The sequence below is a fragment of the Anolis sagrei genome, chromosome 1, assembly GCF_037176765.1.
Source record: "Anolis sagrei isolate rAnoSag1 chromosome 1, rAnoSag1.mat, whole genome shotgun sequence".
Lineage (NCBI taxonomy): Eukaryota > Metazoa > Chordata > Lepidosauria > Squamata > Dactyloidae > Anolis > Anolis sagrei.
Genome location: NC_090021.1, coordinates 244253752 through 244542109, shown reverse-complemented (window position 1 = coordinate 244542109; position 288358 = coordinate 244253752). Strand labels below are relative to the sequence as shown.

The 288358-nt window shown below is 39.8% G+C and overlaps 5 protein-coding genes across 23 annotated transcripts; 1 reads left to right on the top strand and 4 right to left on the bottom strand.

Annotated features, from left to right (window-relative positions):
- Positions 1-69111: 69111 nt before the first annotated feature.
- On the bottom strand, positions 69112-89824 carry MRPL23 (mitochondrial ribosomal protein L23). Its single transcript, XM_060768572.2, has 5 exons — positions 89733-89824; positions 84931-85053; positions 80646-80728; positions 77761-77834; positions 69112-69901 (listed from the first exon to the last, which is right to left on the bottom strand). Exons 1-5 carry the CDS (start codon positions 89747-89749, stop codon positions 69737-69739), a joined length of 462 nt encoding a protein of 153 aa, XP_060624555.1. The 5' UTR covers positions 89750-89824; the 3' UTR covers positions 69112-69736.
- A 5202-nt stretch (positions 89825-95026) lies between these two features.
- TNNT3 (troponin T3, fast skeletal type) lies at positions 95027-139060 on the bottom strand. Of its 17 annotated transcripts, none has more exons than XM_060768599.2 (15): positions 138953-139060; positions 128114-128148; positions 126534-126547; positions 118960-118974; positions 117016-117027; positions 112990-113004; positions 108795-108816; positions 107210-107255; positions 106813-106929; positions 104676-104753; positions 104360-104473; positions 103292-103401; positions 103003-103093; positions 101792-101832; positions 95027-95405 (listed from the first exon to the last, which is right to left on the bottom strand). In XM_060768599.2, the coding sequence occupies exons 2-15, from the start codon at positions 128131-128133 to the stop codon at positions 95357-95359; spliced, it is 744 nt and encodes a 247-aa protein (XP_060624582.1). In that variant the 5' UTR covers positions 128134-128148; positions 138953-139060; the 3' UTR covers positions 95027-95356. The 17 variants fall into 17 exon arrangements, with proteins under 17 accessions (XP_060624582.1, XP_067318699.1, XP_067318700.1 ...); XM_067462598.1 differs by lacking the exon at positions 101792-101832 and adding an exon at positions 98933-98973; XM_067462599.1 differs by lacking the exon at positions 117016-117027.
- A 5444-nt stretch (positions 139061-144504) lies between these two features.
- On the top strand, positions 144505-171830 carry PRR33 (proline rich 33). Its single transcript, XM_060768678.2, has 2 exons — positions 144505-144629; positions 170152-171830. The coding sequence occupies exon 2, from the start codon at positions 170161-170163 to the stop codon at positions 171736-171738; it is 1578 nt and encodes a 525-aa protein (XP_060624661.2). The 5' UTR covers positions 144505-144629; positions 170152-170160; the 3' UTR covers positions 171739-171830.
- LSP1 (lymphocyte specific protein 1) lies at positions 161719-269854 on the bottom strand. Of its 3 annotated transcripts, none has more exons than XM_060768699.2 (11): positions 269118-269854; positions 201766-201918; positions 191196-191387; positions 185446-185740; positions 181185-181298; positions 180911-180954; positions 180362-180443; positions 179366-179503; positions 179067-179147; positions 177470-177589; positions 161719-163347 (listed from the first exon to the last, which is right to left on the bottom strand). In XM_060768699.2, exons 1-10 carry the CDS (start codon positions 269198-269200, stop codon positions 177494-177496), a joined length of 1278 nt encoding a protein of 425 aa, XP_060624682.2. In that variant the 5' UTR covers positions 269201-269854; the 3' UTR covers positions 161719-163347; positions 177470-177493. The 3 variants fall into 3 exon arrangements, with proteins under 3 accessions (XP_060624682.2, XP_060624673.2, XP_060624692.2); XM_060768690.2 differs by having other exon boundaries at positions 177461-177589; positions 269118-269852; XM_060768709.2 differs by lacking the exon at positions 269118-269854 and adding an exon at positions 231977-232222 and having other exon boundaries at positions 177461-177589.
- Positions 269855-277190: 7336 nt separating this feature from the next.
- On the bottom strand, positions 277191-282691 carry TNNI2 (troponin I2, fast skeletal type). The gene is made up of 5 exons (XM_060755168.2): positions 282584-282691; positions 281377-281505; positions 279914-280003; positions 278899-279075; positions 277191-277632 (listed from the first exon to the last, which is right to left on the bottom strand). The coding sequence occupies exons 2-5, from the start codon at positions 281497-281499 to the stop codon at positions 277537-277539; spliced, it is 486 nt and encodes a 161-aa protein (XP_060611151.2). The 5' UTR covers positions 281500-281505; positions 282584-282691; the 3' UTR covers positions 277191-277536.
- Positions 282692-288358: the final 5667 nt, after the last annotated feature.

The following is a 288358-nucleotide window of genomic DNA, read 5'->3' as shown; positions in this document are numbered from 1 at the left end:
GTTGAAAATGTAGACATATGCCTATATGCCAGTCTGCATTTCTCTTGTATAGGAGCTTTCTGCATAGATAATTGCTTTCAAAAGGCACCCTTTCCAACAAACATTGTGGTTAAAACACAGCCCCTGTATATATTCATCCATATTTCATGGATGAAAGTGTCTGTATGTCTGTGTGTGTATCTCAATCTTGACTACAATTTCCCAGTTTACCATCAGAAAGAAGTCCAGTTTAGCTTTAAGGCTATGTAAATAGGATCTGGACTAGTTTTCATAGTGTTAGTTCTTCCCGATTGACTTCTACAGTACCAGCTCAAAGGGGCAGTTTGGAAACATTAGTTTTGGCATTACAGCTCTCCAGATCATCTAGACAGCATAGTTAGTGTCTAGGGTATTCTAAAAAATACTTTAACCAGTTATGCCAAAGTGAAGTAATTATTTTATGACATGTCTGAGAAATCATAACTTGGTATTACCAGAAAGAATATGTTGGGATTCCACACGCAGAATTAGCACATGGCATTTGCTTATTTCCTCCCATTAATGATCTACAGTTATCAGTTGCTGAACAGAAAGGTGTGATGATTGCAGAAGCTTGATAGTAATTAAACTCACTCACAAAGAAATCTTGGAAATGTCTTTAATGCTAGGTTATTTACTATTATACAGTAATGTTATGAATGAAGAAAACATGGGCAACTTCTCAGTTCAATACACCCAAAAACCTCACCCCATCAACTCCCAAAAGTTCCTCCATCGAATCTCCAGGCCTTCCAGTCTGGAGATTCATGTTATCAGGCTCCTTCTCACGCAGGGCCCCAGATGTTTTCATTCTGTTTTCATTCCTCAACCTTGGCTCATGAGTAAATCAGGGTTGCTGTTGTTGTTTTTTTCAATTCATGAGTAAACCAGGTTTTTTAAAAACCTGAAAGTTTTCAGGAAGGTTTTGAACCCCTACCCCACCCCCCACCCCAACTACAGGCCCAGTAGTAAATGGATACCACAGTCCAAAGTCTCCAACTCCAAATTTCACGCTGCATTCTGAGTACCTCTGAATGCACCCATAAGAAGTAGGGCATTTGATGAGACCAAAGATCAGTCTGTGCTACACTGGCCCACGTAGATAAATAAAAAGCCAGGACATAGTTTCTTGGTGTCCTTCTGATGGAAGAGGGGAAACAAATATCTTATTCTGTTCTGTCTCTTTTTCATGGATCCTTATTTGTTCATAGTGAGGATGATGTCATGGAATGAAGATGATGCTGAAGCATGATGAAAATTGGAAGTGGGTAGGGAAAGGAAATACCTCCTAACATTTACCTAACATTTCAATATTTTTCATCATTAAAATCTGAGCCAGATTATATACCCATTTTCCTGTACCCACAAGCAACTCCAGCCTTTTCACGGCCACACATATCCACAACGATGTAGCACATGCTTATAGGATTATGCGTCATGGCATACATTGGTACAGCCAACAGCGATTCCCACTGTTTCTGCAACACTGCTATTCCAGGAATTGCCACCACAAGATTATTGTAGAGATCCAATACCCATTAATATTTCTCCTGCCACAAAAGCAGCATCCCAAGGAAAACCAAGAGCACTACTTATAGAGAGGGAAGGGGGGGGGGGGTAACTGTATATGAATCAGTCCTCAGTGGGTATATTTACTAATGAACAGTCAGGACTCCCTGCCACAGCATTCACATCTCACACATTGTTAACAAAAGCACTATATTTTGGCTGCCCTCTGCCGACAAAATTAGAGAATGCCAGTTGCTGGAGAGGCTCATTGGCTGAAAATATTCTTCACCCATTACATCTATGCCAATCCAAGGAAAACATGAAATAAAAAGTCAGGGAGCTGAGTGGAAAATGTTACAGTAGTCAAAGTGGTTGTTCCAATAATGCTTTTCTACCCACAGGTATTTCTAATGAGGATAAATAAAAAAAGAAAAGAAAGATAAATTGAAAGTGAGAGTGTATAAAAGAGAGCGCTCAGTGTTTTAAGTGCTGCTCCCCACTCCCCACACCTATGAACAAACACAGGCATAGCTGTCCCTCCTGCAGGGAGTGCCTGAGGCTCAAGTAAGACGTAGATGAAGGATTTGGGTAAAATGGCTCATTAAATATTCCTAGTGCATTTCCAAGTAAAGCGAAGAGTTTGGACAGAATTTGTAAGCAGTAAAGAAACAGTGATGTCTATGTGTTGTGAGGTCATTTGCTCAGTTCCTACCACATGTTTATATGAAATTTTTCACCCAAAAACACAAGAGGAATTCAAAAGTCACCTTAACAGCAAGTCTGGGGTTGGAAATTGGGTCTGCACAGCCACTGCTCTTCACAGCTGGGCAAACTGGATCAATTTCTCCTTGTGGGTCAGATGGATCATATGCCTATGCTCCCTGATGGGCAGAGATATTTAATTGGTTCAGATGCTCAAATTAAGTTCACTTTCTCTGAAAGACCAGGTTTGCAACTTGGGGGTGCTCATGGATTGCTTTTGCAAGGCCAAGTTATGTTCTGCTTTATCTGAAATGCCAGTCGGCCCCCTTCCTAGGAACTCAATGTGGGAATACTCTTGAAAAGTATTCAGAAACTAGAGATAAATTCTGTATACAGAGTATTGCCTGGTGTGTGCTGCAGTGCAGTGCAGTGCAAAATTGTGGTCTGGTGCTGGTCCTCAAATCATCTGCTACCAGTCCCTGGAGAACTTCCAAGAAAGAGAACCAGAGACAATGGGCACAAATATAATATTGGTCCCTGTCATATGGCAGAGTTGAGGAATCTACATCAGCCTCTACATCAGAGAGCTTAAGAAAAAAAATGACAATTGATTCACACTCTCATTACCTACCTTTCCTTCAATTTACATTGCTACAATAGTAGCAATAGTAGCAATAGCCAATAGTAGCAATAGCCAATGTAGTGGAAGCAACTAAGTTGACCCATTCGCAACTGGCAAGTAAAGTATAAGGTGAAGGGGAAATTTGAAGGTCCTCTTGAAGGAGACCAAATTTGATGGGGGCGGTTAATGGGGCGGAGCTGCAAGCTGTGTAAGGCTGCTCTGTCCCCCTGCTGTGCTCTTTGTTTCAGCTTGAGGTAGGCGGCAGGTCCCTAATGGGGAATTAAAGCTTTCCCTCCTTGCTCCCTCCCCTCCCCAATTCCAGAGGATAATGTACCTGTAAAAGTGCACATTTTGTATAACTAGGTACCGGATTAAGGTATTTTATGTAGTTTCTAAAAATTTGATAATCTATATAGGTCACTGATCTTTATTTATAGATATTCCAATTGTGAATTTTTATATATATATATATATATATATATATATATATATATACATACAACCAATATTTCAAAATGCTGTATTTCTTATTGTAATCAACATTTTTGGTGAAATTTGAACACAATTATAGATTTTATTATGTAGTTTCATTTGGTTTTACCCATGTTATTATCTTCAAGATATTTTTGAAATATTATAAGAAAATACCTAAAAATAGCCATGTTACTGCTCTCTTGCACTTTCTCTTTCAGAGCTCTCTCTTACTTCTACCTCTTGAAAGCAACTGTGGGTCATTCCTTACTGTGCAATTTGTCTGCCAGTCTGAGTTGCTGTTCTGAAACTTAAAGTCCTGTTAGTCTTTTCTGTCCACCACCTGACTCCAGAAAATGCCTAAAAGTCTATCAAAGCAAGTGAACATTTTTGAATTTATGGCAAAAAAAGAAAAAGACAAATACTAAAGATCAAGGAGGCAGCAGGTTGAGAACTGTTGAAGTGGCTGGTACTGATGAAGACCCCAGAACATACACACCTGGACTGCAGGTGAAAACTGAGGAAACTGTGTCTAACCTTGGTTCATCTAATCCAAGCCCTTCCAAAGAAACCATGGAAAAGGAGCAAAGACAAGAAGCTGTGTCATTGTTAGACCTTAAACTTTAGATGAGCAAGACTGTTTCTGATGACCAAGTGAAAGCTAAATTAGTGCAAAATCCACACACAGACTCCATTGCCAAGATATGTATTTCCTGTGGATAAGAAGAAGTGCCTAAGCTTTCAACCCACACATTTCAGCAGATTTCCCTGGTTAGTCTACTCTACAAGGTGCACTCTGTAAGTTCTGTGTGGTATTTGGAGGAGAGGTTGGAATTAAAGGTGGTCATGAGAAGCTGGGTGCGTTGGCTGCATTTGCGCAAAGGAAAATGCTATAGAAGTCTTCAATGGACATCAAAAAGCAGAGTACCATCAGAACAACTTGTACTTGGCCAAAAACTTCTTGCTAATTCACAGTGAAAAATGTCTTGTTGTTACCTGTTATCACAAGAAAGAAAGCAGAAAAAAACAGAAAAAAAACAGAAATAAACTTCTGCCAATTATGGAAATTATTGTCCTTTGTGGTCGAAAAGAACTGACTTTAAGAGGCAGCAATGATTCAGGACCTATTACCTCTGAAGAACCTTTGCACAGTGATGGTAATTTCAGGACCTTGATCTCACACCAGATCAGGAGACACTGACTTGAAAAATCATCTTGAAACTGCAGCTATGAATATTCAATAGTCCTCAAATACAGAATGAAAAATTATCATGACAATATGGTCCAAAAACTGTTGAAAAATGCAATGAATCACAGTGTTTCTCTATTTTGGCAGATGAAACTTTGGATGTGAGTACCTCAGAACAGTTATTGCTCTTGGTAAGGTACGCTGATGTCAAAGTTGCAGGAATAAGAGAAGACTTTATAGATTTTATGAAGATAAGTGATATGATAGGTGAATGACTTGCAGACATTATTTTTAAAACACTGGAAAACATGGGCTGAACTGGCAATATTTGTGTGGACAGGATTATAATTGGAGCTGCTAATATGAGTGTTCATATTAGTGATGCACAGGCAATTATATCTCAGAAGTATCCCATGGTTGTCTACATCTACTGCAGTGCTCACTCACTAAATCCAACCTTAGCAAAGACTTGCACCATTTCATCTATCAGAAACTGCCAAAGAACAATATCATCTGTGTGCAATTAGAATCATAGAATCAAAGAGTTGGAAGAGACCTCATGGGCCATCCAGTCCAACCCCCTGCCAAGAAGCAGGAATATTGCATTCAACTCACCCCTGACAGATGGCCATCCAGCTTCTGTTTAAAAGCTTCCAAAGAAGGAGCTTCCACCACACTCTGGGGCAGAGAGTTCCACTGCTGAATTTCTTCAAAGCATCATACATCCGACCGGAACTGGTGAAGAAAAATATAAAAGACTGTTTTCCTGAATCAAGAGCATACAGACTGTTGCCATTTTGTGAAATCCATTGGGTTGAGCAACATGATGCAGTTTTATGTTTTGTTGAACTGTACAGTTTGGTGGTGAGAACACTTTAAGAACCAAAAGAGAGTCCTCTATACAACAGTGAGACTTCTTCCCAAGCCAGACACCTTCTTTTAGCTGTTCTGAATGCTGAATTTGTAGTAACCATACACATTCCAAGAAACCTTCTGTCATCATCCCTTCAGCTAAGCAAAACATTACAAAGAGTTGATAAAGACATTTTTGGTAGTCTGAAATATGTTGACAGTCTCTTAGAAAAAAAATCATGGAATCTGTGAAAGAATTTCAGGATATCTTTGACTCAGTGAGATCAGTGGTAGAGTCTATGGGTGAAGAAGTTAGGATTCTTCACATCTGTTCAAGGAAGACTTGTAAAAGCAACATTGGGGCAACTTCATCAACACCATGAAATATTATAGGCTAAAAGTGTACATCCTATTTCTGGACTTTTTCTGTAGTAAGTTTCAAGAAAGTTACAAGGCACAGGGAAGTAGTTCAGGAACTGCAAGTGTTCCTCACTATTAATTGTGGTCAAAGGAAGTCAGGCTGGCTCCATCTTTACTGGTGAGTAGCCAAGAATGATCCATTTCATAAGGAAACTGTCTTTTAAAGCTTATTTTAACTGTGTTCTGTATATGTATAGAGACACCATGACATAGGGATTTGAGAGCTGGGCAACAACTCTGGAAAACAGGGTTCAAAGCTCAACACAGTTACAAAAAACCTTGGGCACTTTGAGCCAAAAAAAAAAAACCCTGGTTGATGCATTTTAAGGTCAGCATAAATCAGAAACAATTTGAGAACACACAACAGCAACAATTTAACATTTCTCTGGATGTGACAATACTCCTGAGAATGTGGCAAACAGGGTACAATGGGAAGATTTCCTACATTTATTGTACTTGTAAGCTATGCTGAATTTCTGTCTTGAATCATCTACACAAGAACAAGGGAATAGAAATCTCATGTTTCTTGGTTAATGACAGACTGTTCCTTTGCTGCAGTTTATGGACTGCTTACAAAAGACACACTTACATTTTGCAGTCAAGATTGTAAAGAAGAATTTCCAACAATAGATGTCTGGGTTTGTTTAAATTTACATATAAGGAGATGCCATTACAATAGGAGGATCAACACCCACGTGATAAGTCCTTAGAATCCTTGCAGTGTACCGACTCTGTTTGAAGACATCCTCCATCTGAAACAAGTTTGAAACAGTTCAAACTTGTTTCAGGTAAACAACCACTAAAAAGGCTGTGTAGTATATGGAGAGATGTTTTGTAATTAATCCATTAATCTGTTCATATAAATAAATAAACACCAGCAACCAGAATGTTTGGATCTCCTTAGTTTTCATACCATATTTTGGGTGTTTAGTTTTACATTTGCAGAGCCATAACAGAAACATATACACAAATACTTGCATACATGTTTCCTTTAAATAAGTACACAGTCCCCTTAGTGTCCATGCAAACTCTCAAGAGTCTTGTTATCTGCTCTCTAATTTATGACCAAGAGAGAAACAGATTGTTGTACATTCTCCTTATTGTAGATGGGTGACAGTGAACATTATGACAATTTGCAAATTTGAGCTGAAATGTATTAAACATGTTGGCACAAATACACCCTTGTTACACTGGTGTTGTATCTAGCAATTGGTATGCTTAGCGAGTGTCCCCAAACACCCACATCCATGCATCAGGGAGGGGGGACATCCTAATCAGGTCTCCTGGAGTCCTGTCTATTTAATTTATGGACCCATGTTTGTCATTCAAACATTATGAGTTTCCTTTAAGGAAACATTATTTTAACGTTTGTGGCTAGTGGCCAGCATAATGGCTGCACATAGAGGTGTTGAATCACAGTCAATCACATCTTCATCTTGAATGCTGCTTCCAAAGATTTCTAAGAAGTCTATGGAAGTAATATGGGAATTATCTAATTTTTAAGAAAAGGGAGCAAACATAAAACTGTAGAGACATTGTGGCTGAAACGGGTTCAGTCCTGTTCAAGGAAGCAAGCTCTGGTTGTTATTAGTTGTGCTGAGGATACAGAAGAGAAGGGGAAGCATGCCAAATCCTACTGCAAAGCATAGTGATCACACACTCACATCTGGCCTTCATTAATTTTAAATACTCTGCTGTGGGCAGAAGAATGAGCAGCAGAGGGAGGGAACTAAACACCCTACTGAATGCTTTGGCTTGCAGGCTGCTGCAATAGGTTTTGTAGAAACTTGTTTCTTCCTGAACAAGATATATTTTACATGCATATTTTATAAGTATATATTGACTAGTTGCCTATATGCACACATGAGGTTACATCCATGCTTATCTATGGAGATCAATTTTTTATTTGAAAACTTAATCAATATTTACACCAATATCTCATAAAGGCTTTTACATGGTTGCCTTAATAAACAGGAGATGTGTTATTATTGTCAATCTCTGAAATGCAGTCTTTTACAATTCACTTTTTACTTCATTATTATTTTGAATGAGTATATTTCCCTCAGGGGTATCACAGGCATGTAGTCATATGTAGCCCCGGAGCCCCCAGTGGCGCAGTGGGTTAAACCCCTGTGCCAGCAGGACTGAAGACCGACAGGTCGCAGGTTCGAATCCAGGGAAAAGCGGATGAGCTCCCTCTATCAGCTCCTCATACGGGGACATGAGAGAAGCCTCCCACAAGGATGATAAAAACATCAAATCATCCAAGCATCCCCTGGGCAACGTCCTTGCAGACAGCCAATTCTCTCATACCAGAACCGACTTGCAGTTTCTCAAGTCGCTCCTGACACGACAAAAAAAAAGTCATATGTAACAAAGAAACTTGTGAAAAAGTGTACATAAATAAACTCTGAACATTAGCAACTTAGTTGACTACTTTTTTTTTAGTCTTCAGATGATTTCATGACAATATGGGCTAAAATAAGGTTCAAAAAGAACACCCAAGCCCTTCAGGAGCCCTCCAAACAAGCCCTTCCCCAAACTGTACTCAAGGATCATCTACCCATAGAACACCCCGGAAATGTTGATGAACATTGGAACAAACTGAAGACCTCCAATATACTGATGACAGCATAGTCTGTGTACATTCAGAAGAAGACCTACAAGCCACTCTAATCACCTTTGCAGAAGCATACAAGAAGCTCGGCCTCCCATTGAACATTGAGAAAACCAAAGTGCTCTTCCAGCAGTCACCAGCCAATCCCTCTCCATTGCCAGAAATATAGTTTAATGGCGTAACATTAGAAAATGTTGACCATTTCAGCTACCTTGGCAGTCACCTCTCCACAAAAGTCAACACTGAACTGAAATACAACACTGTCTGAGCTCTGCAAGTGCAGCATTCTTTCGAAAGAAGCAGTGTGTTTGAGGACCGGGACATCCGTAGGGAGTCCAAGGTGCTTGTATATAAAGCCATTGTCCTTCCAACCCTGTTATACACCTGCTAAATGCGGTCTGTGTACAGACATCATACACAACTCCTGGAACAATTCCATCAGCGCTGCCTCCGAAAAATCCTGCAAATCTCTTGGGAAGACAAGCGGACAAATGTCAGCATGCTGGAAGAAGCAAAAACCACCAACATTGAAGCGATGCTCCTCTGCCATCAACTATGCTGGACTAGCCACATTGTCCGAATCACCATCTCCCAAAGCAGCTACTCTACTCCAAACTCAAGAATGGGAAATGGAATGTTGATGGATAGGAAAAGAGATTTAAAGATGGGCTTAAAGCCAACCTTAAAAACTGTGGCATAGACAGAGAGAACTGGGAAACCCTGACCCTTGAGCCCTCTAACTTGAGGTCAGCTGTGACCAGCAGTGCTGCAGAATTTGAAGAGGCACAAATGGAGGGTGAAAGAGAGAAATGTGCCAAGAGGAAGGTGAGTCAAGCTAACCCTGACCAGGACCACTTTCCACCTGGAAACCAATGTCTTCACTGTGAGAGAAAATACGGATCAAGAATAGGGCTCCACAGCCACCTACGGACCCACCGCCAAGACACCATACCTGGAAGACCATTATCCTCAAGCTACAAGGGATCACCTAAGTAAGTAAGAGCTAAGATTGTCTCACACCATAATGGAGAACACAAGAAATACACCAAGATGCGCATTGAAGCATTTTGACATGTAAAAACAATAGTTCTACAAATGCCAGATACCCCTTTCAAAGAGCAGCATGTGGTAAACAGTTGAGAACAATTTGTGTCATCTTCTTACAAAGACCATGCGGATCAGGTAAAGAGAGCATAAATGTAGGCCTCTTGAAATGAATATGATACACAACTACTTAAAAAGCATCTTTATCATCTATATTCACCAAACATCCATAATTGACCTCAAGTATCTTAAAACATATAAATATTTCAATAAACAGCTATTGTTGCATTTCTACCTTACCTTCCACAAAGACCCTCTGGATTATATGTATAGCTGCAAGCACTGCTATATCTAGCCATTTACATGCAATGTTCCTGTTTAGAAGAAAGTTATATTTAATTGCCATCAAATGGTATTTGACTTATGGTGACTCTATGAATTGGAGACCTCCAAGACACCCTGTTGTCAACAACCCTGATTGGGTCCTGTAGACTCAGGGCTGTGGGTTCTATGATTGAGCCTATCCACCTGTAATGCCATGTCTCCCTTTCCTATTGCCTCCCATGTTACCAAGCATCATCAAATTTTCTAGTGAGTCATGTCTTCTCATAATATGTCTAAAGCATGGCAGTATCAGTCTAGTCACCTTGGTTTTGAGGTAGAAGACAGATTTTATTTACTCCAGGAAACATTTATAGGCCATTTTGGCTGTTCAAACTGTATTCTAGCAGCAGATTACAAGTGAGTTGATTCTTTTCCATCTTGTTTTTCACTGCTGAGCTGTCATAACCATACATAGACATCGCAAGTGCTATGGCTGTTTCATCAATCTATTTTTCACGACTGATCCAAGAGAAGAATCTGTAGGGATACAGAAACCTGGGTAACTAATTCATCTCAGAACCTACAAGCAAAAATGATATATTATTAGACCATCTGTTCCAGAATGCCCTTTTGGAAATTCATAGCAGCTCAGGGAAAGAAGAGATGGAATGGTTTGACAAAGATAGGACGACCTCAATAACAGAGTAGTGGTTACTCCACCCTATTCTCAAACACAACATTTTTGGAATCTGAACCACACTTCTGTTCAATCTTAAGATAATATTTGTTGTTATGTATTCCAGTAGTTCAAAAACTAATGACTCAGAGTTCTGGTTGTCCTTCTCCAAGTTCACTTTAGCACATTCTAATATAGCAAATGTTCATTCTACAGAGCATGTAGAAATACAAAATATAGATATTTTCCCAGTGACAGTATTGTATTTCAGTCTTACATAAAACTATGGTTCAGACAAATAATAAGTTTCAACTGTTTATTTCTGAAGGCCCTTTAAGGATTCTGGCAGATTTTCCACTGAAATAACATCTTGCTGATACCAGTCTTGACAACTAACAACTAGACTTTGTTAGAGCTATGCGATTGATGAAAACAATGTTTCAAAACTCATTACAAAATTAGGGGTCACGGGCATTTCATTTCTAAAGTATTGTTAATAAAAAATTTCGTAACTCTAATGAGAGTGACAAAATTTTGTTACTTTTTTAAAAAAGTAATTGAGCAAGTGGGGAAAGTTCAGGAGCTCATTTCTCCCTCATTTTTAGAACTATTGTAATGAAACTTTCTATAATTGTACGACACATTTTCCATTTTTAGCCCACCAAGTTTCAAAATGTTAAACCCATCCACCAAGTTTTGGGAAATTTTTGAATTTTTTACAAACAATATTTTTAATAAATAAATAACTACAAGAGCTATCAACTTGACTTTTATGTACAATGCACAAGATAAACAGGATATCAATCTCCCCCCACTGCCCCAATTTTCAGAAAGATTCACACATCTATCAGTTTTGGGGGGGGGCATCAATCTCCCCCCCCCCAAAAAAAAAAACAGCAATCCCCTTGAATGTCTCACAGTTAACCACAAAACTTCAACTTAGCACAGATTTATACTATTTACTTACATTAGTCCTTTTTGCAGATTCAATAATTTTATTTATAATTATTAGAATCACTCTAAATGGCCTTAGCATACCTGTCGGGAAATTTTAAGAAATAAAAACAAGAAGAATTTATTGAGCTAGAAGTATAGAGGGTTAAACAAAATGTGCATAAACTCTGCAGGGATCAGTGATGGAAGCCAAGGTGATGGGTAACACTGGGGGTGGGGTAAGGGGTAATTATACTGTGGGTGGTGGGTTGTCTACGTATGTGTATGTTTATTGGTATATGTTTGCAATTAATAAGGTTAATGTATTACATATTTAAAATTAAATAAAATTAATTAAAAATGAAAAAAATAGAAGTTCAAATTGTTTTCTCTCTTATGCAACCTTAATTTTGGACAAAAAAATTCAATTTAAGCATTTTGGAGGAGTCACACTCTCTCATCCTCAGAGGCTTGAAAAATTAAAATATGTTGTGGCTATCAGGATGAAAGTTTTCACAATTGTAGGCCGCATTTACCAATTTGAACCTGCCAAGTTTCAGAATGTTGCAGTCATTCACTGATTTTTAGGAATTTTAAAAAGGTTTTACAAATACTTTTTTAAAATAACTACTAGAGGGATCCCCTTGAATTTCTGTACAATGAAATAAGATAAGCACAACACCAACCCTGCAGGGTTTCAGAAAGATTTGTTAATCTACTCATTTTTATGATTTTTTTTCGATTTAAGCACATGTGACTGGGGACTGGTTTTTAAGCAGATGCTGGATGGCCATCTGCTGGGAGGGCTTGGATAGTGTCACCCTGTCTATCAAGTAGAATTGGATTGGGTGGCCTTTGGGGGTCCCTTTAAACTCCCAACATTCTATGGATGGCCTTTGGGGACATTCCTTTTGGGTAGAAGAGGGTTGGAATGAAAGGCATAATATGTAGGATTTCTTCTATACAAAGAAAACAGAGGAGGAGACAGTGGGAGGAGACATATGTCTCCCATGTGATGGCAAAGGTAATGGAGAAATCATAAAGAAAGTGGAGAAAAGGATTAGGTGAGATGGGAGTAGGTAAATCTTCCGTTTAACTTCAAAGCAGGGGCATGCTGAAGCTTAAAGGAAAACCAATGATCTCAAACATTTTACTGTTTGAAATTTGAGGGGGACCCCTCAGGATGGCTGGGGGTCGGAGAAAGAGTGGTTGCTGGCTGGCCATCAGCAGCTGACCAAACAAGGGAAAAGGAGCTGGTGGCCTTTGGAGGGCAGGAGACAAAGGATTGCCTTGAATTAGACAGGTGGCTGGCTGTTGTACTGTATCCCTGAAACATCTTTTCACCCAACACCACACAATGTTCAGATAATCCAATAAGTAAAAGTTTATTAGTAAATAAGTATAAAAGGAAAAAAGCAAAGAAGCAGCAAAATTACAAAAAGTAATTCCCACCAAGATCAAGAGTTCATCAGCTTGTGAACCAAGGCATCAAAAGCAATCCACAGAGACTTGAGTTAACACAAAGGAAAAGAATCCTTATGCAGGGTATTGTTCAAAAATTATATCCATAAACATGAAAGAGGGGGGGGGGTGGCTAAATAATGTTTAGCCAAAGTGCGGGTAGAATTGAGTTAACAGCTGAAAAGCATGTGTTATAAAGAATGACTGCAATGCACTCTATATGGGGCTGCCTTTGAAGAAATTACAACTAATACAAACATTGGCAGCCAGACTACTGACTGAGGCTACCAATAGGGAGCATACCAGACCCCTATTAAAGCAGCTCCACGAATTGCCTATAAGTTTCCAGTCCCAATTCAAAGTGCAGGTTATCACCTACAAAGCCCTATATGGTTTGGGTCCAGCCTATCAATGTGACCGCATCTCCCCCTATGAACCTGCACGGGCTCCAAAATCTGCCAGGAAGGTCCTCCTCTCAGTCCTACTGCTGACCCAAGCATGGCTGGTGGGGACGATGGAGAGAAACTTCCCTATTGTGGCCCCCGACTTTGGAACGCCTTCCCCAGGGAAACCAGACAAGTCCCCACAAATCAGTCCTTTCGGAGGGAGATGAAGACATGGTTGTTCAATCAGACTTTTGACAATGGTTAATGTAGCATCTAAATGAGAGGATTTGAATAGAAGTTCTGCCCTGACAGGATAGAATGTAGTTCTACCCAGATATTTTTAATACTTTTTATGGCTGGGATGCCTAAATCTTAATCCTTCTAGCAGTTTTGACCAACTCTCAACTGACTGGTCAATCTTAGCTATAAATCAATTTTTCATGTTTGTAAGACTTTTGCCAAATTTGTACTATGATTTGGTCACATGTTTTTAATCTGTTGTTACTTGTCCTGAGAATTTTGGGGGAAGCAAACAAATTTAATAGAGACAAAATTAATTTAATATATGAAAATGCATTTAGGCCACTGTACATGATCAGTCTTGGGGTGTTGCCCTCACCATCTCTTTGGTCTCTGAAAAAGTAACACAAGCCATGTAAATGTCAAAGGCATTCTAAATACCAACACCCCAGGTGCTAAAGGGCAGTTATTCTTGGTAATTCTACGAGTGACCACATTTTCAATATTATTTGCTGGCTGAGAAAGTCAGTTTTACAGGAAGAGAACTTAAGAGCATAAGCCATTGATTCCATTGTGCTCATTAATTTTCTGGAAATAGTAGGCCTGCTGTCTTTCATATTTTTCTTTACCAAGATGTTTCTTTGCACTTCTCACAATAGAGAACTACAGGCACAAAGCAGCAGAAGAATTAACAACCAAGGAGTATATGTGTGGTATTAAAGTTTTAATTGGAGTCAAGACTCCAAGGACACACTGCATGTGCACCAAGGGCATCATTACCGAACTCTTTAGTTTTCCAGGGCAAAAGAAGATGTTGGAAATGTCTTCCATGATTTATTTTCAAGCTCAATTAACATACGTTTTCCTGTTCTGGGAAAAAGAATATTTTAATACTGTCTAGTTCCTAAAGAGTGATCAATCCCTTTTTAAATGGACCACTTCAATAGCCAAAATGGCAGGTGCAAGAGAGATTTGAAAATGCTATTCCTTGAAAAGCAGAGCCCTTGGCATGCCACCCACCAATTAAACACAACTGAAATAAATGAATGCAGGTGTGTTAAGAAAGGGGGGAAAGCTCACACTTGCCAAGTAGGTTGTTTGTCTGATGAACCAGTGTGTTTATAAACAGATTTGCAAGACAGGGGTGGACGCACAACCCTCTTCAGCCCATCCATCAGAGAACTGTGGTGCTGTGTTAGCAAGCTTTCTTAAATACTTCTATCCACATTTGACAGCCTTGCAGTCTCCAAAGAGAAAAAAATGGCCCTTCATTTAAAATGTATGTGGGAATGTTTCTTCATGATAACTGTAGTCATCTAGTAATGTCCATTCTTACTGTGGTCACATGTGTAGACTAACAACTATGTGCAGAGGTGGTGATTTACTTCTTACATGTAACACATTACAGTTACAATTCCAGCTTCACAAAACTAGTTATTTATTGTTTAACTATAATTTTAAAGAAACATTTGCATCCTTAGTTTCTCAAAATTAACAAAATTAAAACATCTGTTATGTGACAAGCTGCTAGCCTCTGGTTTCATTTTAAAACAACATGAACACAACCCTGTGAATTTCCTGTTAGAAGGGGGTGGGCGATGATGACAAACAGCAATTGTTGTGTTGTTTCCTTATATCAAAACAATTATTTTTAAAGCGGTAACAAAACTATTTTGGGGGCGGGGGAGGAAGGGTTAGCTAAATAGCCAAAGGAAGTTTGTTCAAACCAATTAGCAGTAGCCCTAATATGAACTGAATCATACAATCATACAGTTGGTATGAACACCATAGACTATGAAGTTTAACCCCTCACAATATTACTTTTCTTTTCTTGGAGGCTATAATACAGGCTAAAAAAACATTTTCCTTATTTTCCAAAGCATCATGTTGGCGAGTCATGTTCAATTGATGATGAACAATAATCCCAAGTCTTTTTGCACCAAAATTTCGCTTCCTATAAATGTGTATTTGGTTTTTATGACCTAAATGTAGAATTTTTTCCTTGTGATCTAGGACTTCATCAGATGGACTTCTTTCTCTGTTTCCAAGAGCTTCGGAACAGGAGTCCCTTGGTAGTCCCATGGAGGCCATCACATGTCATAAGGGCACTTCCGGTGGAACTCTGTGGGGCTCCATTTCAGCAGTAAGTGATGTGCATTGCCTTTCCCTATAAATACCACACCATAAGATTTATAGATTCCAGTGTCTGATTTCACTATACCTTTCTCAGTGGTGATATGGGTTTTAAAGGCCATTTTAGTGTATTTACTGAATTTTAATTCTGTTTTACCACACTGTTACTATTTAATTGTATTTTAAATTTTGTATTGCACTTTTTAAACTTGTCTAATGTGGATTGTTAGCTACCTTGAGTTCCCACGGGCTGAAAGGTGGGGTATAAATCATCATCTTCATCCTTAAGAAATGACAATGCTACGGTATTTTCAAGTGTAAGAACACCACTCTGGTATTTCATGCATCTAACATGTGAGGTGGCAGAATTTCAATACTTCACCAGTTTGGATCCATGCTATTAACATGTCATTTCTGTGACATCTACTTTTTTGAATGCAGAGAGTTTTATCAATTGAGGTAGATATTCATTGAGGTAGACGGTCATCCAATCTTTACCAGCTATCATGATCTCAACAAAGAACATATTTATAATTTTGGCTGTATTTTAGTGTGAACAGGGCCTGGGAAAGAAATGAGGATGATTATTGTTCATATTTTTTTATAAAAACTTAACAAATTAACACTTTCTGAATCAGTATGTGAACCTGTTTTCACTTCTTCATTAATTCCACTATTATTTTCTTTTCTTCCTTCCTCTTTTTCTGCAGTGCTATGAGCAATACAGAATACAATCATCTGTGTTTTAAAGGAAAGAGAATACAAAAATATATGTATCTGTGAGAAAAGTCTCAAATACAAAATTAAATTCAGAGAAAAATGACTTGGGGAAAATGTGTATATGATGTTGTGTGTAAACATTGTGTATGAGAGGAAACGTTCATCCAAAACTTTCATCTCAAAAAAGCATATGCATTTTTGCTTAGGCTCTAAACTCAAAAAATAGTATGGAAATGAGTCAGACAAACAAAAGATAAAAGTTAATTCAAATTTGACAGAATTGACCTTTCCTTGCTCTAATACCTATCTGACACTTTTGTTTACAATGGGCAACAATGAAAATAAAACTACCAGAACCTGATATTTAGGGGCCTCATCACAAGGAAAGAGAGGAGCAATTAGGTGAATCTGTCATCTCCCTCTCAGCGAAGCTTTTCCCCCATCACACGGGGAAGCATCGCCCTTCCACAGAGGACCCATACTGGCTCCCATGTTGTGGAGGAAACTTCTGGTGATGGTTTCACCCCAGTTGGACGTAGGGCCTCCGCTAGAAGTCACATGATGTTGTGTGATGGCCAGCATGGGCTCTGTCCAGAAGATGGGGTGAAAGCCTGTGATTGTGATGAGGTCATAGGTCTGTATTGTATTGTCTCATTCTCCTAAAAGTTAGTTTATCTCTGTTTCTCTGTAACCAACATATTACTATTAAGTAACATGGCAAGTGTAGGACAGAATGATATTTAATTAGGGCAAGCAAACAGACATGGCAGTGACCTGAGTATAAGGCTGTGTGAGTCAGAAAATGAGTTCAATTTGTTCTAGGGAAGGGCAAACTTATTTTGCCTAATTTAGGGGCTGCCCAAACATTGTGGGCTTGAGTATTACAGGGTTACTGTTTCATTGAAAAGGAAAATATATTGGGGAGGGGGGGGGGAGAGAGAAAAGAGCATAGAAAAATATCCAAAGGAAAAATAAATATTGTATAGAGTGAATATGGAACCCACACACAGTTGTGCAGGAGAAGAGGTTTTTTTTTTTTAACTAGGTCTGATTCAAAGCTTTCTCTTAGTTAGAGAACACTATTTTAACTGAAGGACCCCTTGAGAGAGGAGTGAAGTCATATGTCAAGGGAATGTGGTTTGAAATTCCAAGAACATATAATGCTAATATTGCCATGGAGGTGTGCAAGTGATGGATAGGGTGGAGAGATTAATCAGCTCAAAGTGGTTTTGTAAAATATGGATGGAAATTGTGATTTGAGAGGTACATGTCACTAATACAAACACAATTAGATGAAATACCTTCTCTGATACACAATGAATGGAGTCTAACTTTGGTGAAATTAAAAATGCAATAAAACAACACAGTGAACTGTACCAATGAACATCTCGGTTTGAGAATGAAAGCAGACATTACTCTGCAGAACTTTGCAAGCAACACAAAATTGTTAAAATCTGTACACAATTTCAATAATTATTCTAATCTCTATGTAATGTATTTCATCAATTCTAAGACTCCATCAGTTGTAAATCACACTAATATCAGTAACGTCAACAGAAAAAAAATCTTTCTATGCACCCAATTTTAAGATGTACCCCCATTTTAGAGATGTTTTAGGGAGCTGTCTTAGAACCAAGAAAATGCAGTTCTTCAGTGTCATATTACAGTTGCAACTTCCTAAATCTCACAGTATAACTGCCAAGGCTTTTCTCTATGGAATCTTTGAATTTATAATTTGGCAAGATACTAGAGATCTGTGACTGATAATTCTAGATACTCTTCCCCTATCTACACATCCCAATATTGCATGGACATCACAATGACAGTTAAAGTGAAATCAAAGTGTTATAACTGAGCAGGTTAAAATGGCATGGATGTGATGATGATGATGATGATGATGATTTTTGTTATTTGTTTGCTGCCTATCCTAGTTCAATGATAGGATTTAGAAGAGAAGACAATCTGTATCATTTGCAAAACTTTGCGAACAGTATTACCACAAACTAAGGGAGATTTTGAATGAATAATCAGAGGTATTGCTTCAAATAGCCACCAAGTCACTTTTCCACATGCATGCAGTCAGAGTTGGGAAAATGCTTTGGCACATAGATACAGATATTAGATAATGTCCACAGCAAAATTCATAACAAGTCACCCATCTCCTTCCCTAGTGTTACACTATTTCAGATGTATTTGTATTCAATTTCAAGAACAAGTTTGAGCCCAGAACAATTGATACCAATAAATGCTTCAAAAATGAAAACATTTTAATCTATATCAATCTGACATCAAAATTATAGTAAATGTATCCAACAAATGCAAAACATTTTCAACAATTCTGCCATCAATTCAAAGTACAAGTACCAGAAGAATTCAGAAATAGTTTCTCATCAAACAAATACTTAATGCAAACATTAGAAATTAAAATAAACATCAGCAATAACAATAACCTACCAAATACAAAAAATGCAGAATGTAAAATGTAAAGCCAATTAAATCCAGAGGAAGAAAAATTCAAATATTGACTATTTTGACTTAAATGTGGCATATGGAATAGACCATTCACCTTCATTTTTTCCAATTGATATGTGTTACTTGACATGTTTAAAAGAGGCAGTGGTCTCTCCTTTGCTGAAGAAACCAGATTTAGATCCCTCGGTTCCCTCCAGTTACCGCCCAGTTTCAAATCTCTCGTTCCTGGGCAAGGTGATTGAGAGGGCAGCAGCGGAGCAGTTGCAGCAATTCCTAGACGACACAGCCGGACTAGATCCCTTCCAGTCCGGCTTCCGTGCGGGGCACAGGACAGAGACTGTGCTGGTCTCCATCACAGATCACCTTCGATGCCAGCTTGACCAGGGCGGGTCAGCGCTGCTTGTGCTATTGGATCTCACAGCAGCATTTGACACAGTCGACCACAATCTCTTGACCCACCGCCTTGCTGTTGCTGGAATCAGGGGGACAGCTTTAAACTGGCTGTCCTCCTTTCTTCACAACCGTGGACAGCGAGTAGAGAGGGGAGGCCTGGTCTCTGAGAGGTCCCCTCTATCTTGTGGGGTTCCTCAGGGGGCCATTCTCTCCCCTCTGTTGCTCAGCTGGTTCGAGGTTTTGGGCTTGAGTGTTATCAGTATGCTGATGACACTCAGCTGGTGCTGAAGATGGAAGGCCACCCGACTCTGTACCCGATTGTTTCCATCAGTGCCTCGAGGCCATTACTGGATGGCTGCGTGCCAGCAGGTTGAAGGTGAATCCAGCAAAGACGGAGATCCTATGGCTGGGTGGACCGGGCAGCGGGGACATCCATCTGGATGGCGAGGTGTTACGCCCATCATCATTGGTAAAGAGTCTGGGAGTCCTTTTGGACCCTCTGCTGACAATGGAGGCCCAGGTCTCCGCTGTGAGCAGAACCGCCTTCTTTCACTTGCGGCAGGCTAGACGGCTGGCCCCCTACCTGTCCAGGGACGACCTAGCTACGGTGATCCAGGCCACGGTCATCTCAAGACTGGACTACTGTAACGCCCTCTACATTGGCCTCCCTCTGTCGGTGATTCGGAAGCTCAAGTTGGTACAAAACGCAGCTGATTGGCTTCTTGCGGGAATTCCGATGAGACGCCACATAACACCAATCTTACTACAGCTGCATTGGTTACCAATTGAGCACCGGATCACTTTCAAAGTGATGGTACTCACCTTTAAGGCCTTGCATGGTCTGGGGCCAATGTATCTGAGGGATCGTCTCACCCCCTACCAACCCCAGAGATCCCTCCGTTCTGAGGACCAAGATCTATTGGAAGTCCCCAGTGTCAAGACCTTGCGTCTAATGGCAACCAGACGCAGAGCCTTCACAGCAGTGGCGCCATCAGTCTGGAATGCTCTGCCACCTGAAGTTCGTGCCCTGCGGGACTTACCAGCTTTCCGCAGGGCATGTAAGACATACCTGTTCCGACAGGCTTTTAATGTTTGATACTGTTGTTTTTAAATTGTTTTAAATTGCTTTTAAACTTTGTTAGATTTTAGCTATTCTTGTAAGCCGCTCCGAGCCCCAGGGGAGTGGTGGCATATAAGTTTAAATAAATAAATAAATAAATAAATAAATAAATAAATAAATAAATAAATGTGTAAGTATACTTACGTCTTTAGCCTTCTCTGCCGAAGAGCGCTGGTGCCTTGCCAAACTATAAATCCCAGGATTTCATGACATTAAACAATGGCAGTTAAAGTGGTGTCAAATAGCATTAATTCTACAGTGTAGATGTACTGTCAGTTGGCCATAGACTTCAGAAAGTTACTGAGTTAAGGGTGAGGGGAAATCACCATTCTTATGTGCACAGCTTGCATAGAACCCAAGATGGATAGTTTTTCCTGTGCGGGTGATTTCTAACACATTCTACTGGACTAAAAAATAGGAATTTTCAAAGCAAATATTTCTTTGGTCATCTTAGCCAATCAAAAAATAGGAATTTTCAAAGCAAATATTTCTTTGGTCATCTTGGCCAATCAAGACATAGGAGCCAGTCATAGCATTATTTAAACATTTAAAATTAGTCAACAGGGAAGTCAGGTCTGAAGCAACCCTTTAATGACTAAAGGCACAGCGAAGAAATAACTCAGCTGGGAAGATCGAGGGTTTTTTTTGTAAAAAAAAAAAAGTATGACTACTTTATAGAGCATTGATCAGGTGGGTGGGATGTGTGGGATGTTTGAAGAAGGAATGGGATGTTAAACAGCAGCCCTCTATGAAACACCCACTGCTTCTTGGAATGTGATTCACCAACCTGCTCCCATAGGCATTTCTGGCCATTTTTGAACTATGTAGATAGCTGAGGTATTCAAATGTATCCCAAAATGTGTCCCTTTTACTCACTCTCCAATGAGATGAACTCATACATTTCTCAATTACAGAGAAAAGAAATGGGAGAAAATATTGTTATGGAAACAAGTGAAGTCATGGCTGTGCAATGCTGTGTTGACTAGTCATCTTCCAAGAGCCACAATACTTGAGACATAAATGCACCACTTTTATGGTAGCACAAACTGTTTTTGCTTTACTTTCATATTCATTCTTCTCTTCTCCCCCCCCCCCCCCCGCTTTCATTCATTGCCATGGAAAAATAGAGCATTGGTGGCCTAAAGCAACATATACTTGCTTGTGCCCCATGCCTTCCTCATTTTTAAATACCCTTGTTTCTCTGCTGTGGACCTCTCTATCAGTCACAGCAAGCTAATGAATCAAGTGAGCTGACACACAATTGATAGAACAAGGAATGCCTGTCTACAGCTGTACTCTGCCTGCAGTTATTCAGAGCCACTGGGGAAAGCATTGAAGTCCTTGGGGTTATTCTGTTATTCTCGGGGTTGTTTTTTTGTTTTGTTTTGTTTTTTGCAACTGGTTACATAATTTATTTATTTATTTACTTTATTTCTATACCGCTTTTCTCAGCCCTCAGGCAACTCAAACATAACACATACAAATGAAGTGGTTGAGTTGTTTCAATGGAAGAGTTTGTGCACACTTTGTACAATCAAATATCAACTAGACTTCCCACTGCCGCAAGTGATAGAAACTTGAATTAGTGGAAGGATGCCAAGGAATGTGATCATAAAAGTTATCCAGCATAATAGGTGAACTATCCTTCTAATAATGTCTAAAACCCAGTATTTTGGATCCTGCACTTAGACTATGCAATTTGCCTTACTCTGGCACATAATTCGTTTGAAATATGGAAAACAGCACTACTATAAAATGTCTTCACTAAGTCATGTAGTGAAATCTTTTGGAACAAATTGTAATGTTTAACTTTAAATAACAGACTTGAAGTGAAACTTGTTTGGCTTTATCTTAGCCACTGAAGGGCAGACACTGGTCCCAACTCCTTGCTGCTTTTCCTTCTGCTGCCCCAAAATAAAAGTTTTACATTTCTGTCTATTCACCATTTCATGATGGAAAACCATACACATTTGGCCCTCTGTATCCATAGGTTCCATATCCACAGATTCAATTCAACCATCTACAGTCCCACACATCCACATCAAACCCAAGGGTTATAAACTTCACCACGACAATGTAATGTTTCCAGGAATAAATCAGATGATATTTCAGGAAAAATAGGAAACAACTTGCAGGATTTTGCATAATTCTATTGTGTGTCCCAGATGTCTTCCCAGGGAATTGTGAGAAGATTATATTAACTAAGGTGTTGGCATCTCCTGAGGTCTAAGTTATGTAAAGTATGCACATTGTACAACATTCTGGGTGGGTGGGTGGTGGAGGGGTTAATGAAAATAACTCTGATCTGGAGTTCTTCATTTTGGGATCCAGTTTTGACAACATAATTAAAAACTTTTTATGTAGAAAATAGGGTTTTGTTAATTTTTTATTTTCTGATAAAAAAAAACTATTTTCAGCTCTAAAAGTGTTTTTCTGCAAAAATATAATTTCAAAAACCCACTCAAAACCTCTGTCAGAACATGGTCTCACTATGAGGGCTGTAAAGTGAAAAGTAGGGCCTCCTTAAAAATCAGCATGTTTGACCATGGCTGGGCTGTGGGGACTATCTGCTGCCTCCATATGTAGGCTTCAGACATAAACATCAAGGCAATATCTGGAACAATATAACTGTCATCATGTGTTCTTTAAAGGTGAGGTAATGTGAATTTGAGTTGTCTTTGCCACAATCTCCTTAAAGTGTTTCTTAAGTGCCACTGATTCTCTTTAAGTCAGTTCTTTACTTGTTAAAAATATGGATGTATTCTGAACTTAAGGTTTGCTTTGTGTCATGAACATATGACTCAGATATCTAGAGGTACATGCTTCTTGATTATCATTAAAAATGCAAAATACAAAAATGAAACAGCTAAAACATTTTTTCTCCTTTACATAATGGCTTGAAATTCACACAAATATGTTTGGCATATTTTCTGTAGAGTTACTTCAAATTTTAATTATTTTAAGGGAACTATCAGTAACATTGAGCCAAATAAAATTTGGAGGGATAGTTGTCCCTAGATTAAATCCAGCAAGGTTCAGATGAAAGTGTCCATGGTGCTTTGCATAAGATCATTATTTTCTATAAAAAGGTTTCATTAAAAATATTGTGATGATCCTATTAAGTTTCCTGAGAACCAGGAAATTTCTAAAGCCAAGCCCATTTACGCCATCATCCTGTTTTGTGTGTGTGTGTGTTTATGTAAGATAGAGAGTGGATTATCAGTTTTAACTCTTATATGTGCTTTATACTACGAAAAATAGAAGACAGAACAGAGGTGGCCTTAAATAAGAAAGTGTTAAAGGGACAAGTGTGATTGTTTATATTGCTTTGTTCTTTAAAAAAATGGAGAGGGAAATACTTCATTTCGTCTGTCCTTCCCTCATTTCTGAGGAAATTTGTTCAAGACTTGAACATATTATACAGTTGTCACCAGAAAACAAAGATTCATAATTTTAAAGAATAGGTGCAGGGTCAAGAAGGTTGTGGTGCTTTAAAATCAATTTAAAACATTTTCAATAGTGAGATGTGTGCCCATCATTGCCCCCCCCCCCCCCGCCTAACAAAACACAGAAATTGGACAGCGTGTCATAAAATGTACCCTAGGATTAGAAGGTAAACCTGTCAGTCACTAAACACTGGCTGTTCTTGATGGGCATTTTCACAGAGATGAAACCTAAAGCTTTCCAAAATCCCAAGCCATCATGAAGTTTCATTTTAGAATACTGTTTGTATTCTACTAGCTTCAATGAGATGTCAGCTTTGCTTCAAGAAATGCCAAAACCAGTCTAAATGGGCATGATGCAGGTCAAATTATGCTTCATCTGAATCCAATGCATCTCCCTATTAAAATGTGTTTATAACAGTGCTATAAAAATGTTACAAAAGTAAAAGAATTATTGAGAATTTTTGAGACACCAAATATGTTTTGTGTTGCTTGCTTGTTTTTACAACCACCTGCCTAGAACAACAAAGGTATTGCCAAGGCATCTTCATCAAACAAAAATCATCTGGATTCAGGATAGGAAAGCCCAAGAGAGATGGTTTTTGGTAGCCTGGAGTCAATCAAAATGAGACGAGTCCAGCTTTTGCTTCCATGCCCCATTTCAGGGTAAGACTAAGTTAATTCCAGGAATGAGCTTGGATGATACTGCTGAAGACTTGGAAAAAATACTTCTGGCTATGACAATTCAGTTATAGTTGCTCTTAAAGACAATGGGGCTCTTCAAAAGGAAGTGGGGAAGAAATGCAAAACAAGGCCAGGATTACAAACTTGAGACCATGGGGATTTCCAGAACAAAGTAAATCAGTGGATTGAGTTGTTTGGTATTTTCTTTCCTAAATAGTTATCTGTTTTACTTGGCTCTACATACTGAAATGATTAATTTCATTGACATCACCAGCAGGTTACCTGCCAAAGAGTTCCATGGAAAATGGCACCTTTCCCCATAGGAGTTTGATCACCTACAGCTTAGAGTAAAAACACCTGTGGATTGTGCATCTGGAGCCTTCCTATTGACTTTGGATTTAGATCAGAGCTCAAACTGCTTATAGAAGGAGTGGGGTGAATGAAAAGATGTGAGATGGCTCACACATACACAAACACACATGCACAGATACACACACCCTCTAGTTTGGAAGACTTCAGACCTGGAAGAAAGCCATTGCATCCCAGAATACTGAATATGTTTTTGGAAGGTAGAATGGACAATAAAGATATTCGCCCTGAAGACCTGAGGCTCAAAAAACATGAAAAATAATAAATAAGAAAAGAAATAGAGGAACAGAGTGTAGACTGGTGAGGGAGGTCAATAAAAGGAGAAGTTCTGGGACCTAATTTTTAAAATTTACATTAGATAAACAGTAAGGCAAGATTTGAGCCTGATCAATAATGCAGGGCCATAGTTCTCACAAGAGAGTAAGAAGAGTTATTGCAGCAAGAGTGTAAGAAGAGGTATTGCACAGGGAATGAGGATGACAAAGGAATACCATTCTGTGCCCCTGGGCAAACAGAGCCCAGGTAATGCGAAATGGTGGTCAAGACAGCTGCCACCAGTTCCAGTTAGGAACTGGGCCAGTTGCCTTGATTGTCCCTAACTCACTCTTGGTGCAAGATTTGGGTTTCCCCTCAAGTTAACTTAGACCAACCCTGCCCTAGGTTAAGCTGAATCAGCCCCATGGGCCACTTAGCCTCTACAGACCTGATCTGCACACACACTGACCTGAGTAATTAGTGTATATGTGCCCTATGTTTTGGTCTTTCTGGTAACAGGATAAGAGACTCTATGCTTTTTATCCCATATTTATAGTGTTTAGATCTTTGCAATACTCTCCACCTTACTTTCTTCTTATTTTTTATCTGTTTAATTTTTTTGTAGTGTTTATTTATGTTTTTGTTTGTGCAGTTTATGACCTGTCCAGACAACATCAGTTGTTGAATAGTTCTGACCGTAACAAGCAAACATAAAAGAACAACATCATCATTACTTTCTGAATTGATGGTTTACAGAACATGATATGACAAAAATGTATATTTATCATATTTTAAAGTTAGTGAATCAAATAAGTTGTCTTGGCCAATGCTTCCCAGACTTTCTGATGTGTGCCAGGGGAGAGGAGTATCATATTTGTATCAGTATCATATTTGTACTTGTGCATGATACAGTATTTGTTTCTTTGGACTTCTTCACACAGCCCTTTCAGCCTGGCCATTGTGCTGGCAATCGCCAGTGAAAGGGAAGGTGCACACAGAGGAGATGGGACAGGGTGTGTTGGCACCCATTCCCTCCTCCCCATCAGATGGCAGAAAGGGCGGCAACACACATTTCCTTGCTGCCCTTTTTTTCCATCATATGGGAAAATGGGGAGGAAAGTGCAGGTAGCACCTTATGGTGCTTCCCCCTGACTTTGGGAGAAAAGTGGGTGGGACCTGCCATTCATCATATGATGGTGCATAGCAGCTCTCATTCTTGCCATGAAGCAAGACAGCAAAATGGGGCAAAATTGCCCCATGTGAAGAAGTGGTTTCTCAAAAACTCACCGAAGACCAACAGATAAAAGCTCACAGACAGCCACCAGTTTATCAACCTGCTCTTTGAATACCACAAATCTAAGTGATACATGAACTAAATACTAGGGTTGTGCATATCAGTTTGGCATGCCATATTCTTTTTTTTTTCTTTTTCTACCTTTCTCTATATTTTCCTGCTTATCTTATTTAAAATAACAAGTCTGAATGTTTAATAATAATGCAGAAGCCCAATCAGCAAAAAAGAGTGATAAGGACTACATTCCTTTTTGCTTGTATAATAATTTTATACCAAATATTTTATACAAAATAATATTTTTAAAATTTTTAGATATAATTCTTCTCTTTCAACACCATTATTTTTTTACTGTTGCAAATAATGAGGAAAAAACTTTGTTAAGTTATGGACAGAAAAATTGTTGCCAAACTTGCCAAATATCAGTGTCTGAATTTTATGTCTGGGTTTTATTGCCCTGCCTCCACATCCACCTCTGAAATTTATGATCTGGAAACAGCTGATATAGCTTGGGGCTAGGCTCTAGGCCCAAACCATGTCAGTTGTCCTGACAGCTCAACACAGCATCAAGGAATTTATAAGAGTAATATATTGTGAACAGCACTTTATTTTATTGATTCAACCAGTAAAATAGCATTCTGGCAAACAACTAACATTAGACTCTTAAAAGTCAATAAGGAGAACAAATCTGTCAATATTTGTTTGCTGTGGTCCTATTTCCATCACAATAATGTCCAAAAAACCTCCACTGCGTGGGGGAACCTTTATTCTTCTTCCTTCCCAATTCCTCATCCTTTAAAACATCAGTATGGAATGGGATTTTCCTTGAATTATAGCTCCCCCAGAATCCTCCTTGTTTTACAGAAACACAGAACTCCCCCATGAATTGTTTTAGATTCCCCTTTAGTTTTAACTTTCCAAAAGCATTGCAAAGAGGCCTTCCTGACTTGGAAATATTGGATGGTAAGGAATGGGTTTGAACACACAGTTCAAGTGACCATGGACCTCAGGAAAAGCATTTTGATTTTACAGTAATATATATGTTACTGTAATATATATTATTGTTAATCATTATGTACATGCACATAGAAAACATGGAGAATTATATTTAGTGGGGTTTTACTTTCTTTTGTGGGACTTTCCTATATAATTATGAGATTTGTGAATTGATGAGACACCAGGGACCTCTTCACACGGGGCAGAAATGCCCCATTTTGCCACTTGATTTTATGACTTGGACAGGGCCTCCCATGTGCTATGACACAACGTATGGTAGGCCCCACCCACTTTCCTCCCAAAATGGAGGCAAAGCTCCAAAAGGCACTTTGTTCTCCACAACTGGGAGGAAAGTGTTATTGGAGCTGCCTGCACTTTCCTTCCCAAATTCCCATGTGTTGCCACTCTTTCTGTCATTTGATGAGGGAAGGGAAAGGGTGCCAAAGCACCCTCTCCTGCCTCTCGGCATGATGAGGGAAAAAGGGAGGGTGCGCAAGACACTATGAGCCACCCAGCACACCTTCCATTTTACTGACAATTGCTGGAGCAATTGAACCATCCAAAAGTGGCATGTAAAGAGGTCCCAACACTATTTGACTGAGAAGATGAATGATCTTGTAAAGTTATGATTCCTAGGATTTTGTTGCATTGAACTTTTGCAGTTAAAGTGGTCAAACTGCATTAATTATATAGTGTATGCAGCCCTCATTAATAATATTTGCATACTTGTTATGACCACACTCTGGTGTTTCTCAGCCACATGTACCTAATTGGCTTGTTTGTTCCAAAAAAAAAAATGTTCAAAACTCATTTCGGATGTAGGTGGTTCCATTCTAAAGTCAATTCCGATTTTCACAGAAAAAAATGTTCAAAACCTTCCAAGACTTCCAAAACTTCTGAATCCTTTCGTTAATGGTTTGAAAGTGTTATTTCCTGTTTCATTGAGTGGTCTTTACTTTCAAAGTAGTTGTTTTACTCCAGGAGCGGGGGAAAGCAAGCAGAGGAAATTCCTTGAGCCAGAAGTGGGAAAAGCAAATGGAGGAAATTCATCCTTCTCTGGTTTATATCTGGTTTCACTGGCTTGTTCCAGAAGTGGGCAAAAACAAACAGAAAATTCACCCTTCTCTGGTTTATAACTGGCTTCTCTGGCTTGAGCCGAGGCCAGGGATCAGAAGTGGGGGGGGGGGGGAGGGAAGCTGATTAATTTCTGACTCACTTCCTGAGTCGGAAGAAAAATGGCGAGACTAGCTTCGGAAGGGCAAAGGGACTTCCGGTTTCATAAAAAAAGTTCAAAATCACTTCAAAAAGATAATTTTTCTGATTTTATTCCGAATTACAAAGATTCTGATGGTAACTAACCATGCCTACTACCCAAGTGTTCAACTGTGAAATACTGGAAGCTATGCATCTGATCTCTAACTGATCTCTGTTGTGTTCTGTTTCCACCTAACCTTTTGGTTGCTATCCTGGTCACACAGGACCTAGCTTGCTCAATCTTGCTCCTTGCCAGAGGAGCAGCCTTACTGAAGCTAAACACTGGCCATCCATTTCAAGAACCATGGCCATCCACTTCAAGAAAGTCAGGAGACTTTGTGGTTCTCCAGCATCAAAGACCTACATTTCCAAAGGTGCTCAGATGCAAAGAATCTAATTCACTCGTGATTAATATACTTCCTTCAAATATATTGCACTGTTTGTTGGAACAGGCATCTGACACAATGTTTCCACCATTTATGAAAAGCATTACTTCTTTTAAATGGGGAGTTTTCCATTAAAGTTGTTTCCACGATTTACCTTTTACATTCCAGATTGTAAAACATGCCTGTAGCTCCCTTGTTTACATATTACGCATTGCTTTATGGAGATCCTTTTTTATGATACCATTGGAATTCCAAACTGACTGCCATGTCATTCATTATATACTACACTCCATACTATGGAACACACTTCTTCCCAAGTCGCAACATTTATATGTTTTAAGTGGAGCTACAGTACGATCCAGCATTTGACTGAAAAGACAATTTGGCTCATGCCTTAGAGTTTCCTAACACACAGCTGCTGTATGTTAGGAAAATCTAAGACCCCTGGAAAATACAAATTGCCACAAAAATATTTTTTGTTAGCAAAAATCTGAACAGTTCACTTTGCCTTCAAACTGGGAAGGGCATTCATCACAGAATATAGGAAACTATATTTCAAATCTTGGCAAGGAGGTCAAGGCAACAGTGGGAATTGCAATCTACCACAGAAATTGAATTTGACTCCTAAATAAAATCTGGGATGTGAATAGGGAGTGATTTAAAACAAAAAATAGACAACCTGTCATGACGGATAATTATAACCATGTTTAAGTGTATGGTAAGTCTCTGTGCAATCTTAATGAGCAAGTAGACATGCATAAAACTGGAGAAAGTACATGGAATTAAGGACCTCTATGCTCTATCTGAAAAATGTTGAACACCCCATCACCCCCATCCCCTTCATGTGAATTGATAGCCTGGAGTAGACAACTTTTGGAAATGGCAGAGTTCTAGAGATATGAAAGTTTCCACATTTACTGTCTCTGTAACTGCAATGGGCACAGACCCCTTTCTCTGATTTCTACATGCATACATATTGAAATATCTTCATTTTTTTCTTCATCTAGAGAGGCCTTGGGCAGCTTCTTAAACCCAGATTAACAATTGTTAGAGCAGAAGTATTAATGATTGTTAGATCAGGAGCTATTGGGGACAATTTATTTATGAATAATATAAAACTTTAAGAATTGAAGCCACCTCATATTGAGGTTAATGGGATACAATCTATTGACTTAAGAGAAAATTAGCTTGTAACTCATGGCAAACCATTGACTTGAGGAAATTCTAAACCATAACATCTTCCTCTGACTAATATCCTTTGGAACACAAAATTGAAAACATCAAATAAAGCAACCTCCCAAGCCTTTGGCATACTTAAATCATATTAAAGGCTTGAGGGAAAACAATAGCATATCATGATGTTGCAGCTATGGGGTTGGAAATGAGACAATGGCTTTTTTGTGGTATTAAGTACCACGTTTTCTTCAGAGTGCTAGTGGCAGAACACATGTTTGACTGCTCCCCCATATTCAACTGTCTTCCCCACATTTTAAAAGATAGTTCTAGCCAGATTTTTCCCCAATGTACTAGTTTTTATATGCAGGGAAGTTTCTTTTTATCATGTAGGAAGAAAATGAAATGTGAAGTCCTTCATCTACATTTGGAAGCCTTAGTCTACTAAGGGAATAAAGCATATGATTAAGCAGGCCTGATTAGTATTTGGACAGAGGTTGTCAAAAATGCCAGGTGCTGTGGACTAAATTTCAGAGGAAGGCTATACAAACCACCTTTGAGTACTTCTTGCTTTTGAAGTGCTTAAGATTTTCATGGAGTTACCAGAAGTCAAAAGGCAGCCTGGAGACATATTGCATGCATCAGCAGATGATCTTTCTGGAGTTTCTTGGATTCACATAACAGAGATGGAAAGAAAACTTTGGAGATGAAAAGATTGGTCTGATATCAGTTATAAAACTTCCATCCTTACAGCAAAGCTTTGATTTCCAAATTCAAAGAATCCTAACTGACAAACATACGAGACAAATATTATACAGCACACACCATGGGCAAGAGCAGCTAATCATATCTCATTGTGGATTTCTCAGAAATAAGACACAGAACATGCTTAATATCATTATTACAATCCACCATTTTATTCATCTCCGCAGCCTGCTGAGGGCAAATTCTTTCAGCTACTAGCAAGTAAACATGAGTGGCAATGGAGAAAGGACCAACAGGAATATGGATTTTTGCCACAGCATCTGGCAATTTACTGCAATGAAGGAATAAAAATCAGGGTACGGGACACTTAGTCAAAGTGCCCCAAGGAAGAAAAGAAACAAAAATGCTGAATCAGAATGAGATAAGTAAAAGCAAACTATGTTGAGCAGAGGCTCTTCTTGACAGTGATCCAGACCTACTGGAAACCCTTCCCTCCTTTATGAAAGGAAACTTGGGATTATTTAACAGGCAGTGCCACTATAAAGACCCTTTTCTTAGTCTTTGCTTGGACAAGTCTATGTAGGCCAAAAAGACTCAGACCCAACTCTGCTGGCTGTCCCATTACTCACCAATTTCCAGTTATTATCTTTTCTGGTTGAATCAGTAAAATAAAGTGCTGTTCACAATATATTAGAGTTTCCATTTCATTCAGTGCAATTTATTCCAATGTTATAGGAATGTAGATACATAATTGTAATCCAAATCACAATTGCAAGAAGTTACATGTATCATATAGATACAGAATGTTGCATTTTTACCTACCTGTGCTTTCTCTGCAAGCGTTGTTTTTTACCTTCAAGTAATTTCCAATTTATGTTGTCTCTATCATGAAAGTGGGGAGGAAGCAGGGTTTGTTCAGAATGGGTTCTGTTCTGCCCCCATGCTATCTTAACTACTTGGAAGGTGAACTGGCTGCGTAAGGAACAGATCAAAGACTATATAGTTGAATCAAATAGGAATTTATTAACTGACAAGAATTTTAGACTTTCCTCTCCTCCTGAGTCTCACTACAAAGTCTTTATGAGGAAAGGTAAAGTCTTTGATAGATAGATACAGTTCTGGCCAAACTGAGGCTTGTGAATCTTTATTTCTTCTTATTGTCTGTTTCTTGTATGGTGTTCAACTGTCTTTAAGATGATCTCAAAATTTAACTCCGACTGGACTTGAATACAGCTTTGACTAAATGTGTTATTTTGTAGACCTTCTGGCCTTCTTCTCTTTTCACCTTCCAGTCATGAAAAGGCTGACTGTTCTAAGTGCCAGAAGTGCCTTGCCTGAGACTCCACCCCTGAGGAGATTCTTAAACGGGCAGGGTGATGGAGGCTTCAAATGCAAAAAGGCTGTCTAGACTGACCCCCCCAGAAACTGTACATAAAATATTAATCCCTCTAACAAAACTAGGGCTAAACTAGTTTTCATAGGGCATGACAGGTTCACCTTTACCTTCCTCTGAGATTGAGATAGTATGGCCTACCAAAAGTTGCCCAGTGGGCTTTCATGGCCAGGCAGAAATTCAAAACATGTTATCCAGGGTCCTAGTCCAACACTCAAACTACAACGTAGTGTTTCTCTACAGATATTAGCAGGTAATAATACATATTTAGGTTCATGTCTTGAAATGTTTCCATGGAAGATGTGCCTGAGAAGCATTTATAAATTTATGGGTTTATTTTGATATTTGTGAATCATAAAGACGTTAAGTGATTTCAGGTACTTCAAGAACAGCGGGTTCACAGTCTAGTGTATCAAGCTCTAAAGCACTGAATTAGATACAGATGGGATGAAGGCAAAGATCAGAGCCTTTATTCTATTTTAGCTAAAAGGGGATGTCAGCAAAGTCTGCCCTCCAAAGCCTGAAATAATTCAATACAATCATACAGGAATATTTATAGTGCTCTGACATCAGTTTGAAACAAACGGCTTTGCCACTCTGGTTGCTGATTGGTCTAAATTGTGGCCAGCTAATAACCACTCCCTAATAGTTCCAGGAGCGCTGTCTATTTTCGCTGTCTCTAGGCATGCTGGGAAATTTTTAAAAATTGACATTGCTCAGTTTGATGTTTTGTGGCTGTTGCTTCTTCTGCATCTCATGGGCATGGAAAGGAAAAAATGTGGGTAGTTTTGAGGTAATTGGATTTGATGGTCTTATTCCTGCCTTGATGCAACAGCACAATGGATTTTGCCTAATCATACAATAGGTGCTGAGGGTGTGGCACACTTTGAATGGTATTCCCAGAGAAGTTATTTGATTTGGCAGTTGGGATGAGGAAACATTTTCCAGGAATAAGCTAAGATAAAATCTGGAAAGAATCTCATGGCTCTTCCTAAACTCATTATGTGTCTACCAGGGCATTGTGAAGGGATTAGGGTTATTCCTAAACAAAATGTTGAACCTTGCCCTGAGTTGTGGGTGCATATGTAGTGCTTGTGCAACTTCTGGCAAGCTTACTGAGATCACCTAAAACTGGGGGAAAGTTCATTGCAGGCTTCACTGCAGGCACTTATGGGACCATGGATTTTGAGGTTCAGTTTGGGGTCCTAGTGTTTCAATAACATGTTTACCAAAGAAGGCGAGGCCATTCTTTTGTCAATTTTCCTGAGGCCATTCTTTTGTCAATTTTCCTAACTAGTTTATGCTTTAGGCCTCATAAGCATAAACTAGTTAGCTAGTAAATTATTGCTTGTTGTTCATTCGCTCAGTCGTCTCCGACTCTTCGTGACCTCATGGACCAGCCCACGCCAGAGCTCCCTGTCGGCCGTCACCACCCCCAGCTCCTTCAAGGTCAGTCCAGTCACTTCAAGGATGCCATCCATCCATCTTGTCCTTGGCCAGCCCCTCTTCCTTTTACCTTCCACTTTCCCCAGCATAATTGTCTTCTCTAGGCTTTGCTGTCTCCTCATGATGTGGCCAAAGTACTTCAACTTTGTCTCTAGTATCCTTCCCTCCAATGAGCAGTCGGGCTTCATTTCCTGGAGGGTGGACTGGTTGGATCTTCTCGCAGTCCAAGGCACTCTCAGCACTTTCCTCCAACACCACAGCTCAAAAGCATCTATCTTCCTTCGCTCAGCCTTCCCTAAGGTCCAGCTCTCACATCCGTAGGTTACTACAGGGAATACCATGGCTTTGACTAGGCGGATCTTTGTTGCCAATATGATGTCTCTACTCTTTACTATTTTATCGAGATTGGACATTGCAATTATTGCTTAGGATTATTAAAAACAAAACTCAAAGTGAAGCAGCAATAAATGACTATTGAAATGTAATTGTAATTAAAATTACACATCTGAAGAAATAATTAGCAAATAGAAATAAAAAATATAAAATGTGCAAAACATTCCAGCTTTCAACTACTGTGGTTGTTAAAGAGGAAACATGGCAGTTCTGTCCAGTATTATTCAGGGATTTATGGTAATACACTTTAGATGGGGGCCATGTGATGTTGCGGTCTTGAGTCCAAAATTCATAATGTCTCCCCTTTATTGAAAAGGCCTTAAAGAGATGGCACCATGATATCAAACAAGAGCAAATAAAATTATAAATGTATATCTTTGTTGTTGTTGTTCATTCGTTCAGTCGTCTCCGACTCTTCGTGACCTCATGGACCAGCCCACGCCAGAGCTCCCTGTCGGCCGTCACCACCCCCAGCTCCTTCAAGGTCAGTCCAGTCACTTCAAGGATGCCATCCATCCATCTTGCCCTTGGTCAGCCCCTCTTCCTTTTGCTTTCCACTTCCCCCAGCATAATAGTCTTCTCTAGGCTTTCCTGTGTCTTTAAAAACCAGTAAAACCAACAGATACAGTAGGCACTTTGTCAGCAGTAATAAAAGTAATGATATATTGGAGTCTAAATCTTACTGTTGGAGCAGACCCACTGAATCATTTAGGTTTACCTATATGTTGCTTTGCCAGTCAACCATTGAATCAATAAGTCTGCTCTCGCCAAGACTATTCAAAGGATTCCAATATTGAAATTTTGGGTATAACCAGCCTTTATTGTTGTTGCCACTGTTATATGCTTTTAAGTTGTTTGCCATTTATGGTGACCCAAAGGTGAAACTTTCATGAGATTGTCTTGACAGGATTTCTTTTGGCATGATTTGTCTGCAAAAGGTTTGTCTTTATCTTTCTCTGGAACTGAAAGGGTGTGACTTACCCTAGATCACCTAGTGGGTTTCCATAGTTAAACAGAGATTCACACCATGGTCTCCCCAGCGTTGCCCAAATCACTTTACCAACGCTGGCAGTCTTTAGGAGAAGCCTGAAAACATGGTTGTTCCAGTGTGCCTTCCCAGAATAAGGAAAACTCTTAGCAATATGTCCTCAAATGCACTTTAACATTGATTTAGGATTGCCTGCATGCCCTCATCTTTCTTTGAAAACCCTATCCTAGCTATACCCCACCTTGTTCATGCCCAGCATTATTTTTTAAATTTTCAGTTATTACATTTGGCCCAGCCATAGGTTTTTAAATGCTTGTATGTTATTGTTTATTGTTTATTTTTGTGTATGAGATTTATTTTACTGTTTTGTATTGATTATTTTGTTATTGTTTTCGTTTTATTGATGTACTGTGGGCTTGGCCTCATGTAAGCCGCACCGAGTCCCTTTGGGAGATGGTAGTGGGGTATAAATAAATTATCATCATCATCATCATCATCATCATCATCATCATCATGCTGGCTCCTGGCTTCACTCTACAGTCTTCACTTAACCAAAATCAGACTAGATTTAGGACCAAGCAAATCACATACCCCCAGTTTTGCATTAGGGTCACTCAAGTTGGGTATGACTTGAAAGCACAGGAAAAACAACAACAGCAAAAAAAAAGCTCTCTTCGTAAGACATTTTTCCTATAGGGTGCCTTGACTTATAGGACCATTTTTCTAGTCACAATGTACCAAGAATCAGAAAAAAGAAGGCTGCAAAAAAGGAAACCTTGTTACAGGAGAGAAAGACACTTATTATGGGCCTCATCCCATGAAGCAGGAGCAGGGGGGAATCATCTTCTTTACCATAGCATTTTGTTACAGTTCATTTATAAGGAAAACAGATAATATATTCATCCCCATCACATGCAATGGACTTTTGCTCATTTCTACGGTAATCCTCTTCATTCTGAGCTATCACATGGGTGAGTGGAATACCCACCTATACCACTTTTTATTAAAAAGGGGGAAACCTTGGAACTGCAACCATTCAAAATCTAGGTCTAAAAGGGAGGAAATATAACCCTGAAGAATAAACGCCTTTAGTTGTTTCTGCATGAATTGGGAGTTCTGAAGATGAGTGCTGCTTAACTTCAAAATCTCCTTTCTACATACTTTAAAAACAGTTTAAAAATGGAGTCCCATGGGGAACTTATACCATATAATGAGCTCCATGGGACTCCATCTTTAAATTCTCTTTAAAGTGTGTAGAAATGTGTGTCGGGGGGTGGGGTGGGGAATGACTCTGCTTCCGACTAGGTCTTTAGTGTATTTCTTTTTTCTCCATTAAAGCTCATAGCCTTCCAGAACTATAACAACCTTCCATTATCACCTACTTAATATGAACTACTAAGTGTTCCTGTTCCTAAGAGTAGCTTATCTGTTTTCCTGAACAACAACAACAAAAGATATGAGAAGGAGCCATGAAGCCATGAAACAGCTGCATAAAGAAAAGGAGTCAGTTGGGTGTTGTCATAGTTTAAGAATAACGGAATAACAGAACAATAGAGTTGGAGTAGCTATCACTGAGCTTTCTTTTCCCAAATATGTACACGTACCACATAGTTTGGTTACCAACCAAATACCCTAAGGATAATTTGGGCTATGACTTAATTGATATAAATGAATGGAAGAAAGGAGGAGGAGAAAGGAAGAAGGGAATCTGAGTTTAACAATATAGCAAACTGGACCATTCAATTGTTTTTGTAATTTGAAATCATTTGCAAGATCATATCAATATGTATGGGTATTGGAAATGGTTCTTCTCATTCAGTAACTCTTATCAGCGTATCTTTCTTCACTTCTTTCCAGCAACTGAATTGACATAAAGGTCAAGCCAATTTCCCAAATGTAACTTTAGTCCATATCCTTAATGATGACAAACATCAGAAAGCAAAATTAATGTCCTTGAGGAAGCATTTGCCTTGATATGATGACAGTTCATACCAGAGCTTCATTTAATCAGAGATTGAGATCCACTTCCTGTCTGCTTGGAGATGTTTTGTGACTGATTCTTTCTAGCCATTGCACAAGACGATCTTGCGACCTATTGTTTGCCCTCATACATTATTTTTGTTTTTGTCTCTTAACTGTTGTTAGCCTTGCTAACTAGAACTGGGTGATGTATCAGGGAATTGCTCTGTTACTCTGGATCTCTTGGTAAGAAGACAACAGTATGGATACCCTGGAGGACGAGAAAATCTAAATTTTGTGTATAACATAGCTTTAAAAACTGTCCATCCATTCCCTGAAGACACCAGGGCTCTCTGGCGTCTCATGGAAATATTTGTATTGATTTCCCATACAATTAGGAACCAAACCTAGTCCCATTTATTTTCTAAAATAACTTGTGTTCAGGTTGGCATGACTGGAGACACTCCCTATGTACACGCAACTTTACATACACACTTATAATTTTTATAATATTGAAATAACACTGGGACACCTAGCCATGGTCTATGATTTTGTACCCTTTGGAAACAATCCCCAGAGCCTTGTGCTATTCATTAGATGATTTCCCTATGTGTGCCTAGCCTAATGTGTAATATAAAGAAATCACACACATATGGATGCTGGCATACTGCATTGGAAGGGAAGGACACCATCGAAGGGCTCTTCCAGACAGGTCCTATATCCCAGGATCTGATGCCAGGATTTCTGTTTATCCCAGATTATCTGGCAGTTCGGACTCATATAATCCAGTTTAAAGCAGAAAGCCTGGGATCAGATCCTGGAGTATAGGTCCTTGTCTGGAAGAGCCCTAAATATGACAAATATGTACATCAAATAATGCTAATTTGAGCTTAGCCAAGTGTGCCTTTTCTCTTTCATTGTGTTTTTATTGTTGCAGATGGACATTGGGTACTGTTTGTCTAGGAAGGCAAACTGTAATACAGATTGTTGTTTTTTTTGGGGGGGGGGGGATACTCTAGTCCAGATGACCATTAAAACACTAAAAATAATTTAAAAGTCAATATGAGAACTAAGCCCAAGAGAACACATTGAAATAATAGAAGCATTTGTCATTGCAGTGTTCAATTTAACCCAAGACAGAAACATTGAATTAATTAATACACATGGCTCATGCTCTGCTCTACACAAATAATTCATTTGTGCACAGCGGCAATATAAAAGGTCCTTGAAGTACTTCCATTTCAAGCTCCCTTTGCACATACAGAACTGTATAAAGAGGTCGAAGTGTACCAAAAAGGTCTAAAAGTGTTGGATAGCAAATCTGTCTTTACTTGACCTCTACTCATCCCCACATAGCTTCTCTTTCCCATATTTTCCATCTTTTAAAAAATCATACCTGAGAATTGTAATGCTTCTCCCCTAAGTCCTCCATCCTAGTCACTTTCCTGAAAATTTCTAACATCTCAAGGCTCATATTCTATTGTTCTGACTGCAAGCTTCAAATACTTCAACTATCCCATTGCTGTCAATACATTTCCTTACTGCTGTCTATATGGGAGACCTGAGTTGGCTGAGGCCAATATATTGTGGATGCAAACAAAGAAAATCAAAATGTGACAGTGTGAACTGCACAAGCAACTTAGTTCTCATCTCAGATATATTTTTTCTGGCATCAAACTGCAAAGTTAGTGTAAAATATATTTTATCAGGTCACTAATATAACTTAACATTTCACAGTGCTGAACAGCTGTTAATGTTTGGCCATACTGTACACAAGAACTCTAAAACCCATTTGCCTGGTGGCAGATGCTAAGCTCACTGCAGACACATATATGGGAATATTCGATAGCATTCACTTCTGAGTGGTCATGTATGGGATTGTACAATGTAAGAAAGCTAGGATTTCATTCACATGTTTCTTGATGTGAATCATTCCTCAGTGCTACTGAACTCTGTCCAGTGTTGGCTATTCAGCTATAGGCTGCAGGCTAATAAAGTACACTTAGTTAGTAGTGGAAACCAAAAAAAAGAAAAAGGAAAAAAAGAAAAAGAAAAACTCTAGAATTAATGAAGATAGTGCAAACACTATGTGTAGTAATTTAAGACAGTCAGTGTGTGCATGAGAAATAATGAATGCACACACACACATGCACCCAGACACATGCACAAAGGAAATATTAATAAATAAACATAAAACTTTATTTATATACCGCTCTATCTCCTCGAGGGGGACTCAGGGCGATTTCCAAGTAACATCACTGAAACATACAAAGTAAACAGCATAACATAAAATTAACAAAACAACATAAGAATAAATTATCACAATAACACATGTATATTAAGAGTAATCCTGCCTGTTCATAGCAATTAAAAAGCCGGGCCAAGGCTAGTGCAAACTCAAAATATGAGGGGGCCGGAAATTAAGTACAGTGCTATAAAAGGCTAACGGCAATAGCAGGTATGGGTCTGTGGCTGTTCATTTCCAGGGCCTATTAGAGGGATGACTGGGGTAATAGGTACGAAGTGCAAGGCCATATTTAACAATGTTTGGGGCTGGACTAGAACTGGTCATTTTCAAAGGTTTGTTGAGACCACCAGGTCTTCAAGCTCTTACAAAAGGAGGGGAGGGATGGCACCTGTCTTATTTCCCTTGGAAGGGCGTTCCAAAGGCAAAGGCTCACCACCGAAAAGGCCCTCTCTCTCGTCTCCACCAACCGTACTTGTGACGGTGGTGGGAGTGAAAGGAAGTCCTTCTCAGAAATCTTGGAGTTCACGCCGGTTCATAGAAGGAGATGCGATCATGGAGATAGGCAGGGCCTGAACCTTTTAGGGCTTTATAGGTCATGACCTGCACCTTGAATTTGGCTCGGCAACTTATTGGCAGGCAATGAAGCTGTTTTAATAAGGATATAGTATGCTCCCTATAGTTTGCTTCAGTAAGGAGCCTGGCTGCCTCCCGTTGTACCAGTCAAAACTTCTGGGCCATCTTCAAGAGCAGCCCCATGTAGAGCTCATTGCAATAGTCCAGTCTGGATGTAACCAAGGCGTGGATCACCCTGGCCAAGTCAAACTTCACAAGGTATGGTTGCAGCTGGCGCACAAGGAGGAGAAAATATATGCAAACCTTATTGATTTTTATAACTAAAAACTCAATGGTGGCTAGTGATTTCCTCTGAGGTTTACATTCATTTTAAATGCACTGACCAAGGTACTGAACCAATTTAAGCATGTGGTTCACCACCTTGCAGAGTTCATTTAAAGTACAAGTTAAAACTTGGATTACAATCACTACTCTATTGACGTAAGAGTTTAACACACGAATCCACCATTCCACTGTAGTTGCACTATCAATGATAGTGGATACATACCAGGCTGCGTACCTTCAATATAGTATCCGTCTTTCATTACACAATTTCACTGATTTGCCCATTCATGGTCCTGTAATCATGTTTCCCTTGTAACCCTGCCTTCCAGCACTACAAATGTTCCATATTTTTCATTTTTACAGAATTTTTTAAAATATCAACTTTGAAAGCCAAAATAAAACACAAATATGAATATACAATAAATGGAAAATTGAGTTTGGAAATAGCGAGGGGACTAGGAGGAAGATTCTGTCCAGAGATTATGTTACTTTATGTGAAGTATTCACTAGCTATTTTTAATGTCACAAACATCACCCTACCTATTATAGTCATCTTTCTAATACTAGTTCAATGTCTACTGTTGAAAATCTCTTCCCTGCATGGTGGTAAACATCCAAAATCAGAACTGAGTTGAAATTTCTCAGAACAGGCAATTTTCTAAGTACAGGGAGTTGGTACACTTTTTAAGTTTAACTCCAGTCATGTGTGTGTGTGTGTGTGCGTGTGTGTGTCCCTGTGGAGTTTGTTTTGCTGTCTGTGCCCGTTCAGAAGATTTCACCTCACTTTTTGTCCCTGTAAGAATTGGATTTTGAAAAAAAAAACTTGGCTTGTTGTTGGAAACAAGGATTGGTAATAAGGCTTCAGTGGAGGCACCTTTTCTACATGATAACTCTTCCAGCAGGAGTGGATTTCCCTTCCAAGGGGAGATTTCTCTGACTTTCTGCTGCCTCAGCCCCATAAGTAGTATTACATAGATATAGACAAAGGTCAGTAACAAATGTGACGCGAGAGATTCAATCATCAGTGAATCACCCCAGAAGGATGTGTCTAGCTTGTTTATTGAGACCATGAAATTAATATGTCTACAAAAAAATCAGGTAAATATCTGGAGGACACAGACTGACCTATCACGTCACCAGTAATGTCTGTCCTCTGTGTTTGCATTAAAGGAAGAAAGGACACATTCATTTTCACCTTTTCTGCCCAAAAATATATTTTTAAAACTCTTTTCTGGCTCAGATGCATTACATTTCATGAGAGCTACAAATCAAGGCATGTTTTTCGTTCGGCAGCAAACTCTGTGTTTGTTTGTTTTTTTAAAAGAATTCCTGTAACAGAATGGAAAGAAGGAGGCAGGGAATCTCTGTCATAATGATTGCATCAAGTACATCAATGAATGATGCAAAGGGGAAAAGAACTAGAGCAGAGACACAGGAAAGGAGAAGGTCTGTGGATAAATTAACATGCAGCAAAGACTTTAAACATGAAAAATGGTGGAGGGAAAATATATTGTCATTCAGTCTACAATCTGCCTTCCTGTGCAAGTGAAAAAAATGTGAATTAAGAAATTGCTACTTTTTAACCTAACTCAACTTCTGCAGGATGCTAACTACAGAATCACATTGGAGATTCCTAGAAATGTGTTTTCTCTAGAAATCTTTAGGTCCACCAGCATGAAAGAAGAAAGTTGACCACAGAGTCACACTGGGAGAATTAGAGATTCCGCAAGATAATGTTTTTAATCAAATCTATGAATAATCAAATCCACAAAAGTAAAAAAATGCAAATGTAGAGGGACAATTTTACTGTCATTTGAATTACCAACACATTGGCTCACAAACATGTTAGCAAATGTCAACAGATGCATTGAGCAAGTCTAATATGTACACATGGAGGATGGGAAATGAGAGACGGATAAAATTTTGTTTTATGTCAGAAGACATAATTTGACTAGGTAAAGGTAAAGGTTTCCTTTGACATTAAGTCTAGTTGTGTCTGACTCTGGGGGTAGTGCTCATCTCCATTTATAAGCCAAAGAGCTGGCATTGCCCGTAGACACCTCAAAGATCATGTGGCCAGCATGACTGCATGGAGTGTTGTTACCTTCCTGCAGAAGCAGTACCTATTGATCTACTCACACTTGCATGTTTTCAAACAGCTAGGTTGGCAGAAACTGGGTCTAACAATGGGAGCTCACCCTGCTCCCTGGATTCAAGCTGCCAACCTTTCAGTCAGAAAGTTTAGCAGTTCAGTGATTTAACCTGCTGCACTGCTGGATTTTGGATAGCATAGGGAAGGGTTAACAACCCCGTGGAAATCATCTATCAGTCATGTGGCATGCTATTTAACCTCAGCAGACTGAGAGCCAAAACCAAGGTCACAACAACATCTGTTATAGAACTCCAATATGCTGATGATAATGTAGTCTGTGTGTATTCAGGAGAAGACCTACAAACCACTCTAAACACCTTTGCAGGTGCATACGAGAAGCTTGGCCTTTCATTAAACATTGAAAAAACCAAAGTGCTCTTTCATAAGTCATCAGCCAATCCCTCTGCGATGTCAGAAATACAGCTTAATTGTGTAACATTAGAAAATGTTGACCATTAAAAAATATTAGAAGTTTCCAGGCTCAGATGCATTATATTTCATGAGAGCTCCAAATCAAGGCATGTTTTTCATTCAGCAGCAAACTGTGTGTGTGTTTGTTTGTTTTTTAAAGAATTCCTTAAAATATGAATATTTTATTAAAATTCAATATACCCGTGCTTTAAAAAAACTGAATTTCTTTATTTCCAAACCTACTGTATACAAAACATCCAGGCAATAGGAGTAGATGAATGAAAGAAGAACTTATGGCTTCACAGTGCTTAGGGAAAGAGTTAGGGTTGTATGGGAGGGGGAGTTATCTTCTGAAAGGGTCCATCACCAAAAATGTTTGGAAACTGTTGCTCCAGAGTATCCTCCAACAGTATCCTCTGCTTACTGCACAGCAAAGCCAGGTTTAGGGCTAAAATGTCTGGATGTTTTTCCAGAAGTCATTGTGCATTGCAAAGAGTGCCAGGGCCAGCCTTAGGGTAATATGGTTCTTTTTTAAAAAAAAAAAATTCATGTAGGCATGGCATCTATTTGTTTTAGCTTGCTTAGCACTCTATTGCAACTCTGATTTAATACTCAAGAACCATGTTAAACACTTGAAAATGAAGCCACTATAAACCAGTATTTCTAGCAAGGGTTTTAGTGTTCTGAGAAAGATAATCATTCTTGAATAACTGGAAAAGATTGACCTGGATTTCATGGCCTAGTTCAGCCTGGGAAATAAGAAAGGCAGAAGGGAAAAGGCTCCAAGGATTTGCAAGCCAAGATACACACTGAGATTTTGGACCTATTTTAATTATCCTTTCATTTCTGGTCCTCATTGAACAGAAACATGTAATAAGCTGTTAATATGCCTTGTCCCTGTAAACAGGCAAAGTTGACTTTAAAAAAACTTCAATATTATGCCTTCTAGATACTTCTTATAACATACCTCAGCTTTATTTGTTGCTTATGATTTTCAGTGAAAAACAAAACAATTTATTTATTTATTTACTATTTTGTATATTGCCCTTCTCAGCCCTTAGGCGACTCTATAGATATGCTTTATTATTCAAACAAAGAGAAATAAATCTAATATGTTGTACTTTAATTCAAGCATTTAGTCCATATTACTGTAAGATAAATGTAGGTTTGGGAAAAATTACTGAGATAAGCATTGGAAAAACAAATTAGGTTACATAAGATTTCTGTAGGTTGTGAAACAAGGCATCAACTTCATGATTAGAAGAAACAAGCTAAACTGTGCAAAATAAGTGGTTATATACAAAATATTTAATTTGCATAAATTGTAAACACTTCATGATACACTTTTTGGGGGCTAGTATTTGAGATGCTTTAGTTTTAAAAATTGTTTAGTTGTTTTCTTTCTCCCATTTTGGATATTTAGCACAGACCACATAGGAGGTGGTTCAAGTAGAAGCTTAAAATGCTAACATCCTTCGTACTGATGATCATAAAAACAACAAAGCATAATAGATTGAATCCACTCTTATGGCTCTTGGTTATAGCATTATGGTTCTACTTTAACAGCCATGGCTATATCTTATGCAATTCTTGGATTTTTAGTTTAGATAGGCACTAAAACCCTTTGGATAAAACTTCTAAATACCCCTCCCTAAATGATTCTAAATAACCAGAAGAGATTCAACAGCTAAATCAGCCATCAGAATTCAAAACTCAACTGAAGACTTATCTCTTATGGCAGGCCTACCCAGTCAATTTAACTTGTGAAACTTAACTTGCATTTTCTCTGTGAATTTTAACCTGCTTTTTTACTGTGTGTATAGTGCTATATTATTTTAATAGTCTTGTGTTTTATCTCTCAATTTTAACCCTGTTGCACCCCACAGAGGTGGATAATAAATTATTGGTATTAGTATGATCATATAATGCAGTTTAACAGCATTGAACTGCATTATATGAGTCTACACTGACCACAGCCATTTCAAACTGCATTACATGGCAATGTAGATGGGCCCAAGGATTCTGGAGCAGCCTTTGATCATAGAAGCCTTAGGAAAGTCACACTCTGGCTAGATCTACACTGCTCTATATCCCAGGATCTCATCCCAGATTACCTGCTTTGAACTGGATTATATGAGTCTACACTGTTAATGTAAGATTAGTGTAATGTGAATGTTTAAATGTAATTGTGTGTAATGCCTGTGAATGTAACCTGATTGCATTAGCAGAGAGTGTATTGACTCTGAAAGGGTTAATCAGTCAAATCTCTAATGAACTGTGAAGTTGTGATCCTGATGTGCCTGGAACTTGTAGGGAGGATCCAGAGATAAGATTTCATTCAACCTTCTTACTTCGATGCTTTTGTCTTGTTTCTGTCTTTTTGGTTGAGTGTCAACGCGAGTGTGTGCTGTATATTTGCTCTACTCAGAAAAGCTATATGTTTGCTTTTACTGAAGTCTCAAAGTGTCCATTCTTCTAAGCTTTAAAGCTTCTGTCACACTCTGACATACACTGCCTGATAATCTGGGATAAGCGGATAATCTGGGATCAGATCATAGGATATAGAGCAGTATAAGCCTTTCTCAGGGCCCTTCTACCCAGTCCCTAAACTGGCCAGAGAAACTGTTTCATAAAGTTTCTGGCAAACAAACAAGGTTTTCACGTTCTGCCCAACTGTCAACTTTATAGAAACCAACCAATCAGGAACAAATATCTAAAACCCAGGAACAAAGCTAGATAAAAAATCTCGCGATTTCCAATTGCAGAGACATACAGACATTTGAAGATGCAGATATTCAGCTCAAAACTGCAATATTCCCATACTTGGAAATCTTGTGTTTTTGTAGCAATTGCTTCTACAAGGAATGGTGTCTGGCCACCTTTGCTGCAGGAGCTCCTGGGATAAAGTACTGTTTGAACAGGCCGCAATAGGAATGGGATGAAGAACATGTTGGCCGATAGCTTGCAGCATCCCTCACCACTGATTGTATCAGATGGGGCTCTTGGAGGTTGCAGTCCAACAACATCTTGGGGGGGGGGGCATGAGTCCGCCACCTTTATAGCATATCACCTTGCATGCTCATGCAACTTTCCTTCAAGTATTGGTTTCCAGCGACAACCCTCAATCCAGAACAGCCCCGTCAGTGTAGTACATTATGAGCTGCATTTCCCACTGTTATGCTTCCTTAGGGCCTCATCACACTAAAGAAAAATTCCACTTAAAATCCTGTTTCTGCTTCCTGCAGAATTCTGGACTTTGTGGTTTAGGGAGATGCCTTTAACAGTATCACTAAACTACAAACCCCATAATTCTGCAGGAGGCAGAAACCAGATTTTAAGTGGATTTTTCCTGTAGTGTGGTGAAGTGATTACTCAGTGTCCACAAAATGTGAAAAACGTGCTCAGTCCATTTCTCCTCCCCCACATTACACCCAAAATTGGACTTAATATAGCTTAGGCGTGGGAATTGTATGGCTCTTCAGATGCTAAGTTGTTGAGCCACAACTTGTAGTATTCCTCAACAAAGAGTACAACAACATCTGGAGAACCACATGATTTCCACCCCTGATAAAAATGCTGCAGTTCATATGCTAGTTTCCTCATGCAACAACGATGCCTCTCTGTAGGTATGGAAATTTTGTATGTACAAACTAAGGCTTTGAGCAAAGGCCTTTTTGTAATCAACCTTAACATTTTATTTTTCAAAAACCTTGTTAAATAACTAAAGAATCAGGACATGGGGTCACTGCTCAATTATCTCTTTCAGGCACAATAGCCGGAAATGAATTTGTCTCCTGAGCCATACTTGGCTGCTTCAAAATCAATAAGCTCTCATATGCAAACCAGGCAAATTTGAGACTGCAGTGAATGAAGTTAGCTGGCAAGCTACTGTTTCCTTTTCCCCTTTTGGTGAAAACAGCCTCCACAGCAAAGAAAAACTCTTTTGCCTTCTTTCCCCCCTTTCTCACCCCCTTTCACAGCCATAAGTAGCATCTGCAGAATGAAACCAATCAAAGCCAGATGTGGGAAAGGTTGCTTGTTATGACTAGAAGGAACACTATTGAAATAATAAAGAAAGGAGGAAAATGATAAAACAGAAATAAAAGGGAAGAAAATGCACTAGAAATGCAAAACAGGCTGTTCCAAACCATATGTGTTCAAGCCCATTTGAGGGGGTTCTTATGTGTTTTGCAGAATTTTAAGGCCTCTGGGAGTTTTTCAAGAAGAACCCTTTACAGTTTACTATAAGAGGCCAATGATGAAGGCAAACATAATCCTGTCTGTTGGATCACACACTCAAAACCAACAATCGAAAGATAGGCAGTTAAAACCTTACTGCTAAATACTTTCCTCCTTACTACCTCCTGTGCTAATAACATGGAAGTGCTTTTCCTTCTGCTAAGCTCAATTTTCCTGTCTGAGCACTTTTTAGCAATTCATGAGGTGGACATAAAGCTTTGTGCTGCTGTGTTTTAATTTTCAGCTACACAACAGTATGGAAAAGTAGCCTACAAGAATGTGGTTGTCTTTCCCCATTTTCCACCATGGGGTGCATCTACACTGTAGAATCTATGCAGTCTGATATCACTTTCACTGCCAGGACCCAATCCTATGGAATCCTTGGTGTTGTCATTTTTCCAGGTCTTTAGCCTTCTCTGCCAGAGAGTGCTAGTGCCTCACAACTACAACTGCCATGATTCAATAGCATCGAGCTACTGTAATGTCAAACTGCATTAATTCAACAATGCAGATGCATCAGTAAAGTGTGGGTGGAATGAATTGCAAGCAAAACCAATTGGGCAAGTGGATTCTATTGGGATTTGATGTGAAGGAAGGACTATAACACAGTTATTGCTTGAGTTAAGAAACCAGTCTTGATGAGGGTCTTTTGGAAAGTCTCTTTCAATATTTGGCCTACATTTTTTTTGTTTTTGGTGGTAATCTAATTAGTCCCATCTCAAATTCATTAGCTGATTCTCTTCATTCAGGTCCTTTGGAATTCTCCTTCGCTTCCCTATCTTTCTTGTCCCCTTGGACCTCTGCCCCTTTTCCCCCCAGGCCTTTTTTCTAGGTGGTTCATGAATGGTACCAGACTGTGAGTTATTTGCCGACAGTCTGTGGCAACTTTCCAGAAAAAGATACCATTGAATCCAATGGGCACAAATATGGTGCCATTTCATGACTACCGGGGGGGGGGGGGTGGCTGTCAGTCCCCTTACTCCATTGCACATTATATAACTTAAGAAACATTGGCCTTGGTTGTCCTGCTACCTGGTCTTTCTCTAGGAGCCAGATTGTTCGTTTATCATGTTTTGCTTATATTATTTATATCCCGTATTTCTCAAGAGGCTTACAATGTACAGTATTTCCTCACTTATTGTGGGGGTTCCATTCCAGGACCAGCCGCGATAAGTGAAAATCTGTGAAGTAGGGACATCATATTAATTTTAATATTTATACATTATATTATATATTATATATATTATTTTCTTACCTATGCTTCCTTACCCACCTCCCAGCCCATCCCAAGGGCACCTGCCTGCCTCCCTGGCCTCCGCAGAGCCTTCAGAGCCACGCAGGCAGCAGAAGGCCAGGGAGGCAGGCCTTCCCCACCGTGCCTCAGGCTGCCACACTTCTGGGGTCCCTGGCCTCCACTGGATGTAAATATTTAATATTTTTATTAATATTTTCAAAAACCCATGAAACAGCGAGTCCGCTAAAAGCGAATCGCAAAGTAGCAAGGGAACACTGTACTTAGAACAGTACAATTCAATAGAAATGTTAATTTATAACAGTAAAAAACCCATTCAAAACAAAGCAAACACAGCAAAGCACACTGTTAAATATCCTTCTGCCTCAACCAAGAGACTGTTTGACTAAGAACCAAGGGACCGTTTGACTAAAAAGCATCTAGTGATCTCTTTAGGCCTTTTTTGATGTTAAAGTAGTACAAGCAATTTCTCACTGGCCCTTTATTATCAACCTATCCAATCTCTCAATGTGAGGTTAATGGGAACACTATCTGGGATGCATAATATTTTGGGGAAATGATTGAGGTGAGAAGGGAGAGTCTTGGGGCAAGTGATACATTGACTAGCACAAAGTGTTCCAAAAAAACACCCACCATGTTTGACTCCAGAGTTCCCGGAGCCTACTCTGAGCGAGGAATTAATCATATTTTCACTTCCTAAGCCAAGACAAGCAATGGGAAAAGTCTAAGTAGAAAATAAATGATTAGGCTTGAGGGAGTATTTGTCCTTTACTAGACTCAGGGCCGATGAACATAAGCAATGATAGCTTCTAGCACAGGTAGTCCATAACAGCCAGTAAACATGTAGAAGGAGTTGGTGACCTTAGTTTGTTATCTTAAATACTGGTTCAAAAGAAAGGCAAAGGTCATACTAACTCTATTTTTCATGGCAAAAGAACACACTCAGTTAAGGGACTAAAATTTTAAAAGCTTTACTGCTGGTTGGAATATTTAAGGTCAAGACAACCCACTGCAGCCATTCTCTAGGCCCATTTGATAAAGAGGAATATACCTGCAACTGGTGTTCTATATTTGCAATCAATTGGGATCTCTTGAAGGGAAAAACAGAGCAGAAATATGTTTTATATCTTGAAGGGATTAACACAATTCAAACTGCAGTTTGATGCCAACATTTGCTTTCACAAATATGACATCTAGCTTCTGGCTGTTGGCTGAAAGTGAGGAGGAGTTGAGGAGCCTTCTAATCAAGGTGAAAGAAGAAAGTGCAAAAGCTGGGTTGCAGCTAAACATAAAAAAAAAAACACCAAGGTTATGGCAACCAGAATGATTGACAACTGGCAAATAGAGGGAGAAAACATGGAGGTAGTGACAGACTTTGTATTTCTAGGTGCAAAGATTACTGCAGACGCAGACTGCAGCCAGGAAATCAGAAGACGCTTACTTCTTGGGAGGAGAGCAATGTCCAATCGCGATAAAATAGTGAAGAGTAGAGACATCACACTGGCAACAAAGATCCGCATAGTAAAAGCAATGGTATTCCCCATAGTCACTTACAGATGTGAGAGCTGGACTATAGGGAAGGCTAAGCGAAGGAAAATAGATGCTTTTGAATTGTGGTGTTGGAGGAAAGTTCTAAGAGTGCCTTGGACCGCGAGAAGATCCAACCAGTCCATACTTCAGGAAATAAAGCCCGGCTGCTCATTGTAGGGAAGGATAGTAGAGGCAAAGATTTGGCCACATCATGAGAAGAAAGGAAAACTTAGAGAAGACAATGATGTTGGGGAAAATGGAAGGAAAAAGGAAGAGGGGTCAACCAAGAGCAAGATGGATGGATGGCATCCTTGAAGTGACTGGCTTGACCTTGAAGGAGCAGGGGGTGGTGACGGCCAACTGGGAGCTCTGGCGTGAGCTGATTCATGGGGTCATGAAGAGTCGGAAGTGACTGAATGAATGAACAACAAAAGCTTCTGAAATATAATAAGGCATCAGAGGTCAACCTTTTCATATTTGAATTGTGAATGAATGAATAAATGAATGAATGAAGGAAGGAATAAGTGCAACATATTATATTCAGTTGCCTTTCAGTTGTCTGATGCTGCTAATTTTAATTAACTTTTAAATTATTTTTATTCATAATACATGCAGGTATAAGAAATAAAACAGCCCCATCCCAAAACAATACCAAAAGATCATCAATCTACAATCAGAGCTGGATATAACAAATTTAATTAATTTTTATAATCCATAATAAATCAAATAATCAAACTTGTTATCAATATTTAAAAAGTTAAATCACACACATATAAAGTAAATTATGACCAAATTTCAACATCTGGTCATCTTTAATTTCATACCTGACCTGTTGTAATTCATAAATTAACATTGCAGTTAATGCAATAGTCTATAACCTGTTCAACCATCATCTCATTGAAAGCCTTTGCAAATCTTGTTGCCTCCATATTCACTGAACACAAATTAATTCCATATACATGAGTTGTTACTTTTTCCTACAAATATGGATAAAATTAATCATACATCACACAATAGTATGTTTTTACTTGTAATTAAATTTCATAACTCAGCAACTTCTTTCCAGAAATCGGCAACTTTAGGGTAATGCAGCTGCATAATTTCTAAGAACCCCATTTCACCAGCAACTGCAGAAAATTTCCCTGTTAATTTTACGATTATTTACTTGGACACTGATGCCAGCTTTGAAAAAATATTGAACATTGCTTACATTGTGCTGACTCAAATGATGGTGGTAAAGATGATGGTGACAATGAACTTAATTTAAACACAGACTTTGCTCCAAAACTGTATATGGGTTTTCCCATACACAGGGTTTTCCATTGTATGTCAGTAATAAAAAAAAACTGCTAAATCGTGGTCTGAAATGACCTTTCAATTTAGATATTCACCCAAAGCCCTATCTGCAATCCCCCCCCCCCCCAAAAAAATTTTAAGATACTCGTCCTTTGATACTGTTGTCATTCCAATGCAACATAGTTCAAGATTTGCTATGGTTTGTGGTGATCCCAAAGTTCTATATAAAGTAGTTGCAAAGGAAATAATGTGAACTGAGCTTTAACTCAGTGGTTCACAACCAGTCATTCGTGGACCACCGTTGCCCCAAAACCACACAGCAATGAAAATCTTCTTATAGTGCCAAGGCAATGGGTTTGTCAGGAGGGGAGAGGCTGACTACCCACAAAAGATTACTACTTACCACATCAGCTCCAAATTATTAAATATGGTTTTCTGTGGGTGAGCGGATGGTGACTACTAGATGGCAACTGTTCTGTATCAGAAACTAGAGCTGAAGTTGTCTATCCAATGCAATTTTCTGAATCACCAGCCCAATTAACCAATACAAATTTAAAGTTGACCAAAATCTGATTCGTAACCCTTTTGGTACTAATGTTGGAGAGTGGTCCGAACTCAAGAACAGAAAACGGAATGTTGGTGGACAGGAAAAGACATTTAAAGATGGGCTCAAAGCCAACCTTAAAAACTCTGGCATAGACACTGAGAACTGGGAAGCCCTGGCTCTCAGTATCACAGTGAAACTAAATATTGCAGTGTACAAGCCCATTCTTCTCCTTCCATCCTTGTCAATGATATCATTTCATCTGTTCTGTGGGGCTGAATGAGCTATATAAGATGAAAACATATTTAATGTTTTTTTCTAAGCTTAGAATTATCAATTTCTTCAAGAAGTTGGTCAGATAGACAGACAGACTTCTTAAACCTTTCCACCTGTGGCCCCTTTTGACCCTATACATTTTTATATGTATAGGGTCATGTAAAACAAGAAATCACTTGTTTTGCTTACAAGAAATTAGCATTTGCAAAGCTTTCTGAATGTGATTTCCCCTTTTATGAAATACAGCTGAAGCATCTTCTGCAGAATCCACTGTAAACACTGCTCAATAGATTTGTCTAAGTGTCTAAAAGTAGTTGACATTTAGAAATTGTTTACGGATGCCTTTTTTCCGCAACCCAAACACTGAGCTAAGGGGACCCCATTTGCAGTTGGGAACCACAGTCCTGCTTCTAATTGTTCCAGCCTTTTTGCTGGTGGAAGCAGCCTGGAAACGTCTTCCTCTTTCATTAATTAGCAGATGAACAGACCTCTTTTACCTGATGCAGCTTCTGTCTATTAAGATGGGCTGGAAGGGCATTTACATACACTTACAGTAAAATAAGTCTTCTTTCTGAATATGGATGAGTGATGGATTCATAACCTGAAATTAGGTATCCATAAACTCTAGATAAGTCTGTAACTGTAATACAGAATGTCAGTCATCTTTCTTTTATCTTTTATTTGAGTGACGGAGGTGGGCTTTCTTCAAAATGCTATCTTGCACTGCAAAATTGCAATTTTAGTCTGATGAGGCAGGACACCCTATGCTACCTGTACTGGAAAGTGGTCTCAACCCAGTAGTAGAGAGATGAAGGAGACATCTCAAATTAGAAGTGCTGTGTTTTTCAATATCCTTAAATGATTGATCCCAGGTACCGTTCCATTATTTGGGTGGAGGCCAAAAGGGGGCCTAGACAGAGAAGTATAGTCCATTTTATGGGGAAAGAGGGGCTTGAAGGAATGAAATCATTTCTCCGTTTTCCTGTTATTTCCTCACCCATGTCGCCATTGTGGAAACAGCCCTCGTTTATGAAATGGGAAGTGGGGAGGGGGAATAACCAGTGAAAGTGGGGAAAATTGTTTCCTCCTTCAACACTCCCCCCCCCCCCCAATAAAATGGATTTTCCATCTTTGTCTAGTGCCCTCTTTTGGCCTCTGCCAGGATAATGGAACAGTATCCGATCCTCTAATGAGAAACAAATTTCCTTAAGTAATACTTATAGTCACTTACCAATGAATAGGAAAACATTTCAATTAATTTAGATTTGGTAAACAAAGTAACTATCTGTTCAACTTTTATATGTTCTCCATTCTGAAGCAGCTATTGGCTGCAAGATTACTAACTGCCAGGTCAGCTGCCAAATTACTAACTACTTACAGGGAACATACCACATCTCTGCTGAAGCAGCTCCACTGGCTTCCAACAAGTTTGCAGGCTCAATTCAGAGTGCAGGATATTACACGTCAGGTTCAACCTATCTTCAAGACTGCATCTCTTTCTACGAACCGGTGCAGGCTCTGAGATTGACAGGGGAGGCCCTTCTCTCGGCCCCACCACCATCCCAAGCATGTTTGGTGGGGATGAGAGAGAGGGCCTTCTCTGTGGTGGCCCCCCAGCTCTGGAATACCCTCCCAAAAGAGATGAGATTAACCTCCATCCTTCATTTCTTCTGTTGCAACCTGAAAACATAAATTTTCAGACAGGATTTTACCTTGAGGCCCACATGAAGCTGACAGTTGGCATCTTGTGAATTGACTGTAATTAGTTTTATCTACTGTTGTTTTAAAATCGTATTATTTTGATTTTATGCTACATGTGATGACGGGGTTGTTATAATTTCATGTGACTTGTTTTATACTTTTGTACCGTTTTTACCTGTTGTATGTTATATGTTCACCCTGAAGTGCCTTGTAAGCAATGGTGAGTCCCTTCGGGGAGATGGTGGCAGGATACAAATAAAGATTACTGTTATTATTATTATTATTATTATTATTATTATTATTATTATTATCTGTATTTCATGATGAAAATAAGAGTTGACATCCCCACCCATTGGGCATTAAAACCCAGACTCATCCTGAGTTGACTCCTGGCTTTCCCCATGACATTTCTCCACTTTCAATTAATATTGCAGATTAAATTGGGTTAATCTGGCTTTGCCCTGTTTTAATAAAAGTCAGGAGGTTGCTTGAAACTCAGGATATCCCATGACTTTGTGGCAGCATAGATAGCAAGATCATGTCCAGTTGTGATCAGTCTGCTGTCCACATGAGGTGTGACCATTCACTTTTCTCTGCACTCATTAGTGTAATAAAAAGGGGAAGGAATTTGTCTGTGTCACCACCATCACTGCTGCAGAGCTCCATATTACCTCTTGAATGTTGTGGACAGTTAGTTCTGAAATCACCAGAGACACCCACATGATAAGAAGAAGGTGAAGTCACCTCCCTTGTGAAAGTGCCTTGCTGATATCCACTGGCTGTCAACACATTTCCAGGCACAATTCAAAGTGCTGGTTTTGGCCTACAAAGTCCTATATGGCTCCAGTCCAGGTTATCTGGAGGACCATATATCATGAATCATGTTTGCATTGCATAATGGATGCAACTGCATATCAGTTAAGAGTTTTTAAGTAGTCTCAAATCCAGACTACTTTGGAAAATTAACTTCAAAATGTCCTGTTTTAAGTGTTACTAGAAATTCCTTATGGGTCAAATGAAATGCTAAATACGAAATATTCCGGGAAGAATATTCTCCACCAACATTAGTAGAGAGGGGAAGACAATTTAGAGTGAAAATTAGTTTCAGATCTAGAATGAGTTTTACAACACTGTCTTTTTCTCTCCCCCCCCCCCACCTCACCACTCCCCCATGGAAAGCAGTAATCACTTATGTTCTTTATATTAGACTTCTAGACTCCTTTTTACTGCTGCTTCATTGTCATCTCAGTTAAGTGGGTTTTGAAAGTTTTCCATCAAGAAATAGTTTTCCATTTTTATAGGATACAATCACTCGACATGTACAATTTTTGAATGTTCACAAATTGGTTCCCTCCATATAACTCAATAAAGAGCTTCCATGTGCAAAGTAACTATGCATGCATGGTGAACACTCTCTGAATTAAGGTGCATTATTTGCCTAGATTTCACACTGCTGTTTTGTCCTGATCATACACAGTAACCAAGGGAAATGGTTTGGTATTCAGCACAGGTCAGTATACAGAAAATTTCAATCTTGTTGCAATAAATGATGTTGCAGCTTGCTGTACTGTATTTTACTTTATTGTTGTACTGTATTTTTAACAAGCAAAATGACAGGCATCTGGATTTTAGTATCTTTCACAAAAGATTTGGAATGCTCTTATTCTCCCAGTTCCTCCTTTCCCTAACCTTTTAATAAAATCTTTGCATGCAAAGCAGCTTCCCTTGCATCTGGACTTCTCTCTTGCAAAGTAAACAACTTTCCTTGTTGCAACCAACAGCAAACAAGTGAGGTTGGTGAGGCGATGGGAACTGTATAACCCTGCCAATTCATTTACAATCTGGGTTCTTTTGTGACAGACATAAATTATGCCTAGGATCTAATCCCCTTTCTTTTCTTTTCGTTTTGGCAATCTCAAAATATTTTTAGTTCCACACCCTTCTGTACCACATGGTATCATGCAGATGTGTCATGTTCCCCATGAGGAAAGAAGGGGATGGAAGTCCATGTGTCTTGCAGAAGTATGGTTTTCTTTTTGTTTGCAATCTAGAACAAGAGAGAGTGTTCCAAGCCAAAACTTTTGTATTTATTTATCTTTCAAGTCAACTGTTCTCTCACTCTAGGATAAACAGGATGTTTCCAACTTTGCCCACTATGTTGACCAACTGATTTGTGATTGTCAGGGGACTATGAATTACACATGGTATGGCCCAAATATGAAACATTATAGAGGAAAAAGTAGAACCTCAAAAATGCAACTGCTTTTATCTGAATAATTAGTGATAAAATATATTTACATATTTCAAACACATAGACTCTTCCTTGATTTTAGACTAGACTTGCTCAAAGAGAAATAAATGCAGAATATAGAGGTAACTCTGTTAGGGCGATGTCATGTCTTGTCATTTGCTTCTTAAGTAAAGAAACAAGAGGCATTGACCAGTAAAACTCTGGACCATAATCCATTGCAGAGTTAAAGGGTCTGAATTCTTCAGTAGAATGAGTGGGATTCAAGTGCATTTAATTTGGTGTTCTTGTGACTTTGGAATGTCATTTTACCACATCTTGCCAGTGACCAGTTTTACAACACTAAAATGGGAACCAAAAGACTTGATTGTACATTTATTGATTTTGCTGCTACTATTACATTATTTTGGTAGCCATGACAATTAACATAAGTTACAGATCTAAATTCTGTTACTGACTTGTTGCATGATCTTAAGGAACTTAGGGTCTCATCAGTCGGGGTAAATTTAGTGTCCTGGGATGCTACACCAGACCTCAGACATCGCACAACATTTGTGTCACTTCCAATGAAGGCCCTGCCCTCCACCAAGGTGAAAGCATAATTGGAGGCTTCCCCTACCACACAGGAATCTGCCTGTGTTGTGCTGGCTCAAATGAAGCCAGCACAAGTCCTCGCTGAGAGGGCAACGCTTCCCATGTGTTGTGTGGGAAGCATCGCTGCAAGAGAGTGGCATGCGGGGTGATGTGGGGCACTTGTCTGGACTTTCTGATGAGGTCCTTAGATTGTTTTCTATGTGTGTTTGTCATCTTCTCCATGTAATCGTGAACTGTCAATGGTTTTGGAAAGAGACCCCCTTCCCCCACTCCTGTGGATACAAGAGCAAGGACGAGTCCATAATCACACCAGTTAATATTTGGTACAATTTCCGTGCATGAATCTTCTCTGAGCCTTCACACCAATCTTTCTCAAAGTCTTCTCCATCACACCACCACCCAAGGCTTCACACACACACACACACACACACACACACAAACCCAATCAGATCTCACAATCTGTGACATAAAGAGATGGTTGAAACAAGACTGGCTCTCAACTCTGGAATTCTTTGCTCCACCATGGTGTTAGTAGCCTCCTTGGCTGCCTTTCATCTTACGGCAATAACTTTTCTGTTCAGAAGTGTATTTCTTTCATGAGCTTTAGTAATAGTTCCTTGATTGTGGTTTTTATGATATTGTTCTGCAAAGGTTTTGTATTTATTATTAGTGTAAACTACTGTTAGCCACACCGAGTTGTGGGCAAACACTAGAAGGATAGGATATAAGGGAAGAAAGAAAGATGTGGAAATGAAAATGTAGGTCATTGCGGAGCAGATCCTGATGCATTGCCCAAAACTCATAAAAAGCTTACATTGTTTTTTTAAATATATGCCACCACAAACCTCTCTTTCTTGATTCTTACTGTACCTATAATTTCCACCTAAGACACATAAACCGGGTAGATGACCAAAAAAAAAAAAAGAAGAAGATTTTCGGGGTTTACTATGATGAGCTTTCTTACGAATCTGATGGGACATTGGCTCTTGATCCAGAAAAGAACAATTTCCAAATACCAACCATTAGAAATCTGAAAGAAGGAATGAGGCCAGGAGCCAAGAATGAGATGAGAACCTGGCAACTCAACTATCTGCCATGTGTGGTTTAGCATGAATAAACTCCATCTGAATATCCAATTGGAAAAGTTGTTACAACTGATATCAGATGTAGATGTGGAAATGGAAATGTAGGTCAACAAATGAAAGCAAAGTAATCCAGACTCAATTGCTTTATTGTGTCATGAGAACAGGTTTCTGTGAAAAAGTGGCCGAAGTCTCCCAGGTAAAGTCATAGGAAGCTCAAGTTGCCATACATAAGAACTGGCTATCAGAACTGAATGAAGCATAAAGCAAGGATTACTTAAGCAAATACTATGAGCTGACTTAATAACCTCTGTGCCCTTTCTTGGTCTTAAAGATGTGCAGACACAGTGTCATCTGGCCTATGTAGACGAAGCAAGACATCATAAATCCCTTAATGTTCTCATTGGTTCACTTTCTATCAAGGATGTGTGTCTGGAGAGCCAGAGGGGGAAAGGATCCATTCTGCAGCTATCCTACTTGACAGGAAGGCCAGCAGCTGCATCCCTCCTGGTGCCAAATGGAAGAAACAGCTTTGTGCGTCACTCCAGAAATGGGATTGCTTCATTCCAAGTACTTCTGTCAAATAATTGTTTCACTCCCTGGAGACATGCACCCATTTCTGTGTCCAGAGCTTGACCTTCTAAGGTTCAGCTGCTGGCCTCCTGGGCCACCAAAAGGCAGCCAAATACTAACTAGCAGCTGAATTGCTTCAGTATTGTTAGCATGTTTGGACCACAACTGTAATTCTGGGAATCTGGTCAAAAGAGTAACTTCCACAACTCCTGTAAATGTATGTAGCTGGTGCTGGAATGTGTGGTGAAGGGCTAGATGAGCTAAGGTAAATCACTCCAAATGTATCTATTTTAACCTACTCCAAGTAAAAGGGGAGGTCAGGATGGTATAGTGGTTTGAGTGTAAGACTAGGTCATGGGCTTTTTTTGGGGGGGGGATTAGGGTTTAAATTCCACTTGGCCATGGAAACTCACTAGGTAATTGTGGAGATCATACTCTCTCGGCATCAGAGGAAGACAATGGCAACACCACCCTCTGGACAAATCTTGTCCTGAAATCCCTATGACAGGTTCACTTTATGTTCACCATACGTCAGAAACAATTTCAGGGCAGACAAAAACAATTTGAGAAGTGGTAGTTGTGCTTGAAAAAAATACATGATAACAAATAGGCTGTCACTAAGTCATCCTGTTAACAAACAGACTGTTACAATTTGTACCACAATTGTGCTGTTGTATGTTTTTAGGGCTATGTGGTCATGTTCTAGAAGCATTATCTCCTGATGTTTCACATGCATCTATGGCAGCAATCCTCAGAGGTTGTGATAATGCCTGCCATAGATGCAGGCCTAACGTCAGGAGAGAATGCTTCTAAAACATGGCCATATAGCCCGAAAAACCTACAACAACCCTCTACCACAACTCATTATTTTCCTAAAAGGGCTAGGAACTCCAGGGATTAGATTCCAATTTTTGCCATGCTTTGGCAAACAGATGTACAACTTTATACATTATGCCAGGGGTCCTCAAACTAAGGCCCGAGGGTCGGATACGGCCCTCCAAGGTCATTTACCGGCCCTCTCTCAGGGTCAACCTAAGTCTGAAACAACTTGAAAGCACACAACAACAACAATCCTATCTCATCAGCCAAAAGCAGGGCCACACTTCCCATTGAAATACTAATAAGTTTATATTTGTTTAAATTGTTCTTCATTTTAATTATTGTATTGTTTTAAAGTGTTTTTTGCACTACAAATAAGATATGTGCAGTATACATAGGAATTCATTCATGTTTTTTTCAAATTGTAATCCAGCCCTCCAACAGTTTGAGGGATTGTGGCCTGGCCCTCTGTTTAAAAAGTTTGAGGATCCCTGCATTATGCTATCTAAAACTTTGGAGGGGTGGGGAGAGAGAACAGTGAGACTGGAATTTGCAAAATGTTTGAAGTACCCAATGTCAGCAAGCAAAATCCTGTTCATAAAAATGATGAATATCTTTGGCAGTGTCTGCATATCTTATTTCTATGGAGATGGGGGCTCGAAAAAGGGGGAAACTGGAATGTCAGCTTGATTCCTATTCAGCTTACGGTATTTTTGCATCTGACCGCTAGGATTTCTTCTTACTAGTGGGCTTTTTATTCTATTAGTCATTGCATTTCAATCAGTTGTTTTGTTCTATCCGTAAAACTCGAGGCCCCTTTTAAGGAGTCTCAGGATTTCTCCAAAAATCTAAAACTGATTTTTTTTATTTCTGCTCATTCAGAAATATGAGCTAGTATAACTGAAGGGCAGAACTTGAAAACATTGTTGTTGTATTTTGATTTTGTTTTTGTTTTGTTTTTTTGGGCGGCGGGGGGGGGGGGGGGGTTGGAACTATAACTCCCTGAACATCCCACCTGGCTGGGTATTTGTGTGAGATGCAGCCTAAAATATTTTTCTAGCTCTACCGGGAAGGACATGGCAGACCCTGTTTCTAAATTGGAACATCTGTGTTTTGATGCAAAGCTGATGTTGCATTCAATAAATAAAACTTCTTGTTGTTGTGTGCCTTCAAGTCATTTCCTCGACCCTAAAGCAACCCTATCATTTTTTTTGTCTTGACAACCTTTATTCAGGGAATATTTGCCTTTGGCTTCTTCCAAGGCTGAGAGAGCATGACTTGCACAAGATCACCCAATGGGTTTTCATGACTGAGTGGGATTTCCACCCGGATCACTGGAGTCATAGTCCAGTGCTCAAACCACTGCACCAAGGTGGCTCATAAATAATAATTCTTTGCACCTTGGGTGCATGGCTCTGGAGTGAAAATTCTCTCTCACCACTTTATTGTGTGGGAGAAGCAATTTCCAGATAAAGCCTGGTTTGGGGGCTCAAAAAATGACTTTTTGGTATAAAAGATATGGAGGATAATAGATGTGAGCCATTAATTTAAGTGATCTGCAAGCCCTGAAGAGAGGAGAAGACACAGATAAGACCTGGGGCCTTCCAACTAGTCCTATATCCCAGAATATCACAGCAGAATATCTTACATTATCTGAGTGTGAACTTAGATGACCCAGTTCAAAGCAGATATTATGGGATTTTATGCCTTGATTTCCTGGGATACAGGGCTGTGTGGATGGGCCTAGAGGCTTCAGTTGCCATCTTAGCCCATCTGCAAATATTGCCTCCTCTACATAGCTGAATATCTCCAAGATAAAATGTCCTTCCATTAGCATTTTACATCAACTTTACTGAAGAGTAAATAATGGGAACCTCCTCAAAATAAGGCAAGCTTGTTACTTTTCATTTATATATGTAAAATTCAATCAACATATTTAAGAACTTGTTACACTGAAGTAAATTTCCTCCAGCTCCTTTATTTTTCCCATTGGAGGGTGGCAAAACCCATGTTAACCTTGGGTTTTGCTAACCTTGAATGGAAAACAATTTATTACTAATTGGATGGTGCTTTTAGATAAACCTCAAAGCTAAGATACTCCAAGTTATAAAGACTGTAATTAATAGCCTGCAGTTCAGCAGATGTGGCAAGAGAATAATTTATGACATCTGCCCGCAGGAAAAGCAAAAATTCAATATCCAAACAGGACTAAACTATTTCAAAAGCAACTAATTCATATTACCTATTAGATAGAAAGGCTGTAATTAACCCCTTCCTTGCTCAAATATGTCACAGATGTAGATCCTGCAAAAGCCATTGGAATTCAGTTTTTTCAAAGAGAAGCAAAAATTAAGCAGGATTTAAAAAATATAATATCTGATGCTAAACAAATTGTAAGTTATAAAATTGGAGCAAGTGAAGGGACTAATAGACCAAACAACAGACAGAGTAAAGATATAAGAGACCATATTGATCAAAGATAGCCAGTTAAAAAAAAGAAAGCCAATATTTGAGCAACCAGCCTTCTATAAACAAATTGTGTACATAAATGATATTGAAATTGAAGCAGAAAAGTGGATACAAATCTTCAAAATTAGGAAAAACAAAGAATCACACATAACATTACAGAGAAGATTTAAGTTTACTAATTTTACCAAAAGAAACAGACAAAAGCTGGTATAAAAAGTACAATCTGCAAGAAAGTCATTGTGTACCTTTTGAGAGTTTTTTTTAATAGGAGAAACATGTTAAAATCAAATGGCCATATTGTCAGCTCAAGGATGGATTGATTCACAAGAAAAACATTGAGACTGGGCTGTGAAAATGAAAGGAAAACTCTGGAAAGATTGAAATAACCTAAGGGCTTATTTTTATTGTTGAGAAGTCATTGGAAGATGGTGGACTGATGAAATAAGTAAAAGGAAAATGAAATATGAAAATCAGATTACAAGAACGGAATTTTTGATAAAATGTTTAAACTACTGGTAGCAATTTGATCTGTATACAGGTGGAATATTTAATATAAAGAAGCAATATAATAAGATTATATAGAAAAAATGTTGGACTACAATAAGATTAATCCAGATCAGAAGGAAAAATGAGGGGTACTATAACACATGATGAATCTAAATTTATTCAAAGTTAAACATTTGGTAGTATATTGCACAGAAATGCACACAAATTATATGTATTACAAGAACTCGAAGTACAAGGGAATAAAACCAGGTGAGATATTAAGGTAAAAACAAAAAAAAAAAAACAAATTGGAATTGTAGTCAAAATAGATAAATTGTTGATACAAATATTACTAATGGTTATATGTCAATTTTAAATATTTTCTCCCTGTCCTCCCAATAAGGGACCAAAGACTGCTAACAATTTGCATTTAAAATCATATACTGTTAAAACTATCACTAGTAAAAAAGTTAAAAAATATCTAAGCCAAGTCACATTAAAAACATTAAGACACAGCTACAATATAGACAACAGGAGTCCTTCCACTGGTGTTGGTCCAACAGAGTTGTAGGATCACGGGAGATACAGCTCCTCAACATCCCCGGGACCACAACCTGCAAGTTTTTGCCTTGCAACAATCTACTCAGTAGCTCAATATTCATACCACGCTGCAGATGGGAGAGAGGTTGAGGAGAAATAATTTCCACAGGGCCATGGCAGACCTGAGATTTGAATGACTAATCTAATCTCCCAAAACCCAGCACATAATCTTACCTACTGTTTTATGCCAGGGCCAGCTCTACTAGAAAGCAGAATGAGGTTTCACATTTGGGTGGTGTGGTGAAGTGTAAATTTTAATCTAATGTTATGTATAGTTATAGATAGGTGTTTAGAGAGGTAAGTATTTAGAGTAGCATAAATGGGGGGATGGTAGCCAGCTCAGCTCACTTTGAGCTGGGTTGCTATGGAAAAAGGGGCGGAGCCAACTGCCACTTGGCAGGGCAGCCATTTTAAAACGGTCAGTCTGTAGTCTGTGAACTGCAGGAATGGCTGGTTCTGTAGTAGTGAGAACCAGGAAGGTAATCTGTAATTTAAAACCTACAGGGGAAGGGCTGATTCTACTGTAGTGAGAATCAGGAAGGTTTTGGCTTTTAGCCTAGGTAGTTTGGATAAGTCGACTTGACTTATTTATATTGGTATTTAGTGTATGAGTAGAAGGGGTGAGAGAAACCCAGTGAGAATCTTTATTGCAACAGAAATATTACAAAGAAAGAATAAGCTCGTATCTCAAGTAACCTAGTAAGGAAAAAAACACAATTTGAAGAAAAATAACTTTGAAACCTGTTTAGTGGAAGGAAGAGTCCTTTCCAGAGTTGTTTTAAAGAATGTTATGAATGTAACCTTTGAAGATATGTCCCTCTAAGAGATAAGAAAATTGAAACCATCAAGATTCTGCTACATTTCAATAAACTTGTTACAATTTCTTTTAAAGCCTGGTCTCTGATACAAATCCTTTCCAAGTTAAGTCATGCTACACCCTGAATAAAGACCAAATCAATATTACTAGCTATTAGCTACGCTATCAAATTAATACGCCCTTGCAACGTGGTGGCTCCTTTACAAAACTGTTACAAACTGGTGGCTTCTTCCTCGCAAATTGGTGGCCATCATTACAGGTGGCAATTGCTGTCATGAGGGAGAAATAATTAAATGAATAAAGAGTAATGGTAAATTGTTGGAGGACAAATTTATATCCAGCATTTAGGCTACCCTGCAGCCCTTGAGCTAAAATGTTGTTTGCAGGTGTAGTGACAGGAGTTTTGCAGTAACCAGTGCTGAACAGGATTGCCAGAAATTGCAGTGCCCAAGCAAGAGATGTAAGGATGACCCCTTGTGATGTCATTGGGGCAAGCCCTAGTGATGTTGCCAAGGCAGACTCTGATTATTTTATTAGCCATGAAATCTTAGGCATCAACCATTGTCTGCCATTTAGATTTAAAAAGACATAAAGTGTAACAAATAAGAGTTTTCAAGGAAGTGCATGTGTAAAAAGACTTCTCCCCATTCCCTCTGGAAGAAGGCAAGCCCTGACTGCAGGGGACCATAGTGCTGCATTAAGATTCAACTACCCATTAACATTCAGCAGTAAAATGTCTTAGGCTAGCCCTGTAGAAGATATTACCATGCAGGTACAGATACTGGTACCTGATCCAGAATTTCTACAGTATAGCTCTGACTAAGCTCATCCATGGCTGCCCCACAACACGTGTTTTAAGATTCGCTGTGGGTGGACTTAGAACTTTTCTCATTAACTGCTGTGTGGCAAGATCCTCTGATCACACTCTGTTTGTGATCAACCTGCTCTCTTAAGTAGATCATGACGCACTCTGAAATATTTGTTTTGGTTATTGGACACGAAGGGGATACGCAGCTCATAAAGAGTTGCAAGCAACAAACTACACATCGGGCTGTCAAAAGGGGAAAGGGGTGTGGGGAGGGGAGCAAAAGGCAGCTAATGAGCAGAAGGGGTGTGCGTAAAATCCTATTTAGAGTGCCTCTCAGGGGAACAGCTGTCTCCTTGTAAACATTTTATGAGTTGCTCTGATTTCAAGTTTCAATGAAAAACATTTGTTGTGGCCAAGGGCAGAAGGGTTGGGGAGAAAAAAAAGGTGTCCATGGGGAATATTTGCTGCTTTTCCAAGTAGTAGTAGGGCAACTTAAAGTTGTATATATAGTCAAGTAAGTCTCCTTAAGTTCTCTCTTCAGGGACCAGAGAAAGAAAGCAAAAACAGTGTAGCTGGGCATTATTCCAGGCAGCTTAGAAGCAGGGCCTAAAGACAGCTGCTCTCCTTCATTGTTTGTTCCTAGAAGTTATTATTCAAAGACTGAGTATATAAAAATTACATTGTAAAAAAATCTAAAATCATCTTGTCAGCATGGCCTCCAGGCCATGGTCTTACTGGATTTGGGTTTCTGTGAATTGTGGTCCAGAGTAACTTTTCCAAACTCTGTTCTTCTTTCAAAGAATGAAATTTCATGACTACTAAGCCATAACACTGAACATCTATGGGATCTCTTCATCTTATAGTATTAAGGTGTTAACATTGCTTTTGCTTCTATCCAAAATTAGGTTATTTCCCCTACATCTCAGTATTACAAACAAGAGAAATCTCTATCTACTCTGTATGATTCATAATTTTATGAGCCAATATTATGTCTTCCACTCAACATTACATCAGTTTTTCCCTCAAAACTAAAAAAGGCTCAAATGATGCAGACTTTCCTTGTAAAGACAGTGCTCCCACATCACCCTTTTCTAGTATTATGTTGCTTTTTTGGGTTGGGGAGTCTAGACTATCATGCCTGAACATGGTGAGACAGAATTGTTTTTGCACCTCCCATTTCCTTTCCTTTTACTTCTCAGTCCTTTAAGACACATTTACAATTAACATTCATGAAGGATAACTTAGAGGGCTTGTACATGAATGCGTAAACTGGTTCTCTTCAAAGAAGCTGTTTAAAGTGTTGTAGAAAAACAGAGAAATTCATTCTGTGGTTGTTAGCCAAGTCAAGAGCCATTTGCACATGTGAGACAGGCTTTGAGTACCCACAGATGAGACCTTATTCTCGTTTGTATAAAGAATTTTGATTGTATCTCCTACCAAGTTAGGATAAGGATAATATCATTCCATTTGCAGCAAATTATCAAATCCATAATTTCCAAAATCAGTATTTGCAACTCTCATTTTTGGGGTGCAATTCTTGAAACAAAACCCCCAGGAATGTTAGTATAGAATATGTGCAATTGACTATGGATTAGCCTTTAGACTATGACTCTGGATGACATGATTCACTGAAATGTATGTTTATTATGCTTACTATGCTTATATGTTTTAATGTTTAACTTATGTTTTAACTGATGTGGTATGTTTAAATGCACCACGGAGGTGCAATTGTAAGCTGCCTTGCCCCCCTCGGGGTAGAGAAAGGCGAGATATAAATAAGGTAAATAAATAAATAAATAAATGAGATACAAGTTCTGTGCAAAAAATGCATATTGTAGTAGTTACAAAATGCAGAAAAAAACACTAGGGATCTTATCACACACACACCCACTCATGCTGTTTCACCAGAAAGTGTGGCAAAATGCAGGCACATCCCATATCACATGGGGGAAACATTGCCCAACTGGGGCAGAAGTCTGCATCCTAGGAGGCTTCCACGCTAGTTGGGGACAGGGCCTCTACCAGAGGCGGAGGGCTATTGTGTGATGAACTGCATGTCCATCCCTCAACTGGCTGGCAAGTATCCTAGCATGCTTAAATTGGTAAGTGTGATGAGGTCCAACTAAATCTACAAAGAATATATATTTCACAAAAATGCACACAAAATTGCATGTATTACAAGAATTATCAAATTATATTGTCAACATGCAATGTAAATTACAAAATGAAATATAAATACATTTTGGTGCATACATTTCTTTAACAGTCAGCAACTGGTGTACAAATGGGGCAGAACAAGCTGAAACATAGAAAAATAGGAGAAAAAAACCCAGCAATTTGAGTTTCCAAACAAGATGGTATGGAAGTTACTCCTCTTATTCCCAGAATAAATAGTCAAGCTTGAGATGGAGAATGACCCAGGAACGGCCAAGACGATGAAATGGATGAGGATTGGAATGAGAGTATATAGCTCTTTTTAAATTGTTATTGCACTGTCTTTTTTATGTCTTAATGCACTTAATTGTTTTTGCTTTTTGAATGTATGTATTGATGGCATCAAATTGTGCCAATATGTAGACCGCCCTGAGTCGCCTGCGGGCTGATATGGGCGGGATATAAATAATGTAAATAAATAAATTATATATATATATATACACACACACACACACACACACACACACACACACACACACATTGAATGAGACCTGATGATAGTAAATGATCTTCCATGGTTTACTACATCAAAGTCTAAAGTGGCAAAGATATGAAATAAACAGGACCAGACATTTCTAATGTATTACAATGAAAGAGGTCCTACTGTATACTTTCAAAAATACTGCTTGCAATGCACCACTGACTTCTTTCTTGAATCCAGGGCTATATTAACTATGATAGGAAGAGATACTTAATATGCTTGTCGATTTGCACAAAAGTAAATGAAAACTTCAATACACATTTGTGCATATTCATTATGTTTATAGATATACTGTCTTAGCATCTGAAATTGTTGTGTACTGGAATTATACCTGCAGAAACAGTACTTTTTTAAAAGATAAAAAATGGTTATCATCCACAGAATTAACCTGAGAGGGAAAGAGACATCATCTATTTTGAGATACAAATTATACTTCACTATTTAGAAATTTTCATAAATTCGGGAAAGGAAAAACAGGAATGGAAACAGTACTATATGTACCCCTAAAATTATCCTCAAAAATAGAAACTCTACTCCCTCTAAGCATTTTTTAAAAAGGTATTTGTAGCTACATGCTTATATGTTTTTCCGGACTCAGATCTGAGGCACTTTGATCTGTTCTGTACTATCTGGACAAACCAAAGCCTAGCAGTTAGCAACAAATATTGTTTTCATTGTTTAATTATAGCTGCAGACTAGTACACAGTGAGCAGAAGTTATATTCAGGCCCTTATCAAGTCAAAGTAGAGTGCTGTTGTAAAATACTATAGGTGGTGAAACCAGCACCAACATTCAATAAATATCATCTCCAAACAATCTCCACTCCAGCCATCCAGGCTCCTGTATAAAATCCTTTGGGTGTAACCAAAGCAAACTATATGGGGCTTAATTTTCTTTGCTCATTGAATAGTCCCTTCCACCACCTTCAGGTCAGAATCACTCTTTATACTAGTATGTTTTCTTTCTGACATACATTCACCTGAAATAGAGTTTATACCTTATGTAAAAATGAAAACTAAAGCAAGCTGTTGATTTAGTTTCATTTTCCTATTACATGTGGTCTGGGAGAAATTTGCGGTAATTGAATTGCCAGGTCTGAAGCCTTGCTATAGAGAAGGGAATGAAGGAAAGCAGAAGTTCTCATAAGGCTAAATACCAAACTTTGGGTATATCTTTCTCCTATCTAAGCTGAATTCTTAAAGTTTGTTCAATTCAAAATAAAGGAAAATTGGAGGTATTCCTTCCCCTTATTATTTGTGAAGGAAAAACACATTTGTAAAGTGAGGTTGTATGAATTAACACTGAAGACCGCCCCAAGTTAGGTTGTTAACCCTTCTCTTGTGGGTTTGTTTTGCTGTCTGTGCCTATTGTACATCCCCTTGTATGAATCTGCCTGGTCCTTGAGATCTTCAGGAGAGGCCTTTCTCTTGGTCCCACCTCTATCTCAAGCTCGGTTCATGGGAATGAGAGAGTGGGCCTTTTTTCTCAAAGGCTGCCTCTTGACTCTGTAACTCCCTGCACAGGGATTTCAGAACAGCCCCCTCCCTGATGTCCTTCCGACAGCAGACTAAAACCTTTTTATACAGGCAGGCATTTAAAGATGAAAGTTTTTAAGATCAGTTCAGGGGGTGCTGTGGTTTTTACCTTTGAATTTGTTTGAATGGTTTTTAACTGGGAATTTTGAAATACTGTTTATATTTCATCCTGTTGTAATGTTCTCATATTTCTATATTTGAAATAGCTATGCTGATGCTTTCATGTTACACTGCTTTGAGTCACCTTCGGGGGAGATAAAGCAGGGCATACATAAATATAATACAATTAAATGTGCCTTGGCCAGTCCGTTTTTCCTCATTTTGTTGCAAACTGAGCAGAGGCACAGATGGTGCTAAACTAAATGAATTAACTGGTGAAAGCAAAAGTGCATGTTTACTAAAATACACTGCTGGTTGAAGTAGTAGGATATACCTCTGGGATATTCAACCACAGACCACTACATCAGAGCTAGTGTTTCTGCAAAAAACAACAGAGCTAAAGTTCCACACAGAGGCTAGTTCCTGATGCACTGTCTAGATTAAAAACTAACACGTGAGCCAGAAAGTAGAGAACATAAATAACACCCCCTTCCCTGAATGAATGTGTGAGAAAAAGGGGGTTAGGCTGATTGGGTAAAGATATGCCTAGACTGGATCTAAGCAGAAAATAATCTTTCCTCTGAATTTGCTGGAGGTGGCTATCACATCTGAGATAAAGAAGTACAACTTTATACAAGTATTGGAGAATCTCTTCATATGCAATTATGCAAGTACTTGTGAATCAACACACAAATGACAAAAATAGGGAAGGCTAGGGTATTTTATTGTTTTGGGTTCCACTGGCACATGTATACGTTTTAAAGCTTCAGATATCTCTTTCAGGCTACAAAGACACATTTCATGCAACTTCTTTCTCAAACAAAGCACCATTATCCTTCTTAATGGTACTCCTCAACCATGTCTTCCCAGAAAGACTGTGAAACAGCAACTTTAGCTGATCTAACAAATGAGAGGTAACTTGCCATTTTGACTGTTATAGTGCCCTCACAATAGTAAACACCAGGCTCATTTTATTGCACCTATGAATGGCATTTCATCAACTTATCCAAAGCAGGATGAGACAAAAAAAAAAAAAAAAAGATGACCTGGATAATACACGCCATATAGGGATACAAGAGGAGAAATTCCATTTCACAAATGAAAATACAATGAGCTGAAAATCTAAAGCACTAGTCCTGGTTTACCCCTTTTTATGATTCCAAACTTCCTTGTTTTTTCTCTTCTGGATACCAACAAGATATTTTTAATTGGCTTTTGAAAATGGGAAGGAATATATTTTGTTATGATATTGCAATATGAGTGCCATGTCAGATGTAACTATTAAAATTTCTCAAAGCTACCTAAAACAAAACAGCATGTTTATTCCATCAAAGTCCAAACCAGCGAGGAACTCCCCCTTGTCTCGGATCATCTTTCTGCCTCTGTTTCTCATCCTCCATAAATTTCTTCTGGATGTCTTCAAAAGACCCAGGTTCAATGGTTTCTTCTGTTTCTGGAAACAAGTCTGGAAACTGAAAAGTTTGTCCTCCAGCCTAAAGAAAGAAAACAAATGTTTAACTTTGTGTTCCATTAGTAGCTGCAACACACTTTGGACAGCTGTGCGAAGTTTCAGCTGGTCCAGCTCTACTGCCAACCTCCATGTGATTCAGCAGAAAACTGAGGAAGTGTGGCGCCAAATATGCAGTCTACTCTCAGTATTCATTGGTTCTGCATCCAGAGATTCAACCAACCAACCATGGCTTGAAAATATTCCGACCCCCGCCCCGCCCCCCAAAAAAACCCCCAAATCTTGTCTGTGTCACACACTTAGCTGATGTGTAGGTATACACTGATGTAGCCTCCCACCACTTCACAGGACTCCAGTCTCTCTCCAGCATCTTACTAACACCATTGTATATAATGGCACTTGTGTGTCCACAGATTCTGGAATCCACAAGAGACCCTACCACCAAACTCCATGAAGGATCACCTATATATGCATATATACATGTGTGTGTGTTTACAATGAGCTGAAGGCACACACAAAAACATGATTGAAATGACCCCTCTGCATTCTTTCCTAGCATTCTTACTGAAACAGCAGCTGCCTCAAAAATGAACTTCAATTTTAAGTGGAGCTTTAGATTTGGGATTAGCCAGTCAGTCTGACACCCTCAACACTGTGATACACTGATTCTCGCCAAACTGCAAACTAAACAAAAGGCAGATATGGTGAACTCCCAGTAATTATACTCAATGTTGATGCGCATGTCCATGTAGGAAACAGAAATATGGTACAAGTGTCTGTTGTGCCATCTTAAGAAGTAATGCCCACGTCAACATTAAAAAGCTGCCTTTGACGATCCAGAAAATCAAGTTTTGAAAAGAGAAGTAGTAACATATATCTGTATAACATCAGCAGCAAGTGTGAGGCAATTGTCTGGATCTAGCAGAAGATTATTTGATTGATGAATATTATTCAACTTCGGAGTGAGGACAGAGAAGTCTTAAAGAACCATCACACTTTCATATAATGACTACTGAAAGGCAGCATTTGCAAGGAAGTGGTGAGGCATAGCACAATGCTCATAAGTGTCTAGGTAGCCTGGACACTCACTTATGGGTTCTTGTTGAACCCATCTTCAATTAATCCATCAACTCAAAGGATAGATCCAGCCCCTCCAAGCAATCAACTGGAATAATAAATTATTGACTCAAGAACCTTTTTCCTGCCAATGCTAATATATTTTCCCTTCCTCCAGGCTGTTGGTCTTGAAACAATTTCCAGCTTGTCCCTCTCCTGTCCATTGAGAGTATGGCTATGGTAGCAGAATCACGGGGGTTCTAATCAAAACGATGGAAGGAACAACAACTGAAGGAACTCTGGAATGGAGACAGGTGAGGAATACATCATGAAGGTGCACTTTCGTGGAAGTTTCAATTGTCTGTAAAGAAACTGTCTTCATTATGATACAACATGACCCCAATATTATATGAGGGATACCTATGGGTACATGAAACTGTGGATAATGGCAAACACTATATAATTGGACTAGAAGCATACCATGGAATCACAGTGGAAGAGCTAGAAAGACCCACAAACACTTCCAAAATTTGGAAGAATTGATAAGTAAAGCTGTGGATATCAAATCTGTCGATAAAGGGATCTGACCATAATTACAAAATGAGGGGAAGATAGCCACAGATGAAAAAAGTAAATGGAAATACAGCTCAATGATCGTAGGAATGCCCATCCATATGTCTTCATGTTTGTTGGTTTAGGTCCAGGAACAGCTGAAATACACTTAGATATTGTGCACTTGTTAAAGCATTATCCGTAAATATTTTAGTGCTTCACAGGCTGCTGACCAGCAGACTGAAATAAATGACATACTAGGTAAAGCGTTATACTGACATGAAATAAAAAGTGATTTGTGTAATTCACATAATTCCTGAAATGCAGCATTAAAATTTACAGCAATCATTCTCCATAATGAAGAGCATTAATGCCAGCGCAGAGCATTGCCACAGACTCAATGTCTCCCATTTGGAAAACAATCATCAGTTGACCTTTTAGCTTTTATTTAACAGCAGGAACCTATTATTCGAGGATAGCATTCTATTCAGTTGACATTATCTCTTTATTTTTCCATATTGTGTGCCATGTTGACAGCCTCATTAAAATCAACCCTGTCAGCTTTCCATTCACCTCAGGTAGAAGATCTGATACAATAAAACTATCAGACAAAAACAAGGCACAGAAATATGTGTTATAAAAATAATGTCTGGAGCTATTTTGAAACTTATTTTTAATCATTTTAGTTTACCCGAAAGATCTTGGAAAGAAACAACATATTAAACTCAGAAAGCACAAGTATTTTTGCTGCCATTCTACAAATCAAATTTTGCCTTATAAGCTAACCAGCTTTTTCAGTTGTCAAAAATAATGGTTGCTTGTTATTATTTTGGAATTACAGTATGTGAAAGACATTTAGGCCAACAGAAGTGTAGGTAAACTACACTTTGTTGATACCTACCAACATAAGAGGTCTTGTTTCCTGAACTTCTCCAAAATGTATTAATTTATGGGGATGCCATAGCATTTAACTGAATGCAATAACAGGAGATGGATTAAATTACCCTTTGAGGTGCCTTCTTATTAGAATTAAAAGGAACAAAGTCTCAATGTGCAATAAATGATTATGAAAAGTTCTAGTTCTGACCCAGAACAGTTCTGATAAACTGGTTTGAAGCATTTCTTAAACTGCAATTCCTATAAGCTTTCACTAACATAATCAAGGAAGGCTTGCCAACAAGAGATTATTAGAGCAGAGCTTCAACATATGGATGACCACATGATCCCCATCCCTGATCTAGTTGGCCTAGCCCCTACATAACTTGATATTATATTCACCTCTGACTATGACCACTGTAATCTACAAAAAATGTATTTTCTTGACATTTTCCCAAAATCCTCCATTAGGAAAGACCAACCAGCATTGTAACAACAGTTCTATAGCCTCAAAGTCTCTCCTCCTGGAAGTCCAAGCCTGGACATTTTCTAGAAGGCAGTCAACATTACTTGTTTGTTTTGTTTCAGAAAAAAATCTGAAGTGGCCATGTTATTTTGGTGGCATATTATTTTACCTTAAAGCAGCTGATGCCCGGTTTACTTCTAAGGGATCAGGCAGGGTAGAAACCTTTTCAAAATATTACTAGAACAACAAAAATAACTCCAGCATGCTCACCAAAGGCAACATTGGAACACCATCAAGCAATGTTTGCATGGTTGCCATCTGCCCCCTTATATTTGCATGTACAACGTGGTCATTGAGTGGTGTTGCTACACATACTGGGGCTGGGGTCACTGCCAAGCTGAGAACTGGGAGGCCTTGTCTATCATAGACACAGCTTTTCTGTCCTCAAAGGGTAAGGATACGGCTTGCAGTGATGAGCCAAGATGCCAGTCCTTGCACCTTTCTTCTACAATTCCAACATTTGTCACTACAAGAAGTAGAGCCTGAAGGCAAAAGAATTCTCAGTAGATGTTTTGAAGAAATCCTACATGTTTTCCGCCCTCTTTTTGTTTTGTTTTAAGGATGAGGGCATGGAGAGTGCTCAGACATGACAGTCGTGCTCAACAAAATACTCTTTCAGCCCTCGGATGAAAAGAGCTCCCAGGTCCCCTTTTCAAGGCTGGGCAAAATCAAATCATAAGCCGAAGTCAATCTGTATCTGGAACCTTTTAATAAATAAAAGCCAGTGCAGACAAGTTGGCTCTTTCTACCTCTTGTTTTGCCGAGAAATGCTGATCTTGGCTGTCAGCCAGATAGGCTTTGAAAGAGCCAAGACATTACATTGAACTCTCAGAACTGAAAGCCTTATAAATCCTCCACAATACCATGCAGTAATTTTGCACTGGTCAGATTCTCAAGTGTTGAAAGCTTTATGAAAAATAGTCACCGTGCATGTTCAGTAGCTAATGTGTCTTGACCATTTTGTAATTTCAGCCATATCCAGGAATAAAGATCTATACAAAGACCCTGCCTGCTGACATACCAAAGACTTAAAAACAAAAACTCATTTCAAGTCAGATCTTAAGATCTTCTACATTTACAACTATTTGGCTATGCAGAGGCAAAATCGTCATTTCAGTTAATATCTACAGGTACTTGACATCAATCCCTGTTAAGGTATTAGCTGCAGAAGAGGGGAATATGTATCCAAGAGGGTACATTCTGCTAATGTGGTCCCAGCAAGCCATAATTGCCAGGAGATGGGCTGCTGTGCTATATGCTTGCTGAAATTCCCATTAAGCCATCAAGGGCACTTTGCCATAACCAGTATTTAGGAAAGGGGTGGCTGTAACTGGGTTTAATTCAGGGGGAAGCATGTCACCTTTCCATCAAAGAAGTTACAAGATCTACAGTAATTTGACGAGCAACAACTCTGTACCAGAAGAAGCAGGTTGCAAAAAGGGATGCAGGTGGCAATGTTGTGTGTTACCTGGGGGCTCTTTCTCCTATGTGCAAGAATTCAGTGAACAACTCAAGTGTAGCAGGGTTCTTAGTACTATTTAACATGGCCATTAGCCTCCAGGTCATCCAAGTGATTTAGCACCAGCTTACATCAACAAGTACACCAGAGTTCAACACCATGAAGAGAAGAAATTCAAGGATAAGAACAGAGGTCTCGAAGGCACAGAAACTTCTTTCACAAAGATAAATAATCCCACTCTAGCTTTTTGAACATGAGGAGAACACAATAATTCTGTATCATAACCAAGGTAACAAAATGTTTTCTCCTTGGGAGCGTAGGGGACATCTCAAGAACAGACTGAAACTACAGAAGGTGAGACTGACCACATACACAAATTTGAGGTCATTTGTGATGGGAGATAAATACCACCTGTGCTGAAAAGCCTCATTTGCCAAGCCTGGAGAAGTCTTCAATCTTTACAACAACTCAGTTCTTGAGCATAAAAGTCTATTCTCTACTCTCAACCACAGAACTGTATATGATGTCTAACACATCAACCTTTTCATCTTCCAACTCTTGAATGCAATGATTAATGAGTGCATATTATATTGCATAAGTTGGCCTGGAAACCAGAAGCTGATGATTTCCAGAGTAGGGAAATGTAACTGTTGCCTTCAAGACAAAACAATATTTCTCTGATATATAAGAACACTGGTTACAGTGGTTAGTAACAAAACGAATGCAAGGAAGAATAATGCTGCCATCTACTGATCCTTTGAGGCAGCCAGCATGAAAACCATCCCAAACAGATGGTTTCCTTTCAGGATTACCTGAAACTTGCAACAAACATGAACTTCTTTGAACCCTGAATTTGTTTACGTCAACCATCGGGTGAATTGGAGGATGAAGCTTTGAAAAAGGAAGGCAAAGAACCTCTGAATGACCAAAGATTCTGAACTAATTCTTTCTGAAAATGATACCATGGTATCGTAGGGAAGCAGTGGACCGAAGGCATGGGCAAGGGTTTATGCTAGAACATCCTGCTCACCTACGTAAAGAAAGCCTAGGTGAGGCTGTTTATTTAGGATAACCACCTCTGTTTGAAAAAGGAGCATAGTATCCCGAGTAATTTAAAACAGAGTCTTGAAATGTTTTCCCTCTCACCTCATTCATAAGTAATATTAATTTTATGTAATATTGAATTACAGGTTACCCAGCTAGAAAAACATAATAGAAACTTTCAGGGATTAGCAACTGATTAAAAACTAATCAGAAGTGGCTTCTGGGGAAAAACTGGCTATTGCTTCAAAGGCTTCCCATCAGAAGCCACGGAAGGCTAGTCATTTCGTATAATAGTGGGAAGAAACTTTTGACCCTCCAGATGTTTTGGATTTCAACCTTTATCAGCCCACCCTGCACAACCAGGGATTGTGGGAATATGAGATAAGGGATTATGGGGGTTGAAGTCCAAAACACCTAGAAGGCAAAAGGTTCTACTTTCCTGGTTTAGAATAGTATCAAGGCCAATCAAGAAATGTTGAACAGATTAGCAGAAACCAAATAAAATTGGATATAAAATGTCCTTTTCCTCTTTCAAAATGCTATTGTGTACATATATTGAAAGATAGTTTTGAAGCAATTACAGATGCCATAAAGATATAATGCCAATGCCTTAGGGAACAGATGCAGACAGGTCACAAGTCCCAAAGAAACTTTGCGCTGCATCGAACTAAAGAATCATAGAATCAAAGAGTTGGAAGAGACCTCATGGGCCATCCAGTCCAACCCCCTGCCAAGAAGCAGGAATATTGCATTCAAATCACCCCTGACAGATGGCCATCCAGCCTCTGTTTAAAAGCTTCCAAAGAAGGAGCCTCCACCACAAAGAAGAAAAAAAGAAAGGCAGCAAAAAGTGAAGTGAAACCTTTAAAAAGTAACATATGATGAAAGACAATTCAGAAGTAAGGATATGAACTCCAAGAACACCTTGTAAAGCTAAGGATATTTCTAGATTCGAGTCTCTGTTCTTCTCCCAAACCTCCCAACCTTCTTTGAATAAAGGAGAAAGCTCAGCCTTCAGTCACACTCAGCTTCAAACTCAGTCCATGGCAGCACAATTTCTCACTGCTTCCAAAGCGTTATGAAACTCAATACATTCAGCTTTCTCACGAAATGGACAGTGACAACTAAAACTTTCAGCTAACCATTGGGATACCAGAAAAATTAAAAGGTATATAGACAACAACTACCAATATTACTAGTAAGATTACATTAATTAATAACTCTTTTATTTGAAGGTTTATGTGCTAGTGACTGCCAAGTGATCAGGAATCCTACAATGTGACAGACAAACAGAACCTATTCAGTTCTGGATGAACTCAAGACAAATTAGTATATTAATTCGCCATGGGCCCATGAGCTAAAATGTTAATACAGAAGCACATAGAAATGGATGTCCAGATGTAGTATCAATTCCTACCATCCTGTTACCACAACAGCTACCATTTGATTTATTACTCAAATGGCCAAAAATTGCCTGTGGACAAACGTACTTAAAAGTAATTTTTACTCTTGACTGGAATAACTAAACCCAGTCTCTCCTCTCAAGAACATAAACAAACAAACAAACAAACAAATGCTTGTTTGTTTTTAAAGATTATCCTATAAAGATTTAACAGGAAATTGTACTATGAGAATTACAAACATTGTATGGATTTAGCTAAAAGGAATTTATGAAGTTAATGAATTCATTTATAGAATTTTCTGTCTTGAGACAAGAGTCTGTAGACATTATTTGACAAAAGGAAAGATCATGTCTCCACACACCCTGGAGATACGAGAACTCATGGGAAGCTTCAAAAAAGCAAAACAGAACAGTATTACAGAATTTCATAATATCTTGTGAAGTCCGGAAAGAGGTCGGTACAAGTAGTTTAGTCTTTTAGTCCAGGTCACTCAAAAAAGCTTTTTCTTGAGCAATCTTACTGGGCCCTTTTGTTCTGATAGACAAATACAGAGAAGAAAGATCTGTCTAACTTGCAATATGATTAATAAACACAGAGAAAAATGACAGTTTTCTGTATTTTCAGACCTGAAAATGGCTTAAACCAGTACTCATAATGCACACTCCCTCAGCAACAGGCCCTATCAATACAATTCCTACAAACCCAAGAGGGCATATCTACTCATCAGAATATAAGAGCAGCCATGCCAATTCAAACCAAGGGCCTGTCTTTCATCCTATTTCATACAGCAGTCAAGCAGATAGTCTTCGGTGAATTTTAGATTAACCTACTAATTTCAGTGGCATCTCAACACACACACAGAGACACACATTTATACATACAATTCAGAAGATGCATGCAATCATTGGCTAAATAAATGTCCTTCAACATCCTTCCTTTTCCAGCTTGAAAAGAATGCAATTACTCACCAGTTGTACATAGGCAACCTTGTAGTCTGGCTTCTTGATTCGTCTATTTTTGTGGTCTCTCCGCTTGTTTGAACCTGTTAAAATAGATTAAAGCTTTTCCTGATTTTTCATAAACCAAGCACTGCCCTTTTCCCTTCCTTGCAAATGATCTTTAGAATAAGATACGTTTTTATTTGTTATGGAGATAAGCCTTGTACTTAAGGCAGGGATATTTGAATGGTACTCCAAAATTGTTCTGTGGCTATTTCCACCTAAATGTAGAAATACTTATCTTCAAATTCAAATCTTAATCCTATTGTAATTTTGCTTTGTCAGAACTGGTCTCACCTCCCCTTATATTCAAACTGGTATTTAGTGGCGCCAGTAGTCATAGCATTAGAGGCAACACCTAAGGCTTCAGTACCTACAAAAATCTCAAACTATCATGTTGAAGTGGGAAAGAGAAATTTATTCTCACCCACAGCAATATCAATGTACAAACCGAAACAAGAGTTTCTTCTTTTAACTTTCATTTAAGCAGATTTTGAAAATGATTATTTTCTGTTCATGGGAGTATTCCAAACTTGTGAAGCTTAGATAGAATGCAAGGATTATTTATTTATTTACTGCATTTATATACCACTTTTTTAAAACCCTTGGGGTGACTCAAAGCAGTGTGTATCAAGCAATGGTAAGATTCAATGTAATTTCACATGTTTTGTATGTCCTAAATCCAGAAAGTCCAAACAAAAAACACACACTGCTCCCCAAATGGGGTAGGATCTACTGACTACCAGAATACGTCACTTCTGCTTTTCAGCATCATAGTTTACCAAAAAATAAAACAAACAAAAACATCTCTCTCTCTTTTGTCTTAATATATTTAACTGGCTGGGGAAAAAACACACAGGGGGAAAAATTAAAGCTTCCATGCCATATCATTTTTTCTTAAATATCTGTACCTATATCTCATATACAAACATACAAATGGCTGAAATCCAGACACTCAATTCACAGCTCTCCAAGTGACAAAATACTGTTGCAGGTTTGATTAATTGTGTGTGAATTCTGCAACAAGATTTTGAGGAGCTAGTGAGGATGAGTGGCATACAGAGTCATGATACTGATAAAATACAGAACATACAGAACATTTTCAGCTAAATTTCTGTTTATTCTTTATTGTAATTTCTCAGTTCCTACCCTATCTTTGTTTCCACCCACCCGGTATCCCGTGAATTTCAAGCAAAGCCAGTAACTAGTGGCTCAAGTTTCTGCAGAAACAATACAAATTGATGGTTAGCAGTGGCTAAATTCATGGAATCGCTGTGGGGATGAATAAGAATAACACCAACGAGAAACTTTTATAAGGCTTTTGTGCAAGTCCTATTCACCTCTATTGGCCTTGGCAATGGTTATAGCATAAAAGGCTTTGTTGAAGACTTTATGTTTAGTTGTATGATATATTTTATTTTTGTTGGTATTATGTGTTTTTAAGATTTTTTCAATCTATTGCACAGTTTACTGGCAAGATTTGTTTGGCTGAGAGTGTGTGACTTCATCAAGGTCACTCAGTGGGTTTCTATAGCCAAGTGGAATTCCATAGCAAAGTGGAACTTTTGGACATTGCGACACTGGATTCTCCCGACTTGGCGTTGGCATATTGGTATGTTAGCTTGTTGTTAATGAATTGTTGAATTAGTATAATGTTTTTAAAAGGATTTGATAGCTTAATTGTGATTTTGTTGAGATAGATAGGTAGCATCTTCGAATGCTTATGTAAGGCAGCCCTGAGTCTCCCTGTGGGGAGAAGGGCGGGATAGAAATTTATGTAATAAATAATACATAACAACTCCAGCACTCAGACCACTAAACCACACTGGCTTTCATGTTTTGTGTTATTCAATCACTATGCTTCAATGCAGATTTTGTTTTGTTTTACTTTGTCAATTGTTATGTACACTTAACATGGACTAATATCGCTAGCATTAAAATAGATTCAATTGTGATGTGCTCAAAAAATGTCAATTGTGCCAGAACATGTCGGTTTTTCAAAATCTTAGTTATCTCTATTGGATTATGCTAAAAGATTATAAAGCAACTTACAACATTTTGTAGTGGAATAATTTAAAATGAGTTTTGGAGTATTTTCTGTTCTTTTGGAAATTCCAGCATAACCAAAGTTAGTCAAAGACTTAACTTTATATGATGAGACCTCACATACTATTTATAATTAATTTCTCTAATTTATTTATTCCATTCATTTTACTTCCATTCAACTTGTTTTCTTTCTTTGATTTAAAATGTGGAGATTTCTATCTTCTTCAGTGGATTTGCTTTTTAAATTAACTTTGCTATATTTATACTGCATGGCTGGCTTCTGTATATACTATGAATATTGCTTAATGGGTATTAAAGACACTTCCCATGCGTTTTTATATTCTACTATGATCAATATAGGTAATATATATTTTAAATAATAGAAGAAATATTAGCAATAGCTGGAATGTACTGTCAGCCTTCCATATTCACTGGGGTTAGGGAAGGAGAACTGCAGTGGGAAAACAGAAAATAAAAAAGCACTCTTTTTTGTATCTGAGAGAAGGATCTCTGCTGGAGGCTGACCACAGAATCACGCTGGAGGACCTACAAATGTACAGAAAAGTGTTCTCTCTGGGAAACTGTAGGCCCTCCAACAAAGTCCAATTTACACAGAAGCTGCTGACACTACAGTGCATAATTTCCCTTTTTCCTTACTGTACAGAATCCACTAATTCTTAGCAAGCAATTGCTTCTCTTAATGTAGAATTTTGAAAGAAAGAAATATCACTTAAATGAGGGGTTGGTTTGTCTGTTTTTTAAAAATGAGAAATGTACATATTCTTCTCATGGAAACTTAAAAGACTTACCATGCTGTATCCTGGTTCTTATAGCTGCCACAGGGATACTGTATATACTTTCAAGGTAATCCTTCAGTTCCACTCTGGTCATCCTGTGCCAATTGCAATACAGGCAATTAAAACAAGAAGAAATACAGCACACATTTAAATTTTAGAAAGGTCAAAAGAGATAAACAGGGAACCATATAAGCCATGATTTTTGAAGGTAAGTATTTATTTATTTATTTATTATTTCTTTATTTCATTTATATACCGCTTTTCTCAACCCCTGGAGGGACTCAAAGCAGTTCACGACAAGGAAAATACCAAAATTCAATGCCTCACAGAGTATAAAATATAACACATAATTAAAACAGCATATAACAAAAATATTAAAACCAGAAACTATAAAACATTGAACATAGACAACATAAAACATAAAAGTATTGCTAGAGGTGGTTAATTGTTCTAATATAGAAAAAGTCATACAAAATGCAAGCTTTTAACACAGATAAGAAAACCCAGGAGAAAATATTTAGCCTAAAATCATCACCACAACCACTTCTTTCCTTTAGGCATTCATATTTCCAAAACCTCCTGCTGAAATAGTAACAACAACAACAACTTAATTTTTATACCCTGCCTCTATCTCCCAAAGGGACTTGGGGCGGCTAACATGGGGACAAGCCCAATCAACAGAGTTAAAAATGTAACACATTAGAATGCATAACAACGTTTAAAACAATGTAAACAACATTTTAACAAAATATAAAACAAGCATCAAAACAATAGGATAGTTCAAGTCTCAATTTGGGTGGGTGGACTCGTACATAACAATTCAAAGGATAGGGCTAGTGAGTAAAGTGTATAGGTTGTGTAGCAGCATTAAGAATAAGAGCAATATAACAAGGTCATTCTAACTTTGGATACAGCAGTAGTAAAGTGCATGGCCAAGATTTTAGATCCTAGTTGGGGTCAGTTATCAAGGGAATCGTTTAGTCCAGGGGCCCTCAAACTTTTTAAACAGAGGGCCAGGTCACAGTCCCTCAAACTGTTGGAGGGCCGGATTATAATTTGAAAACAAACATGAATGAATTCCTATGCACACTGCACACATCTTATTTGTAGTGGGAAAAAACACTTTAAAATAATACAATAATTAAAATGAAGAACTATTTTAACAAATATAAACTTATTAGTATTTCAATGGGAAGTGTGGGCCTGCTTTTGACTGATAAAATATGATTGCTGTTGTTGTGGTGGTGGTGGTGGTGTGCTTTCAAGTCATTTCAGACTTAGGTTGATCCTGAGTGAGGGCTGGGTAAATGACCTTGGAGGGTCGCATCCGGCCCCTGGGCCTTAGTTTGAGGACCCCTGGTTTAGTCAAATAAAATGTCTTCTTTGGCTAAGCGACGGTCAACAAGGAGGATACGGAGCCTGTACTCCCTTGGAAATAGCAGGCTTATGATTTGGATACTGAAGTGCCAGTGTCCAATTGCTTCAATTGGTCCAGAATACCATGACGAAGGTTCAATCTGGAGTCATTCAATCTGATCATGGTGTAATGGTATCACTGGAGCTCTCTACGAGCCACCTTTGAGCTCTATTCAAAGTGATATTTCTGATACTGAAGATACCTAACTGGCCTGCATCCAGAATATTTCAAAAATGCCTCTCTCCTCTGCCACAGCAGCCCACCAGAAAACTCAATTTTATATTTGAGGGGAAGGACAGTTTCTCTGCTACTACTTGTACAACAGCCAAGCAACCATAAAAAGGTTGTTTTTTTTTTATTGCCATGAATTTAGCTCCATCATTGTCCAATTTTAGACAAGCAGTGGAGGCAATCTGTCTCCTTTTTAGAATTTAGGTTTCCTGACCAGGGTTTTTACTGCTGTTCCTGTTGTTTTCATCAGTTGTTTGTTTTAAACAATAACTTGTTTTCGTCTTCTTTGTTATTGTGAAGCTGCTCTGCTGATTTTTCATGGGGCTGTTTTGCTTATTGTATGCCACCTTGAATGCTCCTGTGGAAAGGCAGGGTGGACATCAAAGGACGTCGACGCTACAACAACTGAGGTCCCAGAGGGTCCATTCCAATCACACCATGACACAAGAATTCAAGCAGCAGTCCTTGTTGGAAGTCCAGGACATCTGCTAGAACATGACTTCAGAACAAACCTTAGCCACATTTAAAGAACAGCCACAGGCAAAAGCATCACACTGATTAAAATAGCACTGAGTGTGTTTACTTTAAACAAATTGCCCTTGCTGGCTAGTAGCTATTGGCATTTCCAAAATCAGGCCTGTGACCTGAAGAACAAAATTCCACATCCTTGCTATTTCATCTAATACTGACCGCAAACACTTTTACTTTGAAACATGCCCTATTGAAATCAGTGGCTTACTTTCAAGAAAACATGGCTAGAATGGCTGAAGAATAGCATCCTATGAGTATCAAGTAAGAAAAAGACTTCAAAGTTGGCTTTTGATGGCAAAGAGGAATGTATAGAGCTCTTCAACAGACAGAAAGCATAAACGTACAGAACTCACACTTTAATTTCCATCAGAATATTCACACTGAAATGCCAGTTCTTGCCCACCTCTCTAGACTCAAAGCTGATCTTGCTTGATTTTTTTAAAAAAAATGCTCAATTTTATTCCTTACAATGATTTTTATCTCACTTTTAGGACATAAATACTTCAAAAGCACTTTACAGCTAATGTTAGTGTGCATTATTGGTCACTATCATACGTATTAATTTAGAGGGCTGATAGCCTGCCTTACAACTGAATGGTCCTTAAGGCAATGTATAGCAAACTACTATAAACAGGCCCACCCACAAAGTTTACACTTGCAAAGTATACTCTTTCCCTAATACGATGAAAGTGTAGCAACTGTTCCACATCCCAGGCAAACTGCCAGCAAGAAAACCCTGGAGACTCGATGACACTGGTGGGTGCCGTACCCGATGCCATTCAGCCATTTCCATTCCCCACCAGCCTGCACTCTTGAAGCCTATTTCCAATCTCTTTTCATTTTTTCCCAAAGTTCTCATTCATCCCTTGCCACATCCAGACAAAAAATAAGACTGGTAAGCATCCTTTTTTTTCTTAAAACCACGTGACTTATCGTAAGCAACATTTTGACTTTTATATCCTGAATGACCTGGTGAAGCAATAGTCTTAGTCTTTCACATTTGCTCAGGTTAGGGTACAAGATCCTTATGAAAGTGAAACTGCATCAAATTAAAATACGCTTTTAAAAAATCTGAAAGCACACCCACTCTAGCAACCTCTAGAAGTACCCTATGATCAACTTTGACCAGACAATGACCATAGAGTATCACTGGAGGACCTAGGGTTTCTTAGAGAGAACATATCTGCAAATGTGGATGGCCAACTGAATCGCATTTGTTAATGAAATAAACATATCACAAGTGATACAAAGTATGACTGTTCAAAACAAGAGAATCTCCTAAGCATCTTGGGACACACCAGTAAAAAGTAACTGAATTCTTCTGGAGAAGTGTTATCCTCATCCTCATTTAAGTGAATATTCCGCAGGGATTAATTAAGGGTCCCCATTTGAGGTCAATGGAAAAAATGTCAGGGGTCTGTGAATTGGGTTGAACTCTATAGACAATATAATATGAACTTAGCATGATTCTTATTTTGATGTAACATGTTCTGAATGCAGTGGATAACTGCTTGTAAAAATATTGGTAAGAATGGCAAAGATGGTTTTAGGATGCCATAGGAAAGCTTGAATTTCACAACCTCTGAGGATGCCTGCCATAGATGCAGCCGAAACGTCAGGAGAGAATGCTTCTAGAACATGGCCATACAGCCTGAAAAACCTACAACAACCCAGTGAATTTCTAAATGTTGGCCAAAAATGACAATTTGAAGTTGCACCAGATATTGAAATTATTGGAAAGTTGTAGAAAGTAATTTTAAATAATTATAAAATGTAATCTAAAGACATGACAATGTTGAGTGCTGTAAAAACTATCTGCTGCTACATTTTGAGAAGGGATCTGTGGTTTTCACCTTACTGGCAAAAGGGTCTGTGGAACAAAAGAGGTTAAAGTGATACACATGCTAGAATGCTCTCCCCACTCTACTGTATCGTACAGCCAAGAGGGACAAACATCTGAGTTCGGGGGTATTGGGCTGTGTAAGTGTTGGCAAGGAAAGTTTTTAACTTGCCCTATAATTGCCCCACACAGTGTTCTCACTCGTGGAGTGGGTCACTCTGGGAATGCAGAAGTCATTCTACTGAATGAACAAACATATTTTCCATGTATGTACTTACTCCATGGGAATCCGGAATTGCACGGTATCTTCTGGCTGTGGAATACCAGGCCTTACCAGTGTTAAAAAGTAATCTGTCCGGAAAACCCGCAGTTGAGGATTTCCATACTGGTACAGGGGATAACTGTAGACAAAAAGAAAAAGAATCAACAGCTCAGAACAATACACTAAAGCAGAAATCCTCAAACTAAGGGATTGAAGGTGGTGCTGCTGAACGCCAGATCTGTCAACGGAAAAACGACCTGGATCCAGGACTTAATCCTGGAGGAGCGGGCAGATCTGGCGTGCATTACGGAGACCTGGTTGGATGAAGCTGGAGGGGTAAACCTGACCCAGCTTTGTCCTCCAGGCTTCTCCGTACAGCACCAACCTAGATCCGGAGGACGGGGAGGCGGTGTCGCAGTGGTCTATAGAGATTCCATCCATCTAATCAGGAGCCCCATCCCGCAGACCACAAATTTTGAATGCGTCCACCTGAGGGTGGGTGACCGGGACAGAATAGGGATTCTGCTAGTGTACCGTCCACCTCGCTGCACTACAGTCTCCCTACCTGAGCTAGCGGGGGTGGTCTCGAGCCTGGCGGTGGAGTCCCAACGGCTTCTTGTGCTGGGGGACTTCAACATCCACGCCGAGGCAACCCTCACAGGTGCGGCTCAGGACTTCATGTCCGCCATGGCAACCATGGGGCTGTCCCAACGAATAACTGGCCCCACCCACTGTGCTGGACACACATTGGACTTGGTTTTCTGCCAGGGATGGGAGCAGGGTGGCGGTGTGGAGGAGTTGTCCACCTCTCCGTTGCCATGGTCCGACCACTTCCTGATTAGATTTAGGCTCACTGCGCCCCCTAACCTCCGCAAGGGTGGAGGACCCATTAGGATGGTCCGCCCCAGGAGGCTAATGGATCCGAGTGGATTCCTGACGGCTCTTGGGGAGTTTCCCGCCACCGCGGCAGGTGATCATGTCGAGGCCTTGGTCGCTCTCTGGAATGGGGAGATGACCAGGGCTATTGACAAGATCGCTCCGGAACGTCCCCTCTCGAGTAACCGAGCTAAACCAGCCCCTTGGTTCACTGAGGAGCTGGCAGCGATGAAGCGAAGGAAGAGGGTTCTAGAGAGCGTGTGGCGCTCAGACCCAAGCGAGTCAAACCGAACACGGTTTGTGTCCTTTTTAAGGGCATACGCCGCGGCAATAAAAGCCGCAAAGAAAACTTTCTTTGCGGCCACTATTGCGTCTGCAAAAAACCGTCCGGCGGAGCTGTTTCGGGTTGTCAGAGGTTTTTTAACTCCCTCCACTTCAGGTGGGAGCCCTGACAATTCGACAGCGCGCTGTGAAGCATTTGCTCGGTTCTTCGCAGACAAAGTCGCTTTGATCCGCTCTGGGCTGGACGCCACATTAGATGCAGTCTCTGTGGATGTGACACAAGCACCTGCTTGTCCGATTTTGTTGGATTCTTTTCAGTTTGTGAAACCCGAGGATGTGGACAAGATACTTGGAGGAATGAGACCCACCACGTCCATCCTAGACCCCTGCCCATCCTGGCTTCTGAAGGAGGCCAGAGGGGGATTGGCCGAGTGGGTAACGGTGGTGGTTAATGCCTCCCTTCGGGAGGGCAAGATTCCAGCGAGCCTAAAACAGGCTGTTATAAAGCCGCTGTTGAAGAAACCATCACTTGACCCCACTAAATTGGACAACTTTCGGCCTGTTTCCAATCTTCCCTTCTTGGGCAAAGTCATGGAAAGCGTGGTGGCCTCACAACTCCAGGTATTCTTGGGAGACACGGATTATCTGGATCCGGCACAGTCTGGTTTCAGACCGGGACATGGTACCGAGACGGTCTTGGTCGCCTTAGTGGATGATCTGCGCCGGGAGCTAGACAGGGGGAGTGTGTCCCTGTTGGTGCTCCTGGACCTCTCAGCGGCCTTCGATACCGTCGACCACGGTATTCTTCTGGGACGCCTTGCAGAGATGGGTCTTGGGGGCACTGCTCTGCAGTGGCTCCGGTCATTTCTGGAGGGTCGTACTCAGAAGGTGTTGCTGGGGGACACCTGTTCAGCGCCACAGCCGTTGACCTGTGGCGTTCCTCAGGGTTCCATCTTGTCCCCCTTGCTGTTTAACATCTACATGAAGCCGCTGGGTGAGATCATCCGGAGTTTCGGGGTGCGGTGTCACCTGTACGCAGATGATGTCCAACTCTGTCACTCCTTCCCACCTGCTACTAAGGAGGCCGTCGAAGTCCTGAACCGGTGCCTGGCCGCTGTAATGGTCTGGATGAGGGCGAACAAACTGAAACTAAATCCAGACAAGACAGAGGTACTCCTGGTCAGTCGCAAGGCCGAACAGGGTATAGGGTTACAGCCTGTGCTGGACGGGGTCGCACTCCCCTTGAAGGCGCAGGTTCGCAGCTTGGGTGTGACCCTGGACTCATCGTTGAGCCTGGACCCCCAGGTTTCAGCGGTGACCAGGGGAGCATTTGCACAGCTTAGGCTCGTGCGCCAGCTGCGCCCGTATCTTGGGAAGTCTGACTTGGCCACGGTGGTACACGCTTTGGTCACATCCCGCCTCGACTACTGCAACGCTCTCTACGTGGGGCTGCCCTTGAAGACGGCCCGGAAGCTGCAGCTAGTCCAACGCGCGGCAGCCATGTTGTTAACGGGAGCAGGACGCAGAGAGCATACAACGCCCCTGCTGTCCCAGCTCCACTGGCTGCCGATTCGCTACCGGGCCCAATTTAAGGTGCTGGTGTTATCCTACAAAGCCCTAAACGGTTCCGGCCCAAAATACCTTGCAGACCGCATCTCGGCCTACGAGCCCACGAGGGCCTTGAGATCATCCGGGGAGGCCCTTCTCTCGGTCCCGCCTGCCTCACAGGCACGTCTGGCGGGGACGAGAGAGCGGGCCTTCTCGGTGGTGGCCCCCCGGCTGTGGAACTCCCTCCCTGCTGATGTCAGACAGGCCCCCTCCCTCATGGCCTTTCGTAAGGGCCTGAAGACTTGGCTCTTCGAGCAGGCTTTCAACTAAGTGCTATGCTACGGGTAATGACAACCGGATTGAACTACGACGACGAGATTGACTATGATTCCATAAATATGACGCAGCGGATTTTTAGTATAAGTAGATGTATGTATTGTGATGTTAATTGTTGTTTGATTCTTTTGTAAAGTGTCCTTTTTGTACTGTACGCCGCCGCGAGTCGCCCTAGGGCTGAGAGCGGCGGCTAACAAATGCAAGAAATAAATAAAATAAATAAATAAGGCCCGAGGGCCAGATATAGCCCTCCAAGGGTCAACCTAAGTCTGAAACTTGAAAGCACACAACAACAACAATCCTTTCTCATCAGCTAAAAGCAGGCCCAGAGTTCCCATTGAAATACTAGTAAGTTTATATTTGTTAGCATTGTTCTTCATTTTAATTGTTGTTTTGTTTTTAAGTGTTTTTTGCACTACAAATGAGATATGTGCAGTGTAAATAGGAATTCATTCATGGTTTTTTTCCAAATTATAATCCAGCCCTCCAACAGTTTGAGGGACTGTGATCTGGCCCCCTGTTTAAAAAGTTTGGGGACCCCTGCACTAAAGGTTACAGTTAGCTTTTGAAAAACTTGCTTAATCCATTCATTACCAGTATGTTAGAATGAAATTGTCTGAGTGAAGATATTTAAAATAAGCATGCTCTCTAGTCTTCTATGTATTTCTCAACCAAAGTGGACATACTGTTTGCAACAATCTGATATAATGCCAGGAGATATTGATATCTCACAAACTTTGTTACAAAGAACTACAAAGGCATTAAGTACTGTGTACATTGAAAAATAAAAGACCTATTTTCATAAATGTCACATACTGCAGGCACTGGAAAGAAATGCATCCCTTCCGAATCATGGGAGTTCTGGCTTGGTGAGGCCACAGCATATTTTGGCAGAGAAGGCCAAAGGCCTTGTAAAAGGACAATTCCCATGATTCCATAGTACTAAGCCATGGCAGGTAAGTATAAATTGCATTCATTCTACAGTGTAGACCAGGTGTGGGCAAACTTGGGCCATCCCTCCAGGTGTTTTGGACTTCAACTCCTACCGACAGTTAGGAATTGTGGGAGTTGAAGTCCAAAACACCTGGAGGGATGGCCCAAGTTTGCCCACACCTGGGCTAGATGCATCCCAGAGAAACACTAGGGAAGATCTAGACCAGGGGTCCTCAAATTATGGCCCGAAGGCCAGATACGTCGCTCCAAGGTCATATACCTGGCCCTTGCTCAGGGGCAACCTAAATTTGAAACAACTTGAAAGCACACAACAACAACAATCCTATCTCATCAGCCAAACGCAGGCCCACACTTCCCATTGAAATACTAATAAGTTTATATTTGTTTAAATTGTTCTTCATTTTAATTATTGTATTGTTTTTAAGTTTTGCACTACAAACAAGATATGTGCAGTGTGCATAAGAATTCAATGTTTTTTTTTTCCGAATTATAATCTGGCCCTCCAACAGTGTGAGGGACTGTGACCTGGCCCCCTGTTTAAAAAGTTTGAGGACCCCGATTTAGACGATGGTGGGATTCGAACCAGCGCCTACTATTCCCTTGTGATTAGAGACCATTCCCACTGCACAATCACACCTAGAGGAACCAGGGAAAGCGGGACCACAGCGTTTTAAGGCTGCAGTGCGGACGCCCTATAGGTCGACAAGCACCCCGTCTCCTCCCTTTATTTCTCTCTCTTCCCTGAAACTTGCAAAAAGGACTCGAGAAAGGACTGGCACGAGGTATGGAGCAGGAAGGAAGACTTCCTCCTACGCTACTCACAGGATCCGCCTGGCCATCGCAAACCCGGGCCGCAGCTTCCTGAGGAGGAGGAGGAGGACATCCGGTGGAGGCGGAGCCTAGAGATGTGTAGGCGGAGTCTAGAGATAGGAACCCGGAAGTAAGGTACTGTATTGGAGTCTCTGAAATAATAAGTCTGTGAAAAGGAGGCTCTCCCATCTCTGCACTTCTCGCAGTGATGACGCCTCTAGGTTTTGGAACTTCAACTCCCAGAAGCCTTAGCTGCCTCGGCCAGTGATCAGGAATTCTGGGAACTGAAGTCCAAAACACTTGGCAAGTCAGAGTTTGGAAAACGCTAAATCAGAAGTCTTTCTTAATCATTAAGGTTAGGGAAGAGGTTCCCATTCCCAAGAGAAAATGCAAATAAAAGGAGGGGGAGGGTCATCCTAAACGAATGTTTTGCAAACGGATAGGTCTTCCTGCCCTTTTCTTCTTCTTCTTCTTCTTAATATAATTTATTATTCACCAGCCTTGCTTTCACCTGGAAGGCACCCTAGGCTCAGGTGCTCTTCCCTCTCTGGCGAGGATGTGTAGTTCTCCCCGCGTCGGACTGCATCTCCCATCAGTCTTCTCTAGCATGGCACATCCCGTGGAAAGGAGTGATGGGAGTTACAATCCAGGAATATGTGGCGGGACAACTGTTGTTTAACCACTGTTCCCCTAGCTGCGAGTCTCCCCAACCTTAGGTAGCAGGGCCAGTGGCAAAGAATGCTAGGGCGACTAAAATGATCAAGGATCTGGAGAACACGCCCTATGAGGAGCAGCTTAAAGAGCTGGGCATGTTTAGCCTGCAGAAGAGAAGGCTGAGAGGAGACATGATAGCCATGTATAAATATGTGAGAGGAAGCCACAGGGAGGAGGGAGCAAGCTTGTTTTCTACAGCCCTGGAGACTAGGACACGGAACAATGGCTTCAAACTACAAGAAAGGAGATTCCACCTGAACATTAGGAAGAACTTCTGATGATATTTTGATAGCTGATACTGAGTTCTCAGTGCTACACTGTTTCCCCAGCGGCGGTTGTGAATAAGGGAACAGAACATGTGTCCGACCACAGTGCTTGCCCAAGGGGCAGAGTGAGACACCAAGGCCCTTTGGCTTAGAACAGGGGTCCTCAAACTTTTTAAACAGAGTGCCAGGTCACATTCCCTCAAACTGTTGGAGGGCCGGATTATAATTTGAAAAAGCATGAATTCCTAAGCACACTGCACATATCTTATTCGTAGTGCAAAAAAAAACAAAAAAAAAAACAACGAAGAACAATTTTAACAAATATAAACTTATTCGTATTTCAATAGGAAGTGCGCACCTGTTTTGGGCTGATCAGATAGGATTGTTGTTGTGTGCTTTTAAGTCATTTCAGACTTGGGTTGACCCTGAGCGAGGGCCGGGTAAATGACCTTGGAGGACCGTACGTGGCCCTCGGGCCTTAGTTTGAGGACCCCTGGCTTAGAAGGTAGTGAGTAGTTGGCTTAGAAGGGAGAAATACAAGGAGTGTTGTAAAATGAATCTAATCCAGTTTATAGAGCTGTTTTGGACAACAGAGTTAGCCATGATTTTTTTGCAGGCACCTAGAATAATAGCGGATGGGCCTCCAGTTTGTGGGGAGGCTGGATGTGGGCTACCATCTCCTCCCTTCAGTGTGTTTCCCAAACCCTTGTTTATCACTTCTCAAGAAACAACTACCATTCCTTCACTTTTACAGTTTGTGGGGAGCCAGGATGTCCCCCCCCGTCTCCCCCCTTCACTGTTATGTGTTTCCCAAACCCTTGTTTATCACTTGTCAATAAATACCTAAAATTCGTTCACTGTTATCTCTGTGTTAAATGTGTTCACTGGTATACTCCCACGGATTATGTGGCGGTTTCTGTGTCCCCCATCCACTACGTTACTTCACTAGTATCCTTCCGCCCCTGCGTTCCGCAATCCGCATTCCAGAAGCAGCACTCCGGAACCAGCGTAGTGCCATGAGGCCTCAGTACGAGCTATCATACCAAACTTCCTAACTGTGAAAGCTGTTCAGCTGTGGAACCCCCTTCTACACTGCCATATAATCCAGATGATCAAAGCAGATAATGCACATTATCTGCTTTGAACTGGGGTATATGAATCTACACTGTTATATAATCCAGTTCAAAGCTGATAATCTGGATTTTATATGGCAGCGTAGAAAAGGCCGTAGTTGTATTAGGATGTGGAACAATGACTTCAAACTACAGAAAAGGAGATTCCATCTGAACATTAGGAAGTTTAGCAGTGGAACTCTGCCCCGGAATGTGGTGGAGGTTCCTTCTTTGGGGGCTTTTAAACAGAAGTTGGATGGCCATCTGTTGAGGGTGCTTTGAATGCAATTTTCCTGCTTCTTGGAAGGGAGTTGGACTGGATGGCCCATGAGATCTCTTCCAATATAATGATTCTATGATTCTTTAGCCTTTTCTGCCAAAATGTGCTGGTGCCTCACCCAACAACTCCCCATGATTCCGTAGCAATGAGCCATGGTAGAAAAAGTGGTCTCAAGCCGCACAAGTTCTACAGCATAGATTTGCCCTGAGACTGAAGACCTGTCCAGCATTCTATTTCCACAGGGACAAGCAGACATTAAAGAATTCATCAAGTGCTCTGGCCTATTTTCTGGATAATTTTTGGAATTATCTCCAGAATGAAATAATTCAACAGTTCATGCTCCACAAATTCAGTCTGTATCTTACTTTAATCAAATAAGTTTTTTCCATTATTCTATCAGGGATTACTATCATCACCTTACTTTCCTTCTTTGCTAACCTAAACAGGCAGTAATTAATTATTTTTTGTGAGTTATCCCATCCCCTTGATGTAGTGGTGGGAATCTGGCACAGTATTCCAAGTTGGGTTGTGCCCTAGATTTCTAGAAAGGCATTATGAAATTGACCATTTTGTTTTTGAGTTCTGTCCATGCAATAGGAACATACAGGTCAGATAATTCAGCCATCTAACTTGGTATTGTGAATTCTCCAGGACTTCAGGCAAGATCCTTTCCCAGCCTGACATGGAAATACCAGGCATTAAACCTGGGATTTTCCATTTCTATTTGTGTTGCACCATTAAGCAATGACCTTCCCCTACATCTTTTTCATGGGTTAGTGGCCATCAGTGTGTATGTGAACATGGGTTTTTTTTTTTATCCCACTTTACTGTCACCTGTGCCATTCTGATGCCTATTTCCTCTCTTTGGAGTGAGCCTATTGGAATTCCTTGTATTCCCTTGTCATTTGACAATATCCACCGAGGGAATGTTTCTGGACTTTGCATGGATACTTGAAACTGCAGATAGTAGGTAGAGGTAAAGGTTTCCCCTTGACCTTATGTTTAATCGAGTCTGACTCTGGCGGGTGGTGCTCAACTCCATTTCTAAGCCGAAGAGCCAGCGTTGACAAGGTCATGTGGCCTGCATGACTGCATGGAGCGCCATTACCTTCCCACCGGAGTGGTACCTATTGATCTACTCACATTTGCATGTTTTTGAACTGCTAGGTTGGTAGAAGCTGGGCAGGAGCTCACCCTGCTACCCAAATTCAAATTGCCAACCTTTCAGACAGCAAATTCAGCAGCTCAGTGGATTAACCTGCTGTGCCACCAGAGGCAGATAGTAGCAAACACTATTATTTTCAGTGGGACAAATAGTGACAGTATTGAGAATAATACAAGGGCCCTAAGCGAGTAAATGAAACTGTGGATAAGTAGCACGTTTAGGGGTCATACTATACTTCAATGTTGCAAATGGCAAACCTGATCACCTCACTGCCCATAATAGAACATATCTGCTTTCTGTTCCTTAACAATTTTAAGTTGTAATTCCATCACAATTACATTTCCTTAGGATCATTTGGTGAGTAACTTTTGTCAAAGGCCTTTTGACTGTAAGCAATTTAGTAGGGTCCAGTCCATCCTGATGCATTCCTACAACCATCTGGAAAATCAGTTGACAGGAAATAGCTAAACCTTCAAGAATTTTAGAAAGAATAAAAGTTCTCAATGTATCATTATGGTCGATGTATACCATATTATTACACACTATTAAATCTCTCTCTATGAATTTTAATGGCAACTGCAAAAGCAGTTTGATAATATTTTTATATCTGTACTTTTAAAGGCTGTGGCTATTCCAAAACATATTTATCAATGTTATTTAGTCAGAGCCCTACAAGTCTCTGTGCCATCTTAGGCATTCCAACAAATATATTTCAGGGATAATATTTTCTGCTTTAATAGTTATCCAAGGTAACTGGAAGCACTATATGAGTAACTACATTGAATTTAAACCTTTTGAATGACTCTTCAAATAAGATTTTGCATTACAGTTGACATTCTCTGCCCTTTGTATCACTATGTTCCTTGGTTTGGCCATTGGAATGAGTATCTTTACAGCAGAAAGATTTGGCTATCACCCATCTTCCATGCAACTTCTAGAACGATTCCAGCAGTGTTGCCTCTGAAAAATCCTGCAAATCTCTTCAAAAGACAAGCGAACAAATGTCAGTGTGCTGGAAGAAGCAAAGTCCACTAGCATTGAAGTGATGGTCCTCCGCCATCAACTCCACTGGACTGGCCACGTTGTCTGGTTGCCTGATCACCGTCTCCCAAAGAAGTTACTGTACTCCGAACTCAAGAATGGGAAGCGTAATGTTAGTGGACAGGAAAAGAGATTTAAAGATGGGCTCAAAGCCAACTTTAAGAACTCTGGTATAGACACTGAGAGCTGGGAAGCCCTGGCCCTTGAGCACTCCAGCTGGAGGTCAGCTGTGACCAAGAGTGCTGTAGAATTTGAAGAGGCACAAATGGAGGGTGAAAGAGAGAAACATGCCAAGAGGAAGGAGCGTCAAGCCAGCTGGAAACCAATGCCTTCACTGCGGGAGATCATGCAGGTCAAGAATAGGACTCCACAGTCACCTACGGACCCACCTCCAGTACACTGATCTTGGAAGACAATCCTACTTGGACAACGAGGGATCACCTAAGTAGTAGTAGTAAGTAGAATCCTGAAGCTGCCTTCAGAAGCATACCAAGACTGACTTGTTTTCTTTTCAATATTCTCAACTATGGTGGTTAGACAGTATGCATGGTGTAGTGGTTTGAGCGTTGGACTACAACTCTAGAGACTAGGGGTGAATTTCTCACTAGCCATGGAAATCTACTGGGTGGATCTTGGACAAGTCCTTGCCAATAAAGTGTACATCTTTGAAAAAAGATACATCCTCAGTCAATTGTAATAGAAGACAAAGAATAGCTAGGCATTTGATATATAGCTGAAGTATATCGGTCACACTTTATTTACAAAACCAGAGGACTCATACACTGCAATCTACAGGGCAGCGTAGGGTTGGGAAAATAAAGGACACACGCAGCAGGTAGTAAAAGGTGTCAGCAGGGAGTCATCTCGATTCCAGACCAATGGTTCTAGAAGATGTGTGAACTCTTGAAAAAAGCAGTAGACAATCCAGGCTGATGTTACAACTATGGTTTTGCTTAGGAGAGGGAACGCATCCACATTTGAAAAGGGAAAGAGAAGCCAGCGATCTTTAACCATGCCACCGCCAGTGATGATTCTGCCTGCAGGCACCTTCCCGGTCTTTACTTCCAGCGTCCTCCAACTTTGCCTTTGGCTCCGGCCTTCTTGCTGCTGTAATGCAGGAAAGGAGGAAAAACAGGTCAGTGTACCTGACACAGTTATTTCATTTACTGCCCTTAAGTCTGCCATTTCATTAAGAAGTGTGGAGTGTCCAATCACCAGTACAGATTGATTGGAAATCCCTTCTGTGGGGTGCATTAGCATTAAAATGGATGAAACAAACTTCATTTTTAAATGTTTTCTCGAAGCCACTACAAGTTTCGCTTGAGTGATCACGATGGCCAAATCGAGCTCCTGGAGCAATTTTATCTCAACCTAAGTAACCCTATATCAGGGATGATTCCTGGTCTGTGACCATAATAATAAAATTCATTCATATATCTTGTGGCCTACCCATATTGTTGACCACAACACCAATGTAGTTGCTGGCTATAGTTTCTGGCACTTCAAGCTCAAGAACATCTGGAAAGTAATATGATTTCCACCCCTATCCTGTTATGAACCTTTGATGATCACCACATGGTGTTAAAAACTGGGCTGTGGTTTCACACAAGACTTGTAAAAAAATAAAACACCCCCATGGGCTAGTGTCTCATATTCTTCTAAACATGATTCAGATGGTCCCCATATTGCTTCATTTGACATGCAAATGGGAAAATACCCCAAACATGCATAACTCTTACCTTCCTGATGTGAGGGAGGTATATGAGTGCGTTTCAGATGAGTAAATTAATCTGTTGTTAGAATTTCTGAACTGCAGCAGCAACAGATTCCTCTGACTGGGTAAATATTTGCATGCTGTTTAAAGGGTATTACCTTGCCCAGCCTGTAGACAGCCACAGGTTTTCTGACCTGTGCTTTGAATATAGGCTCCTCGAGAAGATTCCAGTAGGAAAGGGAAGGAGTTCATATTCAAGAGCAATAAGGAATATCTGAAAGCCTTACATGGTTTCCAGCGCCAGTGAATCTGTTCAGCAGTCATTTCATGTACAGGAGTTGTTGTCTCAGTGGCATACAGACATGAGCACAAACACACAGCCACATACAGTGCATACTTTACCTGTCAAGTTAACTTAGCAGGGCAATCTGTTCTGAAAACAACCTTGGACATGCAAAACAAGCAGCTGACATGTCCTTTTCAAAGTACAGAGATTACTGTAACCCTAATCCTTTACCTTTCTGCGGCCATAGTTAGCAGTAATGTCTACATGACAAACATTATTACAGTGATGTTACTCTGGCACAGAAGGTAAATTATATATGCCCTATTTTGGGCACACTTTGCAAGACCAAAGATCATGCTGATAGGATTCGCAAAGTTGAAAATCTTCTGTACACATCACCATCCTGCTGCACAGTGGGTCCCTGTCTACATTCAAATACAGTGTAAAACCCTTAGTACCCATTTCAAAATTGCCCCTGTTTACATTCAGCGTAAACCCCTTAGTACCTGTTTCAAAATGGTCAGATAATAGTTGCTATCCTGTATGGTTCCACATAGCACTGAAGTTTTGCCTGATGAACTGGGCTACAGCTGGACATACATCAATTTCCAGACCTACTACAAAGTTGTTGCAGCCCCTCACCAACCATGGCTATTCTGTGCCTTGTGAGAGTAGAGAGAAATTACAAACACATTTGGCTATGTCTGTGTAGCAAGATATGAAATGGAATTTTCTTTCTTCTTCTACACTGACAAAATCCCCAGCAAACCTATCATTGAGTTGCTGCACCTCTCTCCATGACTATTCTGAGCATCTGACTATGCTCTGTCATCAAACACAAAATGATTATGTCTGAGATCAGTGGAGGATGTAATAAATCTCCACATAAACAAAAGACCATGCATAGGCATTAAGACTGATTGTGCCTTAGCAGGATACTACTCAACCTGTGCTATATCTGTTTCATAATAACAAACTGTTTCTCAATCCAGAATATCACAGCTTCCTAAATCATAGAATCATAGAATCAAAGAGTTGGAAGAGACTTCATGGGCCATCCAGTCCAACCCCCTGCCAAGAAGCAGGAATATTGCATTCAAATCACTCCTGACAAATGGCCATCCAGCCTCTGCTTAAAAGCTTCCAAAGAAGGAGCCTCCACCACACTCCGGGGCAGAGAGTTCCACTGCTGAACGGCTCTCACAGTCAGGAAGTTCTTCCTAATGTTCAGATGGAATCTCCTCTCTTGTAGTTTGAAGCCATTGTTCCGCGTCCTAGTCTCCAAGGAAGCAGAAAACAAGCTTGCTCCCTCCTCCCTGTGGCTTCCTCTCACATATTTATACATGGCTATCATATCTCCTCTCAGCCTTCTCTTCTTCAGGCTAAACATGCCCAGTTCCCTAAGCCGCTCCTCATAGGGCTTGTTCTCCAGTCCCTTGATCATTTTAGTCGCCCTCCTCTGGACACATTCCAGCTAGTGTCATTTTAAACATCATTTTAAACATCAGACATTTTAAACATCAGACAAGTATCGTTTTGTCTTTAAAATCTAGATAACATTGATCCCTTTGAATTACATATGATCCTGCAATATTCCTTTGTACCAGTAAGGTATTACTGTTTAAAGCACTGGCTGATAATTAGAAGGGCCACATTGTAACCCGTAATACACATTAAGTGCATCTTCAAACATCTTAAGCCCCATGCACGCATTTAAAACAAACCAGTAAAAAAAAAAAACCCCACCTACACCCTATTTGTGATATTTTGGTTGTTTTTCTTCCCTTGGTGAGGAAATAGTGTGTTTTTATGGATTGTAAGCAGTTACATGTGGCAGATCTCATTACTCCCTTGGAACACAATGCTTTGGTCACCAGAAAACATTGGCAGTGCTATAATGTTCTACTGATAGGAAAAGAAGGCAGTGTTTTTTCTTGCCTTTCTGCGCAATACTCTGTGATCCTGGGCCTTGAACTCTTGCTAATCTTGCATGAACTTAATAGTTTGTGGGAGTCCTTCCCTACTGCCCCCCCCCCCCCCCCCGCCAATGTATGCTCTAAAATTCCCCCTTTCGTTGGACTACATTTCTCTTCTCAATGCCTTTTATCTCTGATATATTAATGGCACATGCAACAACAAAGACAAAGAGCAAAACAAGCAGGGAGAAAACTGAATTAGATAGAGAGAAGGGAAATGGGAAGGTCATAGGACCAGGTGAAAAGAACCAATCAGCCATGGCCACATGGTACAAATTGCATGTGGCAGAAGCAAACCTGGATGTGATTAGTGTTAGGTGGCATCCTGTTGCTTCCAATCTCAAAAATAGCTCATACTTTTTAATAAAAGTTGCTCTCATTTCAATAATACTCAGCAACATAGTAGTGTACTGTACTAATAGATGAGCTTTTCAGAGATTGACCAATAAGACTGGGTTCTTTTGCACGAGGGTTATTGGTTTGCTTCAGTTTCACCAACATTTTCTTAAGGGAAGGGAATAGGGTAAAATTTGTCCCCCGTCTGTACCTTTTCTCCTTCCAAGAAGAAAACAAGAGTAAGAAGACTGAAGTGTCTTCTGCAAAAACCTGAATAGTTATTCCAGAGACATTGGGCTGGCAATGGGATGTGGGTACTCACTGTTTCTGGGCCTGATCAATCCGGTTCCTGAGGGTGGTGATCTGCAAACAACATACATGACTAGGTTTTTAAAAGTGATCTAGTTTCCCAGAGTGGAGGGAAGGCTTTTACCTGGCAGGAGAACCACTTCAGGTATCTGGGAGGAGATTCTAAACTCTGTCTTATTGGACTGAGAGACACAGACATTACTAACTGGCAGTAAACTTACCAGAAAAGGTATTATTTTTGTGACATAAATTATTGAGTAAACTAGGGGTCCCAATCAGAGATAAAGATTATTTATCCTGTCCAGAGCTTTGAAAAAATATCATGCTGGCTGGAGGATTCAAGGAGTAGTAATCCACAAAAGTTTTCAAGCATTCACTCGATCCTTGATAAAAGTGCTTATTTTTGTATATTTCATAGAAGTAATTTTTATTTGATACAATATAACTACTCAAATTGTAACAGGGAAATGAGAGATGGGAAATCAATACTGGTCTTTTTCAAAACTAGATTCTATCTGTTTGAAAAAATTAACTTTAAATTAACCATAATACAAGTATCTTGATAGGGATTCTTTTCACCCACAGGTTGTCTATTACATGTAGGTATGTATACTATCAAATTCATCTTAGCCCAGTTTTTCTAGTAGTCATCATCTTTCCTGGAGATTTACCAGCCAGTTAGAAAACACTTACTGAGAAGACAGAAATTGACCTGTATTGTTGATGGAGCCTGAAAAACGGAAAGATGTTCAAGCCAGGAGGCTAACTAGTTAAGTTTGCTCAGCAGCAACTAGTTCCAGATTTCCCTTACTAAGTTACTATATTGGAAGAAAATTGCATTGATTTTGACTCTTCAGAACTCAAATATCTTCAGAAGGAGGCATTTGGAAATTAAAAAATGGAATAGTTGTCCAATATTAGATTGAGAGGATTCTTTAAAAAAAAACCCACCACGACAATGGAAATCTTTGGTGCAGATATAGATGCATTTCACAACCACTGAAACTCTCCTCTGCACAGCTGAAACTGACAGTCTCTTCATATATTACCACAGTAATACAGTGACAGTTTCACCATAGTTTTCTTTCATGACTCTCTCAACACAACAACATTTATATGTAGTAGTATATAAAACATAAACCTTGTAGGCAAGGACATGGCTCCTTACCTGAGTGATACTGGGTTAGGACGAGGAGACAATGTGATTGAAAAACTCATGACTGGCCAATGCATATGATTCCAGTCACCAAATATGACTACAACAGCATAGGAAGAAGCAAAGAAAACCAGCTCTTCTATTCTTATGGTAACATATGAAAGGGTCCCACAAAAAGGGGCAAAGCTTATGGTTCTTGTGAGTCTTGATTAGATGCCTTATCTTGTTGACCATGACTAATTACTTCCTGAGCAAACTTGAACCCTGGTAAGTAGCTCACCCAACAACATAATCTCTCATACTTGAAAAAATACACTTTCAACTTGAACCAAAGAGTTCACATTTTGGCTTTTTCTGCCATTTTGGATTTACCGAATGTTGCTTCTTTCATGGGAAGTAAAAACAAGATACTCTTGACACCAGAGGTAACAGGACAACATGAAAAAGAAAAGTTCAGTCACCTGATATACTTACTTGTTGATTTAAAATCTGTCTTGTGGAACTGAATTCACTTGGTACTTCATCTCAAATGAGGTATTTGTTAAAGAACCAGCTTGGTTTTGCTAATTGATTTCCTCTCCTACAACTTACCTTCATTTCTAAATTTGCATTTAAGTTGAAGACCGCAGGCATGGCACTCATGCTCCTGATCAACAAAGACTGGCAAGAAAGAGGCAAGCACTTGAGTTTGCTTGCTGTTTCTCTAAAAGCAATGCTTTGTTTCCACAGTTCATTATTTTATTTCTCATTATGTCATTTTTTGTTTTTATGGAGTTGCCCCTCTACCTTGCTCATGGCTTTACTGTGATTGATGTACTTGTCCATCTCCACAATTATCAGGTCAGTAAAAATTCCTCCTTTTATTTTCATAAATTGAACAATTAAAAAGGCAATAATGGAAGAAGTACCTTCTAGGATCAAACTCAATCTTTCTCATTAAGTCCAGGGGTGGAAGACCACCAGCGGTCTCCTTTTAGCCCCAGCTAACCTGATGAGAGTTTTTGGCATGCCACACACTATTTGAGGGATGATGACCATCCAACATCTGTTTTAGGAAACCACAATCCCATGTGGAAGTGATGACTGACTGGCTTTTGATCAAATCTCAGTTCTGGATTATTGATACGGTCATGGGCAAACTAAGGAGCCTTCTGAATTAGTCACTGCCTTTCATTAGTCTTTAAAATTCAAACATATGGAATACTCCCGATACCATCTATATTGCAGATTTGGTCCAACAGAAATAATTCTATTGATAGTTATTGTTTTCCCATTACAATTAGGTCTCCTAAGTCTGTGCTCAGGCTCTATTAAGCATGTATTTATATGGCAGGTGGTTGTAGAGACCAGACCCATGTGCTCACTTGTTTGATGATGTGGCTGTCTTTCTCCTATTTTTATAACATTTTTAGTTAATTTAAGGCATGGAGACATAAAACAGGTCTAGAAGTTCAGTGGGTGTATTTATGAATGAGTTGCCATGAGACTCTGTTGAACTGCTTCAGCTGCTTTGAATGAATAGAAGATTTATTGGTATGGAGAGGGCAAATCAGTTTGAGATTCACTTTCTTGTTCTCTTGTCAGGAACTGAGTGCCAGCTTGCTGTTCAGCTCTGTGATCTTGGACTTCCAACATGCAAGAGTCTCATGCATGTAAACCATTTTGCTTTTTATGTTTTGTTTTTTTTGGTCACTTGGGTGAACTCTTTGTACTTACAACTTGGACAGTGCCTGCACCCTGCAACGTAGTGATAAAATCTAAGAGAGATCAAGATAATTACATTGGCTTTGGGTACTTCACAAATCCAGATGTTTGCAATATGTACTCAGAACAGTTCCAAACAGCATTTTAAGTCTCTCAAGTCCCTGTTTTATCTGTCTGTTATTTGATTTAAAACTGTCTTTTTGGGAACGTATCCTGCAATGATAGCATACTCATTACAAATTTAAAAGGTATCTATTGTGTCACCTATAAAAACAGCTACATACTATTATTCTAAGAAAAAACATTTGTAGATACATGTGTCACTGAAGTCAAAGGTGCTTTACAAATCCAGATGTTTGCAATCTGTATTCAAACCAAAGCAATCCAAAACAACAAAGCTTTTGATTTCCTGTCCTAGAATACTCTGTGAGAAAATTTCAAAAAAAGTCCTATTAACGTACTGGGACCAAGCAAATGTTTAAAGAGAATGGCTTCATTGCCTTATAACCCCAGAGCAGACTCCAACCATATACCATAAAGTATTGATTGCCTCCATGTGTTCGTAAGCTTGATCACGTGTGACTGACATGCATATTATGTGGATTTATGCAGATTAGATTTTACATATAGAGAGAATAAATAATCCCCCTTTTCACATTGCTGAAGAGGAGAGACAAAGTTCACACTTCGTAGAGGAAAACATGAAGAGGAAGTCTCCTATATTTTTTTAGTTGTCCATCTAGAAACCATACGAGGTTAGAAGACAACAAAACTGCTACCCATGAGAAGAAATAAAGAGAAGTAAAATAATAAGTTTCAACATTAGACTCATTACCCATCTACCCCACCAATATATTTCAGCCCAGTGCTAGTTTTGATGGACGGATGAGGATTCTAAGCAACTTCTGTTGGTTTCCTCTGATGGAATACAAAATCATGAAGTTAGGCATCTTATTCATTATACTTTATGATACAGGCTGGCTAGTTCATGTTAATTAATAGCCTTATTGATGAGATATTAAGAAGAAATAACCCTTCTTGGAAAGCCATGTTTGTTCTGAGTATATAGATCAGACTGGGCTATATTTCTCCTGAATGAAAATGTAAATTCTGTTGACAGTTATTTTTAAATGATATCCTGGGCCATGTCTCTCCCAGGAGGACTGTAACTGCTGGGCTTGACAACAAGAAGAATTACAAATGAGATCTCTTTTGCTACTCACATCATATTTTTGCCTCTTGATCTTCTCTAAATATTCATACTTCTCAGTTTCCAGTGAATATAACCAGTCCCAAAGCTCCTTTGCTTTCTCCCTGTATGTTTATGAAAAAAGGAGCATAAATACAGTGTGTGGAGTGAGTAGAAAGGAAAACTGAATATCACTTAACAATATTATGTAATCCTCAAATCATAAAAAATCCAACCATGAAGCCACTTCATGGAGGACAATTGGAGAACATAAACAAATCTGAGCTAATATCTCATGCCAGATGGGGTAAAAAGCCATTTACCTCAGTTTGTCTTCACTAAGGTGGTCAACGTTGAGGGGTTTGCGTCTTTCTGCCAGAACTTTCTTCTTCAGTTCTCTTGCGGTTTGTTTCTTTCCTCTCTTCTGATCAGCCTGTGAAGAGAGGAGTTTTTCAGAATACTATGGAACACGTCTCTACATGAATACAAACCCATGGAGGAAAGATTTGCTCCTTTATGAAGAAAAAAGTCAAACTATGGGACACATTAGAACTAACTTAGAAGACATTTAGGGCAGATATGCCTCAGGAAATGCAAAAAATCTTTCTCTTGTTGCATTTCTTGATTCAGACATTTACCAGCATTTTATCCCATATTGAACTTGTTTTAGGGAATCCTTTGTTACACCACTAAAATGGTATGTTATTACTAAACAAATGCCAAGATAGGATTCTGCAAGGCATGATCACAAGAGATGTATTGACACTGTGGAGTAGATGCAGTTTGAGGTGATTTTAACTGCCTTGGCTCAATTCTATGGAATCCTGTGAGTTGTAGTTCACAAAGTTTTTAGACTTCTCTGCCAAATAGAGATGATACCTCACCAAACTGTAAATCCCAGGATTCCATAGCATTGAGCCACTGCAGTTAAAGTGGTGCCAAACTGCATTAATTCTACAGTGGAGATGTACCCCATGTGACCATGGTCTTTTACTCCTTCAAGATCTTTTCTTCTCCTGTATGTTTTTTTCTTCCTGAATACACCAGGAATGTTTATAGTACAAGAATATGACTCAGAGACTGCCAGAGCCAAAATGAGAATATCTTATGGCAACATGTCTACATAACAAAGTACTCTAAGTTACAGGCTGACCTCATTCCAGCAGGCCAGTCATTAAAGGAGTAAAAAACCTTTCATTGCTGATTAAAGTTCAATAATATTTTCTTGGGAGCCAAGTATTTTTCCCCAAACTTTTCCCAATATGAATTGAGGGAATGGGTGAATTTCTAGAAATGGATGAGACCGTTCATGAAGTTTTGGGATCTTCTAATATTTTTTTCAGTTGCTCATCTATTCCTATTTCCTCCATGAAGGGCTTGATTTTATTTACCTTAGCCAAGTAGCTGCTGTATGTGGCACCCATGGAGGAGAGAGCCTTCTTCTTCTTCATGTCGTCTTCAGCCCGTCTCTTGGCATCGTCCTCCTCTCTTCTTGCCTTTTCTTCCTGTGAAATACAAAAGATAAAAACGGTCCCCATAAAATTTGGAGATCACAAATGCAGAATACACAATTGGATACTGAACATTCCTTTTAGCAGAGAGGAAGCTAGAATGAGAAGAATTCCCTATGAAGAAGGTACTTAATTGACAGTGCTCCTTGTGCAGGGCAATGAAATGTGAAGGAGAATAAGATGCGAAGAGACTTACAGCAAGCCTGGATTGACGCTCCTTTTCCTTCTCAGCCCGGATTCGTTGCTGGTCTGCCCTCTCAGCTCTACGCTTCTCCTGTCCATTGCAAATAGAAAGAAAAGAAACAGTAAGTGGTTTCATTATCACTCTGTTCATGCTGTTAACTAAAACAAATTGTCTTGAGCAACTTCTGTCATTATTTCAGTTACCCATAGATGGGTAAAAAGCCATCTAGGATCTAGTCTCCTTCTTGAAACACTGAAGGTTTCTTTCTCTTCTCATATTACACACCATATCTACTCTCATGCAACTGAATAGACTTTATTTCCATCAAATCCCCATGACTCCTTTGTCATAGAATCATAGATTTGGAAGAGACCACATGGGCCATCTAGTTCAACCCCCTGCCATGAAAGAAAAGCACAATAAAAGTACCCCTAACAGATGGCCATCCAGCCTCTGTTTAAAAGCCTCCAAGGATGGAGCTTTCACCACACAGAAAGTTCTACTGCTGAACAGTTCTTACAATCAGGAAACTCTTCCTAATGTTCAGGTGGAATCTCCTTTCCTGTAGTTTGAACCCAGTGCTCCGAGGGCAGCAGAAAACAAGCCTGCTCCCTCTTACTTATGACATCCCTTCACGTATGCATGGCTATCATGTCTCTGCTCAATCCTCTCTTCTGCAGGCTAAAAATACCTAGCTCTTTAAGATGATCCTCATAGGGCATGGGCTCCAGATCTTCAATCATTTTAATTGCCCTCCTCCAGACACCTTTCAGCTTGTCAATATTTCTTTTAAACTCTGGTGCTCAAAATTGGATAGCTAATATTTCCTTTTAGGGCAAAGTATTGGAACTTTTGTGGTGGCCTCACATCTCTAGGCTTCCTGGATGAAACAGTTTATCTAGATCCATTTCAGTCTGGCTTCAGGCCTGGCAATAGGACAGAGACAGCTTTGACTGCCTTGGCGGATGACCTTTGCAGGGAACTAGATAAGGGGAATGTGTCCCTGTCTGCCCTGCTGGACCTCTCAGTGGCTTCCATTACCATTGATCAAGGTATCTAGTGTGATGGGACTTGGGGACCCTGTTTTATAGTGACTTCAGTCTTTTTGGAGGGACAGACACAAAAAGTGGTGCTGGGATTGCCCGTTTAACATCCTGGCCACTAACCTATGGTGCCCCTCAAGTATTGGTTCTGTCCCCAAGCTATTATTATTATTATCATCATCATCATCATCATCATCATCATCATCATCATTATTTCATATATTTATATCCTGCCCTTCTCCACACAAGGGGGACTCAGCGCAACCTCACATGAGTATCAGAGGATGCTAACAGCATAAATACCATAAAAATTACAATTCACAATAAAATCATTTTAAAACATTGTACATCGTCAGTAAAATTTAACAATAAATTAATAGATTAATGTGCCAGTAAAAACCAAGCCAAGCCGGGAGAATCCATGTCACAAAATCCAAATTTCCTTTTCCTATTGCCGCTGGCCTCTAATCAAACGCCTGGCCCCAGAGCCAGGTCTTCAGTTGTCTTCTAAAGGACAGGAAGGAGGTGACCAATCTGATGTCCTTAGGGAGAGAGTTCCACAGACAGGGGGCCACTGCCGAGAAGGCCCTGTCTCTTGTCCGCACCAAGCACATTTGCGAGAGTGGTGGGATCGAGAACAGGGCCTCTCCTGATGATCTTAAGCTTTGTGATGGTTCATAGCAGGAGATATGTTCTGATAGGTAATCTGGGCCAGAACCATTTAATACTTTAAAGATTAAAACCTTTAAATTACACATCATGAAACCACTGAGAGGGCTCATTTGGAATTTGGGGGTCCAGTGCCATCAATATGCTGATGACAGACACCTAACTCTCTCTCTTTTCCATCCAATTTCAAGGAACCTGTTTCTGTACTAAACCAGTCTCTTCTGTCACTAATGGACAATCCCAAAATGGCATTATCAGGCTTAACTGAAGATGTGATCACTCATAACAATCTTCTCCTCACACACTTTTTTGTGGGAAAGAGGGGGTTATTCCTTGTATTTTGTGTCCATTAAAGCATTATTTTAATAATTTTAAATAGTTATTGCCTACTACTCTCTTGAAGATAATATTGGACAGATCACATCAGTGCAACTTACAATTCTTTCTTTGAGAGCCAACAGCTCTTCCTCTTCCTTCTTCCGGCCTTCAAAGTGACTATCAATCAAGGCTTGAAGCTCAATCAAGTCCTTGTTCTGCCTCTTCTTTTGGATGTCCTGGAAAAATGACAGAGAGAAGGTGTTATGGTGGAATCTATGAAGACAATGACAATAACGATGGTGGCAATCTTTAGGGTATTATAGATTTTTCCATTCTAGAATTCTTTAGTGTTCCCATCTATACATATACAAAGATTCATGTCACCTCAGAATTAGAGGGGTTACCTAGAAAGATCTCCAAGACTGAGATTTTTTAAAGTTACTTAAATTACTTTCAAGGTTGGGCGGAGATGGCAGCAGAACAAGATATTTGTTGGAAGGGGACAGCAATACTTACATCAAAGTCTACTTTCTCACCCTCTGGGATCTTAGGTGCAGACATCCTTTGCAGATGGGACAAAAGGAAAGAAAGATATATAAGCATCTGTAACAATTATTTTCAAAAATTTCAGTGATGAGGCTATTAAAGTAAAATATAGCCACCCACCACCCACTCTCAACACACAAGAATATGTAATGGAAATAAAATTTGACTAAGCTTTGAAAAACCTAAGTGGAAAAGCTCCATTTAGTGTTATATTGTGGCAACTTAGAGCTCTGGTTGTCACATTCAAAATGTTGAAGAGCCAAATTATCTGCCCAAATTTATCTTTCTACAAAATGTCACCTCTTCTAAAATTCAGAATTAAGTCAATTTCAGTTAGACACAGGATTAGAAAATGATTTGACATAGGACTGGGAAATTTAAATAGTTCCTGCAGCTCTGACAGCATAACTATATTCAAACATTTAGAGCATGAACTTATTTAGTGCAGCAATAGTTGCTTCCAAAAGGAAGGCTCTGAGTGGTTCCAGTCTAAAGGCATTGTGCATCTAATCAGTTTTTTCCCTCTTTCTTTAAGGTATATTTTGTGGGGGGAAATATACACTATATAGAAGAAACTGTAAAAAGAAATCACAGGAGTTACAACTGGAAGATGTTATTTGGGCCTCTTCTAAAATTCCATGAATGAGACCTGGGGATTGCATGATAAAAGCCTTGCCTGGAAGTGCCCATTATTTATGCCAGCAACAGTGGAAAAATGGATTTCACCCTACATAAATTTGTACCACAATATATCCATCAGCTACTAAGCTGTCACTGATTTGGTATCTATGGAGAAATGAACTGCTTTAAAGTACGTGGCTCTTTCCCAACACCATCTTTGCAAACTAACTTGAAATCAAGTGAGGCTCCAAGTGGGAAGACCCTGGCATAGATCATCTAAAATTTGTGACTGTTCTACATCACTTTTCTACACCTCTAAAAATCCTTCCACTACATGCAACCTGTCTGTTACTAGACTCCTTTCAAGCTCTTATCATTCTACTTGCCTTTCTTTCAGCCTCAGAACTTGGAAAGATGTCTTCTTTGCACTACTGTTACCAGAATCCCCCAGCTAGTTATTTTCCATATCTTTCTCTCTCCTCTGATACATCTCTTCTCAGTCTTAGAATGTGTTTTTCATTGTATATTGCTAGGTAAGCCTCAACTGCCCTCATCCTTAATATGTAATAATCTATCTCTGACATCTTTTCTCACTTTTGCTAATCCTATAAAAGTCTGAGAATTGATGTATATTCCTGAATGTTTCTTACAAAGACAAAAAGATGAGAGTGGCTTTTCACTAGCTGAATGTACACATCTGCTTTCTGTTGGCTGATCTTTATCTGTTGTCTTTGATGGAAATCATATTTAATCAGAGTGGGAAGTATAAAAATGTCTCTTTTACATGCCAAAGAAGCACAACCAGCAAAATATGACTCAACGAACAACTGGGTGACTGTGCTTATTCACAATACCTGAATCTGACTAAATTTGAAGTTTTAAAAACATTTAATGCAACAACTAATATGTTAAACATCTGCTAGTACACACTTACGGTGGTGGTCTGGGTTTCTTCTCTAAATATAGCAGTGCAGGAAGGAAACAGACAAAGGAAGAAAAGACGAAGAAGGTAAAGATTAGAACCACAGAACACATTATTGTCTGATTTGCTACAACAAGTGAACCAACACAGTTGTCCAATCTTATGGAAATACTCCAAAGGCACTTGACTGCACTTCTGATATTTCATATAGATACACTCCTTGGCAAGCCAATTTTACTCAGAAGCAAAACAATAAAATATTAATCAAAAGACTGCATGAAAGATTCAACATAGCATCTGAAAGACAGGAGTTTGTTTCAGTGCAGATATGGGCAGCAGTGACCTTCTACATGTTAGTCCCTAGCCAATGGACAGAGATGGTGGGAGCCACATATCTTCTTTACTACACACAGTCCTGGCTGTCAAAACTTGAATTCAGCTTTTATAACCACATACATGAATTCAAGGAATTGTATCATACATTGCTCTCTCTATGTGACTCATTCTCCTTTCCCTACTTTTAGGTGAGACTTCAACAATAAAAAGCTTGCAGCCTATTGGAAAAAGTATTGAAGATACACCTGACTTGAAGGAACAGTGTAAATTCCACTTCCGCATTTACAAGTGTAGTGCCACTCTGCACTACATATTTAACCAGGCAGTTAAACATTCTGTAGGTCTTAAATTTTCTCTTCTGTTAAGCAGTGAGCTTTTTAATTGGCAATGACTTTAAAATACAAATCACACCAAACCATTTTCATGAATGTTATTCAGAAGTATACAAAGATCTAAGTCTAATTTTAAATCTCAATGAGAGAAGACCATTTGAATTAATGGGACGCTAGTAAATCAACATTTTGATTCAGTGAGTCTAATTGGAATTAGACCGAAGCTTCCCTCACTCTGTGTTCATAAAAATCACTGCTGTATTCCCACTCCACTGTCAAACTACACATCACTGTAGAAAAACATGTTTCTAAAATCTGTCTGATGTGTGGGTGGGGTGGGGGTGGAGTGGAGTGGAGTCTGTCCATTGCTTACAATTAACTCATATATATATATATATATATATATATATATATATATATATATATATCAAAATAACTGCCCATATGTTTTGTATTCATAGGAATAATTCCATGAACATATGGTTACGAAAAAGTTGGTTTTCTGATCCTGGCATAAAAAGAAATATTTCATTGCTTCCAGGATACCAGAGGGGCTTCCAAATGGAGGGATTCTAATACCAAATATATTATTCTATTCCATCTTTTCCTTCATGATAGTTGAGTGTGTGTGTGTGTGAGAGAGAGAGAGAGAGAGAGAGGAAAGAGAGAGAGAGAAAAAATGTGTGTGTGTGTATGAAAAGAAGAGGCAGAAGCAACAATGAGGGCAGCATTAATCAATGGAAGACTTTGTAATCTATGACCCTGGTAAAAATCTATAGCCTCATTTGGAAGCACCCAATAAAAGGAAAACAAAAACAACTTTTTTTTCAAAAAAATTAGCAGATGCCTTCAAGTGCATGACACAACAAAGGATGGAGTCTATAAACTGAAACCTGGCCTATTGTTAGATATTTGTCTAAGATAATCTTATTTCTCTCATCTTTAAGGAACTGGGGAAAAGGAACACACAATCATCACTGCAAAATCCTTTCTTTTGATGCCCTTTCCCTTCCCTCAGGAGGACAGTGACTACCCATATACAACTGCTTTGAAACACAATCCCTACAAAGCTCCTGCCAAAAAAGGTGTCCAACAGCCATATCTCATAACATTATGGCAGCAACAAAACTGGAAAGTAAACACAAGCTTTTTAAAAGTAAAAGAAAGCTGAAGTGATGTCATGTAAGAAAAGTCTTGATTTCTCCTTTCAAAATCTGAAAATTAGAACACATCAGAAAAGAACAGCTCAGTGATTTCTTCTAGAAATTTTCATATCTTACTTTTAAAAACTCAATAGCAATAAATGTCAGATTATAAATTAGGACCCAATATCAGGGGATGATTTCCTGTTGGTACAAATTCTCACTTCAGAGAAAGGATTGTGATTTGGGTTGTGGGAGGGCAGTAAGGGAGGAAGGGGTTTTTCCATCCCCTTGACTAACTCCATCAACAACCACTACATATTTTAAAAATGTCATGCTAATTGCAAAGATGCCTTTTATGGCACATTGCATATATTTTGACCCTGAATCCATTCTTTTTCATCATTTGGAAATGATGACAAATGTGGCTGGTGTAACAACTGTGATATATTGAGATTACGCAAATCCCTGATAACATGGAGGCATGAAAGGTTGTACATTTGCAACTGTGATGATTTGGCCCAGTTCCTGGTTTTACATTGAGTAAGGATTAGAAACAGAAAGAAAAGGGTGTTAGAATATGCTTTTTCCAGTGATAGACAACAAAATACCATCGTAATATTCTCCTTCTTCTCTAGCTGCAGATGAAAGGCAAAGGAAAGAAAGTAATCCAGTCAATGTGCTTCCAAAATTTTGGGTTTCCCCCCTATATTTATCCAACTCCTTTATTTCTTTGAACTGTATTGCACAAGGCAGGGAAATGGCATTTAAACTGGGCTATCATCACCCACTGTCAGTTTACTTCTTTCTCCTGATTAACTCCTGATTACCTATTGACATGCAAAACTCATCAATAGCTTGCAATTCCACAACATTCCCATCAAGGGCTGTGTGATAAATGTGTTCTGCTTCTGTGCCGATAGTAAAGTGATGCCAGAAGGCAGAATTCAGCTTCTCTCCCACTCCCCAGCCCCTTTACTATTCTCAATATGGGTGGTTTTTGTTTATTTTATATTTTACAGTTTATTTGCTTTCTTCATAGCTCAACGTGCAAATTGCTCCCAAAAATATGGAATAGTGGAGATGTGGGACAGCAGGGTCTCGAGGATATGTGGAAGTACAACCTTGAGACCATCACTTGTTGAATTGGCATAATGCTGTCAGTAGAAAAAATATGTGATATCTAAGGTGCTCATCCTAGTATGTGTCTGCTTTAAATGATAGCATGACGATTGTGGAATAGCAGCTTCACACAATTAAATCCATAGTCTTAGCCTTTCTATGACCCAGATCCTAGAATGATTCCTTCTCATGTGGTGTAAACAAAGAACTGCAGTAAAAAGTATATCTCAAAGGTGGTGGGAAATTGTGTTGAAGGGAAGATTATAAAATTATTTTTTTCTTCACTGAAGCTGTTTTGATCTATCTTGGACATATATTTAGGTTTTAAACTCCTTGAGACAGGGACATCTCTAAGGCACTACTTATTTTACTATGCAGTAGCAATAAATATTTGTCAGTGGAAAAATCTCGTAGCAATTTTTGAAAGTCTGGTAGCACTATTTCAGCCACCATAATCACGGACATTGCTTTTGGCTGTGTCTATTGCTACCCCCTTTTTTGTTTTATGAAATGTGAACCATAAAATCGCTAGGACGTGTCTTCATAATAGAAGAGTGGTGGGACACTATTCTCTAATTATGACATTTTGTGCATCAAAACACAAAATATTGGTCAAAGACCCATGTAAGAGTTATGTGAAAGTCTCCTGGTAGTCTATTCAATCTGCGTGGCCTATGATCCACCAGATATGATCTAGTTGAATAGCTTTACATAAGCCACATATAGAAAAATCCACCAAAGCTGAACCAGGGTGGTCAAAGCAGGGCTCTCTAGATTTTGGGCTGTAATTTCCATCAGTTCAAGCCAGTGTAGGCAGCATGAGGGATACTAGGAAAATAACTCCAACAGTATTTGAAGGGCTCCAATTTGCTTGGCCTAGCATTAGATAGATCTCTGGGTTTGCTTCCTCCTTCCCAATTTTATCCTCATAACAATCCAGTGAAGGAGGCTATATTTAAGAACATTCTGAGGTAAAACTCTTTGACTATATCAGTTGGTGGGAGATGCCAGGTGGAGGGTGTAGTTACATTATGTCCTACTGGTCGACTTACCATAGGCAATGAGTTGACTATTTTTGACCAGAGTACTGAACTAGTTAGACCTTTAATCTATACTTAAGTATAAGCATCACTCTTATACTTAATTATCTTATGAATATCTGGCAAGATTCTTTCTCAACCTGTGGAACCTAAATAAAAAATCAGACTGTTGTTGAACATCAGTTGTGGAATCCTAGAGAAAAGAGGGAGAAAAGGGGGAGTGGAAAGCACATACCTTCTTCATGGACTTCTTCCAGTAGAAATAAGCAGTGATGAGAAGCAGAGATTAAAGGAAAAAGAAGACGGATGTAAATGCTTTTGAGATGACTCTGATGAACAAGGAATGTATAAAGGAAAAATAGAACAAATGGTAGTTAAGAAAAGCTGAAGAATGGTGCAATACACGGATACCTAAAGCAACTGTAGGAATGTGGGGGGGAAAAACATCAGCAGGAGATTAATAGAGCTGTGCAGGTGGAGCACTCAAGGAAAGACACACTGTAAGTGATAGTTTGTTAATAGTATTTGTTGATCTTGTTTCTTCTCTTCCAACATCCCATTCACACATATATGTATATATTGTGTACGTATCAGATCTAATTAGAGGAATTTGGAAGTTATGTCACATACCTGGCTCATGAACTTCATCGGGTGAGAAGTGTCATGGAACAAGATGTAACGAACAGCAAGAGAATGAAAACAAGAGGAACAATGTTAATATGACAAACATGGGGTATTTGAATTCTTCTGTGTGAGTTTGAGTCCAGTAGGGGAGAGGATAGTAAGACATATCTGTAGTCAGTGAGAAATAAAATTAATAGCACTTAGGCTGCAATCCTATACAGACTTACCTGAGAGCCCCATTGAACCCAATGGTGCACATTTCTGACTAGATATGTATAGGTTTGTATTGTTAAAGAGTCATAAAAAGGCAGCCAAAGGGAGAGTCAGAAAAAGGGAATGGTAGACATTGGTAGAGAAAGAGTAATGCCACACAGTATGCAAATTATTTGTCAGCACAGCCAAGAGGAATTTTCCACCATCTTTTATAAAGATTTCTCTTGGCTGTAAGCATGCATAGAATGACACTCCAGTTGAAAACAAAGTGATCCTAAATGCAAATACCACTTTGTTTGCCTGGAATACAGCAATACCAATGACCTTGTTAAAGACTATCTTGAAGAAACACAGAAGTTCAGAAATGGAGACATCTCTTTCTGGTTCTTTTTCTGGGCAAATATTGTATTTAACCCATATCAGACCACATCTATCATAAATTTGCATCTGCATGTATTGCTCCTCATAATAATTGCTCCTTAGGTTTTCACATAATAAACCAGAAATAAGAACAACATATGTAAACATTACAGATCTAAATGTTAATATCAGGGTAGCTATGATCTTCATTTTAATATTTTTCAGATCAATAGCCATGCAAGAGCACACAAGCAAGAAATGTCTATGGATATCTAGAAAATATCCCATTGATTTATTCTAATTACAAGATAATATATAGCCTATGAATGCTAGACTATTCTTTGCACATAAATGGCTTAAATGCCATGCCTCAAGAATAGTAACCCAGTCGAGTAATGATGCCATCTTGAATCAACCTATGCTCAGACTAAATCAGACTATAGAACAAAATTCCAAAAGCAACATTTTTGTTGCATTTTGATTAATGTACAAAAAATATTCATTCATTAATACACTAACTTTTCAGTGTAATATATTTATTATTTATTTATTTAACGTATTTCTATCCCACCCTATCTCACCCCAAAGGGGGACTCAGTGCGGCTTACAATTTGGCACAATTCGATGCCACAATGAAACATAAGCGTAACAAATTATAAATACATTAAACATTAAACCTAAAACAATCACATATAAATACAATTAAAGCAGGATTTAAAACAGCAATGAAAACAACCACATAATCAATAATCAGAGTCCACGAGCCATTCCAGTTACAGTCACATTGATTCCCAACTGTCTGTTGCATTGCAGCTAGTCTTTGAACACCTGGCTCCAAAGCTTGGATTTTACTTGTTTTCTAAATGCCAGGAGGGAGGAGGCTTATCTCAAGTCACTAGAAAGGGAGTTCCACAGTTGAGGGGCCACCACTGAGAAGGCTGTCTCTTGTTCCCACCCACCCGCAAAGGAAGTGGGACTGAGAGCAGGGCCTCTCCAGAAGATCTTAATGTCCATCCTGGTTCATAGGGGGGGATGTGTTTGGACAGGTAAGCTGGGACAGAATTGTTCAGGGCTTTATGGGCTAAAGCCAGCATTTTGAATTGTGCTCGGAAACAAATTGGCAGCCAGTGGAGCTGACATAATGCGGGCTTTGTGTGCCCCCTGTATACTGCTCCTGTTAGCAATCTGGCTGCTGTCTGTTGTACTACTTAAAGCTTCCAAACAGTCCTAAAGGCACATGGACAACAGTGGTCAAGTCTGGCTTCTCAAGGTATTGGCGCAACTGGTGCACAAGTTTTAATTGTGCAAAAGCTCCCCTGGCCACTGCTGAAACCTGAGATTCCAGGCTCAGTGATGAATCCAGGAGAACTCCCAAGCTGTAAACCTGCATGAAAACTCTCCAAAAGAGTCTTTTACACACTATCACTCTTCTCATCTCTAAATGAAAATAGATGTCGAGCCCGGAGACTTTACCAGATGATATTGTTTTCTTCTTCTATGCATTTTCAACAGAACATGCAAACAAACTCCCTATATTATATGGAAAGTACTTTGGAGACAAGAACACAAATATTGTGATCTTGCTTGCCCCTTCATGAATATATACTGTCCTATAGTGTATGAAACACATTCTCCCTGACCTGGCTTGTTTCTGCCATTAATAAAACCCTGTCCCCTTTTTCCCTCTACATTCAGTTAACTCTGGTATGTGCTTATTGTATAACTCTGATACTTAAACACTAATAATAATAACTTTATTTTTGTACCCTGCCTCAATCTCCCTGAAGGGACTCAAGGCAGCTTACATGGGGCCAAGCTTGATTAACAGAATTAAAACATAGCACAGTAAAATACATGGCAACAGTATAAAACAAAATAAAACAACAACATTATAACAAGATATAAAAACAGACATCAAGGGATGTTTATTAAATGAAGAATGTTATAGTAATGTTTTATTAGAATAAGAATTTTTAATCAACACAAGGATATTTTAATAATTAAAACCAAGCAATTAAGAATTATTTATTATTATCTCTTGTTTCCTTGCTCCACCTTTGAATTCCTGTACAAGCCACCCATTCAGAGAATCAGAGGAATTCAGAAGTCATGTCACATACCTGGTTCATGAACTTCATGAGGTGGGGGAGGGAGTGTCAATAGGGGGAAAGGAAGACAAGACAAGTAAGAAAAACAGGATTGATTACAACCTTGAACTCTTGCAAATCAAGGTTGAAAAACTTAATTTATAAATAGGTTAAAGTGAAAAACAGATCAAGTGTTTAATTTTAATTTTAATTTTAAAAAGAACTAGCCAATATGAATGAGAAAAGACAGCATGCACACATGAAAATGACTTGCAGATTAGTGTGCTGTAAGAATAGATTAAGCCCTCTTTCATACTGAGCAATTATAACAGTTTGGTTCTACAATCTAATCAATAGGATGTGCATTTCCAATTTTGAAAAGAAATGCAATATTCAAACTGTGCATGTCTGAAATAAAACTCATTGAAATAAGATGAATAGCCATTTGATCATATCTATAATTATTCTGCCAAATGCGTATGGGACAACCTTTTTTTCTACACATGTTCAAGAGAAATGCGACTTGGCCTGACTTAGTTCTTATTCTACCTTTAAGCTTTATGGAGTTAAGATCATGTGTTTAATAAAAGTACTTCAACAGCAAAAGATTCTTAATTGGCCTACATCCACAAACCAAATGAGATAGTTAAGGAAACTGAGTTTTATTTATGCTGAGTGTCTGGCTTGGTACATACACAATGAATGTTTTATTATTCTTATGCATGACAAATGCCACTATTTGGTAATCAAAAAGATGAGAGGGAGGGAAGGTGAGAAATCAGTAATGTGCTGGAAAGAAAGTTAAGACACATTAACACTAAAGACATTTAAAGCAGCTTGGGTGAGACATCACAAGTAATAACAAATGTAAATGCTAAGGTAATGTGTTGCTCTCCTGTTCTCTTCCATTCTACATTCCTGCACACACATACCAATACAGGATGGAAAGAGAATAATTCAGAAGTCATGTCACATACCTGGCTCATGAACTTCACCAGGTGGGAAGTATCATGGATGCGGGGGGGGGGGGGGATCAAGCAATAAAAAACAAAGTTAGCAAAAGAAGATTATTAAAATCATTCAGTACAATGACTAGAAAGTTAGGTCATTACAGGAAAGCACATTATTACTATTACATAAGAATCAGAATGATGAACTATCTCTAGACAAATTCAGAAGGAGGTATTGTAAAGAAGGGGATACAAGTCATGCAGAAAATGGAAATCATGCAAAGGGATTGTAAGCCACAAAGTACTAACATTTCAGGGACTGGGTGAAGTTATAGAGCACATATAGAATGACAATAAGAGTTTCCCGAGGTTTCATATCTTGGTGTTCCCTTACACATGCACGCACGCACGCATGCACACGCGCACGCACACACACACACACACTAGTCCTCACAGATGGCAGTGAAGGCTAAAGTAGCAACAATAAGGTGTACACATTCTGCACAGTTGGCTTTCCAATGTTGTTACCAAGAACACTAATTATTTTGGTTATGTATTCCCACAGATGCCAGCCAGCATTCAAAGTAGATGCTATCTACATATTTTTTTTCTCTTCATTCAGTCTATGTATTTACACTATATTAATCAGAAACATAGTGTAGATTAAGTATACACTGGATTCAAAATAAAACCTACATTAGGTATAAGCTCCTACTCATTTGCCTCATGCAAGTCCATGCTGATCATCTATTTTTGTAAGTTCTGTGGGATTACAATGGAAAAATCAGGCTGTATCAATACAGTGATGCCAAAAAATTTAGGTTGAATCTGAACTTTTTATTTGTGTTTTTCCAACAGAAGAGGAATTAGAGCTTTGTTATTTTTAAAATTTAGATTCTACCCGTTCTCATAAGAACTCAAGAAATTTAGCCATTTTCATGATGTTATAAAATTCTTAGTTATAAAAAGTTTACTACAACTATTTTAAAGAAAATGTACACAATGACATGATGAAGCCATCTATATCTGAGTGGAGGTACTGATATACTCTTTAGTGTTTCTTTGACTAACACTTGATTTCATTCAACCTTGCAGGTGCCAATATTCAACAGTACACTAAACTTTTTAATTTGTACTGAAGACGTTTTAAAAAAAGAGTCAGTCTATATTTTCAGCTAAAGACATACATATTTTGGCACAACCAGAATATCTTACATAAGCACTGAATAAATTTCAGCACCACACTAAAATGCAGCACAAACCTGGCAAATAAGTCAATAAAAGAGTAGAAATTGTGTCCATTTTAATTGTGCCACAGTTCTTTCACATTTATTTTTTAAAAAACATACACATGACCAAGTTGTCTCAAGAGAGAAAACTCACCTCAGGTTATTTGGTTGATATACAGTAGTTCACACCAATAACCTCACAGTTTGGCTGCATTTTGCTAAAAACACATGCTAGTCTTCCACCAAGGGACTGCTATAGGCCAATACATTATATTGTAAAAACTGGTTCAGAAACTGTTTTTAAACTCATAAAGAGTCATGGAAGCTGGTGTGCTAGAAACAAAAGTTGATGGCATTTTTTATTCCAGTGTCATTTTCCCCTCACTTGCATTCTTCTACATGGATTTTTCAGCCAGTAGGGGAGCCCATTGCACTGGAACTGACCATAACATAAACCAGTGGAAATAATGACTTGGTAAAAGACAGGGCTGTGGAATGAAAGTTTGAGCCACACACTCATATCCAATTTCTTATTACCAGGTGTCTTGTAGCATAGGTAGTCCAACTGTTGGCAGTGCAGAATCAACTATTAGATTCCAATAGCTTAATGATCTATCTCTAGCCTTTTGCATTTGATTGGTAATTGTAACAGCCACACTATCTCTTCCACAGCTATTAGGAACACAATGCTCCACTACCTCTGCCATTCAAATGCTCAAAACTGAGATTCCTCGGCACATACCTTCCTCTTGAGCTTCTTCAGGTAGGAAGCATTATAAAAAGAGCAGGAAAAAGCAAAAGGAAGAAAACAGTTAAAATAAGATACATTAAATTAGAATGCCTCAAACTATGTGAGGAATATGAAGAGGTAACAATAAGAGAACTACAGAACAGCAAGACAAATAAATCCCATACAATACACACTGAATTGAAACAACCCTGCTAAGCAGCAATTTGGAATGTATATCTGGATAGTATTAACATGACCAGGTAGAAAACAATCCATATTTATCCATGTCTGAATCAAAATGCCCTAAAATCCCCCATTTTGATTTAAAACCCTTTACAGTCAGCACTCAACATTTGCTAAAGTTAGGGTTGAGCAATCTCCATGAAAGTGGGAAAATCATGAATAAAAAAAACACTGAAAGAACACCTCTCCAGGAATCTTTATGTTCTCCAGTGTGACTCTATGGTCAAATTCAGTCTTTCTATGAATCTCTACATCCTCCAGTATCAGAAGACCTGGAGATGCCTAAGGAGACCAACAATCAAATCCAAGAACACTCAAATCTGTGTGCTTAACAATGTCAAAAAGAGACTCTCAGCTCTGTAAGCTCACTGAAATCTCTAGCTCATTTATACTAGCTTTTTATACCTAGCATATGAAAATATTATTCTGTTCTCATGCATAACAAATTTTGCAATTTGTTAATCAGAATCGGGGGGGGGGGGGGAGAGAGAGAGAGAGAGAGAGAGAGAGAGAGAGAGAGAGAGAGAGAGAGAGAGAGGAGGGACCAGTAATGAAAAATACTGCATATATGTTAAGGTAATGTTTGCTGTCCTGTTCTCTTCCATCACTTTCCAATTTCTGCACAAATATGGGATGGAAAGAGAAGTGTTCAGAAGTCATATACCTGGTCCATGAATTTCACCAGCTGGGAAGTTCATGGGTGGAAAATCAAGGCAATTAGACAACAAGAAAATTAGAAAAAGATTATTAAGATTAGTCAAGAAAATATTGAGAAAGATGTCAGTTCATAACAAGGAGCAAATGAATGCAGTTAAATATTAACAGAAATGATGAACTCCATGTAGTCAAAGGCAAAATACTATATTATAAAGAGAAAAATGTGGAACAGGCAGATGTAAGAGAGGAGAATTGGAAACAGTTCAAAGCATGCATAGCATTTGTAAGCCACAAAAGGCACATCAAAAGCACATGTATACATTTTAGAGATTCAGGGAACTCATGGACTACGTATACAGTGTTGGATTTTTCTTCTTGACTCCTTGTTCAACTATTATTCAATGGATTTACTCTATGTGGGACTAACCCAATAGGAGTCCAGGCAAAGCGCACCAAGGATTCAACAAAACACTCTTCTGAAAGGAAGGGATAGAATTCTAAAGGTAGTATCACATACCTTCTTGTTCTTCTTCATATGGGAGATGTCATGGGGACAAGAAGCAAAAACAAACAAAAAACGAATATGTTAAAATAGTTGACAGGACCATAACAGCTTGTGAGATAAGGCTGAAGAAGTAACTGGATAAAAAAAGAGAATATGTGGAACATGAAATTGTAACCTTAGAAGAACACAAGTAAAGGTCAGGCAAAGATGAAAATCCAGAAACCAGAAAGAAAATGAAAAATAAAATGTTTTTCAAAGGGAAAAAAATCATGCAGGTTAGAGAGAAGGGAAACACCTTGCCAGATAACCTCACATCGAAATTATTTTTTCCATCCAAAAAGAAAGGAAGAAAGGAAGTTAGACAAAAACAGAAGAAGGGAGAAAGGGAATTCCTGTCCTAAAAGGTTGCCTGTATTAGGTTAGCACTCTTGATTATCTCTTTGTAGATTTGACAAGCAGGTGAAGATGGAGTTTGAAAACTCACAACAACCCTAGCACACAATTGTACTTTTCTTGACCACTTCTTCATCATAGTATTGTCTTAAAACACTCTTCCAGAGCAACAAAAGACCAAGAAAGTAGTAATGGTATTTCTAGTGTATACTATACTAATAGGATTTTGGTTTTATGTCATTTGTGTACTGGAGTTAGATGGACCTCGTTCTCTGGAAGTGGTATTCTTTAGTTTAAAAGGATCCATATTAGTGCAGACTGAGAATCTCTGAAAGCTAAAAAATCCCAAATGTCCACATGGGGTGTCTGACATAGTGACATGCGAGCTATCTGATGGTTCACCATACACAGATGCTGTTTCATCCACACAATTATTTTAAAATGTATGAAATTACCTCCAGGCTACATGTATAAGGCAGATATAAAACATACAGAAATTTCTTATTTAGACTTGAGTTCCATCTCAAAAAGATCTCATTATGTAAATATATGCAAATATAGATTTTCCAGAGTCCAAGAAAATCCAAAATCAAGAACACTTTTGGTCCCAATCATTTAGAATACGGGGCATTTCTATATTATATTTTGAACACTATAGCATTCCTGCTGAAGCATGGTTAATTATGGATGTAGATGACGAAAGAAAGGTTCCTTATATAGGTTGGAGGCTGAATGTAGCCAGGTTTCAAAGACTAATAGCTCCTGGGAGAACAGTATAGATAATATCTGATTGACACCCCAGTCCGTGTTTATTCCTTATGGGAGTGGGAAAGTTAGTGCGCAGTGGTTCTCAACCTGGGGTCCCCAGATGTTTTTGGCTTTCAACTACCAGAAATCCTAACAGCTGGTAAACTGGCTGGGATTTCTGGGAGTTGTAGGCCAAAAACATCTGGGGACCCCAGGTTGAGAACCACTTCCTAGATGCAGTTTTCAGGATTGTGAAAACTGCACCTGAAATTCTTGACATTGTGAAGGCAAAAAAGAATTCATTTCCTTTTTTTTTTTTGTCTTTACAATCTGAGACAATGTTTTTTTCATTTTACATTAACGAACTGTAGCTAGCAATCTCTTCAAAATATCTGAGTTGCTTTTATTTAATGTTTCCAAAAGAAACTTTGGATCTAATTAATTGCATTATCAGAAAACAATGTTAGCATAGCTATGTTTGAATACTAATAGTTACTAAACAGGCAAGGTGTGGACTCATTAATCTTAGATACTTTGCCACAGAAAAAAAAATCCTACCAAACAAAATAAACTTCAGCAATTATGAACCTTGGTGGGAAAGAATCTTCTAATCTCCATCTTCTAAAACAGTCCTGTCTTGTCAAAATCATTAGTTCTGCTAAAAATGATACAGAACCCTCAGTCTTATAAATATGTGTGCTTAATGTATTGCACAAATAATAGCTTGTTTTGGAGAGCAGTATTCATTGGGATCTTTTACAAGCACAAATACAAATTTATAGTCTCTCTCACACTATTTGATTATAGTGCTTTAACTGCTATAGCTACATCCTACAGAATTCTAGGATTTGTAGTTTTGGTGTCGCTGCACTTAGAACTAGACCTTTCTGTTGAGAATGCTAAATACAAAACTACAAATCCCAATAATGCAGTTACAGCAGTTAATGTGGTATCTAACTGTTATAATTGTCTAGTATGAAAGAGAACTACTACCCAATGGAGAGGGCTACCAGATGTGAATGGCATAAGGCGAGATAAAATACAAATAAAATTTGCATTTTATCCAAGTGAATTGGACTTCAATCAAGTTTTCATCTGAAAGTGCATAGACTGATGGCATTTCAGATCATTTTTAGCAGACAGTATCAAAGAGATGGGTGAATAACAGGCAGGGTAAGAACTGACAATTAAGGGGCCATGAAGGAAAGAGAAGGTACATTCCAGGTGGGGGTTTGTTACCTTCTTCTTCATATTCCTCTGCATTGATATAAAGAGAAAACAAGGAAAGCAGCAGAATCAACAAAATCGCTTAGCACTTGCAACACAAGGACCAAAAGTACTGACATGAAAGATAAGAACTCACTGAGAATAAAAAACACTTTTTAAAAGACAGAACAAAAACTCAATGAAACAGAACAAAAAGATTTCCATGGTCTTCGGAGAAATCTTAATTGAAAGGCCTGAGGCAATCAAACCCCAAACAAATAACAAACAAACAAACAAACAAACAATAAACAGGGCATTGTTCTCTGCAAGAATGAGCGATTTAACTCAGACTCCAAAGATAAACTACGGAGTTCTAAAACGGATCTACCGCATCCTGATTTAAGAATCAGAGACTCTGTTGAAATAATTGGCAGCATTCTCCCTTAAAATAAGGAATAGTGTGAACTATGCTTGTTCCAGAAAAGTAATCCTGTTAGATGCAGTCATGTACTTGTAGAGCCAAGTTCCTATTGACTGTTTGTTGCATATTCTGTTTTATTCTGATGTTTTTAGGTAGAGAAGAACTCAAAAATTCATTAAAGGCACGAATATATTATAAAAAATACTTAACACATGCATACTGAAAAGAGTTCTCTTTCTATCAGAGTGAATTTTAGATGATTAAATAAAGATGTTGCTGTTTTCAAAGCTAAAATAATGGTAAAGGAGTCGCAATGACGCAGTGGGTTAAACTCTTGTGCTGCTGAACTGCTGACCTGAAGGTTGGCAGCTCAAACCCACGGGACGGGGTGAGCTCCCGCTGTTAGCCCTAGCTCCTGTCAACCTAGCAGTTCAAACACATGCAAATCTCAGTAGATAAATAGGTACTGCTTTGGAGGGAAAGGCATAAGACGCTACAAGCAGTCATGCCAGTCACACAACCAGAAGGTGACAACAAAAGCTCCTCAGCTTGGAAATGGAGAACAGCACCTTCACCAGAGCCAAAGATGAGCACTGCCTCCAAATCTAGAAATGAAAGGAGAAGCCTTTGCCTTTGTTTGTGTTTGTGTGTCTCATGGTATTTCAACAAGGCATTGAATGTTTGTCAGTATCTGTTTACTCTGTAATCCACTCTGAGTCCCCACAGGGGGAAGGGTGGAATATAAATAAAGTGTTGTTGTTGTTGTTGTTTGAAACATGACAAGATGAGTCCACAGCAAACAAGATCACTATGCTGGCTGTTGTATTGGATCAATGTTGGACACTTCCCAAGAGTCTAGGAGTGTGTGATGTATTGACAAATAATGTGTCAGATCCCAGTAAGGTGACCTTTTGCAGCTGGCAGCTGGTAATTTTGTTAGCGCCAATTGTGTTTAAGTGCAGGCCAAGGTCTTTAGGCACTGCACCCAGTGTGCCGATCACCACTCGGACCACCTTTACTGGCTTGTGCCAGAGTCTTTGCAGTTCCATCTTTAAATCCTCATATTATGTCAGCTTTTCCAGTTGTTTCTCTTCAATCCTGCTGTCGCCTGGGATTGCAATATCGACTATCCATACTTTGTTTTTTAACATAATCGTATGGTCAGTAGTATTGTTCTCCAGAACTCTGTCAGTCTGAATTCAGAAGTCCCAGAGTAGTTTGTTGTTGTTGTTGTTGTTTTTATGATTATTATTATTAATTGTTAATGAAATTACAATGCAATTTCCTTCATAAAAACTGATATAAAGCAATGGAACAATTCCTGTGGAGCAATCCTTTCCACAACAGGCTCCTTAATGGTACTGCTGTTTCAACAACCTGGGTTTGTTTTACTTAAAGTATGTCTTATTCTATATGAGCTTTAGGTCATCTGTTTTGTCCCTGGCATAGTTATTACTGGTTTCGAAGCCTCAAGTGGGAAAAAAAACAGATAGAAAGAACTGATTTCTAAGGGAAAATCAAAGACAGATGAAACAGTCTCCTCCTGCCCATGCATACTGTTTAAAAGCATTGTGTGTGAGATCTGTAAAAGCATTGTATGCAGAGTAGCAAGGCCAGATCAAACTTTTATTGTATCTACTCAACATACAGGTTCTTTTTGGTTGAGGTGCATTCGAGCATATGATCTCCTAGATGCATTCTGAACAGGTACAATCATAATCAGGTTCCTTAATTTTAAGTATCCTAACCAGGAAAATACCCACTTGTTCAAGTCCATGTTCTGTGTAAACACAGAAAAGGTGCAGTGACAAATAAGATCTGAGGTAGATGGGCACAGGTTGCCATTCTCTATTGCTTGAGCTGAACCCGTTTGTCATTAATTTACAGTGTGGAAGATCCAGAATCAATAAAAAAAGAAGTTGATACAATATTGGTCTTTGGTTCTTTTACAGTTTCACAGCTGTGTGATCCAAGAACCTTGGAAAACGATATCATCTTGAAGGAAAGATTTGCTAAAAGGTGATAGCATCAGTCTTCAGTCCAAAGAGACAAATAACAGTGCTCACATTAACAGGCACCTTTTGCTGATAATGTACTTTTGCATTAGCTACAGAAAAAACGTCTATCTCAGTAGCGGTTGACATTTTAACACTGAACATGTAGCATGAGCATGAACAAACACAGAGCAATGAGCTTACAATGCATATGTTCATGTATTCTTTTAAATAGTTTAATATGCTTAGACCTATAATCTTGCACATTAATTTAGGATATTGTTTGTAATTAGTGTCAAGACATATGCTTCACTTACAGTAATAACAAAATAAAGAGCTTGAAATGAATTAGCAAAAGAGAAATATACATTTTAAAGGGCTCCTTTATTGTAAAATCTGTCACCAACAGATGGCAGCAGCTCTACAGCAATAAAGCAAAAATACAGGGCAGGAGAGAGATATGCAATGATCAAGATGCACCATCTTGCTATGGGGTGCAGCAGGCAATCCAAGCATATGAAACAGGACTTTGATCTTGAGGCAAGGTCAGCACAAGTCAGAATACCCAATAAGCTGTGGAAATAATTTGAAAAGACTGCTGGTCCTAATGACTTTTTCTGCTGAATTGAAAACCAGAACTGAAAACCTTGAGCATAAGAGCTGGTTTGTGTGACTATGTTGGGTGGGAAGGGTGTCAACTGTTATCCAATATAGCCTAGCTTGAAAAAAGCCAGTATAGATGTATCTGTGAGTTTCAGTCAATGTCAAAATAAGTGCCCAGAACACAGGGTATTTGGGAAGGTGCTTTCTAGGCAAGAGGTAGAGATACAGAGCTAACGTTAAGTTAAAATCCATAGATTAGATCCACCAAACCTAATGCTAGTGTAGCCACATTATGCCAACATTGTACAAAACCACAATCAAGCTTCTCTCCTATGGGTTCCAATGGACCATAGAAGGTGATTTGGGCAAAACTTTTTTTTCTAAAAATATGGTTAATGGAACTTTCAAGGTTCCAACACCCATGAAACAACTTGGAGTGTCTGTGCGTGGTTTTAGTGACTATTGGGCAAGAGTTGTCTAGCTGTCCCTTATTTGGTTCATCACAGATGCTATACATCCCACAGTGGCACAGTGGCACTTTTACTATGGGATATTCTTTCTTGTGCAGACCAGTTGCTCTGTCAAACCAAAAGGAATCACAGGTATAGCATAAGATCAAGAATGAAATGAATTAAGAGAAAGCTTCATAATATCAGTCACTGGAACCTAACTAAGGAATAAAAAATGTATGTCAGATTGAGAACATAACTTATTCATGTTTAGGTACATTAAATAAAGCTATTATCACTGGGAATAATAAAGTTCTTAAATGAAGCCTTTTATAGCATTTATATATGATTAAAATAAGTATACTTACCCTCTACTTGCTCACTTTGGGAAGAAAAGGTAGGAAGGACAAAAGAAAAGAAGAGAAGAGAAGGAAGGAAGAAAACGATGTTAAGACATATTACCATGGCGATAAACCCTTTTCTTTATAGTAAAGCTTACTTCCAGATAAGTATTTATTTGAATCCAGTCTAAATTCTTAATATTTTGTTTAGTTATGTCAGTAGTGACTGGCACACCACTTGAAAATGTGATTCAAATATTCTGCCACATTCAAAACATGGAAATAACAAATTATATAAAAAAGGTTTAGTTACTTGAAGAAGTAGGAAAAATATATTAAAATAAACTGAGGTATAAGTTGCATCATGATTGCAACTTCTAAGTGGTACAAACTGGCTTATTTTGTGATATAAAAGTAATAGGAATATTTCCATAAACAAAGCTATGTTGGGCATACAAATTCCAAATTTATATTGTGATAACAGCATTATTAGCCAACCAAAAAGGCAAAAACATGCACATATGTGTCTAAGATATCTTTAGCAGTTAAAATGTTACCAATAGCAGGCAGGGGAGACAAAAGCAGTGAACACTACTAGATCTTAAAGTTATGGATTCTACATGATTTCTTGAGACATAATGAGGAAGATGTAATGAGTCCCATTTGAGAGCTGACACCCCCCTCCCTCTTGGCTTTCATCTATTATACTATGTAACACGAGTTTTCTTCCTGGGTTATAAATATCATTTCCTAATTGGTTTTATCCTAAAACTGCAAAAACTTGCTTTTTGTGGGACATCCTGCAGCACATTTTACTATAGTTTTTCAACGAATGTCTCATCAATTTTTAACCAATTCAACATAGTTTGTGGCAGCCACAAAATGAAGTTTCTGGAATATAACAAATACTTTCAAAGTACGTACCACACAATTAAATAGGAATAACACTTTCAAACCAGGAACAGATTTTTTTTTCAAATTTTGATGCATAGTGTTATGATCTATATGCCTGAAATTCACTTGAACATAACCTAGAGTTTATAATATGTAGGGATATGTAGAGATCATGAAAGTCTCCCAATCCCCACTTATTTGGAAGCAGCTGCAGTGATTGATAATCTCGAGTTTGAGGGGAAATTACAACAAGGACCTCACTTCTACCTGACACAATGGGGATTGCTCATCAGAGAGGGTAGGGATGCCTCCCAAGCAACAAGGGGACAGACCCCTGTCAATAGCAGCAGCTGCTACCTGTTAAATAGGAATTAGGTGGTTTGGGCCAGGAATCACGGTGTAGCTGTATAACTTTTGCACATGCACTTATTTAGACAGCAAATAACTATAATATCTTAGTGGGTTAATAATATACGCATCTTATAGAAGATGGGATACTGCTGTTTTGGGATTCTTTGGCCATGATTTTGAATGTTTGAGTCTACCAAAACTGAGATCATACAATCCCATTACAATAATTGGTTCTTCACTTCATAGACTTTTGAATAAGACTTTAGATGTTATACTTGAAGAAGCTATTGACCTGAGGGTAAGAAGCACTATGAAGAATTGTTCTTTGTAACTAATTATTGTACAGATGTGTTTCTACTTACACGTCTTCGGTATCAGACATGTTGGCAGTAGGTTTCTAGATAAAATATCAAATGAAGGCTGAATGAATGTCATATCACAACACATTTATCACAGAAAAGAATATCTGACCCTCTCTACAAAACGTCACAAAATTTCTCAATGCTTTATTAATAGAATAATAGCAATTTAGCTTACTGAAAATGACATTATTTTAGCAGCAAACTGTTCGCAAAATTAATCATCAAACAGCATGCCAGCCTGTCAGCACAACCTGTTTCTTGCCTTCTTTAAAGTACACATGTATATAATACCCAGTGGAGAAAACATGCCAACACATTCTCACATTTCAAACCCATCAAAATATTCTTACACCAGAGCTTGGAAAAAATACAATGCTAGACAACGACTCTGGACATGCTGGCCAGATTCTGACAGCCCAGATAAGCAACTTTCTAAATGCTGTCCATCTCAGAAAACAAAAAAGTCTACACACTGTGTTATAGTATATTGTAATGATGACTGATTCTGGCAACAGCCCAATGATCACCATCTTACAACATTAGTAATATAATTTATTACGTCTTAATTTAAAAACAAACATTGTGCACTCTTTATCCATGCATTCCACCATCTACCACTTGAAAATATTTTTTTCAAATCCCAAAGTCAAATTTTGATTTTTCCATTTTATATAAGGGACACCCTTTTATTATGCTATTGTATATAATAGGACTTGAGCATTCACATATTTTGGTATCCTTGGGAAGTACTGGAATCAAACCCCAATGGATACTGAGGGCACTCTGTACTTAGTTATGAATTACCTAAAGCACAATGTGCTTTACTGTTTTATTTTTCCTATTTATCCTCACAGTAATGTTTGAAGGAAAATCTTAAGTCTGGGGACCTGAGGATGAAAGTTGGTGAGGTTGGTCAAAGCTTTGAACAAGGTTGAAATATAAAATAGCTTGCATCTGTGATCCACCTTTCTTCGTGGACACCCATGCTTAGGATGTGCATACCCAGGTGAAAACATATTTGTCATTGTTGAGGCAAAAGGCTTGTATTTTTATTGAAGAAAAATGCATCCAGATCAATTGTATACTTACTTTTTAAGGAGTAGATGAGGAAATTTGGGTAATATGACTGTCTGTTTTCTACAGCTAACTTTCATAGCATAGAAAAAGGCTAGAATGTTGATAGATTTTTGTTCTTACTTGGGAACTAAGGGACATTTCAATCCTCAGCTATAAAGAATGGCTCTGCCCCATTAAAAACAGCCAAGGTATACGAGTGTTCCCTAGGCAGCAAGAAGGTGGCTTTCACAGTCTCGTGTTTCATGACAGAGCAGAATATCCTACAAAATTCTGCCCAATGCAAGTCTTCTCCTGAGAGAAGAAGAAGCTCCAGAGAGGGCTCCAGCAACAAATGAACGGACCAATTCTTCTGGTCAGTAACAATGCCTTTCCAGTAGTATTTTTAAAGAGTTAGAAGCACTCAATGGGATTAGGAATAACTCTGCAGGAAGGAATTTAACCCACATCCACCTAAACCCAGGATGGATGGAGCCTTACTTAGGAAATAGAGCTCCTCCTCCAGGAAATCCAAGCCTTCTTTTAACTTCATTACTCAGCTGATACTTGAGAGGAGTCTTGAAGGAGCAGACAGATGGATATGCGTCCTAAAAGAACATCTGCGGCTCACCAAGTTTCTATTTCAGAAGGGTCTCATAATCCCAGAGGCAAGAGTCCTGCCATATAAGGGTTTCTCCCCAGCAGCCAGTGACAACACATAATGATACAATGTAAACACTGAGAAGGGTATGTGCTTACACAGACTCTTGCACTATGATGGGAGGCTCTTAGTGTTCCAGGCATAAGCCCTAATAAACTAGGAGGCTGGAAAATACTCATCATTACAGGTTGAGTATCTCTCATCCAAAATGCTTCAGGTCAGAAGTGCGTCAGATTTTGTATATTTTCAATTTTTGGAATACCTGTATTTACATATCGTATGCACATAATTAAATATCTTGGAGATGGGGCCAAAATCTAAACATGAAACTTATGTTCCATATGAACCTTATACTCACAGTCAGAAGGCACTTTTATACACAGTATTTTAAAATAATTTCATGCAGGAAACAAAGTTTGCCTATATCAGAAAGTGAAGGTGTCACCGTCTTGGCCACCCATGTGAGTAGTTTTGGATTTTGGAGTATTTCAGATTTTGAAATTCTGGATAAGGGATGTTCAACCTGTATTTGCATTAGAAAATAAAGTGAATGATATACCTAGTCCATAGTGAAGAGAAAAGGACAGAAAATCCAATAAGGATTCGTTCCATAAGTCGAAGTTGAATATATAAAAACAATGCACCAAGGTTTTCTCACTAATATATCTATTTTAATCTTCTAGTAACTATTGAATCTAATGCTTTCCAGTTAAAAATGGGAACACACATACAAGTATGACAGGCTTTGTATGTATGTCAGTGCATGCAAATTAGAGAGATATATTTCTGCCGATTTTAATGAGATTGGAACCCAGTTTAAATGCATCAAAAAGGAGAAGGGGTCGGCAACTAATTCTTGCTCTTTGGTAGAAATTTGCTCATTGGTTGAAATTCATGTTACCTTATCTGACACTGTTGGATGAACAGTTGAAAATGTAACTGTGAGTGTGAAGGAAATAATAGTACAGTGAATCCTCGGTATCCCCTGAGTTTTGGTTCCAGGCTCATCTATGGCTACCAAAATCTGTGAATGCTTAAGTACTATTATATACAATAGCATAGAAAAATGGCAAAATCAAAGTTTGCTTTTTGGATTTTTTGAACATATTTTCAAACGATGGATAATTTAATCCATTATGCAGCACCTGTGGGTATAGACCTGGCTTGGGCAAACTTTGACCCTCCAAGTTTTTTGGACTTGAACTCCCACAATTCCTAACACTTGGTAGGCTATTAGAAATTATGGGAGCTGAAGTCCAAAACATCTGGAGGGCCAAAGTTTGCCCAGGCCTGGTATAGACAGCCAACAATACTCCTCAAACTTCCTGACATTTGTTCAAAACAGATAATTAATCACTGGCTTATCATGATGATCATCAACATAGTTTATTTCAATAAGTAACACACATTTTCACGTTATATAAAAGCCTTCTAAAGACACACCTATTTTCCAGTAAATATCTGTATGTTTTCAAGAATGATCACTTTAATGCAGGCCCATAGCCAGGATTTCGATTCGGGGGGGGGGGGGGGGGTGAGTTTGTTTCGGGGAGGGGGGGCTGAGTCTGAGTGAAAGAGGGTCTACCCTAGCAAACCTTTTGTATCGTTACCCCAATACCCCCATACATATGGGATATATTGAGTATGGTGATCAGATCATGATATGACTAAACATAACAGTTTAAATAATGCACCAGTAAGGCCTTTTCGCGGACCACCATGAGAATTTGGGGGGGGGGGCTGAAGCCCCTCAAGCCCCCCCTCTGGCTAGATGCCTGCTTTAATGTAATCCATTGTCTTTAAATTATTTTTCCTCTATTGACACTTTGCTAAAAGTTTCCCACTGATAAGTGATCTCTAAATTGTTGGTCACAAAAGCTTTATGGGTGGGCCTAGAACATTGCCAAAGAGACTGTATTTTTCTTAGGAGCTGAAAATGTTAGGCGATTCTAGACATGGGACTACACAATCAGGAAGTGTGTGTGTGTGTGTGTGTGTGGTGTGTGTGGCTTAATAATGAAAGAAGTCCATGAAAAGGTATGCACCACAACATGATGTCAGAATATGGGCAAAATGGGTTGACACTTCTTGACATTAAGTTACAAATCCAACATATGCTATAACTGAAAAGTAGCATTTGGATCAATAGTAATCTAAAAACAAGAGTACATTAAGACTGACATTTGACATTCTCAGTTAATTTCCCATACAAGCACGATTGTAATGGAGGCCATTTTTCTAATGAAACTTGCACAACTGCTGTACCCAAAGAAAAACAAACAAACAAACAAAAAAACCCACTAAAATGGCTGTGTATTTGCACACATGGTTGCAATTAACAAGTTTGTGTGTTAAAGCAATAAGCTGTCCACACACAAAATTGCGGGCCAAGGAAGCTATAGCATAAAAAGGGTTACACTGCCATGTTTGGTTATATTAGGAAATGTGAGAAATGAAATAGGAGAGATCTTCTAAAGATGTGATGATTTATTTTTTTTTTGGTTTAGTAGAAAATAGGAATATGAAAGTGTTCTTCTCCACACATTAAATTTTCCTTATTCATAGCTGACAACAACCATAACCACCAGAACTTTGGCATACAGCTGTCTCAGAACCGCTGCCCAAAATAATTGCTGCCTGAATGCCCCAGGGACCTCATCACATTAGAGCATGAATCCACTTTAAATCGTGTGGCTGTCTCCTGAAGAATTCTGGGGCTTTTGGTTTAGGGGGGTGCCTTTAAACTGCTCAGCCAGGCAGGTCCTGAGCCTCACTAAACAGCAAACCCCAGAATTCTGCAGGAGGCAGAAACCAGATTTAAAGTGGATCCATGCTCTAATGTGATGAAGCTGCTGCAGGTTAAGATCTGTCAACGTCTTTGGGCACTTGGAGACAATCCTGTGAAATGCATCTTCTTGGAAAAAATATAGAAATATAGAAAAACAAATAAGAAATTTCATGCTCTTTCATGATAGCCCCAAACAACTGCTTGAAGAAGCCAACTAACTATATCTAATGATAGGGTTCCTCCTGCATGGCATATTAATGTTTTCTTCTCTGCAAAATTTCCCCTCCATTTCCAGTAATTTGGATGAGCATGAAAGGGAATAAAACTTTGCATGATGCACACTCCCTGACATGCATTCAGTCCGCCTTTCCTCCTGGCACCTAGCATACAAGCAGTAGTACTTTAAAGAATCAATTATTGCAAACAGATCAGTGTGGAAATAGCTTTTCATCCTAGTAGCAGTGACATCACAATTCTGGATACATGAGGACATTTCTAAGAGAAAATGGGAATGAGAGCAGGGGTAGTACTGATGTCAGAAGTGTATTTGTGTATTGGAGACTCTATTCATGGCAGAAAGGACCATTCCTGGACATTAACTTAGTCCTAGTTTGTCATCTTCTCTTGACAGACATTATCGCATGACACAGGCATATGGCATTGCAACTGAACTGTCACCTTTTGATTATCTCTAGCATACAAAGTGTGTACCTTCCATTGCTGGACAGCCTCCTCCTAGGAATTTTACCATCCCTAGCTACTAAAGAGTAAACCCATCAATAGTTCCCAACACCATAACGTTCCCATCACCTAGCTTGGTATAACGGATCCTTCTGCTTCAATGTCAGCATGCCAGAAGTAAAGTGACATCAGAAGATGGGGTTCTCCCCATGCTGTCTCATTTTCTATCACTGTTTTGATCTACTTGTCTAATTTCAAGCCACCATTTTCTCTTGAGTGTTGGACTAGGACTCTAGTGACCAGAGTTTGAATGCCCGCTCAGCCAGGAAAAACCAGCAGATGATCTTGAACAAGCCACATTCTCTCAGGATCTCATCACAATAGGAAATATTCTGTTTCTGAGACTGTGAATGTGACAAGGTCTTCAGGTTTGGAGGAAGAGAATGGCAAACTTCCTCAGAATGCATCTTGCCAAGAAAAGAATGACAAGAACATTTCTTCCTCATTGCTTCATACCTACAATACAAAGGGACCTGACCTGCTTAAACCACCCATGCTTTCTCTCCAATTTACTTCTTGCTTACACAGTAAAAACAGCCCAAAAGATATATAATATTAATGTCTGGATTGAATAAGTATAAACAAGAGTGAAAACACCTTACGTTCACTTGCTTCTTAAAAACAAATGTCAAAATGTTATATCAGATTGTTATTTTATAAAGTTGTTTAAAGCTGATCCATAATATTTTCAAAGCATCTTCCAGCCCTGTGTCATCTAGCAATGGAAAGTATACTTGAAACACATTCCAAAAATGTTTGGAAAACATGTTCCTTAAGTGCTGAGGGAACATTAAGAGAAGATTCCTGGAGTGATTACAATTGTCACAGATCAGGATCTATTCTATGCAGGAAATAGTATTTCTATGCAGGAAACAGCAGGAAATATTGTTTTGAATGCAAATAATGCTATTTCTTGCAGAGAAAGTTCTGTATTTGCAGAATTGCAACATTCGGACATGGGTGATTTGCATAGAAAATACCATTTCTGCATAAGAAAATGCTGTTTCCTGTGCATAACATTCTGGTTTCTTTGTAAATCAACCATAGAGCAATTTTGCACAAAATGTTTTTCCTGAATTTTAAATCAGCTTTAAAAACTGCAGTATTTGAAGGTTTTCTTGAAACCAAAAGAAAAGTACTAAAATAATACATTGCTTCATTTGAGAAGACAAATAAGTGAATAATGGTGTTTGTAATCTAATTTGAGTTTTGGTTGCTTATGGGATCATCCCTTAGATCAGTGATTCTCAACCTGTGAGTCTCCAGATATTTTGGCCTTCAACTCCCAGAAATCCTAACAGCTAGTAAACTGGCTGGGATTTCTGGGAGTTGTAGACCAAAACACAGGTTGAGAACCACTGCCTTAGATGCATCCTGGGAATTAGGACCTGATGTTACCTACTATAATATCCAGGTTTCAATTGCTAGACATAGCATGTATTTGGGTTTACTTTTCATATATCTTGGTGGTATGGATAGTTAGGAGTAAATAAATATACTGGGCATATTGAACATTTTCACAACCTATTTAATCACTATTTTGCATGCACCTTAGTTAAGTTCCCTATAACTGACAGTTTGTTCCAAGGACATGTTTGCACTATGGAATTCTTCAAATCTGTTGAGCAGCCACACTGACTAACCAATATTTCTAGCCTGTTCCGATATTACAATGCTGAACAACCCAAGAGAAAGCCTTCTTCAGAAATCATTCCTTTCCCTGCTATATTGGATGTCTCAATTTGCTAATTTTCAGGAAACTTTATAAGACTTTGGGCTAATACAAAATATTCATAAAAATTAATTTTGACAAGTATTAAGATTGGCACCCCAACCTCCACAGGTGTATATAAGCCCTTTCCAGATTTTTGAAACTCAGGGGTGAATGGTTGTGGAGGCTGGAATTCTGGGAGCTCTGTCTTCTCCTCTGTCATTGCTATTCTAGTGGAAATTGGAGCCTGAATAGCTATTTTTATCATTAAAAAGTTGAGGGATCCAAATACAAAGCTTGCACAATTTGTCTATTTCAGTGATTACTCTTTTTAAGATATCTTGGGCTACAACATGCCAGCTCCACCAGACTTTAAAACAGGATTTTATAATGTCTGTTGCCCACTTCATGTCTTTGAAACTAGCAAAGAAATCCCCACAGTAACAGCAATCAGGAAGCTACACTTTATATGCAATTGGAATAGACTCTTCAAAAGCTGTTTGAGTTTGAGAGACCTTCTATGAAATACAGACGTGATAAATAAATGTTCAAGGCTGAGTCAAACTGAAGAAGACAAGGTGGATCATGATTCTGTCACATAGATCCCCAGGCACATCTCTGCTTCCCGCTCAGAACTATATGTTCCTTTTGGCCTAAACCTATTCAAATGCTTGGCTTTAAAAGCACATTGCCCATCTCCTCGGGAACTTCTTAACAGCTGAGAATGTACCCATCTTCCCCTTGATAGATTGAATTCACTCCCTCACACCTCAGAGGACATTTATGAAAATAGCTTTCCTCCTATCAATCATTCCCTCTCCTTAGCCATAGAAGGGAGGTGAGGCAGGAGGAGTATGACAGGATGGGAGAATGGAAAAATGGACAGGCAGTTATGAAAAAAAAAATGACAGGTAGAGTTGGATATCCCAGGGTGGGGAGAGGGTGGAGTCAACAGGAAAACCATTTGGCAGATAATAGCCCCTGACATTATATCTAGTCAATCTGATACATGTAATAAGTGCTCACAATGGCAGGACATAAACTAAAATTGATTGTACATATGTAATAGCATTGTGTGTGTGCATTATTAGACATGCCATACACACACATACATGCATACACTTGGTTGCACTCTTGTCTATTTTCTTTCTCTTGCGGTCTCAAATAAATCCTTCTTAGCCACTTAGCTGGACTGCAATGTGATTCTATATTTGGAACGAAGAACCCAACAGCTGGAGTTATTTTAAAAAATGGCTTCCAAGTTGTTCATTCTTAATCCCATACATTTGTGCCCTTCATCACTTATGTTCTGCTTGTTTCCAAAGCACAAAGTTAACTAAGAATACAAAAGGCTCAGAAAGAAACCTGGTCAGGCTCTGATCCCCTTTTACATAGCTGTATCCCTTTTGGGGGGGGGGGGGGAACTTGGTGACATTTCTGTTAAGGTTTGGACTGGTAAAGGTTTCCAAAGTGACTGCAGATGGTTAAAAACATGCATTCCACACAAATAAATGCATCAGTAGTTGGGATAGAAAATGAAATGTCCAGTGGTTGATATGTTGTTCTCAGCTCTGCAGGTAGATTTCATATCACCCCTGATGGAGGCCATTGATATATAAATATAACCCAGAATAAAAATAGTCATCCACTGACTATGGAGATGACTTGGAGATGTGTCTCCTTCTCTCCTTGTGGATTCTATTGGATGCTGTCCAGTTTTTGTTGCTTCTCAAAAGACACTATCCAACCTAGTAAGCATACCCAACTTGGCCTTACACTTCAGCATGGGGGGGGGGGGTGTTTGAGGGTGGGCATCCAGTCAGGCCTGTAGCCAGGATTTCGTTTCGGGGGGGGGGGGGGGGGGCTAAAAAATTTTCAGGGGGGGTTTCGGGGGGGCTGAGTTTTGGGGGGGGGGCTGAGTCTGAGTGAAAGAGGGTCTAGCCTAGCAAACCTTTTGTATCATTACCCCAATACCCCCATACATATGGGATATATTGAGAATGGTGATCAAATCATGATATTAATAAACATAACAGTTTAAATAATGCACCAGTAAGGCCTTTTCGCGAACCACCATGAGAATTTCGGGGGGGGGGGGGCTGAAGCCCCCCGAGCCCCCCCCCCCCCCCCGGCTACATGCCTGCATCCAGTGAAGCCTTTCATATCTTCATGTTTTAATGGTAAATCAAATAAGAGATGTTCTAGTACACCTTATCACCACCACACTGTGGCAATCCTCATCTGATCAACTTCAACAGCCAAAAAAGGCCTACACGGGTGTGTAGAAGATGATCCAATAATGACTTGCCATATGGAGACTACAGCCATACAGAGCCATTTGAACTGGTTTGCATTAAAACACTGCAATTTCCCCTTAGTTCTCTGTCATAACCTAGCCAATGCCATATTCCATCAGCACAGTAACCCAACTGAGTTTTGGATTTATTATAATCTCATTTAAAATATGAAGGATATCTCCACATGTACTGAATATCTAAAAGACTATGTTAATTCAGTTTTAATCACAATGACCACAACTTCTGTGACTATTTTAAACCTGCCCAAATGGCCATGCCTAAGAAGCATATTATTGAGATTTTTTCCCCTTAAAGATTTTTGAATAAGAAAGGTTGATCAATTTTTATGCTCAGGTCTTTTCTCTATCATGCACTTTTTCATGGTCCCCAAAAGAGCCACCATTTTCCAAGTCAGTAGCTATATATTAGCCATATATTAAACACCTTCAATGTTTGAAATAAAAATTATTGTTATTTCTGTGAGGATTTGTTTGTAGACACTAGGCAAACAGCAAAAATTCAGAGTCTAATCCTGACTAATTATAATCATAATAAACATATTCTGAGTTCTGACTCACAAGTTATGTTATCCCCATCTGGTCAATCCTTGGTTATGAGTAGCATGTCTCTCTACAAACCACATGCTCCCTATTCCTAGAGTCCAGGCTTGAAATGTATAATTTTCAAGGAAACCTGCAGCATTTGCTGTGTTTGAAAAATTGCTGGGTCAGTAAAAGCCATCTTTGGGAATAATTCATGAGACTTGACCACTAATTGTATAATGCATTTTAGGGATGGAGTCAAACTGCCTCCAAGCCACAATGTTTTAAATAGAGATCAGAACACTTTCAAAAAATATTTTTCAATAAAACATTATCTCTCTACTCAATTCAGTTCACTGGCACACTGTCTTGCTTGAGCTTAGAACCAAAAAAAAAAACCAAAAAAACAAAAACCACACTCCAAAATCAAATTAACTCTTTTTTAAACACTTGTTTGAAATCATTGAAACATATGCAACTGAATTCTTCACTGCTATTTGTTGTAAACATTAGATCAATTACCAATTGTATCCAAGTACTACTATGTCTATACTCAGGTTCACCACTAGATGAATGCCCCACTAGATGTATAATGAATGCCCCACTAGAGGTTTAAGGAATATTTTTATTAACCCTTCTCAAAGACTCCTTGTTTACTGAATTTGATTTATGAGTATAACCACACTGGGGGTAATAATTTCAGTATAGAATGTTCTAGTGTTATATGTATATGGTGCACATGTTCCATGATCACTACTGCAACCATGTAGTTCTTACTGAAGGCCCTAGTTTTGATGGATATCCCCTTTGTTTTAATGGACCACTACTGTTTATTTCCTCTACCTAGAAGCAAGTCTCTCTTGGAATAGACGGGAAAAAGGTGAGTTCCAAATAGGAAAAGAATATGTATGCTGTTATTCTAGGCCCACAAATATCTACCCATCATCCTTATACACCTTCCTAGTCTTAGAAACCATGGTTTGTTCATGCTATTCCTTCCCTGATCCATTTTACAGATAGACTTCTTGCCTGAATCTCATTCTTACCTGAGAGGGGAAGCTGAGAGAAGCAAGGAGCTTTCTGCCGAATAGGACAGGCTGCGGGGGTCTGCAAACCTCACCAGGCGATTAAGTCCTCCTGTTATAGTGACATTTGATCTTCTACAGAATCTCATTGGTCATCAAGCTCAGAACATGATGGAAGGAAAGAGTAAGGAAAGGGAGAGGGATGGAAGGGGGTGGGGTGAGGAGGAGAAAAGGTCATACCAACTATAGGAACAGCTGAAGGAATTGCAGCAGGCAAAGATGGGAGGGACACATATGGAGTGGGAGGGAGAGAAACAAACATCCTATGGCCTCGGTTTCTATATTTATAACCCAACCAGGCAAGCAAAATGTAAAGAGGGCTGCTCAGTGCAAAGGAGATACAGGCTCCCAATCATGGAGGGAAGAGAAGAGCCTAGTGTTGTTTTGTAATTTCTTGCTTTAAAGCCCATTTTACCCCAGAATTGTTTCAACCTCAATAAAGTTAGCTGCATGCATCATCACCCATATAAGTGTTTTTTTGGTTATTGTTGATTGTTTTAAAGACACACTCTGACAAATAGGGTGATGGGTTGCTGTGAGTTTCCTGGACTGTATGGTCATGTTCCAGAAGCATTCTCTCCTGACATTTCGCCCACATCAGCATCCTCAGAGGTTTGAATAAAGAACAGCACTCAGAAAACAGGGGAATTCCAGACAAGAAACAACTAGGGCAAGCTAACAACTCCCAACAAAAGATTTCCCCCAGGCAGGAAGCAGCCAGGCTTTGAAGCTGCAAGGCCATTCAATGCTAATCAAACTGGCCAATTGTAACATTCACACTTGCCTGAAACAGACAAGAGTTCTGGGTTGTTGTAGGTTTTTTGGGCTATATGGCCATGTTCTAGAAGCATTCTCTCCTGACATTTCACCTGCATCTATGCAGGTGAAACATCAAGAGAGAATGCTTCTAGAACATGGCCATATAGCCTGAAAAACCTACAACAACCCAGTAGTTCTGTCCATGAAAGCCTTCAACAAGACAAGAGTTCTTTCTCCTACCCTGGACATTCCACATATATATAAACCCCACTTGCCTAGTTTCCAACAGACCTCACAACCCCTGAGGATGCCTGCCATAGATGTGGATGAAACGTCAGGAGATAACACTTCTGGAACATGGCCATACAGCCCGAAAAACTCACAGCAACCCAGTGATTCTGGCCATAAATGCCTTTGACAACACAAATTAATTTATTTATTTACTATATCTATATACCGCTTTTCTCAGCCCACAGGTGCCTCAAAGCAGTTTACAATAGCAAAATTCCATGCTCAAAACATCATAAAACAATTAAAACAATGGCACAAATATACAATCATTACAAAGGCAATAAAACATAACTCATTAGCATCTTGTAGTTAAAATCAAGATCCAAACAAATAGGGTCAAGTTCAAGACTGCTGCAAAGGACTATATGGCACACACTCTCATTACATGTACAGAAGAAGACCAGATTGGCAACGGAATCTTACTCTGACAATGATGATAAACAACTATTTTCCACTGACTCTGGAATAGCAAGCCAACTTTGGTGATGGTATAGAACACCCATTCTGTCCAGTATTTCATTTATATCTCTTGCCACAGTATCTGACACTTAAATTGGCTGCCTTACTTTGCTTAAAGGTAAAGTCATCCTTTTTGCTAAGATTCAAGAGCACTGTTTTCCAAACACAATATAATTTGAATAAGGAATGAAGACAACATCTGATGATGTGGACTGTAGTCCATGAGATACCAAATAACGTATGTTGGTTCTTAATATGTAAGTCCTGAAGACACTGATGTTTAGAGAGCAACAGATTGACACAGATACCTTTCAGGACCAATCCCCATTATTTGAACGATATGGAGAAGTGGCTGAGAACTGATTTGAGTCCTCACAGTGTCTTCCTGTATCTTACAAATTCAGTAGAAAAGTGAGGAAGCAAAGCTGGACCTACCAGATCAAACTGTGAAAGCAAAACAAAACAAGGCACTCTGAACCATACTTTCTTTTCCATTTGCACCAATAAAACTGATTAGCCTGAAGTGTCCAGAGATTCATCAAAGGCTTTCTTGGAACAGACTAGCTTTCCTGCAAATGTTATGGCTCTGAAACAACATACAAAACTCCACACTTAACTGTTAGAATGTTTTTTTAGACTTACATATTTATCTGTAACTACTGGCAGTTAGTCATATGCCCTGCTTTACCATAAAAATATGTGACCATGTCTTTATTATCACAGTTGAAGAATAAATATCTTTTTTCCCAATGTTAATTTGCCTAGTCATTTCTGAGCTATGATGATCCTTGGGCCCCATCTACACTGCCATATAATGCAGATTGAATTGCATTGAACTGGATTATCTTACTCTAAACTGGGGTGTAATCCAGTTCAATGCAGTTAAACTCCATTCTGAAACTGGATAATATGGCAGTACAGATCCAGCCTCAGGTGAACTTATCATCAAGTTTTCTTGGCAGGTATTTTTAGCAGGAGGTGCTCTTGCTTTCTCCTGAGGTTGAGAGGGTGTGGCCAGTCCCCTCACTCTTAAGCTTCAGGAAAAACCTTAAGAGTTGGCTATTTAAGCAAGCCTTTGAGGATTAATATGACTTGTATAAGAATGGTGGAAGCAATTGGTTTAATGTTTTTAAAGTTGGTGCTAGACCTTTGTTTTAATCATCTGAAAGCTTATTTATAATTGATATGTATAAGTTTTTACAGTTTTGTAATATTGAGTTTTACTGTTGTTATTGTCTGGATCTGACACTGAATTATTGCCATAATTTGTAAGCAGCCCTGTGTCCCCCTTCGGGGATGAGAAGGGCAGGGTATAAGTACAGTAAAGAAATAAACAAACAATGTTATCCAGTGGATTATGAGTCTATGTACATGGGATCCTAGTGTCTTAAACCAACACTCTACATGCTACACAACACTGGCTCTGTTTTAAGATAGGCATATCTCTTATTTTCAAAAGAAGAAGAGGAGGAGGAGGCTGGTATTAGTAACAAAGAATTGTAAACACGCTGTCTGAAAAATATCTCTTGAATATGTATTTCAAGTTTCCCTGACCACAATAAAATGAATATCCAAGGAACTTCAGTTTTGTATTCCTCCGTAGAATGGGGTTGGACTAGAAGGCCCTTGTGACTCTTTTCAGTTTTATGATTCTATGATTATAAAAGAATTGTAAATAGCGTGTGTGTAAAATCTTGATTAAATTATGGATTTCCTTCCCTCTCTATTTTAAAAAAAGAACTGAATTGATGATTTGGTGCCCAAATTTGAGAACCAGTGAGTATGGTGGATAAGACATTTCCAGGGGATGGCAAAGTTTGTGTGTGTGTGTTGTTGTTGTTGTTGTTGTTGTTGTTAAAACAACAATTACCCAAATCTCTGGAGATTCACCAGCTTCTGACAATGTTCAAAATCTTTTGGGTTTAAACCCTGGTGGGGGGGGGGGGGTTATCTTTAGGAGGAATGTTCAATGTATTTGCTGAACCCCAATGGATACCAAAATACCAAAATCCATTGATGCTCATCTCCCATTGTTACAACACCAGAGTAAAATGGTTTGGCTCCAACCCAGTTCCAAGATCCACAGTATCCAGAGCTTCACAGGTATAGACATTGGGGGGTTTCCCAATCCCTCCCCCCCCCCACACACACACACACATACTTCAATGCCTGTGTGAAGATTGCCAAAGCACCAGTCCCTTGATCCATTTTGCCATGCAATGTGTTTTACACCTTTGTACACTGATATGCATTACAATTCATTGAAAAACTATAGCAAAATTTGCTGCAGAATGTCCCGCAAAAAGGAGGTATTTTGCAGTTTAATTAACATTTTCCATGTTTTTAATTATAGAACCAATTAGGAAGTGACATTTATAATCCAGGAACAAAAAGTGTGTTACATAGTGTAATTTATATGACAAGTTTTTGTCTAGTTCATGTCCTATGCACTCCACTTTTTTCTTTACCTTTTTCCTTCCCCCTTTCCCCTTTTTTGGCCAAATCAACACAAGGACTATATCCCAGCTCCAGTATACAGTATCGTGCCCCTGTTTGATTTCATTAACATCATATTCATCTATTTTAGTCCAAACTTAAACTGATCTTGAAGCCACACATTTCCCATATTCTGAAGTCACCTAGGTACAAAAAAGGTTTCTACAATGGTTACATGTTCACTATATTGGAATATTTTAGGTCAGATGGCCACAGGTTTTCCCCCCTTCCTGGAATATTTATATCAATATAGCCATCTAAACCAGTAATTCTCAACCTGTGGGTCCCCAGGTGTTCTGGCCTACAACCCCCAGAAATCCCAGCCAGTTTAGAACCACTGATCTAAACCAATAGCTTTTCTTATTTTCCTGTCATTCCCACTACCAAACTCATGTTAGAGGGTGTGCATGTGGCTCCCTCGCCACCTTGCCTTATCTTTTCCATCCACAATCCCATGACCTATCAATCTTTATGTGTATAAATATGTGGTTGCATGTCTGTTGGGGGAACTAATAATAATAATAATAATGTCATGCAGACAAACTACAAGCAGAGGCATAACACCATTGCTCAGATGATTCATTGGAACTTGCGCACAAATACCATCTGCCTGCGATAAAGAACTGGTGGGATCACAAGCCGGAAAAAGTTACAGAGAATGAACACGCCAAACTCCTCTGCCACTTTCGAATTCAGACAGACAGACAGAGTTTTAGAGCACAATACTCCTGACCTCACAATTGTGTTAAAAAGTATGGGTAGTTGATGTTGCAATCCCAGGTGATAGCAGGATTGAAGAGAAACAATTGGAAAAGCTGACACGATATGAGGATTTAAAGATTGAACTGCAAAGACTCTGGCACAAGCCAGTCAAGGTGGTCCCAGTGGTGATTGGCACACTGGGTGCAGTGCCTACAAAACTTGGCCTGCACTTAAACACAATTGGTGCTGACAAAATTACCATTTGTCAGCTGCAAAAAGCCTGGGATCTGCACGCATTATTCACCAATACATCACGCAGTCCTAGACACTTGGGAAGTGTCCAACGTGTGATCCAATACAACAGCCAGCAGAGTGATCTTGTCTGCTGTGGACTCATCTTGTTGTGTTTCTAATAATAATAATAATAATAATAATAATAATAATAATAATAATAATAATTACAATTCCCAGTTTATCAGCTGTGAGGATTTCTGGGAGTTCAAGGCCAAAACATCTGGGGACCCTCAGGTTGAGAACCACTAGTGTAATTCTTCAATCCACATGAAGTAGTTGTCAGTGTTGACCTGACCTGTGTGAGAGGCAAGGGTGCAGTGTCGGCGCTCGGCCAGTAGAGGGCTCTGCGGCACCAAGAAAGAGGGCGCCGAGAAGGTGCGTCTTTAGGGCTAGTTCTTCGCCCCTGGCAGGTGGCCTCCGGCTGCGAACGAGGACAGAGGCGCTGCTGTTTTATTTTGGGCCGGGATCCCAGCCTCTCTCTCCCTCCCTCCCTCCCTCCCTCCCTCCCTCCCTCCCTCCCTCTTTTGGAAAGGGAAGAGTCCTCCCGGGCCAAGGATGCGCCGGCAGGGCTTTCAACCCGCGGAGCTGAGAGCAGCGAGCGGCAGCCTGTAGCCTCTCCCTCGGCGGCACTCTCAAGGTAACGAGACCCGAGCCGTCGCCGCCGCCCCTTTCCCCCTTCCCCCTTGCCCTTCCTAACCCCTTGCCAGGGATGAGCACCCGAGCCACCCCTAAGGAGGCGCCCACACTGCAGAACTAGCGCGGTGTCACGCCGCTCCGCCTGCTCCAAGCTGTAGCATCCGTAGCTTGTCAGGTCTTTCGCCTTGATCCCGCGGCAAAGCCCCGCCATTCCATAGCATTGAGCCCATTCCAGTCCATCCTCCAGTATAGCTGCACCTTGAGGATGAGCATCCCAGGAAGCCCTCGGGCTCCGAAGCTCTGCTGGCCAAGTTGGAAAGTTAGCGTGTCCGTGTGTTGTCAGGTTGCAGAGGGGAGCAAAGGCACCCAAGGAGAGATTGGGGGGTTCGTGGAGGGAGGCGGTGGAACACCTCTCCTTCTCTCTCCCTATGTCATCTATGACGGATGCAACTTTGCATGTGTGGAAAGCATTTGAAAGGGCACCCCCGTCCCTTTGGCTGAAAATGATGCATTTAGGAAGCAATGACAGAAATTCAGCAGAGCTACAAACGTTTTTGTTTTGTTTTTTGTTTTGTGTCCGGAGCAACTTGAGAATCTGCAAGTCGCTTCTGGTATGAGAGAATTGGCCGTCTGCAAGGGGTAACCCAGGGGACACCCAGATGTTTTGATGTTTTGCCATCCTTGTGGGGGCTTCTCTCATGTCCCTGCATGGGGAGTTGGAGCTGACAGAGGGAGCTCATCCACGCTCTTGCTCTCCCCGGATCCGAACCTCCAATCTGTCGGTCTTCAGTCCTGTCAGCACAAGGGCTTAACCGATTGCAGCCACAGAGTAACGTTTCTGATGTCATGGTGGCCATACAGAAGAAAGGTCTATTCAGCCGCCTGGGATCAGCTGATAGCTTCAGGGGTCCTTTTGCTGCTAAACTTTAGATCAGGCCTGGGCAAACTTTGGCCTTCCCTCCAAGTGTTTCATAACAGCCTCAGGCCCTTTCCTTTTCCCCCTCAGCTGCTTAAATGGAAAAGGAGAAGTAGAGGAAGGAAGGGTGGGAATCGAAGTCCAAAACACCTGGAGGGAAGGCCAGAGTTTGCTCATGCCTGCTTTAGAGGATGCAGGAAAAGAGGAAACGTGGTTGGAAATGTATCCTATCTACTTCATGCCTTATATACTTGAATGTGACTTGAATTTAGAAGCATGGCACTGCAATTTACCCCCAAAAGACCAGGATCTCAGGGTAGACAGCCTGCATTTCAGGTGCTGGGTGCTCCTGCTGGAAACCCCTGTTGGGTCTTCACCCATTTGAGATTCTCCCCAGAGAGTTGTGTTTCTCTGTGACCAAATGTGGTCAGCTCTCCCTATCCATGGATTCTGCATTCAGGAAGTTGACATTCCACAGCTTGAAATTTTCAAAACAAAATTCTGGTAAGCAATCATCAATTTTGCCATTTTATATAAGGGGCATCATTGGACTACACCTATAATGGGACTTGCGCATCCACAGATTTTGGTATCCACAGGGATCCTGGAATCCAACCCCAGCAGATATGGAGAGCATGCTGTACCCATTTGGGTTGGAGAAAGAGCACCAGGCTCAAAAGTCATGTCCTTAGTTGCAACAAACTGTAATGATGAACATGTTCATTATATCATAAGTGTCCTGCCCGTGAGAGAAAAGTGGGATAATAAATATATAATATAATATAATATAATATAATATAATATAATATAATGTAATATAATATAATTGATAATAATTAGTGCATGCTGTACCATGTAACACATTCGTGGTTTATTTTTCTCTTAGGGCCCTTTCACATTGCATAATGATAGCACTCTGATTCCACTTTAACTACCATGGCAACATCCCATAGGATTGGCAGTTTAGAGAGGGGCCTTACAGATTCTCAGAAAGCTCCTCTAATAGCGATCTCCCTAAATGACAGAAAGTGGGATTTCATAAGATGCAACCATGGCAGTTCAAATGAAATCATAGCACTACAATGGTGTGAAATGGCCCTTGATATAATTGCTCTTCATTATACAGGTTGAGTATTCCTTACCTGAAATGATTGGGACTAGAAATGTTTTGGATTTTTTTCAGATTTTTGGAATACCTGTATTAGTGTATGCATACACAATGAGATTTCTTGCAGATGAGACCCAAGTGTAAACATGAAATTCATTTATGCTTTATGTACATCTGCAGGTAATTTCATGCACAGTAATCTGCATAAAATAATGTGGCGCAGTGGGTTAAAGCACTGAGCTGCTGAGCTTGTTGATCGAAAGGTCGCAGGTTCGATTCCGGGGAGCGGTGTGAGCTTCCACTGTCAGCCCTAGCTTCTGCCAACCTAGCAGTTCGAAAACATGCAAATGTGAGTAGATCAATAGGTACCGCTCCAGCGGGAAGGTAACGGCGCTCCATGCAGTCATGCCAGCCACATGACCTTGGAGGTGTCTACGGACAACGCTGGCTCTTCGGCTTAGAAATGGAGATGAGCACCACACCCCAGAGTCAGACATGACTGGACTTAATGTCAGGGGACTACCTTTACCTTTTTTAATGTGCATAAAACGGAATTCATCTATGCTTTATGTACATCTGCAGGTAATTTCATGCACAAATAATTGTGTACATGAAATGAATTGTCTGTGCTTTGAAGCACCAGAAAGCAAAGATGCCATTATTTCAGCTACCCATGTGGACAATTTTGGGTTTGGGAATACTTTGGAATTACTGATAAAGGATTCTTAGTGACAGATCGCCAAGGATGGAGAGCATCAACTAGGAACTTCTCCAAGTCCTGTGTCTTTTTCAAACCTTTTAATCATTTTTAACATGCAAGAGATCAGTAGTCCTACCTTGTGTTAATAAATCCCAAAATATTGATTAGCCTCTACCCTATGAACTTGCGTAGTAAGGAAGGGGGGCATCTTTTCACCTCTAGAGGTAATTCACACAGTGAGACAATTAAATGTCTTTAGACTCAGGACTTCATAGTTTTACAAGGGCAGGGAATTCTTTAAATGATCCAATTTTTTATTTTTTGTGTCAGGAGTGACTTGAGAAACTGCAAGTCGCTTCTGGTGTGAGAGAATTGGCTGCCTGCAACATTTCCCAGAGGATGCCCTGATGTTTTCCCATCATGTGGGAGGCTTCTCTCATGTCCCCGCATGAGAAGCTGGAGCTGACAGATGGGACAGCTAACCCTGTTCCCCAATTTCAAACCAGCAACCTTTCAGTCAGCAGTTCTGCCGGCACAAGGGTTTTAACCCTTTGCGCTACCGGGGGCTCCTAATGATCAAGGTTATTAGCTCACTTTCAAGTGTGGTATTCCAGGCATGCTGCATTTGCAAAACCTTTTACTCACCCTGTTTAATAGGGCCCGCATACCTGCCCCAAAGGCTTGCCAAATTGGCACCACTAGGTGCATCTTGGACTTTTGGAAAGGCCAGTGGAAAATGTTATCTAATGTAAATAAATAGCTGTCCTTGTGATTACCAGACACTTAGACTATGTTTTAGAAAGCCCCCAATGCAGATTCAATATCCATGGCTTCACATACCAACACACCAGAAAATATTCCTTCCAGATGTTTTTGTGGGCCTTTCTAGGTCCTCCAGTGCAATTCTGTGGTATGCTTCTGATCCAAATGTAGGCAAAATACAAAGTTCACTATGATCCATGGTTTAAAGTATCCACGAGGAGTCCTGAGTCCCTTTGGGGAGATAGAGCAGAATATAAATAAAGTTGTTGTTGTTGTTATTATTGTTATTGGTACGCATCACCTTTGTGGGTATGTCGGTAGTACTATACATTAATTTATGTGCAGTAACAATGATTTATTCATTTTAATTTCAAATATGTCTTTCTTATGCTCATGGCAACTCATGATAAATTCAAGAGTTGCAGTATAAGATCATAAATAAAACTCATAAAACAGAGAACGCTATAAAAAGCAACAGTTCAAAACATATTTCAGAAGTCAGATTAGGAAGAAAGTGTCCTGATGTAAATGTTACCTTCATTTTTCACTGAATTTTTGGGCTCAGGAGAATAATGTGCTTAACAGCACAGCCTGATCCATTGCCCATTTAGAAGTAAGTTTCTTTTCTTTCTTTTTAAGTAGTTCAAGGTTCCACCATTTGTACACCTCAGCTAAGATACCTCCCTGCCTTTGCTCCCATTGATTATACCTCAGATGGCAAGCAATAAGAAAGGGCAACCTTTAAAAAAGGATGCCAATTTTTGCTTCTCTCATTCATGCCTGTGAAAATGAGTAATTTAAAACGTTTTCTCTCTGTTGAGGAAAATTATAAAAGTTTTTCTTTGTTTTTGTTATTTTTGTAATTTTGAGCTTCTCAGTGGGTTAAACTGCTAAAAGTTGCAGAACTTGCTGATTGGAAGATCAGCAGTTCAAATCCGCAGATAAGGTGAGCTCCCATCATTAGCTCCAGCTTCTGCCAATTTAGCAATTCGAAAACATTCAAATGCAAATGGATCGATAGGTACCGCTGTAGCAGGAAGGTACCTATGCTGGCCACACGACCTTCAAGGTGTCTAAGGACAACACTGGCTCTTCATCTTAGAAATGGAGATTATCACCACCCTCCTGAGTCAGACTCAACTAGACTTCATGTCAGGGAAAACCTTTACCTTTACCTTTTATTGAAAAATAAAAATTCACTTGGTGTTGTTTTTTGCAAAATTCACCACTGCATTTTGTGTATTTTAAAAGTACCAAATTATATTGTTTTTCAATCTTGCAATGGTTATCCATTTTCTTAGCAGGATACCATTATGTGTCAAGTTTCCTTTCTAGCCAAGGATTCGAAGATTTGTGCACTTCTTTACATCCATTCCTTACCATCAAATTATAGCTGTGTTTCTTCAATGAGCATATAATGGGATAAGGAGATCCAGTAGCTCAGGAGCAGACTAGTAGGCCTCAGGTATCAGGGCTAGGAAGAACCTGTTTCTGCAAAGTTTCTGTTAGTTGGGACAGATTAATCCTTCTCAGCATTTCTGATGTGGGGGACTGGAATTTTTTCCTCTGTTGTGCCAAGGTCTAGAATTATATTTGTGCCCATTGATGGCAACAGTTTCTTTGTTTCCTGGAAACTTGTTGTAAACTAGTAGCTTATGCACTAGCACAAGTCCAGAGATCACAATATTGGATAGCTCTGAATTTAACAGAACTAGGCTTCCTCCCCCCGCCCCCCCCCCCCCTTAGAAACACATTCTTTCTCAGAAACATATTCTACCCAAATCATCAAGGTTTTTATCAAATTTTATCAATTTCACTTTTAATATATCTGGCCCACCCACTGTGTTATTTCTTTTCATGTCACCTTGGACCTATTTATTTTATTTTATTTTATTTTATTATGTTATGTATTTATTTTGATAGTATTTCACTTCTTTGTAATTTTTTTGCTATATTTGTATTTATTTTGTTATAATTTTGGGCCTGGCCTCATGTTCGCTGCCCCGAGTCCCCGTTGGGGAGATGGTGGTGGGGTGTAAATAAAGATGATGTTGATTATTATTATTATTAATAATATTATTATTAGGCTTGATGGCTTGGAGTACATCTCCACTGTAGAATTAATGCTGTTTTGCACTCCCTTGAATGCCATGGCTCAGTGCTATGGAATCCTGGGAATGGTAGTTTTACAATCATTTAGATTTCTCTGCCAAAGAGTGCTGATGCCTCACCAAACTACAAATTCCAGGATTCCATAGCATTGAGCAGTTAAAGTGTTGTCAAAATCCATTATTTCCACAGTGTAGATGTATCTTCCGTGACTGCACTTATGCACCATTTAAGTATGATAAACTAGTGATGGTGGCTATAAAGATTAGGATTTTATGTATTTATTTGCTTTTGTCTGCATCATCAACAGAAGCCACAGCTTCACTCAGCTTTTATACATGCTTCACGCATCAGACAGATTGCCTGTCCTGTTTATCACTGTCTTGTTTCCTAAGAGATCATTTAGTGCTTCTGAGTGTATCTTCAGTGACACACATCACAAAGAAGGCAGCTGCCTTTCTCTTTCAGTAGTCTTTCAGTACGATCATTCTGAAGGACAGATTGTTAAGTATGTTCACCAGCCTTTTGCTTCAGCAGTAGATATTTCCCTTCATTATGCCTTTTAGCTTTCCTGTTACGTTTGTAACCTCAGGATTATTTCCAGCTATCATAAGAATTTCATATATGATTCTTGTTGATCTGAAATGGTGTGCCATCCATGCATCAATTCCCTAAGCAGGGCCAGATTTACCATTATGCTTAGGTGCGCTACAGGGGCATTTTGTGATCCACATGAGATTCTGAAAAATAGCTCCATAGTCAAAAATGTCCTGAGTCAGAACATATTCTTCCCTTTTCTTTGATCTGTCACCGTTGCTTTTACTTTATCCATATCCCACATTCAGCATCTTTCATTACTCATAAGTTGACTTGTATTACAAACTCTTGTCTTTTTCTTTTCATTGGAACCTATCTAACAGTCTCAAATGTGATCGAAAGGTAGAGTATACCCCCATATCCACAGAAGATATTTCAAAGACCCTCCTGTGGATACCTGAAACCAGGGAGCACAACAATTCTTATAGTTTGATTATACCCGGAGCACAAACATACCATAAAACTACACAGAGAGGCCCATAAAGGCTCCCAGGAGGGAATGGATTTTGAAATGTGGATAAGTGAAACCATGGATATTAAATCTGAGGAAAGGGGGTTCATACTCTAATCAGTTATATACTCAATTGTGCTGCCCCACTCAAAACAATTCTCAAAAGGTTGTGACCCCAGTTCTTTTCCTGGTTATTGGTCTCTAGGAAAAGATTGAGAGCTGTGAGCTGTGCCTCCCCCCCCCCCCTTCCCTTTTCCAAAATAAGTAAATTCACAATCTGTGATATATTAAAACATGTTAATATAACACTGCAGAATTGGGAGTAGGGGTGTGAATCTTTGATTAGTTCATCCTTGCATGAAAGGATGAATAATAATTACTGTAGTTTCCATTCCATTGTGAGAGAAAATAAATATTTTGTGCAGTTCAGTGAGTTCTTAGTATCTTCTAGGGTTTGTTTCCAGGAGACCCAATGAATAGCAAAATCTCTGGATGATCACATTCTTTTGCATTAACTGATGTGGTAAAATGATGTCTCATATATAAAATGACAAAGTCAAGGTTTGCCTTTGGGATTTTTTTAAAAAAAAATCTTCAAGTTATGAATAGTTGAATCCACAGATACAGAATTCATTGACACAGAGAGCTGACTATGTCCTCCCTTAGTTTGTGCAACATTTTTTGTGTGCAGAATAACATTTGGGCTTCTTATCATGCCCCCTTCATCCCCTCCCCCCCAAAAAACCCAAACTACAACAAACCACAATGATGAAAGTATGTATTATGTCATAAATGCATGCTGCAGCATGCAGTACATTAGTGATTTATCTTTCTCTTAGTGCCCTTTCTATATTGCATAATTGTGGAGTTTGTTTCCTAGAGGTACCAAATAAAATAAACAAACCAAAAAAACCAAAATGAAAAATGAATTATAGTTGTGAACACGTTGTTTAGACATAAAATATTATGCACAGATCAAAACTATCAAATGTATCAAATTACTTTGGGTCAGAGCTTGGAAAATTGCATTGTTCAGGAAAAGAATGCATATTCTCAGCACTTTTTTCAGTTTCTGTAAACATTTGTTCAAGTGGATTTGGTATCTTTTGGAAACAAGCCCCATAATTATAATGCTATGATTTCACTTTAAATTATGAAAAAATGACATCATAGTGTATATTGGAATAGAAACTTTACAGTATTCAATGGCGTGCTTATAGAAGTTCATTTTTATAGGACGGTAACTCTGTAATGTAGAGCTTTGAAAATTAAGACTCAAAGAAGGTAGCAACAAAATTGAAAACCAGATACAAATAAAGCCACAATTCAGTTTTACAGCCAATCTCCAAGTTACAAACATCTGACTTACCTAGGGCTCATAGTTAAGAATGGAGATGAGAAGACAGGAAGTGAGACAAATCTGGGTTGTTGTAGGTTTTTTGAGCTGTATGGTCATGTTCTAGAAGCATTCTCTCCTGACATTTCACCTGCCATAGATGCAGACGAAACATCAGCATGCAAACAATAGCAATAAGGCTTCCTGAATAAATAAAATGTGCTTGCTGAAGGAAATAAATGCAGGCTGGGTGGAGGTGTAGTTTACAAATCAACATCTCCCCATCCTCAAGAAAGCCCTTAGTGCCCTTGCTCACTGCAGACCTTTTAACAAAGACTGGGCCACCATGCTTATTTTGAGATCACCTTCAATCTTTCAGCCATTACCAGCTTTGAACATCTACCATTTAAGTAGTTACAAGTCCCCAAAATGGCTTTTCTTCAGCATTCCAACTTTTTATATGCCTTTAGACCAGGTCACAAACTATTCTTGTTGTCACAGAAAATGTACCACTGAAGCATGAAAATGATGGTTTCCTTTCTTAGGCTCCTCACTCCTATGGTATAGCAACAGCAGAATGAATAACTTAAATAGGAGCAGCAAAATCAGAATCGGGGTGGGATCAGGGATTAAATAGTTGGAGGGTGGAAAAAATTGTTAGGTGCTTATCTAGGCATTGACTTCCAGCAAATGAAGTGTCACCATTTTTAAAGGTTCAGTGCATGTATGCAAGTATCTGCATGTTCATTGCAAGAAAAAACAGGAGGAGAGGAAGTGAGAGGGATAAGCCAAAAGAACATTTTCTCTGTACCCCACTTCCCTTATTTTTGGATTTGCTTCTCATCTCAAGACAGTGAACTCCACAACAACTCTCAACCCTGATAAAGTATAAGGCAGGTGATACCTATCACATCCCTTCAAGCAGGGAAATGGGGGTCTACCAAACTCTGAGAATGGTTTAATTGTATTTAAGTATGTGAATATACTTTTTTTTTAAAAAGCAAGCAGTACATGAAGGATGGGGGGTGGGTGAGGAAATGGTATTTAATTCCCCTCAGGGAGATAGGATGGGATAAAAATTAAGTTGTTATTATTATCATTCTTCTTCTTCTTCTTCTTATTGTTATTATTATTATTATTATTAATTCTCCCAACAGACATGTGACCACATGTTTATATACATACAAATTGATAGATCATGGGGTTGTGGATGGAAAAGAGAAGGAAAGGTGGCAACGAAGCCACATTCAGACCCCCTAACATGAGTGCAGTTTGGTAGTGGGAATGACAGGAAAATAAGAAAAGCTATTGGTTTAGGTCAGTGGTTCTCAGCCTGTGGATCCCCAGATGTTTTGGCCTTCAACTCCCAGAAATCCTAACAACTGGTAAACTGGCTGGGATTTCTGGGAGTTGTAGGCCAAAACACCTGGGGACCCACAGCTTGAGAACTACTGATCTAGATGAAAGTTTGTCACTCTACTAGCTTTGAAAAGCTTCTCATATCACTTCTTAGAAAACACACCCAACCATAGAGGTGAAAAAGGCACCTGAGCTAAAAATTCCCTTCACTGTGATCTCATGTTGAGAACCACTGGTTTAAATTGATATATGGATATTAATATACCCAGAAGGGGGGGGGGACTGTGGTCTTCTGACCTAAAATATTCCAATATAATGAACATGTAACCATTGTAGAAAAACCTTTTTGTACCAAGGTGACTTCAGAATGTGGGAAATGTGTGGCTTCAAGATCAATTTGAGTTTGGATTAAAATGAATGAATGAAATCAAACAGGGGCAGGATACTGTATACTGGAGCTGGGATATAGTCCTTGTGTTGATTTGGCCAAAAAAAGGGAAAGGGGGGAAGGAAAAAGGTAAAGAAAAGAACAGAGTGCATAGGACATGAACACTGGCTAGACAAAAACTTTGCATATGTACAGATATACATTTTTTGACATCAATGCTTATAAAATATATGTTCATACAGAATGAAGAGAGTAAATGCCCAGTGGCTAGTTTATTTTTATTTTGTATCAAAAGCATTTCATAAATGATTATAAAACTGATAAAAATAGAACGAGTGGAGGCGGCTAAATATCTTTTGACCAAAAACGGGCAGCAATGGCATTGTCTGTAGCCTCCAACAATTCTTCCTTTGTACATGAGGCAGGGCATAGTGGGCAAGGATACAGATGAAGAGTTGTCTGTTCTGCTCCACAGTCACACAAGGTGTGGGATTCTTTTAGGTAGTGTCATTTTCCCAGGTTGTCTTTTGATCTGCCCACTCCACTTCTGAGTCTATTCAGGGACCTCTAGGTTGCCCATTCTTGGTTTGCCCCTGGAGGAAGACCCTCGTGGGGGGCCATCCAGTTGGGATTTCCTGGTTTATCTGCCCAGAGGGATACCCTTGCTGTTGCTGGAGGGACGCCAAGAGGAGTGGTAGTTCTCATAAAGCTTTTCCTTAATTTGAGTCTACTGGGAGGAGGCTGGTAGCCATGTAGTTTCACAGCATTCAACCTTATTTCTCTTACATTTAGCAGCAACTTCCTGTTGCACATCAGGGGGGCTACTGAACGTTTATTTTTTTCAACCTTAGTGTATAAATCTTTTAGCAATAGTGAACACAGGCAGAATCCAACCACAATGCACATCAGTTAAATTTCAAGTTGTAGGAATATAATATTAAATGGTACACATGTCAAAAATGAATCTAATACAAAATTAATACATTGTACATTTCCAGTCAGAAAGGAATCATCACTAAGCATTGCCACATCATAAACCATGGAGAAGAAATACATTCTGATTGGGTGCACATTTGCAGTTCTTGCTCCTTACTTTCATTTTCCAGACAATATGTGAATAGTCTTCAAGAGCTGCATATCTCTATTACTTCGAGTAGAAAATACATTGATATTATAGTCAGGAAGTGGGGTGGGAGAAAAAGTTAATAGAGATGAACTTGACATTGATGTGATATCAGGAATGTTAGAAATATGAAATATTGATTCCATATTTATCTTTGAAAGTTTTATTGAGGTCAAAGAAAATGATGGTTGTCACATTGTCCTAGCAATATAACTGCAGTGAGATGCTACCTGCCCACCTCCAGCCACTTAATAGCCATGTAAGTGTGCTCCAACACCATCAAATCACAATAGTGCTGGACAATGAGTGTTCAAAAAGTCATTGAATCCCTCCTCCTGGAATGCCCCAAAAGTATACATGATGGCTCAACCACTAGTTGTGCCAGGATATTTTCCCAACAGGATTACAGCCTTAGCCAGTCTGACCAAGAAAAAAAGATGATATATGTTGTAATTGCTTGCAGAGTCATTCCCAGATCAGGTAGCAGGTAGGACCTTCTGCATGAAAGGTATCTACCTTACCTTTCATTTTGAAGAGTTAGCATTCACATGAATGTGGGGAGAGATTTTCATAGGAGTAATTTTTACCTGAGACTTTGAAGAGTCTCTTCCATCCAGAATAGACCATTCTTTTTAAGGATACTGATGGTGAAGCAGCTAAAAGGAGCAACAGTTTTCCATAAAATTAATGGAACCACAAGATCCTGCTGTATCTGAGGATCTGATAGCCAGTACTGATGCTCCTTAACTGTATCTTATTTTTAGATCCATGTTCACCTGCCCTAGTATAACTAAGCAGACAGCACAGCTAAGGGACTGGTAATAAGATACAGACTTTCATGAAATGGAAATAGGTCAGAAGAGGCCAAAACTTCTCAGCATGTGAAACTCCAAGCATCCTTTCTGGCACGTGTTGGAGATTTCTCCGTGCTGTTACTAACAAACATGGATAAACTTATCAAAATGGCTGTTGGACAATGTGCTTTTGTTGTAATGAATACGGAGCCAAAATTGCAAACAAATAGGGCACCTGGCCAGGATCTGAAACTTAGTTGCCACATGTGCAAGCATATAGGAAATGAATGCACAACAAATGTTACCAATGCACAACAAATGTTGCCAGCGTAATAGTTTGAAGAAAACAAAGAACTTGGTTCCAGAACTCTTGTAGAAAATTTCTTGCAATTTTTTTCAAAAAAAAAAATCAAATAGAAGTTGTGCAGTGAATCAGAGAATCAACTCCCTTATTCTCCCTGCCAGTGGACCATGGAGGAGGTAGTTCAGTGGGACTGGGAACCCCTTCTCACATTTCCTTCTCACTGTAACCTAACAAGCAAAGCTTAAATTGACATGGTTAAACTCTAAATAACCAGAGACACTTTTTAAAAAAAGAGTGCCGTTGGATTCAGAATGTCTGATGAATTGCATTAGTGATACAATAAGCAAAATACACAGGGTTTTTTAAAAAATCATTTTGCATGTTGTTATTTCCATTACAAAACTATTCTGTACCATGAGCTGTTTTGCGTTTGTGAAGGAAAAGAGGAAAATAATATAAGCAAATAGAATTGAGGAGAAAATGCAATATTATAGAGAAGGCAGCTTTTCTGTCCCTCCTAACCCTTCTTCGTCAGGCTCAGGAATTAGGAAAATGGATGGAACTAGGAGCAAGCTATTGGCCCTCCTGATCCCATAGATGGAGGGTGTCATTTAGATCTTCTCCCAATGGCCCCCTTAATATGAGGCAAAGAAAACTATCCTTAATCAATGTTCCTTAACTTGGATCAATTACTCTTTCTTGAGATTTCTTCATTCAAGTAACTATGATGCTCTCATTGTTCACTCAAAGCAAGGATATGTAGTCTGCTATTTTCCAATTCTTTTGAACTCACACGATCCCTTACCAGGAATCATGTTGGCCAGGGCCTGCTGGGAATTAGAATCCAAAGCACTGGAAGAGCACCAGTTTATCTTCTTATTATGTGTCATCAAGTCATTTCCAGTTTATGGCAACCCTAAGATGAATATAGCACAGGGTTTTCTTTGCAAGATTTAATTTTATGGTTGGGGGGGGGGGGTATTGCCTTTACTGCCTCTGAAACTAAGAGAGTGTTACTTGTCCAAAGCCATTCAGTAGGTTTCTATGGCTGAGCAGGAATTCAAACCCTGGTTTTCAGAATAGAAGTGCCGCACTCAAGCCACTACCCAATTCTGGCTCCCAATAGTTTACCTACCTCTGACTTATTTATGACTTTATAATTTTCTCACTGTGGAAGGTAGACCACAATTGATTGTGTACCAACTGCCAATTGTTTTGCAAACCTTGCAAAAAACCTTCTGGGGGCCTCCCTACTGTTGCTGTTTTGCCATTTAAATTGCACTAGCACAGTATTTCCTGCTTGTGAATATTCTTGCTTTAGGATATACCTCCATTTGTATGTCTAGCAAACAGTATAAGAGCTGGAAGTAAATTTATACTCAGTTGTACACACAGTCATGGACTATTGCAGTGGCACTAGCAGACAGAACACAAGGATGCAATCTATGAACTTTCATCATATGCTGCTTCCTTAGAAAATTTTGGGCAAATGCAAGCTTCAAAGATGTTGACCAAGATCCTATATCAGGAAACAGGCTATGACAATATAACTTTCTTATCATATCTACATTTCCGGTGTGATTTCCCCCAAACCTACCTTAAAAGCTGGCATCCATGCCAGCATGGAGATTTACAAGGCACTGGAGTGCAGGACAGCCTATGGGAAAGTATCCATCCCTCTCTCGGGAGTATCTTCTCCATCTCCTTTCCTCCTTCTCATTCTCCTTTTTTCTTCTTCAATCTTCCCTCCTTCCAATTTCCCCGTCTTCCTTTCCTTCCCATCTTCCCATCCAGAGTTACCTGGTTCTCTGGTGTTATTTTCCATTGTGGTAATATTTGAGGATCTATTTTTTACTTTTAAAGAAGGAATTTTTAGCAGGCAGCCACTGTAATGCCAAATTCGTAATTTTGGGCCACTGTGCATTACATTCGCCAGTCAATACTTTTTTGATTTCAGGGTTTTGAAAATTGAAGTGTGCAATAGATTCAATGGTGCACTAGACTTGAGTAAATATAATATTAAGTCTTCTGGGACCACCATTCCAATTATTCTTCCTGTTCCAGCTGATTTCAGGAAAGCAGTGCTCCTGGCAAAACCCTTATCATGAAAGAAATCTTTTCTTCCTAAGATAAACTTGGGGACATGATTGATTTTCCAAACAGTATGCATCTCCATGCTATTCTTAGGTTCTGGAACTTGCCACATGTTCATGAGGATGGGTTTTCATAAAAGTGACAACTGTCTGGACCTTTTCCCTGCTGTAAATAGCAAGCAATCACCAATTGTCTCAACAGATGTAACTTGGTATTAAGTGATTTGAATTCACAGTTCCAAGCTATATGTAGTTGTGTGTGTGTGTGTGTGTGTGTGTGTATAAGTAAGAACTGGAAGCTGGAAGCCAGTTACCTGGATCCTGCTCAATGTAACTGTTAATCCTAGTTGAAGGGGTGTTAAAGCTAACACATCCTGGGATCTGTTTGATAGCAATACCGCCTGCTTCTTCTGGGGTACTTGAAATACAGCACAGGTGGTTTGGGTTGTAGCATCCCCATTTTTTATTTCATAAGAATGTAGAACAGTTACTGAAAGGAGGGTTTGGTAAAAGTTGTGAACTCAGGGAAAAGCAAACTGCTGCAACCTCTCCTACCTTCTGCGTTCTTCTTCATTAATAGGTTTTGTGATTTTACTCATATTCTAACATTGCTCTGTCATATGTGTCCTAGTTGTGCTGTGAAATGTTGATGGTATGACATAAATCACAATGGGTTGTTGTAGGTTTTTCAGGCTGTATGGCCATTAGGCCTGGGTAACAACGGAAAAATTTGTTTCTAAAATCGATTCGTTTTTTGGGGTTTTTTGCGTTTCGATATTTAAAAGAATTCCGAATTTTTTTTTAAAAAAAGTTCGATATTTACGAAATTTTGTAAATGGTAAAAAAATTACAAAACAATAACGAAACAATAATGAATCGATTCGTTAATGGCGGACGCGACCGCGCAATACGCTAAAAAACCTCCAAATGGGACAGGGGGAACTTCTGAAGCTTCCCTCTCCCTCTGTTGTTGACTGTTGGTGTGATATTATAATTTTTTTTCACTAATTAAACAAAAAACAACTATAAAACTTGCCCCAGACATGCGGAAATAATAACGAAATGACCTCAAACCAATAACGAAATGAATACATAACGAAATACGAAGAATTTACGAAATGAATTGAAAAATTCATTTCGTTTTTAAGTTGCTCCAGAATGGTTCGTTATCGCTTCATTAACAAAAAAAATAACGATTTTTTAACGAATTACGAATTAACGAAGCGAAACCGCCCAGCCCTAATGGCCATGGTCTAGAGGCATTCTCTCCTGACGTTTCGCCTGCATCTATGGCAAGCATCCTCAGAGGTAATGAAGTCTGTTAGAGTTTTTTAATACTGGTAGCCAGATTTTGTTCATTTTCATGGTTTCCTCCTTTCTGTTGAAATTGTCCACATGCTTGTTTATTTCAATGGCTTCCCTGTGTCGTCTGACGTGGTTGTGAGAGTGGTCCAGCATTTCTGTGTTCTCAAATAAAATGCTGTGTCCAGGTTGGTTCATCAGAAATTTCAACAGAAAGGAGGAAACTATGAAAATAAACAAAATCTGGCTACCAGTATTAAACAACTCTAAAATTGCAACAGCACAACAACAGAGAGGAAGCAGGCAGGGACATCTAATTACCTCTCAACAAAAGTTTGCTCCAAACACAGTCAGCCCATTGTATGCTAATTAAGGTAGTCAGTTGAAACATTCACACCTAGCTCCAGCAGAGAAGAGTCCTTTGGCTCACCCTGGTCATTCCACAGATATATAAACCCCCTTTCCCTACTTCTAACAGACCTCACTACTTCTGAGGATGCTTGCCATAGATGCAGGCAAAATGTCAGGAGAGAATGCCTCTAGACCATGGCCATTCAGCCTGAAAAAACCTACAACAACCCAGTGATTCCGGCCATGAAAGCCTTCGACAATACATAAATCACAATAACTGAAGGCAGTTTTATCGTGTCAAAGCATACAGTTCAGCAGTGGAATGATAAATGAAATAGCAAAGCTAAACATTGTAAATAATTAAGACATAATAGATAGCAAATGCAGTAGTAGAAAATGTGGATAGAAAAAATTAAACCCACTTTGGTCTACTGCCCATGGTAATCTTAAAAAATTGTAGTTGTTGCTGTGTGCTTTCAAGTCGTTTCTGACTTATTTTTGACAATCGCAGGACAAACCTATCACAGGGTCTTCTTGACAGAATTTGTTCATTGCAGTTTTGCCTGTGCTTTGCTCTGAGGCTGAAGTGGTGTGATTTGCCCACGGTCACTCAGTAGATTTCCAGAGCTGAACAGGGATTTGAATCCTGGTCTCCCAGTGTTCTAATTCAACACTCAAACCATTGTATGATATTGACTCCCCTTAAAAACGGAAGCATTTTGAATTATTTGCTGAAAAAACAACACATTCTATTATCCTAGCAGATTTTCTCAATTGGTTTCAGCAAAAAAGTTACTTTAAAAATAAATAAATAAAAATAATTTAGGTGGAAGTTCCAGAAGTATCTCCAAATCAACAACAATGAAGACAAAAAAAATTAGTACTGGGGGTTTTTTCCTCTTGTTTTTGTATCTAAAATGACAACACATTCTAAGCTTGTGGGGGTGAGAAGTGTCTATTTAAGAGTATTCAGAGATTAAAATTGTGCTTGTCTAAGTTCCCAGGCAGGCAGGCAGGCTGGCAGGCTATCTTAAAGTTTAAAAACAATGGGAAAATATAACTAGCCCTGTGTTCTCCATCCTTGGTTCAAACAAATATATATTAACCATGTGTTTCTGGGTAATATCCCAAAACTTTTGAATATTTCCAAAAATGCCGTGGTGTTGTGTCATTCTAATTAAAACTGGATCTGTATTCACAGTGATTTGCTTAAATATGCTAAAGGCAATGTCCAAAAAAAAAAGGGTCAATTGTGACAACATAATCTCAATTAATACAACCTAAGTTATAAACAGGGTCCCAGGCAGAGTTTTCCTCCTACTATCAATTTATGAAAAATAGAAAACTGAACAGCATTATCAAAGATTTCAGAACCAAATAATACCACATAAGCCAAGTCTTTTTTCAGGATTTTTATTAAATGCTTATAAAACAATTTCAGGTCACATTTAAAGCTAACAGGGAAAGGAAAATATAGAAAATAACCTTGACTTTTGAGATGCAAGATTCCAGTTTTAGGAGAACAGAGGCAGTATATTGTGACCAACTTTCATTTCTAGAAAGGAGGAAAATATTTGATATTGGCGGACTATGAAAGGCAATCAAATCCCAAGGGAGTAGGAGCCCTTTGTATAGGTTGAAGTATTCTGCTCAAATACTAGCAGTTCATATGTGAAAGATTCTTTTCAAAACCCATCTTTTCCAGTGAAAGCTGTTTTTCACTCCAGTACCTATCTGGTAACTTTGCCAAAAGCAGTACCCCTGTCCCCCTTCAAGGCAGAAGTATTTTAAGTGCTGAGGGACAGAACTTTACTGGTTTCTCAGTTGTTTTAGGTCTCAACTCATGTGCAAGATTACCTTCTGTATCAATACTTTGAGAACACGTTTCCCAAGGAAATAGCTCTGTATTCCAGTGGAACCCAGTTGAAAACATAATGGCCAAGGAAAGGAAAATATATGACTGAACATAAATGTAGGAATTTTAACTATTTTCACATGATTCAGCTATTGTTAGAGTGACAGACAAAATTAATATTTTAGGTCAGATAAGCACTTTTGGAGGAAATGATTTCCTGGAATGCCTTGTGATGATTACCCTGAAATAGTAGGACATATAACTCATCATATAATGTATGATAAAAGTTCCTCTATCGACCACAAGGTAGAGGCATTACCTAGCCTTTCTGGATAACTTTGAGAAAAACAGGGGAAGCTTTTAAGTGGAAAATACTAAAGTGAGAGGAGACTCTCTTGACACTTAGTTGTTTGTCTCCCTCCACCTCCTTTATTGCATATTGAGAACTTCAGAAGTGTTGCCCCATCAGAACACCAAATTATGGTCAGGAGCTGCAGAATGCATTGCAGTTTTGAAGACTTATGTGATCACAGCTTAAAACAGTATATAAGTACCTAGAATTAGCTAAAGCAAGGTCAAGGAACATTTGATTCTCCAGATGTTTTAGACTACAACTCTCATAAACCTTGACCACTAGCTATGCTGGCCTAGGCATCTGGGAAATGATATTCAAACCATCTGGAAGGCCAAAGATTTCCATCCCTGAGCTATATAGACTACTATTTTTTGTCCTTTCTACACCTCTTGACACAATCTTTATTTTCACATTTGTATGAATTTCTTACTTACAACTCAAAAAACAAACCAATAATGAAGGTTCTTCAATGGTTATTGAGACAGTAAAGAGAAAGGTTTGCCTAATTCTCCTAGGCAAACTTAGATGCTAAATTCAGAAAATTAGAAGGACTCAGAGTATTACACATGTTAATTCCTCAGTGGAAAGAAAACTCAATCTAAAATTGTTATTGCCAATAGAGTCAATGCTATATCCAAGTCCAAATTAAAATGACTTGGAGAGATGTGTCCATCTGTGAAAAACAATAATCACTAGCAGGGTTTAGGGCAGGTTGCCAAACTGAGTAGAAAGGGAATATGCTTCTCTTTCAGCAGAGGAAACATCAGCGTTGCACAGAAGTATTGCCTCCAGCATTCAAGCAAGGACCAAGCCGAACTGTAAAACAAACACATACAAAGAAAACAGCATCAGTACACAAATGCTCAACCCTCTACAATGGTGTAGTAAAATGGTGTCCCTTATATCAAAAGGAAAAATCAAGATTTACTTTGGCAGGAAGGGGTATTTTTAAGCTGTCGCTGGTTGAATCTGGATATGTTTTAATGTTTGTATATTTGTATATTTTAAATTGTATACTAATATTTTTGCTTTGAGTCCCCTTTGGGGAGATAAAGGGGAATAATAATAATAATAATAATAATAATAATAATAATAATAATAATATGGAGGGCAAACTGTATATAAATGTGTTGTTCCAAGAATTTTTTTACAGCAAGTATTTGCAAAGTACAGCCCTACTGATGCAGTTGGACTACACTAGTTCCAGTGCAATATTTAGAAAACTGGATTTTGTCCATCCCTGTTTTACAGACTGTGCCTTCATCAAAGAAGACAGGGCTGCTAAACATGGCACTCGATGTAAGAACATGGCAACAAAAATTATGTAATGTTATTCTAAAAACAACTCAAGGTCCTTTTTTAAAACTATCTATTTAATTTTGAAGTTGTCCTACATATTATGTTCCACCCTCCATCCCTTAGAGCAGTGGTTCTCAACCCTCCTAATGCTACGACCCCTTAATACAGTTCCTCAACCATAACATTATTTTTATTGCTACTTCATAACTGTAATTTTACTGTTATGAATCGTAATGTAAATATCTGTTATGCAGGATGTATTTTTATTCACTGGACCAAATTTGGCACAAATACTGAATACTGATGCGGTTGGGGGAGGAGGTTGATTTTGTCATTTGTGAGTTGTAGTTGCTGGGATTTGTAGTTCACCTACAATCAAAGAACATTCTGAACTCCACTAATGATGAACCAAACATGGCACACAGAACACCCATGATCAATAGAAAATATTGGAAAGGTTTGATGGGCATTGACCTTGAGTTTTGGAGTTGTAGTTCACCTATATCCAGAGAGCACTGTGGACTCAAACAATAAAGGATGTGGACCAAACTTGGCACAAATACTCAATATGCACAAATGTGAACACTGGTGGAGTTTGGGGAAATTTGACCTCGACCTTTGGAAGTTGTAGTTGCTAGGATTTATAGTTCACTTACAATTAATGAGTATTCTGAACTCCACCAATGATAGAATTAAGCCAAACTTCCCTAAAAGAACCCCCATGACCAACAGAAAATACCGATGGTCTTTGGCAACCCCTCTGACACCCCCTCATGACACCCCCCCCCCCCCGCCGGGATCCTGACCTGCAGGTTGAGAAACTGCCCTAGAGTCAGGAGTTGCTGATTCTTGGATGTTTTGTGTGTGGGGTGTGGCCTTGACTTGAGAGAAAGGGGAACAGTAAACATGAGCATTGCCTTACAGCAGTTAAGCTCATTGACCCTAACTTTTAGACAACACCAACAGGAGCTAGACTGTTTAGCTAAACTAAGAACCCCAATAAAAATAATGCTTCCATAAGTCAACAGGTGACTTGAAGGCTCATACATGCACACAAGCATTATATCATATAATATCACACACACATCTGGACACCAGAATGTCCTTGCAAGAAGAAAGAAATCTAGAAATGTCTCAGGTGACACCTACATCCCTAATACTTTTTTTTTAGCTCTGGTTTTCTGGCTTGAGAAAGCAGTTTACTTGCAGTGTACAACGTGCAGCCAAGTCTGAGAATCCGTGTGGGGAGTGCCTCTGCTCTTTGCTACCCATTTCTATTCTTGCTTCTTGCTGCTGAACAAGCAGCACACAGGTGGAAGCTCAGAATAGCTGTTTTCTGTCCAGACAGCTGCCACCAGCATCTGATCTTTGCCTGCAGCAAGGTCTCTCTGTTGGAGTCCCAAACTCATGGTTGGAGCCCAGTCTCACACCTAGTTTCTGTAGTTTTATTATCTCCTCTTTTTAACTTTTTCCATTGCCTAAACAGTGTATGCTGGATTAGTTTTCCACAATAAGATCAAGAAGAGTTGCCAGTTTAAGCCTTCAATCTGTTGCCCAAAAAGGAAATGTCTATCCTTCAGCATTCCAGATAAATATAAATTAAAAAGAAATCTGTTCACATTAAGTTACCAATTTGCTATCTCAAGTCTTCACATTTATTCCACTGTGAGAGGGATAAGAATTAAAGTCAACATAGATTTTTCACTTCTTTCCTAACTTAACAGTTGCCTAGACAGCTACATTTCGAGAGCTCAGAATTAATTAATTACATATGAACTACTTCTAATTAGTTCTTCCCTCACAACTAATGCATGACAAAATCAGGTACCACACCAAGAGAAAGATGAAACATAAAATAGCAATAACAATTAATAACTTGATGCTTCTGAAGTGTATTCTAAATTATTTTATGAATACTGGGCTGTGGGTCTTACATAATAGAGGATGTTGAGTGAACAATATGGTAGATAGGAGGAGTGTGTTTTGTACTATTCGTCAGTGGTTTCTGGCATTCACATGTTGAACTTCACACACATAAGGTTTGGATGTATGTCATACCCTTCACATTTCACAGATGTAAACTGGGACAAGTAGCCAAGCAACATCAATGTGTGATCAAGAAAGCAAAAGTTATTAAAGAGGAAGAGCACAGGTGAGGAGAAACTGCTGCAGTCTCCAGGAAAAAGAGTCTGTTTCCATCCCTCTTCCCTGCTGGGTGTATTATGCACTTTGATCTCAGTTTGCAGCATCCACAATAAGCTGAGGACAAAGGGGGAATGTGGGAGGAGGAGGAAAAGTGGGACATTTTTACAACAGCTGAAAAAAAGACAGAGGATTCTGATAAATTGGGACAGTTGTAGGGTATTCTGTTTTAGTTTTCAGAAATGGAGTTAAAAGCAAACAAAAACATTGAATGTCAATGTTTGCTACTGGGAGAGCTTGGAACTACGTCTTGAGCTCAAAAAGTTAAATTTGCAAGATCTGCCTAGAGCCACTTCTTTGTTGCCAGTTACATAAGCAAGATTGCACAGAGGGTACATATATACTCTACAGTAGTTGCTTTCAGCCTCTTTCCCCCTTTGAAGAGGTATGGATAGACTTGGTCAAATCCCTGCAGACAGAGAGGAACTACAGTTTTGCCTTAGCCATTAAGTTGCAGGGACACAGCTATCAAGTTTCCGCACATCACACTCTTCTCTCCAAGCAGAACAGCTGGTTCTGTAGTTGACTTAAGGACTACAAAATACTTTTCCATCTCTCAGAAAGCTGTTCCTTCTACAACGCTGGCATTCCACTTTCTGGAGCTGGTGGTATTCAGCTGATTGAAGGCTTAAAAATGTAATCTGACACACAGTAGAACAGTAATGCTTCCCAAGATGCAAAAGTGACTTGGCATCAGTTTAAAAGAAACACTTGTTAATCCCTGGCCTTATCACACTACTCTTTCTTTCATTTAAATTTCAGCTTGCATGAGTCTAAACTATCTGAGGTGTTTGACAAGCTACTAGGCTGCAGAGCCATGATCACTTATTTATTATTTAATAGTTGTACTTAATACGGTCACACAAAATACCAATGTTCAAGCATGTGTGAAGAATTCAGAGTAGAATTTGGTGCAAGAGGTTGGAGTGTAAGAGACATAGATTTTCTAATCCTGTCTCGACTTGTGGATACAGTGAATGAGAAAGCTCCTTCTACTAACCTTGGCTCAGAAGATGAAAAAATGATATTAAACCAGAATCTGAAGTTAAATTCAAATGTTTAAGTCACAGATTTACAGTTTGGCAAGGCTGGGAGTGGAAAATGTAAACAACTTCTCAGAATAGCCACAGTAAAAACTTTATAGATTGAAGGCTGTCTAGATACAAATAAAACATCATGCTTAAGAGAGGATAATCAAGGTTTAAAATACTAGTGCCTTCCGTGGGTTACATCTCTAGAGATACCTAAACACTGTTCAGTACTAAAAGGTCATAGAATTGGAAGGGACCAAAGAAGTCACCCACTCCTAGAGTACATCGCCGTGGGAGGTCTGAGGACCACATTAAACTGACTTTCCAGCTCCCTAGATCCATTTTTTAAAGTGTTCATTTTGGAGCCATGAAGATTGCTATTTTTGGCCATCCAGAAGGGCCACAAACCCATTAAAAAGGCTTCAGATGGGAAAATGTGTCCCTAGCAGTTTCTGGAAGTGTGAATCTCCAAATGGGAGAACTTTTTTTAAGTGGTGAAAGACCCTCAAGTGATGCCTTGGTGGCCTTGCAGAACAGAAAGGTACCCATTTGACATCCAGATCTGTTCTGATTGCTTTTTCAAGAGCAGCCTCCACAGACAGTGCATAATCCAGCCTCTTCTTTAGGGGTGGAAATCCTGCGGTCTTCCAGATATTTGGGACTGAGGGGGTCTTACATCATGCAGCCAATGGATAAGAAGCCTAGGAGTGCTAGTTCAGCATCATCTGGAGGGCTCCATACTTCCCAGTAGAGGTGTTTTCCTGTTTCTGAGCAAGCTGAGCATAATGTAGAATCCAAAGCGATATGTCTATTTCACTACCTAGTCATATGGATAAGAAGAGAAGTAAAATATGCTGCATGTTTTAAAACTTAGTTTTGCTGGCAGCAGTTGGTGCACATATCTATTACTGCACATATAGCAAGACTCAACCCTTTTCCAAGGAGGTAATGTCTGCACCTTTAAAATGATTTATTTTGATCATAGCTCTTTCCCAGGCTTAAGGAAGGACAAAAAGAAAAAACTGGGATTTCCTGGAGGATTGCTGAAAGGTTTTCAGTGGTCCAACAAAATTTTCCAATTCCAAATTGTTTTAAGGATGACAACAAACAGGTTACATATGCAATTGAGTGGCAGCTGCTCTGTGCAGCAAACCACCATTATGTACTGGCTTGCTCGGCAATATTTGTAGTTTTCATAACCTTTCTGGTATTTGCAGTCACATACTCAAGATTTCTCTAAAAGTCCAGTGCAGCTTTGTGCAAGCAAATTACCACACAAATAGACCCCAGTGCTGTTTTCTAAAGCAAATCTCAGCCAGTGGATTGGATGTGTAAATTAGCTTTAGAAAGAAAAAGTAATTCTGAAGAAGATGTTATCTCAGCCTCTTTGCTAAGACCAAAGAGTCCTCTTTCCAGAGGAATAATTAGCTTGAGCTGAAAGACAAATTGCAACCTAGGCAGAAATACTGTATGAACCACTTGTGTGAACTCAAGTGGAAACATCTGTTCTCCATATCAAAGGCGGAGGATATGAACGAAAGGAGTTGGGCTTCTCCAGCTCTGTGTCTGCTTTCCTCTTCCCAAAGGACCTGCCATCCGCTGAGCTATGAGTTTTGGCTTGCAGACCACAGCAGCTGAAATAAGCACACAAATCACCAAGGAGAAGCACAGTGGACCCAATAGAAGGTCCAATAGCCCCGATGAACTTTTACAAGCGATACTTAACACCATCTCTTACTGGGAGCTAAAATTCAATTTGGACGTCAAGCTTCTTGGCTCTCATGTTGCACAGTTCACCTTTAGCTGAACTGGTCTCTCTTGGTTCATAATGTAGCAGAGCTGGGGCAGTCAGCATGCAAAGCAAAATTATGCTTATTCTTGAAATGCACCTCACAGATAAAATAAGACTATACCTGAGAGTGACAGACATGCATTTTTAAAGTCTGTCCCTTTCACACGTAAGGCAGTGAAATGGAGAACAGGATTTTTAAAAAGTCAGTTCTGCCCATAGCCTTTCTCCCTCCAGGTTTGACAGTTAGCCTCACCTCTAGTCAAAGCTGACCCATGGCATTTTGCTGCCTGAGGCCAAAAAAAAGCACATGCACAGGTGGGCATTTCACATGCAAAAGAATTTCATTTCAATGCAACTGGCAGGTTATCTGAAGATAGGAGGCCAGCCTAGGGATACAAAATAGACTGCATATCTTCTCAAGCACTTCACCTTTGGCACCATGCTTTGCCTAATGGTGGGACTAGCCATCTTTATTATCAGAAAAATGCCTAAAAACTTCCAACCAAATGTCCATAGACTGAGCAAAAAGATTTGAGAAATGAAGGCTTTTCTATCTCTGTGAGTGCAGGCTTCCTTGGTAGTTTGAACCCTCTGTAGTAGGACTCAGCAAGTTATGTTTGGGGTCTACATTTCCCCTACTTCTACTTTTGAAAAAAGGTGGGTTTTTGTTTTTTTACAAACCCGTTATCAGTGAATGAGAAATAAATGTGTTATTTAAAATGTGTTATTTAAATTTAAAATGTGTTATTTAAAATTACTACTCCCAGAGAGCTGGTGTAAATTCAAAGATGGGCCAGAGTATGTTTCAGAAATAGCCAAATAGCCTAGAGACACATAATTATGTGATCCAAACCAAGAATGCTCCAACACAGGCTTTGTGTTGAATTACCATACTCTCTCCCAATTTCTTTGGTATTTTTAAACAGTTTATAGCCTAAAATATTTATTTATTTATCCTATTTATATCCTCCCCCCCCCCCCCCCCCCCGCTTTCTCAACCCCAAAGGGGACTCATGGTGGTTTACATATAACAAATTATATGATATGTAATTTATTTTTTATTATTTATACCCTGCTTTTTCTCTCTACAGCAGAGACTCAAAATGGCTTATAATAAAACCAATGGAATACAATTTTAAACGAAAAATATACAACTGTCTCAAAATGTATTCAGAGGTAATACATTTTGGACCTCCTTGTGGAAGACAATTATACATTTGTGTGGGCTTAAGTCATGAATGTCAGAGCTGTTCCAACAAAAACAGAAATAAGATTTCTTTTGTTTTCTTGTTTTAGGGGGACAAAATGCTGATAACGGTAACACCGCCCCATGAGCCAGGGTCTCTCCACTCCCAGGCTCCACCCCCTCCTATTTTACCAAAGCCTGGAATAGACAATCTTAAACTACAGAAACTCTTGAAAAAAGCAGCAAAGAAGAAAGCTGCACTATCAGCACAACAAGTCACATCATTCCGGTCTACTTTGTCCCCTGTCAGTGAAGCCAGCCCAGACCTGGAACACAATGAACGTTCTTCTCCACTGAAGCCTACTGAAGCTCATACACACCTCACTATTAATCTTCCACCTCGCTTTTCCATCAAGCCTATTGTCCAGCATGTTCCATCTCCCTTTCCTAAGGCAAAGCCCTTTACGTTCACAATCACAGAGCAGAGGAGCCTTTCTGAGCATCTCAAATTCACAGTCTCACCTGCAGTCTCACCACTACAGAGACGACGCACTCCTGAGCCATCATGGCAGCCCACAGGACATCTACCAGACACACACATTCAGCTATCCCCATCAACCACTGCACACTCTGTTCATGTTTTCCCTGAACATCCTGTTTTCCCTACACCTGTAGTGGAGACCCCAGTGCCAGTTGCACATGTTGCTGAAACCTATGCCCACATTCATAGCCTCCAAGTACCAAGAGATAAAACCTCACTGTTAGGTCAGCCAGTGGACATTCCTAGTAGTGAAGATAAGCCGACATCAGTTCACTTGAAGGTAAATAACTCACATCCACCACCAGATAACAAGGAAGTCACACACTTCATAAGCCAGGCTGCTACTCCTAAATCAGATGTTATCTCGGCTCCTGAGCCTCCTGTTAGGACAGTGAAAACCGAAATATTGCATGTTCCCAGACAGCATACAGGGGTTACATCCCCAGTTCTTCATCATAACAGGCCTGTGACACCAGAAAGCAGAAACCATCAGCCATATATTGAAGCTCGGAGATGGCCAAGTACCACTATTCCTCAGAAGCACATCACGACAGAGGCAGTTATACCTCCCCCTCCAGTTTTCAGCACTTATATGCCTTTGCCAGAAGAAAAGCTTGATAAGCAGACTGTACCATCACCACCGCATACTGCTCCTCCAGGTACCACAAACACCTTGCCAAAGTCAAAGCCAGCACTGCCACCCAGAAACAAGTTTAGTGGCTGGTCTCGTCTCAAGAAGCACTTGATCGTGGAATCTGAAGAACCTCAGTTTCCTATTTCAGAATCTGAGACAGCTAGGCCTGAACAGGCAGAAAAAGCAAAAGTGGAACAATCTCAAGCCGATAGCGATCCAGACAAGGGAACAACCAAGTCAAGAGCAGTCAAGATGTGGGATGCCATCTTGTACCAGATGACAATCAGCAAGGCAAAAAAAGAGCAAGCAGAGGAAAAAGAAACGAGGAAAGAAGGAATGTTTACACTCCGACGACGTTTACCCCTTTTTCTCCACCGACCACGCTTTGATGCACGGAAGCTAAAGGAGCTGGCTTCTAAACCCATGACAAAAATCACTACTCTGTTTGAAGTACGCCGAATTCAGCAAAAACCACCTGAGGAAACCCCGATGAGTTTTAATAGGGCTTCATCTGGGTGGTAGATGAAGGGAGGCAATGAATGAAATCTGCTTTAGGTGGATGTGTACTGAGCTTGGAAGGATTTTAAATAAAAACAAAATTTACTAAAAAGAAATCACTTGAATGGCAAAATAATAAATAGAATCCTCTATAGGATTTCTGTCTGTCTACCTAGAAATGTACCTTCATGTAGTAATCTTTAAGATAGGACATGAGAGGAAAACTATTCAACTATTGTCTTATTTTGTAAGAAAATTTATTTAGGAAAGACCAAGTGGCTTGGAGAAAGCCAATAGCTTAACCTTTCTGACAGGCTGTATTATGCAGTTGAATCAAATGTGTACACAATATTTCTTAAGGGATACCACAGAACATCCTACTATAGGTCTGTATTAGCAGAGCATATTTTATTATTCTATAATAGCTGTAAAAGGTATGACATTATCTTCATATCTTATATGTAGAAGGGACTTGGATATTCATTTTGCATATGAATAGGACATATCACAACCTACCAAAAGTGGTGAAATTTGTGGTCCTCCTGAACTTAGTGGACTGCAACTCCCATGACTGTTTGGAGGTACAGACCAACAACAGAGGGATGGGTCACACAATGTTCATGGATGTACACATGCTTAGTTTTCTCTTATCTTTCCATTGTCTTTTATCAGAGCCTTACACATGTTTCTACAATGCTTGACCAGTTGGCAGTAAAAAAAATGAGCATGAAGAAATTCACCTAAGCTAGCAAATTTTGGAAATTAAGGTAAGACAGCACCATAATTTTGAGATATCATCTATTTAGGGCTGCCACCTACTCTGAGTGTGTGTGCAATTTACAAGGCATACAGCTCACGTCTTTAAAGCTATAGTAGTAAGAAGAAGCAAGTTGAAAGACCTGCAAATGTGAGGAGAGGTGCTGGTCTACTCGCAAAAATCAGAGAGTCTTGCCTGTAATTAGACCACTAAAAGAACCCTGCTCAGTCCATTTGTAGAGTTGGCAATATATATAACCTAGAGAAGACTCTCAGAACTTAATGAACAGGCTGGGAACAGTGGGTTTCATATCAGTGGGGCACAAAATCTACTCCAGGTTTTAGTCTGAATTTTAAAGGAGCTATCCAAGATGGTTAACTATCTTTCACAAAATCTTAGCATCTTGAAGACTCAAGCACATGATATATTGACCAGTCCAAAGGCATGGAAGCCACCAGCTGCCACTGTAGCCAGACAATTTAGGACTTTTTCTCATGCAGACCTTGCACCCTGAATTGTGCTCAACTAAGACAAACATGACAAATGCCCACAAATCTTCCCTGAGAACTACCTCAGCAAGAAGCTTGGTAGTAACAGTTTACAGAAGCTGCATGTTCCGGGTAGCTGCATGTAAAGCACAGTGCGATAATGAGTTTGTAATGGCAACAAAGGAACATGTCCTGGTATCCTCAAGCTGTTTGAGGCAAGGGACAGTTAAGTGTGCCAGAAATCTGCACAATATTTATGCCCACTGGCAACAGCTATTAGTTTCTTTCCTTGCACATTGCCAGGGAACAGCACTAGTTAGTGGACCACCACTTTGGGTAGCAGTGATCTGTAGAAAATGGTTATGATAGGAAAATGTCTTGGTTTCTAGTATCCCAGAATTTGCTTGCAATACAATTCTACTGGCCAACTGGAACAGGCTTCATTGAGGAGCATACAGGAAGGCTGTAGCATTGTATGTCTTGCTCTGGCAGATCTTCCTGAATGGCTGACACCCTTCAGGACTGCTTTCAATTTTGTAATTTTTTCCACTTTGGGAAGAGGGGAGACAGGCCTCCAAGATGTTTAAAAAAGACTAGTGTGAATCCAAATCTGTTTTGACAAAGACAAGACCTTAAACCATTTACAATCATTGTAAATATTGCAAAACATTAATAATGACTGAAACAACACTTAACAGACAAGCAGTCTTCCAAAATGCAGACATACAGCAGACCTAGGCAAGGCTCAGAAAGTGAAATTGGTCACTTTCAGAGGCAAACTATCCTCAGTCACATATATATGAATGCAAAGAGACTAATTTGTACCATTAAGAGAGCACTCTGTTCAATCATGGCCGCTGCCTCTGTATGTTACGAGATTTCTGCTTGACATTTCTCTACATAAGTATGTTTCCACTCATAATAGCTGGAAGTTGCTTGCACTGAGAGCAGAGTAAATTCCTAAGTGTGAGATATTATATTGGTTGTTAGTTTGAGTTTGGTTTGCTTAACTCTTGCATTGCAGTAGTGAGAGCACACATTTTGGCACACTAGAGTGCACATTGATAATGTTGCTGTTTGAATTATGGATTGAGTTCTCCAAGTGGTTCCCTAGATTGTTCAATCCCTTGTCTAATGTTCATATTAGCTGCTTTTGTAGCAGCTTGGAGCTCACCAGCAACTTTAAAGCACTTCAGTTACAGTCCATCATACATGGAGCAGTTTCTTAGAGCGGCTTAAGGAGCTGGGCATGTTTGGCCTGAAGAAGAGAAGGCTGAGAGGAGATATGATAGCCATGTACAAATATGTGAAAGGAAGCCACAGGGAGGAGGGAGCAAGCTTGTTTTCTGCTTCCCTGGAGACTAGGATGCAAAACAATGGCTTCAAACTACAAGAAAGGAGATTCCATCTGAACATGAGGAAGAACTTCCTGACTGTGAGAGCTGTTCAGCAGTGGAACTCTCTGCCCCGGAGTATGGTGGAGGCTCCTTCTTTGGAAGCTTTTAAACAGAGGCTGGATGGCCATCTGTCAGGGGTGATTTGAATGCAATATTCCTGCTTCTTGGCAGGGGGTTGGACTGGATGACCCATGAGGTCTCTTCCAACTCTTTGATTCTATGATTCTATGCCAACTTTTGTTTTGCCACTTAGAGAGTTTTCTCTCTAAGTACTGTACATTTGCATCATGAGCAAGCCTGCTCACAATCTCTTGACTATTTGTACTTTGTAATAGTTCTACTCAGTTAAAAAACATTATTCTTAAAGTAGGTTGCAAGTTTACTACAGCAGTAACATGATCAATGCAGGAAGATAAAGTAGTTCTGAAAATACCATTCTTCCAAGCTTGAGTGTAGCCATTCAAGCTTCTCAGGTAAAGTCTAAAATTCTATGGGCAAAAAGCTATCCCTTTTAAAGTAGGGGCCCAAGAGATTAAGAGTTACTGTTTTTCACACAGTTTCTCAATAGCAGCTGGATGATGCCTGACTGACTGCTATTGTTTAGCTGGGATGAAAGCATTGCACACTGAAATACAGAATACCTTCTTCTACAGTGCCCAAGAAAGTATATGATGTAATCCAAGTCGCAAAAAATGCAGAATAAATTTGGAAGAGAGCTGCTATCAATTCTCCCATTTTCCAGAGGAAGTCTGAGCCCCCGTTGTCTTCACAAGCACCCAGAATAGGATGACTGCCTGAAAGATGGTTAGGTGTGAGTTCCATCCTGTGCTTGCACTGACACTTTCAAAAGTGTAAATTGAGTAGTGATTTCTAATATCTTAAAACATCCTTTAAGCTATTCCTATAGGCCTCCCAGGATTGCTAGGTGCTGCTGTCCCTTCATGTCCTGCTTTTCAGGTCACACTGGATAAGGGCCACGCCTCAGTCATGTGTGGCTTGTTCCCAACCACTGATTTCCAAAATATCAACACTGACTGCAGTCAAGAACAAAGCATCAGAGTGAATGTTGTTCTCATGATCTTTTGTGCCATTTTGGTGATGCAACAGAAATGATCTAGTCTCCTGTATATTTTTCCATGTGAAGTGAAAAACAATCTAGTGGGACAGGCAGTTTTTTAGCAGGAAAACAGAATTTATATTTAAAAGATGCAGGATGTAGACTACACATGGCTAAGTACTGTGGATGGCTGGAATCCAAGACAGTTCTTCTGAAAAGCCGCAGTTCTCTTCCTAATTCCAGGAAAAGATTTATTAGCCCATTCCTATGAGAAATAACTCTACTAATAGGATTGCAGTGTATTTTGCACTGTTTGAAAGGTTGCTTCTGAGACAAAAAAAGAGGATAATTTAAAATAACACATTATGAACAGGATGTTCTTACTGTTCTTTCTTAGAAATGGCTAATAGTTTAATTCCCTTGCTTCCAATCCCTTTGTGTTTCTGGTTATGCCTTGTTGTAAAAGAAAAGTAAAGGAGATGTACATTTTCCTCCGCCAGTAGCTCATGCATTTGATGAAGTAGACCAAGACTACGAAAGTTTATGCTGCAATTTCTTTCCCTCAGTCTCAAAGGTGCTAGATGATCTCAGCTATGTCCTTGAATGATACAATAGCTGTTTTCACCCTCATGAAATGAAATGCTTAATGATTTGGATCACTAAAAAGTATACTTTGAAAAGTGAAAGAAAGCTTAATAGTGTTCAAGTGCAGTGATAGCTTAAGACAGAAGGAAAATACATAGAACCAGGTTTAAGAAGTTGGGACATTAAACATAGAGAAAACAGCCTCCCCTAGGTTTGTGCCCTGGTCATGCATAAAGCACACCTGTCAGCTGCCTACAAACGCTCCAAATGGACCACACATATCAGACAGGTAGCACTACCTACTCTGGTCTTAGAATTGCAGAAATTATGTGCTCTCTTCTTCGCATTTTCAACAACATCTTAAGGCTGAGGAGCTCAAGAGCAGTGTGCTTGCAGTGTGCACCATTCCCAATACACAGTGGTAAAAGCTAAAAATGAATGAATAATGATACAGATTTAATAGCATCACATGCTTCATTAAATAATTGAGAAGAACGCCAATCTTCTGCAAGCATGATTTAAAAAAAAATATAGAACAGTACATGTGGTTTGAACCATCTCAGCTCCTCTTCTTTTTAGAAGATGGATGTATAAGTAACAGTTCACCTGAGTCCATCTCCACAGATGTTCTTTATTCAAAAATAGTTTGAATGAGATGGAATTCTAAATTAAGGAAGATCATGGAAGTTGCACTGGAACTCAGATATCTGGTAGAGAGAGATAATTCTTTGAGGCAAGAAAAGGAACTGCAAGAATGGATGTTAAGTAAGAAGCAGACATGTTTGGAAACTGAAAGAGGTGAGATAGGATGTAGTAAGAAAGGGAAATGTGATTTGGTAGGATGTGCCCGTGTGAAGTTCTTCTGGAGCTGATGGTTAACAGACACTAGAATTTCATAGTAGACTCATAACCTAGATTTCCTTCGACAGCTATTCATAGCCTGTGAATCCAAGCTGCAGTTCCTGTGAAATCTAGCTGCCTGAAACAGAAATAGGGGTTTTTAAAACTCACATTATATATACAGTTTGAATAAACTTCTGTTGTAAAAAATGAACGTTCTCTTTCATAAATCAGCATGTGAGAGATTGGTGCCTCATGTCTCTGTAAGGCTTTATGTTGTTGTAAAGAATTCCTTTTCTCCACACAATGCAAAGTTTATGTTCTTGCTGCTGAAGACAATGGGATCTTAGGAATGGGATGCAAACAGCAAGCCCAAACCTCAAGTAATGGGAACTAGTATAGCTCATGATTAAGAATAGTGAAGCATGATGTGCTTGATGCATGTCCCAATAAAGCATTAATTCAACAGATTTCCTATAAATCCAACCTATGGCAGAACTTCTCTTTCCACCTATGGACATAATAAGCAAATTTACAACTTTGGGCAAATACAAAATTCCTAGGAGTAGGATTTTGAGCATTTAGAAAGGCCACTCAATAACTAATGTATTTCATTACTTACCATACTTACCTATTTGTTTCCAGCCTAGGCAGGCTATTTTTCTGCAGATGTCTCATCTTCGATCGACACCTTTTTGTATTTGCCATGGCCAATTGCCACATACCTGTACTTCTTGCCAGGAAGCTTCACCTAAAGTTGAGCACAGAAAAATAAGTACTTTTAGGGCTGAGATTCAAGTACAGCCAGCTCTCAACGTTTGTGGGGTTAACATTTGAGTATTTGATTATGATGATCTCTCTAGGAATCTCTAGCAATTGTGGAATCCTTTCTTACTACAGTATATATTCACTGCAGAGATCAAGCTTGTGCATAAGAGTGGGTTTTGAGGCCAAAATTACAGATTTTGATAAGGAAGATGGGAAGCACCAACACTGTTTCAGATGGCCAGCTGTCCCTGATTGCCACTGCTGACATTGCCCCATCCACACATTCCAAAAGGCCTTTCACCACTCTACTCACGGATGGGAATGGTTCCTTTTAAAATACCCTCCTCTGAATAGTGGCAAAAGGTTAAAGTGAAATTTGTACTGGGAGCACCTAAAGATGCATTCACACCCTCTCAACTTTTGGGGCTACTTTGTGGGAAGTGCCCAAGAGCTATCCTACAACCATTTTTCCAACCAGACATTCAAAAAGAGCAGAAGCAGTGCTGTGACAGGACATAGAAAAGGTCAGTGCTTCCTTTAAGTTCTCCCAGGATGGAGTAAACTCTTGCCTTTTGACATTCTACTGAGAAGAGGATGGTTCCTTTTTATAAGAATTAAGGTACAGTGTTTACATTGACCCATAGATATCAACCTAGGTTTTTATGCTGATTTGTTGACTAAAATTTCTAAACATATAACACACACACACACACACACACACACACACACACATATGTGTGTGTGTGTGTGTGTGTGTGTGTGTGTAGGATATTCACACTTTTTTCAAGTGCTTTCTCTTTTGATTAAACTGTTTTGGCTGTCTAAACAGTTTTGGCCATTACATCTGGGCCAAACTCAGACTCAGGGTGAAGCTCCTCTTCTCCCCTGAAACCTCCCGTAGCCACTACAAAGGAAGAGTGAATGAGAAAGCCATTGAACTGTTGCCATACGACTGCATCTCAGTTGTATTGCTTTGGAACAAAGTTGAACACATTTAGCCCATGCTTTGAAAGCCAGCTGAGTCTTGTCAGCTACTGAAAGTTCAAGTGAATGGAAGTCATGTCTTTTACTTTTCTATGTGGAGAGAGTGAGTGAGAGAGCAATAAAGCTATGAGTACTCATCCAGAACTTAGGTATCAATCTTGAGTCTTGAAGTCCTAGCTCCGTGTGCTTCCATCCTCTTCCTTTAGCAGTGTTTCTCAACCTGTGGGTTCCCAAGTATTTTGGCCTACAATTTCCAGAAAACCCAGCCAGTTTACCAGCTGTTAGGATTTCTGGGAGTTGAAAGCCAAAACATCTGGGGACCCACAGGTTAAAAATCACTGCTTTAAGGGAAGTAAATAAGTGAGGCCACGTTCCTCAATCAAGGCATAATCAGGCATTCCAACAACATGGTCCAAGCCCTAATTCTATTCAATCAGTTTCTGACCTGAGTGTCCCCTAAAGCAAACAACTCTTACCTTTGCATTTTCATCCGGATTTGGGCTTTCTTTCTGCTCCCAAATGCTTCTCTTACTCACAATGTCTCCAGCCACAATGTCCTAGGAAGAACACAGATGCAGTGCTTGGATTTTTAACCCACCATACTTGAAAGACAGTAAACTGTATCCAGCAAATCCAAGACAAGTCCGGTTTCCCATATTCTGATCCCACATCACTAAGGGCACATAGCATTCATAGCATTCATGCTTCACAATAGGTCAAGTTTTTTCAAGATGTATGGCACATTCTTCAACAGAAAACACACTAGATGTCTTACCTTACAGGGTGTTGTCTTCACAGGGGACTGAACCACTTCACCAGTCTCCCAGAGACTTTTTGTGCTGGTCACTGCAGCACTGTTGGCAGGAAGGTCAATAGAAAGCTGGCGCACTGGTTTGGGTGACTTGGTGGAAGTCTGCAAAATTAGAAGAGTGAAGAGGCTCCTTGTGCCATACTAACTCATCCTTTATAATGAAGACTCTATTTTCATGGATTTAATGGCTCCACCCAAATGATTCCCATCTCCAGATTTATCTACATTGTGATTATGTACCTTCTCTAGTTTAATGTAAAAGGAATTATAGACTGTGACAACCTTTTGCCAATGCATACCCTGCCAGTGGCCTTTCAGGACAGCTCCTGAATGCTGCAGTGCAGGCTCAACCTTTGTTTTAAAGTAGACACACAAAATCAACAAGGCAGGCAGAGAGGCACTTGCATCAGCTGCTTCATAGCCTACAATGAGCTAGTGGTCCATACCCAGCACAAAACATAGGACTTCAGTTCTGGACCATGACATGTGCATAGGTTGAATCCTTCATCTGGGACAGAAGTAATACTAATAGAATCAAGACTACAAGGACCATTTAGTCCAGTTATCTAGTCAATAAGCTTGTCCAATGGTTGTGAAGGCTAGCTTGATTAGCAACTACCACATTTTCTAAGCTGAAATTGGTAGTGTGGTGGAAACATATGTAAGTCCCATCTAATCCTTATGCTGATGGAGAAAGTTCTGCAGTAACTCTGTAGCTGCATTTTGGTGGATGCCATTCTACCCCAATATGGGGAAGAGGAAGTACATGGCCCTTCAGAGGCTCCTGTTGCTCCCACATATAATATAGCCAAAGTAAATGCTACTTTGTCCTTATCTCATGTTTTATTCTTTAATTCTTGAATAGGAGATATGAAATCAAGAAAAGGAGTGAATAAAGGAATTTATCTTAAGCATAGTTTTAGAAAGCTATCTTAAACAGAATTGAGGAATTTCCCTCACCTCAATGGCATGTGTGTACTGTTCAAGTTTGTCATCAATTTTTGCAACAGGGAGAGGTGGTTGTGTCTTCTTCACGCTGTTACTGGAAGCATAAAATATACTTATGCAAAGCGAGTCTACCAAACACCTAGATAATTTCAAAGCCTACCACATCATTATTATTTTTGCAGTTGTTTAACACTTTGCCAATGAGATCAGTGTCCCCTCCCATAGTTTGCAAAGCATTTCTTTTTTTTTTGGGGGGGGGGGGGGAATCTACACCAATGGTTCTCAGCCTGTGGGTCCCCAGATGTTTTGGCCTTCGACTACCAGAAATACTAACAGCTGGTAAACTGGCAGGGATTTCTGGAAGTTGTAGGCCAAAACACCTGGGGGCCCACAGGTTGAGGACCACTGCTCTACACAAATTATACAGCTCTCTGATGACACGTGTTATTTATATGATTTGATGAACATGTATTAGGCATAGTAAAATAACTAATAAAGCTTAACTAACAAAAAGCCAGCATTGACAGGTTAGGCAGCATCTACCCCTTGAACGGAAGTTACCTTTTCTGTATGGAGCGATTTAGACATTCAGTTCTGTCAGTAATCTAAAGGAAAGACAGAATGTGTTTAGCAGTTTGTTCATTGTCTAAACAGCACAAGAGTATGCTGTAATGACATTTATGGAGGGGAGAGAAGAGGAGAATAATGCCTGGTCTTTCTCCATGACATCTCTACAATCTTGTATCCTTCTGCGTCATCCATCCCTTGGGCCTAAAGGTACATAACACTTATTTTTCACAAATGCATTCATCTAATTATGCAGAAGAGTGCATACCTTTAAAGTAGGACTTAGCGGGAGTTCACCCTCTTCTTCATTGCTAGACGTGCTTGGAGCTCTTTGGCGCTTTTCTGATGCCTCTTCCTCCTCGTTCCATCTTCTTTTCTTTTCCTAAAGTAGGAAATTGATGCAAATTCACTGAGAGAGATCAAGTATTCAAGAGACTGTAGCTGCTGACATAAAAAAAATCACTATCAGTTAACACAGCAATGAAAGCTGAGTTATGCTGATAGTGATAGTACTACAACAGGGCTGTGCATAGAGGTTTCAGGAGGTGTAAATTTAGTGTGTGTGTACATGTTGAGTATATTTTATCCAAAATGCCTGGGACCAGAAGTGTATTTTGGATTTTTGAGGGGATTTTTGAATATTTACATATACATCATGAGACATCTTGGAGATGGGACACAAATCTAAACATTAAACTCATTTCTGTTTCATATACACCTTATGCATGTAGCCTGAAGGAAATTTTATGTAAAATGTTTAAATAATTGTGTGCATTAAGCAAAGTTTTTGTATGTGGAACCAACAGAAAGTATAGACACCACTATTTCAGTCAGCCATGTGGACAATTTTGGATTTTTGAGTATTTTGGAATTCTGGACAAGGGATAATCAACCTGTATTACCATGCAAATCAAATTAATATCTCAACCACTCCTAGCTTCATCACCACTACAAAGGCCCCTTTCCAACTTGGTAAGCCAAATCAGAAGGAATCGCCAAAAGGCTAAACGGAGGGCTGCACAAACACAACAAGGACCAAGTACCAAAAGCACAATAATCCCAATTAAACAGCTCAAGGGAAGATCTCAGGGGCTCACATGTCTTTACACTAATGCACAGAGCATGGGAAATAAACAAGACGAACTCCAACTTTTAGCACAACACCACAAATATGATATCATAGGGATCACTGAAACCTGGTGGGATGACTCCTATCGCTGGAATGTAGATATCGAGGGGTATAACCACTTTCACAGAAACCGAACAAAGGGGAGAGGAGGCAGAGTAGCCTTATATGTCAAAAACTCATGCTGCAGAAGAGATTCAAGACAGCAATCTGGGAAACCAGCTTGAAATCATCTGAATAAGAATCAAGGGAACTGGGACTCAAAAAGATGTCGTTGTAGGCGTCTACTACAGACCCCCAAGCCAGGAGGAAGAACTTGATGAAGTCTTCTGCCAACAGTTGACCAAACAGGCACAGAGAAGAGATGTAGTAGTCATGGGCGATTTCAACTATCCCGATATTTGCTGGAAAACAAACTCGGCCAAGAGTACAAGGTCCAACAAATTCCTCGCTTGCCTTGCAGACAATTTCATGGTCCAGAAGGTAGAAGAGGCAACAAGGGGATTGGCTACTCTTGATCTCATCCTAACAAATGCGGAGGACCTGATCAATGTGGTCGAAGTGGTAGGATCCTTAGGGGCAAGTGACCATGTGCTCCTGCGGTACAAAGGAAGGCCGAAACTAAGACAAGTCAAACCCGCATTTTGGACTTTAGGAGAGCTGATTTCCAAAAAATGAAGGAAACGCTGAGCAGCATTCCGTGTACACAGATACTAAAAGACAAGGGAGTTACGGATGGATGGGAATTTCTCAAGAGTGAAATACTCAAGGCGCAATTGCAAACCGTGCCAACAAAGAGAAAAAATAGGACAAGTGCAAAGAAGCCAGAATGGATGTCCAAAGAACTTCTAACTGTGCTAAGACACAAAAGAGACATGCACAAGAAGTGGAAAAAGGGAGAAATCACCAAAGAAGAATTCAAACAAATAGCCAACACCTGTAGGGAAAAGGTCCGCAAGGCTAAAGCAAAAAACGAGCTCAGACTTGCCAGGGACATTAAAAACAATAAAAAGGGCTTCTATTCTTATGTCAGTAGAAAAAGGAAAAACAAGGAAGCGATAGGACCTCTTCGAGGAGAAGATGGGGCAATGCTGACAGGGGATAGGGGAAAGGCAGAACTACTTAATGCCTTCTTTGCCTCAGTCTTCTCACAAAAAGAGAGTCTTCAACCTCAGCAAGATGGAGTGGATGAGGGATTGGAGGACAACCAACCCCAAATTGGGAAAGAAGTCGTCCAGGAATACCTGGCCGCTCTTAATGAGTTCAAGTCCCCAGGGCCAGATCAACTACACCCAAGAGTACTGAAGGAACTAGTGGAAGTCATTTCGGAACCATTGGCAACCATCTTTGAGAGTTCTTGGAGAACGGGAGAAGTTCCAACAGATTGGAGGAGGGCCAATGTGGTCCCAATCTTCAAGAAGGGAAAAAAGGATGACCCAAACAACTACCATCCGGTCAGCCTCACGTCGATACCAGGTAAGATTCTGGAAAAGATTGTTAAGGAAGCGGTCTGCAAACACTTAGAAACAAATGCAGTCATCGCTAATAGTCAACATGGATTTATCAAAAACAAGTTATGCCAGACTAATCTGATCTCTTTCTTCGATAGAGCTACAAGCTGGGTAGATGCGGGGAATGCCGTGGATGTAGCGTACCTGGATTTCAGTAAGGCCTTCGACAAGGTCCCCCATGACCTTCTGGCAAGGAAACTAGTCCAATGTGGGCTAGGCAAAACTACGGTGAGATGGATCTGTAATTGGTTAAGTGGACGAACACAGAGAGTGCTCACTAATGCTTCCTCTTCATCTTGGAAAGAAGTGACAAGTGGAGTGCCGCAGGGTTCCGTCCTGGGCCCGGTCCTGTTCAACATCTTTATTAATGACTTAGATGAAGGGCTAGAAGGCATGATCATCAAGTTTGCAGACGACACCAAATTGGGAGGGATAGCCAATAGTCCAAAGGACCGGAGCAGAATTCAAAACAATCTTGACAGATTAGAGAGATGGGCCAAAACTAACAAAATGAAGTTCAACAGTGACAAATGCAAGATACTCCACTTTGGCAGAAAAAATGAAATGCAAAGATACAGAATGGGTGACGCCTGGTTCGAGAGCAGTACGTGTGAAAAAGATCTTGGAGTCCTCGTGGACAACAAGTTAAACATGAGCCAACAATGTGATGTGGCGGCAAAAAAAGCCAATGGGATTTTGGCCTGCATCAATAGGAGCATAGTGTCTAGATCTAAGGAAGTAATGCTACCCCTCTATTCTGCTTTGGTTAGACCACATCTGGAATATTGTGTCCAATTCTGGGCACCACAATTCAAGAGAGATATTGACAAGCTGGAATGTGTCCAGAGGAGGGCGACTAAAATGATCAAGGGTCTGGAGAACAAGCCCTATGAGGAGTGGCTTAGGGAACTGGGCATGTTTAGCCTGAAGAAGAGAAGGCTGAGAGGAGATATGATAGCCATGTATAAATATGTGAGAGGAAGCCACAGGGAGGAGGGAGCAAGCTTGTTTTCTGCTTCCTTGGAGACTAGGATGCGGAACAATGGCTTCAAACTACAAAAGAGGAGATTCCATCTGAACATGAGGAAGAACTCCCTGACTGTGAGAGCCGTTCAGCAGTGGAACTCTCTGCCCTGGAGTGTGGTGGAGGCTCCTTCTCTGGAAGCTTTTAAGCAGAGGCTGGATGGCCATTTGCCAGGGGTGATTTTAATGCAATATTCCTGCTTCTTGGCAGGGGGTTTGACTGGATGGCCCATGAGGTCTCTTCCAACTCTTTGATTCTATGATTCTATAAGGAGCAGTGAAAGACCAACTGTGACAAGGGCAGAATCAGGGCTCCCCCAAAACAGGGCAAATGTGTTGGAGATTGCCATGTTTGTTGAAGGATATTCTTGGGGGAAGGTTAAAAAATATCCTAACAATATTTCTGTTGTCTGAAGCTTTCTGCTGGGTGGGGAGGGGTGGCCTCACAAATGGTTGCTGAACCCAGTAAATACCATGATTGTCTGCACACTTATTCCCATGCAGCTCCCAGTGAATTCTGCATATTGAAAGAGAATCTTTAGATGGGAATGCAGTCAACACCAGTGCTATATGTATCTGCCAACGTTTCCACAGCTGTTTTTCCCCACCTATGATCTTCTCCATTTCCCATGTGGTCCCATTGCCTCCTTTTTAATTCAGTATGTTAGTTCTTGAATGCAAGGAAATATATTATCCATTGAACTTCACACATTTGCTTGTATTACTTTGTTCATCTTGGATATCTGGAAAACTTACACTAGGAAAAGTTACTAGAAATATCTGACAGTTTTCCTTTTGCAGTTTCCATTTTGCAAAAGACAAACATAAGGAGTGGTGGGGAGAAATAAATACAGAGCTTTCATTCTGACCTCCTGCTTCACTTCCTCTTCCTCATGTTTAATTTCTTCTTGGACATCTGGAAACACTTCTGCAATATCTTGGTTCTCCTCTCCAACATAGGCTGTTTCGATAATCTTCTGCTGCCCCTCCAGCTCTGCTTCAGGCTGCTCTTGGGATACTGAAGTTGAAACAAACTTGAGAAAGCTGGAAGGCCCAGGTGTAAATCGGATGAAGGTGGGGGAGTCCTGACCTAGCTGCACCTGCTCTAGTTTGGCTTCTGCTTCCATCAGATTGCCATCTTCTTCACAGGAATGCTTTGGTGACCTAGGATTCAGAATTGGCAAAGGAAGGACAAAATGAAAAAAAAAAAAGAAAAGAACAAAGATCATCTGATAACTTTATCCTTTAAGAAAAAAAAACTTTCGATATCTTTGAGATGAGAGACTTTGAATACTAATTCAGAAGACAACACAAATCTGCTAATTGTAAACATTAATTTGTTTTCTAACTTTAAAGTGATGGCTAATTCAATTTAATTTCTGTCAGTATATTAATAAGTATCCATATAAAGCCATCAAATGCCAAGTCACATTTTTAGATTCTTTAGGACTCTTCAGAAGATTAAAAGTGCACTAGATAGAATTTTAGGGACTACTCAGTATAACATTTAAAGGGAAACATGTTCTCGTGGAAACAATGAAATTTAGGTTCCAGTCATCTTAATAATCAAAGCAAAATGAACAGCCATTTGTTCTCATCACTAAAATGTGCAAAAACAACAACCCAGTTCTTACATCCAAGATATTCAACTATTTCTCCCTTGATGCAATTGCCTCCTTCTGCCTCATGGTGGGGCTGATTTTACCAAGTTCTAATTTACCAGACCTCAAATATAAGTGTGAATCACAAATACCAGAGAGGAGAGATTCTCCCACTAGCACCAAAGTTAGATGAACGGAGGCTTAAAGCCTGAGCATAAAGAAGAGAATGGTATGAAATTCAGTGCTGCAAATTACACAGTAGGAAATATTTTGCTTCCAATACATCTCCAGTTACACTAATTCCTGCATTTCTGAAGATTAACTTAAAGCCTTCTCAAGTCATTCAGATTGGAGGCAGTAACTTTTTGATCATGGCTGTTCATCGGCCAAGGCTGTGGATCATATTCACATCTCTATGCTATTGCACAAAATAAAAGCTTCCCTTGAAACAGTTTCTGCGTACTATAGCAAGATTATATTGAATGGGAGAGATTCTACATTTTTACTATAGCAGAGAATAACCATAGGATTATTATTAAAGAGGTTAAATCAAAGATGGTATTCAGTTTAATGTCTTAGTTGCTTCAGATGGTTTGAAACAGATTTAAAGATACACTTATATCTTGAATTAATACAAGTTTGTGAATATTATTCCAATCAAATCTTCTCAAGGGAAAATAATTCATAGTTTGTCCCTCGGTCACACAGCTTGTCTGTATTATGACTTTAGTACCTCAGTGCCAAGCTGAAGTTGATTTAACCTGCAGTTGACCCATGATGTTCATACCAAAAACATCTGGGAATGTGTGAAGGCACCACAAGAAGTTGTGTTTATACAATTCCTTTGCACTGCTGAGAAGAGGAGCAGATGTTCCTACCCCAGCAGAAGAAGGTACAAACATGCATGGTGGAGATACACTTTCAAAAATAACCTAATAAATGCTAGCAGTCTTCTGGGCAAGATGGTATGCCTTCTCCCTTTCCTTCATTCCATCTGAAATATAAATATGCACAAGAGTTCAGTATCACTAACCCACACTTTGGTCACTAATACCAGGAAGTCACTTATGCCTAGTCTGTGGCCCTACAAAAGTTGGCACATATGCTTCTGTTACAATCAGAACTGTAACACCATAGTACTGCCTTTTGCAGCATGCATCTTACAGCATCTTACAGTGAATATGGCAGACTGGTGGACAGGGCTCATTCCCTCCCCATTTTCGCTATCACTCATGGTCTTGCCCTCCTCTCTCTTATCAAAATCAGCTTTTATCCACTTTTCCCCATCCTTTTCTGTTGATATCTAAAGTGGCTACTTCAGTTGGTTGTCTCAGGATGCTTTTAGCACCCGTGGAGTGTGTATGCATGTGTGTTCAGAGCAGTGGTTCTCAACCTGTGGCTCCCTGGGTTTTTGGCCTACAACTCCCAGAAATCCCAGCCAGTTTACCAGCTTTTAGGATTCCTGGGAGTTGAAGGCCAAAACACCTGGGAACCCACAAATTGGGAACCACTGATTTAGAGGGAATTCAAAAGCGTGTGTCTACAAGAGGAAAAAATGACATTGATAGGAAAGAACACACAAAGCACATTTTAAGTAATAAAACCTTGGGATGTATGTACTAAATTGAGGAAATCATGGGGTGGGGTGGGGTGGGGTGGGGGCGTTGGGAGAACCTTAATGAGCCTACTAAAAAGCATTATATCCTTCTCACCTTCCAGCTGAGTACAAATTACTTACAGGCTTTGAACTATTTTATCTTCAACTGAAAGAAGATGAGGGCAAAAGAGGAATGTGGGAGGAGGAGAAAAAACTGAATATTTTAAAACCATCTGAAGAATTGAGACCCAGTGGATTAACTGTGGTGCTTGGAGGATCTGGAGAGTGTAGTTCTCTTAAAATGGATCTACATTTCTAAAACTAATTAGAAGATTTATTATGGAACTAGAGATGAAGATGGTAGAGTTCTGGGTATTTTTACCTTTGATATTATTATTATTATTATTATTATTATTATTATTATTATTTTATTTGTACCCCGCTAGCATCTCCCAAGGGATTCGATGCGGCTTACACAGGCCGAAGCCCCAAAAACACAATACAACAATACAATACCCAAGCAAATTAAAAACAGTTAAGCAGGAAAACAATAACAGTAACAATACAACAAGACACTATTAAAACTGGGCCGGCCGAAGTAGGGGTACAGGGTTAAAAGTGCTGATGTGGCAGGAGGGATATGGGATTAAATATAAGTGCGGTGTGCAGTGTGCAGTGATCTTGGTTCTACTGAGGTGCTTCTAGGATTTGGTGCTGGAGGTTCCTAATCTGAAAAGTGATTTTACTTTAACCCCCCACCACCCACCACCACCACCACCACCACCACGCTACTAACTGTATTTTTAAAGTAACATGGAACTTCACCATAACCTGAGTCCAAATACTGCTAAAAAGGTGGGGGAAAGGTCATGAATGTATAAATGAGATGGTGATGATGACAACTCATAAGTAGGATTCTCAGGTGCCTTGCATTCTTAAGACCCTTACCACCGACACACTGGACACATGAAATTCACAACAAATAATAATACTAATACTCCAGAATATTCTATCCAGGTAAGTGAAAAAGAAAATCCAGCAAATGCAAAGATGCTAAGTTCTAAGTTTCCACACCTTTGAAACAGAAAAAGCTTCTGCTATTTCATAGTATCTGGTAGATATTGAAGGGCTGCATTATGACCCATGAGACTGTGGAACAATCTTTTTAAAAAATCACAAAGCTTCCAAAGATTGAGACTATGAAGGGTGAAATCATTGAAGGCAAGATTTTACTCAGTAACTTTTAGAATCCATTGAAATGGAAGGAACTGGCAAAAAAAAAAGTCTTCTTTGCTTAACACTGCACTATGAAATTCATGAAATTGTTGTACATCCTCAAGCAACTTAAAAACACATATACACACACAAAAAAGAGACCAGTACAACATTTTAAAGATCCACTGACTTACACTTCAGCAATGGATTGCCCTCCAAGGTCCAGGAAGGCAGAAAGTATTGCAAAGCTACTAGACCTAAATGTGTGGAGGTGCTGAGAAAATGCTCTCCCCCTTCTTTGCCTTGACTAGTTACAGGTGCTCTGCATTTCTTCTCTCCCAGCTGGAAAAGCCTATTTTAGCCCAGTCAGTTCAAACACAGACATATGCAGTTGGTGCCCAATGCAGTTGTAGTTTTATTATAGGAGTTTATGGCCTCATTGGATCGAAGAGATGATAGAAGTGTTGATTCGCCCTTCAGCAACTGATTCAATGGACATACTTTGGTAAGGAATGACAAAAATTCAGGCCTAGATCTTACTTGGTTTATAGAGCTTAACATATCAGTCTTGTTACTGTATTCTTAAATCAAGTCAACTAGCCCATGCATGTCTGTGTTAGCCATTTGAGGAACAGGAAGGGATCTGTTTTATTTTGCTGTTCTATCCTGTGTATTTCTTTTTAAAAAAATCTGTACTCATGGTTTTTACTCTTTACATGTCCAAATAATTTGTAAGCTGCTTTGAGTCCCATTATTTGGGAGGAAAGATGAGATATAAATGAAGAACATAACCATCATTATCTATTCCTTTACAGTTTCCAAATGCATCCCTACCTGATTGCCTAGGAATCTTAAGTCTCTAGAAGACAGATACATGCTATACCTGTTAAAATCCTCTGTTTTGCACTAATATTAAAGATGCAGAAGCCCTGCTCTTATAACATCTGGCCCTCCGGGGAGTGTCATATACAAATCAAAGTTAGCCAGGACAATAGCTAACCACAAGGCTACATCCAGCTATATGGAAATAAATGTTATGGTATTTAGGGAACATCACAATATTCTGGTTTTGCCCAATCACCTTATATAAGGATTACTTTACAAATGAAATATGACCCTGCAGGGGATATATTCCAGTGTACATGAATCCACAGCTAATAGTAAACCTGACTGAAGGAACAACATCTGGTGAAAGCATACCATAGATTCATGCTGGAGAACCTAGAATATCCCTAGAGATGACACTTCTTTAGGTATCACTAGATCTTCTAGCACAATACAATAATCAACTTCTGGCATGCATATCATAAAATAACCTGGAGGCCCTGGAAAATAACTAGAGAAGACATAATTTGTTGGATACAAGTAAATGAAACTGCAAATATCAGTTCTGCTAATACGAGGGTCATACTGTACTGGTTCATACATTCATACTGGTTCAAGATTAGCCTGTAGCAAAACTATAACTACGGTATATGTATATATTCCTTATTTGAGTGTCTCGCATCTTGCGTTGACATCTATTTTTCCAGACAATGTTTAAAACTCTTACCAACTCTAAGGCAACAATCAGATGTGGATTTTCTCCTACACTGTATCTCAATGTTGGGATACATAGTAGCACCTAAATTTCTGCCTGAGATGCAGAAGTCAATAGAAACACATGGAAAGTTTACTTTGAAAGTAATCCATTCCTGTTAGTTATTGTGTAGAAAAAGTCTTATTCGCTATAGTAGTAGAAAAGTAGTTCATTTTATTACTAATTATGTTGCTGGCTGCTTTTACAATTTTTTCATTACACATTACACGCTTCTGTTAAAAGCGCAACACTTCTGTAAAGAAAGAGATAACAACAGTAATATTCTGAGCTTAACAAGTACACAAATATTGGCGCCTGTATTCATCATTCAGGCAAGTATTCAAGACACAAAATAAAAGAAGCACTAGCAACACCAGAATGTTGAATGAAAATAAATCCAGGTCAGAAAAGATAGTAAGGAAATAAAACACCTTGTAATGAAACATATGCTTTAGTCCTGAGAATAGTCAGGCTAATTACACTTACTTTGCATGTACGTCTCATTGAATTCCATGGATGGATCAATTCAAGGTTCACAGTTCAAAATGGTGCTGCTCTCCTTCCCACGTCAATGCTTGTGCTTAACAGGTTGCCACCCACCTTAAATAAATCCAAAGGTTTCTTTACCTTCCTTCCCATGTCGTAGGAGCCACCTGCTGAGCTTCTCTACTACATTCACTATAGCATGTGCGATATCCATTTGGTGCTGCTTCTCCCATCTCTGCCCATCTCTGCTTGCGTTGCTCAAGTTTCAGGGACCAGTCACTAAAGCCTTCATCTTCCTCCAGCTCTGAACCCCCAGCTGGCTTTCCATCAATCCTAAAAATTTGGGTAAAAGAAAGATATTAAACACAATATAACACGCCAAGCACCCTGGTTGGGCACAAACCTGATATACTGATATACTCCTAAGCTCCACAACATTCCCCTTAAATGAGGCTATAGTAGGTATTATGCCTGTGTATCTCTTGGCCCTAAACCAGGATGGGAATCACATAGCCTTGCTGCTGGATTGCAACTCTCAGCACTCCTCACCATTGGCTATGAAGGTTGTGGCTACTGGGAGTTACAGTCCAGCAACATTTGGAGGACCTTGTGAGCAGTTACCCTACACCAGTGTTTGTAGGTGTTTTGGGCCTGAACAACCAGAATCCCTGATCATTGGCTAAAATAATTTGAATGTTATTTTCCTGCTTCTTGGCAGGGGTTGGACTGGATGGCCCACAAGGTCTCTTCCTACTCTATGATTCTGTGGTAGCTGAGGCTTCTAGGAATTTAAATTCAATACTATGGAGGACTAAAGTTTGGGAATCACTGGCTGACGTTTTTCACAACTTGCCTGGAAGTTCTTACATTCACACTTACATTTCACTTATTATAGGTAGATCTTCCCTGTTGTTTACTTACAAATGACAATGAGTAAAGAAAAGAGATGGGAAAGGAGCACTCATCAATTCCAAACTCAAAGAAGATAGCTGGTTGGTATGGGGCAAGCAATACTTTTATATGTCATGAGAATTAGCATATATTTGAAATTTCACCTTTTATTTGTGGGATGCCCTTTGGTTATAACCTTAGTGTCTTGATTTACTACATAATATCACAACCTCTTGATTTGGTAGGGACATTCTCAACCCTCTTTCATATAGTCTTTCAGCTGCTTTAAAATATCTGAGTTTCTCTTTCCTCTTCCCATTTTCCTTCTTGTCTTCAGTTATTGCAATTCCTCAGGAAGAGGATGTGGAGGAGTTGGATTCTAGCCCTTCCCAGCACAGGCAGGCTAAGGCAAACTGCTGTAGGCTCATCTAGCTTGGGTGATCTTTTTCATTAATGACTTTTGACCACATTTTGATGTTGCCTGGCCACAAATATCAAAGTTTTCATTTGTGAAATGCTGAAGGCTATGTAATATATGTTTATTTCTCCGCCTTTCTCTCTGCACATGTTTGCATAGTTTCCTATTTTTCTCTCAAGGTTTTGGAGTGGCTAATATGAAATGTAACCTTTACAGGACAAAATACAAATATTTCTTCAATCATGTTCCTGTTGCTTTAATTGCTTTATGGGAACTTGTCCTTGGTAAATCCTGACAGTGCATATTGCATGAAGTTTCTGTGTGCCTTCAAGTCACCTGTTGAACTATGGTAGCTCCATGGTTTCCACAGGTTTTCTTTGGCAAGGTGGTTTAACCAGTTTCTTCCTTTGAAATATCCTGGTATTCACTGGTAGCCTTCCACCCAACTATTAACCAGGGGTGACCCTGCATAGCATCAAAGATCAGATGAGATTGGGTGCCTTCAGGATATTTAGGCTTAGTCTTAAGAAAATGTGACTCCAGCCTTCACATGACAATGTATTGTTATATATATCAACTCAAAGGTTTCATGCAGATGTCTCCCAGATGAGTGAGATTGTGGCTTGAATTTCCTATTAAAATGAATGGGACCTCAAAGTATATAACTTTGGTTCCATGCGTTTGCTGATAATAATAGTTATTGCTAGGGCACCAACAAAATTATCTTTGCTCCTTGCTGAGGTCATGATTCACCAGCAATAGCAGTCCAGGAAATATAATATACTGTTTGTCAGTCAAACATCAAAGGTGTTTTTAAAAAGGTAGTGGAAATTTGTTTCAGAGTGAGAAGTAAATGTTTCCAAGACATTACATAGATCAGAATGATACTTGCAAAATAAATTCCAGCTTGTTTTCAAAGTGATCCTTACTTGGCTATCATGCAAATTTCCCATTGCATCACTAATCAGTAAGCACTGATGTAATTCACACCACTTCACAATCTGAAACCATTAAAGAAATTTACTATTTAGATATTTAGAAAATTTACTTTTTAAATATTAAGGACACATGTGCCAAAGTTTGGAAGTAATTCATTACAAGCACTGTAATTAACTCCCTTTTTGTAATTAACTCTTTTTTTTTGTAATAAATCTTGTGGCTTAACAAGGTTAAGCACTGTTCCTTTTGCAGTGTGTTAATGTGTATCTTTTATAGAACTACATTTTAATGTGTATTTTTATAGAATTTTTACAATGTTTGTGAATGTTTTTGACTGCTGTGACCCACCTCAAGCCACAAGGAGAGGTGAGTAAGATTCTTCTTCTTCTTCTTCTTCTTCTTATTATTATTATTATTATTATTATTACTTTTTTAGTATTGTAGTTAAGGGCTGTGTGATTTCACCACTTAGGAATGTTTGTGCCATTTACCACTGGCTTATAATATTCTAATAGGGGGAAGAAGCTCCTCGATTTTTAAAAATATCAATTTCTGTTCCTTTTGAAAATGAAGAAAATAAGTTTTGTAATACTTGCAGTAAGTAATTTATTTTCAGAACTTTGGAACTGTAATTGTGGGTGATTGCTTTTTCTAAAAAAATAACTTCATAGGATTGACTATCCATGTGCCTGAGACAGAGAGGGAGGCAGAAAGAGTGGAAGAATATTTGTGCCATTATTAATGAAAAGGGGAAAGGGTGGAAAGAGCATTTACACTCCACTGGCAAAAGTTCATCATTTGGCCTTCAGAGTACTGTATACAGACTGCATTCCAAAGCTATGATCAACACAATGGCTGCAATCTAATGCAAAGATGCACAAACCTCAAGACCTAAAAAAAAGCACCATTGGACTAAGATGTACAGTACGTGTTTGGGTATCTGTGCATGGGAGATGAGGAATTTTTTGGATCTCTTTTTGTTCCTTTTCTCATTTCCTCTCCCCAGGGCCTCCTTTAGTCTTCAGACTGAATAGTTTTCATGAAGGCAGCCACGTTTAGGTCTTTGCTTCAAGCGAGTCCTGATGAGACAATAATGCTGAACTTTATGCCATAGTCATTCCATGAACCCTGGATTGGGGAACAGGGCTTGGTAAGAATGTTTAGTCCTCACAAAAATGATCTGTGAAAATTGGACTACCAAGAATCCTCTGTCATTGAACCTACCCAAGGAGTGAGTGTACTAAATGATTGAACAAACTCTTAAAATACTAGGTCAGCTGTTGTCGTTGAACCCTCCTGGGAATAACAAAGACAGTCTACAATCTATTTTGTGCACATTTCACTTGAGATAAAGCCATGCTAAAGTTGGCCTAAATACACTAAAGGAATTGCTTGATCTTAGAAGCTAAGCAGGATCAGCTCTTATTAATACTTGAATGAATGACCGCCAATGAATACCAGGTACTGTTGGCTATATTTCAGAGGAAGAAACTAATAAAACCTCCTCTGAGAATTCCTTGCCTAAGAAAACCAATGAAATTCACCGGGTGACCTGAAAACACACATTGTTTTATTTTATTAGATTTGTATCCCATTTTTTCTCCCAGAATGGGATTCAAGGTGACTTACAATGCTAAACAATGAAAATATGGGGAGCACTTCTAAGTATACACCATGGTCATAAAAGTATTCATATTTAGGAAAGTTTTAATAATAAAGGATGGGGAAAGCAATTCACCACCACCTCAGTATCTGCAAGTAGGCAACATAAAGAGCTAATGTTGAGACCTCCCCTAAAAAAGAGTTCTGGGGTACACTACTCATCCTAACTGGATAGCCTAGAATGTAATAATCCGGTGTCCATTGCAGCATTTATAATGCAATGCAAATACATTAAACAGTCTGCACTGAGTTCATAATGACTCCCATGGGAGTTGAATATTACAGAACAAAAAGGAGTTTTAAAAAAAACCATGGCATGCCTCAAATAAAATATTTGAATAATTTGAAATATTTGGTCACAAAGGACTGAAATGAAACCTTGCAATGGGAGTGGTAACATGATCAAATGTTTTTTAAAAAGCATGTTCCAGATCTGGATATCTATTCTGAGGAAGTTTCACTGGAATTTGTAGTGTTCAAAAATAAAAGATTTCTGCCTTGTTCCATATCATGGGGCTAACCCAAATTGTTGAGGCTCAGTGTCCTGGCACCGTATCTACTACTGGTTGCAGGAGAAGGAGGAGTGATGCTGAATCAGACCTGGATCAGCGGCAGCTGAAGCGCATTTGTGATATCTTTTTGGCTCTGAGCGATTCAGAAGACTTTGCAGGGTTCAGCCCTGGGGATGTATTAGAGTCAGATTACCAGGGAGTAAAGCGGGTGGCCAGTGAGTCTGACAGTGATAGTGATACTCTGTCCAAAAGACTTAAAGATGCAGCAGGCAATTCCAGTTCTAGTGAGGATGAAATGGAGGAGGAACTAGATTGGACTCTTGTTAGGAACAATAGGGACATATGCACCCTAGCTACGTCCAGTGATGAGTTCGAGTGATTCCAGGATACTTGGGAGGAGGGTTCATCTTGGCAGGATCAGGTACTGGATCAAAGATGGCAGCATTGGCGTGGCCAAGATGCAGCAGCTGCGGAAAATGACTCAGATGCGAGTAGTGAGGCTCAATCAAGTGATAGTGACTGTGTATAAATTGAGCACGCTGAGGGATGTTACTTTGCAGAAGGCAAAGTGTTGTTTACATGCTTTATGCTGCCTAACTCTTGCTTGGATTCCTGGTATCCAGTTTTCCTGCCTAGCATATCCTGACCTTGGAATCGTCTTACGTGAGTGACTTCATCCTGCTCCGGACCTTGGAATCGTTTTGGACTACACATCTGCTTATCGGACCTTGTTTTTGTTCTGAACTCTGCTTTATTAAGAGACTATTTTGATTTTGTGTTTTGCCACACGCTCTTGTTTACATCTGCTTTCCTTTCGGCTGAGTGCAAGCCCTGGAAGATCCGGATTAACTACTATTTGTTTACCTGCCTGAAGGTTCTTTTGATTTGCTAATTAAACTGCTGTTAAGTGCTCTCTCAGTTTGTACCTCATTAAAACCTGCTATTATCACTTCAATTGCTGTGAAAGACAATCTCTGTTACCTAAGTCTCAACACAAATACATTAAATACATCACACTAGCTGTTGAATTCCATATACTTTCTCATCAAGCAAAAGTGCTAAAACTGGATACAGGTAAGTAAAGGAAAGTGAAAGGCAGTGAAGCGGGGACGGGATGTTAGAAACATTTCACTGCATTCACTGTTAATAATTAACATTTCATCTTCTGGTCTACAGTGTCACCTAGAAAGGTTCATTGTTGGTCAGAGGGCATTGGACAACACATGGTCCAAATCCAGGAGAATGAGAGCAAGGAAGTATCTTGCAGAGGAATGTTGATCATGTACCTTTGTTATACTGTGTGATCCACCGTGGGAGAAGATTATTAACAGCTGCAATCCGTCTGAGGGTTGTCAGCAGAGGACTTGTACGGTTCCCTCCTGGAACTCAAGGGTGCGCTGTTACTGCCTCCCCCGTGTTGCCTCATCTTGCACTTTATCCCCGCCCTTTATGACTGTGGTCCTTAATTTAAAATCTATTAACTCGGCCTTTGGAACTTGCTGCTAGTTTCAGTAGCACTTTTGCACGTTATCTAATGAACTCTATCAATAATTGATATAATTAAGACACTAATCCCTCAATGTGATATCGCTGGATCTGGTTTCCCACTAGCACTTTAGTACTTGTTTACCAATACTGCCCTTGATCTTCTGGCACTTTAAACCTGCAATTGCACTTTCCATCTTGCACCTTATATTTGCACTTTATGACTGATGTTTGATCAGTGGAAGATTCTATGAGGTTGAGGAAATGAATTATGAAAGTGATGGAATTTTAACAACTATAGATTTTGATATATTACATCAAAGTCCAATACTAGACTATCAGGATGAGGGGAAGGGAGGGGGCCTGTTGGGTGGGGGGAGTTCCATGGGATGGGGGGCCCCATTGAGATTATAATGGGGAAGGGAGATATGGAAAAGGGAGATCCAATCAATCAATTTGGCTAATTCATGAGAAAACTTTAAACATTCCAAAACGCTCTCCTGACATGATAAATTGGTGTACCCAGGATGACGGTCCCCCTAGGTTAAGGGTGGTGCTGCTAAATGCCAGGTCTGTCAATGGAAAAACATCAACCATCCAGGATCTAATCCTGGATGAAAAAGCAGGCCTGGCATGTATAACGGAGACCTGGTTGGACGAAGCTGGAGAGGTTAATATTACCCAGCTTTGTCCTCCAGGTTATGCTGTGCAGCATCAGCCGAGATCTGGGGGGTGGGGAGGAGGAGTTACAGTAGTCTATAAAGATTCCATCTCCCTGGTCAGGTGCCCCATCCCGCAGTCAACCTTATTCGAATGTGTCCACCTGAGGTTAGGAGACCGGGACAGATTAGGGATTGTGTTAGTGTACCGACCACCCCGCTGCACTACAGTCTCCCTACCTGAGCTAGCAGGGATGGTCTCGGGCATGGCATTGGAGTCCCAGTGGCTTTTAGTGCTGGGGGACTTCAATGTCCATGCAGAGTCCACCCTTTCAGGAGCAACTCAGGTCCACGCTCTGGTTACATCCCATACAGATTACTGCAACGCTCTCTACGTGGGGTTGACTCTGATGACTGCCTGGAAGCTGCAATTAGTCCACCGCTCGGCAGCCAGGCTACTGACGGGAGCTGGGTACAGGGAGCGCACAACTCCCTTGCTGCACCAGCTCCACTGGTTGCCAATTAGCTTCCGAGCACAATTCAAAGTGCTGGTTTTAACCTATAAATCCCTATACGGTTCTGACCCAGTTTAACTGTCCAAACATATTCTTCCCTATGAACCATCAAGGACTTTAAGATCTTCCAGAGAGGCCCTGCTCTTGGTCCCACCACCTTCACAAGCGCGTTTGGTGGGGACGAGAGACAGGGCCTTCTCTGTGGTGGCCCCTTGGCTATGGAACTCTCTCCCGAGTGAGATTAGATCTGCCCCCTCCCTCTTTTCCTTTCAGGAGGCTAGTGAAATCCTGGTTATGGAATGAAGCATTCCCAGAATAATGGCCGAGACTGATTACAGACCAAAGTGACTGACCATATATGCGGACTGAGTTGAACATGATTTTACCTTGGCGATTTGGTATATATGTATTTTATCTATATATATTTTAATCTTGTATTGTTGTATGATGTTTTAACTTGTATTAGTAGCAGTGAATCCTTGCTGTAAGCCAGTCTGAGTCCCTCTACGGGGGTGAGAAGATCGGGATATAAACGTTTTAAATAAATAAATAAATAAATTGCAATGGCTGACTAGTGGTGGCAAAACAGGTGCATAGCTATATGTTAGCGTTGCTCAGCTGTATACAGGACTGGGTTCCTGTAAGTTCTACATGCACCATTAAAGGATTTCTTGCAACTGCAACTTGCCCCAAATTTCCTCCTTACTGTATTGAAGCTTGACCAAAATATGCAGTTATTATACACTGTTAGGAAATCATATCCAGAAGAGAGATGGTAGGCAAGAAAAGGATGAAGTTATCTGCTGGGTTGCACCCTGCAAATTGTCTCTCCCTCCTTTGAATTTGTCTTACAAGTGCATTCTGTATTATTTTGCTGACAGTGAGTGGGGCATGTGGAATTTCACAATGTTGCGCACTCAGTCTTTGCTGTTATAGGATTTTCTAACTGAAAAGCATTTCAGGGTTGTCTTGCTCAACAGTAAGACATCCTGTCCAAATAAACTCAGTCTGTGAGTTAATTCAGGGAAGACTTAACTTGTGACAACAGATACCATCAATCAGGGAATGGCAATTAGTCGATTACACCTCCAGTCAGCCCTAAGCTGCACTGCCAATGGTGTGGGATGATGGGAGTTATGGTCTACACAGTGCCCTGATTAGAACAATAAAAGAGCTTTACAGTTGGATTATTATTATTATTATTATTATTATTATTATTAACTTTATTTGTACCCCGCTAGCATCTCCCGAAGGACTCGATGCGGCTTACACGGGCCGAAGCCTCAAAACACAATACAATAAAACATAACACAACAATAAACAAAGCAAATCAAAACAATTAAGCAAAATAACCACAATAACAATACATCAAGACACTATTAAAACTGGTTCGGCCAGCGCAATGGGGTACAGGGTTAAAAGTGCTGAGATGGCAGGAGGAACGTAGGATTAAAAGTGTGGTGTGCAGCAGCATTGGTTGTGCTAAAGTGCATCTAGGACTTGGGATGGGTCTAATAAAGACAGGCTCTCTCTATTTCAGGCAATATGGCTGACTGATAACCCAATTATTGGCACCACAGATGCTGAAGGAAATGAGTCAGCTCCCTAAAATAGTGAAATTTCTATTTCTTCTGATTTGCATTTTCATTTCTGAGAGAAGGCGGGTCTACACACAATGATAAACCACTTCATGGAGGATGGCCAAATCAGTGTTTTAGCACTTCACCAAGTCTGCTCAGCTTGCCACAACAAGCAGAACAAGGCCCACTAAGTAGGTATTGTAGCCTGTCAAGCAACCTATTGAGACTCTTCATGGTTATGCAGCTGCAAGGCAGGAAACAGAACCAGAAGGATGATCAAGCTGATTGGGAACTACTAATAATCTGGTCAGTAGACTGCATTTAGTGTAGCAGCTGCTCCATGTTTTTTTTTCTTTCTTTTTTTTCTTTATTGATAATTTGTTTTATGAGTGGGTTTATACAATTAATACATGAAAGATGTCAATAATCACATTTCTCTACACCCTTCCATTATCTCCACCTCTTTCATTCAATAATGTCCACTCACTTGTCTAGTATATCTGAGTTCATTCACTTTTTTCCCTCTCCCCTCCCCCCGCCTCCCTCCTCCTCCCCAAACCCATACCACATTTCCTTTAGAACTCTAACTCCATCCATGAGCTCAGCTTTTCCCATCTCTGTACAATATTTACATTGGCTTCGCCTCCTTTTATCCATTCCGAATATATGAACCATTTCTCTTTAATTTTCCTCATTTTATCTTCCTTCATAACCTCACCGGTTGCAATTGCAATAATTTCTGATTGGACCTGGTCAAACAAATAATTATTCCAATTAACCATATCCCATTTTTTTGCATCTTTCCATCCCCAAGCTATTACAGCCTTCCCTGCAAGAATCATTGCTTTGAATAGATCCTGATATTTTGGATCAATCTTCCTGCATCCTAATATCCCCATGAACATCAACTCCATATTTATTTGCAGTGGTATCTTAAATATTTTCTCCATTTTACCTGTTATTTGTTTCCAGAATGTTTTTGCCTTTGGGCATTCCCACCACATATGTGCATACCATCCTTTGCTGAGGCCACAGTGCCAGCAAGTTGGGCTTTTACCGTTAATCATGATTGATAACTGTGCTGGGGTACAATACCATTTCCATAAGAATTTCCTTTCTATTTCTTTGAATTTCTCTATCTTGATTTTCCTAGCCTCTCTTATTAAGTCCTCTATTATTTGTCTTGTGAGTAATCCCTCTTTTCCCCATTTATTTTGCAGTGTTCTTATAATATATTCCTCATCTCTGATCATTCCTCTGTATATTTCTCCGATTAACCCTTTCTCTGAGATCTGTGTTTTTTAATTATATCTTCCATTATACTTTCCTTACCTATACAATCTCCATACTTTCCCTGTTTCAATTTATTATATAATCCTAGTATCTTAATCCAATTTTTGTTTCCCATTTGCAGAAGCAAAAAAGAGCCACCACTGCTGCTATCATTTTTCCACATAGAATGTGTGTCTAAGAAGACCCTCCAAAAGGAATGGGATTGCTATAAGCCAATAGGTAATTTGAAGGCACACAAAACCTATTCAGATAGTCCCCAAGTTACAAACATGATAGTTCTGTAGGTTTGCTCTTAATTTGAATTTATATTTATGTTGAAACTGGTATATTTGAAAGTGTAACTTCAGATACACACACACACACACACACACATATATATGCAAGCTTTGGATAACAAAGGGAGTGATTAACACCCCTCTGGTTTGTCTATGCCCCTGTTCAGAAGACTTCACCTCACTTTCTGTCCCTGTGATAATAGAATTTTGGAAAATTTGGTTTGTGTGGAAGCAAGGATTGGTGAGAAAGGTTCAGTGGAGACCCCTTTTCCCTGTGATAACTCTTTTAGTAGGGAATTTCCATTCCTAGGGGTAGATTTCTCTCACTTCCTGTTGCCTCGTCCCAGTTCTTAACTATGAGTCATTTGCGTTTTGGATGTTTGTAACTTGGGAACTGCCTTTATTAGTGGAGGCAGTTACATCATTTTTAATAGCAAACTTGAAAAAGTAGAAGGGTAATTTTCTCCTCCATTGCCTCTTACTGGCTTTCTTGGGGGGCCAGTCCACTTTCTGAAGATGTGCTGGTGCTGACAAGGCCTTCTTCTGCCTGAGTTCTAAGTTGTCTCTCACGTTCCCTTCGTCTGCGTTCCCTTGCTGCTTCCTCTTCATCTTCCACGCTCCATTGTGCTGTCAGCCTGCCAATCAAAGAGAAACTAAAGTCAGGCCAGCTAGAGAAGTACATCATATAATCCAGATATACTGAGAGGTGTTGAGGGAAGAATGCACACAGTTGCTATAATGTTGGAAGATATTAGCCAAGACCTCGGATCAAATGACTGAAATGTAATGCTCCAACTACACAATTGTGTGACCTTCAAGCACCAATAATGCTCTCCCTGTATAGATGAGAATGTATCCTCATTTTCTTTCCCCTCAGAGATGGGATTAGCTGCATCTTTTACCTCTGTGTTGGCTCCCTGATCCTCTCATAACCACTAAGCAGGAGTAACAGTGCCCCCCATGCCTGTAAGAAGAATATTTGGATGGATTACAAGTAGTCCTCTTGTGCCCCATCCCGAAAGAGACCTAAACACGCATGTCACATGGGGACATATTTCAAAAAATTCTGTATATGTATTTCGTATACCCACCTGAATACCCCAAAGGAACCATATCCTGTCTGATCTTGGAAGATAAGCAGGGCCAACCCTGGATGAGACTGCAAAGAATACCAAGCTATTGCTTCAGAAGAAAGAACTCACAAAACCAGCTCAAATAATTCCTTGCCTAAGAAAATCCTATTAAATTTGTAGGATTGCCATAAGGCAACAACCGACTTGAAAGCACACACACACACATATTGTATACAGAATTGATCTGCCCATTTATTATTTTCTGCATCAGGTACAATTTCTTGGGATACTCATATTTCTATATACATACTCAGAAGTTTGTTTGGACTTTGCATTAAGCCTAGATGTTGGATCTCCTTCCCTTACTATCTTGAGATCATAGAATCAAAGAGTTGGAAGAGACCTCATGGGCCATCCAGTCCAACCCCCTGCCAAGAAGCAGGAATATTGCATTCAAATCACTCGTGACAGATGGCCATCCAGCCTCTGTTTAAAAGCTTCCAAAGAAGGAGCCTCCACCACACTCCGGGGCAGAGAGTTCCACTGCTGAACGGCTCTCACAGTCAGGAAGTTCTTCCTCATGTTCAGATGGAATCTCCTCTCTTGTAGTTTGAATCCATTGTTTCCAGGGAAGCAGAAGACAAGCTTGCTCCCTCCTCCCTGTGGAGGAGGTATCGATAGTGGGAAGGGAATCTATGATAAACATTGCATGTTTCTTTGCACATCACAAATAGGCAAGTTACTCATGCCTGGCATCAGGGATCTCCATTGTGGAATGAGTGCCAAATCTTGAAACTCTCTAGAGGACCCATTAGTGGTACTGTAGCCATCAGCCTCCCTGATAGAAGGATGTTATTGAAAATCTATTCCATTAGGCAAAGTTAAATTGTCCTGGTTTAAATGTACATAGTTCACCCAAGATTTTCAGTTAGAGAGCTGGGAAGGCTAGGGCAACTAGCCTGTGGATTTGGACTAGGAGTTTGCATTATTGCTATGAATAACTCCAAGTTTCCAGATACAGCATCCCTCTTCTGGGACAGACTAGAAGGTGGGTTTGTTAACCCACTGGTTGCCAATCTGCTACTATGAATCATCACAAAGTTCAAGATCATCTGTAGAGGCCCTGCTCTAGATCCCACCGCCGTCGCAAACACGATTGGTGAAGACGAGAGACAGGGTCTTCTCAACAGTGGCTCCCCGTCTGTGGAATTCCCTCCTCAAAGACATCAGACTGGCCACCTCCCTCCTGTCCTTTAGAAGGAAATTCAAGACTTGGTTGTGGGACCTTGCATTTGACCATTGAATAGAAGCTTGTATGAAGAAGACATAAGCAATTTCGAAGTGACAATGAATTGACCCGGACCCGGATTTTAATTGGCATGTTTAATGTGTTTTAACTGTTTATTTAAAATACAATCTCTGTGGTGATCTTCCAAGGAAACCCTCTGGTAATTTTGGAAGGTGTTCAAGTTTAGGAATGTATCCCAATGAATATGTGTTTCATACAGCATATATCCACACATAAGTATGACATTTGGTAAGTCCATTAACTTCTCTGGACTTACCAAATGTAAGTCCAGAAAATAGCCATTATTAACAGCTGCACAGGCATGGATAGGAGAGACAGATCAGTGTTAAGGGAACCCATTCATGGCAGCCTTTTAGAATTTGCCCAAGCTTGGCAGCTGCCCTGAAATTAATACTGGGATCTACAAATGCAGGATTTAACTCAGGTTTTACCAACTCTTTCCATGAAAATCAGCAGCAGAAGGCATGGGGAAAGATTTTGGTGAGATATCCTCACCTGCCTGCCCACCACTGTTTTCTCCCCCCCCCCCCCCCCAATACATTGGCCTTCCTCTGTCGGTGATCCGGAAGCTCAAGCTGGTACAAAAAGTGGGTGCTAGAAATAATATCCTACAAAAGGTGAGCGGCACAACTTAGGGATCACAATCAAATACAGTGAAGACATCTGCCCATGTGCTTTAGTATTCAGCTGCTGAGTACACATGCCTAGTGTGGAATACACTGTACCATGTTAAAACAGTGGATGTGGCTCTTAATAAGACATGCCACATTATCACATGATGTCTATGCCTATACCACTGGAGAAATTATACTGTTTGGCTGGTATTGTACCTGACATCCATTGGGAAGTAGCAGCCAATAATGAAAGGACCAATAATGAAAGCCCATCCTCTGTTCAGATTATCAGCCAGTATGCCAATGTCTTAAATCAAGAAACAGCTTCCTAAGATTGAGAGACATACTTGCAGGAACAGCTCGGCAAGCAAGAATCCAAAAGTTGTAGGTTAAAACCTAACACCTTAATCAGTGGCTGAGATAGGATGAGAAACTCTCTCCTGGGCACACAGAAGATTGGGCGACCTGGAAGGTGCTGAACAGGCTGCGCTCTGGCACCATGAGATGCAGAGCTAACCTTAAGAAATGGAGCTACAAAGTGGAGTCCATGACATGTGAGTGTGGAAAAGAGACCACCTACTACAATGCAACCTGAGCCCTGCCACATGCACAATGGTGAATCTTCTCACACTGACACCAGAAGCACTCCAAGTGGCCAGCTTCTAGTCAAAGGACATTTAGCATAATGCCAAGTTTTTCAACTTTTTGTGTGTCTTAAAATGCATGTTAAGTGTACCCTCAACTTGCTTCTGACACAATTAATAAATAGGCAAATGTATATATGGAGGAGAGGGGCTCCTTTCAATACTTTGGTTCCAGGCCTTTTAGAGCTGTAAATGACATTATCAGGATCTTGAATTTAGACTAGATGCATGTTGACAGCCATGGTAATTCCTATAAAATTGTGTTATATCTTTTTTATCTGTCTTTTTTTGCTATTTGTATATTTATAGAACTCTCCTTCAACATCAAATTACAAATAAATGCATTCTTTTTCTGTCAGTTTTCTGCAGTATCCAGCTTTCTGCACTGCTATAGGCACATGGCTGGATATCCATTCATCCAATCTATGTTCCTTTATTCAGTGTACCATAAAAGTTTTTAAAAGATGTTTAAATACAGTAAGTCATATGGTAATGTGACAAGTGGAGTGCCGCAGGGTTCCGTCCTGGGCCCGGTCCTGTTCAACATCTTTATTAATGACTTAGATGAAGGGCTAGAAGGCATGATCATCAAGTTTGCAGACGACACCAAATTGGGAGGGATAGCCAATAGTCCAGAGGACAGGAGCAGAATTCAAAACGATCTTGACAGATTAGAGAGATGGGCCAAAACTAACAAAATGAAGTTCAACAGTGACAAATGCAAGATACTCCACTTTGGCAGAAAAAATGAAATGCAAAGATACAGAATGGGGGACGCCTGGCTCGAGAGCAGTACGTGTGAAAAAGATCTTGGAGTCCTCGTGGACAACAAGTTAAACATGAGCCAACAATGTGATGTGGCGGCAAAAAAAGCCAATGGGATTTTGGCCTGCATCAATAGGAGCATAGTGTCTAGATCCAAGGAAGTAATTCTACCCCTCTATTCTGCTTTGGTTAGACCACATCTGGAATATTGTGTCCAATTCTGGGCACCACAATTCAAGAGAGATATTGACAAGCTGGAATGTGTCCAGAGGAGGGCGACTAAAATGATCAAGGGTCTGGAGAACAAGCCCTATGAGGAGCGGCTTAGGGAACTGGGCATGTTTAGCCTGAAGAAGAGAAGGCTGAGAGGAGATATGATAGCCATGTATAAATATGTGAGAGGAAGCCACAGGGAGGAGGGAGCAAGCTTGTTTTCTGCTTCCTTGGAGACTAGGACGCGGAACAATGGCTTCAAACTACAAGAGAGGAGATTCCATCTGAACATTAGGAAGAACTTCCTGACTGTGAGAGCCGTTCAGCAGTGGAACTCTCTGCCCCGGAGTGTGGTGGAGGCTCCTTCTTTGGAAGCTTTTAAGCAGAGGCTGGATGGCCATCTGTCAGGGGTGATTTGAATGCAATATTCCTGCTTCTTGGCAGGGGGTTGGACTGGATGGCCCATGAGGTCTCTTCCAACTCTTTGATTCTATGATTCTATGATTCTATGATTCTATAATATATAAATCACAACTGAACTCAAAACATAAAAAATCCCAAATGGAATGGCACAATATGCCCAAGAATTCCTCAATAAAGGAGAGATCTTAATAGGCAAACTCAAGATGTTATAGTCAGCATCTATCAAATAACCAGGTGAAGGCATTTGAAATGGTTGACACCACTGCAAAAATTGTTTGTCTTAGTGGTTTTCCATATTCCACCTCTACATGTGAGGACTGGCACCGTGAAAGCACATTTTGTGTATGGGAGCTGACTGTGACAATGCAGCAACCTCAACTCATGAGAAGGCCAAAGTAAAATACCTCAGTTCAGTATGCACTACTTTGGTAGCAAGCTGATACTACCCCCTTGTTGCCATCAAATCACTGGTTGGTTCAGTCCAGATACACTCAGCATAATTTATTGGCAGTCTCTCATCCAAGTGCTAACTAAAGTCGACTACTTAGCTTCCAAGAACAGATAGGGTCTAATGCTTTTAAGGCATTTAGGCTGTATTTGGCTATCTCGGAATTTTAAAAAATGGTAAAAATCATTTCTCAGTTATCACGTAGCTTGTAGTCACATTCATTCAATCTTATGATGTGAACCCACCAGTAGCCAGGATAAATGTAGTAAGGAGCAACAAGGGAAGTGGGAAAATAAAGTTTCCAGTCTTCTGCTAGAAGGAAATGTCATCACTCCTATTCTCTTCCTTGCTTCAGAAAAAACAATATTTCCCTGAGATCCCTACTGCAATAATGTTTCTTGATTCCCTCTATATTTGTTACATTCTAAGATTCGGAGAACACCATCCTGTATTCAGGCTGTTGATAATTCTAGCAGCTTCCAACTGTGAATTTGCACATTAAAAAGGTGTTTTAACACCAAGGCTGGTCACAGTCAGCTATCTGAAGAGAAGACTGAGGGGTGACATGATCACACTCTTTAAATATCTCAAGGACTGCCACAAAGAGGAGGGTGCACACCTGTTTCCTGCTGCCTCAGAAGGTAGTACTAGGTCTAATGGTTTTAAGTTACAGGAGGGTAGACTTCAACTGAACATTAGAAAGAATTTCTTGATAGTGAGAGCAATTCAGCAATGGAACCAATTGCTTGGAGAGGTGGTAGGGTGCTTTCAAAAAGAAACTGGACAATTGCCAGCTGTGGATGCCCTAACTCAGCGGTTCTCAGGCTGTGTTCCATGGAGATCCTAAGGCTCTGTGAAACACAGTCAGGGGCTCCACACTTCCCTCCTCCTCCTCCCCCCCCCCCCCAGTACATGACAGTGGGGAAGGAAGCACCGATTGGCTGGTTGCTCCCCCACTACCCAAGCGCTGGAAGTACGACCACTGGAAGCACCACTACCAAAGTGCCACCACTGAAAGTGGGGCAGTGAAAAGAGGGGGGGCATTGGAAATGGTACTGGAAGGGGGCGTGGATGGACCCAGGAAGGCAAGGGCAATGGTATTGGCAACATCAGGACTCGTAACAGCAGGGGCCACCAACCTTGCAGTAGTGGGAGGCCATGGTAAGTCTAAACTTGATCAGGTGATGGTTGGTCCATGACAATGGAACAATTGACAGTTCCTTCATACCAATATTTTTGTCCCCATCAGCAATAAATAAATGGCCCGTGTTATATTATGTGGTCCTTGAGATGCTGGAGGAATTCTCTGGTATGCATCATCATCAAACATCAGGACTAGAGCTGATGGAAGTTATGATACAGTAACATCTGGATGCCTGGGATTTGTTCTGTTTATTCAGTATTATTCCCATTATCCCCAGTCCGCATGGCATATAATCAAAAGGGATTGGAGTTGTCATTCACTAAAATCTGGGGAACCTTAACTGGGTAAAAACTAAAAAGCACTGACCACTATGTAAAAAAAAAATAGAGTTGCCCCTTTGTATCCATGGATTCAGCAGCCCTTTGAAGGCAACCATTAAGCTGATGTGGCCCTTAATGAAAATGAGTTTGACGCCCCTGTCCTAGCTGAAAGCTACACAAAATCAGTAGATCTAAAAACATATCTCTCAGGCTTGATTATTGACCCAATGGCTGCTCAATTTCAGTTCGTATTAAAGATAAAATGGGATCCTATTTTGATAACAATTAATATACACCTTAACTTTTATCCAAAAAGAATGCATTCTCTTCTGTGATTAGAGTGGCGACATGCTGTTTTGATGGCAGTAGTGGTCAGAGGCAGCTGGCCCTCTGAAGCAGCTCAGGTGCTTTCACCTCTCCAAGAAATGTCTCTTGATTTACCCACTGGTCATATCAAAATACATAATTTACACAACCAAAGCCTGCACTGAACTTATATGCCAGGTCAACTTACACATGTGTTGTTGATACAGCAGTTAAGCTCTTTCAGCTTTGACTATACATTACATAGTGCTTGCTCAACAAAGAAAGCTGGTTAAACATAAATATTTGGCATGAGAAAAGTTGAGGGCTGGGAGGAGTGAGATTATAGCTTTCCTCCTTTTCTTTTCTTTTTTTTTTTCTTTTTTTTATTTCAAAGAAGCCAACAAGCTCAAAACAGAAAACTTTATGGAATTCAGAAAACAAGGGCAAAGCCAGCACTGAATTTGTCAAGGTGAAGCTTTAAAGGACACCAATGCAGGGAGGAGGGCTAACTGTTGAGGTCATGACTTTTTTCTCACTGTGAGGAGCTTATCAAGGAAATGACTGTGATTACTAAAATGAAAACCCTGTATACGGCTTTGAAGGACAGGGGTCATTCACTATATGGGGGGAAGGGGGAGATAATAAATTGCCACCTTCTTTCCTGGTTCAATTTCCTGACTTCTTCTCCCCATTCCTTCAAGCTCAGAGTTGCTCAAAAACAAAGACAAATCTAGTTTCTAAAAGACTTGAGGACCCCCCTTTTTAATATTCATTCTGCACTCATATTTACTGTTTTCTTGACAGTTCCCATGGAAATAGTTGTCTGACTTCTGGCAGGAAGCCCAAATGATGTGTTTTTTCCCCTTCTTTTTTTTTTATTAAAAAAATCTAAATGAAGTAATTAATTACACTTCATCATGACCTCCATCCCATATGTATGTGACAATATGCTGAAATGTCTGATTCAGAAGTACTCTTAACCCCATATTTTCCAGCTCATCTGTTTTCTGGGATGGAGTTGGTACTAGAATGACTTGGATGTCCAGTTTTCATGTTTCTTTTTGAAAACAAAACAAAAATAAAACTGTGCTGTCGTCCTCCACTTTCATTCCCCACAAATTCCAGTCAAGAGTTTTCAATTACAGCAACACCCTCCTAGCCTGTAACCTTGCTCTGAAGTATTCCACTGGGAGTCAACTGGAATGCCATGACAGACATTCCTATTGCCAACGTATAGCTTTCCTTCATCTCTGTGTCTTTGCTGAATGTGACTAATTTTCTCTCCATGACCTCAAAAGCTTACAATCTGTTGCTATCTCTCCCCCCCCCCCCCCCCCCCCGACCCCCACTCTCACACACGCATGGCTACCTGCCATGTAACTGAAGCACAGTGTCTCCACAAGGAATAATAGCACACACAGCATGAAAAAAAGCCCAAAACCTGCTAAGCGAGATTTTCAAAACTCCATCTGGACTATTAAAAGATGGGCTCCTATTATGCTTTGTCTGACTGGCATCCCAGCAACGATGTTCTCTCCTGTGGCTGCCACCTGTCAGTCTGTCATCAGGTTTCTACACCATTTGGCCATTTCCCTTTTCATTTGGTGTTAGAAGTAGAAAGTAGATGGTGCTCCTGTTTGCATTATTTATCTGCATGGATAAGCAGTGCAGTTTTGCTATTTGAGTGTACTGTTAGCCTTGTTCCTTCCATCAACAAAGCTACCCTACCACAATACAAGCTGCGCTACCTCCTGACACCAGAGGACAGAGAGAAATCTTCTCTGGAGATATGAGTTGCTGAACCTGCTCAAGATCTTCAGACTAAAATGACATGTGATCCTGATAGAAATTATTCCCATATTTCCCTCATAGATGGGATGATTCACAGTGACTCATTACCAACAGCTGGGCAGGAAATTGTTTGTCCCCGATTAGAACAATATGGAACTCTGCAATCACTATTTTAGGAAAAATATTTTGAGGTTTCATTTTAATAAATAAACAAACTCAACCCTTTTAAATGAAATAAGTTGAGTTCTTCCTGAAACTCTACATTGCCCACAATATACCTTGTTCATGTTCTTGGGTACAGTTTGTTTCTGGGTTTGAAATCACAAGGAATAAATGAATTCACTGGACTCCTGTGAGTGAACATAAATATCATGGGTGGATCCACATCTTCCTTTTATGCCTCCCAATTTTGTAATGGTCCAAAATGTTTGATATGATCTCACGGCATTTTACTGACCGCAAGCCCCCATCACTATTCTATCCTTTTAAATGACTGTCCTTGAGATGTTCCTTTATGTGAATTATTTATTTATTTATCTTTGTGCTTTGCCCTGAGGCAAGTGGTTTCAGGACAACAAACAAAACAACAACATGACAAATACATTATAAGTTGGATCAAGACATTAGCTCTTTTTAGGTGTTCAATGGTAGATTAAAATAATATACAAAGAAGATATTCAGTATGGGTTTAAGATAAAAATGAAATGCACAGATATAGGATGTGTGATAAATGGATTGAAAACAGCCCATGTAATGTGATTTAGGAATTGTAGTAGACCATAAGCTGAACATGAGTCTACAATGTGATGTGGCATCTAAAAAAGCCAATGCAATTTTAGGTTGCAGAAATAGAAGTATATTATTTAGATTGAGGAAAGTTATAATCCTACTCTGTTCTGCTTTGGTCAGACCACATCTGGAATACTGTGTCTAGTTCTGGGCACTGCAATTCAAGAAGGATTTTTATAAGTTGGAACATGTCCAGAGCTTGGTTTCCAAAAGTTTGGAAACCAAGCTCTATAAGGAATGACTGATGAAGCTGTGTATATTGTAATTAGCTTGGGGGGGGGGGAGACTCAGTGGGGACATGATAGCCTTGTTTAAGTATTTTAAAGGATGTCACAATGAGGAGGGGACAAGCTTGTTTTCTGCTGGCTTGGAGACTAGGACAAGGAGCAATGGATTCAATTTAGATTCCACCTAAACATTTAGAAGAATTTCCTGATGGCAGGAGCTATTAGACAGTAGAGTATGCTTCCTTGGAGTGTGGTAGAGTCTCCTTCTCTGGGGGGTTTGGACAGCCATTTGTTGGGAGTGCTTTGATTATATTTTCCTGCATGGCAGTGGGTTGGACTGGTTGACCCTTTTGATCTCTTTCAACTCTATGATTCTCTGTCTTATTGATTTCAGTGAGTCTGTTGGAAGTCTAATCAAATCTGGAGCCAGCATTCTTACTTAGCTAATAACTATAACTTGTCAAGGCCATGGACAGAGGTATTTCCCAGCCTTTGTCCCACATCAAATACTGAATGTGGAACCTTTCATGTACTAAATACACACCACCAGTAAGCTATGATCCTCTATTCTGTCTGCAGTATAAGCAATCACCAAGAGAAAAACCAGAGAAAAATGACACTGAAGAAATCGTTTTCTTCTAGTTTGACCTGCTTTTTATAGCCAGTTGTCCTGGGATAACAAGAACCCCTTGATTCACTTGCATTTCTACCTTGTTTACTTGAGGGAATCAGAGGAAGAAGAAAACAGAAAGAACATGACCAACTCTCTCTTTTTTTTTTCAGTGGTAAGTGATCCTCGAAACAATAGCAGGCTTGTTATCCTCTGCTATGCAAATGTGAACAGAATGCTGAGTAATCTCAGACTTGGGGCCCACCTAGATGTAACAGGGAAGCCTCATTTGTTTGTTCCGGTGTCTGTCTTGTTTGTGTAAAAGAGGAGAAAGAAATAAAAATCTGCTTTTCTCTTTATTTACACCAGATGCACATGGAATAAATTGGGTCTAAACACTGCTATTTTCCTTACCTTAGTTTTCTCTGAGGTCATATCAGTATGGGAACTTTCTGCTCTCCCTTTCCACAGCCCCATCTCAGCTCCCTTCTGATATCTGAGGCCTCTTCCATACAGCTGTATGAAACCCCACATTATCTGCTTTGAACTGGAATATATGACACTAGACTCAGACAACCCAGTTCAAAGGAGATATTGTGGATTATCTACCCTGATATTTTGGGTTATATGGCTGTATGCAAGGGCCCTCAGATAACGCAGTTCAGTGGAGATATTGTGGATTATCTGCCTTGATATTCTGGGTTATATACTGTGTGGAAGAGCCCTGAGCCTAACTAGGAGAAAAGTGCCTGGAACAATGCACTAAGTGGCATTAAGACAAAACAAGTGGGCAAGGTTCCTTTTTAGCTCACTCTGTGTTGATTCTGTTGCAGCATAAATTACTAATAGTCTTGGGTGATTAGGGCCCTTTCACACAGCCCTATATCCCAGAATATCAAGGCAGGAAATCCCACATTATCCGAGTGTGGACTCAGATAACCCAATTCAAAGCAGATATTGTGGGATTTTCTGCTTTGATATTCTGGGATATAGGGCTGTTTGGAAGGGCCATGAAATATTGAAGAGGGAAGTGTTCAGATATTTAACTGAATAATAAAGTTAGGATGTATTTCCCATTTCTGTGCATGGCTGTAAAATTGGACAGTGAGAAAAGCTGATAGGAAGAAAATTCACTCATCTGACACATGGTGGAGAAGAGTTCTGAGGATGTTAAAAATGAATAAATGGGCCCAAAAGCAAATCAAGCCTGAAGATGACTTAACTGAGACTGCTACACTTTGGGCATACTATAATGAGACTTGCCTTCTATCTTATCAATTTCTTGGAAGATCACATGTCAGATGGAATCAAGCAATCCATGGTTCTGATTCAACAAGATCTGAACAGAATTGTTGATTATAGGTTGAGTTGAAGTCTCTCATTCGTGGGCTCCTCATTAGTCAAGTTGACTTGACAACAGTTAACAACAAACACAAGGTAGAAGCCAGTAAGAAAAAAGGAAGACTGCATTCCAGATTGCAAGAGGAACCTGGCTTCTGGCTACCACACTGGAGATCATTCACAGAAAGCATTAGAAATATAAATCAGCTACTTCTTGACTGACAGGAGAACAAGCCCCCATCATTCAGAGGGACTGCTGCCTTTTTATCGACGAATGGGGAGTATTGGGCCAGAAAACAACTACAGAACTAAGGTCATAACACAATCATAAAAGGGTGAACACAGACCCATATTATGAAAGTTCCACTTGCTTTCCCCAGGCAAGTGAAATGTTCAAGTGTGCACAATTTCCCCAAACCACTTCCTGGCTAGAGTGGATGAGGTCTGTCATCCAGCACATCTTGCAAGCGCTTGGTTAGGGAAAGGGGACATTCTTCAAATCATGATATCTAATAATCTATGCAGTTACTTTTTGCCATTGATTTGCTACATCTCTTCTTTTTCTCCGTGCACCTATCTCAGACAACACATTTGTGCCCTCCTCTCTCTTCAAACACAACAGATTGTTGGAATAATGGCATCCACATTGAAAAGTTCTTTCAAAATGCCTCTGAAATGCTCATTATAATTATCAATACTTTACAAGAACAACTATAATACATTCCATGCTCAGTTCTATTTGCCACCTTTTCACGTGATCCTACAACTATACACGAGGAAATAGTCTAGTTGCCCTTCATTTGTTTTAGCAGATATCATATGATAACTTTGAATGTTATAATGGCCAATGTCACAAACAACTTCATCTGGCAATTATAATACATTACTCATCACAGAAAAACAGCTAATTCTGTAACCAGAATTTGAAATTTAACTCCAGTATGCCTTCATCCCATCAACTTGTTACAGGCAGCTGTATTACTTTAATTCATTGTTTTCTGCCTTTGTCAGCAACAATATATTGCTGTGATCCATCCCAGGTATAATGCCTAACATTTTGGGCTGGAAAAAACCAATACAGACACACAAATATAGATATGTATCACTCACTGCAGCTGCCTGAATTTTGGGGCTCTCCTTGGACTTTTGACTATGCCGAAGGTTATGATAACTGCTTGCCCCTTGTAATTCTACACTACATCAGTGGTTAGAGTAATGCACTCAATGTGCGTCATATCTGAACTGTGCACATGTGTTTTTTATTCACATCACTTTAAAATACACTAGAGGGATAATTAAGAAAGGATTCTGTACATTTTACAATCTCAATCACAATTTATAGAGACAATTGGGTGAAAATATTCAGATGTGAAGTTCAAATACAATATGGGTGGCTCACATATTTGAGAGTGAAAAAACAATCTCATTCAAAGCAACTCCATAGTTTCATAGTTAATAAAGGAATGAAAATATTCCTGACCACAAAGATAGAGGCTGTTACAAGATTGTAATAATACAGAGACAAGAATTTCAGAAGCCTTGACTATTAATACAAATAGCCTCTTTGGGAGAAAAGAGAGATACAAATGAATTTTTGAATTCACCTGGCACTTCATTATTATTCATGGAAACAAGAAATAACAGTCATGATCAATGGGTTGTTGTAGGTTTTTCGGGCTGTATGGCCATGTTCTAGAAGCATTCTTTCCTGATGTTTCACCTGCATCTCACAACCTTTGGGGATGCCTGCCATAGATGCATACGAAACACCTACAACAACCCAGTGATTCTGTCCATGAAAGTCTTCAACAATACAGTCATGATAAAATTTTATATAAGTAAATACTCCAAACTTATCCGATACACCAGAGTTTCTCAAACTGTGTTTCTCCAAAGGTTTTGGACTTAAGCTCCAACAATTCCTAACAGTTGGCAAGCTGGCTGGTATTTCTGGGAATTAAAGTACAAAACACCTGGAGGAGCACAGTTTGGGAAACACTGGTATACATAATTCTGCTTCTATGTATTTAAGGTAAGATATCCTGTAATCTTCACAGGTAAATTCTTGTTCATTGTTATTGCCATGGTGTACCTTGTTTGGTTTGATTTGTACAGACATGCTATAGATTCAAGAGCTGGAACCAGATTTGTGCTTTAGATGGCTCTGATATATAACAACAAATGCCATTGACCTCCCACAATGAAATATCCCACCATCATGCTCCCTTTCCATTGTGATGGAATAGTGTGGTCCTGTGAGGAAGAGGCTGTGTTGATAGCAGGAGTGCTACTGGAAGGTCTCCTATAACATACAGGCTTCTGCTGAGTAGCCAAACAAAATATGCCAAAAGGCAAATGGACAGCAGTAGTGGAGGAGGTGGGGGTGGGTAACACTGACAGAGGATCTCCCATATACAATGAAACTAGCTAATACTAGTTAGTACTGAGCAGAAGAAGGCACAGAAACCACCCTTTTAAATGTCTTTTACCCTGGAAACTCTATGATGAGACAATCCAAAATGAACCAAAAGATAGTTCCATAAGATGACACTCCCAGATTGGAAGACAATCAGCAAACTACATGGAGAAGACAGAGAACTATAACACAATTGGACTCAATTGAAAGGGACATTTATCTCTTTATGTGCTCAGAGCTGAAAGGAAAATCCAAAATTTGCACAACACATGTTGCAGGATCATGAAATATGAGAAACATGAATTGGTGGAAATTAGATATAGTAAAACAAGGAATGGAAGGTAATAAACATTGCAGTACTTGGGGTGAGTGTGTTAAAGTGAACACAAATGGAACAATTTGACTCAGATAATTACACCATATTTACTTAGAAAATGAACATCTAAGAAGAAATGGGCTGGCATTAAAAATGAAGGGAGAGGTGACAAAAACAGTCAAGGGATATAATGCAAAGTCTGACTGAATAATACCAATAACACTTCAAGGAAAACCCCTCAATGTAACCATAACCCAAGTTTATGCTCCAACTACAGACACAGGAGAAGACTTGTAAAGATTCTATGCTGACATCCAGGAGGAAATAAAGTACACACCCATATGGGTCTTGCTGTTAACCATAGGTTTTTGGGAGGAAGAAATAGGAAAAATGGAGCATAATCAAAAACCTCCACAAGTGCATCCACTCTGGGCACAGTGGAATTAGAGGAAATGGCTATTAAAAACCAACTTTTTCCTCGGACACTGTTTAACAACCTAATACTGAGCATTCAGAAATATAGTTTGGTGTCCAAATAAAGGGGACAGGTAAACTTCCCATAGAAAAGTGAACACAGCAGAGTTCTAGATGTGAACAATTTTAAGCATCTCACTTTTTACACTGCAAGAAATCTGGGAACTGAAAAAAAAATAGGATGGGAGAATTCTTATGAGGGAAGAGACAATGCCCTGGGTTTGCCACTCTCCCCAAGCCACCCTCTTGCTTGGATTACAACCACATGATTATCTCTCTGCACAACTAGTGGTCAAATACTTGGGGATGATGGGATTATTCATCAAACACACATAAAACAACAAGTTTGAGGAACATTGGGGAAGTTATTCTTTGTCAAAGTCCAATTTTCAGTTAAAAAAATTAAAGTGACATTACCTACTTGTTGAAGGGAGCAACTTTGTACAAACCAGCTATGGCAATTGTATTTTCCTCTACAGTTTTCCATGTTGATCACCAGGCCCTTAACCAGTGGACTGATCCTCCATCCATCATTCAACCTCTGAAGCTGAGTTTAAAGAACTGGCTATCTACTAATGTGCTCTCTGCCAAAATCGCAATCCTTCTTGTGCCTGATTCATTCCCTTTGTGCACAAAATGTGGGGTCACAATCTGGGAATTATGCCATCTAGATTTATTATTTTCTCCCATTGACTAATGAGTAGATGCGAGGTGAATATAAATCTGGTGAACAAAATGTAGTGATTGTGTGAGACATATGGCATGAGATCACAATACAAGTTCCTTAGAAAATTGAAATCAAAGGAAAGCCAGATGATACACTGCATAATTTATTTACTGTTCTGAGGGGGGGACGGACACATAAAACACAACCAGCCGCATTAGAATTTTCCGGAGAGAGAAGATATCACTTGGCAAAGTGATGGGCAGTGACATCCCAAAATGGATGATTTGGAAATTCTACAAGCCTGAAAAAAAAAACCCATATTACATCTTTCAGAATTCAAAATATGAACAATGAAACTGGGCTCAGAAGGAAGACCCCTAGCGAGCCTTTTGAGAGCAGCAGGCCTCCTGACAGAATAGGAAACATATGCTGTTTGCGGAGCTCTTTGAGGATCAAAGCCAGGTATTCTCTGGCTTGACTTCCATACTATGGGAAGATGTTGTTGTGTGCCTTCAAGTAGTTTCTGACTTACGATGACCTAAAATAAACTTAGTAAGAGCTTCAAGAAGGGAAAAAAGGATGACCCAAACAATTACTGTCCAGTCAGCCTCACATCGATACCAGGCAAGATTCTGGAAAAGATCGTTATGGAAGTGGTCTGCAAACATGTAGAAACAAATGTGGTCATCAATAATAGTCAACAGGGATTTATCAAAAACAAGTCATGCCAGTCTAATCTGATCCCTTTTTTGATAGAGTTACAAGCTGTGTGTAGATGCAGGGAATGCAGCGGATGTAGCATAGCTAGACTTCAGTAAGGCCTTCGACAAGGTCCCCCATGACATTCTGGCAAACAAACTAGTCCAGTGTGGGCTTGGCAAAACTACAGTTAAGTGGATCTGTAATTGGTTAAGTGAACAAACCTAGAGGGTGCTCACCAATGCTTCTTCTTCAACCTGGAATGAAGTGATGAGCAGAGTGCCGCAGGGTTCCGTCCTGGGCCCAGTCCTGTTCAACATCCTTATTAATGACTTAGATGAAGGGTTAGAAGGCAGGATCATCAAGTTTACAGACAGCACCAAATTAGGAGGGATAGCCAATACTCCAGAGGACAGGAGCAGAATTCAAAACAATCCTGACAGATTAGAGCAGGGGTCCTCAAACTAAGGCCCGGGGGCCGGATACGGCCCTCCAAGGTCATTTACCCGGCCCTTGCTCAGGGTCAACCTAAGTCTGAAACGACTTGAAAGCACACAACAACAACAATCCTATCTCTTCAGCCAAAAACAGGTCCACACTTTCCACTGAAATACTAATAAGTTTATATTTGCTAAAATTGTTCATCCTTTTAATTATTGTATTGCTTTTAAGTGTTTTTTCACTACAAATAATATGTGGAGTGTGCATAGGAATTCATTCATGTTTTTTATCAAATTATAATCCAGCCCTCCAACAGTTTGAGGGACTGTGACCTGGCCCACTGTTTAAAAAGTTTGTGGACCCCTGGATTAGAGAAATGGGCCAAAACTAACAAAATGAAGTTCAGTAGGCACAAATGCAAGATACTCCACTTAGACAGTAAAAAAACGAAATGCAAAGATACAGAATGGGGAACGCATGGCTGGAGAGAAGTGCATGTGAAAAGGATCTTGGAGCCCTTGTGGACAAGTTAAACATGAGCCAACAATGTGATGCGGCAGCTTAAAAAGCCAACAGGATTTTGGCCTGCATCAATAGGAGCATATTGTCTAGATCCAGGGAAGTCATGGTACCCCTCTATCTGCCTTGGTTAGACCACACCTGGAATATTGTGTCCAATTCTGGGCACCACAATTGAAGGGAGATGTTGACAAGCTGGAATGTGTCTAGAGGAGGGCGACTGAAATGATCAAGGGTCAGAAGAACAAGACCTATGAGGAGCAGCTTAAAGAGCTGGGCATGTTTAGCCTGTAGAAGAGAAGCCTGAGAGGAGACATGATAGCCATGCATAAATATGTGAGAGGAAGTAATAGGGAGGAGGGGGCAAGCTTGTTTTCTGCTGCCCTGGAGACTAGGATGCGGAGCAATGGCTTCAAACTACAAGAAAGGAGATTCCATCTGAACATTAGGAAGAACTTCCTGACTGTGAGAGCTGTTCAGCAGTGGAACTCTCTTCCCTGGAATGTGGTGGAGGCTCCTTTTTTGAAGGCTTTTAAACAGAGGTTGGATGGCTATCTGTTAGGGGTGTTTTGAATGAAATTTTCCTGCTTCTTGGCAGGGGGTTGGATTGGATGGGTCGCGAGCTTTCAAAGGTCACTTGCTCTTTTATCAAATAAAAATGTTGGAAACTATACAGGAGAAGAACTATGACCATGTTACTTCAGATGCTTCTTCTAAACTTTTGCTCAGATTTAATAATTTGTTGTATTTTTTGACCTCACAGAAATGAAATACCACTTAGGCCAATGAATATTTGTATCTGTTGCAGATTTATCTGGTCTTGAGGCATAGTGATACTGCTGTCCATTAACACCAGGCATGCCACTAGGCGCCCCTGTACATAGCTAGAGGAGTGACTTAAAGCTAAGGGTTGAAGACAAGGCAGCTGCAGGGCTTGTGACACACCCACCAGTGATGTCTGGAATATCTTAGAATCAATGCATACAGTGTCACAGAGAGGGGCAGCTCATATTCTTACCCTGTCAAGAGACAAATTAGCGACGAGGCTTCTGAGGGACAGGTGGGCATCAAGTGTTGTATGGGGGTATCTTATGAATGCCTATCGAAATAGGAACCAGAATGTTTATATATGACCTAAATTTGGATCAGGATACTTTCTGTCCCAGAAAGCAAGACTGGCCTCCCTGTATTGGAAGTGTCCATCTCTGTGCATACTCTATTCGACTTATGTACCAGCACCACACTGATTTCCTGATTTGCATGGGGTTTTTTTTCAATGTGAAAGAGCACTTTGTCCACAATGATCAGAGTTGCTTGTTCTGTTCCTTGCATTGCCAATGCTTTGCTGCATAGTATCTGATGGTATATGTACACCAGAGATATTCCACTGGTTTGATAGCCATTCTCTCTTGTATCAGGGAAATTTTAGGAATTGCAGCTCTGTGAAGGAACTGCAAACTCATTAGACTAAAACTGCCTGGATTTTTGGGGGGCAGGGGGATCTTTGTCAACTTGGAGGCTTTTGGCAACTCTCCATCAAATTATGCATAATGTACCTATTTGGTATTGAACATCAACATTAATATAACCAAATTTCCTCATGGTGAGCCAAACCACTCTTAATGCTTATCTACGTATGAACTTTTTACTGAGATGTGAGTGTGATACATTTTAAGATCAGAAGTACTGTATCCAGGTCTGGGCACCACAGTTTCAGAAGAATATCAGTGTGTTGGAACATAGTCAAAAGAGGATGAACAAAATTTTAAAGGATCTGAAAAACAAGCCCTGTGAGGAATGGCATGAGGAAAGCGGTCATGTTCAGACTGGAGAATTGCTAGTTGAGAACTCCTATAATAGCCATCTTTATATATTTGAAGGACTGTGAAATAGAAGATGAAGCTATCCTAGTTTCTGTTGCTTCAAATGATAATAGGTCCAAAGAATTCAAATTACAAGGAAATAATATGATCAATGTGATCCGTTCCAACTTTACAGTTCTATAATTCCAAGTTCAGTACAGCCATGTTAGCTCTTATATGGCTTAAAAAAGGTCTATATCTAAGCCCAGAATGGCTCTTGAAATTGGGACATATCCAGTCAGGAATTCAGCCTGCACATTTAAATCCAGTACTGGACAAAATAAGGAGATCGTCTAACTAGGTGTTTGGAACTTTGATCATTTGATTGTCAAAAGTGAGAATCAAAATATCCAGCGGGAAGTTGCGATCCCACTGTCTACTGAGAGGGCCAGAACAGACTTGAAACTGCCAATTGATATGGAACACAAACAAGAAGATGCTATTGCATTCATGGACAGCAGTTTCCTTATTGCCTTAGGCTAAGAGTTGCACCTCACCCAGGGTCATGCAGTGGCAGCAAAAGAAGGTGGGCAAAAACATTCTAGCTCCAACCAGTCTATTTCTCCAGTGCCTGATTTTTTCTGTGTCCATGGCTACTACCAACTAGGTTAATGTGGTGATTCAATGTTTCACATCAATAATATTCAGCTAAGGGTTTGCTTCTGGGCTTTTCCTAGTCAAAAGAGGATTCCAGACTAGATAGGCCTTCGGTCTGTTCCAGCAGCTTTATCACATTACACAGCTCCAGATAGCATAGTTGCTTCATGCCCATCAACTGTGTGGAAGAAATATTAGCCTGACAGACTACACATGCTGACTGTGGAAGAAACCTGTGTTAACACTGATATAGCTATGGAAAACTCAATGTTCACATTGTGGCATGGTCTGAATGTGGTACTTGAGGTGGGTTTTGTGTACATTGCCTCCTCTTTGACCTTTGAAAACAGACAACAAACATAGCTTTGCATGAAACACTTGCCAAAAGAACTGTGTCATTTGCATCTGAAAAGCCTGGCATTTGGGAAATGTCCATCAAGGGATGTGAGCCCTGGGTACACTCTGTGATTGCCTGGAGAACTTATTGCCAGTGACTGTGTAATTAACTAGAAATGACATTGGAAAAGAATGGACAATTACCATCTTATCTAACTCTCGCCTTCTCTTCCACTGTCTGCCAGGCTTGTTAAACACAGCCTTTGTTATATGTTAAATTGCTTCAAGTTGCTTTATACCAATTTACAATAGGTAAACAATGACAACAATGCCTAGCACTTCTGGGGGGCGGCATACAAACTTCCCCTTAAATTTTCTCATAGCTCACCCTTGTATGCAGACATTAACTTACGCAGAGCTTCTATTCAGGTCAAGTTTGTCATGACACTGTAACTCTCTGTTCATTGCCTCCCTTTTCCAGTTAACAGTTTATCTCCAACACTAATCCAGTCTAGGTAGGTACCTATTAAGGATGTAGTTCCTAAAACATATATTTCCAAATAGTTCCAATTACTGCAAAAATAATCAGTCTAATTAAGAAGTTTGAGGTGCAGGTTCCGATCTAAAATGTGGTCCAGACTCTCTTTTACTTTTTTAAAATTGACTCATTCAATGATTAACTAATCTTTCATTTCTGACTACTTGTTGTGGATGATACCACCATTGTGAATATGCCATCTATGCTAAGACTTCTGCTGTTGAGTTTTCTGCCACACACTCACTGTTCAATGAGCTGACAGAGCAACTTCTTCACATACATGCATAAATACACACATGGTTCTCCATCAGCAGCTTTCTTTAGTTTTGTTTATTTATTTATTTATTTACTTTACTTTACTTGTATACCGCAGTTTCTCAGCCTAACAGGTGACTCAACGCGGTTTACAACAAAGATAAAAATCAAACAGTGATATACAATTTAAAACCCTAATAACATGGTATACAATATTGACACAACAATAACAACCCAATACATCTCATAACTAGAGTCGTGATCCAATTCGTCGTCCATTTTTCCATTCCTGTATCATAATATTCATTGCACTGTTGATCCGAATGCCCGTTCAAACATCCAAGTTTTTAATCTTCTTCAAAACGCCATTAGCGAGGGGGCTGATCTAACCTCCATGGGAAGGGCGTTCCATAGTCGAGGGGCCACCACAGAAAAGGCCCTGTCTCTCGTCCCCACCAGCCGCACCTGTGAAGCAGGCGGGATGGAGAGCAGGGCCTCCCCAGAAGATCTTAGGGTCCTGGCGGGCTGATAGGCAGAGATACGTTCGGATAGGTAGCTTGGGCCAGAACCATTTAGGGCTTTATAGGCCAACGCCAGCACTTTGAATTGGGCTCGGTAGCAAATCGGCAGCCAATGGAGCTGGTGCAGCAAAGGAGTTGTATGCTCCCTGCGCTCTGCTCCTGTTAGTATCATGGCTGCCGAGCGTTGGACTAATTGAAGCTTCCGAGCCATCTTCAAAGGCAACCCCACGTAGAGAGCGTTGCAGTAGTCTAAACGGGATGTAACCAGAGCGTGGACTACCGTGGCCAAGTCAGACTTCCCAAGGTACGGGCGCAGTTGGCGCACAAGTTTTAACTGTGCGAATGCTCCCCTGGTCACCGCCAAAACCTGAGGTTCCAGGCTCAGCGATGAGTCCAGGATCACACCCAAACTGCGAACCTGCGTCTTCAGGGGGAGTGCGACCCCATCCAACACAGGCTGTAACCCTATACCCTGTTCGGCCTTGCGACTAACCAGGAGTACCTCTGTCTTGTCTGGATTCAATTTCAATTTGTTCGCCCTCATCCAGACCGTCACAGCGGCCAAGCACCGGTTCAGGACCTCGACAGCCTCCTTAGTAGCAGATGGAAAGGAGTGACAGAGTTTAACCCATTCAAAGCTTCCCGTGATTTTTGGTATTACTATATACTCATGCATAAGTTTGGAAATGTTAAAAATTGGCTCAAAAACCCCAACAAGGGTTGGTTTGACATGCCTTCCTTTTGACATGTTTCTCCCTTTGATCCTCCACTGGTGCCTCTTTGAATTCCACAACACTGTTGGTAACAGCTGACCTCTAGTTAGAATGCTCAGGGTCAGGTCTTCCCAGTTCTCGGTGTCTATGCCACAGTTTTTTTAAGGTTGGCTTTAAGCAGAGTTGATGGCAGAGGATCATTGCTTCAATGCTGGTGGTCTTTGTTTCTTCCAGCACACTGACATTTGTCTGCCTGTCTTCCCAAGAAATTTGCAGGATGTTTTGGAAGCAATGCTAATGGAATCATTCCAGAAGTTGAGAGTAAAGTCTGTACATGGTTCACGTTTTGATGGCAAATAACAGGGTTGGGAGGAAAATAGCTTTATAAGCAAGCATCTTGGTATCTCTATAGATGTCCCGATTCTCAAACACTCTCTGCTTCTTAAAAAAAATGCTGCACTCACAGAGCTCAGGTGGTGTTGTATTTCAGTATCAACATTGTCTTTTGTGGAGAGGTGACTGCCAAGGTAGGAGAAATGGACAACATTTTCTAACGTTACACCTTGAAGCTGTATTTCTGGCATTGCAGAGGGATTAGTTGGTGTCTGCTGAAAAATTACTTTAATTTTCTCAATGTTCAATGAGAGGCCAAGCATTTCATATGCTTTTGCAAAGGTGTTTAGAGTGGCTTATAGGTCTTCTGAATGAGCACAGATTATGTTATCATCAACATATTGGACATCTATAGCAGTCAGGGTTGTGACCTTGGTTTTGGCTTTCAGTCTGCTGAGGTTAAATAGCTTGCCATCTGTCTGATAGATGATCACACTGGTTCCCATCAACAACGTGCAATATCATAGCAATGAAGATGGAAAATAAGGTTGGGGCAATCCCCTTTTGACACCCAATTCCACCTTAAATGGGTCACTTTGGGAGCCATTGCTGTCCAAGACTGTTGCCACATGTCATCATGGAGGAACTACAAGATGTTCATGAATTTGCTGCAATATCCTCTCACATAAAGCAAAACTGTTTAAGTTCCTCTGACTCTCTTTCTGTCTGTTTGTTTGTCTGTCTATCTTTCTTTCCATAAACTTAGGACTATCACTCTTTTTGGGATCTGACTGCTAGCAGGGTTATCAGGCCAACTGAAGCAGAACACTGGTTAAAAACCTCATATGGTGTTTGGAAGAGGTGCAGGAACAGGGAGTTGTACAAAACCACAACAAGCCTGACATGCCAAACCAATTTATCACACAGCTTGCCCATAAAACAGGAGGGCATTGACTCTTCTTATTTAGATTTCCATAATCATTCCAATTAATGATACTAACTGATTAAAATATTATTATTTGTCACATCAATCATCATTTGACTAATCAGACTGAGTACTAGTCAAGTGGCATTTTAATGCTGGGAGCAGAAGTGAAGTAACGGGGCCATACGAGGCCCCCAAGCCTGTTTTTGTGGCCCTCATTCCCTCTAGACACCCTGTTTCTGGCCAAAAAAATGGAGAGACAATACATTTTTTGAATAGTTTGCATCCAGACTGTTTAACTTAAAAAAATTGTGTAGTAACTTTAAAAAATACCCTTCAGAAGTGGATTGCTGTCACTTTATGATTTACTGTTATTGTATTTGAGTCAGCCTGTGCAACTCCCTGTGGCATCCTAGCAGCAGAAATGCGGCCCTCCAACCCACCACAGTTGCTCACGTCTTGATTTATTAATTCCTTTTGAAGCAATTTGTGCCTTATCAAAACTTCAAAGAAAATGACAGAGCCCTCATTCAAATATAGGGGCTTCCTGAGCACTCAACAGACCCTATTGGGGGAGGGGGGACTTAAAGGCAAGAAGCAAAATGTGTGGTTTGTTATCCTGCCCCTAATGCCTCACCATGCATAGCCAGTGGACTGTGTTCAGCTCAGTGTGTCATAGGTTGTGCGGGTTTGTTAATAGTGTGCTTGGTTGTCTCTTTGTGTGCCAAGAGAGAATTTCAGCCCTCCCAACAGAACAGATAGCCCGGGCATCTACATCCCTTTGTTTATCATTGAAAAAATATCCTCTGATTCGGAGGGGGAAAAGCAGAAACCCTGTTTTTCTGTTTGTTGATTCTTTATGCCCTGAACTCTCTGCTGATTTTTGACTAACCTTGATAATTCATATACACATGAAGATTCATTGCTTACTATAGGTGGTTCAAGTCTTTGACAAGGAGTTGCAAATGCATACAAGTAAACTGAATCCAGCAGAATGCAACCTTGTTCTCAGGTGAGTACAGGTTGAATATTCCTACTCCGGAATACTGAAATCCAAAATATTTCAAAATCCAACATTGTTCACATGGTTGACTGAGACAGTGTCAACTGTGCTTTTTTATCGTTCAATGTACAATACACAAACTTTGTGTCATGCACAAAGATTTCTTCAATTATTGTATAAAACTGCCTCCAGGCTACAAGTTATATATGGCTATAAGGCTATAAAGTTTATATGAAACAATAATAAATTCTGTGTTTAGGCTCAGGTCTCATATACAAAATCCCTCACTGTGTATGTCCAGGTATGTGCATAAGTATTCCAAATTCTGAAGAAATCTGAAATCCAAAACACTTCCTGTGTAAAGCATTTGACATTTCTTGTCTTAGGTCCATTTCAAATTAAACAATTACATGTTGACGGTGACAGAAACATCCCATGGAATCTTAGGATTTGCAATTTTGGGAAGTGTACTTAGAATGCTCACTTAGGAAGCTGTAGTGTCTCACCAAACTAAAACAAAAACAAAAACCCAAGCTTCAACAAGATGTTGCCATAGGAGTGAAATTACAGTCCTAGGATTGTGTAGCAGGAAATGATTCTCAGGACAAAGGTTCTGGGTTTCTTTTCCCCAGGAGTCTACACAGGAGGAGGAGGAGAAAACAAAACTCCAGACATTGATTCTGAAAGTTGTTCTTTTTGGAATGGGCAGAAGGTGTTGCTTCAGCCATCAATGTTTGTTCTTTTATGTGGTATCCAATGTCACGCATGTCCTGCTTGTTGGCTTCCTAAAGGCATCTGAGGAGGCACTGTGAAGAGAATGCTACACGATACAAGAATTTACTGTGATTTACTGTGGCTCTGAAGTTTTCAAGCAAGGTGTCCTAAATACCTTAGCTCCCATGTGATCTTGGAAGCTCAGCAGGGGCAGCCCTAGTTAATACTTGGAGGAGAGACTATAAATAAATACCAGACACTGTGCACTGTATTTCAGAGGAAGGAACTGGCGAACCCACTTTAGAGCATTCCTTGCCAGGACATTCATGGGGCCATCATAAGTCAATAGGCAATGTGAAGGCAAATACTTACAAACACACCCTCATTCTTCCCACTTTTTGCTTTTGGAACACTATAAAACTTGAATAATGATGTTGATAAATCTGTTGGGGATGTTCAAAAATAATGAAAGTTGCCTTCATGTTGGCAGCTGGTCTACAGGCTTTTTTGGGCTCCTTCCAGCCCCATGATTTAACATTTATTTATGTAGACATTGTTACCCTCAGTACCTAGCAAGGCATTTTTGTTTAGGTGCGTAATGTGGTGAGAACTGGGTGGCCCATTTTTTTTTTTGCTTAGCTAGTTTTACACTCCTTTCTTTGCCTGCCCACCCAATTGTGCTTCATTTGCAGTACACAGCATAGCCCTGCATTTCTGAGACTATTGGAATTGCATCTGACAGCTCTGTGACAGTTGACGTTATTTACATATCCCAGGCCAGCCACAAATGGTGAGATTTCAAAATGAGATTCCATGCAATATAGCAGTCTCTTGTGCCCCATGCTGACAAGTAGGGTTTTTTGTTCTTTCTTTTTAGATTCCCTTTTCAGTCTAGATTCTTTTAACCCTCTGAGCCTTAAAGTCTATAACAGTTTTTAATTTTTTAAAAATACAAGATTTGGAAGCAATCCAAAAAAAGGGGGAGACTACTGAGGCTCTAGTGAACTCAGATAAAGGCTGCAATCCCAAACACATTTATACGTTAATAAATCCTGCAGAATACAGTGGGACTTACTTCTGAGCAATCCTACAAAGGATTGTGTATGTGTGTGTCTTCAAGTCACCTGACAATTTATGGTCACCGCATTTTTTTATCGTGTCAGGAGCAACTTGAGAAACTGCAAGTCGCTTCTGGTATGAGAGAATTGGCCGTCTGCAAGGACATTGCCCAGGGGACGCCCGGATGATTTGATGTTTTTATCATCATTGTGGGAGGCTTCTCTCATGTCCCCACATGAGGAGCTGGAGCTGATCGAGGGAGCTCACCCACCTCTCCCCGGATTCGAACCTGCAACCTGTCAGTCTTCAGTCCTGCCGGCACAGGGCTTTAACCCACTGCACCGCTAGGGGCTCCATGGTCACCGCATGAATTTCATAAGATTTTTTAAGGCAAGGAATAGTCAAAAGTAGTTTTGTCATTTTCTTCATGTTAAATGACAGTCTCCCATCCAAGTACAACCAAAACTGACCCAGCTTATTTTCCGAGAGCAGAGATGATATGGCATCTTTACAATATCCAGTCTCCTGGAAAAGATTAAACTATCAGGTATACAGTTAACTGTTTAGGCCTGCAATCCTAATATCCTCTAACCTGTAAATAAGTGCTATTGAACTCAAACTGAATTAGCATGTTCATTTCAGGATGCTGAGGTGTTCAAGAAATTAAAAGGCAAATCACTATGTATTCCTACGGCTTTGAGCAATTCTTGGAGAATTATGTGAAAATGATGTCATTTCTTTAAATGGGGGAAGGACTAAAGAGGTCCGGGGAGATTGCCAAGGGCATACCCTCCAACATGTATGAAAGCCAGACTACATGTGCCCAAGTAACATCAGAGTGTGGTCAAGATGGTAAGCTATTAAGCAAGTGAGTGCAGGGGAGATTTTTATATAGTTTCTCTGTTTGTCTTCCACTTTTATTTTAGATGTCCATTTAGACTTGTGGTAACAGGACACCTACCTTTTTAAGTGTGGAGGAATAAGCTCTTTGACTTGTCCAATCTATAAAGGATTGGTCTTGTTTCTATTCTACCTGGAAGATCGCTGACTTTGTGCAATTCTTGGAGCCATGGCAATAGAAATCATCAAGTTGACATTAGCCATGCATTAAAAGGATACTTTGAGCAACCCATTCATTTTCAAATAGTTCTTAATTTTATTGTATGAACTGTAACATTTTAGCAATTGTGAGCATAATTTGTAAAGGGAACATGTAAAAATCTCATTGGAATCAAAGGTACCTACTGTACAAGACTGTGCAGGCCTGTCTAGATGTTAAGTACCATCTAGTTCAATGGCAATCACAAATATTTGCCATTTTACAGTATAATTCAATACATTAGGAGTGGAGAAAGTCCACAGACTCCATCCCACTTGAATCCCATTTCATATAATCAAAGTGCTTCTATGGATCTCACTGTGACCATTTTAAACAATGTCCTTAAAGGGCTCACTATGGCCCTTCCAAACAGAAAGATTCTGGAACTTTTAGCCCAAACAAGGAACTTTTCCAAGTTGCTGTCTGGAACATTTTTAAGAACCAAACACACCACATACCACCATGTGCCCCTCCCTCCTGCTTGCTTTACATTATCTGACCAAATTCTCAAATGGAGGGGTGTAACTTTGTGACAGAAGTTGTCATTGCCTTTATAGAAACCAAAACATTAAGTATTCTATTTAATACTGTTGGGTCAAAATTAATTAATACCATTGAGGAAGAGGCTGAGAGCTTTGACTGAATTTTACTGCATGGCAGGGGATAGAACTGGGTGGCCCTTGTGGTTTCTTCCAATTCTAGGATTCTATGAGGCATGTGCAAACTCCCATACGATAGTAGTATGCTTCATCGAAAGTTGCCTTTTAAAATTGTTCAAAAACATCTTGATATGCTCAATTAGTTTGTCATCTAGATGGGTTTCTTAATCCTTTCTCAGTTTCAGAGAATGGATTGCATCGAAGCCCACAGACCAGGCATGGGCAAACATTGGCCCTCCAGATGTTTTAGACTTCAGCTCTCACAATTTCTAACAGCTGATAGGAACTGTGGGAGTTGGTCCAAAATGCCTGGAGAGCCGAAATTTGCCCATGCCTATCATAGAGTAATATCAGCAAATGCACACTGTCTAGGAATGCCTGCTATCATATCTCTTAGATGCAAATATCAATTGTATTTAGGTCAATGTTACTTTGTTATCCCTACCATTCCTGTGTGAAGGTAACTTTAGTATAAAGAGAATTTGTTCCATCTTTTTCTGAGCACAACCCACATTTTTTTAGCTGTTTACATGGCAAATATAGGCATGATTTGCTTTCTCAGGAGTTCCTTCACATTCAAAGAAACTCCATCCCATGTAAACATTTCTGCTATCTCAGGTCACCAGAAACAATTCTCAGTTCACCTAAGGTACTGCTGGTGATAAGAAAACAAGCAATCTTTCAGAGGAGTAAAGATTCTTCCCAGATTCCAATGTGCTTGTCTCCTTTTGGGATACCAAAAGGTCCTCACTTGGAGCAGTTGACAACCTGTCCCTTAAAGTTCTTGCCTTTCACATTTCTCCTTCAAATTAAAGCCACTGACAATTGTATTAACCTTCTATCATAGGTCCCCAGGCACTCAAACAACAAAACACAGCCTTTCAGCATTGGTTTGGATCCAGAGGAGGGCAATTAAAATGATCAAGGATCTGGAGAACAAGCCCTACGAGGAGCGGCTAAAAGAGCTGGGCATGTTTAGCCTGCAGAAGAGAAGACTGAGAGGAGACATGATAGTCATGTATAAATATCTGAGGGGAAGTCACAGGGAGGAGTGAGCAAGCTTGTTTTCTGCTGCCCTGGAGACTAGGACATGGAGCGATGGTTTCAAACTACAGGAAAGGAGATTCCACCTGAACTTTAGGAAGAACTTTCTGACTGTGAGTGCTATTCAGCAGTGGAACTCTCTGCCCCAAAGTGTGGTGGAGACTCTTTCTATGAAGGCTTTTAAACAGGAGTTGGGTGGCCATCTGTTGGGGGTGCTTTGAATGCAATTTTCCTGCTTCTTAGCAGGGGGTTGGACTGGTTGGTCCACGAGTTCTCTTCCAACTCTATGATTATATGATTCTACTGGGACCAAGCCCCTGGAGAGAGTGGTTCGAGACTCACGGGGTGTCTTTGGTTAAGTCACACTGTCTCGTCCTCAAAGGGGGACAAGGGCCAACCTGAACTAATCTTGTCAAGAAAACCCTGGGACATGCTCACTTTAGAGCAGGTGTGGGGAAACTTTGGCTCTCCAGGCAGGCCCATAGTCAGGATTTTGATTCGGGGGGAGTTGAGTTTGATTGGGGGGGGGGGGGTGAGTCTGAGTGAAAGAGGGTCTACCCTAGCAAACCTTCTGTATCATTACCCCAATACCCCCATGCATATGGGATATATTGAGCATGGTGATCAGATCATGATATGAATAAACATAAGTTTAAATAATGTACCAGTAAGGCCTTCTCGCGGACCATCCTGAGAATTTCTGGGGCGGAGGCTGAAGCCCCTCAACCCCCCCCCCCCCCCCGCTACATGCCTGTCTCCAGGTGTTTTGGACTTCAACTCCCACCATTCCTAGCAGCCTCAGGCCCTTTCCTTATCTTCTTTTCTGCTTAAGCGGATGAGGGGGGAAAGGAAGGGTCCTGAGGCTGTTAGGAATGGTGGGAGTTGAAGTCCAAAACACCTGGAGAGCCAAAGTTTGCCCATGCCTGCTTTAGAACTACCACCGGTCGGAAACAACTTCAAGGTACACGACAATAAGAACAGCAGCCAGGATACTCATGGAAAATGCCAACCCAGGAAATCCAGGTAAAATATCAGAGGGTGTGTGAGACACAGAGAGAACAATATACTCAATCGGGACAGCTTTCCTGGAAATCCTTCTGGGACACTTAGCCAGGCAGGCAGGCACCCTTTCCGCCCTGCCTCGCCCTCAGGGGGACCATCCACGCCTTTCTTCTGAAGCCCAATGCCCCCCCCCCCAACTCCCCGGGAACGCGCGCGCCAGGAGCGTGCCAAGAAAGAGCCTTGCTTTTGGGGAGAAAGCAAACCCAAGCCAAGGGGCACTTCTCCCTGCTCGCAGAAAGGGCACCGGCGGAGTTGGTCAGGGAAAGATCCCTGGGCACGCGGGAAGGAAAGAGGGGGGCCCTCCCCTGCCCCCTCCCCTGGGCTCCCCGGAGCGCGCCAGCCGCTGGACGCCCTGCAAACAAAGGGCCCCCTTTCGGCTCCTTCCCTCCTCCGCCCGCCCGCCCGCGCGCAGGTTAAGGCTCACCTGAGGAGGTTCTGCAGCCCCTGCTTGCTGGAGTTCCGCCTCAAGAGCGCGCTGGTCATGGCGGGGGGGGGGGGGGTGAGGCACCCAAAGCAGGCTGAGCAAGGAGGACTCCTGCCCGACAAACCTCCTCTTCTTCTTCCTCCTCCTCCTCCTCCTCTTCTCTCTCCCTCCTTTTTAATAATCTTGTTAGTGCACGCGCTCGTTGTCTCTCGGTCTCGCTGCCTATTTGTCTCTTGCTCACTCTCGCTCACTCACTCTTTCTTTTTCTCTTCAGGAAGTTCTGCAGCTGGTTTCCTTTTGTTTCTGCAAAGCCCACTATCCCACTCCCCTCCTCTCTCTCGCTCTCTCTCTCTCACACACACACACACATCCACCTCAACCTCCTCCTCCTCCTCCTCCTCAGCCCAGTGGAAATGTCAGGGGGGAAACAAAATCTTCCAGAGAACTAGCAAAGAAAGGATCCCGCCTTACTCTCCTCTCTCTCTCATCCGTTTGCTCAATGACTTCAGAGGGAAGTTGACTTTTGGGAAGGCTTCTCTGCCCAGAATATTTTCCCTTCACAAAATCTTCTTCCATCTCTTGGCATTTCTCTCTCTCTCTCTCTCTTGCCATCTCTTCCCGTTTGCCTTTAGTTCCTTCCCTGTTCTCCTTAGCCCATCTTCACCAATTTCTTCCCCATCACAATGAAATCAATCAAACAAACATTAACCCATTTGAGGAAACTACAAGTCACTTTTGGTGTGAGAGAATTGGCTGTCTGCAAGGACCTTGCTCAGGGGACACCCTGAAGTTTAATGTTTTATTATCCTTGTGGGAGGCTTCTCTCATGTCCCCGCATGTCCCCCGGATAAACCTCTGACCTGTCGGTCCTGTTGGCACAAGGGTTTAACCCATTGCACCCTGAGCTCCATTTGAGGCTCTAAAGCAGGCATCCTCAAACTGCGGCCCTCCACCTGTTTGGGCCTTCAGCTCCCAGAATTCCTGACAATTGAGCAAGCTCCTTAGGGCTTCTGGGAGTTGGAGGCCCAAACAGCTGGAGGGCGACAGTTTGAGGATGCTTGCTATAAAGCAACATGAAAAGCACATTCAAGTAGTTGATAGTGAATATTGTTATACACACCTTCAACTTGTTTCCAACTTACAGCTACCCTGAGGCACTTCTGTCACAAAGTTCTCTTGGCAAGATTTATTGAGAAGAGGTTGGCCATTCCCATTCACTGAAAGAGTGTGACTACCCCAATGGGCTTCCATGGCAAAACGGGGTTTCAAACCCTGGCCTCCATAGTTGTGTTCCAATGCTTACAATAATAATGTTTATTTTTCTGCATAAACCACTCACCCCTTTGGATGTATGAATTAGCTTTCATTCCCTCTTATAAATGGTCCATTTCCTGTAGCTTTTCATTTGTGACACTTGCACACCCTTGTTTGTATGCATGGTGTGCACAGGTATGCAAATGTCACAAATGACAACCTGGCTCCCAATGAGGAATTTAGACAGCTTTAAAAGCACTTAGGGTACAATCCAAGGACGTTTAATGAAATATCAGTAGAACTCAGTCATCCAAGACTGATAGAGCTGATGCCTTTGGAATCAGGTCTTGACAGATGATCTAGAAGGTGCCTCTGGAAGTTATTGATGTACGTCCAGCTGTGTCAACTGTTGCATGTGAGGACATACAAGATGGGTTTGCTTCATGGTTAGTTTCATACTATACATTTATAGTGCTATGATTCCACTTTGACTGCCATGGTTACTTCTTTTGGAGCTTCTAAGCTTTGTAGTTTGGTAAGACACCAGAGGCACTCTCAGGCTCCCCCCCCCCCCCCCCAAGCTGCAGTTCCCAGAATTGCTCAAGATGGAGCCATGGCAAAGTGTAATCATGGTATTTTAACTTTGTAGCATAAAGTACTTGCTGTCCATTTGGTACATTACATGTGTACACTGTACACAAGGGTGTGCAATTGTCACAAATGTCAAGCTACAAGCAATGCCCCCATGTACAAGATGAGGTCCTTTTTACTGCTAAGGAAAAGTAAATACAGATATATAAATGGGTGGGGATTTTCTTAGTGGAATAATGTGATTGCAACATTAAGCAAATGGGAGTAGGGATTCTAGATTGAGGACTTCTGATACTACATTGCTCTTACTTTTTTTCTCAGTAACTATTTTTAATGGGAAACAATCACAGAGGCCTGAATCCAATCATATAGGATACCTGCTAAATCAGTGAGAATTTGTAAAGTCAAAACTTACGTAAGCTCCATTGATCTGATGGAGCTCTTCCAATTATATTAGCAGTTGGATTCTGGCCAGAAGAAGTGGTGAGAAACAAGTGGAAGACAAATGATTATTGTTCTGCCTCAAACTGCTGTAAAATTCCACGAATAAAGAGGGTGAATGCACTGGGGTGGGAAACTTTCATCTGGTCATCCAAAATCTTTCCTAGTTCTGGAACAGGGTTTGGAAAGTTATTTTCAAAAATAATTTGTTACAATTTCCATTCCAAGTTGTGGTACGCCGTACTCTGGTAACTCTTTAAACTATTTAAAAAAGAGTTACAATTAACTTTCTCAGCAGTAGCAGAAATGTTGCCTTTTAGTTACATTTTTAAACATCTGAGTGGTTTAAACTAGACCAGTGTTTCTCAACCTTCCTAATGCCGCGACCCTTTAATACAGTTCCTCCTGTTATGGTGATCCCCAACCATAAAATTATTTTCATTGCTACTTCATAACTGTAATTTTGCTACTGCTATGGATCGTAATGTAAATATCCGATATGCAGGATGTATTTTCATTCACTGGAACAATTATGGCACAAATTTGAATACTTGTGGGGTTGGAGGGGGATTGTTTTTATTTTGTCATTTGGGAGTTGTAGTTGTTGGGATTTATGGTTAACCTACAATCAAAGAACATTCTGAACTCCACCAACGATGGAATTAAACTAAACTTGACACACAAAACTCCTATGACCAACAGAAGATACTGGAAGGGTTTGGAGGGCATTGACCTTGAGTTTGGGAGTTGTAGTTCACCTACATCCAAAGAGCACTGTGGACTGAAACAAAGATAGATCTGGACCAAACTTGGCACAAATACCCAAATGTGGACACTGGTGGAGTTTGGGAAAAATAGACCTTGACATTTGGGAGTTGTAGTTGCTGGAATTTATAGTTCACTTACAATTAAAGAGAATTCTGAACTCTTTAATTGTAAGCGATAGAATTGGGCCAAACTTCTCACACAGAACTCCCATGACCAACAGAAAATACTGTGTTTCCTGATAGTCTTTGGTGACCCCTCTTACACCCCCCTTGTGACTCCCTCAGGGGTCCTAACCCCCAGGTTGAGAAATGCTGAAATAGATGAACCTTGATTCTCTTTCAACTCTACAATTTTATTCTTCCAAATAAAATTTAAAAAGCAATGCAGAGAATGGAAGTGGGGAGATTGTCTTCATCTCACATTTTTCTAGTTTCTGCATCAAGCCTCACCAAAATCCTTCCTAAAAACTTTAAAATTGGGCCAGACTGATTTAATGGTACAGCCAAATTGATAGGAACTGCAGTGGAGGTGAGAAGTGGAAAGTTCCCATTCACTAAAAACAATCTCTCATCTGTCTCTATTGCAAGGACAGAATTGTCCAGCTCTGCTAACTGCAAGGCACCAATGAAGAAGCATGACATCCTTTGCAATGATGCTTGTTGACTTATGTGTCAGTGAAGCAAGTTTTGTCTGAACTGTAAGTCATTTTATAAATACCCATGATGCATATGGATAAAACGAGGTACAAGAGTCACGTCCTTCCTCACCCCAAGAGAATCTTGGGAATTTACTGACCATGTAGAGAAGACTAGCCTTCCACACAGAACTATAAGAATTCTCCACATTCTCAGTAAGTTATATTCTAGGAAAGGTATAGGAGAAGATGTAAGAGTCATATGGGTGTATCTGTGTTTGTGTCCAGAGTCCCCAGCCTCTTAAAATAAACCCACTGTCTTCAAAGGAGTTACTCTGAAGTTAGCAATGTGGAAGCCACAGTTGTGGCAATACCAGCCATGATTGGAGATAAATGACAATATAGCCCGGCAGTCACTGTGATCTTATTATAGTCTGGAATGCAGCATGAGCCATAGTATACAGAGGAGGGGCAGAAAGGAATGTAGAAAGCTGACTTGAAGGGGCAAGAGGAACGTCAGAAACATAGGGCCATAACAGGGAAGGGAGTTGAGGGTATGACTGGAAAAGACCATTCAGCTTAATTGCTCTCACCAAAGAGTTTGGACAGCCCACATAGGTCTCATAATTCTTCTCAATAGTTGGGATCTTGCACCTATATGCTAGCCAGACTCCTGATTCACAAGGATCATTGGGACTAGATGTGCTACAAGAGAAGAGTCTGGAAGTATTCATTTCCTTGGACTCTGAGTCCCAGAGTTTTCTAGTCAGCATGAGCCTGATGGCTATAGGATTTCAAGAGATGTAGACCAAATGTAGCTCTTCCATGTTGACAATGCATGGAGCTGTTGTTCCAAGGAATTTATTTATTTATTTATTTATTTCCAGTATTGCTGCGCCGGCTCTTCGGCTTAGAAATGGAGATGAGCACCAACCCCCCAGAGTTGGACATGACTGGACTTAATGTCAGGGGAAAACCTTTACCTTATATATTAAAAAGAAAACTTATTCAGATATAATTCCAAACTGAACTTAGTGTTTTGACTGCATAAATGTAGCTATAAGATCCTAAGGGACTCTTGAACTACAAGGAATCTCTTTTGTTTTGGTAGAAAAAAGAGCAAACAAAATAAAATAGAATAAATCATCAATGATAGTAAAACAAAAAAATATTTTGTCTCCATTAGTTTTCCATACTTTTAACCAGAAACAATAAATTCATTCCTGCACTGAAAAAAAGGAAACTAAGACTAGGAATTGTAATGTTCTGATACTGTACTTGTTCTAACATATATGTATTTTAAAAAACCTTTTTATGGAAATGAATTGGAAGTAGGAAATACATGGACACATTGTTTTAAATATATTGTTTTAAATATATTATTTATCATTCTAAAAGAAAACATTTAGTAAACCATAAACCACTTTTTTCCTGGGAAAAATACCATGCAAAAATGGAGGAAACGTGATTCCACCACTGCCCCTCCCCCAGATTTTCTACTCTGGGTTTTGTTCTGAACAAAGACAGAATCCAAATTGGTTCAGTACCTTGGATAGTTCTAAAACTTGGAGGAGATCCACCACCCTACTGGCATGGAATCCACCAGCTGCCACTGCATAGACAGCCTGCAAGCCTAAAAAAACATTCGGATGATTGTTAGCCAGCAGATGGATTTCCCAAGGGATCAAGGAGAAGTCAATAAGATTAGTGGCCTAGTATGAGAAGCAGGGGGTGAGTTATAGGTGAAAGCATGAGGAAAGAGAAAAGGGATGCAGTAATTTCAGATTAATGAAGGATGAATTAAAGTCCTTTATGTTGGTGCAGGCTACAGTCAATGGAGTCATTTTAGTCCAAAAGTTGGCAAGGAATACTTCACCATAGGCAGTCATGATTTTCTGCTTCTTCTCTCTTTCCCCTTTTATATGCACACAAATGTTTCTGTTTCCATTTGATTTCTCACTCTCCATTTCGGCCCAGTTGGTACAAAGTACCTTCCTACATAGTCTTACTTGCTTTTGCATTTTATTCCTGAGAAGAAGGAAAATTGTTTATGCAACACAAGACAAAAAGTCTGCAAAGACCATAGGTTTTAGATGAAGTCCTCCTTATCCCAAAGATATATTCAAGGAATAACTCTATCACTCCAGTGCTGCTGATTCTGAAAATGATTTCTGCTGCAAAGGGTCAAAGACAAGCAGAGTGAGGTAACCACCTCAGATAGCAGATGCTTGGGCCAGTGAAGAAGTATAGTAAGACAACTCAAAGAAGAGCAGATATAAAAACTAGAGCAGAGGAATTTAGGCATTGACCATGGCCACTTTAAACACATTTCTGTGAACAAACAAGTACCATAGGAAGTGATAAAAAATATCACCCAAAACGCATTTTAATTAGAAAATGTATTGTAAAAATTCTTTAAAAAGTAAATCATTTAAAAATAAATTCATTCCACATGAAAAATTGTAACAGAGGTTAGAGAATAAATGTGCATTGTTAGTAAACTCGAACACACAATGATTTATTTTCAAGTTTGCAGAGAAACAGTCCACTTTAAATAAGTTACTTCCAACAGCCAAAATTAGTTTGATTTGATTTTCTCTGATGAAGCACTGAATGGTGTCAGCATGTGTTAAAGCTGGGATACAAAGCATAGATGCATAGAAAATCTTCCTTGTACATATAATTTTTAAAGTAAATACATGATATATTTGTGCCAGGTTTTGCTATATTTTAATGTATCCAAAACTTTATTTTAAAACCCAAAAGCCATAAAAGATACTTTTATTGGTCAATCCAAATGCACAGAACACATGAATCAAGCTTTCAAAGCACTACTGGCTTCTAAATACTCAACTACAATGTTCAAAGTTGGGGGACAAAAGGAACATTCAACATGAGGGCAGAATTTTATTCGTTGGAGCAATGACCTCATCTTCTCCTTGGTCAATGGCAGCAACTGCCTTATTCAGACTTCCAGCCATTCCCCTCCATTTAAGAAGTCCTGCTATCCTCAGCTTTGGTGGAGCACATTATTCTATCATAAATGTACAAGATTTGACTCCTTGACCTCAGACTATCTGAAAGACTGGCTCCTACTATATAAACCTGCCCAAAATCTGAGATTTTCAACAAAGACATGTCTTGCATGTCACATCCTTGCATCAAAACACTGGTTTGGTGATCACATAACACAATCTTTGTTGAACTTTCTTCCCAGTGAGGAAAGGTTCAGACCATCTTTCCGGAATTATCTGTATGACAGTGATTTCCAAACATTGGTCCTCCAGCTGTTTTGGACTTCAAATCCCAGAAGTTCCAACTGCTTGGCCAATAATCAGAAGCTCTGGGAGCTGAACATCTGGAAGACCAAAGTTTGGGAAATACTGTTAGTCATCAAACTTTTATTATTCTCTCTGGCCATTGGTTTTTTAAAATGATTTTAACGCTGGCTTTCCAATATTAGTCTCTTTTTAAAATGACAGTTCCAGTGGGCAGAAAAGTAATTAATTATTATTTAATAATTCCAATAATGTTTGCATTACTGTATCTCAAAATACATTAAAATTACTAGTCTAGTCAGCTTTTGCACATGCAATGTGTGGAACTGAGGTGCCATCGTGTCCACTGCCTCTGCTAGAAAAGTGTCTTGGGCTACCTCTGGAAGGGCCAGCATGGTGTAATAGTTTGTATGTCAGATAAGGACTGTGTAATACAAGTGTTCATATCTTTACTCTGCCATGGAAACCCACTGGGTGACCTTGATCAAGTCACACTCTCTCAGCGAAAGGCAATGGGAAACCACTGAGTAAATCTTGACAAGAAAGCACTCAACTGGGGATCAAAACAATTATCTTCTCTTGTTACCCCCCCCCACACACACACACACATACTGTTACCCCCCACACACACACACACACACACACACACATACCACTACAGTAGTTTTTGAAATGCTTTACTGTGAGGCAGGCATATACACATGGACTATGGAGTAGAAATGTTTACCACAATCTATTTTATAACGCAGAAAGAGCTATGCTAATAGCATAGCCTCAATTCATGGCAGAAGATGCAGAGTTTAATGCTGAGGGAAATTTCAAGGCAGGAAGTGAATCAATCCTAGTGGTGGGAGGGAGAGCATCCCAGAGAGTGAAATGCACACCAGCCTTCACCAATTACACAATCCTTTTGCTATGTGGGGCTGGTTGCAGAATCATCAGAAAGCTAAAACATTTTTGGCAAAAAGTACAGATGATTCAAGCCAGCCGAAAAAGAAGAAAAATCAATGCTAGCTGCGAGGCCTTTTCTTGAAAGATTGCCCCTCTCTATGTAAGTCCCAGTTCCAAGGGACAGAGAGCCTTCTAACAAAGCAGCCTCTGACCTTTTACATCTGTCATAGGAATAAAGGGAAATGCAACCCATCCCCGAGGAAAGCCACATAAAACAATGCCAAGAACTGAAAAGGAAGTACCACCCAATGAGAAAATACATCTTTACCAAGGGCAACTGCAATAAACAAGACCACATGCCCTGATGGTGATTCTCTATCAACTTAAGATCACTTTGTGGACACCATACCACATCTTCTTTAAATATCTAAAATATTGTTGTGTGAAAGATGTGACAAGCTTCTTTTCTGTTACTCCAAAGGAAAGGGCTGAATAGCTACCAGCATATTTGCATGGGCTTCTGTAACTAAATCAAATCTTCTTTGTGATCCATGAATAAATTTCCTAAAACAACATACTATACTATAAGGATGCTGATATAGTTTTATAACCACAAGCATACTGTTAGCCTGTTGCTCTCTACCTACATACATAGCCAAATTATTCTAATGATGAGAATATACAGGAAATTCAAAAGGAGAACTAGAAGAGCTGATGCCTCCTAACATTTGCTGCTTAATGCCTCCTAATTTTTTAAATGGCAGAGCTGTTTTTCTGAGCATTTATATTGTAAAGAGTTATTCATGTTCTAGAAAATTCTGAAGAAGTTATCACATGGTCATAACCTTTCATCTGTTAGGATAGTGTAAAAATATGTCACCTCCTTTCTGCATTAGAATCAAAACTCTTCAGCCATCTCTAGCCACCTTCTCCTTTTTCGTTGTCTTGCCTTGATTCTCCCGACATCCTCTTCTATTTTCACTTCTGATTTTGTTGCCAAAATCATTCACCTGTCTTGTTTCTAAACCAAGCATGAGCTTTCTCCATCTCTGCTTTCCATGCTCTGCACTATCCACAACTTTCTAGATGAAATCACATCTAGTGTATCATTCATCCAGACATGGGTCTATACATCCATAGTTCCCAAATATGAGTAAAGCTGGATATCTCCAACAAAGTGGTCAAATCCAGACCCCACTCTCCAAACACAAGCCCAATGATCTTCTGCAGATCGGAGATTGGCAACTTTGAGTCCTCCAGATATTGGACTACAGCTCCCATCAGCCCCAACCAGCACTGCAGGTTGTTAGAGTTGCAAATTGCCCATCTCTAGTAGGTGAACTGGTCTCATACCTGGATTTCTGGAAAAGCAGGAAACATTGGAAATACTTGTGTAAATTAGTTTGAAAGAGGTCCTTTTCAACTACTATCTTGAATGAAAGGAGTCAGATGTCTATAAAAATGAAGGTCAATAATTCAATAACGTGTAACATCTTTTTGGAAGAGATTCAGTTGTATGTTCTATATAGGTTGGAATGTTGCAAACCTTATGTGCTATTCTCTCTTTCCTTACAAGTTACTGATGACAAGTTGATACATGTTATGTGTGAACTTTAACATCAAATAGATTTCTCCATAAGAATTACCATGCCTTTGGTCTGGTCCTGTGCAGTAAATGATCTGAAGACTGAGTTCCAGTCAGGAACCAATAGCACAATCCACTCAGAAGTCCAAGTACAGCCAGCCTACCATATATACAAGTCTCGCTTTTACATATTTACATATTTATGGGTTTAATTTCAGCAGATTATTCACAGTTTTGATTAATATGTCCTCCAGGGCAATTCTATAGTCAGCCTCCACTGGAGGACCTAGAGATTCCTAGAGAGAATATATCTCTAGGTATTTGTAGTTCCTCCAGTGCAGATCATTTCAGTGCAATTCAAGAGCCCTTCCAAACAGACCCTATAGCCCAGGATCCGATCCCAGGTTTTCTGTTTATCCCAGATTATCTGGCAGTGGGGACTCATATAATCCAGATTACATCAGAAAACCTGGCATCGGATCCTGGGATATAAGGCCTGTCTGGAAGGACCCCTAAAAAGATTTTTCTACTTTCACAGTGGTTCTGCATCAATAATCCCAACAAAGATGTGAAAATGTGAAGGAGGAGTCCATGGCAAAGCCTAGGGATGCATTAACATTTTTGTAGGTTCTAGGCACTCTCATTGCTCTGATGAATCACTTGGGACAGGCAAGAGATCACCCCAAAACTCTCCTATTGACTTCAATGTACCTCAAATTGTGTATATCTATTAAAACCAAAAGTGAAAACTATCTTTATTTTGAACCTTTTTCTTAGCAATTCCTGTTTTTATGGGCCCTAAAATTTTCATAGGCTCCAGGCACAATGACTAAAGTGCTTAAATGAATAAGGTGGCCCTGGAAATGCAACTACTAAATCAGTGTCTCTTTTAGCCCTTCAGGTAGTGTGAAATTTCTGTTCAGGTATTTCTTCAGTGTATAAGATAGTCCTTTTTTCTTGTACCTTTAAACTGTCATGTTTGTCTTGCTAATATTTAACTCCTCCGGGCTTTCCATACTTGTTTATTCAGTTCAAGGGCATTTTATGCTCTATTTAATTTGCTAATCAGTTTTCTGCTTGCAGTTCTGCCAAAATACCTGTACCCTCTAGCCAATCTTGCCTGTAAATGTACTGAACATTAATACCAGTGCAATGGATGATTCTATATGCTTTGGCTTGCTTTCTTACTTTCTCCATCTATTTAGTTTGTATTTTGAAGAATAACACGGGGTGGGTGGAAATGGAATGAGCTTCTAGGAATTTGTCTTGGTTTCAATCAAAGCTAATGTCTGTTGGTTTTAGTCCAAACTATAATGGAACTAAAAGACAATTGCTGGATCTGCACTACCAAATAATGCAGTTTAAACTGCATTATATGGTCCGTGTAGACCCATATAATGCTGTTAAATGCAGTTACCTCATTACATGGGTTTACATTGATCATATAATGCAGTCCAAACTACATTACTTGGAAGTGTAGATCCTCTCCAAGACATTAGGGGTCCTATTCCTTCTCAGCCATGGAAACCCACTGTGTGTCTTTGGCAAGCCCTGCCATAAAAAAACCTGCAATGCCATCATCATAAGTCAGAATTGACTTGTAGGCACAAAACAGCATAAATGTGTTGAGAGCTATCCACTAAATGGGTTCAACTCCTTGGTTGGGTCCTTTAAATTTAGGCTAAAACTTATTTTTATAGCAATTATATACCACCTTTTGTCCAAAAGGTCTCACAATGCCTCTTAGAAATCATTAAATTGACAATTTTCTGCCTTCAGACTTGCAGATTAAATAAAACAGAACATACAAGGAAAAGGGAATGGCAATGGGAAGGAGATTGGAACAGAAGAACCTGGCTGCTCTCCTCTCCCAGAAGCCAGAGCAATAGCAGTTGGAGCATGAAGGGGGACCACTCAAAACACAAAGCAGATAATATGCTGCCATGGAAGTAACAAGCAGCTACTCTTCCTTTCCACAAAAGGGACTGAATATGATCCCAATACATCCTACTCCTACTTTTCATTTGGTACTTTCACTGGATGTTTCCACTTTGGTGTTTTAGAAGAAAGCTGAAGATCAGCTGAAGAAACTCATAAGTGTTTTGCAAGAAGTGAACTCCTTGGCAAGTAAATAATCAAAAAGATAAAGGTATCAAGAGCCTGCTGGTTGCAAATTAAAATGGGATGCTCAAACCAATTGGATCCCTAGAACTGCAGGGATTCTGGCAAGGTTGTCTTTTTTTTTTATCTCCAGTAAAACCATCTGCATCCTACCATTTTGCTTTGAAATCTTCATTTACATAAATGTGTGACAGAAGCTGGACTTGAGTTTCTCTCTTTCTCACTTCCTAAAGCCTGCACATGCTATTTGAGGCTTTAGTCTAATCATTAGACTCTAATGGGTGTGTACTAATGTTTCTCCTGCTCTGGACAACAAAACAGGGATTTGCTAATTATGTGTCAATTGCCCAGAGCCAGTATCCTATTTAATACAATCCCTTTCATTTAACAGGGGCTTTAGGTTAAAAGGCTGAGCACTTTAAAGATAATCCCCATGAAACCGAAGCTTTAACTGTACACATGCTCTGTTCTTATTTCTTCAATTGCATTTGTTTGCAAGTAATGTTGCAATTTCAGCGTTGACACTGGGGCACATGTTTCAAACTGTTACTGACCCAGGCCATTTCCTGATGTATAAATCTGCATAATCATAGTGCAGATGGAAGGCTGTTTTCTAATTCCTTCCTCCACCCAGGTTTCCTGATACCCAATAATCCTTAGATTAGAGTCCATATTTAAACAGTTGCTGTTTACCACAAGCAGACAACAAACCAGACTACAATACAGTATACTTAACAAGAATAAGCTCAATAAAGGAAACACTTTTCTCTAGTTCAACTCTAGTTCACACCAAAGGGGAGAGGAAAACAGCAAAAATTAATGAAGTTTACTGTGCTGAGTGTGTCAGAAACAAGTACCTTAAGCAAATAAGCTACAGGGAAAACATTAGCACATGATACACTTCTCTACTTGTCTTATATCACTGAACCATTGAAGGTGAAGGATTTCCTGAGTATGTATTCATCAAGGGTTCTTGCTCTTTGAGACAAAGCAACTAGTAACACAATGCTACATAGTCAAGGGAGATTCAGAGGCAGAACATCTCACAAGTTCCTTGAAAATAGACCAAGATGGTGATTCAGTGGCTTAGGTTTGTGGTATCCATATGGCTTAATATAAAGAGGCAATTTGTAGCTGAAGCATTTGTTTTGAGATCTTGAATTAATGTTGTTTAATGCAATGTGTACTAAGATTGCAGGCACAAAAGCATGCAATAAATTTCATTTTTCTTTCAGAAAATGGAAACATTGATTTCTGGACCTTTTAAATATGTATGAGTCTGAGATAACAGTTATGTGAAAGTAGCTATCAAATGGTAAATTAATTTTTTTCTGCTTCCCTGGAGACCAGGACATGGAACAATGGCTTCAAACTACAAGAGAGGAGATTCCATCTGAACATGAGGAAGAACTTCCTGACTGTGAGAGCCGTTCAGCAGTGGAACTCTCTGCCCCGGAGTGTGGTGGAGGCTCCTTCTTTGGAGGCTTTTAAACAGAGGCTGGATGGCCATCTGTCGGGGGTGATTTGAATGCAATATTCCTGCTTCTTGGCAGGGGGTTGGACTGGATGGCCCATGAGGTCTCTTCCAACTCTTTGATTCTATGATTCTATGATTCTATAATTGGTTATTACACATGCACCAAAAGAAAAAGAAAAAACCTAAACAGAACACTGAAGAGTTCGTATTCCAGATTGGATTGTGGCAATGAAACAAGCTCATTGTATTTGCCACATAGTTTTGAAGTGACTGGGAACATGAGGCTAGTCCCAGAGACACGAAGGGTCAGTCTGAGAATACCATACTTTCAATTTTGGCCAGTTTCTGCAACACACTATTCTGCTTAAATAGGAGCCCAAGAGAAAGCTTTTTTTCTTCAATGCTAGAATGATTTAGGATTCAAATGGAGCAGATGCTGCCCACTGTGCTGAAACTGAATGGATGTGGGCCAGGCATGGGATTACGGCTAAAGTACTAAGGAAATCAATATGATGCAATGGAACAGAACATTGGACCCATCTTTTTGTACTGTGGGGTGTATGGAATCACCACTACCTTATACTGTATTGCTTGGAGAAAGAACAGGGTTATGAAGGTGAGAAATAAATACCTACAAAGAAGTCATCTTAAAAAAAAGAAAGCGTAATTATACTGATTTAAGCATATCATTCAGTGTAGATCCAACTCAATTTGTCCAAGTCCTTAACGTTGCATAAGTGTGTTGAAGTTTTTTAATCATTTCCAAAAGAGGAGCCTTATCTATGACTTTGATCTTATTCTATCAGTAGAAATTCAGTGTATATATTCGGCAGGCAGACCCAGCCTTTCCACTGGATATTTTGCAAGGAGAACAGCCAGTATTGAATTTTTTTTATAATGTTCTAAAGCACTTCAATGAGCATATAATAACTATTCTATTCAAATGCCAAATGAAGCTTCAGTCCAGTGCTCTATGTTGCTTTGAGAGTTGCCACAGCTATTTTAAATGTAATGTCCATGTGCATATGTCATCATAGTCTATATCTGCAAAAAAGATATGTGTGCCCTCAAAACTTCTAATGATATTATATAAAGGATCACAGTCTTGCAGGTAGAATTACTAGATCTCAGGGCCTAACATGAGACACCTCTAGGTGGGAGGCAAGAGTACAAATTTTCAAGTTTGGGGTATGACTCAGTACTGGACAATAGTTGTGTACAAATCTCTAGTTCAGCTAACAGAACACCGGGTTGCCACAATGTACAAAGCTTAATTAACTGATGCTGCAACTTACAAAAGCTTTTGTATTTACTTGGTCAATCTCCTCCTTTTCTCCCATACACAAAGACATAGGGTCTCAACCTTTGCAGTCTTCTGCATCTTCCTCCTGTCTAGGTGCAAATAGGCTTGATTAAATATTCCTTCACATTCAGTTGGGTTAGGGGTGCAGAACCCCCATGAAAACCCTTGAATTAAAAAAAGCCCACTGATTTACCTCAGAGAACACAATTCTAGGAACCTCTAGACAGGCCTGTAGGCGGCCGGGGGGGGGGGGGGGGGTTAGGGGTTCAACCCCCCCCCCCAAATTTTTCAGGTTAAAAAAAAACTTGGCTTACTCATGAATTTTAACTGGTTAACCAAATCCCCATGCTTAGTCTATGAGACGCAAAAAATTAAGAGCCCCTCCAGAACTGCAAGCACTATCTCAAGCAAATATTGACAATTTATTCACACTGTCATTACTTGCAGCAATAGCCAATGTAGTGAAGCAACCAAGTTGGGGGGGGGGGTGTTGAATGCTCTCATTAAGTTGGTCAGACTTGGTGGAGGTGGTTGACAGGGGTGGAGCTGCAGGCTATTGAAGGCTGCTCTGCCCCCTGCTGTGCTCTTTGCTTCAGCATGAGCTAGGAGGCAGGTTTTAACCCCCCCCCCCCGAATTTTCAAACCCCCCCCCAAATTTTCAACCCTCCCCGAATTTTTTTCCATTGTGTCTCTATAGTCAACTTCTGCCCAGTGAAGTTGACCATAGTATTGTACTGGAGGACCTAGAGATTCCCAGAGACAACATATTCATTGAATCCTCAAATAATCAAATCCACAAAAGCATGCAAATGTGAAGGGCCAGCTGCAATCCCCTCATTTCATCTTGATTTGGAAATAGAGCCCTAAGTTAAGATTTCTACCTCAATTTCCAAACAAGAACATATGCTCTCCCTCCATAAATGTGTACAGGGTCTATGAGATATATTCATCTGGGGTTCAAGAATCAGGGAGGGGCCCATGCATTTATGGTGGCCTGTGAATTTCTGACAGCAGAAAATAAAGGACAGCAGACATTATCTCAGTCACCTCCCCAGGCTTAAAATGCTCCATCTTGCAAAATCTCTCTCTAAGGTCCTCAGGGCTATCCTTAGCCTTTGGCCCAGAAAAAAACCTCAGGGCTGGTGATGCTCCTCCTGAGCATACAATTCAAGTAGCAGGTATGGTAACTTCTGGGAGCAGGCTGTTAGAGTGCTGAGCATGAGTTATGAGCTCATCTAGAATCATAGAATCATAGAGTTGGAAGAGACCTCATGGGCCATCCAATCCAACCCCCTGCCAAGAAGCAGGAAAATCACATTCAAAGCACCCCCACAGATGGCCATCCAACTTCTGTTCAAAAGCCTCCTGAAAAATATCCTACTTCACGCAGTTACATTAATACTAGCACTGGAAAAGCCTGGTGAATATATACAAAAACAGAGAGAGGAAAGGAAAGATAATAAAGATTTATAAAAGGGTTCTGGTACCCCAGAGCTGCTGACATAGTGCTTTAGAAAGAGGGGGCTTGTATAGGTCAAGTTATTGCAATTGACTGAGGTTTGGGTCCGTGACAAATTGAGATGAAGAAAAAAATGCATATTTGTGGCCACTGCCCAGGCAGTCAGGAAAACTGAATGTAAATATTTTCATAGCAAGTCTGAACAGCTTTGTGGGATCTGGGTGATGAGAATCAGTTTGTTCTTCAGCAAACCTATAGAACTAAGAGGAAGGCATGAGAGGGGAAAGGACCGGAGAATCGTGATTTCAAGGCCTATATTTCTCGCACCTCAGACATTTCCTTCCTCTTTTTCCAGCATCTCTGGGTTGTTACCTTTACTGACAATGCAATATCCATCTTTGAAAGTCTGGAACGAAACCCTGGTGTTTTGAGGCCAGTGTTTCTTTACCTAATTCATAAGGCAACATTTCGTGTTTAATTTCTGACAGGTCATTAATTGCATGAGTTCAAAAATCCTTCCAGAAAGGATGTTGGCTTTGGAGAATGGGTGAAGCACTGTTTTTTTCATGCCCCAGGGTTAGATATGGTTCTGACTAAACACTTCTGAATTAAACATATTTCCCCTATCAGTTTTTTTTCACTTTTTGACAGATTCATAATTCTCACTTATTGTTGATATTTCTCCTACTTTTCTAGCTGGTGTCTAGACAGCTAGTGATAAAAATTCAAAGTACTGAATATCCTAATATGTTTTCAGTCTTATTTCTCCATGATCCATACCTAAGTGATTGCCATCTTTTTAGTTTTGCCAAGATCCATCCTGTTCTGCTTTAAAGAACTTCAAGCATGGAGTGAAAGATCAATCTCATCAATATATTATTGACTGTGAGAACCTTCCAAAGTAACCCAGTTGGGAAAGAAGGGATGGAGAGAGGGCTTGAAATCTGTTCATGAACTGTGCTTCCCATTGCACTTGTTCTAGTATCATGCAGTGGTGGCAAGACAAGGTTGATGCCAGCTAAGATTTTCTCAGCCCATGTGCTTCCCTTGAAGACCTGTTCCTGGCTGCCTGATTCCATTGTCACTGACTATACCACTTCAACTTGACTGGAATGGGATGTTTTCAGCTAACAAACCTTGTCTTCTTTGATCTCCAGCTCTGATTAATTTATCTTTACAGAACCCTTTTTCTTTCCTGGCTGCTGAGTTTGTAGACTTCTTCTACTTTCACTGGTCAAATTACACTGGAGTAGTGCAACAACTGAACATCAGTCTCAAAGACCATTTTCCTGCCTGTCATCTAAAATAATAATAATAAAAATAGTTCAGGCATTTTACCATGGGTTAACTATCTTGATTGACCCATTATTATTTGACAAGCTGTAAGTTGTCTAATCCACTTCTGTGATCTGGAACAATATGGAATATACGAGGCTATTTTCTTTTTAGAAAGTAAATAGCTTGTGAGCAGATAGCATGGTACAAACTCAAAATGGCATTTCCCTGAAATATTTCTCTTTCCAGGAGTGTGAGAAATGAAAGCTATGAAGGATTTGTCAGTTTGCAATTTTTCAAAAGAAATCCCAAGCACCCACCACATTCTCTGCCTATTACATAAATTCTATTAGTAAGGAAAGAGGAAAGAGCTATCTTTTTCTCTCCCCTCCATCCCATGCTTGAAGTGGGAAAATATTTTTCATACTGTCTGGACTCTAGAGTGTGATAAAGGGAATCACACATACAGATTGTTTAACAGCCAGAATGCATCCAGAGGAATGTATCACAAGCTTCTGGATCCCATAAAACCTATGGTTGTCAGGTCAGCAGCATTCCATTCTCTGTGATTTCAGACCCAAAACCTGAGATTAGGGAGCATATTTTTGAAATACATGGGGTAGACCTTTCTGATGGCACAGAGACAAGGCAGGCCAATGTTGGCAAGCGGACTAGAATTATTTGGCTGATTCTGAGAAACAGATACAGGGATAAGTCTGGGCCCATGAAGCCATGAGAAACCAGAACTAGGATAAGAGAAAACAAAGCATTTTTAGCAGCTAGGTAAATGGCAAAAAGCATATAGAAATTGCTGCCATTCCCTTGAGGGATCACACACCACATGGGTTTACCTACAAACAAGCTGGAAGTTTTTTCTAGGCTCTATGTTCCTCTCAGATTTTTATTTGAATCCTTTTGCTGCTGCTTCTAGGCCTTATAACAATATGACATATGAATCACCACACTGTTTTGCTTTTTCCTTCAAGGTTGCATTTTAATTCTGAAGAATATGAAGTATCTTTAAGATGTCACTAGGAAATGAAGGATAGTCTCCGCAAAGGGAATACCAATTCCATGGCAATTAGGAATTCTGTGTGTACTTTGCATTATATGTGCCATTGCTGCAGATATCTATAGATCATTATTTGTGAGATAGTTAAGTGGATGTGATCCGGCATTCTTGCCATAATCTTCATCTATTATTCTTTTTTTTTCAGAACCTGACATGAAAATGTAATGCTTGTTGTGCTCATTATATGCATCTAATGGCACAAATTAGCAGTGTCTTCATAACTCATGGTGTGGCATCTACAGTGTTCAACAACTTTCTTGCTCCATCTGTAAAAATATACATAATTTTCTGGTCTTTCTACATGTCACCATAAAATGAGAAATGATGACACTGTCAACTCCGCTCCTAGTCTCAGTCCCATAAACTAAATAAAAGACATCAATATTTTCTAAAGCTCTACTTTTATTAGCTTGGGACTTAGAAGTCTGTTCCTGTGTATGGTGGAAGGGCCATTAAGGGGAGTGTTTTTTCACCACTCTGGCCCTATTTTTCATCACATCAGATCCCCAGAGTCTCCAGCCATCTTACTCCTGTGAGAAAGACAACTCCAAACGACTGAAGCCTGGGATTAAGATGCTCAAGCAATTGCCTTGTACATCTGGAATTTATTAAGCTGGATATACTGACAAAGAAAATATACTTTAATCTGAAGTGAGAAAAAGGTTAACTCCTTCATTTCTGAACTAGAATGGAGGGAACAATCATATTATTGCCATACTGGAATTCAGGCAATCATACTCTTGTGGCAGAGGCCCTGGATCAGTAACAGGAAAACCAGGATGCAAGTTCCAGCAGTTCTGCCAATTGCCTAGACACAATCTCGGACTAAGAAAAATCATGTACAAAAAAAATCTTTCTGGAAAATGAAAAAAATGCCTGAATTTCAGTATGGCAAGAATTTAATTCAACAAACTCATAGAATCTTAGGGCACATCAACATTGATCCTTTAATGCACTCTGAAGGCAGCTGTAAGATCGTAAACTGAAATAAGAAAATTGGGGAATACTCTGAAATAGAGGCGTATTTTGCATTTGTGAGCTCTAGTGTAAACCACTTTGCATGGCAAAAGCAACTCTGCTGAATACAAATCACAGAGCGGACATCCAAAGCATTCTACTGATCACACATTACACATTCTGGAGAAGGCGGGGGGGGGGGGGGAGTTCTTTTAAAAACATCCTTCACATTTGTTAGGCTGTGAGTATTGTGAACCCTGGATCTGGTTAGAGGTCAACTTCTTTGGTGAGTGCAAGAGTCATTTGTACCTTGAACAAGTTTCAAAATGGTCATTTTATTCATCCATATACAAAAACTGCTTTCTTTTATGCTAGTTTCATCCTGAACAAAGTGGTCATTGTAGATGTTTCTTTAAAGTTAGAAGGGACCACAAGAGCCACTTAAAGCCCAATTGTCTAAATTCACAAATCCTGACTGCAACCATCATAGAAAAGGCAGATGAAATTGTGTTTAGATTACTGCAACACACTCTACATGGAGTTGCCTTTGAAGACTCTTTGGAAGCTTCAAATAGTCCAATGGCCGGCAGCCAGATTGCTCACCTGAGCATCGTTCAGGGAGCATACCACCCACTGGCTGCCAGTCTTTTATTGAACATAATTCAAAGTGCTGGCTTTAGCCTATAAAGCCCTAAACAATTCTGATCCAGCTTGCCTGTCCAAACGTATCTCCTCCTATGAACCATTGCAGAGATTAAGATCATTAGGGAGGCCCTGCTCTTGGTCCCACCACACTTGCAAGCACAACTGATAGGGACAAGACACAGGGACTTCTCAGTGGTGGCCCCTCATCTGTGGAACTCCCTCCCCAATGAAATTAGAACAGCCTCCTCTATCCTGTCTTTCAGGAAAAAACTTAAGACATGGTAATGGAACCATGCATTCAAGCAGTAATTATAGCAATGCAATACTTGAGCTCTCTTAAAGTGACAGACTAATTGACTGATTCTGGACTATGGTTTTGAACTTGCATTGTTTTATTTGCTGTTTTAACAGTTTATGTTTTACTGCTGGTTTTAATTGTAATTGGTATTATTTGGAATCTGTTTCTTTGTTGGGCATCAAATTGTTGCTGTTTGTGAGGCTGCCCTGGGTCCTCTTTGGAGTGAAAAGGGCAGGGTACAAGCATGGGAAATAAATAAAATAAATAATTTCCATTGGCTATCTGTGCAGTTTGTTTTAAAACAAAGAGACAGGGAGAGAGAAAAGAGATAATAAAGGCTACATTGAAGCAAGCATGGCTGCAAAAGGACACCGGGTTGTCCCTTTATTAAAAAGTTATTTTGTAGTTCATAAAGGGGTTTTTGAGACAATGTATCTCCTGGTGGCTGCTGCAGGTCTTCCTGGTCTATTCTACAGGCCAGTCATTGAAACTTGGAGCTCCCTTTTACAATTTGAATTTCCCGCCAAGGTCCAAATGTAATATTTTGATAGAATTCATACATGTCACTGGGGAAGGGGGGATCTTGGCTAGACATCAGAATTTAGTGCTCTCTGATTCTACGTGTCATTCTTTACACTGGTACTGCAGCTATATGTTTTAGCAGTCTTCTTTGTTTTTAAATGCACAAATGCTCTTGGTATCATCATCATCATCATCATCATCATCATCATCATCATCATCATCTTTAATTACTTATTAATCACCCTCCGTCCGAGATGCTCCAGGCGATTTACATTGCAGAAATTATACAGGATAAAACACATACATACAAATATTAAAATTAACATGGGTCAAATGCTCTAGTAAAAAGCCAGGTCTTAAGTGCTAGGATAAAATGCCCTGAGTCACGCATGGCTCTCAAATAGGGAGGCAAGGAATTCCATAAGGCAGGGGCAGAAATAGAGAAGGCCCTGCGTCTGGTGCTCTCCAAGTGCACTTCCCTAGGACCCAGTATATAGAGCAAATTGCGTTGGGGTGGTCGTGGCGACCTCCGATGATGGTAGAAGGAGAGACGGTCTCTAAGATACAATGGACCCAGGCCATATAAAGTTTTAAAGGTCAGGACCAGTATCTTATACAAATCACGATACTCAATTGGGAGCCAGTGTAGATGCCGTAGCACTGGTGTTATATGGCATTTCATATAATAAATATAAATAATAAATTTGTCAGTCTTTAAAGTGCTGTAGGACTCTGGTTTTGCGGCTTCTTTTTTCCCTCCAGCTGGTTTTAGAAACATGATAAAGTACAGCCTGCCCCCTTGAGGAGAAGCATGAAAATGCTTCTGATGTCTAATTCCTTTGTATTGTTGAAGGCATTTATAGCCAGAATCATTGGGTTGTTGTAGGTTTTTCGGGCTGTATGGCCATGTTCTAGAAGCATTCTCTCCTGATGTTTCACCTGCATCTGTGGCAGGCGGGTGCCAGAGGATGCCTGCCACAGATGCAGGTAAAACATCAGGAGAGAATGCTTCTAGAACATGGCCATACAGCGCGAATAACCTACAACAACCCAATCTAATTCCTTAAAAAAAAAAAAACATCCAGCAAGAAATTTTACGGTACTTTCTAGAATTGAACAAGGCTTTGGAGACATAAGCTTTCAGGAAATATGTCCTATTTCATCAGATGGCATGAGCCATAGTCTAGATGGAGTGAGCTGGAAACTTATGCCAAATAAATCTGGCTTCTCTACAAGGCACTACAAAATTCATTGCTGTTTTGGCTGCAACAACTGCTATTTGGAAGTAAAAAGAGCACATGTGCCGCAGGCAAAGTCACAATCTTCTCTCTATGTGCAGATCTGAAATAAAGCCTGAAATATTTATAAGCCATGGCACAAATATTTATAAGCCATGGCACCCTCCAGCAAAGGGTCACCGCCTTGTTGTGGCGCTGGAGCTTGAGCACCTCAATGATGTCATGAGCGAAACCGTGAAGGGCCACCCAAGACGGGACGGTCGTGGCAGAGAGGTCAGACCAAGCGTGATCCCTGGGGAAGGCAATGGCAAACCACCCCAGTATCCTTGCCAAGAAAACTAAATGGACCAGTACAACCAGAGATATGTCGGTATGCCATTGGAAGATGGGACTCCCAGGTCGGAAGATGGCCAAAATGCTACTGGGGAGGAGCAGAGGATAAGTTCAACTAGCCCCAGATGTGATGACGCAGCTAGCTCAAAGCCGAAAGGAAGGCTAGTGGCCTACGATACTGGAGGCGAACGACGAATCCGATGCTCTAAAGATCAACACACCATAGGAACCTGGAATGTAAGATCTATGAGCCAGGGCAAATTGGATGTTGTTATTGGTGAGATGTCAAGACTAAAGATAGACATTCTGGGGGTCAGCGAACTGAAATGGACTGGAATGGGCCACTTCACATCAGATGACCACCAGATCTACCACTGTGGACAAGAGGAACATAGAAGAAATGGAGTAGCCTTCATAATTAATAAAAAATTCGCTAAAGCAGTGCTTGGATACAACCCAAAAAATGACAGAATGATCTCAATTCGAGTGCAAGGAAAGCCTTTCAGCATTACAGTGATCCAAATATACGCCCCAACCACAGCTGCTGAAGAAGCAGAAGTAGATCAGTTCTATGAGGATCTGCAGGACCTACTGGATAATACACCAAAAAGAGACATTATTTTCATTACAGGAGACTGGAATGCCAAGGTGGGAAGTCAAATGACAACTGGGATCACAGGCAAGCATGGTCTGGGAGAACAAAATGAAGCGGGACGCAGGCTGATAGAATTCTGCCAGGAAAACTCGCTGTGTATAACAAACACTCTCTTCCAACAACCTAAAAGACGGCTTTACACATGGACTTCACCAGATGGTCAGCACCGAAATCAGATTGACTACATCCTTTGCAGCCAAAGGTGGCGGACATCCATCCAGTCGGTGAAAACAAGACCTGGGGCTGACTGTAGCTCAGATCACGAACTTCTTATTGCTCAATTTAGAATAAAACTAAAGAGATCAGGGAAAATACACAGACCAGTTAGATATGATCTCACTAACATTCCTAGCTAATATACAGTGGAAGTGAAGAACAGATTTGAAGGGCTAGATTTAGTAAACAGAGTCCCAGAAGAACTATGGACAGAAGTCCGCGACATTGTTCAGGAGGCGGCAACAAAGTACGTCCCAAAGAAAAAGAAAACCAAGAAGGCAAAATGGTTGTCTGCTGAGACACTGGAAGTAGCCCAAGAAAGGAGGAAAGCAAAAGGAAACAGTGAAAAGGGGAGATATGCCCAGTTAAATGCGCAATTCCAGAGGTTAGCCAGAAGAGATAAGGAACTATTTTTAAACAAGCAATGCATGGAAGTGGAAGAAGACAACAGAATAGGAAGGACAAGAGACCTCTTCCAGAAAATTAGAAACATTGGAGGTAAATTTCAGGCAAAAATTGGTATGATAAGAAACAAAGATGGCAGGGACCTAACAGAAGCTGAAGAGATCAAGAGAAGGTGGCGAGATTATACAGAAGATCTGTATAGGAAGGATAACAATATCGAGGATAGCTTTGACGGTGTGGTGAATGAATTAGAACCAGACATCCTGAGGAGTGAGGTTGAATGGGCCTTAAGAAGCATTGCTAACAACAAGGCAGCAGGAGACGATGGGATCCCAGCTGAACTGTTTAAAATCTTAAAAGATGATGCTGTCAAGGTGATGCATGCCATATGCCAGCAAATATGGAAAACACAAGAATGGCCATCAGACTGGAAAAAATCAACTTACATCCCCATACCAAAAAAGGGAAATGCGAAAGACTGCTCCAACTTCCGTACAGTGGCCCTTATTTCTCATGCCAGTAAGGTAATGCTCAAGATCCTGCAAGGAAGACTCCAGCAATACATGGAGCGAGAGCTGCCAGACGTTCAAGCTGGGTTTAGAAAAGGCAGAGGAACGAGAGACCAGATTGCCAATATCCGCTGGATAATGGAGAAAGGCAGGGAGTTTCAGAAAAACATCTACTTCTGCTTCATTGACTATTCTAAAGCCTTTGACTGTGTGGATCATAATAAATTGTGGCAAGTTCTTGGTGGGATGGGCATACCAAGCCACCTTGTCTCTCTCCTGAGGAATCTGTACAAGGACCAAGTAGCAACAGTAAGAACTGACTACGGAACAACAGACTGGTTCAAGATTGGGAAAGGCGTACGGCAAGGCTGCATACTCTCACCCAACCTTTTTAACTTGTATGCAGAACACATCATGCGATGTGCGGGGCTTGATGAATGCAAGGCTGGGGTGAAAATTGCTGGAAGAAACATTAACAACCTCAGATATGCAGATGACACCACTCTGATGGCCGAAAGCGAGGAGGAGCTGAGGAGCCTTCTAATCAAGGTGAAAGAAGACAGCGCAAAAGCCGGGTTGCAGCTGAACGTCAAAAAAACCAAGATTATGGCAACAAGAATGATTGACAACTGGAAAATAGAGGGAGAAAATGTGGAGGCCGTGACAGACTTTGTATTTCTAGGCGCAAAGATTACTGCAGATGCAGACTGTGGCCAGGAAATCAGAAGACGCTTACTTCTTGGGAGGAGAGCAATGTCCAGTCTCGATAAAATAGTAAAGAGTAGAGACATCAGACTGGCAACAAAGATCCGCCTAGTCCAAGCCATGGTATTCCCTGTAGTAACCTACGGATGTGAGAGCTGGACCTTAGGGAAGGCTGAGCGAAGGAAGATCGATGCTTTTGAGCTGTGGTGCTGGAGGAAAGTGCTGAGAGTGCCTTGGACTGCGAGAAGATCCAACCAGTCCATCCTCCAGGAAATAAAGGAAGGAAGGATACTAGAGACAAAGTTGAAGTACTTGAAGTACTTTGGCCATATCATGAGGAGACAGCAAAGCCTAGAAAAGACAATCATGCTGGGGAAAGTGGAAGGCAAAAGGAAGAGGGGCCGACCAAGGGCAAGATGGATGGATGGCATCCTTGAAGTGACTGGACTGACCTTGAAGGAGCTGGGGGTGGTGACGGCCGACAGGGAGCTCTGGCGTGGGCTGGTCCATGAGGTCACGAAGAGTCGGAGACGACTGAACGAATGAACAACAACATGGCACAAATCCCTCTAAATCCCCATATTGTGCCATAAGTGTGGATTGTACTGTTAATTAATGAGGATGTAATAGAATACAACTATATACATACCCACTTAGAAATAAGTCCCACTGACATCTAGAGAAAATACACACAGATAGGCATGCATAGGATTGCTGCTATCATAGTTCTGATTCTATATTACTGAACACACATGCATTTTCCCTATTGCTAAGAAACTAGAATGCAAAATATTGGTTTCAAACTGTTTCATCAATTTATATCAATCTCATGTAGACTGAATTCTGTTTTGAATTTCATACTGTTGCCCATATTCATAATCAAATATTAGTGCATGAAAAGGTCACCTACATTTGCAATTCACTGATTCAATTAGCCATGGTTTAGCAACACAACACAGGCACTGAGGTCTCAGAATCAGTCCCTTGCGTTTCTAATTGGATTAACAAAAGAGTTTATCACACAGAGCCAGCAAATCGCAATTACAGTGTCTTTGCCTTGGACTTATCATGGCACCACTCTTTTCCTTCTGCTCCCTTGAGCAATCCATTAATGATCTCCTTTTGTAGAATAATGCTTTCCTATGGTTTCCCATCATGAAAAGTGTGGCATCACTTCATAAGTCCAAGGCAAATAAGCTGTTGTCCCACTATAATTATGGTTTACCTGGCTAGTGTGATTAAATCCCTTAGAAAAACTTTGGGCAAAGACCTTAGAGCAGAGGTCCTCAAACTTTTTAAGCAGAGGGCCAGGTCACTGTCCCTCAAACTGTTGGAGGACTGGATTATAATTTGAAGGGAAAAAAGAATGAATTCCTATGCACACTGCACACTCAAAAACAATACAATAATTAAAATGAAGAACAATTTTTACAAATTATTAGTATTTCAATGCAAAGTATGGGCCTGCTTTTGGCTGAGGAGATAGGATTGTTGTTGTGTTGTGTGCTTTCAAGTTGTTTCAGACTTAGGTTGACCCTGATCAAGGGCTGGGTAAATGACCTTGGAGGGCCGTATCCGGCCCCCGGGCCTTAGTTTGAGGACCCCTGCCTTAGATAGTTATTGCCCATAAAATAAAACAGAGTGACTCTAGTCTGACTAGGCAGAATACCAGGCAGATAAGAAATTAGAAAGTTACTAAGCCCATTCAGTGCAGAGTTCTTAAATGCAGATAGCTCTATATCCAGCTCATAAAACATTGATTTATATGTTACTTCTAAAACACTGCAGTTGCTATTCCAAAGGTGTCCAAAGTAGTTAGTTTCCATTATAGTTACAGTTTTGAAAAAGTAACCAATTTCTTTCTCATTTATTGAAACAACGTAAAATATTTACTTTAAAAAATAAATATCAGAAAGTTATAAGTCACTTATTTGTACAACAAAGTACACCAGTGTGGTGTTGCTGGACCCCTCTGTTACTATAAAATAACTGAGTAACAGTAATACTACAAAAGTAAAACTTTCATTGTGTTGTAATTGTGATGTGACTTAACTAAGTATTAGTTGCCCCAAAAGGAATTAATTGCAAGTAACTTAATGACCTTAATCCAATTGCTAGATCTCACTAGAACAAATCTATTGAATCAATAAGATTAATTTATCCACCATCCAGCAACTGATTCAGAAAGTCTTTGTGAGTTGAGACTAAGGGAGGTTCCAGACAGGACTTTAATTCGGATCCAAACAGGTTTCTAAAACCCAATTGGGCCCTCATTACAGTCCACACATGCCCCAGAAAGCTCGTGTCTTTTGGGCGGTGGGGGGTCCAGATGCCCTGCTGGACATTCCAATGTGTCATCCAGACACCCCCCAGAAAAGCCTAGAAATGGTTAAGAACTCACCAGGCTTCCATTAGGCCTTGCAGCACACTTCCTGGAATGTACCAATTATGTATGAGGAGGCTGGGGGGGGGGAGGGAGAAGTGATTTACCCCCTCCTCACTTCCTCACACATAATTGGTACATTCCAGGAAGTGTGCTGCAAGGCCTAATGGAAGCCTGGTGAGTTCTTAGCCATTTTCAGGGGGGTTGAGTCTGGATGTCCCACTGGAATGTCTGGCAGGGCATTTGCACACACACACCCCTCCCCAGAAAAACACGAGCTTTCTGGGGCATGTGTGGACTGTAATGCTGGCAAAAACCCAATTGGATCTGAATTAAAGTCCTGTCTGGAACCGCCCTTAGTCTCAACTCCCAAAGACCTTCTGAATCAGCAGGGTTTTCCTGCTTTGTTTCAAATTAATCATATTTTACTGGAGGTGTCATTTGAACACTTCTAATAAAAGTGTGAAAGGACCAGGGTATAGGTCCTGTCTGGATGGGCCCTAACACACAGCTAGATTTTGATTAGTTACTTCAAAGCACTGTGTTAAGGAAAGTGTTATTCTGTGTTTGAATTGTGCACCAGTCAACCCAAAGCCAATTGCTGAGCTGACAACATTAATTAAAACAGAAAAACTCATGAAGAAGAAGTCTATGGTGTGTTTATATTAAATGTACAACGTCATTTCAGAGGACTATTGTATGATAGTGGAAAAACTGTTGGCAGGGAAAGGAGATGATCGATAGCTACAGATGGGCTTATTTCCTGTCTACGTAAATGAGCTTATTTCCTGTAAGCATGGAGGAGTATTTCATTCAGTTTGCATTTTGATATGAATGTACCAATTTCACACTTCTCGAATCAGTGTGCAAACATGTCCCAAATCAATGCCAGCCTTCCTTATTAAAACTCCTCTGGATTTCCCTATTATTTCCCCATGCATACATTAAAGGAAAGTGTGCACAAAAATGCAGGTTTTGGGAAGCAAATATACTCTCATAAGTATTATATAAGAAGAAAGCACTTGTAAAAATATTTATTACAGATAAAAGTTCACATAGAATTCACATGGATTTCTTGATGGCGTTTATAACAATATTTCAGAATCATGCAGGGACAGAACATTATGAATCAACAGGAACACCAAAGTAGTGTACCATAACATTAATTTGAACATTTTAAAACAACTTAAAACCACTCACAGTTGGACATTTGGAAGGTCAGATAAATAGATCCCCAGTTTTCACCCTAGCAACTCTACACACCAAATGAGGACATGCACACTTTCTTTAAAAGAGCACATCATGGCCTTTCTAAAAAGAAAGCACCTGTGAGACTTTCTTGCTTGTTAGTCTTCTTCCTGGTGGATCTTCAACGCTATGCTGGAATCAATTGCCTTCTGTCAAATCCATCTCTTACTCCTTCTAATTGGTAATGGCCTCCTCTAAGAGGCTTCATGTTCCAGCTCTATCCTTTCAACTGCTGTTTGGTTACAGTGTCTGAAGTAAGTTACGTTATAGTGCAGATTAATTTTCATATCACTTTACCCCCAAAGGTATCAAAAACTATTTTATCAAAAGTACCTTCTCTCACACAAACATAAACACAGGTGAGAAAACTGTTTATCACTGCTCATGTGCTTCTACTCAAGGGAATAAGGTTCTCTTCAAACAATTTTCTTCCCATCACAACCAACAGGAGGAAAATAATGCACCCGCTTTCCAAGGATGGTGTGCATCCCCTCCACCTGTGTTGTTGAGGTCTGTGCACATGCAGCTGAAGAGATGAACCATCCATGACCTCTTTGGATATCGCTACTGAAGGTGAAGAGGGGCAAAATGAAGGCAAATAAGACCCCCTCCCCCATTTTTTCCTTCCTCCCTCAAATTTATGGCACGAGAATGTTCATATTTGCTGTGTTTGCATTCTCTTAGTCACTTTGCTTGGCCTTTTAAAAATGTTTATGCTGTATTTCTAAACTCTCTACTGAAGTTTAAGTTAAGACAATGCTGGAAATTTGGGGTTGAAGAATTTCATTGTGGGGAAGAAGTTCCATTTGGGGGCAGAATTTTCCTCATTTGCGCTCCTCCCACTTCAAGCTATATCCCTACATGACTTCCAGTCTGCCCCCCCCCCTTTTGCCCCATTGACTTCAGAGCTCCAACATAGATGTTATTCAAGGGTTTCTATGAGAATGGGGATGGAGCATCTGAAATGAGAACTTTTTTCTCCCTCCATCTTCCTCTTTCTCTACTGAATGTTTATGTCTTTGAGATGCCCTTCCAGAGACCACAATACTTAAAACTTTTATGAACAATTAGCAATTAATATTCCTTCCTGGTTCAACCCCTTTTCCTCTTTCTCTACTGAATTTTATATTCCAGATTCTTCCATGTTTTGTACACTTTGCTACATAGATATCCATTTTGCTACATAAATAATCAATTTTGTTAAATAAATAATTCAGTAGCAGCAGCAGTGCATAGTACTTGTTATTAATAACATTCATCCATTCTTATGCACCTGTGTATCCTGCTGGTTTTGCTAGAATTCTCATGTTTGTGTGCTTTATTACTGTCTGCACTGGTATAGTTCTAAAACCTTGTTTGCAGATATATTAATTCATATTTGGTATCACATATGATTGTACTAGTATGTTGTAGTGGTTTCTGTGTTCAACTAGAGCCCTCATCCACTGAGGCCGAGAAGTTTTTTCTCCTCACTTCTCTCCACTGCTGGAACAGAGTTCCCTGGAGCTCATCAAATGACGCAGAGCTAGTTCTGGTGGGGCTCCGTGCCAGCAGCAAGCCAGCATTGCAGAGAAACAGAGCCAAGAGGATTTAGGTGTACACCTGAATCCTAATAGAAAAAGCTGAAGAGGAAGCTGGAGGAAGCAGAGGACAGCAGGGAAACGTTGTGGGAAGTAGCCGCCCTGACTCCCTCCTTGGAGGTTGAGAATAGGACAGGATATAAATGTTCTAAATAAATAAATAAGTGATCATACGACCCCCTGATGGTAAGGGAACACGGCATGATGCTGCCTCACAACTTCCCCCACTGTCCCCTGGCTTCTCAGCCTTAATGTGATGAGGAGGTTCCAGGGCTCTGGAAGACAAGGGCTCAAATCTCCACTCAGCCATGGAAATCCACAAGGTGACCTTGGAGAAGTCACACTTGCTCAACTGAGAAGAAGGCAGTGACAAACTCCTCTGAATAAATCTTGGCAAGAAAACCTTAGAATGGGGTCAGCATAAGTCAGACAGGCACAACAACAAATACTGAAATTACTTAGGTGTCCTGTACTCTCGGAGTAAATGCCTACATAAAAGTCTTTCATCTGTCAACCTCCTAGATTGAACCACCATATAATTTCCCCCTATTTGTATTTTCTACCATCTGGTGAGTTTAACAATCTAAAAACATGCCCCTTTCATAAAGGAGTAGAGAGATACTATATAACTTAAGTGGTTTTCCTATTCTTGTGTTTCTCCAGGGAAAAAATGTGGCTGTACATACACAATGTTTATATGTTTAGAGATTTTAGTCAAAAAAATTAACCCAAAGGCCCAGAGTTGACATCCACAGGTCAATGTGACTACTATCCCTTAACTTTTAAAAAGGTACCACCCCCTTCTCTAAGCACTAAAAAGAAGTACTGACCCCTTTCCCTCTCAACTGTGGTGGCATTTCTTACCCTTTTGAGTGAATAGGTGGGGAAATGGTAGTGGTGACTGGGGCAGATGGCCCTGAGTTAGCATTGGTGCTTTCCCTTCTCTGAGGAATGTCCCTTGACTTATTCATGGGTTATACAAAATCCATAATTTTGACCCCAAAATCTGCCCTCAACCTATGGATGAGGTTGATTTATACATATGTATATAAGATAGTTAGAGAAGACAATTATGCTGGGGAAAATGGAAGGAAAAGGAAAGAGGGGCCGACCAAGGGCAAGATGGATGGATGGCATCCTTGAAGTGACTGGCTTGATTCTGAAGGAGCTGTGGGAGGTGATGGCCAACAAGGAGCTCTGGTGTGGGCTGGTCCATGAGGTCACAAAGAGTCGGAAGCGACTGAATGAATGAACAACAACATATATGGTAGTTAATTTGAATATTAAAGTTCATTATGACTTGTTTTCTTCATTGTGAATATCACAACTCATCTCCTTGTGAAAGTATGCAGAATAGGCAAAGTTACACACAGCACAACATTTAGACTTGTTAAACTAGATTCAAATCCTATGGGACTTACTCCCTAGTGAGTCTGTTTAGAGCTGCAGCCTAAAATAAAACAAGAGAAATAGAGCAACATTTGCATTATCGTGGATTGTTCCTAATGTATAACAGCCTTGCAGGGTGATACTGCACTACTTCCAGAAAATACATTGAGCTTAACAAAACACCATTTATCTAGGAGTATGTCCCAAAGGGCCCAAACTACATACACATTTTAATAAAGGTTTCCTATTGTGAGCTCTTTTTAGCTTCAGAGGCTACACTTCTGAATATTTATTGAAGCAATCACAAATGTTCATGGTTTTAACTGAACAGATTTTACCAGGCGTGTTAGGCTGACTCTCAAGAGCTTCCCTTGTCTGAGATTACAACCTCACTGTCATGGTAATTGTCAGCTAAGACATGACTGGAATTTCAGTTGCATGGCTCATTTTTACAAATAAAAAACAAAATGTTTTTGGGGATTAGAAGCAAAAAAAGGACATAAAGTCCACCAATTAAATCAATGAAAAGCTGGATTTCTTGTAAACTATATAATCATAAAATACATCTCCTTGCAGGAACCAAGAACCCAATTCAGCTCTTTCTTTTATTGCCCAAAGTAGAGCATGTTTCTTTTCATGGTTTAACTTGAGTTAAACATAGAACAGCAACTCCTCTACCCTGTCCCCTGGAACGCAGTTCCAAGAAGTCCAGGGATACTTTGCTGGGTATCAGCTTTCCCAGACAATCTCCTTCCAATGCTGGATATTCTTAGCAATTGCTGTAATCTGACTTAGGACTCTTCAAGTCTCCTGTAAGGGATCTAGAAAATTCAGGACAGCTGAGGATGAACGTGGCAAGGGACAGGATGGGGCCTGCTGGCACAGCAAAGCCTGTCTTAAGCAATGACCATACATGGGCATCCTCAGAAGTTTGTAGAGCGCAGGAAATGAGAAGCCGTAGGAGGGAAGCAACCTTGAAGGTTGTGCACAGATAGTTGATTGTGTCTGTAAGAAGCTTTTTCTAGTCAAGGACCTCGCAGCTTTAAGCTATTTGGCTCTTGGCTAGAAAACAGCTTCTTGCAGGCACAAACCTCACAAAGTAGTGGCCAGTATATATGTCATTATAATAAGCACTCTCTCTTGTAGCACCAAATTGGATTTGTCTAAAATGTAGCAGCTAAGTGACTTTTTTTGTGTGAGACCAGTCACTTTCTGTAACCAAGAATAATTTGAAGTGCTGTGTTTAAGTGAGAGGCTGAGGAACCTTAAAGAATCTGGACCTTCCCCACCTACATTTCCATGAGGTATTTCTTTGCCACCAAAAGTAGGAGACTTCAGAATAGATCTAATTCAAAATGTTAAGTGCCTTAGCTTCGCCTTTCAAGATACGGTGCTGTGTTCTTTTATCCTCACTTGCATTGTGGTTCTGTATATACTCCCAAAAGTCACAGGTAAAAAGCAGAACATGTGGCCAGGTAATATCAGACTATGGTCAGGGTAGCAAAAGATATTAAGGAAGAAGAACCTTCAAGCTAAGAAAGGTACAGCAGATTGCTTTCACCTGAGCCAACAGGTAAAGCAATCTGATTTTCTTGCCTGCCTCTTCCACTTCTCTCTGCCTCTTTCACTTCTGTGCTGCCACTAAGGGCCTTTCCACACAGTCATATAACCCAGAATATCAAGGCAAAAAATCCCACAATATCTGCTTTGAATTGGGTTATCTGAATCCACGCTGCCATATATTCCAGTTCAAAGCAGAAAATGTGGGATTTTATTCAGTTGTGTGGAAGAGGCCTGAGTTAATTGAACACAAATTGTTTTGCACTTTGAATGCAAGTTACAGCAAGTGAAGTAAGTAAAGATAAAGGGGGGAGTAGAAGGAAGAGATAGAATTTGGGACAATTTTTAAAGTAGCTAAAAATGTCAGTTGACAAAGGATGCTGGTCTGCCCCTGCCAAACTGGATAACTGGAAGATATGTTTTTGCCACAACACATTCTGTGCAAAATTTGAAGGAAATGTGGCCCAGCAGCTAAGAACAGCCCAACCACAGGGTGAAGCACCAGAAAAACATTTTTTTCAGGCACTGTAAGATTCATTTCCCCACCAAATTAATCCCAAATCCCCAAATAATCTAAACTCACTGATATTCTGGGATATTTGTAAAATCCCATCTTCTTTTATATTATCTTTTAGATTATGTTCCTGAGAAATGACATAACCTGGAAGAAGGTGGCTGGTGAACTAAAAAACTGAACAATAGCCCATCTTGTTTGCCAGTTCACCTGACTTCCAAATTACTCAAGTTGTTTAAGAAGATTGGTGTAAAGAATGTGTGTCATTCAGCAGCTTGCATTGTCTTGAGTTTATACCACTGCACCTGTTTTGTAACTTTTGTTATCTGCAACAAATGCCATGGATTAAGTTGGCCCAAAGAAAAAGGCAAAGGATGCTAGCATTGTATTGCACATTTATAGGGGCATCAGAGACGTAATCAACAATATCCTACAATATAATCCTATGTAATTTACTCAAAAGTAAATCTCTCTGCTAAAATAAATGTTGTCATACTATAAGTATTTGGTTTTACTGTATAATTTTTCTTTTCAAGATTTCAAATCTAGTATGCAGTTAGAAGTATTTTGTATCCAAGAATGTGATTCATTATAAGAATTTTAAATTTGAATTAATTTGCAGGAGTCCAGAAACATAACTTCAAAAACAATTGAAAAAGTTAGCAATGTCACTTGAAGTATCTTTTTGCCAGGAAGTTGCTTAAAACTTGAAAGAAATATACTGATGTAGCATAACCTTATATCTTTATCTATATATATCCCAAAGGTTTAAAATGATTCTGAGTTGAAGAATGTGTGATGCATCAAATGAGGTTGGACTCCAGAACCCATTAGCTTTAGCTAGCCTCACTAATGATGAATGATGTTGTGAGTCACCGTGTGTCAATTACAGTGTGGCCACATGTTCTCCAGTAGTAGAATAACAGGGAGGCCAAAAAGGCTGGATTTAAAGTGTTTTGTTGATGGGAAATGATAGGCAGAAATTGCATTTGTGTTTGGCTTTATGCATGTTGGATGCTTCCATAGTACAGCTTGTAAAAACCACTTTTCAGACTGCAGTTGTCAGAATCCTACCACTAGCATGGGTACTGGCCATGCTGGCTAGGCAATTCTATGTGCTTTATTCCCAAAATAATATTTTCATGCTCTTGAATTTAATGAGTCATGGGGAGCTTCATTACAGCTGATTTGATGGTTGTGGCTTCCACACCTAATACTCATTACTCGCCAAGCTGAAATGGCCACTTAGTCACACTAGTTCTGGTGTCAGCGAAGCCTTTGAGAGAATTGTACCAACCTATTTCAATCGCTGAAAAAGAAATCCCCAAGGACAAGATCAAAAATATACCAGCACTTCTAACAACAAAACATTATGAAACAAGAGGAAAGGGAAAGAGGAACTACACTAAGTCTCGTGGTTACCCTGACAGGAAATATGCTGTTCACAGATTTGGTTTCAAGAAGAAACATGTGGAATCATCATAGAAGATGTTTCCATTGTTACACTTCAATATTTTGGATGTGTCTAGAGCAGAAGTGACCAGAAATACAGATGTGAGTCTTTGAAAACAAGGCTGCAGTGTGGCATTCTGTAAAGACCTTGGCATTTTCTCGAGTAGAACATCTAGTGGGCATAGTTGGATTGCAAAAATCTCCACCAAGTTTCTCCAAACCATTCTGTACACTGTTTTTCCCCCAAAATGGAGTAAGAGAAAGGAGCTTAATGTACAAGAGACTGAAGTAGCTCAGTTCTCAACTTACATCCCTCTAACATTTCTCAAATGGAATTCAGGACACATGTGACCAAGCAACATCAGAAAGTGAGTAAGAGCAAAAGTTATGAATGAGGAGAATGGCTATGTTAGGAGAGGTGGCAGCAGTTTGTTTTCATCCGAGTCTAAGGGGGAAAACAAGCTTTCTCTACTGATTGAATTGAGTTCAAATGACTGCAATTTGAACTTAGTTTGCAGCAACTGAAGTAAGCTGAAGAAGTAAAGTGGAAGGAGGAGAGAGAAACTGAGATCGTTTTGTGGTTCAATTACTTTAATAACTGGTTTGTTCAAGCAAAATTATGGTGTTTTAAATGCTAATTTTTACAGCAGATATTTTTCCTACTGGTTTTAAATTTATTTTCCTAGGAGCATGCTTACAGTTTGCATTCATTTCTGCTTTTTATCTCTCATTCATGTTGAGAGGCTAAACATGTATGAAATGTAAAGTGGAATTCAAGAAAGTTCAACCACACATTTGAGATAGGATGCTAATTGTCTGTCCAAAAAATATCACCTCACATTTGTTTGTAATGTTGAGCTGACAGATTTGTTCCTGAATTATTGCAGGACTCAGACGACAGATTTGCCAATAGCACTCCAGAATCAAGGCTGGTGGAAAATGCCAGCTTGGTTAAAGTGTAAGCTGGCCATATGCCCAAGGATTACAAGAAAAGCCAGTCATTTGCATATGATGATCTTCATCTTGTTTGTCCATTCCTAGGGAACTCCTTCATTTGAAGGATCAGAGGAAGCAAGCAATGCATTATAGTTTTATTTATCCAATTCTACTTATTTAAACATATAATTCCAATTTATGACTGTAATCCTCCGGATGATTTATGCCACTGAACTCAGAAGTTACACCACTATAATGACATTTTCAGAACTTGTGTACTTTCTTGGGCAACAGTACCCTCTCCTCCCACAAGCAATGCAATGGCAGCCGGACACCAAGACCTAGCTGTGACTAATCCCACCTGCCCACCCCACAACCATTGATTGACTGGGATGCAGAGGGAGGCCTCTCTCGCACTATTACCAGGTTGCCAGCTGTCACCCTTCTGCATGCATAAGTATGAAGGTGGAATTTATTATCTGCCAGCATCAAATAGATCTCAGCCACAGTCTCCATGAAAGTCATTGGTGATGCTGACAGTTTCCCTTTCAGAGTCATGTATACAAAGAAATTGCTGTATATTTTCACTAGGAGGAGATAAATCTTTCAAAATGTTGCAGACCCAATCCTGGTCAGCAAATTCCAACACACATACGTGGCTATTTAAAATCCTCTCAAAGAGAAGAAAAGAGCACCACAAACTGATTCCACTCTTGATTTTCAGAATTTTGGTGTGAAAAGAATAAAGCACAGGACCCTTATGTATTCCGTTAAGAAATCTTGGTGTGTAATGTTTACTTGTTCTTAATAGAAGCTACCAGTGAGGTTCTTCTTTAAAGGTAAAAGTGTAGGTGTTTCTGTAGTCATGGCATTCATTGCATTGAGTAGATGCCGTGAAGCATTTACAAGAGTGAAGATGCATTGTCAAATTACACACATTTATTTATTTATTTATTTTTAAGCATTTGTATCCTGTCCTTCTCAACCCCCAAAGGGGGACTCAGGTTGGCAGTGTTTAGATGCTGACAAAGAAACAGTCAGAGCACAACAATTAACATAAATGGGTCAACAGCAATAAAAAGACATTAAAAGGCAATAAAATACATTAAAACTTGCAAATATATGCATATATCCAGGAAGCAGTCTGAAATACGTTCACAAAAAATCCCTTCTCCAGGATGCATATGGCTGAAACAATATTTAAAATATGAGTTTTCCATTTGACATGTGTAGACACTGATCTACCATAACTAACTTTAGATGTAATCCATGATGTGGATAAATGGGCCAAAAATTTGGTCTCCAGATTGCCCACTGACTGAGCAATACTTGTAACCCCTCCCCCATTTTCTTCCTTTTCTTTAAGCTATCTCAACAATTATTGCAGCCATTTTAGAAGAATTTGAAGCCAAAGCAATGAAGCTGAACAGTTCACGAATCTTCTTACCTTTCTGTTTCAGCCAGATCACCTTCCTCCACACCCATGTCACTCTCAGGGTCTCTCACACATTCCTCCACATGATCAGCCATGTTTTTCACTTCTTCGGAGTGCAATTCAGTTAATTTTCTTTCAAACTGTTTTGCAAGAACACAAGAGTGTGCAGTTGCTTTCTCCACACTCTTCCTGTATTGACTCTAAAGTCAGCGGTACCGGAAACCATGTGAAACTCTGGGTGTGAGCCTTGGGGTTTTTTTACTCACAAAGAAAAAGGAAACTTAGATGAGAGTCAATCCCACAAAGTAGTAATGCAGGCCACAAGGGGAAGAAAGGGTAATTCCATCTCACAGAACAATCTTTTCTCCTTAAGTCCAGCTGGATCTCACAAGGTTGCAGCAGTACATCTGTAGCTGCATGTAAGGATCCCTCCCATTCTCTTTTCTCATCTTATCTGTATTTTGTCTACATTATGGTCCTTAATGCAAATAACAGGGCTGAGAGATTGGACAGTTGCAACACAACTTAGCAAGTATCCACAAGCAACATATTTGAAGTGATGAAAGAAGGCTCAAAGTCCTTAGCCTCGAAACCACACACAGAGAAGCAAAAATGGACTTAGAAGACATCCATTGGAGAGCAGGGAGCGCCTTACATTAACACTAATGGCACAGTTAATATGCTGTAAAAAAGGATCTGGCCTGTCAGTAGATAAGCAAGGCAGGGAGGTGATTTTGAGAATCATGAAAGGGCAACACAATACTATTTAATCTGATATGAATGGATTGGGGGGGGGGGGGGTTTGAACTTATTAACAAATGTTGGATGTTAAATACTTTGGCAGCAATGCATTGACAACTTGGCTTGTGTAATGTGATGATGATGTTTTTATTGTACTTATATTTTAATGTGTAATGATGATGCACGGTGCTGTTTTGTATATTACTGTATATGAACACATGTTGTGAACTGGCCTGAGTCCCTCCTTGGAGGTGAGAAGACCGGTATATAAAACTTCTAAATAAATAAATAAATGACAACAATCCATTTGGAACCAGCCTTGTCAAAACATGCAGGGTTGTTTTTTTTTTTTTTGGTTTTTTTTGGTTTTTTTTTTTTTGTTTTTTTGTTTTTTTTGCCAAATCCAATAATTTATCTAGTGAGATTTCTTTAGGAATAAAGGTCATCCACTTTATAAGAATAGCTGAAGTTTTATCTGGCCATCACTATAATGCATAAACTCTTTCTTTGTAAACCATCTCAGGATTTCTTCCTACAATTACTTCTCTTACTAAACATGCACACATGCACTGAAGTCCTCCACCTTCTAGATCATTCATGGATAGCAAACCCACAGCACTCCAACTCTCCAGGGGGGCTATCATTACTTTCAAAAGGCACAAGACTGCATCCTTTCCACCAATCTGGCATAATAAATTGGATTATAAATAAGACATGCCTAGATATTTCCTAGTGATGTGGAATGCACATATGCTGACCCTTCTCCAGCTTGCTTTGCTTTTTCCCATGCCACATATATTGACAATTTATCAGGACAGAAACAATCTCGATTGGTTGAAGAGTCTTCACTTGACAAGTCAACTTGAAGCTCTGTACATGCTATCCAGGAATGGCTATTAATGGTCCATTTCCTTAGAAGTATGGTACATTTTATCTGCAGCTCCAATTATTTTTACAAGTCTTTTATCCTAGGATACAAAACTGAGGTGGGGAAGTGGAGATATAGTTACAATGATTTGTGCCTACATTGGTTTCTACCAAAGAAAAAGAAATGAGGGAGTTGTGTGGCAACTACACACACCAGTTCACCACTTCCTTTATCCTCTTCTCCTGTGTCTTAATATTTCCTACTCAAGTTTCTGAACCCTGCTCATGCATGAAGCAACTCCTCTGAAGCAAGAAGGCCATTTCTGAAGATATCTCAGGTAGTTTTGAGTATTGATATTTCTTTTTCTCAAAAGCCAGGAATAGTTCCTATTCTATGTAATGGCACCACAAATATAGACGATCCATAGATTGCTCTGGAGATGCTTACCAGGCAAAATCCTTAATGATTTTCCACCATGATTGTTCACTTCCCATTTACCAGACATCCCAAGGAAACCATTTAGCCATGTTTTGCCACCTTGTGTGAGAGTCTGCAGATTTGCAACATTTTATAATATTTGTTTATTTACAAACACACATATAGTGCTTCTACAGTGCCATAGCTATAGTATTTTTAAAATATGTATCTATATGTATAGTTACTAGTACATATTGTTAAGTAATACAAGTTCTCTCTCTCTCTCTCTCTCTCTCTCTCTCTCTATATATATATATATATATATATAGTGTGCAAATTTAGACAAAACTATAATTATATATCTGTTTTGTGGATAAAGCCAAGATGAAAATCTAGATATTGGGTCTGCTTAGGCTGCAAATTCAGTGAACTATATAACATTTTCTCTATTATTGAAGGAAAATGTGTGTATACCATTTTGTTTTGTTTTGTTTCTGGAAAACACTTTTCTCCATGGTAGCAAAGAATAGTGCCAATAAGGATGATACAGTAATATTTGCATAGGCTCTCTATGAGCCCTTCCGCACAGCCCTATATCCCAAAATACAGTATCAAGGCAGAAAATCCCACATTATCTGAGTGTGGACTCAGATAACCCAGTTCAAAGCAGATTTGTGGGATTTTCTGCCTTGATATTCTGGGATAGAGGGTTGTGTGGAAAGGCCTTCTTACAATAACAGTGTATTGGTTCATAGGGCTTTTCATGAACCTGGCCAGGATATCCCACTTTGGTGGTCACTTTTCCTCTTTCATAAACAGTACGAAAATCTTAAGAACCACAGATCTCTTTGAAATACTTTCCTTGCCTATGTTCTCCTTGTAGTCTGTGTGTACAGTGTACTGTCTGAGAGTTAACTGTAATGGCAGAACATACTGCAGGGATAGATATCATCTTGAAAACAGATGTTGCTTTGTTTCATTGAATTTTCACAATTGAGTGGTTTTATCATACCAAGCGTGATACAAATCTTTCAGATAGCACTGTGGTATGCTCAAGGATAAATATTGGGCCATCTATTACTGCCAGAAATGCAGTTGCGATCTATTTTCAATTTATTCCAAGTGAACATTCACTGTCTTTCAATGAAGAAAAAGGTCATGGCTAACCCAGAAGTTGTGGAACTCTGTGCTTGACTGTGCCTAAACAAAATATTGGACCACACGGAGTGAACACTCTCCTATGTACATTTTTGAGGAAATGTTACTTTTGTTATAAGAATTCAAGCAGTTTCCAAAATATGATAATCCTAAAGAAAACTTATCATGGGTCTTTCCTGGCAATATTTTTTTTCAGAAGAAGTTTGACTTTGACTTCATCTAAGGCTGAGAGTGGGACTTTCCACAAGGTCACCCAGTAGGTTTCTATGGTTTTCTTCCCTAATTACCATTCACCCTCCATTTCTTGTCATCTAGAAGTTATATTCAACGTTTTCTCAACATATGGTAAGCCTTTTTCTTCATGGTACATTGATTGAAAGCTGATCTCATCCTTTATCCTGGAGGATCACTGCTTACAATAATCATGTCAAGAAAATGGGGCAGCAGGGGAACTCTAGAAGATTGACATATTTATTTTAGCATGAGTTGTCATAGATTACAATCCTGTATTGTATAATCTTGTGTTCACCCACCCTTTTATTTATGCTGAAACAGAGCTGGTCCTTTAAAATGGCTAGAATATCCAGATAATTGCAATATTGATTGACATGTCGATGTGTCAGGTTTCATACTTCTAAAGAAAGTCCACACATTTAGAGTTGACCATTCCGCCAGTTCAGAATATTCCTGAAAAATCCCCAGTCATTAACTTTCCTTTCACTTGATAAATGATAAGGCCAGACCAACATTCAAAATTGTGCTAAATATGCTTAGAGAGATTCATCTCAGGAATGGATGGTCACTGGTGCTACATCTAATTTTCTCTTCTTGTTGTTAATAGTATTTACATTTCATATTTGATAATTATTTTATACTTAGTTTCACAAAATCTTATGGAATTATTTTAATGTTTCAGAGACCATTTCAGGTCTCAATTGATAATGAGGCAACTCATCCTTTTCAAAACTAGATAATCACTTCCTCATACATGAAAACCATTTGTTACATAGGCCTCTTTCACTTTCATAAATAGTCCCAGCATGGTACAGTGGTTTGAGCATTGAGCTACGACTCTGGATAACAGGGTTTCAATCCTTGCCCAGCTATGAAGCAGTCTTGAGCAACTCACTCTTGTATCCAGAAAATCCCACCAATTTACCAGCTGTTAGGATTTCTGGGAGTTGAAGGCCAAAACATCTGGGGGCCCACAGGTTGAGAACCACTGCCTTAGGGTCACCATAAGTTGAAATCGACTTAATGAGACACAATAGCAAAGCCCCCGGTGGCGCAGTGGGTTAAACCCCTGTGCCGGCAGGACTGAAGACTGACAGGTCGCAGGTTCGAATCCTGGGAGAGGCAGATGAGCTCCCTCTATCAGCTCCAGCTCCTCATGCGGGGACATGAGAGAAGCCTCCCGCAAGGATGATAAAAATGATAAAAACATCAAATCATCTGGGTGTCCCCTGGGCAATGTCCTTGCAGACAGCCAATTCTCTCACACCAGAAGTGACTTGCAGTTTCTCAAGTCGCTCCTGACACGACCAAAAAAAAAAAAAAAGCTTCATAAATAAAAACTCACAGTTTGTGTCAGTTACATGCAGAGTGAGAGTGGAGAAACAGAATGAGGAAGTTGTCCATATTACCTCATAGTCCAGTCAAGACATATTCACATTCTTCAAGGAGGGCCAGAAAGAAGAACACTGAGGAATTCAGGACAAAGGGGTGAAGATATTCATTACTCACTTGACAGGACTGAACATGTTTTTTACCACTGGACAGAGTCCACATTGCACATTGATTAAGAATGAGAAGGATATTTGGAAGCATTTGAAAATTGTCCTGTGATGGAATACTTTTATTAGGACTGTCAGGGCCCTGCCACCCTGCTATATAACCCAGAATATCAAGGCAGAAAATCCCACAATATCTGTTTCGAACTGGGTTATCTGAGTCCACACTGCCATCAGGCCCGTAGCCAGGATTTCGTTTCGGGGGGGGGGGGGGTTAAAAAATTTCAGGGGGGGTTTCGGGGGGGCTGAGTTTCGGGGGGGGCTGAGTCTGAGTGAAAGAGGGTCTACGGGATATATTGATTATGGTGATCAGATCATGATATGAATAAACATAACAGTTTAAAAAATGTACCAGTAAGGCCTTTTCGCAAACCACCATGAGAATTTCGGGGGGGGGGGGGCTGAAGCCCCTCAAGCGCCCCCCCCCCCCCGGCTACATGCCTGACTGCCATATAATAGTACAAAGCAGATATTGCGGGATTTCCTGCCTTAGGTTTTGGGTTATATGACTATGTGAAAGGTCTCACAAAAATACCATATTTCATTGATTCTAAGATACTATCAACTATAAGATGCACACTAATTTCAGTACTATCAATGTCAAAAAAACTTTTTATTTAAATAAAAAAACATTTGCGATCCTAAGATGCACCCCATTTTTAATATGTTGATCTGGGGAGAAGACATCGAAGGGCCCTTCCACACAGCCCTATATCCCAGAATATCAAGGCGGATATTCTGATATTGTGGGATTTTCTGCCTTGATATTCTGGGATATAGGGCTGTGTGGAAGGGCCCTTAGAGTGGATGGAAAAGAGTAATACAAAAACATGTGCTTGAGGTTTCCCAAACTCCTTGTCAATCAAGGGGTTTTTGACATTTTAGGAAAGAGAAAGAAAAAGCTTTAGAAATAAGACTAAATATTGCAGCCATGAAGTCTTCAGTTGGCCTCAAGATGGAGATTGTAGACTGATTCAGTTTCTGATAAGTGTGCAAGTTTCAAATAACCCCAGCAATGCATTCTGGGGTGGTTAGTCTCTATTTCTTCATATAAGCTGCAGCTCAGAGATCTAATTGATGGTTTGAGTGAGATATGTTGGTTCCTGGATCAATACAGACCAGGAGCACCCAAAATGCAATGGTTTTATGTTTTGGAAATTAAATCTGGGTATTCTGTTAGGTTAAAAAAAAATCTGGTTAAATTTTAGTATTATCCAAAAGTCACCTGTTTTGTCCCACATTCTAATAATACATTTTCAGTCTGTTTACAGCAATGTGTTCCAGATTGATTTCTAATTTTGAAATAATGCTCACCTGATATTAGCACATTCCTTTGTTTGCTAATGGAACAACTGATCCCCCTCACAGTTTGAGATGCTTTACAATGAAGACTTTAGCTCAGGGGGTAACTAACCTAGGTTGACTTATTGTTTTTTGTTTCATATTTCAATTATTTTGTATCTCAGAATATGAGAAGGCTTACTTAACTGTTATGCATCTCTGAATGAGAGAAGCATGGGGAGAAACTGCTGTGAAAATGTTTGCTTTGTAAGAGGCATGTCTCTGTGCAGAAAACATTTATTTGCCAGACTAATAATTATCACTTCTTCTAAGCTTTCATTTGTAGCAACTACTAACTTGGTGTGCATTCATATATTTACAAGTTTGGTCAAATAGAAGAGTTTATTGATGTGTTTGTACAATATGGATCTGCATGATATGATTATATGGGAAACCACAATCAAAATTTTAGCGAGAAGTGGTCCTGTTCATCCATGTCTTCCTTCCTGTAGGTTTGTCATTCCTTTCCTCCAAGTTCTCTGACCTCTGTGTTCATCCATATTTGACTTTTTGGAGAACTCTCCCCCCATCCCCAATTCTTTTCTTCCCATTTTAAATACTTCTGCAAAACATAGATTTCCCAAAACCTAGCATTGTCTTTCCTATGTATATCTTGTATACATAAAGAGTAGCATATAGAGAACTGAGACAACATTATTATGTGTGTGATAAAGTAAGGCAACACAGAATATCAAGAACAGTTGGCTTTCTGAAAATACTAGCTATAAGTTTAAATCAGAAGCAGGAATCATGCAACTCTAGAAATTCTGTTGGACTGCAAGGCCCACTATCCATAAACAGCATTGGCAGTGGTGATTAATGCTTTAAGGTGCACCACTTGGCAACATCTGAAGAAGTGACAACAATCTGTAGACCCATTGAAACAACTCTTGATTTTATTTTATTTTTATTTATTTATTGTCGTGTCAGGAGCATCCTGTTGTGAGAGAATTGGCCGTCTGCAAGGACGTTGCCCAGGGGATGCCCGGATGATTTTAATGTTTTATCATCCTTGTGGGAGGCTTCTCTCATGTCCCCACATCAGGAGCTAGAGCTGATAGAGGGAGCTCATCCGCCTCTCCTTGGATTCGAACTAGCGACCTGTCTTCAGTCCTGCCGGCACAGGGCTTTAACCCACTGCGCCACCAGGGGCTCCTTGAAACTCTTGAATAAGTCAGTATGTATATGTCATTGATTCTGTGGGTCTACTCTGAAACTTGCAAGTGGATTTAGGCCATAAAATTGATTACCAGTTAGATCTATGGTCATCATTCAATAACCCCAAAGAGCCAAAACTTACCATATTAGGGCAGTTTTATTACTAGGATAGTGATAAAGTTCTCTCTCTCATACACACTCCAATCTATTCACACATTTTCTTTAGATTCTTCATATATACATGTATGTATATAAATAACAGGTTCTGATTGTGACATAATTTTGTGGGACTTAGTGCCTTAGAGTATTTATGCAAAATGTTCCTTTATTCTGTTAGAAAGTTATTAGAAAAACTTAATTTTGAATGCAACATGAAATCAGATGGTACTACTTTAATGTTGGGAATGTTTCTCGGTGGCCACATTACTTTTATGGCAAGTCCCAAGCAAATTCTCTTGAAGTGAATCTTTACTGTATAGTTTTAAAAGAGTGCATTTACTTTGTATCTGTGAGAGATCTAAGTGCCAGTTTCCACATCAGCAAAAATAAATAAAGGGCCATATGACACAAAGCCATTTCATGCCTTAGTCTCCCAAGACTTAAACATTGAGCCATACTTTCAAAGCTTTATTTACATTTGTTCAGTTTACTTTGCAGCTACAGATCCTACCCAATTGACTGAATCAAGGCTGACTTGTTTAGGCTCATGCAGCTAACACAGTTGCAAAATATATTTAAGATGTTTTGCAGCTCAAAACAATTGCTTGCCCAGTAGAGATACAGAGGGTTCATCGCGGGTAGGTTCTGTTGCTCTATGAAGTACAAATGCCTAAAGATGGTCATCCCACAAAGAGCACTGTAAAAGATCGGCAAGATATGAGGTGGCAAAATAGGTGGCAAAGAAGCATTGGGACTTGGACAAGGATGAGGATCAGACTGAACAGCTGACTGGTTCTTCTTACTCGCCACCTTCAAACATCTTCTTCCTGCCCTCCATTCCAGATTTCTCCTCAATGTTCTTTCTCCAGTCACCAACATCACGCAGATCCTTCTCCTATAGAAATAAGAAGAGAAATGTTCAGGGCTTGGTTAAAGTCCTGGCAGGGCCAATAGGGTTGAAACACGTGTTTGCTTTTGATCATACGTACCTTGTTATAAATTGCTATATTCATTTATACAGAGCTTGGGAAATGTTCTTACAAGAAGCCTAATTGGTTTTATGCCAACTTTCAAAACCCGCCTCACAGTTTAAGATCATCTGGGGAGGCCCTGCTCTCGATCCCACCAGCCTCAAAAGTGTGCTTGGCGGGGACAGGGCCTTCTTGGCAGTGGGCCCATGCCTGTGGAACTCGCTGCCCAGCAAGAGCAGTTTGGCGTCTTCCCTCCTTTCTTTCAGAAAGAAGGTTAAATCGTGGTTCTGGGACCAGACCTTTGGACAGCAAGCATGACAGCACTTTGGATGTTGAATGGGACTGGCTATATGGATTGATGATAATGTTTTTAATGTGTTTTTAACTTAATGTTCTATTTACTGTTTTAAACTGTTGCTTTATTTGTTTATATTTGTATTATCTTGTGACATTGAATTGTTGCCGGTGTAAGCCACTCTGAGTCCCCCCTGAGAAGGGTGGGTTAGAAATGTGGGAAATAAATAAATAAATAAACCCACCTTGAACCCTGCCTAGGAGAATGGAGGGATACAAATTGAATAAATACATTACAAACTAGCATAAATGGTTTTAAGTTATTTTAAATATGTTAACCAGCTCCAATTTTGCCTTTTAAATTCCCCTTTTATATAATTTTAAATTAGATGGGTTGGTTTTATTGCACCGTACACTAGTTTGAGATCTCAGGCTCTGGAACTCTCAAAAGAGGTTAGACTGGCATTCTCCTTCCCATCTTTCTATAGGTGAATTAAGGAGCTGTGAAGACTGACTGTTACAAGAGCACTGAGCTGAGAATTGTGAAATGCTATCTATCTGTGTTTTGTTTAATTGTTGCTTTTGATAGCTATGTTTTTAAACTTATTTATGGATAGTTTAATTATATTTTTAACTTTTGAATTTGGTATATTTTAAGTCATGTTTCTTTTAACTGTTGCAAGCCACTTTGAGTCACACATTAGGAAAAAGCCGGGATAGAAGCAACAATAATGATGATGGCAACCTGTTGTGTTACTGGTTGCCCACTTGAATGGTATTGCCATTTCTTTTTATAGGCCAGCTCTTTCAAAGCTGCCGAGGGTTTTCCTAGACCACTTTGCTAAGTGCTACTCAAGTCTGTGGACTATGCTTCTTTTAAACTCTCTGCCAGATACCTTCTCAGTGTCTTCCTTCTTGACTTGCTTCAGGTTAGCTCTCAGATCCATACAGACTTTGTGCTTTGAGCCCAACAAGGCCCTCAGCATAGCGTCAGCCGACATGCGGACTCTCTTCAGGGGAGGCCTCTTGAACTTGCCCCTCAGGTCAAACAATTTCTGGTTCAGATCTTCAAGCTAGAAAGAGAAAGAAAAGAAGAAATCCAATGTTGACAAAATGCAAAAACAGGGAGGAAGGGAGCAAAAAACGGGTCAATTCCCATGACAGCACTCATCTTGATCATAGTTCTCATAATCTGAATCAGGGTATGCCAGTTAAATGTCATCTTGTTAATGACTTATTCTGATGTAACTCTTACTTATACCTGCATAAGTAATTTCCTTCTTATTGTTACATAGATCATAATTATATACCAACTTTGCACAATGACCAATCTGCCTGCTCCCTGCCCACCCCCACCCCCAACCAAGAACCCACCACTTAGCTGCTGTACTGTCCAAAAATGCCAAATTTACTGTTTGGCGAAGACTTGGAGATGTTTTCCTGTCCCGTTGAATATATAGTTTGTCCTTCAGGTACACACTCAAACTTTATTGTAAATGTGTATCTTAATTACATAAAACAAGACTGGGAAATTCATACCTTGCCTATATCTAGATCTTCTTACTACACAATTCTCCTGATATAATGTTTGCTATTTCAAAGTACCACCACTCAAACACCTGGTAGCAGAATACTAATCCTCTGTACAGAAAGGTAGCTAGATCAGAAATAGAAGCATACTCAGAAATGGAAACATACGAACATACAATGATATTCCAAAATCACACCTACACTTACTATTGAAAGAAATAAGTGTGTTACATTAGCATAACAAGCAATAGAAAAGTCAAGTAGCACATTTGGAATCAACTGAAAAGAAGAAATTGCCCAGTTAGTCTCAAAGGATTCCTGGGTTCCTTTTTAAACTTTTAAAATAAAACAGATTTGGATGTGTTAGTTAAAAAACATTACCTCTTTGGTAGTTTTCTGTAATTTCATCTCTGTGTCATATCTTTCCTCATCAACTTCCTCTACCTTGGCATGCAGCTTTTTGCAGAATTCCTGTTGAGCAACAAGTACAGACTATAAAAGAAGGTTGCTTAAGACATGTATTCTGCATTTCATTTACCAACATTTCCAGCCCTCTACAGGGAAACATATGTGTTGACTCAGGTGATTTCAGGCATTTTCATAGTGAGTTTACAGTAAGGTTTATTTCTTTAAAATCTGAAAACCTAAACCAAGTAGAAAGCTTTCTTAATGAGTCAGATTGGGGTGTGAGTAGTGGGGGATAGCAAACACAAAATGACTACTGAACACTCTACATAACATGCTCCTAAAACACCTAGATCAGCATAGCAGAAGTTACGGCAGGATATATTTTGTAGATCTCCAAAGATTATGCATTTGATCCAGTTTTGTTAAACAACAGATACTCCAATCACCCTGAATTTTGCCCAAGTCTTACTGGTGCATAGCAACATAGGACTTTTGTTGAATACCTTTATTTAGTTCATTCACAAGGATGTAGCAACTAGGACGGGGCAAAGTGATAGCATTGCCCTCCTGAAATTAAGAATTTTCTCCCCACCCCTCACTCCACAACTTCCATTCCCAAATTTCCAGCATTGCAGCACATTAAAACTTTAGTTGATCATCTAGGAAAAACAGCTTAGACATTGCAAGGAAAAGCCAAAGTTGCCAAGGGTATTAGGCATGGACAATGTCTTGCTCTCAAATGTTAGAAAGGTGGGACTGAAAAAAATCATTTGAAGAGCAGAATTCTTTTTTGAAGGGCAATATTCCGATTCCCCTCCCAGAGCAAAATCCTGGTAGATTCCTCTTTCTAAATACAACATATACCCGTAGCACAAATCCACACTGCCATAAGTACTGTATACTGTATCCTACAGTCATGTAATCCACAAACCCAAGATATCCCATTGTTCACTGGTCAACTCCAAAATGAGAGAGAGGCTCTTGTATATGCTTGCAAAACAATTTACAAAACTACCATCTGGATTTGCATTTGTGAGCTGAAGGAAAATTTCATTGGGGGCAGGATATCTATTGGGTGAATAATGCTCAAATTTAGTCACCTCCCCCATTGACTGTAATATATACTGCTTAACTTTGCCCAAAGTATAATTCTGGCAACCCTACCAGATGTCTGCCACAGAATTCCAAGTGAGGTTTGAGAATTGAAGCCTGATTGGAGAACCTGTGAGTCTCTTGGTGATGTTGTTGGACTTCAGTTCCCATCAGATCCAGTGGTGAGGAATTATGGAAATGGTAGATCAATATCTGAGGGGAATTGGAATCAGCCCTATCTGTCTTTGTGTATCAGTGAATGGTTGGACTGGATAGCCCATGAGGTCTCTTCCAACTCTATGATTCTATAATGGTAAAAGGGAGTGGGCAGATCAAATCATTACCTGCAGTTCCTGCATGGAACCTGGGAGTTGAAGAGGTGGGCAGTGCTCTGCCAGGTAGTCAGCTTTTTCTTGTTCTTTGGCAACTGCTTCTTTCTCAAGTTCAGTAGCAGCAATTTGGAGCATAACACTCTATGAGAACAGAAGTGGGAGAAACACCATTATGAGTGTGTGCATGGCATGTAAAATAGCACAAGATAAAACCAGAAGTTCTTTTGGGGTAAATTGTAAGATTATATTTGTATCAACACTGCAATGTTAAACAAATTTGATACCATCTTAGCTTTCTTCACCCTAGTGAATCCTGGGGTTTGTAGTTTGTGAGATACTTGGAATTTTCTGCTAGAGAGCTCTGGTCCTGAACCTCAGTGCTAGAGCTCCATAGCAGAGATTTCTGAGAACCTCACCAAATTATTTCTCAAGATGGAGCCATGACAGCTAAAGAGGTGTTGAAACTGTTTGAACTGTGCAGTAGATACACACTGTATTTACAATTAGTTTCTGCTATGTATTCATTGGGCAAGTCACAGCTACTTAGTGCCAGTTAATGGGTGTGCCAAATTAAAACTATTGTTATTGGATTCCAGATCAAGCTAAGTTGCATTTCATTCCACATCTAACTGGTCCATCCATGTGGAAAGAAGAGTTGTTGGCTTTTAGCCAAGGTAAGGAACTCTTTCCCATATTTTTGGTTTACCTCAGTGTGGTTTCTCTCTTCAATAATTTTTCTTTCATTTTGAAAGCATCTCTCATATCAGAAATGTCATGAGCTGGGCAAAGAGCTCTTGGGAAGAGAAGATGCTGGGGTAGTAAGTGAATACATAGTAGGCTTAGCACCTATAATGATATTAAAATGAGAGGTGGCACCCCTACATATTCAGACCAGGTCTGTGTTCTACACTGCAGCCTGAACTGATGGTCCTGGTTTCAAAAATGGGGTGGAAACCCCCAGAAAATTTAGAGCACCCCATAAATGACTAATAGAAATGGGCAAAATTTTGAACATTCAGACTAGTTCTTTCTTTCTTTCTTTCTATAGATGGCAAGCAGTGCTGTTGAAGACAGGACACTCTTACCCGACAGTCTGAAAGATGAATGTCAGGGAACTTGGGGTTATTCTTACAAACCACATCTCTTCTCCAAAACAAGAAGAAATCAGTTGGGCTGAGAATCAAATCTGTTGTTATGACTCACAAGAATCAGTAGTTACCTTGAGATGCTGCCGGCGGGCAGTAATTGCCCTTTTCTTTTTCTGAAATACAAAGAAAATGAGAAAGAATTGGGTTAAACAGTGTTTGAAGTGATCTTTCCATAAACCATGTGCCTTTCCTAAGGATCCCCTCTTCTACCTCCATGCAAATGTGGGATGGAATTAAAACAATCGTCTTTGTGGCTGAAGAAGGTCTCTAACTGTATCCTCTTTCTCTGCCTATTCTATTTTTGATCTTGTCCCCCTTCCTCAGAGCAAACAGTGGTGATTAGACCCAGGGTCCTTGAGAAGAAGGCAGCATTGCTACAATAAGGATATCAGCTATTAGAACTGGCTTCACTAAACCCTAGAGCCCAAAGTGCAGTCTCTTGAGGTCTCAGGGTTAAGAGGCTTTGAGAACACAACTGCCTGGCTTATTCTACCAACTGATCCAGTTCCTGAAATGCTATACCAAGAGAGACATATAATAGAGAGGAAGAACCCAACTGGTTAGCAAAATAAACCAATAAAGAAATAAAATAATCAGAGTTTAATTAATTGATAGCAGAGTCAATATGGTGCAGTGGTTTGAGTGTTAGACTAGGACACTGGGAGACCAAGGTCCGAATCCCCATTTAGAAGTGGGGGCCATGGAAGTCTACCACACCTGGTAGGCCTGGAGCAAATCACATTGTCTCAGCTTCAGAAGAAGGCAAGGATAACACAAATTCTGCCAAGAAAATCCCTTGATAGGTTTGCCAAATCAGAAATCACGGGGGGTATACAACAACAAAATTAAATGGTACCTTCCTTTAATAATATGAGATCCAAAGTGGCTTATGACATAAGTTAAAACAGGAAAGTTAAAACAATATGTAATACATTTTAAAGCATTCAGCAATCAGTCCAATTAAAATAATTTGTTGTAATATGCCTTCAAGTGGACTTAGGGTGATCCTATATGAAGATTTTCTTGGTGAGATTTATTCAGCGGGGGTTTACCATTGCTTTCTTCTAAGGCTGAAAGATTGTGCTCAAAGTGGTCCAGCACTCAAACCACTTTATTATGCTGGTTCTCATAAAGCATTTATTTAGAACACTGCTTAAAATTCTAGAATCATAATAATCAAAGACTGATGACTGAAGCCAAATGGGCAAAGGACCAAAATTATAATTAACAGATCAGACTTCATCACCTGTTTAGGAATGCATGGTTCCAGATTTTTACAAGAGATCGGGGAGAAGAATGCAGGCTAAAAAGCAATGCCCAAAAGACAATCGTTGTATGCCTTAAGCAAAGGTGGCAAAGTGTGGCTCTCTAAATATTAGGGTATTATTCCTAGCAATTCACCAACATCTGGCAAAATCTGGTCAATTAAGGCCCTCCAGATGCTGGATAACAATAACTAGCACATTAGTGGGGGGGGGGGGAGGGGGGCATAATTTGCCAATCTCCACTATAAGGAAAAAAGCAGTTTGGGAGCAATGGAAGAACCAAGAGACAGCGGAAGAAATGTGGATTGTGCTAGTAGTACACTCTTTGGTGATGTGTTTGGGATGTAAAAATGCTGTTATGTGTTACATACTCAGCCGTTCCTGGGAAGGAATGTTTTGACAGTTTTCTACCACCTATATTCTGCAAGGTAAAAAATATGAAAATGCTACTCTTAGCTTATCCTTGCTGGATCATAGCATGTATGTCTTATACTCAGAGCATATCCTACAACTTTTCAAAACCAGAAACTCTAAGAGCATGACCATGCCTTTCTAATGAAGCAAAACAAGAACAACAACAAAAAGGGACCATATCCCTCACAGCCTTGGGACCACCCCATGCCCTCAATCTACTGTATGGAAAATTTCTGGTATTTTGACACAACTTCAATGTACAGATCAATCAGGAGTTGTCAGCTATTGAGGAATTAAATTTATTTATTTATTTTGGACATTTGTATCCCGTCCTATCTCGAACTCTGCAGAGCGATTCAGGGTGGCTAACAACCGGCACACCATGGTGCCCAAAGGGTTACATTGGCCTTCGCCAATGAGAGATACACCCTGCAGTTTTGCTATGCCACTTTCCTTCCCAGCCATTTTAGGCCCAAAGGAGGCCCCTTTTTATATGAGGAAGTGATACAGAAGTCTACTTCCTATTTCCTTGCTGCTAGAATAAAATATTGGAGACATTGGGGGTGGGGCACAAAAACATATCTTCCACAAATTATTTTGAACCCTGGTGCTGCATGTATCCATATTTCCCCCACCTGCAAGCTACATATAGATATCAGGGTCTTTCATTAAATGTTGGTAATCAAATCTTTTACATCGGCACATTAGCTCCCTGGGATAATGGTGCATTCTGTCTGTGATGCCTTGGTGCAAAGGGAATAGTGATTCACATTCCAAATAATTTATGTGCCACCAGCTGTACTTTCATTGGAGGACCTCCAGTCCAAGTCATGCTAGTTTTAAGAAACCTGATAAGGTTGCCACAGTATGAGGACAGCCCCAGATCACAATTTGGCCTTTAGAATTATCTTCTAAAGTCAGTGGAAAGACTTGGTTCAACTGCAATAGGCTTTGGTCAAATCTATCATGAATGTTCTTATGCATGCTCTGAAATGAGTCTGGAAATGAGTCTTATAGAAACTCACTGGATAATAACTCTTTTAGTGTGCAATTCAAATTTATAGGGATGGGATTCAGTACTGACTTAGCTGTGGAGATTGTGGTGAGTAAATAAAATAAAGAACTATTTTATGATATTCATATCAACAAGTTGGGCTCAACTTTCCTGAATTTCAGTGGCCTAGAAGGTGGTTATAAAAAGCAGTGTCTTTTCAGTGGTTTCCCCTTCAGTATGAAACTAACTCTCCAAGGATTCAAATCTCTTTATTGCCTGTCAGCTAGGAGGCTGCCAAATCACATTTTTCCCTTTACAAATCCTTTCAGGAATAGCATACTAATCAATACTGTAGACTTTTTGTCTGTTTATTCTCTGGTACTGGTGTATTGATTTAGTTTAGAAGTTTAAATAAGATATCTTTAATAGTGTTGAACTGATCAGAATGATACTTGCTTTTCAGGTAAGCTGCCTTAGATATCAGATCAAAAAGAGGATTTAGTGAGCATATCAAGAAATAAACAAGGGATGCTCCCTTCAACATGTAAGACTGGCAGTGCAATATTATTATTGTCCAGTTAGACTAACCAATAGGATTCCAGCATATATATTCCCCCAATGTTTGGGTCCAAGTAACATCTGTTATGGTAGGAAGTTCTTACATGCCTATGGATCTCTGGCGTGACAAGGAATCACACCATTATTGAACCTGATTCATACTATTGCTCTCTCTAGATGTGAGTTAAAGCCTATGACAACCTCAGAAAAGTCACATACCCAGTGAACATAAAGGATCAGTGATGTTGCTGGCTCAGTGCCATGGAATAAACGAAACAACTCAACTTGAAGGAGGACATGTCCAGGTTGTGCTAAGTCCCTTTGAATAGATTCTAGATTACATAACAAAGTTTGAGCAAAGCAAAATCAATCAATCAGTTGTTCTGCCAAAAACTTTCTTAAGGCGCACAAAGTATTTTTTAGTCTCCTAAACCTCATGAAAAATGAAGGAGAGGTTTGCTGTTAGTTTCAGCTGTGCCTGTCTCAGCTTTCATTACCCTTCTACAGAATGAAATGACATGATCTAGGCAGGCAATATTGTCACCTTCAAAATGCAGGAATAAACCTTCTGGTAAAATTCATTCCTGAGATTCTAACCCATTGGCTCTTTAGTAAGAGCTATAGGAATATCCATCTAGGCTGGTAAAGTTAGCATGTAGTGATTTGAACCTTAAACTCCAGTTCCAAAGATATGGATTTGAATCCCCACTTGGTCATGGAAACCCATTTAAGCAGGTCACATTCTCTAAACTGCAAAGAAATTGAAAGGTAAAGCCCCCCTGAACAAATCTTGTCAAGAAACCCCTATGATAGGACTGCCTTAGGTTTGCCATAAGTTGGAAATTACTTGAAGGCACACAACAGCAGGCTGCTAACAGAAGGACAAACAGGAATACTAAATTGCTTATTACAATGGTAGCCTCAGTAATAAGACTGAAAGAAGCCATGAGCCATAGCTTGCTCAACTGAGCTATCTCTTATTTCATGCATATTTTTATGACAGGTATTAGGGCGTGCTTAAAGGAATGGCTTGAACATCAAAAAGATATGTGGTTCATGTTTGTGAGCTCTATGTGTTGAAGATGTTGGACAAACAACACTTTCTGAGGCTGGATTTACACTGCCCTATATCCCAGAATCTGATCTCAAATTATCTGCTTTGAATGGTTTATATAAGTCTTCACTGCCAAATAATCTGGGATAAGCAGACAATTTGGGATCAAATCCTCAGATGTAGGGCAGTGTAGAAAGGGACCTGAGAGATAGGGATGCAGGTTTTATCTTCATCATGAATTGTGGGCTAATGAGAAAAGGTTTTGAGATAATTTATAGGAAAATATGAGGAGATGAGAAAATAAATTATGGTTGCCAGTTAATGGTTTCAGCCTTGAGAGATCTTCTTCACAATGGGAAGATTTTATTTCAGGATTGGTGCTCCATCATATTGTTACCATATTGATCTTTAATTCTATCTATGTCCACCCACTTCAAAAAGGGCTAAAAGGGGGGGGGGGGAACTTACCTCCTCTCTGGTTGGAGAGAAAGAGATAGACACAAGAAGAAAAGGAGAGAAAAGAGAAGAAAAGTGTTGTTAGAATAAAATGAAATTCCATAGAAAAAGTACAGAGCTGGTCAGGCTGCTCGGATGAAATAGTTCAAAAAGATTATATATAACTTTAGCAACTTAGTTGATATTCGGCAGGAAAGTAAAAAAGCCAAAACCCAGCTAGGCTTCCTTTTTGAAAAAGTTCCATAGGTGGAAGTCTAACCACTGGATGGGACATGAGAGTTCCATACCTGCAAATACAGGTTGAGTATCCCTTTTTTTCAACATTGGAAATTTGAAATGCTCCAAAATCCAAAATTTTCCTGGATGGTTGAGATAGTGACACCTTTCTTTTCTGGTGGTTCAATATATTAAAAAAAATGTTTTATGCACAAAACTTTGTGTTTGTGAAGCATAAGTGAGTTTAGATAAGTCCCATTTCCAAGTATCCTGAATATGCAAATATTCTAGACACTCCCCCACCTCCCCAAGAATAAATCTGAAATTCTTCTGGTCCCATGCATTTTGGATAAGGAATACTCAATATATATTAGTTTTTGGAAGAGAACGCCCAGTATCTCTAGTCAGCATTGGCAGTGCCATAGTAGCTGGAGATGCTGGGAGCTGCAGTCCACAAAAGGAATTTTTCTCAAGTTCTGCACTCAGTATATTTGTGTGTGCCTGTTCCCATGCCATTAAATAATGAGATGCATAAACAGAAGTATCTTCTACATATGTACCACCTCCAGACAGTGTGGAGTGCAAAACATTGTTCTTTACTGTTTAAACAATTAATGTCTTATAATAAAGGTTCTTGAGATCACATTGTACGTGTGTATTGCATTACTTTATGTTCAAGTCGTCTCATTTAAAAAAAAAATCGACTTGACAAACGCATTGGCAACTTACTCAGAAGACATCTTGGTGTTGTTGGTGAGTCCCTGTAATAAATGAAAGGATATTACATTATATTATGAAACAAAAGCACTCACTATTTTAGTTGGAAAAACAGAAGCTGCCCTGCCCTTATTTCCCAATGGCCCTGCTTGTGTTGAAGGGGGAAGACATT

Excerpts from the sequence above, each read along its gene's own strand:
- MRPL23 (XM_060768572.2), bottom strand. Across the intron at positions 80,729-84,930 it reads CAATTCCGGATTCCCATGGA|GATGACCAGAGTGGAACTGA; the intron begins GTAAGTACATAC and ends CAATTGGCACAG. Across the intron at positions 77,835-80,645 it reads AAGAACCAGGATACAGCATG|GTTCAAACAAGCGGAGAGAC; the intron begins GTAAGTCTTTTA and ends CTATTTTAACAG.
- TNNT3 (XM_060768599.2), bottom strand. The coding sequence starts at position 128,133 with ATGTCTGATACCGAAGACGT. Across the intron at positions 106,930-107,209 it reads GTGAGAAAGTAGACTTTGAT|GACATCCAAAAGAAGAGGCA; the intron begins GTAAGTATTGCT and ends TCATTTTTCCAG. Across the intron at positions 104,754-106,812 it reads TGGCTCTCAAAGAAAGAATT|GAGAAGCGTAGAGCTGAGAG; the intron begins GTAAGTTGCACT and ends TGCAATGGACAG.
- TNNI2 (XM_060755168.2), bottom strand. The coding sequence starts at position 281,499 with ATGCTCCAAATTGCTGCTACTGAACTTGAGAAAGAAGCAGTTGCCAAA. Across the intron at positions 279,076-279,913 it reads TACAGAAAACTACCAAAGAG|CTTGAAGATCTGAACCAGAA; the intron begins GTAATGTTTTTT and ends TTCTCTTTCTAG. Across the intron at positions 277,633-278,898 it reads AGAAGGAAGACACTGAGAAG|GAGAAGGATCTGCGTGATGT; the intron begins GTATCTGGCAGA and ends TTATTTCTATAG.
- LSP1 (XM_060768699.2), bottom strand. The coding sequence starts at position 269,200 with ATGGCTGATCATGTGGAGGAATGTGTGAGAGACCCTGAGAGTGACATG. Across the intron at positions 180,444-180,910 it reads AATCGCTCCATACAGAAAAG|TAACAGCGTGAAGAAGACAC; the intron begins GTAACTTCCGTT and ends TTATGCTTCCAG. Across the intron at positions 179,504-180,361 it reads AGTACACACATGCCATTGAG|ACTTCCACCAAGTCACCCAA; the intron begins GTGAGGGAAATT and ends CTAATTTTGCAG.
- PRR33 (XM_060768678.2), top strand. The coding sequence starts at position 170,161 with ATGCTGATAACGGTAACACCGCCCCATGAGCCAGGGTCTCTCCACTCC.